The 288,358-nt window shown below is 42.3% G+C and overlaps 4 protein-coding genes and 1 long non-coding RNA gene across 7 annotated transcripts; 3 read left to right on the top strand and 2 right to left on the bottom strand.

The window, feature by feature from the left end:
* Positions 1 to 49,653: 49,653 nt before the first annotated feature.
* On the top strand, positions 49,654 to 143,531 carry MAP1B (microtubule associated protein 1B). 2 transcript variants are annotated; one of them, XM_060009336.1, is made up of 7 exons: positions 49,654 to 49,846; positions 58,492 to 58,593; positions 118,660 to 118,742; positions 121,204 to 121,344; positions 128,269 to 134,788; positions 137,705 to 137,943; positions 139,068 to 143,531. In XM_060009336.1, exons 1-7 carry the CDS (start codon positions 49,663 to 49,665, stop codon positions 139,221 to 139,223), a joined length of 7,425 nt encoding a protein of 2,474 aa, XP_059865319.1. In that variant the 5' UTR covers positions 49,654 to 49,662; the 3' UTR covers positions 139,224 to 143,531. The 2 variants fall into 2 exon arrangements, with proteins under 2 accessions (XP_059865319.1, XP_059865320.1); XM_060009337.1 differs by lacking the exons at positions 49,654 to 49,846; positions 58,492 to 58,593 and adding an exon at positions 115,535 to 115,671.
* On the bottom strand, positions 127,956 to 144,138 carry LOC132423510 (uncharacterized). The gene is made up of 5 exons (XR_009518999.1): positions 143,958 to 144,138; positions 140,302 to 140,436; positions 137,418 to 137,499; positions 134,543 to 134,656; positions 127,956 to 128,182 (listed from the first exon to the last, which is right to left on the bottom strand). It is a non-coding gene; the product is annotated as an uncharacterized lncRNA (long non-coding RNA).
* Positions 144,139 to 150,495: 6,357 nt separating this feature from the next.
* Positions 150,496 to 250,932, bottom strand: MRPS27 (mitochondrial ribosomal protein S27). Of its 2 annotated transcripts, none has more exons than XM_060009334.1 (12): positions 250,845 to 250,932; positions 250,622 to 250,729; positions 237,055 to 237,132; positions 224,989 to 225,059; positions 222,879 to 222,937; positions 171,269 to 171,383; positions 167,734 to 167,812; positions 164,590 to 164,705; positions 160,786 to 160,888; positions 158,311 to 158,453; positions 156,125 to 156,298; positions 150,496 to 150,991 (listed from the first exon to the last, which is right to left on the bottom strand). In XM_060009334.1, the coding sequence occupies exons 2-12, from the start codon at positions 250,692 to 250,694 to the stop codon at positions 150,899 to 150,901; spliced, it is 1,104 nt and encodes a 367-aa protein (XP_059865317.1). In that variant the 5' UTR covers positions 250,695 to 250,729; positions 250,845 to 250,932; the 3' UTR covers positions 150,496 to 150,898. The 2 variants fall into 2 exon arrangements, with proteins under 2 accessions (XP_059865317.1, XP_059865316.1); XM_060009333.1 differs by lacking the exon at positions 150,496 to 150,991 and adding an exon at positions 152,124 to 153,384 and having other exon boundaries at positions 250,845 to 250,926.
* On the top strand, positions 243,909 to 245,704 carry LOC138414012 (uncharacterized). The gene is made up of 3 exons (XM_069540499.1): positions 243,909 to 244,854; positions 245,163 to 245,358; positions 245,523 to 245,704. Exons 1-3 carry the CDS (start codon positions 244,042 to 244,044, stop codon positions 245,702 to 245,704), a joined length of 1,191 nt encoding a protein of 396 aa, XP_069396600.1. The 5' UTR covers positions 243,909 to 244,041.
* PTCD2 (pentatricopeptide repeat domain 2) lies at positions 250,803 to 279,458 on the top strand. Its single transcript, XM_060009335.1, has 10 exons — positions 250,803 to 250,922; positions 252,204 to 252,296; positions 255,949 to 256,078; positions 260,221 to 260,338; positions 263,027 to 263,105; positions 263,487 to 263,578; positions 266,044 to 266,157; positions 267,785 to 267,859; positions 274,467 to 274,580; positions 278,370 to 279,458. Exons 1-10 carry the CDS (start codon positions 250,808 to 250,810, stop codon positions 278,592 to 278,594), a joined length of 1,155 nt encoding a protein of 384 aa, XP_059865318.1. The 5' UTR covers positions 250,803 to 250,807; the 3' UTR covers positions 278,595 to 279,458.
* The last annotated feature ends 8,900 nt before the right edge of the window (positions 279,459 to 288,358 follow it).

Raw genomic sequence — 288,358 nt, 5'->3', positions numbered from 1 at the left:
CTTACAAGATGTTGGTGAAATCTTCATGGTCTGATTTGGGCTAGAACAAGGGTATGCCTGGTGTCCATGTCACTTGAATCTGCAAGCCAACAATGTCAACACTCCCTTATGTTAGCCCAGGATGCCTAAGATCCACACTGCCAAAGGACGAAGATATAAACAATAATGTCTGTACTTCTCTTACTCATTGATCCTATTTCCATCCTCTGGGGACAGCACAAGTCAAAGCCTTCTTCAACATGACAGCCCTTCACAGAGTTGAACACATCTATCAAACGCTTTTCTTCTAAGGCTTCTTTAGTCCAGACTGAGCATTCTCGGTACATCAGCCATTCCTCTAAAGATGTGAATTTTCAGTCTCGGCTGGAAGAATTGTCTCTCTTACAGTGTGCTGCCCACTTTAAGTTAAGATCTGACTAGAGATGAACATGGTGTGACTATCACCCTCCTCATTAGTGACAATGACAATTATTCATAAGAAATATAAGCTGTGATGAGAGAGAATTCTGTCTGGGCAGGGAGAGAGAGCTGTTATCTGTGGGTGTTTGCCATGGGCAGACTCTTTTATAAGCATTAGCCCTTTATGCCCATTAAGCGGGTAGAGGAGGAGGGGTGCTTCTGCTCCCCTACTGGGGCTCACTTTGGGGATGAGAATTTTGACTAAAATCACCAGTCGGGTCCATCCATTCCAGACATCACCCTGAAGGGTCTCTTTCTCTTGAAAGTTTACAAAGGTGAAAAGATGACTAATTGTAAATTACCATAAGAAAGGAAGTGAATGTCATTTTGCTCAAAAGGTTACTAAGCATGATTATGTCTAATAGTAAGGAACTAGTCGTTCAGCTCTGATGATAACATCTAATCCTTCTTCACTGGGGAGTTGCCAAAAGCCTTCCCCAGGGGTGAGCTAGGAGGCAGCCTGTGTCCTAGTCCTTTCATCATCCTAGGTCTGCATCACCCAATCATTCCCTCCTGGGCCATACAGTTCTGGGTGTGGAACGTTAGTCTAAGGTGTCATGACGGCTTTAAACCAACTGCTGAGAACTCTCAGGCATTATATCTGTGATTGCTTCAAGTTTACTCCCCAAGTGCAACCTTCAGGGATTGTGTTTCTGAGCATGTTTGGTCTCCTTTAATGAGCATCCCGCTACGGCTACACTCTGTGATCAGCATATTTACCCAAGGCTCTGAGCTGTAGCCATGGGGATGACTAAGTGGGAAGAGAGGGGCTTGCGGGGTCAGCCTTTTCCAATTCAGGAGCCTGCAGGTGTTCACAGGTGGATCCTTGGAGGAAAGATCAATGCCAGCAGCAAGTGTTCTTCTAAAATGTATTTCGTATTGAACACAGATGAAAAATACTAGGTGTATTTATATAGTTGTTCCTATTGTAATGTGGTAACAAGCCTTTTGGGAGTGACCTGTCATACCCAAGAATGTGGAGAAATCACCAATGCAAGAGCATGTGCCTTTTAATCTCAACAGCACTGACCAAGCCATCACTGCATTGACCTGTGTCACTGGGGTACTTTGTCTTATATATTTAACATGTATTTGTGATGTATAATAGTTTAAAAGGTTTTCCTTTTTTTTTTTTTTTTTTTTTTTGCAGTACGCGGGCCTCTCGCTGTTGGGGCCTCTCCCGTTGCGGAGCACAGGCTCCGGACGCGCAGGCTCAGCGGCCATGGCTCACGGGCCCAGCCGCTCCGCGGCATGTGGGATCCTCCCGGACCAGGACACGAACCCATGTCCCCTGCATCGGCAGGTGGACTCTCAACCACTGCGCCACCAGGGAAGCCCTACAAAGGTTTTTAATACCAAGAAATAGGAAACTTGGTGAACAGTGGCTTATACAATTAAAACTTTGGTATTCTTACCTTCTGAGTAGTTGGGAGGTAGGCAGTGGCAGGCTTGTTTCAGCTGCTCGGTAACCAGACAAAAGATCCAGGCCTTTCTAGTTTTCTGTTCAGGTATCTTCAGCATGTTACCTCATGGTCACAAAGGAGGTTGCCTTTCCAGGCAACATGTTCACATAGGAAGCAAGCTGAGTAAGCTTTTCCTCTTGTGTCTGTCCTTTTATCTGAAAATAAAATCTTTCCTAAAACATCCCCTAGTAGACTTCACTCGTATATCTCATTGGCAAAAATTGGATCCCAAGACTACGGCTGGCTGCAAGGAAGGTTGGGAAAGTGGGTGTCCGACAAAAGGGAACAGGATGATTAAAACTGGTTTAAAGAAATCGAGATCCATAGAGGCGAGCTAAGCATATTGTCTCTCCCAGGCAAAAAGATGCAGGAATGGAGACCCCTAGGTGAACAACGGTGATGGAGTGCAATGACCTGCTGTATATTGAATGTGTGGACCTCGAAAACTCACTTCCCATGGATCAGGTTCTAAGAAAAAAAAATCTTAAATGAAAAGTCAGCTTTTAAACTGTTTCTGATTCAAATCAACACAAAACTAGAATTCTAAAAAGGAAAAGGAAACAACTGTGGATTCAGATTTCTAAAAAAATTGAGACTGAAGTATACAATATAAAGAAATTAATGATTTTTAAGAGAAAATTATATTGAATATCTATCACTAAACACAGAGGTGCCACTTGTCATTACTTTTCTGTAATAAATCTTTGAAAAAAGAATTTCTCCTATTATGCTAAAAACAACAAACAAAAAGGATAGACTTGATGCTTTACCTGATGGGAATATATGACAATATTTTTCCTATAATATACAAATATCCAATTGAAACATATTTCTCATTTTGAAAAGGTCGATGTTGTTCATGTTATTATTTATAAGAAGAAAAATTTTACTTGCAAGAGGCAATATTGTTTAATGAGTAAGCTCTGGAGCAAGGCAGACCTGGATTCATATTCTGACTTAGCACTTTCTAGCTTTGGTCAACACAGCATCCTCCCTGCAAACTGGGGATAATAACAACATTGGCTTCAGAGACTGCTGAGAGTCTTAAAGGGGCCAGTGCATATTAAACACAGCATATTACCAGGCACATAGTAAACCCTCAATTTACCTAGCTCAATATTTTTGTTGGTTTTGTCCTGCATAAAATAAAATAATTTCGGATCTAATATTAATTGTTAATTATAACAATTTATTTGTGAGCTCCTTTTTGTTATTGTTTACTTTAATCCAGGCATGCATTATACCTTTGACCTCTTCCTGCTGGTGTTCTGCAAAGAAAGTACAATTTAAAAAATATTCTGTGGTGTGTTTTGATAACAACCCTCTAATTGGACCGGGACTTAAAAAGTCTACAGTAGGGCCTCCCTGGTGGCGCAGTGGTTGAGAGTCCGCCTGCCAATGCAGGGGACGTGGGTTCGTGGCCCGGTCCGGGAAGATCCCACATGCCGCGGAGCGGCTGGGCCCGTGAGCCATGGCTGCTGAGCCTGCCCCTCTGGAGCCTGTGCTCTGCAACGGGAGAGGCCACAACAGTGAGAGGCCCGCGTACCACAAAAAAAAAAAAAAAGTCTACAGTAGTGGATCAGACCACACCTAATGGAGTCGCTGGTATTTCCTAGGTGACACTAGCCATCCCCCTGGACCACAGCGTCCCTGATCTGCTGTTAACCCTCCATGTCCTGTGCTGTAGGCTCCAGATGCAGCAGCTTTGGGCATCATGGAGAAGTGCTGAGTCATGCTGGCTTTTCTTTCCCACACTCTCCAGGTCTCTTCCAAGAAGTTTTCTCTTGTCCCACATGTCCTCAACTTTGTTGTTGAGCAACTGAATTTTTGGACCCAAGTATAAAATGGGACCGTTCTATCAGCCGGCTCACATTATTCCATTTTGCCTTCAAGATTATCAAGAGACACTTTGTCAAATACTTTGTTAAATCCATGCATAGCATATTTGTCTAGACTAGTGGTCTGGCAAAGGCACTGAGGTAAGCTTGGAATGCTTGTTTGTGCTGTTTTCTCTCAGCCTTATTGGACAGTAAGAGCCGATATGATAGAAAGCATGTCTGTTTTTGTCACAATACTAGAGACAAAATAAATAATTTTCAGTTAACTCACAGACAGACTGATAAACTGAACCCACCTGACTCTGAATGATGACTAATTGTTTTCTTTACATGCTCCCATGTCTGTCCTTTAATAACTATTTTCTAGAAAATCACCCATGATCAATGTGAAAGGCACCATCACTGTGTGGAGCCCATCTCAGATTTCTCCAGCCTGACTCCTCCTTTCTAGTATCATGCTTAGAAGATCCAGACATATGTAACCTGTCTAACCACAACCAGGGCTAATGCAGAACAACATTCTTTCAATAAGGCAGTCTAAGCAAGGCTAATACCAGGTATGAATAAAGTTACCTTGGAACGAACTGGGGCTGAGCAGGCCATTTGTATAAGCCCCTCTTAGAACAATGGGTTGCTTTAGCTTTTTAAATTCCAGGCTCCAGCATCTCTGATGTGGTCCAGGTGGTATCAGATAAAGGCTGTATTCATTCTTCTGGAGAAAGTGTTTTTAAAATAAATTCTTTACCAAACATGAGGCAAGGGGAGGGTGGATAATGGGAACTTATGCCGCTAGACTGAATGTGGTTCTTTGGCTTAGGCAGTCACCAGATATCTTCTTCACCCACAGACTTTGTTGCAGAACTGACTTTAAATTAGTGACTGGAAGGGACCAGGGTAGCCATTCATTGCAGTTGGCATTTCCATCCCACTCAGAGTATCAGGAAATGTGGTTAGAAACAAAGAATAAAAATGTTCTTGATGCTTAATCTGAGTATGAAGAAGGGAGGGGAATTTGTGCTTCTTGGCATCAAATGTGACCCAGGGCTGCTGCTGAAACGTCCAGTGGAGACTGCTTCCCAGAAACAACTTATAGCCCAGAACAGAGCTTGAAGCAATGGAAATGGAAGGTTGGAGCAGGCAGGAGACTTCCTCAAGGTCAACAGAGTGACATACTGTAGTGGCCATGGAAATGTACCACTCAGATCTCCTGCTATGGGAGATTGATATTCCCAGCTGCTGCCCCTCTGGACCTACCACGACACTCATGTTAAGGCCATGCTTACCCCCAGCTGCTCCTAGCCACCACAGCAAGGGCATTAAGGTGGGCTCCTTCTGTGAGATGCAGAACTCCTTCAAGGATAACTTTGTCTTAAGGACTCTCCATAGGCTTGAATCTTTCTTGAAACTTTGCTTTAGTCTGAGACCCTTCTTACCCAATCTTCCTTCCTTCCCCCTCTCCCTCTACAGGTGTTAGACCTCTACTGTGGTCTGAAGGTGCTCCTTGCCTTTCAGGCTCTTTCCTCCAGGAAATCTCTTGCACATCTAATCCCATCTTGGCATCTGTTCCTTGGCAGATCCAAACTAATGTATGTAGCATTTCTTTGGCCATTCAACTGAGCATTGTTATTGCTCCAAAAACAAAACAAATCATACGTAGAGATTAGCTCTCTTGATCGGGTTGAGAAGAAAGACCAGATATATTTCTAATTCCTTAGACAAGCCAGGAGTGAGAGTGTCTTCTTCCCCCTGTCCCCCATCTTGCCCTCTTTGGCCAACCATAAAATACTTGTGTCTCCTATAACTTGTTTATAAGATAAGGACGTAATACCCTATTATAAGTTAATATACTTATTAGCCATTTGGCATGTTGAAAAGGAAAAAAAAAGACCATCACCAAATCTGATGCTGGAACCTTCCTACTCTGGAATGTAGCACATTCTCTCAACTCTCCAAAGATGCCATAGATACATAGGGGCTGGGAGCTGTCCATAGAGAGAGGCAAAGGAGTGCGTTTTACTAGACTTAAAGGTTTCCCCACTTGCTCTGTCTCAACTATGTTCACTTATTCATCTGTCCGATGTAAGCTCCATGAGCTTAGGGCCTATATTTATATTTCTCTTCTCTGCTTCCATATCCCAATTTCTTTTCAAGTTGCTGGCTCAATAAATATTTGCCAAATAAACAAACCCTTGCGTCCCACAGCCCTTTCTTTTGTCCTGGGTGATATTTGCTGCTAGCCTATGGAAGTTGGGTGGGTAAGGGTAGGGAGCAGAGGGCATGAAGTATTTTTACCTTTCAGTTTCCCATAACTGAGAAGTAAATAACCAATAGCTGCTTGTCGTTGAGTCTCTCTATGACAGTTTGTGTGGTTCTTCTTTTTTTTTTTTTAATAAATCCTGAATTGTCTTTGAGTAGCAGAAGATAACATTGAAGTCTCTACATGAAGGTTGTGAAGGAGTTGTCAAGATAAGTAAAAATAATCTCAAAAAAATTGCTGAATTTTGTAATATATTTACATCATAATGATCACAATGTGAAAAATAAATCCAAAATCAGTGTGTAAAAACAACTGCAACAGCTCATTTCTTTTTTTAAAAATGAAACTGAGCACCTTGTTTGGGGCTGTTTTTTATTTGCCTTAGATATTGCAGGTAAACATTCTGAATGATGGAAGAAAAGTTGCAATAATATTATAATTCATTTTCAGTTTTTGTGTATTAATTCATTAGTCATACCTTCAGTGAAACATAGTTTACAAGGTTGTATCCATTTGTTTGTGAGCACATTATGAATAACAGAGTTGCTTTAGTAATTTGATAATTACAAGCTGTTATTTGGCTGGAGAGAACCAATTAAGTAAGAAGAATTTAACTCTCTCTCTCTCTTTTTCTCAGAGAGAAAAACAGAAGCTGACCAAGCTTGGGGGAGCATAAAATAATTAAAATAACCATACTGTATTAGAACTGGTAGAAGACTTTGAGATGATCTGGTCCAGGACTCTTAACCTAGAAGCCATGAATACCTAGGGAATCAGTGAGTTGGCTTCATGGGAGGTAGGTGTATCTACCCTTTAAGTTACATGCAAAATGTTATGGGAAGGTACATAAGCATATTTTTCTGGAGTGAGAATCCATAACCTCAAAAGGCCAAGAAATCAATGTGCTGTAGAAGTGATGGATGAAAACAATTATGCCGGGGCCTTGACAACACTGTTAGATGGTCCTGGAGATGCAGAACAGTTCAGTTGCCCTACCTGAGGATGACACGGACTCAGTGGCTCCCAGAACCCTCAAAGGCAGGATTACAAGGTGTAATCAGACCAGAGAAAGGAGCAATGGATTGTTCCTGATAAACTCAGTTGTCTGTGAGTATTTCCATGTCCTCCTGGGCTTTATTATCCCAGAACATGATGGTCCTATCATCCTGAAGGGTCAGCGCTACTGGGAGCACATGTTAGGCAAAGAAGAACAAGAGGTTGAAGACAAGGAGAATTGTGGTTACCTGGACAGAAGCAGAAAAATGATCAAATGTTGGTTTGGAAGGGTAGTCAAGGGTTTGACTTTCAACATATGACATTCGAGGAGTGGACAGAGCATCATCCAGGTTCAGGTGTCCCAAAAGCAGCTGGAAAGAGAGAAATAAAGCTGAAACCTCCCTGTTACTATAGCAAAATCCCTTCCGCAGGAGTTTTTCCTTCCTTTGGGGTTCTCCTGAAGCAACCCCAAGGCCACCATTGCACTCAGCCCCAAGACTATGCTGCATCCTCCTTCCTTCCTTTACCTGCAATAGTGTGCTGAGCTGGCTTGTACCAGATGATGAGAGTTGACTGTTAGCCTTTCCCAACTTGGCCTTCAGTAACTTCACATTGATAGCTTGAAGCTGACCATGGTGGAGTATTACATCATAGTATTACATGAGCAAATGTTACAAATCAGGGACACCCCCCTACACACCATGGGTTGTTAAACATTTACCAGCATTTACTAATTACTGCCTAAGAGTGAAATAGTGATAGAGAGTGTGTGAGGCTTTAAATAGGAGGTCAGGGAAGACTTCCATGTTAAGGTGGCATTTGGGAAAAGACTAGAAAGGCGTGTAAAAATATATCATGTAGATATCTGAGGCATGGGCATTCTTGTCACAGGAAACAGCAAATACAAAGCACCTGATGCAGGAGTGTGCTTGGAGTTCAAGGGGCAGCAAAAAAGGGTAGTGTGGCTGGAGCAGAGTGAGTGAAGCAGAGAGTCATAGGGGATGAGATCAGAGATGGATGAGGGCGTGAGAGGCAAATCATGAAAGACCTTTTAAATGATTATAAAGAACTTCACTTTTGCTTTGAGAAAAATGGTGAGCCATTGGAGGATATAAAGCAGTAAAGTGACATAAGTATAACTTAGATTTTTACAGGTTTACTCCTTTTAAAAGGGATGCTTTGTAGAGATAGACTGCCAAGGGCCAATATGGGTCAAGGCATCTATGGAAAGACCAATTAAGAGGCTATTGCAACAATCCAGATGAAACATGACGGTGACTAGGACTAGAGGGCTGGTGGTGGAGGGGTAAGAAGTGGTTGATATTCTGGAAATGAATGTGATAGAATTGTTATTAGCAGTCAGCTTTCAGCTTAATACAGATGGACCTTCCTAATAGAGATTGTATAATCTCCTGTGAAGTACCAAGCTTTCTGGGCCTGGAGATAATCAGGAAGAAACATGATAGCTACCCATCAGAGGTACTGTAGAAGAGTTTCCTATGCTGGGAGGAGCTTATACCCACTGACCTCTAATATTCTACAATGGCATAGGGGCTTAGTTACACAATAAAATGTTTCTGTTCTAATGTGACAACTGACTTAAGGCTAAGGGAACAAATAGAGTTGGATATATCTATTAAATGGCTTCATTTCTGTTGATAGTTTTTCTTAGATTAATGTAACATAATATGACATATGATACATATAAAATATACATTAGGGCTTCCCTGGTGGTGCAGTGGTTGAGAGTCCGCCTGCCGATGCGGGGGACACGGGTTCGTGCCCCAGTCCGGGAGGATCCCACATGCCACGGAGCGGCTGGGCCCGTGAGCCATGGCCGCTGAGCCTGCGCGTCTGGAGCCTGTGCTCCGCAACGAGAGAGGCTACAGCAGTGAGAGGGCCGCGTACCGCAAAAAAAAAAAAAAAATATATATATATATATATATATATATATATATAAAATTATATTATATATTTATATTGGATATAATATATGTAATATATAATATTATATATAACATAGTATATTAGTACTTCTGAAGGGGGCTTAATATAATTGTGTGTATGTATATATATAAACATATACATACATACATACATACATACATATACATATGTGTATACACACACATACATGCACACACACACACATATACACACATACATACTTGACATAGGCATTTCACCTCAAAGGGTTTGAAGGTAATGGGTGGGGTTAGTTTACAGCATGTTGCTCTCCGTGGTGCTGAAACACCGAGGTTGAGGGATAGTGTTCTCTCAACTGGATGTCTCATCCTCCATGGAGGTGAGGCTACTGGGCTTGTGCAATCACATGAGGTACAGATGGGGTGGTTTGGGGAGGTTTGAGAACACATAAAAAGAAGGTGTCTTAGAATTCAGGATATAACAGCAAGAAAGAATTTTAGGAAGTATCTAGTCCAACACCTTAATTTGGCAACTGAGGAAACACAAATAAAGAGCAAGCCCATTGGTCCTAAGCAGCAGAGATCCAGGACCCACTGCGATCTGGGATGGGATACAACAAGAGAGGGCTAGTCCTGTGGATTGTTCTTAACAATTCTGATGGCGATTTCTACCAGCTGAATTCTCTCCTATCATGTGACCCCATTCACCATCCCAGTGAAAAAGCATCCTCAGAAATGTGAATTTGTGAATGAATTTTCCTGTGCAATGAGTTTATATCTGGCACCCCCAATCTGGACTTTATATCTGTAAGTGTAAAGGAGCTGCTGGTTGGTGTCACCCCAACTTCCTGGGCTTTTGCAAATGACCACTACTTTTTATTAATTTTCCAAGCTTCTGATTGGTCTGAATTGATTTCTGAAAGATTCAAAGAGGTTGGTATGCATTTGCATGTTATTTTTGTCCTGTGTGGCTGATTTTATGCTCATTGAGGTTATAGATCTGCCATTTGAGTAAATTAATGAGGTTGAAGGATAGGGGAAAGAACAGAGAGGTAAAGCACCCAGTGACCAGTCATGCAGACTTGCAGTAAGAGCTCCTGCCATGATCTATTAATTTTTACAAAAGAAGCGAAAGGACTAGAGTCTGCTGAGATGGGTAATCACACTGATTAAGCTGGTGGGAGTTTCCTTGCCTGAATTATCTAGGTAAACACAGACATGCCTGAAAGATTTATATATCTGAGGAAGCTACATTTAATCTTCACTTTAAAACTTTGTTCAGTTCTAATTAAGTGTGTGTTTTTTAACTGGGCTGACATTAATAACTACTGAACTAGTGAATTGCAAAATGCCATTGACTCCTGATCTGTAAATAGAACAAAGCCATCTGTGGCAGTGGACAGCATAGAAGTTCCTGCTTCACCCTCCCAGAGGCTCATTGTAACCTTGGGTTGCAGATGGAGGTGGCTCAGCTGCCCTGAGCACCAACTTCATCTGGCCTCGGGGCCCCAGAGCCAAGAGCAGGTGTGGGCCACTTGCCTAGTCTCCCCAGGGGCTAGGAAGAGTGGCTCGGAGAACCACACTGCAAACAAAAGCCAGGAAGAGGGCTTTCCTAGCTGTTTCTGCCTGAGCCAGAAAGCAGGGCTCAGAGGGGAGGGGAAAATCAGCCTTATCCAAGCACCTCCTACCTGCCTGTGTCCAAGAGCACTTCAGATTCAGAAGGTGCTTTTACCAGAGTGTCTGTCTCCAAGCCTGAGTCCCGAGGTTCTCACCAATATGCTATTTAAAGTCTGCACAGCCGTCAGCTGAGACAAGAGAGGGTGTGTCTAAAGAACTGTCTGGATGGCTTGTCTTTCCCTACATCCCTCACTCCCAAAACCGACTCACTCACCTTGTGTGAAAAGGGTCTTCCTCTAAAGAAACACGTTTACCTTTGCTACTTGCCTTTCTTCCATAGTAGAAAATCTTTTATTTTTCTTTTCTCAATTTCCTTTTCTACTTGAGTGAATATATTATTTCCTTCTTGTTTGTAAGAAAATTAGCAAATGAAGAAAATGTCCTGTCAGGGACAGGGGGCTCCATCTTTCATTATGCAATCTGAAAAGGATCTTGTGAGCTGTGGTTTGCCCTTGAGAACTGTCTGGATGCAGAGGGTTAGAATGCAGCTAATGGTGGACCCCTGTCCAGATCTTCAGATTTCCATGGCTCAGGGTGTTTCTGACAGCAGGGAGGTTTGCATGGGGTTGGGGGAGGGGCCCGGGGACTTAATAAATTGTTGTAGATGGTCGAGGCTTGGGAAGGGCTGAGCCATATTCCTGTAAGAGCCTCAGGAGGCCGGGGTTCCAGACCTGATCCTGCATTGCAGGCTGAAGCTGGCTTATTGCTGGTAATTATGGCAGGATCTACAGTTTCTGGGCATGCCTGGTGGGGGAGGGGCTGGATGTCTGGCCTTGGATGAGCTGCAGGAAAGCGAGTGTCTGCTCCACTGCCCTTGCCGCTCCACCACTCCCAGCAGGGCCTGTTGCTGAGCAGTTTTCAGCTCATGGAGTCTTTGCAAACCTGCTCTTCAAGGATGGAGGACTGTCTTTTCAAAGAAAACCAAGGCAGAATAGAAATAGTCTTTATCGAGAGTTTACTATAGGTTAGATATTGTGCTAAGCCCATTTAATTCTCAAAACATCTCAATGAGGGAATTTTAAATTGATGATGATGGTAAAAGATCAAATAATTTATTCCAGGCCTACAGTTAGCACAGAATGCAAATTCAGTTCATTGGATCCTGAGTTTGTGCTTTCAGGGCCTATGCTATTTTGTAGAGGCTGCAAGCTGGTAGCCTATGAAGCTGGATCTGCTCTTCGACGGGTCTGGTCCTGACATTACTTTACAATATGGAAATGTCTAATAAAATTCAGGATTTCTGATTTTCTTGCAAAAAATAATAAGATCTGCCAACAATGGCCCAATTTTTTGCATGGCAATAATGAATTGGGGCTGAGTGAATGCTGCCCCTTTTAGAGAGGGAATCTCCAATTTCCCTGGAGATATTATTTTCGTTTACACCGCTCCCCCTTACCTAACTCCTAGCCCATTTCAATCATTTATGGAACTTGCCTGACCCTTGTTAGCATTTTGAGATTGTGACACTGTCTCCTATAATGCAGGCTAGAATAGAACATCAGATAAGAGGAAGAGCTGGAATAGAGGAAGGAGGTGGTGAGGCCCTATTACCTGAGCAAGCATCCTTGCACTCAGCCACACACGCAGAGAGCAAAAGCTCATCACTGAGGCCAGTTGGTCCCTAGTCTCATTTTCACGCTCACAGATAAGCAGAGAAAAGCCGGTTCAGGGTGGGGGAAAGATGCACAGAAATCTCAAGAAGCACTGTAGTCTGAGACAAGCAACTTTCCTTGTGTGCTTTTAGCAGATTGCTTTTCATAAAGCTTTGCCGTAGCTCTGCTTTATCATCCCTGTGTGAGCTTCCAGCTGGACAGAAGCCGAAAGCTAAAAGCCTGCAAACTTGCAGAGAAGGAGGGCATTTGGCTGCCATTACAGCTGGATGGCCACACCAGCCTGCCTGCTTCTGGGTAATCAGGTGGGAAATTTCATCTGAGTCTAGAATTTCCTGCTGTATCAGTCTTCCCCGGGCTCCTGCAGAGTTCAGACTCATGTATCCACACCAGCAATCCCACCCTTTAAGAGGCTGAGGTGTCTTTTGGAGAGGAGAGTATAATTAAAATTAAACGATTTATTGGTTTTCTTTAACCAGGAGAATCAGCCACACTGGTCAAGGCAAGAAGCATCATGAGGTGGTTCAATGTTGTGATCTAGCTTTTGAAGTCCTTGGAGTGAGCCGAGAATGACCTCACATCTAATACCTCTAGAAAAACACTGTGATCTCCAAGCTGAGGCCATTAAGACCCCAGAGGGCTTTGTCTTAGAATGTGTCTTCTCTGCCTGAGTGACAACTAAGCTTAGGTGACTAACAATGAGGGTGACTAGGCTTCTCCCTAAGGACTTGTAGGGCAGCTGGTATTTTCCCACTTTCACGGGCCAAGAGATTCTGGCCCTATACGCATGTGCTCTAGTCTCTTTCTCCCAGACTAGCTCTTCCAAGATCCTTTACTAAGACATGTCAGTGAAGCCCGTTCTTTCCCAGACCTAAACCTCAGAGGTTCCCCACGTTAGGGGTGAATTAGGATGACTTCAGTCCTGAGCAGAGGCAATGTAGCAGACCCATAAGAGCAGAGTGTAGACTTATACATCCCTGGGTTTGTGTCCCAGCTCTGCCGCTTGCTAGCTGGGTTAGCTTACTAGTCACCTAACCTTTCTGAGCTATGGTTTCCTCATTCAAGGAATACATAATGACCTTATCTCCCAGTTTTGGAATGAAAACTCTTTGAAAGAATGCAGCATATGAAAGAGCTTACTACTATAGGAAGTGTTTAATAAATGGTCTTGCCTGCTCTGTCCCCTGCCCACCTCTCTAATCATGTCTCCTCCCATCTCCCTCTCTTACTCTCAGTGATGCTTCTTCTGATAGGAACATTCTTTCCATCCTTCACGCCACACTTGCCGATCTCCCTTTTCCTCTGCCCTCAGATCACTGCCTTCCCTGGCCTTCCAGGCTGGATCAGGTCCCCTGGCTGAACTCTTTTCAATGACCTTGTACTTTCCCTTCAGAGCCCTTACTGCTACTATCTGTCTCTCCCACTACATTTAGAACTGAGTAAGAGCAAGGTTCAACTGTTTTGCCCACTTTTGTATCCTAAGTACCTGGTACATAGTAGGCCCTCAATTAATACTTGTTGAATGATTGATCAATGATAAAGCTCAGCTTGAACTTTCATTCAATTATACAATAAATGGACAGTTAACAGTCATGTTAAGAGAACATTATAACCATATACAAAAATTAACTCAAAATGTATCAGAGATCTAAACGTAAGAGTTAAAACTAGGAAACTCCTAGGAGAAAACATAAGTGTAAATCTTCATGACCTTGAATTTGGCAACGGAGTCTTACAATGTGACATCAAAAGTATACATGACAAAAGAAAAAATAGATTAATTGGGTGTCATCAGAATTTAAAATGTTTGTATTTCAAAGGACACTATCAAGAAAGTGAAAAGACAACCCACATAATGGGGAAAACACAAATCATATGTCTGACAAGGGATTTGTATATAGAATGTAAAAAGAACACTTACAACTCAATAATAAAAAGATATATAACCCAATTAAAAAATGGGCAAAGGATTTGAACAGACATTTCTCCAAAGAAAATACACAAATGGCCATCAAGCACATGAAAAGATACTCAACGTCATTAGCCATCAGGAAAACGTAAAAACCACAGTGAGGTACTTCTTACACTCACTAGGATGATAGAATCGAAAAGTCAGATAATAGCAATTGTTGACAAGGATATGGAGAAATCAGAACTCTTATACACAGCTAGTGGGAGTGTAAGATGGGGTAGCCACTTTGAAAATAGTCTAACAGTTCCTCAAAAGGTTAAACATAGAGCTACTATTTGACAAGCAATTCCACTCCTGGCTGTATACTCAAGAGAAGTGAAAATATGTGCCTACACAAAGACTTGCATGTAAATGTTCACAGCAGCATTATCCATAACAGCCAAAAAGTGAAAATAATCCAAATGTGACTCTGTCTCACAAGGAGTTATCAGACCAATAGGGAAGACAAGCATATATGAAACAATAAGCAATGCCAGGTGGGCCAGGATCAGATGCTACTTTGAGAGTTAAGAGCTGCAGTCCTGAGAAGGCACATAGCCTGGGAAGGTGGGAATTCTTGCAGAGGAGATACTTTAAACTCCAAGTACAGAAATCACATCCTGTGACACTTGTGATGGCACTACTTATTTTCTAGTGCCATTGTGTGATTTTTCAGATGGTTTAGTCAGGTCTGCCCAGCCAGATTGACTGTTTCATCTTTGTTTCCCTCCCAACTGCAAACACAGAGCCTGAACCCCAGCTGGGGGTGATTGGATTTGGGGATGAGGATGGAGCCAGACTCAGGATTTAGAGCTTCCCATCTGAACTGACCTGTCTCTTCTAATCATGCCTGTGTCACTAAGGGCTTCCTTTTTGCTTTTGTTAGCCTACCCTGTAGCCAGGGAGGGCAGAAGAGCATGCTAATGTTACTGTCTGGGGAAGTAACTGGAGAACAGGAAGAGCAGGGAAGCTGGTCTTACTTCAAGGTCACCCAGAGGGCAAGCACCTGGCTGATCAGGGATTAGCATAGATGCTGCTGTCCTGCTAAGCCCACAGAGCTAGTTTGTTTATCTATTTCTAAGATATGTTTATAGTCATTTAAGGGAGAAAAAATCAGTCTGAACCTATCTTTACTAAAATAAGTGTGTGTTGGGGGGTGAAGAGAGGAGGGTACAAATTACATCTTTAAGAAGAAAAAAAAAACACATGCAAATAATAAAGTTACCAGAAAAGTGTTGTTGATCCTGAATATTCCTGAGCCCCTCTAACGTCTGCATTCTGAGATGCGGAAGATTAGCTTAAGGCGGCCTCAGTGTTCCTTTGGCAAGTTTGTTCTATTTAATATATTGTTTAATGTATTTGTTCATTTAGGCCATGACTCATTGCTTCTCTAAATTCTATTTTTAGCTATTGCTTCTCAGTTGGATTTTTCCACATATCAGATGTTCAGCTATGTGTCTAAGGGGACAGTACCTGCCTTGGGGCTGAAAAACTGACCATAGAGTTTTATTATTTGTAAACTGTGGAAGGTTCTGGTAAAAATGTTTTTCATCTTCCCTAAAACTTGTTAAGATTGAAGCCTCACCCTATAGGGAGTATGTGATGAAATGCAAAGTGTTTTAAGTATGTTATAAGGTATAATTCTGAGACACCCAGAGGAGAATCGTGGCTACCTACCTGCACATTACTGTCTAGTACTTGAACGTCTGACTCCTGACCCCCTCCTTAGAAAGGAATCTGGTAGCAGCATGAACAGGGAAGGTCCATCAAATGTGCTGATATGGCAGAGGAGTGAGGTTGAGAGAAGCAGTGGCTTTGAAGGATGGAGAGTGGCCAGGAGAAGGGACCTGGAGGAGGGCAATCAGGCCCTGAGAAGGCAGTGTAGGAACTTGAACCAAGACAGAAGGAATCTCAGGATAAACAGATTATGATGGAGACTAACCAAGATGGTGGACCACGTGGCTGCTAAGAAACGACCCTTCGTTAACCTTCATTTTTTTTCTGGGTTTATTACTGATGTATGAATATATTTATAGGTAAAAGCATAGAAAAGTTTTGGAATGATACACACCCAACTGATAACAAATTCTGGAGAGGAAAAAATGAAATGGGGGTTGGGAGACGTGGAATGATTGCCTTTTACTCTAAATACCTCTAAGTTGTTAGATTTCTTTTTAGTAGCAAAAATGTATTCATATATTCCTTCTGTAACTAAAGAAAAAAATAAAAGACAACGGGGAGAGAGTGTAAGACTATATACGTCCACTGTTAAAAAATAAAATTAGACTCATGGAACAAAGAGAAAAGAAAAACCATTCGTAATTCTTCCACTCAGACATAACCTCCCTAGGGGAGCAATTCTCGCCCAAGCCCAGAACGGTGCATTTGCAGTCCAGGCAGAAAGTCTCCACTAGTAGAGAAAAGGGATGTTGCACCAGTAGGATTGGGGACAAGTGGCCAGAATCAAGCTAAGGTCTGAGCAGACAAAACCATTGTTGGCCAAGTCAGGAGGAAGGTCACAGATCAGGGATTAGAGGGAACTGCACCGGCAAGAGGGACTTGGAGGCCTTGCTACTAGAGTCAGACATTCATCCTCAGTCCTGTTTTCATTATGTGCCTGTAAATGATGTCATCAGCAAGAGGTCAGGCGTTACAGTTGGGTCTTGCCCAAACTGGAAGCTGGGATTACACACAGAGTTAACGCTACCACACAGATAGCTTATCCTAGGTCTCTGGTAGACGTTGGGTGTGGAGGGAGCTTCTAAAAAGAGGGGTCAGTGGTCTTACAGTTTTGTCACAGATAAGGGAAGAGAGGCTTACAGTTGACACCAGAGTGCCTTAGAGTCTAGAAGAGCCTAGAAGCAATAATGAGGATTCTATGGGCTTTGGAACACCCCTTCATTGTATGGACTGTCCGTGCATTACAGGGAGTTGGGGCACCCCGGCCTTCTTTCACTAAAGGTGCCGTGGTCAGGAGATGACTGAAAACACCACTGCACATGCAAATGGCTCTGTGGCCTCAGTACACACCCTTGTTTAGGAAGCACCGGATCCAATGACTGACTAAAGGCACAGCAAGAGGTTGTAACACCCCCATTCTCCTGCTGCAGGGAAGTTGAACTGTGGCTTCAAAATGACTGTGTCCAGGCCACAGAGAATGGGGTAGACTGGAGGGTTTCTAAGTAACAAGAGAAGTAGGAGAAAGGCATGAAAGCAAGAGGCACAGTTGGTAGAGGGGAAACACCCTCCACTCTGTCCTCTGAGGGAGAGAGCTAAATGCCTCCTACTCTGAGCAGAGGCGGGAGCCACAGGAAAGACCCTGCTTCGTGCCACCAGTTATGAAACAAGACATCCATGTGGGTCCTTTGGCCTTCAGGACTTTAGCTTTGGATTTCACGCATTTTTGGAGGAGGATGAAGACAGCCAGTTGTTGGATCTGCTGTGAACATTTAAAGAAATGTGCTCTTAATCTATCACAGCATTAAGCACCTCTTGAGATAGAGCCTGTCACATCAATAAGACACGAAACTCCTCTCTCTCAGCATATCTCCATATTTAACCATTTGGAGGAAAAGAAAACTTTCATGTTTATGTAGGATATAGATAGTAATCATCCAATAAGCCTCGGTTCTATTTTTAGACACTCGTCTCTAGCCTTCTGGATACTGGACAACAATGCAGTGTTTGCAATGTTAAATCAAGAAATCAGTTTCTCATTTTAAGTGGAAAAATGCACTGTGTTTCAGGGTTTGCTCATATCCACTTTCACAAGTTAATTGCTTGGGAATACATATGCATGCCTTTTTCCCCCTTAATGATGTCCTACACAAAACTGCTCAAAGAGCAAATCCTCAACTAAAAACACTGTTTAAAAAATTTTGTGAGGGCTTCCCTGGTGGCGCAGTGGTTGAGAGTCCACCTGCCGATGCAGGGGACACAGGTTCGTGTCCCGGTCCGGGAAGATCCCACATGCCGCGGAGCGGCTGGGCCCGTGAGCCATGGCCGCTGAGCCTGCGCGTCCGGAGCCTGTGCTCCGCAACGGGAGAGGCCACAACAGTGAGAGGCCTGCGTACCGCAAAAAAAAAAAAAAAAAAAAACAAAGAATTTTGTGAGACATAAAACAATAAAGCTGAACATGGCAGATTGCAAATGCAGGGCCTTGAAAAAACCAATAGATACTCCAGCCCTTGGAGGCTTCCAGTCTCATTGGAAGGAATCCCCACATTCTTCTGCTCCTGTGCAGAGAAACGGAGGCAAGTCAGCAAGACTGTTTGAGGAGATCGTATTTTCTCCATCCTTTGGGATCCCCATCAGCTCTGCATGTAGCCCTACAGCATCAGCTCAGAGAGCAAAGATGGTAGCAGCAGTAGCAGCACACATTTTATGAACGGTAGCCCTGTGCTGGGCAGTACGCTACGTGCTTTATAGGCATTAGCTACTCTAATCATCAGCACACTCGGTGAGGCGGGTACTATCCATTTTACAGGTGAGGAAATGGAGACACCAGTAGAGAAGTGGTAGAACAACATATAGAGGTCTCCAGAATGCCCACCTTCCATCACTTTCTGGCTGCAAGAGAACAAAGGCAAGAGAACTTTCTGTAGGATTCCAGGGCAAGAGGAGGGGCCAGAGATAAATGCAGGGCCTGGGTCATGTTCTGATGCTGTGGGCCCCCAATGTGACCTCCAAGGCAGGATCAGTACTCTACCGAAGGCAGGTTGCATTGCAATTTTTGTTGTTGCTGCGATTGAGGGTCACATAAGCTGTCCCAAGTGGGGGCAGGAAAGGACTGGTCCCCTCTGCCTGTCCCCTCTTTCCTTTGCTTATTCAGCATCTTCTCCCTCATGTTGGGAGCAGCTGGGGTTAGTGAGGTGGAACCCAAGCAGATCAATACCACGTGCGCTTAAGGATGTTCTTAGCAGAGTACTAATGCTTGTCACGGATACATCACGATGTAGAGGTTAAGTAGACTTTGTCTAATGTCAGAGGTTCATCCCACTGGAACATGGAACATTTTTCTGCCTCGCTCACCCATAGCTTTAAAGAAGGTAAACTATGTGCTGTTTAAATACTTGTAATAATGCTTGGTATGTGGTGTTTGCATAAATAATAAAAATCCCATCTGTCAATACATACATAAAACATACATGTATAACACACACACATTCACTCTTAAAAATTGCATGCAGTTTTCACTGTGCTGTACGGTACTCAGATGCCAGATTTTTTTGCAAAGTGAAAAATACAGTGGTAATGTACTTACATGTTTTGCAACACTTGTTTTCGTGTTTTTGGTTTTTTGGTCGTCTTTTTGTTTAAATGAAGGCATGGCACCATTGCAATGAATAATAACTTACACACACTTGAATTCCTTTCCTGATGTGGCTGCCACCTCCCCATGCAGGAGGACCCTTCCTGGTGGCGAGCAGAGGTGCGGGTCTGTTCCACAGATGCCAGCTTCCCTCCAAACGGTGCATCCGTTCTCTAAGTTGTGTTGGGAGCCATGGTTCTCTGCTCAAGCCTCACATGTTCTGCAGCCCTTTAAGAGCTGTGAAGAAAACAGGAGACAAGCTCAGTAAAATGGAGGAAGGAAGTGCTACATTCTTCCTTCTTGCTAGAATATTTCCAGGAATGATTCTCCTCAAAATTAGGGATGTTTCACCGAATTTGGCTAACTGAGGCCGTTCATACAAAAATGATAGCTATATATAATAGGCCATGGATTCTGTCTCTCCTAAAGGACGTTGCATTTGCAAGAAAATTCCTGCATAAATGCAAATGCATTTGCAGAGAGAGATTTTGTCAGCTGTCCGGCCACGCAGACAAAACTGCCCCATGTGTCATTTTTCTTACTAACACCCCTAATAGGGAAAGAGGAATCTTAAGTTCCTGTTGCCAGAGGCATCCCTGGGCCCTGAAACACAATGCCAGAAGAAAGAAAAGAAAAGAAAATCCTTTTAAGCCAACAAATAATGATGTATCCCCAACCATTTGGAAAGATGGAACTAACTACCTGGCTCCCCCGGTACTAGAGACCTTTTATCCAAAGTCCCCAGTAAGCTGGAAAGCTGCAGTCAGGGGGATTGCACAGATATTAGCCCTTAAAAGGAGCCCACAGATCTGAATTCCTTGCTGAGCTATTCAACAAAAAGTGCTGTATAAAGCCACAGTGCTGAAGCAGCCCTGTGCGAGGCAGGAACAAGCGGGTAGAACTCACTCCAGTGTGAAATATTTATTTATGCAGCTGTTATCTTTCTGGAGCATAGCTGACCAGAGGTGGCCTAGGGCCTGTTTATTTTGCTATATTGGCCTTCTGCTGTATTAATTTAGAGCAGCTTGTAAAATAAACTACAGGACTCTTTAGGCCCCTTTAAACCGGCTCTGCATATAAATGTTTAGGGGCAATAACAACGCAGACAGTGCAGTAATAGGCTTCTAACTACATGTGAAAGTGCTTGGTACACAATGAAAGACTAATAATAACATGTAAGATATAATATATATACTAATATAAGATATAATAAAATAAATAATGTACAATGTATATAACTTAAAAGATGTAATAAGAAAGAATAATAATAAGGTATTATTCTCCACATTGCCGCTGTTTACAAATGAAAGGGACTGTGACATAACGGGAGATTATTAGGCTCAATCTTGTGAGAGAGATTGGGGTTGGAAGGAATTCTGAAGTAGATACACTTGTCCTAGGCAAGAGAAAGGTAAAGAAAGCCCTCCACCTGCATGACTCTGACTTAATCCGGAGTGTTTGAGGTAATTCAGACAGTCTAGGGAACTCACAAAGCACGTTAACCCTGTTGGAGCTGAACAGCTTGTCTTTATAGTCCAGGCAGCTCAGATCCCTGTAATATTTACCCCACGCTGTGTTTCTGTGTTCTGCACTGTCTGCAGGACATCACCCGCATCAGCTCTAGGAGAGGCGGAGCGCTCAAAACATGAAGTAGTTGTGGAAGAGCTGCTGAACTTAAAATTACTACCAAGTTGTCTTAAGGACCTTTAAAAGTCCAGACAGATCCTTCTCCTTTCTGGTCTAGTGCCTGTGGGCACAAGGACAAGAAGCCCATCCTCTGCCGTGTCATTGTATTCCATCTTCACTTTTCTCAGGGGAAGAAACTTGCAGCCTAGACAACTGAGAGCAGCAATCTCCTGCCTTGAAGTGCGCTTTAAGAAACTATTTAACTGAAATCCACCCGTGTTCTCATTATACATGTTATGGGTCCCTAAATATTTTCCAGGAACAGCTCTCTCCGCTGTTGTTATGGAAGGGCAACAAAAGAGGATCCCTGCCTCAGACAAGTGAAGGCCACTGTGCCTCGAGGAAGGGAAGCAAGTCATCAGATCACACGGAAAGGTGATGTGTTGTTTGAGTTTATGTGTTTTCTTATAACCGTTTTTTTCTAAACCAAGATGATTTATTCATATTGTTTTCATTGAATGTAATAGATTTTTTAGCCCATCTTCACCTCCACGTGACCTTGGGTTTTACAGTGTGATAACTGTGTTGATTACCATTGCGCTGGATACAAATCAAGTCTAGAATAACCTGGATGACAGCATGGCAGGGAGCTGCTGATAAACAGGGAAGCTCCGGTTATTAGATGGGGGATGACGGGGACTCGCACAGGAGTTATGGCCTGCATGTGGGGACAATCTTCCCAAGAACCGGTGGGACGGGATGAGAGAAGCACAGCCATACTCTTGCCGACTTTTCCATGTGGTTTCCAGGCCTGCACTAGGGAAAACAAAATGTGATCCCGTCCCTGATCTAACTGGGCTGCTCCCAAGGCAAGGCTACTTGAAACTTTGCACTTGCTTCTTCCCCAACCTCCCCATGTTAATAATAGCTCCCAATTTTTGAACATTTTCTCCGTGCCATGCAGTATCTATGTGTTTTATAGGCATTGATTATCTCATACTCACAACTACCCTGTGATGTGGGTTATTTTTATCTCCCTTTTACAGATGAGGAGTCTGAGGTGTCGAGATTAGATAATTTGCTCAAGAAGTGGCTGGGATACAAATGGAGGTTTGATGCTCACGTGAAGCAGAATATTGGAGCTTTTCTTTCTTTTTCTTCTTTAGCATTCTTTTCCTCCCCCAGGGCCCTTGCTTTGCTCTTCAACCCTCTCAGCTTCAACTTTTTAGCGCTGGTGCTTAAACTCTTACTGAAAGAAATGACGAACAACGAATTGCCTTGAACTTCAGTTTCTAGGTTTGTGTCAACATCTGGGGGTCAGATGTCTTCTTAGCAGCTGATGCTGGGGTATTGGGAAGAGGGAGCAGGACTTTTTGTTTATTGCCCAACAAAGGCATCGTGTTTGAACTCCTGAGCCATGCTGAGATGCACAGAAAGAAAGGGGCATTTAGAAGAGCCCGAGGTCTGAGGGGGCCTCTTGAAAGAACAACTACCTCTGAGGAGTTTTCAGACATCAGCCAGAGAACCCATTTTCTCCCATAAGCATAGAACTTTGAGTACACATTTTAGCTGTGGCTTCTAAGTGCCTATTTTTATCACTGTCCAGTTTTTGGTGAACAGAAATGTCTTTTATTTTCCATCGACACTGTCATCTTTTGCTATGTATTTTAGGTAGATAAGATTCTGTGAGAACAAAACGTCACCGCCACATCCACTCAACAGAATAGGAGCAATTAGAAAGCTCTTCAATTTATTCTCAAGGAGACCATTTTCTTAACTAATACAGATGGTTGCAGTCCTGTTTTGATTTTTTTGGTGGGACTTTTCAATATTAAAGGTCTCAGATTTTTCAAAAAGAGTTTGTGGTTTGCATCTGCAGTGTAGAGGTTTACATCCTGGAACTATTCTGCTTAGCATCAGGGCTATGTGAGCTGCTGCAATTGTGTGTCCTCCTGTCCTGTCTCCTCCAGAGGACAAAGATTTCTGCCCAGAAGGGTAGACCAGCCACATTCACAGGTTCAGGTCCTATTAACTCCTCAGCCCCTACTGGAGGAAGTCATAGAGCAACTTCCTGAGGGCTGCTCTTCTCCCTGCCGTCCCTGGGGCAGTGGGGGCACTGCCAATCATGACAGCAGTTCACAAAGATGATTTGAGATCTGGCTGGACTTCTGTTGCCAGTACCTTATAGTAGCTGCCCGAGAAGCCTGCAGTCACCCTCTTCCCCTCTCCAGGGAAAACTGAATGAATGATCCAGAAAACAAAGGTCCTCTTTTCAGGGATCAAGACACCCCACGCCCTAATTTCTCTTCCTGATAATTTTGCTATCAGAGAGAAACCTCTCAAAGATCGTATTTGTAAGGGGAAATCAAGATGGAACACTGCCCCATGGTCTGTTTGTCTAAGTGAAGGCACAGAATACGTGGAGAAGCATCTGACTTTGAAGCCCAGAGACCAGATATGAATTATAGCATAAGAAATGTAGGTGTTCTGTAGGTGATGATTAATTAATTTAACTTTCAAATAGGTAATATAGTCACATGGGTCAAAACTCAAAAATGTATACAGCAAAAATTCCCCACTCCTCTGTGGCTTAGCCATTGGGTTTTCTCCTCTCTTGTGTATCTTTCCAGAGGTATTCTCTGCATAGACAGACATCCCTCGGTATCCATGGGGGACTGGTTCCAGGACCCCCAAGAATACCAAAATCCATGGATACTCAAGGACCTTATACGAAATGGCATAGTATTTGCATATAACCTACGCACATCCTCCTGTATACTTTAAATCACCTTTAGATTGCTTATAACATCTAATACAATGTAAACGCTTTGTAAATAGTTGCCCGTGCATGGCAAATTCAAATTTTGCTTTTCGAAAATTTCTGGAATTTTTTTTCAAGTGTTTTCCGTCTGATGTTAGTTGAATCTACGTACGTGGAACCCACGGATACAGAGGGCCAACTGTACGAGCAAGACATGTATATATCTAGCTACTTTTCCCCCCAAATAATAATAACCTGTTATATTCAGCACCTTGGTTTATTTTTTTTTCATTTTACAATGTATTTTAAAGATCTTTCAATATCAGTACATAAAGAGCCTTCTCTTTTTCATGGCCACACAGTATTCCACGAAGTTAATGTACTATTTTTTTTTTGTACTGTCCCCTAATGTTGGCCAATAATTTCCTGTGTTTTGGCCATTAAAATCTGGACTAGTCACTGAGAGCATTGAAAATCTGCCTACTTAGAGGTATTTAAAAATAAGTTCGAGACTTCCCTGGTGGTCCAGTGGTTAAGAATCCTCCTTCCAATGCAGGGGATGCAGGTTCAAGCCCTGGTCAGGGAACGAAGATCCCACATGCCACGGGGCAACTAAGCCTGCGTGCCACGACTACTGAGCCCGTGCACTCTGGAGCCCATACACCACAACTAGAGACCCTGCACACTGCAACTACTGAGCCTGCGCGCTCTGGAGACCATGCACCACAACTAGAGAGATGCCTGCGCACTGCAACGAAGAGCCCGTGCGCTGCAGTGAAAGATCCCTCATGCTGAAGCAAAGATCCCGCGTGCAGCAACTAAGACCCAACCGAGCCAAATAAATAATAAATAAATAAATTTTTAAAAAATGAGGTAAGTTCTTATCACACAGCAATTTGAATAATGCCCATGAGACAGTTCCTTTTGAATAGTGTCAGCTGAGGATTCCTGAGAACTTGGACTCCCGAATCTTCCACAGCACGCCATAAGGCACTGGGTGGTTGCTAAGAAGGATTCACCCACTTTTACAGCATTTTAAAAAATGAAAGTGAAACATTAATAAATAATTTTGATAAAAACTTACATAAACGTCCATGTGTACTTAAATGAGGGTTATTCTAACATTTTCTTTTAAACCACTATAATTAAAATATTAAAATAGAAAATATTTGACATCTGCTCTGTTCTGCCATTGCACTTAACTGGGGTAACACTCCCTTTGCCTTATGGTGTGCATTGCAAATACAGCAGAAAAGGATTAACTGCCTTCTAATTTGGAGCTTTAAAGATTCAAACTGAAGCTATAGTGATTAACTTTAAACAACATTTGAACTATATTTAATTATAGCCTTCAAATCCATTTTCCCCACTTTTAGAGCTACATTATTTATGTCACTGACATAATAACATCTATTTTTTTTAAATTTATTTATGTTATTTATTTGTTTTTGGCTGCGTTGGGTCTTCGTTGCTGCGCGCGGGCTTTCTCTAGTTGCGGCGAGCGGGGGCTACTCTTCATTGAGATGCGTGGGCTTCTCATTGCTGTGGCTTCTCTTGTTGTGGAGCACAGGCTCTAGGTGCACAGGCTTCAGTAGTTGTGGCACGCGGGCTTAGTTGCTCCACGGCATGTAGGATCTTCCCAAACCAGGGCTCGAACCCGTGTCCTCTGCGTTGGCAGGCAGATTCTTAACCACTGCGCCACCAGAGAAGCCCCATAACATCTATTTTTGATAGATCTCAGGACCAAGCTTCATCAGCCATACTGGGAGAACAAAGGCCCTAGGAACAGGTGCTGGAGGGGAAAAAAGACAATGTGACTGCAGGAACTGACAGCAGATGGGAGAACCTATCTTCCTGAAATCCAGTTTGGAGATCTTGACTTGAAATAAATTACCAGGATGAACTGTTGAGTTATAACTGAGAACAGGGTGAGTGGTGCTCCTTCCAGGACTCACTCTTAGGAGCCTGTGAATTAACTGAATTGTGCACGGGCCATTCGGAGACTCAGCCATGATTCCTTTATGGATGAGAGCTGAGGCCAGGCACCCAACTTCCTCTCATTGTAGTTCCCGTGCCAGGCACACACTTGGTGCTCAATGTGTGCTTACTGAACTGAGCTGTTCCCAGTGGCCTCACTCTGGGCATGAGACAGTGAAGGAGTTTATATGTTTACCACATATTGTCAAGTGGGGAACAAAACCAAACAACCAACCAACCAACCAAATAGGGCATGAAGAGGGGGATTTACTGAAAAGCTAACGGAGCTTAAACTTCAGGACCTCTGACGTGCACAGCCCCTTCCAAGGCCCTGTACATATATTTGTATTCATCATTTTGATATGTTTTCTTAGAGAAGACCCCAAATTTCATAAGCTTCAGATCCACGAAGTCTATATCCTCTCTGGCACAAAATAGCGTATAAACACGATTCCATTTTCAAAATGAAAAATTCTAATTTTCATTCTTAATGGAAAATTCTGTTCAAAAACAGAATAACAAATCTATATGCAACATACGCACAAACATACCCACAGGAAGGGTATATATCAAAAATGTTCAAACCGGTTTTCTCTAAAAGTGACTATTTATTTATTAATTTGCTATTTTCTATTTTACTGGAATGATCAAGTGAATTAGTGCCATGTTAAAACTTACATTTTTTTCCCATGTAAAGAAGTATTCCATTGAACTCATTAACCTTTTCCCAAACTTTTACTTCCAGTCAATCAATACCATATTTCTCTTCATCCAGCACTAGGAATGAAGTTGTATTTTTAGGTTCCTCATAATCATAACTCTAACTTGGGGAAGTGAAATGAAAATATATGAGCTAAACTGTCTCCCTCTGGGTTAAAATCTTCATATTCACGGAAGGATGCACGTCGCTATTTGGCAGGTTTTTGCAGGAAGTTGATAAAAGAGTCAAGAGCTTCTATTTCCCACCCGCCTTGGTTCTGTCTCTAAGCCCCTCACCCACACGGGCATACTTTGCTTCAACACCAAGAGTCTTCAGCCCTGCTAACTCACGTCCCTCACCATCACCTGGTAACGAACTTGAAATCGGAAACTCTGGGGTTATAGAAGGGACAGCTGGCCTTCAGGTCTATGTCCACAAAACCCAGGACAGCAAAGGCTGCGTCCCCTGAGTTCAAGTCTCTGTTAAGATGTCTGAGAATTACCTTCATCAACAAGAACTGGTGACAAGTCGTGTCAAGCACTGTTCTTTGTCTGTCTCCCATACCCTCACTCTCAGAGCCCAACCTGTCAAGTTTTTCACCCGTCCCTACATCCTGGGCCAGCAAACAGGAGTGGGCAGGAGGCAGTAACATTAACGTTGTCCTGAGGTTACTACTCCTGTCCTGCTGTATTCTCTGTGACCCTTAAAGAAGACCACAGGGGAAAAGACCACACTGTGAGTACGTGGCTGTGGTCTTGGTGGGTTTGACTAGGAGAGAAAGAGGCAGAGCTGAGGGTTAGGAGTTGACTTGGGGACCATAGCATATGTCTGTAGAATTTCACTAATTTATTAATTTGCTCACTCATCCAGTTTTTCAAGCATTCAACAAACATATATTATGTTCTTACTATGTGCCAGGAACTGTTTTATATGCTGTGGATACAGACAAATGGGGATGAAACAGATAATAACATTGCATTTAGGGATTCACAATAAGGTGAGGTCATTTCCTGGTCATTTTTAGTGTAGTTGTAACTTTTATAAAAATAGGCAGACACAGAAACATACACCCAAAAATACAGACTAGCAATCTTCTACCTTGCTAATGAAATTCAATTATAATGAAGTCTATGCCTCAAAAACATTAGCATGGCTGGAAACCCCAGTCTCAATTTAGTATTCCATAGTGGTACCAGCCCCCAATGAAAGATGAGAGAAGACATAGCACTAGTCCAAGAAATGAGGGTTCTTCTGGAAAAGAAAACACTTAGAACAGTGATAGGCACATAGTAAGCACCATGTAAGCGTCAGCTATCATCATCATCATCATCATCGTCATCATTTTAGACAAAAGAGACAGCAAATGCACAGGTTTGCAGGGAAGAGAGACAGCATGGCATGTCAAGGAGTTTAAAGGAACTTGTGATCAGCATAGGTGTGGTGAGATATTGGGCTGGAGAGACAGGTAGGGGACAAGCCATGGCCCTAGGGAGCCACTGATGGGTTTTTAGTGTCCTTCACCTCCCCCTCCCCTACGTCAGGCTCTTCTTACCATTCCCCTAGACTTCTGCTCAAGTGAAATATGACTTGGCATCTCTGCGTCCCGTTTATCTATTTTACCGTATCCTGGTCATAGCTGTCATAGTTTCCCATCATTCCTAAAACAAGGCTCCCCTTGGCTCACTCTCCTTAAAAACTTACTTAAAAACCTTCAGTGGCTGCCCATTGTCCGTGGAGTTCAGCCAACTGTCTCAATGTGGCATGCAAGCGTTCCTGGGCTAGGGCTGCAGCTAACCGGTCCAGGGTTCTCTTTTCCCATCCCCTGTGTGACCTCTGTATTCAGCCACATGCGGCCTCTTGCTTCCAAATGCCCCCTTGCCATCAATATCCTCCCTTCTCAATCTTTTTTTTTTTAATTAATTTATTTATTTGTTCTTATTTTTGGCTGCTTTGGGTCTTCGTTGTTGCACACGGGCTTTCTCTAGTTGCAGCGAGCGGGGGCTACTCTTTGTTGTGGTGCGCGGGCTTCTCATTGTCGTGACTTCTCTTATTGCGGAGCACGGGCTCTAGGCATGCGGGCTTCAGTAGTTGTGGCACGTGGACTCAGTAGTTATGGCTGTGGGCTCTAGAGCGCAGGCTCAGTAGTTGTGGTCCACGGGCTTACTTGCTCTGCGGCATGTGGGATCTTCCCAGACTAGGGCTCCAACCCGTGTCCCCTGCGTTGGCAGGTGGATTCTTAACAACTGCGCCACCAGGGAAGCCCCCCTTCTCAATCTTTTGAAATCTCTGCCCCTTTCAAAGCTCTTCTGAAGTCTGCCTCGTTTGTGAAGTCTTTTCTCAGCCTCCCAGTGGGTTGTGTCTCCTTCCATCTCTGAAGCCCCACTTTGTGTCTCCTCTGAGGTCCTTTTATGATGCTCTGCACCAGTCTGTTTCCCAGCACAAGGTCGTAAGCTCTCTGAAGTCCTTCCTTGTCTGGAGAATCTTTTGGGATGAGCGTTCTGTAGAATACACTTTAGCAAACACAACGGGAAGGTCTGGAACCTGATCCCAGGGCAGGCTGTTCTGCATCCCCACTGCTCAGCTCTGCTTTGCTTTCTGATGGAGGGAGACTAGGGGTCCCCTAGAGAGTGAGGCAGAAAATTCGTGGCCAGAGCAGGATGGAGGCTATAGCCACGCTGCAGCCCATCAGGCTGATGACTGAGCCCAAGGAAATGGCCAGTCCGGGATGTCTTTCAATGAAAGAAAAGGTAATCCAGTCATTAAGGCCGTAGGTTGGAGATAAGATAGGTGAAAAGAGATTTACTGAAAGCACATCAAATTTTTCCCCCTCATTTCCTCCCTCCCTCCCTCCCTCCCTCCTTTCCTTCCTTCCTTCCTTCTTTCTGCTAACAAGTATCTCTGCCATGTGGTTAAAAGCCCTTGTCCCAAGGCCTCTCAGCTCACCTAGATGCTCCGGTTTGTCTTGTTTCCCCACTTAATTACTGTTGTCAACTCTCTAGATTTTTGTAAACTCAACACACTGAATAATGAGGTTAATAAAACTGGTGAACTCCTTTGCCATGTACACAGACTATTTCTAAAAAATGTCAAATGTATTATTAGCTCAGATTTAATCATCTTTTCTTGTATTTTATAAATTTATCCTAATGACCTATCGGCTTTCCAGTGGGGCCTTTACTTATTCGGTGTTAGATTTTTAATTTCTCTGGACTTGATTAGCGTCTGTATATTTATAGCTTCTAACACTTCTGCACCGAATAATTTCCCCAGTGAACACGCATCTGGAATTCAACAAATCCGACAGGCATGAAGCCCTCAGCAGAAACATTGACTATCTCTGGCCATCCTGGACCTTCGGACAGCCACTTCTTCTAGAAAAGCTTCCTATTGACTCTCGGTTCACAGGGTTGTCGGAAGATTGAATAATGCAAAATATTCAAGTGTATGGGCTTCCCTGGTGGCGCAGTGGTTGAGAGTCCGCCTGCTGATGCAGGGTACACGGGTTCGTGCCCCGGTCTGGGAGGATCCCACATGCCTCGGAGCGGCTGGGCCCGTGAGCCATGGCCGCTGAGCCTGCGCGTTGGAGCCTGTGCTCCGCAACGGGAGAGGCCACAACAGTGAGAGGTCCGCGTACCGCAAAAAAAAAAAAAAAAATTCAAGTATAGGATTCTTTTTAATAGAAGAAGCAGTCTTTAAAGTTGCCTCACATTCATTCAACAAACACTTGAGAGCTTCCTATGGGTCATACTATACACCAAGCCCAATGGATACAAATTGAATCAGCCAGGTACTGTTCCCAGATGCCCCAGCCTCCTGAAGCTTATACACTCGCCGGGCAGACAGGCTTTTAAATGGCTTTTTTTTTTTTTTTTAATAAATTAAGGCATGTGTCTATTACAACTTTGCATATGATGAATTCAGGAAGGTTTGTGTTGGGCATAGGAGCAGTGGATTCAGGTTTTTTTTTTTTGGTCCTGATGTTTTTTTGTTTGTTTGTTTAATTAATTTAATTTATTTATTTTTGGCTGCGTTGGGTCTTTGTTGCGGTGCGCGGGCTTCTCATTGTGGTGGCTTCTCTTGTTGCAGAGCACAGGCTCTAGGTGCCTGGGCTTCAGGAGTTGTGCCTCGCAGGCTCTGGAGCACAGGCTCAGTAGTTGTGGCACACAGGCATAGCTGCTCTGAGGCATGTGGGATCTTCCCGGACCAGGGCTCGAACCCGTGTCCCCTGCATTGGCAGGCGGATTCTTAACCACTGAGCCACCAGGGAAGCCTTTAAATGGCTTTTTAGGTTATTTTCAGGAGCATAGAAAAATTAGCAATAGGTAAGGGAATAAATAGGCTCAAGCCAAAAACATGTTCTAAAAAAATCGAGTTCTATTTAAAATGCAAATAAACCCTTGAGACAAAAGATACTTTTTGCTTTCCTTTGGGGTGCAAACTGTCCCTGAAAAATAGCAAATCCTTCGGACTGAATTCATGTACTATTTAGTAGCATGCGAAGAAAGTAAAAACAAACACTAAAGGTCAAAAATGGGGATATAGAAAAATGGAGCACAGTTAAGTAAGGGTTATTTCAGGGAGAAAGTCAGCAATGACCATGTGTGCTGGGTTTAACGAAGGATCCAAACATAGAACCCATGAACAACCTAAGGTGGCTTGAAATTTATCAAACAGGTCAGGCTCTGTGACCAACACAGAAGCCTGGAAATGTATACTTTGCTTACTCCTTCTTCAGCTGGCTGGGATACACAGTCTAGAAATAAATTCCAACTTTGGGCTAAGTGATGGAGAAACTCTAAAGCTACACTCATACTTCCATGATGACTCCATCATCAAGCCGTAGTGGGGACTCAGTCACATCAGGCACTGTACCCAGTCCAGTGAAAAAGAGGTGAGAGAAATAAGCTCTACTGCCTAAGGCTTGCAGGCGGTGCTGAGGTGATAAGAGAAGAGATGCTCTCAGCAGTTCCTGTAACTATAGCTGACACCTATTGAGTACCTAATATGTGCTTGATACTGTGCTAAGCACTTGGTTGTTTTTTAATGTCATTCAGTGCTCATTTGAAATAAGTACTGTCATCACCCCATTTTAGAGATAAGAAAATTAAGGCACAGAGAGGTTAAGCAACTTGCCCATGGCCATTTCTGCTGTTGGGTACAAGAACCAGAATGAACTCAGAGCCTCTGTTTGTAACCTCTGACCTGCTCCCTTTCAAAGACAACATTTTCCACCAGCATAAAAGAGACACTTCTTGCAACATTTACCCTGCTGTTCAATCTACCAGTGTGAACTTTTCTGTGATTAGGTCGTCAGTGTATTTGAAAGACAATGTAAAATAAAGTGAATCATTTCTCTCAGTCAAAATGGAGCTAGAGCTGGGTAAGCGTAGGGTCAGGGTAAGTTTTATCAGAAGCCAAAAGAAATAAGGATAAAAACATGGGCAGAGGCAGAATCCCTCAGAAAAGGGGTGATCAGGAATTGACAATGCAGCCATGTTTGATTGGCATGGCCAGTTGGCTTAATTCCCAGTGCATTGGGGCCCAAGGGAGATTCAGAGGGGAGGGTGACACGGGCTCACTTCAGAATCACAGATTCACAGGGAACTGTTGAGAAAAGAGGTCATTTCAGAAAGGGCTCAAAGTTGGGAAGAAAGAGGTACAAAAGAACGTCAGGGACTCCTCCTGGATACAAAGGTGAAAGGAGTGGCATGACCAGTGCCCGAGAGAAATACGTCAGCCGGGACGGAGGCAGGCAGCCAGCCTTCCTGGGGCAGCTGCACCTGACAGCCTTTCTACGGACTGGCACTTTTGCCGATCCCACCGCCTGATTCAGGGAGAGTGGGGACCCTGCAGATAACTCGTGTCACCAGGAGGAGCTGGGATTTGAGTAAAAGGGCAGAAAATTCTCTCTTCTAGTCAAGACTCCAAATAGCTGGCAGTAGCCAGATCGCCCCCGAAGCACAAGCTTGGAGTCACGGAGTGTTTCACGGTGGGTAGAGGGAGGCGAGGCAGAAGGAGATGAAACCCCCATTCTGAGAAAAAAGATTTTAGTTTACTCAGTGTCTATAGCAAAACCTTTTCCTTGGAAAGCTCTGAGAGTGCAGGGAGGGGCCCAGAGGGAGACAGGGACACAAAAGGTGGTTCCTCCAGCTTCCTTTGACTCATTCTCCTTAGCATATAGTATCAATACATCCCCAGGGCAACCCCACTTGCAGAGGCCAGATAGGGTAGGGGGGCTGCCGGGCGTCCTGCTCGTACCTGCTGTTAATACCATGTGCACGAATCATTGAATGAAGATTGGAGGGCTCCTGGCCTAGGACTGGAGACAACCAGATTCACAGTGGTCTTTCCTCCCACTTGGGGTTCCAGGTGCTGAGAAGGCCAGACTACCAATGAAGGACCCTGTTCAAGGTGAGAGACTGGACACCCAGGCCAGCCCTCAGTCCTCCCCTGGGTAAGCCTGTATGGAAACCACAAACCTGGGTGTATTTCTGTTCTAACGTCCCCACGGGGCAACTGGACTGGCACGTAATGTTTGCTTACACACCTATTCTGTAGCCCGTAACTGTTTACTAGCTGTGTGCTGCCAGGATGGGGTGAGCACGTGTGGACAGTTATAAACATGAGCCTCAGAGCCAGTGGAATCCCAACACTGTCGACCTTGACGGTACCTCTCTGAGCCTTGTTTTCTTCATCTGGAAGATGGGCTAATGAGAGCATGCACTCCGTGCTGCCTCTTGCCCTGCGTTCATCACTCACACACTATGCTGCCTTCTTCTGTTTCTCACACACCCTGAACTCAATCCCATCTCAGACCTTCCGGAAGGCTCTCCCCACCGTTCTTCCCACGGCTGGTTCCTTTTCACCCTGCAGGCTTCACTCAACTATCACCCTTCGCCATACAATCATACCTTCCTTGGCCAGACAATCTCAAGTAGCTTCTCCCCCAAACTCAAGTTCGTTTTTTTATTCTGATCTACGGTCTTCACAAAATTTGCTACTCTTTGAAATTATCTTGTTTACTTGTTTACACACTGATTTCGCACTCACTCAGTAAGAGCTCACCTTACTCCTTATGTAAAATTATACCCTGTGTCTCCCCGATTTCCCTTCCCTGCTTTATTTTTCTTCTTGGCACTTACAGCATACCATTTAATTTACTTCCTCCTTTAGTTTACTGTCTGTCTTTTCTCCACTAGAATATAGCTCTGTGAAGGCAGACGTTTTTGTTTGTTTGGGTCACTGCTGTATCCTGAGTGCTTAGCAGAACACTTGGCACACAGTAGGTCATCAGTAATGTTTACTGGTTGGAAGGATCCATTTGTTCATAGTCCGTCCCTCTCCACTGGAAAGTAAGCACTACTCGAGCAGGCACTTTATCACCCTGTTCACTGTTGCACATAACAACTCCGTAAGGGCACCCAAGAAATATATGTTCAGTTCACGAGTGGCACCCATTTTCTAGGGATATCTGAAGGTTCAAAGGAGATAATCCCCATAAACTTGGCATAAGTGCCATGCACATTGTAAGAGTTCAGTAAAAGTTAGGATGCAATTACTATTAAAAATTGAGCTTTTGGTATTGAACCTGTAGAAACTCTTGTGCTTTCTTTTTTTTTTTTTTTTTTTTTTTTTTTTGTGGTACGCGGCCACTCACTGCTGTGGCCTCTCCCGCTGCGGAGCACAGGCTCCGGACGCGCAGGCTCAGCGGCCATGGCTCACGGGCCCAGCCGCTCCGCGGCATGTGGGATCTTCCCGGACCGGGGCACGAAGCCGTGTCCCCTGCATCGGCAGGCGGACTCTCAACCACTGCGCCACCAGGAAAGCCCTCTTGTGCTTTCTTGATTTGGGTTTCAGAACCCAGGACACCTCATATTTGTACGCTGAGACTTTGCATCTGCCTCTGGTTCACAGGGGGCCAGGCAGGATGGGGCCCCTAGAGCTCGATCCTGGTCTAGGAAATACTCTCTTTATTACCCTTTCACGGTAAAACAAATCTTTTTGTTGAGTCGACTTGGAATATTGAAGCTCAACTGTTAACAAGTGCTGTGTTAAATTACATTGAAGTCAAGGTCTGAGCATTTCACACCAGCTAATAGTCCCCCACCCCTTGGAAACCTGATTGGCTTTTAGGTCAAGGTGAGTCTAGAAGGAATCTATCCATGGTAGACACAGCCTGGCTCTTCCAAAGTTTGCCATGTGTTTTCACTCCCGTGCTGTTTGATTTTTGGTGAACGGCTGTGTTTTCCTGTGCCCAGTGGAACTGCATTGAAGCAGAGGGGTTGTCTGCCAGAGAGGCCAGCAGTTTAGAGTAGTGTATCATTTTCTCAAAACAGAGAAGCCCAGACCCAGGCCTGCCATACACTGGGTTTCCACCATGAAGAGTATTTTTTTTTAGGAATGGAAGGCCATGTTTGAGCTTTCAGTCCCACATTTACGGGACTCTTCTGATACAATAGACACATCCTCCCCCAAAAGGCATTTAACAGTTTGATGACCTGGTAAATCCCACTATTTGAGGCTTGAAAGTGGGCACGGAAGCCTTTGAGAACCCAGCTTTCAGCTGATTTTAAGTATTTGCTCTGACTTTAAGAGCACTGGGAACTCGGTGCGTATCGTACCTGAGGTTCACTGATTGTCTTTAGACAAATCGTAATCTCACAGGTGTAGCCTTGGAAGGAGAGAACTTGGGTGAGTTCCTGATCAGGCTAATGGTTTGCAATTGGCTGCCTAAAAACAAGACCTGCTACATCTCCAGACCTTTGGAAGTATGGTGGCAACCAAGATTTTTGTTTTTAATGCCATGTTCCTACGATAGCAGATGTCTGGAGAAGAACGGAATCTACCAGTATGTATCTAGAAGCCATACCCCGTGTACCCCCAAATTGACTGATGCTGCACCATCCCACTCTACCAGCTCCTCCACCCCTAGGTTGACCCAGGTTCACTGCAGATCTCAAGGCAAAGAGCTGGACCTTCACAACTCTCTTCACCCTCCCAGACACCTCAAAGCTCAAGAAAAACGGAAATCTGCGAGCCCTCACCAGTGATGGGGGATCCCTCCCCTGGGAAAAGCAAAGGCTAGAGCCCAGCTGCCTTTTATTCTTTGTTAGACGAGCTAATTACAGCCTTAACTCACAACTTTTCTCCTCATTCAAACCTGAAATCTGGACAATTCCCTTTTCTTGCATAATATCCTGGAGTTACCACTGCAAAGGAAGGTGTGTGACAGGTAAGTTGCCTTCTCTGTTTCTAGACTAACTAAGATAGATGTGAGAAGTGATGTAATCACTGACCATGAAAATGTTGTTAAATTATTTTGTCTAAAAAAATGTCTGTTGCAGTTTGCTATCTGTATGTTTAGAAATCACAGTCAGTATTCTGTGAGCACGTTTTAGACCTGATACATTTCATATAACAACCTCCTCTTTGAAAACAGTTTTTAAAATGGAATTAGCACAAAGCATTGATGTCACTTTTAAAAGCGGTATTTTAAAATGAGTTTAAAGTGCCATTAAGTTGTAACCACCTTACAAAACAATATGACTAAATATAAAGCAATACAGTACAAGCTGAGTTCACAAGTTTGAAATGAAATTTTTAAAGATGAAGCAAGCAGTGAAGTTCACATTCTGTTTAAGCAGATCTTCTGGTACTCCCATTGTAGCTCCTTTTCCCCTATTCCAATAATTTGAATTTTTTTAAATTATGGCATTTGAAGAGTTCTCAAAATAACACCTACCTTCATCTCAGTAACAACAGACATATGGTTTTATTTACCTTGAATTATAAGTTGGTGTATTTTGGATATTTTTTTCAATCACACATACAGCAAAACTTTATCTATACAAAACTCAGCTATCCTGAAATCTCAAAGAGACAGGAGTTGGCTCAGGACCACAAAAAAATTAAAATAAATAAGTAAAAGAGGCCTCTGGTTAACCAAATACATTTTGGAAAATCTATGCACTAAAGCTCATGCACTTGATTCAAGTGGCAGCTCAGAATCTGTTTTGGCCTAGTTGATTTACCATTGTAAACTTACAGATTAAACACTACATAGGGGCTTCCCTGGTGGCGCAGTGGTTGAGAGTCTGCCTGCCGATGCAGGGGACGCGGGTTAGTGCCCCAGACAGGGAGGATCCTACGTGCCGCGGAGCGGCTGGGCCCGTGAGCCATGGCCGCTGAGCCTGCGCGTCCGGAGCCTGTGCTCCGCGGTGGGAGGGGCCACAGCAGTGAGAGGCCCGCGTACGGCAAAAAAACCCAAAAACCAAAAACCAAAAAACACTGCATAAAAAAGAGGGAGTTAGAGATATTTCTTCAAGGTTATAACATTATCATCATCAGTGATAGCTGAAATCTCATCAGCAATGAAGGAGGTAAACAAACCAAGAACCAAGAACCAGCCAGTGAAATTACCTCTGTGAAGTAGATATTTGACAATTTATTACAGGGACAAAATCCCGAGAGCTGTCACTGTGTTTCAGCTAATGTTCACAGTGATAAACCTGAGTCATCAACGAAAGATAAGTTAGGTTCAGAACGTTCTGTGTACAAATGGAGATAGATGTTTAGCCAAACAGAAAATTAAGCTGAGTTATTCATTCATTCAGCAAATCTTTATTGAGTATATTTATTTATGTGCCAAGTACTGTGCTAGGCAGGTCTTGGGGACACACAGATACTGAGACAGCAGTTCCTGCTCTCAAGAAATTCACATTCTGGGACTTCCTTGATGGTTAAGAATCTGCCTGCCAATGCAGGGGACACGGGTTCGAGCCCTTGTCTGGGAAGATCCCACATGCCGCAGAGCAACTAAGTCCGTGTGCCACAACTACTGAGCCTGCACTCTAGAGCCCACGAGCCACAACTACTGAGCCCACGAGCCACAACTACTGAAGCCTGCGCACCTAGATCCTGTGCTCTGCAACAAGAGAAGCCACTGCAATGAGAAGCCTGCGCGCCGCAACGAAGAGTAACCCCCTCTTGCTGCAACTAGAGAAAGCCTGCACGCAGCAACGAAGACTGAACGCAGCCAAAAATGAATAAATAAAAATAAATAAATTTATAAAAAAAGAAAACAACTCACATTCTAAGTCAGAGCTTTCAAAATATGGTCAGGGAACCCATAGGGGTCCACAAGATCCTTCCAGGCTATGTTCAAGATGAAAGCTATTTTTATTAATAATACATACGAAGATGACATTTGCTTTTTTCCCACTGTTTTGGCATTTTCACTTATAGTGCAAAAGTAATGGTGAGTAAAACTGCTGGTTCCTTAGCATGAATCAAGACAGTGGCACCACACATACTAGTAATCATTGTACCACTCACCCCCCCATGCACAGAAAAAAACAAAAACAAACAAACAAAACACTCCTGCCACTTTCACTGCAGAATGTCCTTGACATGGCAGGAAAACTGATTAATTTTATTAAATTTCAACCTGAAATATATATCTTTTTAATATTCTATGTAATGAAATGGGAGTTATGCATGAATCAGTTTTGCTGCATGTTGAAGTATGATAGTTGTCTAGAGGAAAAACGCTTGTGTGATTGCTTGAATTACAAGCTGAACTAGCCACTTTTTTAATGGAACACAGTTTTCACTTGAAAGGATGATTGACATATAAACTGTGTTCAAACTCGGGTATTTGGCAGAAGTTTTGTCAAAAGTGAGCCAATCACTTCAAGAAAACAACCTGTATTATTGGTTGCCAATAATATAACTTGAGCTTTCAGATGACACTTTTGAGTTTTGGAAAACTAGAGCTTGCAGCTTCCCAATAATGAAAGATATGTTTGATGAGAATGATACTAAGAATTTTTTAATATTATATAATGAAATCATCAAATTAGAATGATGTGTATAATGCAGGGAACCAATCTTTTCCAGATTGCCAAAATGTATGTTACAAAATCACGCATGGATAAAAAATTTCACTCGAAGTGAAGAATAGACAAAATGGATTTTAATGTAACAAAATACAAAAAGTGCATTGATTCGCTTTCACATTACACATCGAACGTAAACTTTAAGAATCTACCACTTGTTGAGTTTTAGCGTAGTATCAAAGAAGCATATCCACAGTTACCTGAAAAGGTTATAAAAGTATCTTTCCCTTTTCCAGCTATCTGTGTGAGACTGGATTCTCCTCATATACTTCAATCCAAAAGAATTTATTGCAACATATTGAATGCAAAGACAGACAGCAGAGTCCATGTACAAATGTATGACAATGCCAGTTAAAAATGTATAACAATGCCATTTTCTCTCTGAAATTTTTGTTTTGAAAAATATAATTTTCATAAAAACATGTCCTTAGATGTTAACATGTAATAAGTTTATTACCATTATTTTTAAATGAATTGATAAAAATATTTTAAGAATTTCCCAATTTTAATTTCTAATACAATAAATATCGATAGTGATACCCACATTTACAAAAGCTCTTCAGGGTCCTTAATAATTTTTAAGAGTACCAAATATCCTGAGTCCAAAAACTTTAAGAACCACTGGTCTAGAAAGAAGACACAGACCTATAAGTCACTAATTCTAACCTATTTCTATATGGACTTTGATAAGAAGCAGCACAAGATAACATGGGAGACTAGGGGATCCAGCCCAGTCTTGGAGAGTCAGAGAAGGCTCCCTGGAGGAAGTTATCTCTATGCTAGGACTTGATGGATGAGAAGCTAGCATAGTAAGAGGGGTAAGATGTTTAGGATAGAAGGAGGAGCTGATGCAAAGGTCCAGAGGAAAAAGAGAGTGCGGCTCATTTATGAAAATAAAAGTTACTTGGCAGAGCTAGAGACTAGTTCGTGATAACCTAGATTGTTCTGCTTATATGATCATTTCAATAAAACGAGCATATATGTGCAGTGAAGGGTTAAAAATGGACTCTCTCTCAAGTATACATAATACTAATAAAGGGGGGAAGGTGGAAATAGTCTCTGGCATGCTCTAAATATTTATGGAAAGTTTAAAAGAACCACCTTAATAAGTTGGCACAAATATTTAATTAGAAGTTGTAGTCTACATTCCATAATATCTCTAAACTTAAGCCAAAATTCAGACTATCTTTAAAAGATTTTTTCATGTTTAAAAGAATTCTAATGAGATATTTAAAGTCTGATTTGAATTTGAAATATTACATGTTAAAGTTTAAAGCCTTATATTCTTTATAGATACTGTTTTCACCCTGATCAGTGATAGTTATCTCATGAATTCAGGTTATATCCAACAGTGATTTCCTCTAAGAGTGTCATAGATTGTAATGTCAACTTCTCCACATCTTGGTGGCTTCTTTGTCATGTTTGCCATATGGTCATGGTTTCCTGTTTTCTCATTTCCATTCTCTTTAGTAGAGTCTTCACATCACACTAAAGAAAACCTTTCAATCAAATGCCCTGGAAAACTCCACCAGGAGTGAGATGTTGGCAGAGGCCAAGGTAGGCATGTGTCCTGAAGAACAGGTAACCAGCAACTCTGAGAGGCATGTTCATACTCAACGCCCCTGGTCTATCCCATGGGTATTCATGAGCTGGAACAGAGCTTCTGAGAGTGATTTTTTCTCTTTTTGGTAGGAGTTCAGAAGCAGCAGAAACAAATATTTCTGGCTCAGAGGTTGGGCTCTGTTTAATTGGTATCTTGGAACCGAAAGCCACCCGCAATCACGTGACTGCAATCTTTGGATGGCAGGCTGCTGTTACATATTATAGAATTAGGATTCACTGTGAGGAAAATGCAGTGGCCAAGGCTGTATTGCTACACTTCACAAACCATCTGAAGGGCTCTATTTATTCATAAACACTTATAGGGCACCCCAGAGATTATTTAGTCAGCTTCTGTTTGTAAGTCTGCCTGCATGTTGCTTTATCAGCATATCTTCTGCATTATATGTTGCATGTTGTTTTGCTTGTCTATATCTTTTGTGGTTCCTGAGACTCTGAAAGGACACAAGAATACAACCATGGGTGGATTATAGTGTGACATTTTTTATAGTCTATTGTACTTTAAGGTATTATCAAAAACAAACCAAAAAAGCAGCAAAAATATGTCAAACCAGTAAAACTAAGTAGTTTAAAAATAAGGTCAACTCTGGAACTGTGGACACCACCTGTATCTCCTAAAAGATTTAAAAGGACATTAGACAGTTAACATACTGTATCCCCAGCAACTAGCACTGTGTCTGACACCCAGTGTGTGTGTAGTAAACGCTGAATGAGTGAATGAATGGATGACTGAATTCTATGATACAGAAATGATAGTTACGCACAGTTTTCAAATGAGGAGATTGAGACACAATGAGGTGAGGTAGCTTGTCTAATACACACGGCTAATAAAAGGTGGGACTGGGCTTGGAAGTCAGGCAACCTGACTATAAACTCAGTTGATAAACCTCTATGCCACGCTTGAACGTAATGTTAGTGAAGTTTTCAGAGATCATTTATATTTAGGTAATGTGACATTTTTCCATCAAATATGATGATTGAATATTTAGTCATTATTAATATTTAATAATTATTTTTTAGGATGAAAGGTCTAACTTCCTCGCTGTCAGTAATCACTTATTGGGGTCATCTCATTGGTGACAGTGAGGGGGGTGGTGGATGAAAATCTCAGGGGACGGCACGTGTGGCTCAAAGACTAGCACAGTGGCCTTCGTATTCACATGACCTAAGTAGCCCCCTCTTGCATGCTTCCCTGCTGTGTGCCCCTCCTTCATGCTGCTGTCATGATTAAGGTAAAATGCTTTTCCAGATCAAATGAGAACCTTCTTTTACAATTACCATTTGGTTTGTTTTATTTGTAATCCTGATGATTAATACATTTTGGAGTTTCAAATACTTAAAAGGCAGTCAATTTTTATATTTGCCACAGGGGGGCATATGGTTTAAAAGGCTGAGAAACGACAATATAGCCTTGTTGCCTCCAGGTTATAATAATACCTGTTAGTGATGGTCCTAATGACCTCCCTGTGCCGGTGTTGTGTCCTGGAAAATGGAAGCATGGGAATTGAGAGAGACAATGTTTCTGAAGCCTGCTACAAGCTGTGAAGGCAGTACAAATGCCCAGTTACATGGGGGCTGTTCTGAGTCTGGTCATCATCCCACGCCCCTTTAGTTCTGGCAGATTCTCCACATTTCTCACTGTCAGTTGGCTCTTTCTTCTGTCATGTCCACTAGTGGCCAGCTTCTCACTCCCTGGTGTGGATGGAGAAACGGTGGTTCAAGGGCATTCAAGATGCCATCTCATTCCACACTGAATCTGTGCCACTTCACAGTTCTTTCAGAGACATTTTGTCCAGTGAACCTTCCTTTATTATCATCTAAAGAATGTTTAAGATGCCGTTTCTCCCCTTTCCCTGGTTTTCTGTATCTGTACTTCTTCCCTTCTGGAAAGTGAGCTCTATGAGGGTAGGGACCAAGCTTGTTTTTCTCATCATTGCATCTTGAGGAACTACAATAGTATCTGGTACATGGTAGGTGGTTATTAAAGACATGCTGACTGAACAAATGTATGAGTGACTTAATAAAGGACTATCCCTTTGCGCACTGATATCACATCTTGGAAAACTTTCTTTTATTCTGCTTGTCTGTATATGATTTCCTTTTTTTTTTCCTATCACTTTTAAAAACTTCTCACACGTACACACAGAAGGAATCCATCTCTGAAGTAACTAATCCATAAGCAACTATGGAATTCTAAACAGAACCAAACTCTTTACAGAAATGGCAAAACTTGAATACCATCTAATGGGAAATCGGATACTTGCTGACTATGGGATTCGAGATAGATGGCCCACAGTTTTCTAAAGGGCAACTTTGATTGTATCGCTATTTTAAATCCCAGTGGTTTTCAGATGTTTTTGCTCAGCTCCAACCTATTTAGAGGGTGAATACCTTGTACTCTGAATGTGCTCTATGAGAAGCACAAAGATGAGAGACGCTGCATCAGGCAGCTTCACAAACAGTCCCAATCCTTCATTCTCAGACCCATTCTCCCCATGACCCAGCCCACAATGGGTGGGACTGGGACATAGCCGTCCAGGATGCCAGGCTACATGAGAGCTTCCCAGAAGGCATGACACAAAGATTAGGTTCCCAAAGTGTTACCTGTGTTAACAAATTACCACAAGTTTAGTGGCTTAAAACAACACAGATGGATTCGTTTACAGTTTTAGGGGTTGGAAGCCCTAAAATCAAGGTGTCAAGCAGAGGTTCGTTCCTTCTGGAACTTCAAGGGGGGAATCCATTTGCGTGTCTTTTCCAGCTTCTAGAGGCCACCCACGTTCCTTGGCTCATGGCCTTCTTCCCCCATCTTCAAAACCAGCGGAGTACCTTCAAATCTCAATCCCTCTGTCTCTGTCTTTCTCAGCTCATCACATCTCTCTTCCATCATCACATCTTCTCTAACTCAGAAACTCCTGTCTCCCTCTTATAAAGACCTTTGTGATTATACTGGGCCCACCCAAATAATTCAGGGTAATCTCCCCATCTCAAAATCCTGAGCTTAATTACATCTGCAAAGTCTTTTTTGCCAGGTAAAGTAACATATTCACCCATTCCAGGGATTAAGACATGAATGTTTTGTGGGGGGCATTATTCTGCCTATAACCCCACCCCCCTGCTTTCTTCCTAATAGCCTCACAAAGTGGCCTCAGGTCCTCCCCTCTCCGGAGGCTGAGCACACTCACAGGCTGCTGGAGGCCTCCTGCCATTTCCTCCTTCTGCGTTTTCCTGGTCCTCCCATCCGGATGCCACCTACTTCTTTCTCCACGTTCCTTGGAGCAAGCCGGACCCTCTCGGGGCATTCCTTTCTGCTGCCTCCCACCACATGTGTGTGTGCATGTGTTACTTTCCTGACTCACCTGATCCCAGAGCCAGCTCTCTGTGCTCTCCTGGGGCCTAGAGCACTGTGGCAGATTACAGGTGCTCAGCTGTAGCTGCCAGTGCTCAGCAGAGGACACGTGAGCCACTTCTCCCTGGGCCTGGGGCCATCCGGAGGTTTCCCCAAGAGTCCCCAGACAGCACCCCTCACCCCAACCCCGGAGCACCTCTGCCCGCGAGGGATGGCTTCCCTGACTGTAAGCTGGTTGGATCTTGCTGTTTAGACTACAGTTGTGCCTGGGGCAGGGGCCGTTTGCCTGTGGCCCGGGAAGGGAGTTTGCACTTACGTCTGCAGCTTCCCACCAAGCCGGCTTGTTATTGCTCTGCTGTTTGCTGTGGCCCCGGCAGTTTGTCTGCAGTGCCAGCCGAGGAGCTCCGTCTCCAAGCAGCCTTGGCTATTTCCACTATAATTCTCTTTCCCTCAGGATGCCATCCTCTACATGTGTTTGTATGACTCACTGGGCACTTGTACTTGGTAAGCGCCTGAGCTTAATGAGAAGGCTGGCCGAGAACTTCCCAGACCCATTTCAGCCACTTCCTGGGCAGGTCTTACCTCAGCACAGGCAGAATCTTACCTCTAGCCATCAAGAAATGCAGAAGTAAGAACTGCTTAATTGCCAGACACTAGGTGAAGCTTGGGGCTGGAGTTGAAGTGGATGAAAGGGCAGGGCAGGTGAGGGAATAAAAACATGAAATCAAAGTTTCTGCTCTTACACATTCAAAATCGGCTGGGGAGAAAGATAGGTTACCAAGTCATTGCAAAATCTTCTCTCAGCAAAGTGCTGTGGAGCTGAGGCAAAATGAGTGGATTCATGTCTCCCAGTCTTCATCTGGATAAATCCAAATCATTAAGAATAAAGTCTTAAAAGTACTAGAAAACCCCTGGGTGAATTTTTCTTACATAATCTCAGAATGGCAAAGGCCTTTCTAAATATAACATAGGACTCATAAACCATAAATGAAAAAATAGTTAATTTAACTACATAAAAAATATTCCCCATGGCAAAATCTACAATACATAGAGTCAAAAAAAAAAAAAAAAGCCAAAATGAGAAAAAATATTTGTAAATCTTACTACAGAAAAAAAGCAAAGTTCCCTAATGTATAAAAAATAGACACGGATCAATAAGAAAAACACTAACCATCCAATAAAAAAGTGGGCAAAGGATATAAGCAGACAGCTCACAGAAGATGAAATGCAGATCACCCTTAAAAGTATGAAAAGATGGTCCAGCTCACTTACAATAAGAGAAAAAATTTTAAATCCATTCATAAAAACTGAGAACAAAATGTAACAAAGGAACCTATTTATGTATTGAGTTAGTGGCATAATATATAGAAAGGAGTTAAGTGACTTTAAAACTGCATCCCTGTGGGATATATCTAATAACAAAGAAAATTGCAAAAAACAAAAAATCCTAAATTGCTTTCAGTAATCCTATTGATATCAGTAGCATTTTTATTGCTATTCTGTTATTCTAAGAGGGTTGTATACGAATTGTAAAATAAAACAAATAGAAAAATGACCATTTTGGTGTTTTTGGCAACTGGTTATTTTGGTTCTCTAGTGTGACACATTCTAAGAAAAAAAGTAATTGCAAAAATTTTAAACTGCTTTTAGTAATTGTTGGCAAAAATATTTTGACCTGAGACTCCTGTGAGTATAATTTTTTTTTTTTTTTTTTTTTTTTTTTTTTGTGGTACGCGGGCCTCTCACTGCTGTGGCCTCTCCCGTTGCGGAGCACCGGACGCGCAGGTTCAGCGGCCATGGCTCACGGGCCCACCCGGTCCGCGGCATGTGAGATCTTCCCAGACTGGGGCACGAACCCCTGTCCCCTGCATCAGCAGGCGGACTCTCAACCACTGCGCCACCAGGGAAGCCCCTGTGAGTATAATTTGTATATATTTTCAGGTAAAGAAAATGAGAAATTATCTGCTCTTCTAATTCTTTCACCCTTGGTGACTTTGAGAACTGGAGTTCTTGGCATAAGACAAAGGAAATATGTTGTAAAATTGAGGGGTAAGCAAAATCTCTGCAGTCCTGATCCTGAATTGGCAATTTCAGAATGAACTCTTATTATCTTGAAAAAAAATTCACTTTCTATTTCTGTCCACTGAAAATATCTATAAACAATGACTAAGATAGTAGCAACAAGTCACTCCTAGTACTCAGACTATGGTCTCTAAATACAATTTCCCTCTTAAGGAACTAGGGTTCCTTAGAGAAATGGCTAATTCCATGTTCTGAGGCCAGGTATATTCAAGGTGAGCTGGGAATATCTTAGCATATCACTGCCCAAAGATTGAAAAATTAAAATATCAATATGAATAATGACTTAAGTTATATTCTTAATGATACAAAAAATTATTAATCACCTTTGGAGGGATGTTATGGAATTCATTATTTTCAAAATTAGTAAATAAAGAGAATCATGTGTTTATCTTTCCCTTCCTGCATAAGTGTACCTCAGGCTAACCAAGTGACAGGGTGATATTTCTCCAAACAGAAGTCTCCCAGCTGTCAAATGAAGAAAGAATAATAAAATTAGAATATTATTATATTCCGACCTTTAATGAAATAAAGGATCTAGGTAATGATCATCAGTGGCTGCCAGGGCCTCAGGACAAGGTCAGCCAGTCTTTATGTGCTTCCTGATGGAAGAACACAGTATCACCCAAGAAGTATAATTGCAAAAACTATCAAACCTGAATGTGATCAAGCCTTTAGATTTAACTATCAATATACAGATAATTCAGGAGTTGGACGAACATGTTAAATAACACAACAGAGATGCAATCAGCAAAACTCAGACTGTGAAATTCTGCAGAACAAATGTTCCTACTATTCAACAAGAAGTTTCAAAGGAAAAAAAAAAGGGTAGGAACACATAAAGAGACTTAAAACATATCAATCAATCGAAATATATGGATCTCATTTGGATCTTGATTTAAATAAGCAAACTGTAAAAATCATTTGATTGGGGATAATGGGTACATGGCGGTTTCTTATACTATTCTCTCTCCTTTTATATACGTTTGAAATTTTCCATAGTAAAATGTTTAACAATAGCAGGAACAACTAACCCTTACTGAGTGCTTATTATATATACGGCACTATTTTAAGCACTTTACGTATTTAAACTGTCCCCTTGTCTGTGAGGTGGGCACTCATCTCTACCATGCAAATGAGGAAACCAAGGCACAGAGTGGTTAAGCATCTTGCCCAAGGTCGCACAGCTAATAAACCATGGTGCTGGGACTTGAAAGCAGGCGGTCTGACTCCAGAACCCAATTTCTAACCTGTACACTACTGCCTCTCATGATGATGGTAGCTTGGACCAGGATGGGGACAGTGGAAAGAAGTAGAAGGATTGAAAAGATACTTAGGAGGTAAAATTGACCAGACTCCATGCTAAATCGTACATGGGGCTGAGAGGAAGGAGTCCAAGATGTCTGTGACGTTTTTGCTTGATCACAGGATAGGTGGTCATACCGTTCACTGAAATAGGAAAAGTGAGAGAGGATCAGGTTTGGAGGCCAAAGACAATTTGGGTTTGGAGCATGTTGAGCCGGAGGGGCCTTTGGGACACCCAGGTAATGTCAAGTGGCAGCAGGTAACACAGGTACTCTTATATGTTCGTTTTCCCCTTCTTCCTTAGGACTGTATCTTTTTTTCCTGAGATGGGGATGGGAGCAACTACTTTTCTAGTTTGTAGTGTCACTTAACATTCAATTCTTGTTTCAGAGGTGTTGGTAGTTGTGCCCAACTTGATGTCACCTACACATTTTGTAAGGGTGCTTTTACTTCATTATCTGAGAAACCTGGTCAAAACAGGTCTATTCATCAGTCATGTCTTGAGTGCTTACTATGTTCCAATCACTGTATTAGGCATTTACATTTATATCATTTACTCTTCTCTTATGTAGTTACTCACGCAGTTGTAAATATACTCTGCCCAGTCTATAGATGAAGAGACTGAAGATAAGAATAAGTCACTTTCCCAAAGTTACAGAGTTTTACAGTGGCAGTCAGCGTCTCTGGTCTGTGTTCTTCCATTTTGTCTCTTTCTCCAAGTGTGGGTAATGACTTAGGTGGTTCATGGTCATGGCATTTAATTGCACGAACTCATACAGTAAAAAGGCTCTTCTGTTGTTTCTTTACATCCAACCTTCTGTTATGACAACGGAGAGTGACTCTGGTGCTAGTATGTCTTCAATACCTCTCTAACACTTGCTATCTCTGTGTTTAACTTAGGGTACACCTCAGGGTCAGAGTCTTCAGCAAGTAACAACAGTGTATAGCAGGAATTTTATAATTTACTTATTTTCATTATGTTTATTCTTAAGGATACCTCCTAATTATAGTAATATTAGTGTTTCCATCTCTACAGCAATAAAGAATTTCATTTAAAATAAATTTAAGTAAAAGAAATAGAGCTAATGAAAACTATTACATAAATAGAAGTAATGGTGGTTCAGAGAAATGGAAGACAATCACTAGCTGACGCTAATTCCAAAGCCTGAAATTGGAAAACAGTGCCCTCGCCATTTCTCCTCCCCCCATCATGGGCTTTGGTGCTGGCCTCATCTCTCTAACAGCAATTGAATGCCTTCTCTTGACCAAAATGTGATCTGTTACCATCTCACTTGGAAACTCTTTGTCACTGCTCACTGGTGAGGGCAGCTCACCAGTAAGATTGTCACAGACCCCAAGTGCTGTGGGCCAGATGGTATCTTTAGTCCCCATTGACCAGACTGGCATTTAGGATGGGGCTAGGACCATGTCAGGGTTTTAGGAAGGAGCTAAGAGCAAAGAGTACATTACCAATAAGTCAGGGTGGTTAACAGCTAAGACCATGGGCTATTTTGGAAGTCTTAGTATATCCAGGTGATTTTTTTTTAATATGCATTCTAGTATTAAAACTATATTGACTACTCTAGTTTCCATCCATTCCTCTTTCCTAAGCCTCTTATCCACCAGTCTTTTATGATAGTACTGTGTTTGCACATTTTGTTCCTTCTTCACCACCACCACCCCCTTCCTGGGACAGAAGCTATATTCAGTGTTTGTGAGAAATGGTTGTAGATGGGCTGCCTTTAAACAACATTTTTATGAGTTATTCTAAACATAGACAAAGACAATAAAAATTCCCAATGCTACATGTATTTTAAAAGACATCATTGTCACATGAAATAATTTTTCTTGTGTGTTCCCCAAGGAACTGAAAAGTATATTATAGTTACTGTAATCCTGCTGGGTAGAGACAGTATCTTCTCTTTATTCTTTGTTATGCCTGATATCTGTTCAGGCATATTATTAAGAAAAATCTGTATCTGGAATAATGCATCTGCATTCTTTTCATTTCCCACGAGCACCACAAAGCCAGTACTTTTTCATCAGTGGCTCCTGCAGAGTAAGGTCCAAAGCCTGAACAATGGTAAGCTTAGGTTTTGCATTTTTGATGTATTCTTTACAGTGAAGGTGGTGAATACTGGTAAATATGTCTTCCTGAATTCACATCAAAGAAGAGACAGGTTCCATCTTCCCGGGCGGGGTACCCTCAGCCCCAGGTCCGCTGTGCTAACACAGCTCCTGAGAACCTGGCTTCAACGCAGACAGGACATAAGGCAGAGACCTGACTTGTGCACCTCGGACAAGGTAAAATATCCCAACTCTGAAAACGGAAACACATCCCATTCTCCTGCACCAGCGGGGTGAGGGTTTGCAGCGGGCGGTGGGTGTGGTGTGGGGTGTAGGTTGGGAGTGTTTTCCCCCCTTAGAGTCCTCCTGCCACTTGACTCGCGGCCCTGCCCTGACCATTGTCCGCACATCTCGTCCCTCCAGCTTCCGGGCCGCGGGCGAGATGATTTGCTGCAGATGACATCAGCTCTGGGCCAACGGCTGGAAGAGCGGAGGCAGCCACCCCGTGAGGATGTGCCGGGTGGTCCTTGCCTCCTCCTCTTCCTCCTCCTCCCCGGTTCCCTGCCTAGTCTCCATATAAGAGGCGCCGCCTCCCCGCCCTCTCTCACTCCCCACTCCTCTCCGCCGCGCGCTCTAGGAGAGGGCGGAGGGGGAGGTGGCGCGCAGCGCCAGGAGGAGGGGAGACGCAGGGGGCGGAGCGGAGACTGCACCTTCGGAGATAATCCTTTCTCCTGCCGCAGAGGAGAGGAGCGGCCGGAGCGCGGCACTTCGCCGAGGCATAGCAAGCCGGCAGGATGGCGACCGTGGTGGTGGAAGCCACCGAGCCTGAGCCGTCCGGCAGCATCGTCAGCCCGGCGGCGACCACCTCGCCCAGCCTGTCGCATCGCTTCCTCGACAGCAAGTTCTACCTGCTGGTGGTCGTCGGCGAGATTGTGACCGAGGAGCACCTGCGACGCGCCATCGGCAACATCGAACTCGGTAAGAGGCCCTGCGCCCCGAGGGGACGCGTTTGGGGAGACGCGCAAACGCGACCCCACCCAGGGCGCGACGGCCACCTTTCTCCTCCGGCACACCCCGCGCCCATGTCTTTCCCCGCTACTTCCCGCACTCGGTCCAGACTCTTTTTTTCTGGGCTCATTTCGGAGAATAATTCGAATTATCAGATTTGAGACGCAGTGGGAGAGCCTCCTAATCTTGACGGATCCGTTACCAGGCTGGGTCGGCAGATCCCAGCTGGCTACCGCCTCTCCCGCTAAATGAGATGCAGGTGTCAAAGGGGCAGAGGCCACAATAAAGCCGCAACCGCAGGAAACCAAAGGTGGGGGGGGGGCGCTGATGCGGCCACTCCTTTCAGCCCCCCTCTCACCCCCGCAAAATGCTGGGATTGCCCCTCGCCGGCAGACCCCAGGCTTAAGTACCATGTGCCAGGGCTCTCGTGGGAATCATTCCCACCACAAACACCTCAGCCCCCAAGAAGTGCCTTTGCTGGCTTAAAACCTCCCCATCTTTTCTTTCCTTGGAATGACTAGGCTAGTCCTAGGGCCACGCCCGCTTCCCCCCCACCCCCCGAGATGCGGAGATGGAGAACCGCCTGCGCCTCCTTCCCAGGAGGCGCCTGCCTCGCTACCGCCCCTGGGGCCTTGGTTGCAGCTTTTAGCAAGGACAATGGGACCCCCAAGTTGTGGGGTGGGGCTTCTTTTAAAAGTCTCGGCTTCGGGAGTGATGGCTTAGGGAGGGGGACGGCGGGAGGCCCGCGGGTAGGGCCGGCGCCTCGCCCGGTGCGCGCACTACTGGCGCGCCCTGCAGAGGCCGAATAGCGGTTTGCCTGGAACCCTGGGCGGGGCCGTGAGGGTCCGGCGGGCGCAGCCTCGGGCGAGCGGACCGACCCGCCCCGCAGCCCCACCCGGGCTGCCGCAGTGCCCCCGCCCGCCGCACCTGCCCCCCGCACTGCGGCGCCCCCGAGTGGGCGCGGCTGGCCGGGAGTGCGCTCCGCCAGGGCTTGGGGGTGCTACCTGCCCCCACCTCTCCCCACCCCGGCTTTGTTGCGCTCGAAGTCCCTGGGTAGGCAGTCTGTCCTCTGCCTTTCCCTTTACCCCCGGCGTCCCAGACCTCCCCTCGCCCTGACAGAGGTCGCTACTCCCTCCCCAGGCCCAGCCAGCGCTCTATTCTCTCGGGGTGGTGCTGAAGCGGTTCTGCCCGGAGACACCGGCTGGTGGGCGTGGTGCAGTCCGCACTGCGGTCTCTACGGCAGCCCGAGGCGGACAAAGGGCGTTCACGCAGCCCTCGCTCCCCGCGCCCGCCCCCACCCCATAAATTTAAGAAGAGAGAAAAACCTTGTTTTAGATGAAAAAAAAAAATAAACGCTAGTAGTCTGCCTCTGCATTTGGAAACGGTCGCCTGTCCCCAGAACAAAAGGCTGCAGGGTGGGGGCTGGAGTTGCAGACCTGGTTCTTTTGTTTAACTTTAAAAGCACTGATGTTCCCTTTCAGATTAAAAAAAAAAAAGAAAGAAAAAAGAAAAAGTGAGCAACAAGCAGTCTTGTTATTTTCTTCGGAAAACAATATTTAAGATATAGGATATGTCAATAGTGAAATGCCTCATTTGAGCATCTCAATAACGCTTTATTTTCAAACTACAGCCCTTTAATCTGATCTGTACTAATTTAGTTTATTTGCACATTTTCTCCTTGGAAGATTTCACACGTACTGATTTTGGGTGTGGCTACTGTATGAATCAATGACTTTGTATTTTTTAAAAAATATTATTTGTCAGCACCTTTGCTGGGAAGCAATAATACATCAGGAAGTGTTTTTCTATCTATAAAAGGTTCATAACCACCCGATGCAGTGCGAGGAGAGGGACCACCATCCCCATTTTGGAGATGGGGGGCCCAGAGAGGCAGGAAGGATAAAGGGACCAGCTCAAGGTGACACCACTCATAAGTGACAGAGGTGCCAGCACTGCAGCATCACTGGTTTTCTGGCCCTGTCATGATGTTAGTGCAGGACAAGCTAACATCAGGGAGATCAAACAGCAATTTTCAGAGCTTGCCTTTATACAAAGGCAATAGTCATCCACTTGTGGGCAGCGCCCCATGCAGGGAGGTGGTTCAGCAGTCACCTTCCATGTAATTATATTCCTGCTTTGTTACTCTGCTGATATCCTTTTAGTGCCCCGTTTCTCAGGGGGTTTATTCAAGCTGCTTCTGTTTGAGGGTAAACTAGAGGCATTCAAGTATCGCTGTGAAGTGCTCTCTACTGTGTTTTACACTGCTAGCACGTAGTGATAATATTCAGATTTGTCTTCCTGTCTTTTAAAAAAAAATTTTTTATTGATGTATTATATAGAGAGGAAAAGGCACAAATCATAAATGAGGAGCTTGGTGAATTTTCACAAAACGACATACCTGTATGATCCTGATCAAGAAGCAGACATTACTGGAATCCCAGAAGCCCCCTCAGGTTTCCTTTTCAGTCAGCATGCCTTCCTGATTTTTTTTTTTTTCCTTTTTTGCGGTACACGGACCTCTCACTGTTGTGGCCTCTCCCGTTGCGGAGCACAAGCTCCAGCCGCGCAGGCTCAGCACCCATGGCTCACGGGCCCAGCCACTGCATGGCATGTGGGATCTTCCTGGACCGAGGCACGAACCCGTGTCTCCTGCATCAGCAGGTGGACTCTCAACCACTGCGCCACCAGGGAAGCCCGTCTTCCTGATTTTGAATTCCCTGATTCAGTCAGGTTTTTGCAGGTACCTCTGAAATGGCAGTATTGATCCCATTAAGAATCAACCAAGTGAGTGAGCAGAGCCATTTCCTAACGCACAGTAACAGATGCTGCTTTTCCTCTGGAGATCACTCTCTTGGGTCCTGGGGTCTCGGATGCAGATCAAGCTGCAGGGCCTTCCAGTGCTAAGTGAAAATACTGCTCCCGTAGCTTTTCCGACAGTCTGAGATGACTTAGCAACAGGGCAGGCTGGCTGTTTCCCTGTGCCGGATTCGCTGCCGCCTCAGCTTTCAGGTCCCAGCTGGACCTCCTCCAGAGGTCACTCTGATACCACGGCTGTAGTTGCTGGTGCCCATGGACCCCGTTGTGTGAAGCAAGATGGAGATGCTCCCGGGGGTTCGGCTCTGCTTGTGTGCTGCAGGCTGGGAAAGCCGTTCATCATCTGTTCCTCTTGCTTCCCATTTCCCCTCTTGCCTTAACAAAGGCTCTGTGGGTTTGGAGACCCTGGTGACTTGGATTTTTGCCATTTGATGACTTGGGCCTCTTTGGGAAGTTCAGCAAATAGGTCTGTAGGAAGATGGTGGTAATGCAGTAAATCAACAGGCCTGAAACACCCCAGCATGGATGCTTAGTAAATTCTTCATGAAACCAGGTGTTACTGAACCAAACTCAGGTCTGCTCACCCTCGCACAGTAAAGCCAATCTACTGACACCAGGTTGTGGTGAAGGAAAGTGCAGCTTTATTGTAAGGTGCCAATACAAGGAGAATGGGTAGTTTGTGCTCAAAACCCTGAACTCCCCGAAGGGTTTCAGCGAAGCATTTTTAAAGGCAAGGTGAGGGAGGGCGTCCCAGCGTTTGTGATGAGCTCGTGCACAATTCTCTGGTTGACTGATGATGAGGTAACAAGGCGGTAATGGGCACTGTGTGCTCATGGTCATCAAGTAGTTAATTCCTTCCATTTGGTGGTGGTTTTAGCATCTGAAAAACAAGTCAGGAAGTAATGCATCAGAAACTAATATCTAGGTACTTCAGAGAGGAGCTAAAGCAGAGGATATAGGGGAGGGGTCTGTCCCAGGAAGGCCCCATAGGGTCCTGCTTGGTTACACAAGGAAGAGAGACCATCATTCATTTCTTCAGCTGTATTCAGAATGCATAATGGAGGGTCTGGTCATTTCTTCTCAAATTTGAAACAATAGACTTTCCTCAGACTGGTCTAGCTTTAGTTAGTTAGTTATGCAAGACTCAATGCCAAACCATTGTTGCTCCACCAACTGCTCTTTGGCACCTCTGTTGCCCCCTTCCTAATTAGTCCCCAAGAAGGACTTAACAGTCATCCCTATTTTTAGCAGAGCCTCCACTCCTCCTGTTTATTTTAGGACATGGACTACATATATCCATGCCTTGCAAAACTAATTCTATAGCCTTGTGAAAAGTTTTCTTTGCTTTATTTTTTTAAAAGAAACTAAAACATATAAAGAATACTAAGTGTCCGTTTAATGTTTTCAATTACTGTTAAAGAGTTTAACTTTCCTCTAGTTAACATTGGGAATCAGCGGGATTTGTTCATAATAAGATAGATGTGTGTAACATCTAATGTCCTGGATTTTTAGATGTAAGTTTCGCTAACTACAGTGTTTCTGATGTCATTTATTGAATGTTTTTAGTCTAAGATGGTTAAGAGAATTAACCCAGGAAAGATTTGGGGTTTCATTTCCATTTTGTTTCAACAGGAAAACAACAACAACATGGTGGGAATTAAAAGAAATGTTGGGGACTGTTAAATTGATTATATTCATCTTCATACGTTTCAAAGTCAAAAGGCAGATGCCTTCTGCTTGCGCTGCTTAATTGGTATTACCTACTAAGGGTTCTTTGATCCATGCTGAAATATAAGCCAGACACTAAACTAAGGTCATTAAATTGATGAGTCATTATTAACCTTCTCTAAAGGCTTACTTTTTAAATAAGTTCTCACTTTTAGGCCAATAAATAAATTATTATAAATCACTTCTTTTGCTTGCTTCTAATGTGAAGTGCTAGCCAAGACCTCAATTATTTATCATCAATGCTTTGAAACGAAGAACTCTGTAAGATACTGTCTGCATTACACATAACATATAAATTATGAACGTCAAATTGTTGGCTTAAAACAAAAGGAAAAAAGCAAATTGAAGGTTAGGTCAAGGGAAAAAATAGGAAAACTTTTCTCTAGGAAAGAAAACCTTATGGAATTTAGCATTTCCTTTGTTTTAATTGTTTCTTTATGATTCAAATCTGACTTCAGATCACGTTTTAGCATAGTTTTGAAAATAGAATCTTATGGTTATAGTTTAGTAATAATTTAGGAACTTGGGCAAAAAATATTCAAAATCTGTTTCTGAGAGGGAGCAACTAAAGCTCATGGAAGAAAACCAAGTTGCTCAAATAGCAGTCAGATAGAATCCGTGTACCATTTCAGCACACAATGCATGGTCATTTCTTTCTGCTTTCTTCAATCTATTGTTTATTTCAGGATATAGATTTTCGCCTTTAAATGAGAGGCGTTTTTAAAAAATTGTTGGTTTTATTAAATAATCCTGCAAAATGCTTGCATGATCAGTAAACCTGGCAAGATCTAACCTATGTAAAATAAGGCGACCTGGTTCTTCCTTATTGTTCACCCTGACTTGTCCTGTGATACCCACCCCCCAACAATACACACACACACACACACACACACCCTTTTCTTTTCTCCTTTTTTCATCTGTCAACTTTATGTGCACTTTAGCCTCCCCTTGTGCACTGCCACCCCTGGAATCAGAGAACTGAGATGGAAATCCATGATCCTTTGTTCCCGCCTGGTCATCAGGCTACACATAGACAGTGATGGTACTTGCTTCCAGGGCTGGAAGATAGTGCCAGGTTAGGCAGGGGTGTTCTCAGGATGCCTAGCCATAGGCCAGCTGCCCACGGGTGACAGATGTTCTCTGGGCCCAGTTTAAAAAGTGGAGGTTGATCTCCTCCAACTGGTGGGGTTGTTTTGTCCCCACCTGGGTAAGCCTGTAAGGGCACAGTCATGATAGAGTTTGCTGGAGAAGCAGAGGCCCAGGGAAGAGCTTGACCCGGCGTGGACTGGGGGATAGTCAGAAAAAGGGCCAGGAAATTCCATGGCTTTTCTACTGCCCACTGGAAACCAGGATGACCTGCTTCTGAAAGCCTCTTCAGACCTTCTTTACCAGCACCCCACTATCCCCTCCAGCCATGAACTCAGGGAGGGGACTATGTGAGAAGAGCCAAAGAAGACATTTTTTTGTCCTGTGAGCTTTAGAGAGGCCACTGCTGGCTTCCTCTTAGGCACAAAGGAGCGATATATAAACTAAGTGCAATATGAATCTTCATTGAGAAGCAGTATTTCCCTTGACTAACATTATCCAGTAGAAGGTACAAGGTAATTACACAGTCTTTTCTTTCTAAAATTGGTATAGAAAGTGGCTTGGTTCCAAAATTTTCCTTTCCAACTAAAATTACTAGTAAATCCATTGTAACCTTTATTTTATCAGTGGTAGTAGTGATGATGCATCGTTAAGATGTAATTTGGCTGGAAATTGCTCCCTTGAAAAGAGAATCCTGAATTTTTAATTTCACTGGGAGTATAAGTTACATTATCAGCTGTTTGCTAATGTAACTTAAAAATTACTAAATGGTTTTTCTACTGTTTCATACTTTTTCCATTGCTGAATTACAAATCATACAACCAGGAGTTTATGAAATAAAAAGCAAATGTTTAACTGCATGTGTCATGACATTGAAGTTAATTGAAGCCAAGGGAAAAATGGCAAACAACAATCTAAGAACAAGTCTATGTATAACTCTAGATGAAGCCATTCAAATAATGTAGCAATTTAGACATTTCTTAGAACAAAGGCAGAAAAATTATGCAAATTTAATTTTAATACATGTGTTCATTATTAACTTTATTGACCCTACTTGACAAGCCTGAAGGCAAAGTGGAGCTCAGACCTGGAGCACAGATAATCCAGTCACCAATTTCCAATTAAGCAGCTCAGACAGGAGCTCGATGATTTTCCATGCTAGCCGAATACATAGTATATATACGTGGAAGTAAAATACTCTGATGAATTCAGGCCTCTCGACCTGTCACGCTTTCTGTGAAACAAACAAAAACCCATGTATCATTTCTGCACGGAAAAGATCTGCAAAATCACAACATGCCTTTCTTGTTAAAATTTAAATACTCCATTAGCACAAATGCAAACTGAGGCTGTTAATGTTTCCAGGGAGACCCATAAAATTCTCCCTTGTAATTTAGCCTCTCTTTAGGAATGTTAACTCTTGCACACCTGAATTCTTCCCAAAGATTGTATGAGAAATTTCTCCCTCTATGTAGCAGATGTACATCTATTTGAAAATATTTCTCATATTCGTAAAGATGTTTGGTGTGTCATCTGAAGATATTTTAGATGTGTAGTCAACTCAGTTTCCAGAATCTTTGTTGTGTGTGTGTGTGTGTGTGTGTGTGTGTGTGTATCTACCTTCATTCTTTGCAAGACAGGAAAACTGAACAAGATTTAAATGGGGGTAAATGCACGTATGCCTTAAGGATTTGAGAGGTGTGTTTAAATAACACACTGCCATTTATACTTCCAAGTCTGTATGCATGACTAATGACCAGAAAAAATGATTAAATGACCAAGTGTTTATTTAGAGATAGTTCACCTGTGTGGTACCCCTAGACGTTCAAGTCCCTGCCTTTAGTAGATAGGCAATAATGATAGTTGTTCCAGAGGTTTGTTTCCGGCAATGGAGGATGCTCCATGCAGGGGTACAATCTAGGATACTACCTACATAATGGCTCTACCATGAGCCGTCTATTTGGGAAGATATAAAAATACATGAAAAACAAACACACGCTCCCAGTTCTGTTGTTCCCCAATTTTGCCTGGCCTGCTTCCCAGGACTCCCACCTCTGCTGTACCCTTTAGCCATCTCTCTTGGAAGGTCAGGAGAGAGGAAGGAGGAAGAGATGAGGGAGGTAGGGTGTCAGCACTCCTTACCCTCGTATTCCCCTCACCCCAGCTTCCAGTCTTGTGAACAGAAGCCTGAACTTTTGTGGGAATAGACAGTTCATGGCCCTCAACTCTGTAGAAGTTTTATACAGTATAAAAAGTTGCCACATTTCTTTGCCTCTGGATAAGAAAATTCAGGACAACTAACAATTGTGAATGAAAGAGCTGTCTGCCAAGCCAGTCAGGTAAATGCCTGGGAGGACAGAGAGGCCACGTCTTTTAAGATTGAGATCCAGCTTTCTTAGCAAAGATCACACAAATTTTGATTGATATCTAGGGGTTGAGAAATCAAGGTCAAAAATGGGAGGGGTAAAGAAAAGTTACCAGATACACAAAATGCATATGCACACTGCAAAAACCTTTAAAAACAGAGCCCTGGACTTGAATGCCAGCCTCCATATCTCTGCTTCCCCACCCTCATTCTACATTTTCTAGCCACGTACAAGCGGACCATGGGAAAGCTAGCAATTGTCTGGTAGCCCCCTAACTGCTACAGGCTCACCATCTTCCTGTCCTTTCTACTCCCACCCTGGAGTAAAGCCTGTCATTTTCCTAATAACTGTTTTCCTTTACTCTTCCAGAAGAGCTGCATTTACATTTTATGAGGGGCAGGAGTTCAGTCCACACTGCTAGTTATCCTTCCCCTGTGGCCTGGTGGAGAGACTTCCCCGGCCCTCCCGTTTTGTGGGCATCCACTGCTGGTCACCACGCTCTTCAGGAAAGGAGTTTCCACATCCTTCCTTAAAGCTTGAGAAATGCTACCGTGATGTTTTCCAAACCACTTCGAAATGAGTAACTGGAGATCTGTCATCTGTCTTCCTTTCCTTCCTTAGGAATCCGATCATGGGACACAAACCTGATCGAATGCAACCTGGATCAAGAACTGAAACTTTTTGTATCCCGACACTCTGCAAGATTCTCTCCTGAAGTTCCAGGTGAGGCTTAGTTAAGTATTAGTCAAGGTAGAATTTGAAAGGAGGAGAAACAGGCCATTGGCTGGAAAGCTTTGCCTGGGGCATGGAAAAGATTTCCTCTTATTGCTAAAGGATTCTTTGTGTTTGTTATTATCAACTAGGTTAGCAAGAAGCCATATTTTAGGAAGGTGAGCTAACTCTTAAGTTGTCACTGTGTGGGTTTCCATTTTGTGGAGTCTTAAAAGTTTTTAAGTTCTAGGGTAAATTTAAAAAATTTTTTTCGTATTTATCTCACTGTACTCTGAGCTTAAGGGTTTGTAAACTATTTAAATGTTAATTTTACTCACATGAAGTTATGAATACAAATTGGATGCTCCCAGAATTTCATAACTGCCCTTCCCTCTCAAGAAAATGAAATATTTGCTTTACTGCATTTTCTATCTGAATGAAATACACATTATCATTTTCGTCATTGCATTATCACCTACTTTTCTTAGTGTGGGTAAAAGAGTCTGAAATTCCAAACTACTGTTAAAATAGCCTTTCTTTCAGAGATGAAAAGAATACTACAGAATAATTAAAGGTAAGGACACAAACATTTGTCATTTATGAAGATGCTGCCGCTAACTAGCCGCTTCACTGGGGATGTAGTCTACCTGTGCCTCTAGGCCTGGGGATGTAGGCAGACTCACCCACCTTGTCTTCTTCATGTGGGCTGTGACCCATACTTCTCCCACTTAGTCACATTTGAGGATTATGAACAGAGTTACTTGCCCATAAAGACTCTAAACCTGGGGTGTGTTTTTCAATAGCTCTGCCATTGATCTATCACGTACTGTTTTGCATTTTATTTCTTAAATACCACCTAAATTTTATGTAAAAGAGAGAACACCCTTTTCTGTTTACATGATTTTGTTGTATGATTGCAAATTTTGTTGGCGTTGATAAAAAACCAGCAAGGAGGTTCAGCCTTTTTTTTTTTAATCTTTTTTTTTTTTTGCGGTATGCGGGCCTCTCACTGTTGTGGCCTCTCCCGTCGTGGAGCACAGGCTCCGGAGGCGCAAGCTCAGCGGCCATGGCTCACAGGCCCGGCCGCTCCGCGGCATGTGGGATCTTCCCGGACCGGGGCACGAACCCGTGTCCCCTACATCGCAGGCGGACTCTCAACCACTGCGCCACCAGGGAAGCCCGGTTCAGCCTTTTTGACTGATTACATCGTTGTACATACTTGTACGTAGCCTTGTACATACTGAGATTGGAAATCACTTACAGACCGTCAGTGCCTTCATGCATCACACTTGGCTACAGCAGTATGCCCGTGAGACTGGGATAGTTCTTCTCTTTGAGTTCGCTATTAGAATAAAATCCCTTACTTTTCAGTTATCAAATGAATTGTAGCTTTCAAGCATGGAGTTGAGTAAATGTGTTCAGAAAAACTTAGCAAGAACTGGTTCATTAAAAGTTAAACTTGCTGTAAAGCCATGTGAAAATCAGCTCTGTAGCTTTGCGTCGAGCAAAAAGAATGATCCAGAGACTATCAGACAGCGCATGATTTGCTGAAGTAAAGGTACAGTATATGGTTGTTTCTCTCGTTGTTATGTTGCATTTTTATGTCTTGCACATTTCTGTGACTTTTGAATTCATCTCACGAAAAGAAAAATAAGGGAAGTACCCTTTTCGAACAAGTATGTTTCAAAATGTAAAATTCAAGCTTTTATCCTTTCTCTGTAGGTTGTTCTGGCTTTCTTGCTATGACTTTTTTTTTTTTTTTTGGTAAATGAATCCTGTGATTTGCATTGTGTTCCTTCATCCTTGTATTTGACTTTATAGAATGACAGTATATTGTGAAATGAAAGGCTGCAAGAATTGCTAAAGAATTAACCATTTTTGAACCAGGGACCTAGTATGACTCTTGTGGACTAAGGAAGGTCAGGTCCCCCCACAAACCACTACCATGGGCTCATGTAGCCCATTCTCCCTTCTTTTCCTGCTGTCACCCACAGTAAAGGTTGGTTACCGACCTAGTTGTAGCAGTGCTGTGCTAGGCTCTGTGTCTAGACATTGGCGCCTGGACACGCAGCACCCTCCCATTCTTGCCAGGTCCAGGAAGAGGTTATGAGCTTCCTTCCCCAGCCTAAGAGTGCAGCTGTGCGGGGCTGGGCCTGCGCTCTGAGAACCGAGCATCCAGAATGCCGCCATGGGGGTGAGGCCCTGTGTGGGAAGCATTCAGAGCGGGGTGAAGGTTTCTAACCAAGACTACAGCAGAGGTTAAAAGCACACGTCAGATTCAGTTCAGGTAAGTAAGGGTGTTTTAGAGAGAAGAGATGTTACGTTAGAGGATGAGGGTGCCAGATTGGGTAAGCGGAGATCGTAGGGTGATCGCTGGATTGGACCCAAAGAAGTCTTTAGCTTTTCCTGGACGAACTGAAGGGTTTTATGGGAACATTTGAGATCTGTTTTTTAAGTGGCTCCAAATCTAGTGTGTCTTCCCCACTCCCTGATAGTCTGTAGAAGCGAATGCCTGCACCTCAGGCCCCTAAAATGGAGTCAGCGGAACCTCTGCATTTAGAGTTTCAAGAGTCTGAGTTAACTTAGAGGCAAGGAACGAGATGAAGGTTGAATCCTCTAAAAAAATAAAGCTGTCCCTTCAGCCAATTAAAAAATACCTAAATAGCACCTACAGTGTGCCAGGCCGTGTGGGGTGGGGAAGGTGAACACAGTGATGAACAAGAAAAACACAGCCACTGCTCTGCTTACTCTTGTCTTCTTGTGAGAAGAGTAGGCATTTAACAGTCATATACAGACTAGCATCAACTCTAGCACCCTGCATCAAATCCAGACAGTTTTTTTGTTTTGCTTAGGCTGGCAGAGTTTTAATAAAATATTCATTGCCCTCCCTGATGACACAAGTATAGGGGCACTCAGAATCTGTAGAGATTTGGTCCAGGACTCCTGTGGGTACCAAATCCGATGAATTCTCAAGTCCCTTATATGAAATGGCATGATGTTTACGTATAACCTACGCACATCCTCTCATATACTTTAAATCAGCTCTAGGTTACTTATAATACAATGTACAATACCTAAAAGCCATGTAGATAGTTGCCAGCCTGTGGCAAATTCAAGTTTTGCTTCTTGGAACTTTCTGGAATTAAAAGTATTTTCAACCCTTGGTTGGTTGAACCTGCAGATGTGGGACCCGCAGCTATGGAGGGCCAACTGTAGGTGAGGAGCTAGGGTTGCCCATATATCTGTTTTGCATTCATGCCACTATACCCCTGTTGCTATTTTTAAGAATTGGAGAGTCCTTATAAAAGACTGGTGACAGCCTCAAACGCAGCTGATAGCTCATGCGAACAGCACAACCAGATTTGTCAGATTAGTTCCCTTGTACTAGTTTACGTCTTGTACTAGTTTTTAAACATGGTTTTGAGATTCAGTTGGCCTATTTCTTCAGGATTGCAGGTCTGATTGAATGGCTTAGTCATCTTGAACAAATATCCTTTGAGCAGGAAGCTGGAATATGTTGCTTTCTCTGCAGAGGTGGAGGTCATCTACTATGAATAATGAGGTGATGGGTCCCCCAGTTCCCCAGAATGTGAGCTCTGGGATCACCAAGTGCCGTCCAAGTCTGGCATGCTCGAATTCTTGGAATAGTCAGTCATCTAGGGTCATCTTACTCGCTCAAACCTGTTGCAGCATTGACTTCCTCAGTATCCTTCAGCAGATGTCTCTGTTCCCAGGGCAGGTCTCTGCTGATTAGTCCTGGTGTAACACCACTCCTGGCCACATCTAAGCAGGGTTCAAGTGAGACCAGTTATCTTGAGAGAAAAGGTTATGTATTCTTTCATGAACACCCCCCAGTCTTTTCACTCAAGTCAAAGTTCAACAGTTGAGTCTTTTGAAAATAGAGGAATAGTCATATATTTCCTTATATGTACAAATTCAAATACTATTGTAAATTTTTGTTTATATATTACAGTATGTTTTTTGTACCTTAATTGTGTTGGATGAGAATCATTTTGATAAATCTTACCATGAGAGTAGAGCTAGGTTTACCATGCTGAATGGAATTTATTTCACTCTCCATTCCTGTTTGCTTCTTTCCCTAACTTAACTTTAGATCTGTCTGCCCCTAACAATAGAGAGAACTATATCCTAGGGTTCTAGAAAGTGTCCCATGATTGCCTGTGTTAGACAAACATCATTTCAAAACAACAAACAAATACAGAGCATTCCTAGGACAAGGGACACCAGAATGAAAATTAATTTCAGTCCTTTTTCCATCATTTTGCTACTTCTGCCTAGAAAAATAATTCAACATTTTTGTTAACCCAAATCCTCACCAGCAACAGAGCATGATGCAGATTCTGGGTCCTAGCTCTAAAAGTTATTTGCTGTGGGATCTCTTGACAGGTTACCTAAGCATTCTAAGCCTCAGTTTTGTTGTTTGTAACACAGAGATGATCACTTCTACCTCGTAGAGTTTTCATGAGGATCAAGTGAATTAATTTGTATAAAGATCTTGAAACAGTGCTCATCACATGGGAAAACAATAAACATAAGCTAGTATTAAAATTGTGGCCCTTGTTGAAAATCTATCAGATTTGTATATTTGGTGATTATTATTATCTAGGGGAAAGAGTGGCTTTAGATATTGGCTGACTTCCTTTTTGTCATTAAAAAATTTGTATGAAAGGTGTTTCTCGGAGAAGCAGTTGCCATCGACATTATCAGAAGGCACATAGTTGCTGGGTATGTGCAGGAGACAGCAACATGCTTTGGCTGGGTTTAGGAAGGTCCTTTGGGTGTGAGAGCGAAATGGAGGTGATGCATTAAGGTGCTGCCCCAGCAGGACCGTAGGGCAGGGTTGAAGACAATGTGCAAAGTGGTCCTGTTGCTGCCCCTCTGAGGATGCTGAGGTGGGTGAGATTGCTAGCCTGCTCTCTCGCTGTGATGATCTGTCCACGGGCGACGTCTTCTGATCCCTCCTACCCCTCGGTTCTCTCTTCTTTTCTCTCCAACCAACAAGTGACTATAGACTTTTCCAGTTTTAAGAAACTGAGATTTCTTATGGCTTATTTTCTTAGTCAACTGAATAAATAGTAGTAAGACTTTGGTACATTTACATGTTGTCACTCGTTTTATAACTCCTAGATCGCATTCACAAAAAAGCTTCATGTGGTGTGATTGACTTTGTAATGTGTATATGGGTGCTTCTGTTTAAGAATCCATGCCTTTTCTCTGGAAGGTAAATAAACCACAGATTTGTGCTGAGTGACTGCTCAAAATATCTTGCCTCAAGATTGGTTTTTGACGGAGAATTAAAATCAAGCCCTTTGAATTTAAGTCATGAGAATCCCTTTCACGTTGAAGAGTCAAGGATTTACAACATTTGCTGGTAGAATGATAAGAAAATACTAAAATGCTCTTAGAAAAGGTCTAAGAATGTTGGTACTCATCTTCTTTCTCTGTCTAGACTTGTATGTTTAGTCTGTCGTTGCACAGAATTATAGCCTAATTGTATGTGCCTAGACTACATCAACCCCTCTATAACAGCCAGTAATGAATGTGTTTTCAGCCCTGCTCCCAACCTTTAAAAGATAAAGCACACAAATACACGTTCACTTGCATTCGAGAGGCTGACGCGACCCTCAGGGATCCTGTGATTTCCGAGGGAAAGCAGATGCATTATCCCCTGTTCTCTCTCTCACGTGCACACGCACAGGTACAGGCACTTGCTCACATGCCCAGCGGGCTCATCTTTTCTCACTGCATCATCATATGAGGTTATGGCAGGAATCCTGGTCTTAGAAGAAAATGGCAAATAAAGAGCCTTAGTTTTGTTGAAGTAACCAGACCTCTGCTTAACATCCATTGAGGTCAATGCCGCCCGCCTGGGAAGGGGCCTCCCATTTTAATGCAAATCACTCGCCTTTCTCCACTCGCCCCCTGCCCTCAGCCTTCCTGGCCCCTCCAGCTTCATGCTCCACCCAAGTGCTCCCATTCACACGCTGCCCCAAACTGCCTGCTTGCCCCTCGACCCCCCGCCCCATCCGCATTCCTTTGAAACAGTGAGCGGGCCAGACTTTCCAAGGAGAAGATCCAGAATTTGGTAGTGTATGCAATACAGGCGTTAATTCCTGTGAGGTTTGCAGTTTGCTCAGCTTTGAAATTTGGCGATCCTTTATATCCATAGATCCTTACAGCGCATGTGATTTTTTTTTTTCTTTTTCTGGTGCAAGTGTGGCCAGAGGAATAAAACGGTGTTTCATTGCCCTTTGCAGATGCCTTCGTTCCCCAGGGTTGTTAATGATGGCTCATTCGGACCACGCTAGAAATACCTATTCATCTCACTTTTTTTTCAGAGTCGGAAGGATGCTTTACTCTGCCGGCTGTAACGGCTCTCAAGCAGTTCCTAATGGGCACTGCGGGACCACTCAACATAGGCAAGCATAGGCAGGAAGGTAGCAGAAAATTGGCTGCCTGGGCCCAGTAGCCATTTTGGGGACTGTCAGTAACCCCGCCATTAAATCTCACTCGGTGCATCCCAGAACAGCTGCTACCATCGCCCACCAAGGACGGCATCTTACGCTGAATGTCAGTGCTTTTGTCTTCATTTCCAGAGACCAAAGAGAGCCCATGGTTTTTGCTAGATTTGTTGCTGGGGTGGGTGTGTATTTGTTTGTTTTTAAAGCACACCACACAGCAACCAGCAAGTACAGTCCCTTTACTTTTTACTGCCTGCTTTTTTTTTTTTTTTTGTAGGATGTTTTTTTCAGCATCTATGAAAACATGCTGGAAATGATGGTGGAAGATGAGGAATAAAGCATAAGCTAGTAGATTTCTTTTAAAAAAGTCAAGTAGTATTTCTGAGTGTTTAGGAATAAGCAAGGAATTTGTAAAGGGATCTATGGAAGAATTAGGTATCCCCACTGCTTATAAGTTAGTTGGGAAAATACGTCATTCACAGCTTTAAAAGACACTAACAAAGAGTGTTTCCTTAATTTAAAAACCATGTGTGTGAGAGAGACAGACACAGGAGGAGGGGTGTGGGGGTGGATTTAGTCAAATTCCTAAAGAAGACAAGGGGTGAGAAATGGACATCATAACAAGCATTGCATTTTGATTGTTCAACCACAGATTGAGTCACAGTGACAGAGGTTACCCAGGTACCAGCACCCCACCCCAGCCGCAACCCAAGCCTAATTAAACGCTACCCAGGCAACCATCAAGTATCTCCAAACATCATACTCCAGGGCTTACGCCTTTTGTTTTCTCCGCCACGGTCTAAGGGTAATTTCTATTGCATGTGAAGTCAGATTTCTTTGGTCCTAGAGAAATGTGAGAAAGTAAGAAGTGCCCCTGGGGACGTGCACTTAAAATTGGGCCACAGGGACTGGAGAAATTAACATAAACACAAGGCGAAAATAATTTTTAATAAACTTTTCTAACCCATGTCGAAGCCTTGCCTACAGTCAGGACTAGAGAGGTGACTGCTTGCAGAAAATGCAATATGAGAGTCTACATATGATTTAAAAATAAAATTATCTAATTAAAAATGAGAATTAAAAGCCTGGGGAAGGTGGCGTTCTATGAAATGTGGCTGCTTTCCGCAGTTACAGCATCGCTCATTTTAAAGACGCAAACTGAATTGCCTCTAAAAATTGCCTTATGGAGTTAATTACCTGAGGGTTTGAGATAAAATATGAACATCCCTAGGATTGCCTTGATTTGGAAAGCCCTCTAAACCTGCCCTTTGCTGGCCCTTTCTTTCCTGATCAAACTGATTTTCATTGGAGGCTGTGAGTAAGTGAGGCACAGTGGAGCATTTTGGACGAAATTCAGAGATTTCCTGTTTGCATCTCCCATGGAGAGTCTGGGGCAGGGACAGCTGCTCCCCTGAGGGAGCACCGCATTTTGGTGCACCTTGTCCCTAGGATACTGCTCCATATAGACGTTGGTTTTTGGTTCCGGAGATGTCAGTCGGTGGAAATGTCACATTTGGGCAAGCTAACTTGATAGCCATAAAACTAAAGACGGCATAAATTCTGCATCTCAGGCTGACGACACTCTCTTGGTACAGAGCTCCTCAGCCATTTGGGGCAGTTGTTTTCTGCATTCTAAATTCCCATCTGGAAGTGTAGACCTGTGTAAAGAAAAAGACCAGTGAAATAGGCATGAAGACTGATTGATGGAACTCTTCCCCTTTAATGTTTGTGTGCATCCAAGACAGAGAGAGAGCGAGAGAGAGAGCGAGAGAGAGAGCGACAGAGAGAGAGAGAGAGAGAGAGAGAGAGAGAGAGAGATGGAGGGAGGGATACCTTATCATATTTGGAAAGGAGATAATCTTTTCATATTATGTCTTTTGAGAAGGTGTCGTAGTATCAGCCAGTCATTAAATATTTTCGTGGCAGTTCCTGGGAGCTGTTTACAATTGAGCCTGAAAATAAGATAACTAACAGAACAAGTCAGGGTATAATAACGTGTCAAATGAGAATTTTGCAGGAGAGAATCCTTCTGTAAATTTTTTTGTTCAAGCTATTTAAAAAAATATACAGGCATAAAAATATGCACTAAAATCTTATTATCTGTACAAATTGAGGCATAAATACAACAGATCTAATGTACTGGATTCCCTCTGTGATCGAGAAATTTGGATTCACACTGAATTAATTATTCCCTAGTTTGGAGCTACATTGTAAGCCCTTAAATTTAATTATGAAAAGATTGAAAGTTTTAGGATTCCTTCCCCCCTCTCTCCTCCCCTTCCCAAAAAAAAGAGCATGTGAGAACAGAACTGCCGAACTGAATGTAGAGACTTGATTTCAAAATTGTCTTCATCTTTGAGTGCTGGAAAATTATCCATTGGCAGACTCTGAAGACACTTGGGAGAGATTGTGGCAGTGAAAGGTTTTATGGAAATAAATCTGAAGTAATCGGTTCACTGCCCCGAGGCTAGAAGGGACACTTTGGAGAGAGCAGGGAGGGGACGTCTGTTGTGAGCTGCTTCCCAGGACCGCCCCCTTCCAGAGAGTCCTCGAAGCCTGACCTAGTCAGCAGCTCTGGGCCACACCTGAAATTACTGTTGCCCACGTAGCCCCCTGAAAAGTTGCTATGAGGCCTTTCCCCTTCTTGCAAAACAAAGGGGCTGGACTAGATTGGGGTATCCGAAGCTTTGTTCTGCCAACTGTTAGTTCTCTAAAATATTAATAGATGGTCAGTGAGGAGGAATGCCATGGTGAAATAAATCTGGGAACTATGGCATACTAGATCTTGTGTTTTGAGGAGCCATAAGGTATGTAACTGCGTGTAAATAAACTTGTTTAGTTTTGTATAACCGTAAATGTCCTTAACCTGTTTGACCTGTCACTTCCACCGCTGCTGTCTCCCAGGGATCTAAATTTCTCTAGAACACAATTTGGGAAAGGATGGGCTAAATGACCTCTGAGTCCCTTCCAGTTTTTGTATTCCATGATTCATGGATTTTTACTAAATTGTCTCATCTGTGAAATGTAGAAGGGAATTTGTCCTGTTCTGTGTTTAGCTTACAGTGGCTTTTAATCCAAGTTTTAAAATGTCAGTGAACAAATTTAGTTTAGAAAATCTGCCTGTCGCATCTGCTAGGATTATTAATTTTAGGGGAAGATGCACGGCTTTTTGACACTCAGGCTGATCTCCCAGTTTGGTAATTCTTGGCCCTTGGCTTTTCCCATCTGTCTTTACCTCGCAGACAGACCAAACAAGACAAAACTTAATCGTGTTTGCACGATGCCAAACACCTGCATGGAAAGTATTTCAGATGTCAAATTCTTGAGTGTTTGGTCTACATAATGCCAAATAGGAAATAGCTCCATTTTTTCCCATTAAAATTAGAATTTCCACGTTGATGTTTGGTGCTGCATTGAGCTTCAGATTAGTTACTTATTCACAGATCTTTGGAAGGAGGCTGAAGACTCAGCCTCCTGAGTTCTGGGGATCATCTGTAGGTTGAGTGTATTAAAAGTGCCAGGGACCTCGTTTGTTCTGGATAATTGAGAATGGCCTGCGTTTTAATAAGCATGATCAGCTATGCATCTCTTGTCCTGTGAACCATCAATTAGCACAACACAATTTAACAAGTCAGTACATGCAGATATGAACACCTTTGGGAAGCAATGCTCAAATCAAATTATTACTGACAGTGTACAGCTTGCATGCAGGTAATCATTATCAGAAAGCCATGATTGTCCAGAAGGGAAAGTGATTTTTATGGTAATGTGTCATGTGATTGACTCTTGGTATCTGATAACCTTTGAGGTAACGATTTCAATCTGTCCTCTCCCTAATTTGATCATGTTTGCAAAAAATGTTTAGTTCACTCCCTAAGACCTATGTGTAATATTTTTACAGCAAACCTTACAGAGTGTTCTAAAACCCAAATGAAATAATCTTTGTACCAAAGACATTACTGATAATATCTCTATGGATGAGAAGACTGGTGGGCTGGTTAATCAAATATTCTACGTAATAGAGAGTTGCCAGTAATTCCTTGTGGGATTATTATTCTTTGAAAGTTTTAGAATCTAGTTATACAGCCCTTTCTTTTATATATACCCTCAAATTTATCTAGAATTAGAATTCCTAAACCAAATTTATTTCTTTAGCTCAGGATATATTTAAACAACGTATAGAAAACATGCCCTTAGAAATCTGTTGTTCCTTTTTCCTTCCTATTATGGTGATATTTTCAGAGGGAGTTTTTAATAAATAACTATTGTACCTTTGGGGCAAATATTGGCATTTTATTGAAGCATGGGCCAAGAGAGATGCACTCACACGAGAGAACACCCTTTGTTTGCCACCTACTTGGAACCCAAGCTCAGAACAATCTAAGTGAGTCTTCCTTAGATAATTCAGGAGGAAATTCCCCTGTGCTTTGGGTCCTCATTAAAAACGCTAGTGGTAACTACACTGTCTACACAGGGGTGTGCTGATTAGAAGCAAGTTCTTGTTATTGAAATATTAGTGAGCAAACCATTTATGTTGAGCTAGCCAAATGGCCACCTCAATACTAATATGATTGTGTTTCTATATAAGACATCGGATATCCCCGGTAGTTATACTGCTTTTGAAGAAGAGTTATTGGATCTAAGTATTGCAGTGGAACTCAGAACTGCGGTAGGGAAAGAAGGGGAGAGTGGAGAAAGAGACGACGGCAGTCTTCTAGGTAGCTTTACAAAATGCGACTTTGCAAAATATTTGTTAGCCCACTGCATTTACATTGTCCTGTTATATATACAACTACTACACCCCACGCCTAAGTCCTAGCCATTTTTCCTTTCTGCTTCCTATGTCTCTTGCACATGAAAACACGATTTTTTAAATAGAGAACTGTCTTCTCCATCACACCATCTCCCTCCTCATGAGCTAATAAACAGAAAAACCCAACCAAGTGGTAAAGGAAATGAGAAGTGAGATTATTTTTAAAGGCTTATGGCCTGTGCTTTTAGATGGTCTAGAATAGCTTTGGATCTGGGAATAGACAGGTTGTGTGGCTAAAATTGTGTAAACATTTCCATGCACATATGTAATTATACGTGTGTGCGTGAATGACTTTGCTTTTACATTATTTCAAAAACATCTTTCCTCTTTAAAGAAGCATTCCAAGAGCCAAGTAGATATCCGTTGATGAAAAAGTGACATTTCACGTGGGTTTACCTCCTTTACTTCCATTGTTTTGTCATCTGTATCAATCACTCAAGCCTTTTTTTTCTAATCTAATGTCATCTATTTCCCCCGTTTCTCTTTTCTTTTTCTTACCCTTTTTCCTAATATGCCCCTCTCCACTCTCCAATCACAGTTTTCTTTTCTACAGATAATGCCGGTTTGGGTTATTTTAAAACATCTGACAAGATCGTTGTCTGCTTTCTAAAGAAGCATTATATTATGTATTCGTTATACATATTATTATACTGTGTCTTATTTTCGTTTTATTGTTTTATACGTAGAACAGAGACTATGCGGAGCCTTTGGAATAACATTCCAGCATATAAATATAAATGAAATCATTTGGCAAATTGACTCACCCTGGGGTCATCTAGAAATATGATTCCATCATCAGATAGAAATTTCTGTTGTTGGGATCCTTTAGCCAGCAAATGGATTTTCTATGCTTGGTTAGCAGACTCATCAAAAATACGAAACTAGTTGTTAAAAAACAAAACAAAACAAAAAAACCCAGGCTCTAACTTACAACTTAAAAAGAAGGAAAAGAAAAAAAACCAACTAACCAAACAAAAACCTATTTCGAATGAAAAAAATGGAGACCAAAGACCTTGAGTCAAGTAATTGTAGGGCTAGATTTTTAATCTTTCAGGATTCTAACTTTTCAGAAATGGCTTTTTCCCGGTCGCAACTGAATGATAAGAGAAAAGGAATGCAATTAGGTCATAACCACAGAACTAAGGAGGCCTTAGGCTAATGTCCCTTAATAAAGAACCGTAGATCAGTGCCTGGCACGTAATACTGGCTTAGTATGTGTATGACAATGAAGAAGAGGTGTCATGGGTTTGAGAAACTATAATTAGCTCTCAGGCTTGACAAATAAGCTGCGTAAGAAATCTGAAAATTTGTAGTGATTACTTATATAGCAAACAATTTCTTTATTGCAGATTTCCTTTAAACATTGAGGTGCGGCAAAATGTTTATTTACAAACTATTGATTACTTTCAGAGACTTGGTAACCTAGAAGCTCTGGTTAAGAGCCAGTGTCTTGAGAAGCAATGGATAGAACCTTTGGAGGGTGGAGGTGAGGGATAGAAAATGTGTTCCAATCCCAGTTTTACTGCTAAGTAGATTGTGCTATTGTGGACATATTACTTAGCATTTATTAACTTCAGTTTCATTACCTCTGAGATTCCTTTTATGTTCAGTACTCTGATATAATGCCAACCCATAGTGAAAAAAGCCATTTACGTGTTAGAAAAAAATGGTTTGCCTGGAAAGTTGATAGGCATAGCCAACGTGTAGAAGCAAGATGTGTTGTTAGTATAAAGTGCTTTGGGATTCTTAGGATACAACAACTTGCTTGGTTGAACAGTGCATAAAAACATATACACTCAGTCTATTCCTTTCACATATATATTGCTTGTCTGATGGGGCTGGTCCTGTGTCAAATATTGAGGTTAACGATAATAAGCAAAATAAATAAATCCGCTCCCACATGGTCTCCCATGGAGCTCTCAGTCAAGGTAAGGAGGCAGATATTAATCAAATAGCCATGTAAATATGGATCACAATCTGTGCTAAGTACTAGGGAAGAGAAGATGGTGCTATATAAGGATATAAGAGAGGAAACTGACCTATAAGGGGAAAGTGAGAGAACTGTAGAGCTGAGATGCGTGATGAATGCTTTTTATTTTATAAAACATTGGACAGCGTATTTATCTTTCCCTTTGAATGCAACATTAGCAATTTAACCTAGTTTTACAGGTTCTAGAGTATACAGATATTTCTTGACTTTCACAGGGATCAATGTGAGGTTACAATAGCACATTTCTCAGGATATAGGAACAATTAAATAGACATGATTTTAAAATATTTCTGTGAAGATACTAACATTCTTGTAAGGATTCCACTACTTTGCTCTGAGTTAAGAATGGAAGTAAAAGAGAGCTATCTGAATATTCATTGGCCTCTTAAAAGCGTGGGCTTAATTACAAATTTGCTGGGCTGCAAAAATCCCAACGAGAGGGAAGTGAAGCAACCAAAATTTCTGAATCAGAATTTGAAGGTTTGTGTTGCAAAATAATTATGGTCCCTGAGTCCCTCTGGAACATCCCTCATATACATGGTTCTTAGAGGTTCGTTCAGTACCTTCTTCCCAGCATCTTCCCTGTGCCTCCTTCAGGGATACTCACCTGGTCATTGTAGGGCTCTGTTAGGCCAGACATCCCTTACTGATGTTTTCTTTTTTTTTTTCAGGCCAATTATAAGCAGCTTCCTCGCATCACCTCTCTGATCATTTGTCATTTACCTTCTGGTTTAAATGTCCATTTCTCCTCTTGCATGGGAATTAATATCTCTTGGCCCTACTTGATGAAGTATAAAAATATTTTTGCTTTAACCTGGAGGATATGACCATAGCAACAATCTGTGTATTATTGGAAACCAGTGTCCCTCATTGGGAAAAAGAAAACCCGACTTTCCCATCAAGTCTAGTATAGAACAGGCTTTCTTGTTCTACATAGGATTTTATGTGGAGGTGTTAAAAATTCAGTTGCGTTCAGATTAACTTTCCCAGTCATTTGTTCACTCCCAGATCTTGGCTGCTCTTCTGACGCTATCTGAAATTAAAATATGTTGTAAAGAAATATTGAGATAGAAGTATATTTCATTATTTTTTTCTGAAACACTCTTGAACCCTTTCAGACTGCAGACTTTGGTCTTTTTTCAGGTGCAAAGTTCCTTTCCATATATCCTTGTCATTGTCTCTGTTCCCGTTCTGATTTTAGCCTTAAGAATATGTATATAATTCTTATAATAGTATAAGTTGTTTTTATACTCATCCTCTGTCTCATCATTTTTCTTTGATCTTTTGCCACATGTTCTAGAACACCTCACATTTGCCTTGTACGTCACGGTCAGTATTCTACAGGGTTTGTCCTGCCCTTTATTGCCAATTTAATTTCTGCTACTGCATTTCGTCTTTCCCAGAATTATTTTGTTAATTCCAACTGTCTTCTTTTTCAATCTCTACCTATAATTCAGCCCATTCTATTTTTATTGTTCTCTGTCATTTCACAGAGATGATGTCTGCCATCTTTTGTATCGAGTGTCATTTTCTAAAATTTTATTTTTTTCCATGTGGAAAGTCATTTTTAGAGATAGGGTTTTCCACCAAGCCTCAAAACAGTGCTCATTTTTTCTTGTGCTGCAGACTCTTTTCAAAGGTCCCATTTTTTTCTATTTATTTTCTGCTTCTTATAACACAGAGAAAGGTCTGTCCAGGCACAGCACTGGCTAACAGTGGGTTGTGGAGACTACTTACTGATCCCCACTGCCCACTTGGGTGCTGACAGTTTCACCCTTTCATAAGTAGAGCCTGGAAGTCAGGTTCAGGTGCATATCCCCACCCCGTGTCCATGGTCCAGCATGTGGCTTGGGATGCAGGCCTGAGAAACGATGGTGTGTCTTTGCTGTCAGAGCTTCTGCCTCTGATAGAGAACTAGATGGAAGCTGCAGTTCTGCTTTGTACAAATAAGATGTTAGGAAGATCGTGTACAGTATGGGCTGCTCTCTGAGTTCTTCCTCTCTCTGCTTCCACTTGCAAGTGCTTTTCCTGAGAAACCATTCAGCTCAGGTTGTAATGCAGGATGGCAATATTTTTCTACCCCCAGTGTCTGCTGGGTTCTGAAGGTGAGTAGCTGGAGGGGAGGGGGGCAGGGAGCAGTGGGAACAGAGTTATCAGTTACCCTGCAGTAAGGGACCAAGACTTCTTTTTCTGGTCTCTGCATCCTAGACTTAGGGGCAGATATTGAAAGGGTGAGTCAAAACCTTTTTAACCTTCTTGAATCCAGCAAAATGGTGAAGGGCAGGGACTCAAGGGCTGGAGTGCCCATGTTCAAATACAAGCTTCACCTCATGCTTAAGTTCTTTGTGTCATGGTTTTCTCATCTGTAAACCCCACCTTTAGGGGATTTATGTTCTTCATCTATAAATCTACCTTACAGAGGATTTATGAAAATTTGGTGGCATTAGGACATGTAAAGCATTGAAGTGGTGGATGGAACATACTAAGTGCTCCACAAACGTTAGCTATTGTTAATATAGGTACTGTTTTTCTGGGGTGGAGAGTGTGTTCAAGTATGTCCAAAAATGTGTATTTATTTCAGTTCCCTTTGGTGCAATTCTTCCGGCCCCTGCTGAACCCCTCTACCCACCACCTTTCAGCATATGGCCATTTATTTACTATTTTTTTTTTTTTTGGCTGCGTTGGGTCTTCGTTGCTGCACACGAGCTTTCTTTAGTTGCATCGAGCGGGGGCTACTCCCTGTTGCAGTGTGCGGGCTTCTCATTGCGGTGGTTTCTCTTGTGAAGCACGGGCTCTAGGTGTGTGGGCTTCAGTAGTTGTGGCACTCGGGCTCAGTAGTTGTGGCTCACGGGCTCTAGAGCGCAGGCTCAGTAGTTGTGGCGCACAGGCTTAGTTGCTCCGCGGCATGTGGGATCTTCCTGGACCGGGGCACGAACCCGTGCCCCCTGCATCGGCAGGCAGACTCTCAACCACTGCGCCACCAGGGAAGCCCCAAAATCATATTTTTAAGAGAGAATTACACATGTCATTTGTACAAAACAAATCCTCTGGTAAACTTGATTCGTTTCATGGTAAACAGCATACCATTCTTATTCTAAATAATGTGTAGAATTCTGTACTATAAACCAATAGCTTTCTTTACCAAATATGTTATATTTTCTAAAGGGATTTTTAGATAAAAGTGCTTTAAAAGAAAACTTTGTGAATGATTAATGCTTTTAACCTGCTGTTCAAGGAAATGAATTAGAAATGTTAGCAGGAAAAGCTGATTCATCTTGATGTAATGTTCAAATGACCTGTAACATTTGCTACTCATAAAATCTACAGTATTATTCAAGCATAATTTGTTTGGGCTTATGGTTTCTTTATAACATTATCAGTTCTCTTTACTTGAAGTTCCCTAGAGCTAAATATCTTTATTTCTCTGTATCTAATCAAGGCTTTACACATTTCAAAAGTTTATGTAAATCCCTCTCTTCTTTACAGTTTAGAAAATTCCTTCCTGCAACTTCTAGTTTCTGCCAAATGAAGTGCTACATTCATTCTTATGTCACTATATGAAAACCTTGTGAATTACAGCTTTCTTTCTTACCTTCAGTTTGTGCATGTTTGTGAGTGTTTTATGTGTGTACGTGTTGTCTTTTGTGACACTACAGTTCTCCTTGGTTGAATGAGAAAAATGCAGTTTTATTTAAGTGGTATCTTGGGGACATAAAGTTTGCATCAGAAAAATCAAGCCTGAACCCATGGCCCAGGTAGTGCTTTGATTTCTGCTTCTTTTGGTATTGTCCCAGCAAGACTCCACCACTGCATTCGTGGGTCCCATTGTATTCACAGAGAGGGCCCAGTGGGAAGGGCTTGCCTGCCCCTCCCAGCGCCTCCATCACTCTGCATTATTAAGCCTGTAATTACAGCGGACATTACATTTGTCCCCAGCTTCTGTGGGATGATGTCATCACCCGTCAAACAGGGGATTAGCATGAAGAGAGAAATCCTACTGACATATTCGTTTTCATTAAGAAGAATTTGGTTTTACTTCATTTTGTTAACAGGAACTGTTGTCTTACTTCATAGGATAAATTTTTAAAAAGGAAAAAAAAAAAACAAGAAAAACTTGAGAACGTAGAAACAGACATGCGCTGACTGCATGAATGGGAACGTGCTCGGTAGCGCTACTCTATCAATTAGTGAAAGAGTCTGGGACACAAAGCATGCCTGGGAAATCTGCTCCCTTTCTTACAAAAGCAGAATATCATTCTTCTCAAAGCCCACAATGGCCTGGGCCTGGCTGCAGAAAATGTTCCTGAAAAGAAGGAAAGCAAAGACTGTGGCTACAGCTGAAAGGGTTTGCAGGCGGCTGGTCCCACCCACCTCTGAAACGTTTCCCTTTCTCATGATGGCGTTGATCGAGGATGTCTTAAAGTCTCATTCCTTACATCTTAGGGGAAAGCTTAGTTCCCTTCCCATGTGGAAAAAATAAATCAGGGAGAGAGGCCTGATGGCCAAAGGATGCTTTGGTCCCAGAGCTGAGTCCATAGGAGAACATAATTTATATCAATCATTTTCAGTGCCTCCAACAAAAATAAGCATAGGAAGAAAGTCATGGTCAGGCTTGGGAAAGGGAGTCCTGTCCTCCTTTGGAGCAAACTACCAATAATTCTGCATCAGGAAAGCTGGACTCAAACGCCAGCTCTGGCTTCTACTTAGCTCTGTGACCTCGGCCAGCTGAATCGCTCTGAGCCTTAGTTTGTTCATCTGTACAGTCGAGTTAACTCGCAGGACTGCCTGCACCTCACAGGGCTGTGCCTGGTATTTTTCATCTCCCCAGATGATGTCCTTTCAGAATATAGTTCTGAAGTGGCCTTATTACTCGAGCGAGTAAAGGAGGCAACCTCCTCTTGTCCTTTGTCTCACCATTTCCCTCAGCGACTTGCAGGCACAGACCTAGATTCTCGTCAGTCTAGATTCTCTCCCTGGAGCGTGGGCTGGGAGCCGTGAGATTGAGGAGATCGAGGGTCCCTGGATTAGACAGGCTGTGGAATTTCAGTCTTTTTGAATTTTGTCACAGCACTGGAAGAATTTTTAGAAGTTCTCACAGATTTTTCTTGGGAGATTTTCAAACCCTTCTAATGTTTCTCAGTTCTCTATATTTGGACACCAGAATTTTCTTAGCATCCAGTTTCTTTGGAACAGAGTCGTCCTGTGAAGAAGGCTGAATCCAGTCCAAATCAGGCCCTCCTGCCGAGTGATAATTTTCCATCCACACTGCCCTGGGACCTTTCCATTTTCATTTTTGTCTTGCTTTGAAAGGTAGCTGGTAAGCTGTTTCTTTTTTCTCATCTGACTTCTCAGGTTCAATTACCTAGCTGATTGTTGCTTGTTAGAATGACATTTTAGAAGTAAGATCCTGAACCACACGTGGTTTTGAGGTGTAGCACAGCTGGGTTTGACCAAAGGTCAATGTGTTTGATTGTTGTGCTGGAAGGGAACCTAGATGTGCCAAGCTCTGCGTGAATGTTCTAGAAAGAACTAGACCCTCCGAATCACCTCTCCCATTGTCCTCGTGTGGAATGAGGAGAAGGGAGAAGGCACTGACTCGTGCTGAGCACTTAACTGCGACGTGAAGTACCAGTTACTGCCCTGGACATACCTGGGTACATGTGCTCTCTCTGAGTTTCCCCTGAGTTTCTCTACTGAATTTATGGAACTTTGCCATTGTTTCCTTCACCCCCACCTCCAGTACTCCTTAGATTATCTGAAATACAGGGCAGGTCTCTTACCACAAGTTACCCGCGTGTAGATGGAATTCCCAGGAGACATATTACAAATAGGAAATTGTCAGTTGCTTTTGGAAGTTGAAATTGCTCTCTGTAGGTGGCAAGATGCTCTTTCCTGGGTGGCTGGTGGGGCAGTTAGGTCATCTTCCCAGTGCCTTATTGTGTCCTCTCCAAGCTCTCAGCATGGTGCTAGGATAATTAAATATCTGTTTTCCACCCCCTTGCCCCCCATCTCCCCAGACCTGATAGCTGAGATGGTAGGAAAGGGAAACATTCTCAGATGCCCCAGATCATACCTGGTCTAATGCTTTGTTCTCTCTTCTTAATTGTTGGCCAGCCACTCCCTTCCCTTCCAATTAGAGGGTATTCTTGAGTTGTTTTGCATTCTCCCCTGATTATAAACTGCAGACTTACAAATTTTGTCTACTGAGTCCAAGTCAGCCTATAAGAAAAATCTTGTCTAGAGTTTGCCAAGATGAGTGAATAATATGTGAATCTTTTTTTTTGCAAACACAATATAAAAATTTTTTATTAAAAATGTATTGAATTCAGTTTTGAGTATTTTACATTCGGTCATTACAGGTTGTAGAGAGATTCAGATTTCTGCGTCTTCTTCCACCCAGAGAACCGAGTGCTTTCACTGTTACTGAAGGCTGTGCTTGTGGCACAGAAATCAGTGGGGTTCTTAGAGTGATTGGCATTTTTGTTTACAGCAGCAGTCTCAAGGGTTGAATGATAGATAATTCACAGTTCCACAAAGTCAGTTCAGTTCGTTCATTAGGATGCTTTTTTACAAAGCAGCTTTTCCATTTATCTTCCTAGGGATGACAGACCATTTGCTGATAGAGCCTGTAGCTTGGCTGTTGACCTCCATGGATAGGAGTAAAATCAGTGACTGGTTGGCCCTGTTGCTTTAGTGGTTGATCATCTTGACAGCCTGTTTCTGTAGAACCTTGGAGTGGATTGTATTTCCCAGATCAGTTTCCTCGAGACGTACAGGCAACAGAGGTGTTCCATAACTGTGGTTTCGTGAAAACCACACATTAAACCGTATTTTTCATTTGAATTACATGAAAACCTTCTGATCTTTAACTGGTAAGACCCGTCTTCATCCAAAATGAAGTGGCAGCATCTTCCCTTAATTGGCCTGGCCAAATCAAGCCTGTATTAATTTTAAATGATCTGTAACTAGTGCATATCATGGTGTAGGAGAAGCTCTGGTTTGAAGATACCTCTTTCTAAAAATGCCTTTTGAAAAAAAATAATAAGGCTACCTCTCTCCATTCATCTGATATTTAAACTTGGGTTTTCAATTATCACGATTCCTTAAATCAAGGCATGCATACCTGTGTCTAAAATTGGTTCCAGAGATGGCTTCAGAACTAAACTTTGCTTTCTCTTAATGATATCTAACAAGAATCAAAGCTTGTCTGTTTAAGTGAAGTAACCTTAAAAATATTTAGTGAACAGATATTTTTAGTCATAAGATCCATGTGCGTGAAATGTCATAAATCGCTCCAGTCCACCATTTGTCTTTTGTTTCCAACACTTTAATATAATCAGCGTGGAAAAAGTATTAACTCTGCATCCTGTCTTAACTCTGCATCCTGTCTTGGAAACATGGAGAATTGTCCTCTGTTTTGTTTTGTTTTTTTACCAGCAGGTGGCATGAGTTATTGCTATGCTGGTAACAATGTAAAAACCAATGCATCTTGTTACTTTAAATTGTTTTAGAGTTAAAAGTGATTCCCAAAGTATTTGCTCAAAATATAACAGTCAAAATTTAATATCCATATTATATAAAGAGATTTTATAAATTAAAAGTAAATCCTTAACATTTCAGTAGAGAAATGGGTAGATAGGAACATTCAGTTTACACATATGTACACAGACACACACAGCAGGGAGTTGGTGGGGGGGTCAGGAAAAAGTGAGGGATAAAAAATGGCCAATAACATAAAAACACTCAACCTCTCTATCAATTAAGAAATACAAATGAACACAATGAGGTACAATTTTTTACCTATAAATTGTAAGGCTTTAAAAAACTATACTAATGATTGGCAAAGAGGACAAGATAGGCAGCTTCATATTTTGTTCTTTGAATATAAATAACCTTTCTGGAATGGAATTTTATAATATATATCTGGAGTCTTAACAGTACTCACACCCTTTACTCAGTAATTCCCTACAGAGAATTTGTTCTATGGAAAATAAGCAGAGATATGTACACACACACACACACACACACACACACACACACACACAAACCTATGTAAAAAGATGCTTACTGCCACATTATTTATATATGTGAAAAACCGGGAAAAAAAAACCCCCGAAGTTGTCGGTAATAGTGAATGGTGTAATGGATAATGATTCATCAGCAGGATGCCACATTTGGCCTGTTTTATGAAGCATATATTTAAAGAATCTTTACTGATTCATGTATTTAATGAATCTTTACAATCATTACTGATGTGTAATGTTGAGTGAAAAGGGCAGGATATATGAAAGTATTTTTCAGTTTGATCACAATTTTGTACCGAAAGAATTTTTGTATATTCATAGACAAAATACACCCACATTTTTAATATGGGTTATCACTGACTAATATGTTAGCAAGTTATTTTAATTGTCTTCCTTATCTTTTTCTGTAGTTTTTACATTTTACACAGCGGGCACGTGCTATGTTACAGTGAGGGAAAAGTATAAGACTTTTCAAAAATGGGAAGCCTAGCATTGGAGACATGAGTCACGAGTGCTTTTGTGATTCTCATGGAAATGAGATTCAGTAGTAAGTTATATGTCTGGGGAAAATAGAGCTCATTTGAGTCGGAGGTTGGGAAGCTCTTACGAACACTAACCTCAGAAACCTCAAACCAGTATAAAGTGGAATAATGACATGGCACTAAAAGCCACAGATGTCAGTTTGAGTTAAGGAGGTTAGGGTAAATACATAATACAGCCAACAGAGGAGAAAACTCACTAGTGTCTTTTCTCCAGCTCTGGTAACCTCTAGGGTCAGTCTGTGCCGCCATATTTAATCTGTATCAAGGTGCATTGCACTGGGGCTGGGTACTGGAGGCCTGTGTTCTCCTTCTGGCTGCTGTGCTGATACATTTTGTACTTAACCTTGGGCAAGTCACCAAGCTTTCTGAACTCTGAGTTTTCTTCCAGGGCTGGATGTTTATTCTTTTTTGCAGTTTGGCGTTCTGATACAGTTTTGAGCCCTATAAGGTGAGTCTCTTGTGGTGTCTGGCCAATGCTGAGGCAGATTGAGGCCCCTTTGGGGTCACACCCTTGAATCAGATGCGTCTGATGTAATCCTGGTCCTGTCATTTTTGAATAATAAGTTACTCTGACATAAATCCTTGAGAAGGACTGCAGTCGAGGGTAAAAAAGGCAGTTAGTTTCATTCTCTCTTGGAGCTCACAAAATGAAAGCAGAGATATGTCACAGAACGTGAACAGACCTGGTATACTTTAACAATATATTTTTTTCTTATATAAAAATTCAAGTTTGCAGACTCACGGACATAAAGAACAGGCTTGTGATTGCCGAGGGGGAGGGAGGGAGCAGGGGGAGGGATAGATTGGGAGTTTGGGACTAACAGATGCGAACTATTACATATAGAATGGATAAACAACAAGATCCTATCGTAGTGTATAGCACAGGGAACTATATTCAGTATCCTGTAATAAACCATAAGGGAAAAGAAAAAATTTCAAGTTTGCAATTATCAAGTTAATTTTCATCCCATCAATGGTAGAGGTGGTTTTAGAATTGAGACTTTAGGGGCCGTGGATCTGCATCCAGCAAGTACACTGGCACATAAGGAGGGCCCAGTGCAGGAGATTTTATCGTTTAACCCAGACGAACTTATATTCAGAGATGTATGGGAATGTTTTATAGACTTGTTTTACCATAACTGCAGTATAAAAAATATGTGGTGACTCATGAATACGTATAAAATAGAAATAAAATTCTCACAAGACAATACCTGTCCTTCCTATTTTCAGTGCGTTAGGATTGTTTTCTCTTCTATTTTATTCTATTCTATTAAATACTGGTTGCGACTCACTAATGTGATTTCCTGCCACACCACCATATTGCAAACTTCATTTTGAAGAACCCTGGTATAGAGCTTTTTAAAGAGGTGCACAGAATGGAGAGAAAAACTATTAACTAACCTTGAGAGCTATTAAATATCACTTACACATTTCTTTGCAGAGAAATAGGAAAGGAAAATAGATCCTTTCTGTATTAAGTTCTTTGTGAGGAAACAAGAACGCAAATAACATAGGGAGCACATGTCAAAGAGGAGGTTTGCACGTATCCAATAATTTTCAGGTGAGAAGAATGCATCTGAAAAGAGGTAAAATTGTGCTTGTGGAAGCAATCACTTTAAACCTCTGCAGGTGGAGGAAATGGCCACGGACTTTAGACACCTCAGGCAAAGAAAAGGGCCAAGATCTAAGTGGGCCTGTTTCTAGTGTCCACCTAGTTCTTTTTGCTTTTTGTCTCAATACCAACCTCAGTGTAGGGGTCCTTGTGACTGAAAGGATTACCACACGATAAATCAGCTCTAGGCAGCAACTCCTGAGGGTGGGGGGGTGGTGCACTGTCCAATTTCCACCTGCCTCTGGACCACTCGATTACTGGGGATGCCCACGACATCATGTGCTTTTTCTGGTGTCTGGGTCTCCTGCAGCATCACCTTGGCCAGCGTAGGGAGGAGTACCCTGCACCCCAGGACTCCACTCCCACCGTGTAACTCCCTGCACTCCGTTTCTGCACATTGCCCTCCTCCTGCCCGTGAGCTTTTCTCCTCCTTTCCTCCCATCCTCTCCTCTCTTCCCCTCTTTTCTACCTTTGCTTTACTAATGGCACCGGTGACCATATGGCTGGTAAGGCTGAACACTTGTCACCCAGTGTGCCAGGATTTAAGTGGTTGGAGGTCCTTGAATAAGACTTGGTAGCCACAAGTCTTTAATTTCTTCAGCAGGTTTTTAATGGCCTCGGATGCCCAGTTAGAAATAGATGAAAAGACCTTTGTGCCGGGCACTTTATCAGCAGGCCAGCCCTGTCTGTGGGCCGAATGGATCTCTTGAAATCATTAATGCGTCGAGCGGGGACCAGTAGCCAGACTGACCTTTCCCACTCGTGGCCAGCCTGGAGCTTGGAAAGGTTGAGCTCTTTCCTGTGTGAGCTACCCACTCCGTCCCCGGTACTGCATGACTCAGAAAGCTTGAAAGTGCCCTAGGATGACTTTCTCTGTTGAGCCCAAGAAACATTGTGTAAAATCAGTCTGTCTGAAACTCCTTATATGGAGAGGTTCTGAGACTCTATTTTATGTTTGGTTTGTAAGAGGATCACAGCTTTAAACAAGAAAGAAAAGAAAGGAAAGCCTAAGGCAAGGGAATGATATCATATTACTAAGAGGCTTGGTTAGAGAAAGAAAAATACCCTTTCCAATCCGTTCCACCCTAATTCTGGATTACTGTCGGGGCGACAGCAAATCCATCATTTGCACTGGTTCTGGCAGACCTTCCTCTGCATCTTGAACCCTTTGGACCAAGGAAGCCTTCCCTGATGAGACGCTGTCTGCCCGTGTCTCCCAGCGCGGGCTGCAGAGAGGCTGCGAGGCCGGGAAGTCCTGCCACGTGTTTCTGTAAATGGGAGGTTTTTATTATTTCTGGAACGCAGCCCCCAGCCCTAAATCTTAAAATGCTGACAGGGCAAAAGCGAAGGAGATGTGTGGGGCCTTAACCAGCTACAATTTGCTGACCCTCTCCAACCTGGCTCTGTGCCCGGAGGAGTGAGTGACAGCAGGGGGGGACTGGCTTAGGGGCTGGGACACCCTCCCTGTGCCCACCGTGGACCCCCAGCCCTCCTAGCTACCCTGAGTTGACTGGGGGCGCAGGCTAATCAGTAAAGAGGAGTAACTGATTAAGGTACCTCTGTGGGATGGGGGTCTGGGCGCTGCTTATGATGCAGATCAGAGTGTGTTGCCAGAAACTTGCCTGTCTGTGGGCGGGGCCTGCCTTCCTGTGGGTGGGGCCTGCCTTTTCACATCCACCTCCTTTCATCCGGGAGGAGCAGGGGCAGGCTTTCTGTGAAACCTCTCAATGTCCTTTAACATAGTGTTGACCTGGAACCTCTGATGGGTGAGCAAGAGCCGAGAACTGTACCTAGGCGTTTCTAAGCCAGGATATTGGAGCTAATTGAGAAATAATGACGTGGAAACAAATTCAGTATCCAATCTTAAATGGATTATTTAAAATGTAGTTAAATAAAGCTGTGCACTTCTAATTTTCAAAGATGATTTGAGAAGACAAGACTTTTCAAGTCAAAGAGACTTGAAATAAAGAAAAAGAGATTTCTCAGGGAAAAAAATTGCTCTCCAAGTGGAACAAGTGAAATTTTCCAGCATAAGTTTCAATGAAAACAAGCAAGCAAACAACACCCCGGCAAACTGACTTCAGCACATGGTGTTTGAGCAAAGAATCAAAGACTAAATCAGAACTGTTGTGCGTCATTTTTATATGGCCTGTAATCTATAAACATTTTAAACTTCCAGTTTTGATTTTCTATTTCTTAATAGGTTGGGGGTGGGTGGGTGGATTGAGGCATAGAGTTTTTAAGTGATTTGAAGGAAAGATATAACCATTCTAGGTCCAACTGCATAGTTGACCCTTCAGAAATAAGATTTTCTGGTTCTTGTGTGAAATCCATAGTGAAAAGTTTGGTTGTCTAGGGGCCAACATGTTGGTGTTCTCATAAAGGATTCTTCTGTTGTGTTCTTAAGGGGGGGGGGGTGTGTGTGTGTGGTTTCTACAGGAACACACAACTATTGACTCAGTGTGGAAAATCTTTATATTTACTTTAGATAAGCTGTATAGTTTGACCAGGATTCCCAGACAAGAAAATGTGAAATACTGGTCCTGGGAATTTAGTAACAGAAGAATACACTGCCTTGTTGTGATGCTATATAAAAGAGAATGTTCAGTGCAGTCCAAGGGGCAAATATGTTTCCTTTCAAAGACCCTGGGGGGAGGCAGTGCAGTGAGGCCTTGCTTGAACATCCTGAACAAAATCCAGCCTTTTAAAAACCAATTCAAGGTGATCATTATGAATGTCCACAATTGGGTTATGTCATTGTGCGTTCAGTGTCCTAGCAGAGTGGACCTGTTGGTTTTTCCATCGCACTAAATGGTCTCATCTATGTTTTTTTATTTTTAAAAAATTTTTATTGGAGTATAGTTGATTTACAGTGTTGTGTTAGTTTCAGGTATACAGTAAAGTGAATCAGTTATACATATACATATATCCACTCTTTTTTAGATTCTTTTCCCATATAGCTTCAGCTATGGATTTTTTAATTCATAGTCTTTTAGAAAACTTATCCATCTTCATCTCCTCCATGGGTATCATGCTGTAGGTTGTTTCTTTCTAAATTACCTTCAGCTGTTTCTAAGTACGCTTCCATGTTAGTTTTCTATGGCTGTCCTAAGGAAGAATCACAAACTGGGTGGCTTATAACAACAGAAACTTATCCTTTCACACTTCTGGAGGCCGGAAGTCTGAAATCAAGATGTCAGCTAGGCTGGTTTTTTCTGGAGGCTCTGAGGAAGAATATGTTTCATGCCTCCCTCCTGGCTTCTTATGGTTGCTGGCAATCCTTGACATTCCTGGGCTCGTAGATGGCTCTGCCTCTGTCATCACACGGTGTTTTCTCCCTGTATCTCTGTCTCTGTTTTCTCTTCTTATAAGAACATCAGTCATTGGATTAGGGCCCACCCACTGTAATGTGATATCACCTCCTCATAACTAACTAGATCTGCAAAGAGCCTATTTCCAAATAAGGTCACATCCTGAGGTTCCATGTGGACATGAATTTGGGGGGAACATTTTTCTTCCTTCTATTTTGTTCTTTTGAATCTGCAGTAGATTAAAAATCCAGCCACAAAGCCTATTAGACCTCGTATCTAAAGGAGAACAAAAGAGGAGAGACTTGACCCCGTGTGTCAAACCTTGAGGGATTTCCCTGGGATAAAGTCCTTGAGCTTTAGCGCTTTGACTGAGTTGTATCTGTCTTGGAGCTCTTTTCTTTTCTTCCTGGACTCTAACCTGAATGTCCTGTAGTGGAGATCGCTGAGTAAAGAACCTCTGAATACATGATGTGTTATGGTTGGACCCTTCAGACAGCGCTTTGTAGGGTACTGGGGGAAAATGAGCCAAGTAATGCTTCTCGGAGGTAGTCTAGGCCATTACCAGAAATGGGCAAGAAGAGGCTGTGTGGGAGAGGTCCTAGAATGCATTCCTTCTTACAGCTGAAACACAGATCCCTCTTTTTTCTTGCCCATCTGAGTTGCTGGAAACTGTTGGTGCTTGTGTGTGATTTTAGAAGAGGGCCCATCCCTGCCTATCTCTAGTGCTGCTTGTGAATTACTCTCTGTGTCGGTGCAGATCATGTTCTGTACAGCTGTGGGGGACAGTGTCTGGGATAAACTCCCTCCTCAGTTCCACTTATTAATATTTTTTAAGAACTACCCTTGTGCAGATTTGCCTACTAGACTGTGGACGGGGAGGGCACTGGCCTCTAGAGAAAATGAGAACAACCCTAGTGGAAAATGGTCATCCACACAGTATGAAGTTATGGAAAGATCTTCCTGGGAATTTGGGAGCTCTTGCCACCAACCTTTTTATTTCTCTGCCGAAAGAAAATACTAAACCTCAGAGGAACACAAAGAAAGAGAACGATATGAAATGCAGAATGATTTTAATCTTCGGCAGCAGCCCACACACTTAAAAAAAAGTCCTGTTTCCATTGTCGTGCACCTGTCATGACACTGAATGAGTTATTTTTCTCTGTTGAAGGATGGTGGTCTTAAAAGCTTGGTGTTTTTCATTAACAAAGTGAAATGGGGTGCCAGTGCGAATGCTCTGTCATTCTGATGGAGTATAATGCCTGAATCGGTGTAATTATTCAGTGTTTGCATAATCAGCAAGATTTTGAAGGGGAATGTTGCACAACTCACAAGTGGCCTCATTTCACCTACAATATTCCATTCAGACTCCAAGCACCCCCTTCAAGAAGAAGTGAAGTGTTGGTGGATTTCTGTAAGGCACAAGGCAATGATGATGGGAAATTGAGTTGTCCTAAATCACTGGCTAATTATGATAATGCCCAGTGGGCACCTAGAGGGTCTTGCTCTAGATCTCAGATATATTCATCGCTGTTGTTTGAGAAATGTCCTTTATTTATTATGCATGAAGTATGATACATTGTCCCACATGGGTCCAGTAAGGAACGACCAGCCAAATCCATTAAATTCCATTCAAGAGTCAAGTGAGACCCAGAAATATGGGCAGTTTGTCGGGAATCCTGACAGAAAGGCAGAAGCTGAATAAAGAGGTAGGTCAAATCAGAGACTCATTGGGAGTGATTTGGAAAAAGCTACGTAAGTTAAGTGTATACTTTCCTTTCTGAAGGAGAGGGTCTCATTTATCTATACAAGGAAGGAGCTTGCTCAGTTGAGCTGTTTCAGAAACCCTTGCAATACCAGTTGCAAAGAGGGAGACTGAATTTTTCATTAACTCATTTAAATCAATTTATTTCAGCCCTGCATGACACCAGAACCAAAAATCTGAACAGTGCCCCAGGGCTGGATCTCACAGTCATCCAGCTTCATCAGACTTGGACTAGATTGCTTTTTTCATTAAATCTAAAAATAATTTCAGGCAGGCCACCTTTCTAGGGATTTCTGTGGTGAATCATATTCTAGGGAAGAATGCTCGCCTTTCTCAGACAGAGCTAGTGGCTTTTGAGTCTGCGTTTGTTCCCCTTTTCTCCATGAAGCCAGCATGTCTTGATCCTCATTTTTTTTTTTTTTTAGTTGAAGTATAGTTGATTTACAATATGGTGTTAGTTTCAGGTGTATAGCAAAGTGATTCATTTATATAGATGTATGTATATATGTGTATATATAGACATACATAGACATACATATATAATCAAAAAGAATATATATATTCCTTTTTTCTGTTCTTTTCCTTTATAGGTTATTACAAGGTATTGAATATAGCTCCCTGTGCTATACAGTAAATCCTTGTTGTTTATCTATTTTATATATGGTAGTGTGTATCTGTTAATCCCATACTCCTAATATATCCCTCCCTGCTTCTCATTCTTGATGAGAGTTAATAATAATAATAATAGCTAACATTTGCTGAATGATCACCTTGTGCCAGGCACTGTTCTAAGCACTTTACATGTATTAACTAATGTAATCCTCACAACATCCCAAGAGGGAGGTACTATTATCATCCCCATTTAACTAGGAAGAAACTGAGGCACAGATTAGTTACGTAGCCTGCCCAAGGTCACATAGCCAGTGAGTAGTGTAGAGAGATGGGGCTCAGACTTCAGCAGTCTGGCACCAGGGCTCACTTCTCAATTCTCCAAACCTCTGAATACAAGTGGAGAGCGTTCTCTAGGTAAAGAACTCCTGCATTCCAAGGCAGACCCTCTGAGCACCTTATAGGTCTGGGGCAAATGGATTCCAAGCACAGGTAGTACATGCATTTGAGATGCAGCATCGACCCCTTTCTGGGACACGTAAAAGCTTTTTTGAAAGCGGAGTCTGGGGCTTCCCTGGTGGTGCAGTGGTTGAGAGTCCGCCTGCCGATGCAGGGGACACAGGTTCGTGCCCTGGTCCGGGAAGATCCCACATGCCGCGGAGCGGCTGGGCCCGTGAGCCATGGCCGCTGAGCCTGCGCATCCGGAGCCTGTGCTCCGCAACGGGAGAGGCCAGAGCGGTAAGAGGCTCGTGTACCGAAAAAAATAAATAAATAAGCGGACCCTGATTGGCAATGAGATATGCTAAAGGATACTCTCATACACAGCTGATGGAAGAATATATTTTATCAAAATCCTCTTTTTTAAAAAAAAAATGAGCAAAGCCTAGAATCAACACTGCTGGCCACTTTCTCAGTAAGGCTGTACCAGAAAGGCCTGTCTTTTGTCACTGGGCCAACATCCTGAAGGACACCTGTGCCGTATCACTTGCTCTGTAGTTATTTATAGCCCACGTTAGAGGAATTACTGGAAGGATCCCTTTTAGTGATTAAAAAAGAGACGGGGGAGATGTCTGGGAGGGAAAGGCAGGCTCAGTCCCTGGAAACCCAGAGCCTGGGGTGAGGCCCACAGAGGACACCCCGCTGAGTGATGAACTGGTCAGTGTTCACGTGTCCTCCTAGGACTCTGCCCATCCTCTCCTCCCACTGCTGTCGGATGGCCCGCTGGGAGGGGAGGACTTGGGAGAGATGTCAAGGGAGAAAACTGGTGACTATTGGATGGACCAGGGTTGGTGGCTATTGTCTGGGAGACCCTGCTGACTACAGAGTGGACCAGAGGAGGAGCCAGTTTGCTGTCTTCACTGACAGATTTATAGACTGAAAAACAAGGCTTTCTTACCAGACCCCAGTGAGAAGTTAACGTGAGAATGAAAAGGAGTCTCTGCAAAGTGGTGTTCAGGACAGTGGTTTCCAAAACATCTCTTGGGTACAGAGGAGAGAAAATCACCCCAATTAGGGAAATGGTAAGTTTCCCTAAATAGAAGAACAATTTCTTACAAAGATGGTACCTAGTTTATATAGCAAATGATCCATATTAATTATAAATAAAGTTTTTGGTAGGTAGGAGGGGTATGAAGACTTTAAAAATAGGCATTATTTTGTAAAATACTTATTTCCTGAAACACTTCTTTTGCAATGCTCCTTGGAACCAAAGAACGTATCCAGCTTAGTGAAGCGACTTCTGAAGCTCTCTTCTGTGGAATTTTTCATTTCACCCTGAGGCAGCACAGGGCTTCTTAAAGTCCTCTTTCCTCCTAGTCCCCTGGGGATTCAGAGGACACTCCCTCAGCCCCTCTGTTCTTGGAGACCAGTGGAGGCGTGCAAAAGAAGAGCACTCATGCAGGGAGGTCTTTGCTAGCACCGTCTAAGGAACTGGCCACCCGTCCTCGATGTTACCCTGCTAGGGTTTTCAATATTCTCCTCTTCAGATTCATTGCAGAAAGTCCAGCTTAGCTAAAGCTTTCATCAGACTCCCTTGGCGGGGCATGCATGTGACAAATCTACAGATTCCTGAGTCTCATCCCAGAGCTGCTGAACTGGAGCCTCCGAGAGTGGGATCCAGGACTCTGCATTTTGAACAAGCTCACCACCAGTGCTCATCAGAGCAGTTTTCTGCTCTTTCTAGAGTTTAGAAAGCGACATGCTCTTAAGCATTTTAAGATCTGTTGAGGTCTTAAGCATCACTGTTCCTTCAAACTAACAAGGAAGAGATTTCCGATTTCTAACCAAATGATTTATCCCCTCTTGGGGCAGTGTACTAGTCAAGCATGTTAGGGGAGGTGGTGAGCAAAATCTAATTTCCCTTTTTTTCAAAATAGACATTTATTTCACTGTATACTCTCGACATACATCTGATGCACATTATATTTGTCAAGAAGTGTTTGGTAATTTGTTGCCTTTGTTGAAAAGATTGTTAGCTCATTAGTAAGACTCTGGTCCAGCTTCCTAAGATTGGAGAACTTGATTTTCTAAACAGATTGTTGTAAGTCTCCCAGGACGCCCTCTGGATAGAGTTTGTTTGCTCAGTGGGGATGCCTCTGTCTTCTGTCACTCCTCTGAACTTTTATTTAGAACCACGGAGGCAAGTGGGTTGGAACAGAAGATGGGGGAGGTAGGGGCAGGAGGTGCGGACCAAAAGGAAGGTTTTCTCTTACATATACCCTATAGCCAGAAGGAGAAAGTGGGATAAATGAAATTCAAAAATAAGAATTGAAATTTATTCCTCAAAGCCAACTTCTCTGTGTGTGTTCGGGTTTTTGTTTTTTGTTTTTTCCTGAATATTGATGTAGCCACTTGAGTGTACCATGGGGAGAGAAATCTTGGCAGGATTAAGTTTGTTTTGGGATTTGGCTGTGTGTGTGTGTGTGTGTGTGTGTGTGTGTGTGTGTGTGTGTGTGTGTGTCTGAGTGGGTATATCACATGGGATCCCATTTTCTCCACTAGGAGCTAAGCGTAGGCCATTTCTGCATCTTTACATACGTAGGTTTTCACTCATTTCTTAATATCGGGTTGATATTTATTCCCATTTAGGTTTTTACAAAAATGAGTGTGTTGACGTAGTGTGCAACACAAGCAGACTGGCTCATTTAAAACACCACCATGGCTTTCTAGGTCTTGATGTCTGCTATTTTTATTTTACTATGCACTAATTTCTGATTCAGAATCCATTTAAGATTTTATACCTGTGTAACTCAGGGCACTTGCATTCTCTTTTCTTATGGGCTGAAATTTTCTCTGGTGGTCCCTGGCGTTTTATTCTAAGCATCATTAACTGACCACAAAGCCAAAATGGACCCAAACATTCTGGAACAATCTGTTGTGCCTAATTTGCCAGTGAGGAGTAACTTAACCCCAGAGAGAACTGGATACAGGACCGTTCTTTTCCTTAAGCCATCCCTGTGGTGTATTAACCGAGTGGACACAAGTTGGATGCACCCTGATGCAGTGGGTGTCCGGTTAGGGTGAACTGCAGAGCTGTTGCCCAGTGGAGTTTGTGGGCAGCCATTAAACCTGTGTTTGCAAAGCTTTGGGTTCACGTCGGGAAGTCAATTACGAAAGAACATTAAGTGAAGAAAGCAGGACCGCAGAACGGTGTTTCCAACATGCCTTCAACTATGTAAAAAATGTGTGTGTAGAAATGAAAGGAAATACAATGAAAGATGAACAAGAATGATTGTTTCTGGGGAAGGTGAGTATAGGTGAATGTTAGCTGCTGCTTCATTTATGTCATCCAAACTGTCCACATTACATTTACTTTCAAGATTTGTTACAGGTGTTAGAAAATCCATCTCTGTGAGACTGAAAAGGGCGTGGTCTTGCTGTTGGTGCAGGTGGCCTCCCAAGGCGGCAGCGCCGAGCTGGCCTGACCCCAGGGTCCTGGTTCTATCCCTCCGTGGTTGTCACAGCTCCCTCCCTTGTTTTTTGGGTAGGTAATAACCCCTGTGTGTGGACTGAGCACATTTTAAATCCCTTTTGACATTTCTTTTATTTTTGAATAATTTTAGGTTTACAGAAAAATTTTAGATATACAGACATTTGAGTAATTCTGGATTTATGCAAAAGTAGTACAGAGAGTTCCTCTAGATCCTTTACCCAGCTTCTCCTAATATTAACGAGTTCTATAACCATGGTACCTTATCAAAACTAAGGAATTAACATTGGTAGAGTGCTAGTAAAGAAACTACAGATTGTATTAGAATTTCCCCAGTTTTTCCCATTAATGTCCTTTTATTGTTCAAGGATCCAAGGAAGAATTCCACAGTGCATTTAGAGGTGGTTCTTCTTAAAGGTACAAATGAGAACAGCATTCTAGCAGGTGTGTATGTAGATTATTCTGTCTGTTGTAGATTATCGTATCTGTTTTATGTACATAAAAACCAGATTTGTTTTCCTCTAGGGGTGGAGTGACACAGTTAAGCAATCAGCCTCTAACTTCTCAAAATGAGAATTTATTTTTTCTCCAAAACCCAGGGGTCGACTAGACCCTTCCCACCCTGAGCATTATGTTGAACAACCGCAGGGGAAAAATAGCAGAACAAAAGAGAGCATTTGGAAAATCCCATATGATTTTTGATGGCATTTCTTATAAATAAATCAGGTTCTGTAAAAAAAAAAAAAAAATACAACTTTTGTTGAGAAATGCCATTTCAAGGGAGGACAGTGTACAGCTAGGCCTCTGAAAGCAGTGTGGCTGCAGCGTGGCCCCCCGGCTGTAACGGGAAGCAGCAGCGTGGTTCCCCCAGCAGAGCCGCAGGGAAACCCAGGCCGTCTGAAGTCTGAGAAGAAAGCCTGTCCAGGGTCCCAGGAGTGAGCATAAGAAAACAAAAGTCAGTCGGGAAATCGCACTGTGGCTGTGTCTGGCGTCCGGCTCTATAGAGTCTGACCAGACGATAGACAGGTGTTCGCTCAGTTACCTTGTATTTGCGGAACCTTTTCGCATAGGTTTGTCTTTCTTTGCGTGCCACCAGCACACGCGAGGCCACAGGTCACCCTTGTTGCATGGCAACCGGCTGCGCTCTCAGTGCCCGAGTTCTCATGGGAGGGTGCTGAGCAGGTGCTGAGCCCGCACATCATTCTCCCTGGAAGCTGTCTCACAAATAGGCAGGGGCCGCAGTTGACTTGAAGAGAAGCACTCACTTGATCTTGTGAAGGTATGAGGTCTTTTAATTGGCTCAAGTCAGGAAATATTTGGTAGAGGCAATAGTATTTTGCCATTTTTTTCTGCGGGTACCAATCTTCCATTATAGTCGCACTCAAAAATGAAGTGAAGACAGGCAGAACTGAGGCCTTAAAGCTGGTGTGGTGGTGATTTATAAGGGTGGGTTGGAACTGAATCCGGGTGGGACCACACATAGCGGGTGGTGTGTGGCTTTGGGCGGTGGGGGATGAATAAGATAGGCAGTTAGGAATATAAACCCCTGAAGATGTCGGAATTGGTTTACTTTCCCCTTTCCATTCCCTGGGTTCCCTCCTGTGGGTCATGAAACAAGGAGAGAGAGGGCATCCCTTACCCTGGGTTTAGAGACCACAGGTTGACTCTGAATAGCAAATGAGAATGGAAATGCCCAGAACATCTCCAGCTCTCAGCTGTGGGACCCTGTGGGCAGCGTGCTGCATGGACTCGCTCCCAAAGCCTGTGCTGGTGCTTCTACGTTGTGTATTTTTTTTTTTTTTAAATCTCTTTTCCTTAGATGACGTTCAAAACACAAATTCTGACTAAACCCTGCAGGTTGGAGCTATAGTTAGGGACCAATTCCTGATTAAAACACCCTGGAAATTTCTCATATATTGAACAAAAGCAAAACCAAAACACATATAGTGGTATAGAATTACTATTTTGCTTATATTTCCACTGGGGGATTGATTGTCTTTATTACTTGTCTCTTCTTCCTCGCTCACCCTGTGGTGTCTGTCGCGGTGGGCATGAGGCCGTCAGGTTCTCTAGGAACGTTATGTACATGGAGTGTTTTCATGAGCAGAGGGGACAGGATTTTGGGCCAAGGAACAGGGATGGCCCTGTTTAGGGCCCACGTGTAATGCCACACAGACTGAGTGACTTTCTTCCAAGTGTATGTTAGGCTGACATATTTTTGGATCAGTTGAATGTTTTTGGTCCCGTTCCAGTTGCTGTTAACAACTTTATCTATTTGTAAACAGACATAGAGGTGGTGTCTCTACAACGTGAAGGGAGGTTTGACAACTTACAGTTAATTTGGCCGATCCAGATGGCCACGGGCAGGCGAGAGTCAGAGGGACCTGGGGGAGCAGTGAGCCTTGTGGTTTCAGCTGTGCCCAGCATCCTGTCCAGTGGAGCTCGTGAGCTCTGCCAGCCAGGTTTCCTGAATAAATAAGCACAGGGCCCCTAGCAGACAGAAGGGTGAATGTAGCAAGGCCTCCAGGTGAGCGATTGTACCACTCTCTGAGCCCAGGCTTGGGGGACTGAGGAGCTGCTGCTTGTTCATGGGGGCCTCTGTCCTCCAGGTGCACTGGATCCCAGCAGGACTGGGCTTCCTCATTGCTTCCCTTCGTGCATGCCTCCTTGCACTGTAAACAGGCATCCTACAGCTGCTGTCTATCTCTGCTCATCTTGAGAGTGTCTTCTAAACAGGCAGAATCTTTTATCTGGGGAAATTTTGCCCTGACAAATCCAGGCGCACTGCAAAGTTTTGAATGTCATCAGCGAGCTCCGAAGCCTAGGTTATACTACACTCCAGGTTGGACAACAGATTAGGTGTTTTTCCAGAAATAGAGGGCTGAGCAGTGTGGTGAATTGGAGATGAATCCATGTCCTTACCCACTGTGTCCCTTCCCTGGCCGGGCACTTGAATATATACTAGCATATATTTTCTAAATATTTTCTATACAAAAATCTGGCCTCACTGACTAGAATGTTAAACTCCTCAAGAGTGATAATTCCATGTTTTGTACAGCTTGTTCCCCCCAGAGTACAGCAAAAAGCCAGCTTGGGAAAGGGCTTAAATTCTAGGCTGAGGAACTTGGATCTAATCCTGAGGGCACTGGGAGCCATTGGTGGTTCTTGAGCTGTGGACTAACTCAACAAAAGCAGTGATTGAGCATGTGATTTAGTGAGAGTGTGATGGCTCGAAAACAGAGGTTGTGGTTTTGTGTATTCCTGTCCTTGAAAGTTTCTGGTAGTTATGCTAACAATAACAAAAATACGTTATGGATTCCATGAAAATAGTGTTTAAGTCTGTGAAGGGTAATGTCCCTCATCAAGGAATGGCACAAGCATCCCATTATTTCCAGGCTCACACAGCCACATTCAGGGTCTCCATTCTGTGTTCCCAACATCAGCAGACTTGGAAGACCAGTAATGTTCTCTGGTCTATGGTGGCCTTTTCTTTAAAAGCACATATATATATATATATATATATATATACACACACACACACACACACATATGTATATATATTTACTTATTGAAGTATGGTTGATTTACAGTGTTTCAGGTGTACAGCAAAGTGATTCAGTTATGCACATATATATATATACACACATATATATATTCTTTTTCTTTTCCATTGTAGGTTATTACAAGATATTGAGTATAGTTCCCTGTGCTATACAGTAGGTCCTTGTTGTTTATCTATTTTACATGTAGTAGTGTGTATCTATTAATCCCAAATTCCTAGTTTATCCCTCCCCACCCCTTTCCCCTTTGGTAACTATAAGTTTGTTTTTCCATGATGGCCGCTTTTGAAACATTTCCTAAATCACTCTGTTTCTTGACAGTCTCCCCCTCACGTTCGAGTAGGCTTTTGGTAGAACATCCAATAAGAATGGTGCAGAGGTAGTTGAAGGATTTTCATGTTGAACACACATCTAGCCCCTCAGGCTCACCCCTCTACCCCTGCCCCCCGATTTTCACTTCCTCTGCTTCTGAAACACCCAATTTTCTTTATGGCATTCACGTGCCATCATGCTTGCTACTCCAGGCTGCGTGAAAACAGCAGGGGAGGTGGGGACCTTGCCCACGAAACCCACCCCTTTCTGCTCCTCAGCCTAACTTTCTTCTGTCTGGGGTTTCTTAAGCCCCCTCTGGGGATAAGCACTCAATTTAGGACACAAAACAGAAAGCTGTCTGGCTAAGCAAACATTTACTTTATGGACCAAGGAGACAGTAGATGAGGGCAGGAAATTTTTAAAAATCTCATCTTACAAACAGAAGGGCACCTGATCGTGGAGTATAGCATGGCCACATAGTAAGAGCCACTGTGTGCTAATGGAATGGTATAAGCGTAAAATATGACAGAGATGCTTAAGCACAGTAGAAAGATAAGCTATCGATTCCTGATCCTGAAGATTGTTGCATTTCAGGGATGTGAGTGATAACTCGTATTTGTACAGTGCCTTCCAACGCAGTTCTCATGTTACCTCTTTTAAATTTTGGAACAACCCCGTAGATAAGAATTGTCATTGTTCCCATATTGTATACCAGGAAACTAGGACCTAGTAAGATTTAGGGACTTTACGGTTCTTCTGGTTTCGGCTCCTGTTGCCGTACTTTTCCACGCACCATGTGGGGAACTGTTTTTTCTGACATACACAGGAACACAGAGCAAGACCAAAGTACCTGAGTTCCTCTGGAGTGTCAGAGCAGAAAGAGACTCTCTAGGGAAGCCAGTACAAACTCCCTCCCCACCTGTTCCCACTTTACAGATGAGGACACTGAGGCCAGGGAGACCTTGTGAGTCAGAGCGGAGAAGCAGCGGCCTCTCACGGAGCAGACCTTCCGCCTTCCTGGCTCCTAATCACTTTGCTGTAGACTTATTTGTACCGGGCAACGGATCGTAAGCTCCCACATCCACCCTAACTGGCTGGGGGCCCGTGACCAGCGCTTGGTCAGTGCTTAGTAAATGTGCGTTGAACAGATGTATGAATGATTGACTGCCTTCAGTTGTAACTGTATGCAAATGGTAAATTTCTTTTGTAGCTGATTTTTCACTCTGGATTGAGAGGGTGATGTTTATAAAAATCCTGAGACGATCAGCTGAGAGGCCCCGTATGTGTATCAAGGACCATCAGTGGTAATAATGAGTCTCTTTTCTGTGGTACTGTGGGTTAATCAAAGACCTTTGTTATCGTTGTTTTAAACACAAATCTCCAATTTGTTATTTAATTTCTTGCTTTTTCTTAACGTATTTGAAATGCAGATAGTAGCAAAACACAGGTCAACAGCTGCAGCTGTGGGCTGAAGACAGTGGGAGGCAAGGGACTAGCTGGATGTGGGATCCCATGCCCTCCCCGGGGACTGACTAGGGAGGACAGCTTCGATTACGGGGAAGCGGGGTGGGTCTAGGAGCAAGGGGGCAGCAAAACCTAAAAGGAATCATTGATCTCATTCCCTCAAAGTGGAAAAAATGACTAGAGAGCCCATACCTGCCTGATAAGATTCATGGCCATCCCCTAATGGATCATGGCTGGAGAAGCAAAGTCCAAGCCTTCCAGTAATTGCTCTGGACTATGGGAAATGACAGTGGTAAAGAAAATAATGCATGCAGAGCACTTTCAACAATGCCTTGCCCAGGGCATCCCTGGTGGCGCAGTGGTTAAGAATCCGCCTGCCAACGCAGGGGACACAGGTTCTAGCCCGGGTCCGGGAAGATCCCACATGCCGCGGAGCAACTAAGTCCGTGCGCCACGAGTACTGACCCTGCGCTCTAGAGCCCGCGAGCCACAGCTACAGAGCCCGTGAGCCACAACTACTGAAGCCCGTGACCCACAACTACTGAAGCCCACGCGCCTAGAGCCTGGGCTCTGCAACAAGAGAAGCCACCGCAGTGAGAAGCCCACGCACCGCAACGAAGAGTAGCCCCCGCTCGCTGCAACTAGAGAAAGCCGGCCCGCAGCAACGAAGACCTAACGCAGCCAGAAATAAATAATTAATTAATTAATTTAAAAAATGTCTTGCACATAGAAAGCACCTACTAAATGCTAGCTATTATTACTTTTTCATCTGATTTGTATAACATTATAGTCCTCATAATCAGATGTATTAGTAAGAGAGTGGGAAACTCTAAAATGATGCAAAATGAAATGAACTTTAAATCTTGTCCTAATTTCGCACAACTATTGAGGTGACTAAAGCAATTGGAGAGAAGAAAGAGAGGTGTTTGGGAAGCGTGACCGGGTTCCCTTCCCGCTAGCAGCGATGGATACACAAGGGAAATGTCACGTGGCTGAATGGGGGAACTTTTCAGTGTTGTTTTATAGGTGTGTGATTTTTAGGATGACTAATTCAGAGAGGATCACCGATGTATCGATTGGTAAAGCAATGACAGCTTGGAATTTTGGTGAGATCTAAAACTCATGCTCAGTGGCAATGATAAAGGAAGTGGCAGGTAAGATTGAGGTGCACAAAGCACTGTGCTGTCCCTGTTCTAGGACTCTGACGGCAGAGCAGTTCAGGAGTGAGAGCTGATGAGTGGAGGACGCCGAATGGAGACAGTCGGGGCATCCTGGAGAGGAGCACAGGGATGGTCCGGGGGGGTTATATATAAATGTCTCTATTTTTGTATTGAAAGGGTTCATTTATGCAGGAAGTTAGATATTTGGGCAATATATCCGACTCTAATTATGATAGTAATTATAGCTACGCCCATTTAGTGAGTACCCGCATGCCAGGCTCCTAAGGAACAAGACCTCATTGAACCCTCACTGCAGCCCTATGAGGTGTGGGTCCTGTTATTCCCATGTAATGATGGGAACGAGGAACCTGAGGATCAGAGGGTTTCAGTAATCTGCCCAATGTCGTAGCTAGCCAGTTGCAGCGCTGGGATTTGAACTCAGGTCTGCTTTCTCCACAGCTTCTCTCACTGCCTCTATTGAGAGAAGGAGCTTTATACAATCAAGACGGGGGATAAAAATCTGTCTTTGATAAAAGGCTGTAGAGAGGTGATCCATCGTTGAAGACGGATGTTTAGGAATTAGTCAAAATGATAGATTACTACTCCATTATGCCTACATTTGCACTTATTTCTTAAGAATCCTTAAAAGTAGCAACAACTCTCTGAGTCTTTTGAAGGGGCAAAAATATCCAATGTCTGGAAGCTCCTGAACAGGCAGATAGGCTGTTAACACAGTGAAGAATATTGCTAGGTGCTTACTTCCTAAGGGCTGGTAAGTAATTAACAATAGGCCATCTTCTAGCTTGGCTGTGTACATGAAATTATGTGGTTTAAGTTGACCTATTGTGTTGTTGATAAACATCATTATACCAGTGATTTAGTTTAGGCCCTGGAGGAGGAAGTGCCTAGACTCTCTTAATGTTCATTAAAAGTTGGCATCGGTGGATTTTTGAGGGTGCCCTCTAGCCATTGAACGACGGAAATGAAGAAAGGAACACTTATAAAGGTTCAACAGGGATTTCGGGGGCCCTACAGGAACTAGAGTTTCGTACCAAATTCACATCTGAGTCTGAGTCCAATTTTCAGGGGAACAGTGTTTCACGAATAGCGTGAGATCCAGGCCTTCCTCATGGTTGTTTAACTTGAGAAATGGCGCACACACCACCTCTGTCCACAGGAAATCATGCTTTTCACCTGGTAGAGGACGGGGCTCCATCGGAGTCACGCCCAACTTGCTTCTTTTCTGCTTCCTTATCTTTCTGTGGTTTCTTCTCGAGCCAAAATGTGAGGTCTATTTCAGTTTTTGTGGAGAAGGGCAAAAATACGTTTTTGAAGATTTCAACCCATTCTTTTCTCTTCCTCGTATTTCCGTTTTCACTTTGAGCACAGAGGAGGTTGGGGGGGGGGCAGGGGAAAGGAAGATGATGTTATTGTGCATCAGGGACAGAGGAAGAGGGGGCTGAGTTGGAACTAAAGCCACCCTAAGCGAAAAGACCTCCTGCAGCCACTTGAAAAGACTCTGAAAGGAAAATAACATCTTGAATCAGGATCAGTAGTGTTAGGTCTTTTACTACAAGTTATACTTTTCTTCGAGCCTGTATTTATTTTGCCTGGCTGGAAATAGCTGACGTTATTTCAGCAGCCATGACTGTTGTCTAGGAATTGGATGTGGGCTGGGAATAGACTGGCTGATTACCACACTGTTTAGAAATAAACTCCTTTTTTGGCAATCTCTTCTGGTGAGAAGCGTTCATAAATGTCCCTGTGGCTGGTTGTTCCATGGTGCTTTTTTTTTTTTTTTTTTAAATCAATTCAGTAGCCTTATAATGCGATCATCTTCTTCTGGAATATATTATTTTAAGCAGAGTGCACAGGGCTAGTCTTGTTCCTGGAGACAGGTACTATAGGCAATATCAGGAAGCCTTATAAGAAATCTCTTAATTAGTGCTAGCACTGGTGCTACAGTGAAGGGATGAATGAACTGAAATGCGTCCCTCTCTGAGATTGTTTTCAACTGAAAGGGCCTCTTGCCCCATAACAGCCCGTAGTCCGGCAGATGGACGGACTGGGAAAGTTGCAGTGGCCGCAGTTGGTGATGTTCCTGGCTTCCTCTGCCCTTCTTACCTACTTCTGGGGTTTTCTGCACCCTCAAGTCACACTTGGCTCTGTTGATGGTGTGGTGAAAAGGTAGGTGTTACAAGAACCAGAACTGACAGCAGTTCAGAGACCTTATGGGCCTTCAGGTCTGAGACAGCACTGTAGGCAGCATGACTCCATCCAAGGTGAAAGGCAATGGACTTTCTGTGGTGCTTAAGACCTAACGTTCTGTGACCAGGGATGTGGCCTGTTGTGATAAAACTGGTATGATGGACAAGATGAGTGTCTGAGCTGGAAAGAAAGGGAAGAACCGAGAATAGAGGCAGAAGTTTTTTTTCTCCTATGAAAGTCATTGTCGATATGACCATTTGAAAGACCTTTTCATTTCCTCTGAGATCTTTTCAAAGTGATTACCTTGAAAAATCTTTGATGTGAGGGTCAGGACATGATGGGGAAAGCATCTTCTTTTTCTCCACTTTTATCTTACTCCTTGGAGGAGAGATGAAAATAAAATGGCTCTAAGGAAAAGGAAAACATTCTTTTAAAAAGAAAGTTCATAAAAAACAAAAGGTGATAGCTCTTTCCTTACCCACTGTGGTTACCTATGTTACCTATGTTACCCATGGTCGTGATAATGAAATATTTCTAAAGAAATATAAGGATGATCGCATGATTTTCCCTCCTTAGATGTTGTCGCTTCGGTGGAGCCCAAAGATTTTGTTTATGTGCATCGTGAGGGACCCAACACAGTGGGGACTTCGTAAATATAAAATCATTATCATTAAAAAACACTTCGTACTTCATTCTGAGATCTTTCCGCTTTATGAATGCACATGGGGAGAAATACTAATTACAGCACAGTGAGTGTTGCTCGGAGGTGATTACGCCACCCAGCTTGAAGCCTTCCTGTGCCAGGGTATGAGGATTTTTATTTCGTCCATCCTCCAGAGTTTGCCACGAGGGGTCTCCGAAGACAGGAAAAAAGGAGCCTGAGGAGAGGAGACTTACTGGACATTCTGTGATAGAGTTCCCTGCCTCCACACTATATCGTTTTGTAAATAAGATAGTTATGTTTTCCAGTTTGTTATTTTTCTAAAAGAAGAGAGGATGTGTGACCAACAGTTTTAGCCTAAGTGGATGAGGTTCGATGTCTTTGCCATCACTGATCCAAATAGGTAACCTAAGAACAGAGCTTCAGTTGCTTCTCTCTCAGTCCACTTTGGCTTCCACTAAGGAATCTGAGCAATATCTAGACTGAGAATCAGATACCTTTTATGTCACTTAACAGGGTGCTTCCGTTTGCTATGGGATAGAGTGCAGGTGCAGGAGGGAGGCATCTGGATCCCAGAGCCGTGGGGTCACGAAGCTCTGTGGGAGCATCCTCAGCCTCTGCAGTGGTCCTTCCAGGAGAGGGAAAAGCTTGGGTGTCGGGATACCCACGCTTGACTCCTGGCTCTCACATTCTCTTGCTGTGTGGCCCTGGACAAGTCACTTAGCCTTTCTGAACCTTAATGTCTATATCTGTAAGGCAGGGGTTTGGAGTAGATCCATCCAAATTCACATTTCTCCAAACCTGGATTACTGGCTGTAGGCCTTCTAGTTGGACTGGATCTCCTCACCCCTGATGGCTCATTTCTAGGGCTTGGGGCTCCCTGCCGTACACCTTCTTGCTTCATTTCCCCACCATCTTCTAACTCCCATCTAGATGCCATCTTAGTACGGAAGCCTTCCTAAGCACTCCAGTTACTCCCATGAGCACTTCTCTCTCCTGGGTCAGAGTGGGGCCATCCTGCTCTTTTTGCTGACCACTACCCCACAGTTCTAGGGTCATGCCAGGGTCAGCACTCTGTCAGGATTTGGTGAATCGAATTATACCCGATCATGAAGTAAAACACGGCCTCTGCCCAGTCATTCGTTCTTGTTCTCACATTGGCTTCTAGCTCCTTCCAGACTTCTTTGACTCTTCGCTCTCCTGGCTTCGTCCTGGCCGGAGGTCTTTTTCTTTCATTCGAGCGTGCCACCTCTTTCTTTTCCTGTTTTCTTAACTTGTGAAAGCCCCTTAGATTATCTCCTGTTTCAAATCCTAGAGATGACTATCTTGATACATTGATGAGAGGAGAGCTTGCCAAGAGGAGTTGCTTTTTACAGTGTCACATGTGGTTATAAATCACTGGAACTTAGGATTTAAAGGGGCCCTTAGAGGAGCTTCTGGAGAGGTCAGCCCTCCCCCCAACACTAGAATAGTCTGTAGAACGGAGCTTCCCAAATCTGCTTGGTGATCAGAATCATTGCTTTTAAATCACAGCTTTCAACCCTGGCTCTAAGGTTCTGACTTAGTAGGTCTAGACGTGCGGGGGCAGCCATGTGTAATTTTCACAAGCACCTCCGGTGCTCCCTGTGGCCAGCCAGGACCAGGAGCCCCCAGGCTAGAACTGCTGACAGCTGGACCCTCAGCTCCTGGTTTCACACCGCCTCTACAGTGCGGGCAGCCAGCCTCTGGGAACGTGCTTTCAGCCCCCTTTCAGCCAGCCTCTGGGAACGTGCCTTGACTCTACAGTGCTTGAAACTATTAGCTGGATCTAAAACCCATATTTGTAGGTAAAGTCATTTATTTAATGACTAGATTAAATCAGGTACCTGTTTAATAACTTCTTCTCGGGTATTTATGAACAGGTAGAATCAGCTTATGGGGGATACCTTTATGCAGCTATTTAAACATATCTGAGGATAGCTCATAGTCTGAATCAGTATCTTTCCCTGTCTGCCTCATTTGCAAAGTCTCTTTTTAATGATTCTGCATCCATTATTCAATTAATAGTACTCTTTTCAAAACCTTGAACTACGATTTCCATTAAGGAGACCTTTTCTTCACACTGTCACCCCACGGACGAATAATAAATAAATGCCGAGCACCCCCCTGTAAGAAAGCACCGGATTCCATCTTGAAACCTGATTTCTGACCACGTGGGAAAGCTGAGAGTGATGTTTACCATCGTGGGAGTGAGCCCCAGCTGCTCTGGGGCTGGGCCCTTCAGGGAAGACTCCCCAGAGGTGGTGGTGTGTCTCCAAGACCTGAAGGAACATAGGAAGCAGCCAGGAGGGGACCAGTCTTCTAGACAAAGGGAGCAACATATGTAAAAACCCAGAAGGACCGGGTAGAACAGGTTGAAACATCCTAGCTACGGTTTGTGTGACTATGGTGTAAAAACGGCATAATTTATGAGGTGTGTCCCAGCACTTTGAGCCTCAGAACGTCTTTCCAACATTTCCTCCCAGAGCCCTGTGGCTTCTGTGGCTCATACAGAGCCTCGCCTCTGAGCAGTGCTGCTGTCTCGTGATCCACATGAGAGTCCAGGGGGCAAGGGCAGCTCGGGGACCCATTTCCCGCGTCTGAGAGGAGAGAACTGACCACTGGAATTGTGGTGGAGGGTATTCCAGGGTCCTGCTATATGATGGACACCTGTGTGTAAAAAGCATGTGGTTTTGGCCCAAAGAGCGTTCAGCGTGGTCTGGTTCTTTGCTCTCATCTGCTGGAATAGGGCCCAGTGATAACAGAGCAGTATTCACTCCCTAGAAATCGCTTCCAGGCACCCAGAGGTGTCTCCCTCATCTTCCCCTCGGCTCTCTGGGGTGGGTGACTACCTTTAGCTCCTTTATTGTCTGCAGCCAGCAAGCCCTTGTGATAACGTGAGACCTTGGAAGTCCAACAGTGCCACAATTTGTCTCTGGGACTCTCCTCTGATAACGTGGAAAGAGAAATACAAGCCCCAGGCACCAGCAGCTGGCCGGCTTCCAGAGCCAAAACTGAATTAGAAACTCATTAAATACTTCGAGCCAGTTAGGCTGGCTGGGCCGTGCAGCGGCTGGGAAAGCTGGGAGCGGAGGAGGGGACGGGGCGGGTGTCTCTGGTTGGCAAATGGCAGGCTGCGCGCCGGGCAGGAAACAAGACAAAACAGGGCCGCCTTGCCTGTCACCCAGACGTGTTTGTGAGTGTGCTCGTTTAGCACAGTCACATAATGTATGCTAATTGCTATATTTCCTTTATTTTTTCCACTGGAAACGCTCCGTTGGAAAGCTTTGAAACCAAAGAGGCGGCGCAGAAATGCCCAAATGTAGACGCTACAAAAAAGGGAGGAGGAACAAAGGGAAACGGGGGATGTGGGTTTACAGAATGGCTTAGCATTCTGGCTCTGTGAGCACCTCCCTCTCCCACGCAACCTTATGGAGAATAAGTAAGCAGAAGGGTCTGGTTTCCTAGTCCGAACTTTGTTAGTTGGATTTTTTTAAACAATGGAGTGAACATAGAGGTAGCAAGACGAAACTCCAGAGTAGTTCTCACAGCTTCCAGTAAATGTTAATAAGAAAGCACGGGCTGGTTCTCTCTCTGCGACCCTTCTGGCCAAGCCAGAAATGCAGAACTGAGGAGGGCACGCAACTGAGCCCACTTAAATAATTATCCATTAATAGGAAAGACTCTCTCAGTACCTTGTTTTTAACATGTCAAACCATGTGACTCTAGTGTCCCATTAGATATCCTTGAATGACTGTCATTCTTTAAATCAAGTAAAAACAGACCAACATATTAAAATAATGGCTTTTCTAATGAAGCTTATCAGAGTGCACAGACATTTTATATTGAAAAAAATGGGCTAGGGAAGAGAATAATGTATTTTCTTCATCAGTGACATCAAAATCCCAAGGGTTGTAGTATCGATAAGTGAACGTCTTGTCTTTACCCCAATAACCCTTAATTTTTTTATCATTAAAAAATGTAATTTATTTTTTTAAAGCAGTTTTGGAGACATGAGACATTTAGGAAATTTCATAATGAATTTGATTGGTCTGATAGCAAGACAATGTAGATATTTTCTGGAACAGTATAGAAAACACATCAAAGCATCAGATTATATCCTTTCAGAGTTGTAAGGAAAAAGTGGCATAAATTTAAGCATCTTTTTCAGATGTTTTAAACTTCCTGTAAGGCTTTTTGTCCCAGGATTAAACATTTAGCCACACTGCACAAAAGATACTGGATACATGGTCAAGTGCCTGTGTGGGGAGGCCTCTATTTTATACACAGAAATCCTCTTCTGGCCCTTTTCCCCCCAAGTCCTGGTTGTCTGAGGGCAGATTCCTTTTGTGAAGCCTAAAGTTGTGAGAGAAAGAGCATCCTCTTTGTCTGGGGCTGGTATTCTGGCCCAACTTCAGTTAGGAAGTTGCCTCCAGAACCACATCCAGACCCTGATCCAGAAGCGTTTCTCTGAAAGAGGGAAGACATCCAGCAGGTCCTGGAACCTCTTCATGGAAAAAAGTTAAGGCTTTAAAGGGAGGATGGTATTGGATTTGCCTGGAGGCAGGATGAACAGTGGTCCCTTTTCTTCAGTGTGATTTGCAGAATAACTGTCCAGGCTGCAGTAAAGCCCCTGGTACTTGGTTCTCTGTATAGGAGAACCTCGTACTGAAGATTCCAAAACCCGGATTGGGAAGAGCCAGGAACCTTCTAGTGCACTTGTGCAGCCCCTGGTCGTGACCAGCACACTCCAGGCTCTCACCTGTGCTCCAACCTCACAAAATCGAGTCAGTGGTACCTGATACAACCTTCGTGTACCCAGCTGACCTTTCTAGCTTCTCCAGTGACAGCCTCTACTCCAAAATAAATGGGCAGGTGTTCAGAGTGTTGTTTTCTGGAGCAGAATTTTATGTTCTTTCTTTCAGTTATACCCCAGGGCTCCAGCAGAGGACGCTCTGGGGAACCTGATTCTGTCTGTTCTCCAGAGCCAGCTTACCTGTCGACATTTTCTACTTGGGACAAAACATACTCTCAACTCACACTCTTTTGTCTGTGAAAGGACAAAGAGTAATGCATTCTAAGAACTTTGCTTAGCATACACGTGGAAAGTGCATATATTCCATGTGTATAAATACATAAAAATTAACCAATAAAGAATAATACAAGAGGGCTTCGCTGGTGGCGCAGTGGTTGAGAGTCCGCGAATAATACAAGATAGGAATGTAGAAAGTGATTTTATGCATGCTAATTTTCTTATGAGAACCTGTTACTTCTCACCGAAATTAAAACCTGGAGATTCTCTTAAAAGCAAGTTTTCCCAAAGTCCCCAATTTACCTTCGTCTTTGAACTTATTCTAAACTGGAATTTCAGTCTTTCTTAAAAGATGATTGAAGAGGGTAGAATTTGCTTGACTGACTGACTATCTGTTAGAATCACTTTGCATCACAGGGTTTGGACTTTTTTTCAGGAGAGCTACCTCTGTTGGTTCAGAGTACACTTAACACTGCCTTGAAAATGCCCCTTAGCCAGATTTGATTGAATCATGTCAAAAACCAATCTCTGCTAAGTAAATATTAATTAATTATATGGCCCTGAATTTAGTCCTTGTTTCCTACATTAAATTTTCCTAAGTCTGCAGATGTAGTCAGTCATTCAGCTACAGTCTCCCGCAGAAGGTCAAGTGTGGTTTGGCGACATAGAGTGGTACCCCACTGATGGTGACCTTGTGAAGACCTTGTAGACGAATAGAAAATCAAGATGGAATCTTCCTAATGATGCCCTATGTTAATTCTTTAAGGAATCATAAGAGGGTGGCTGAACGACCAGAGGCAAAATTCAGTGCACTGGTGAAAAATATGAACACAACTCCTGACATCCTTCTCCTGCTGCTGCCTGTTGGAACAACACACACAGAGTAGAGAGGATAACATGGGAGCAGCTGGGGTGGTGGTGGAGGACACTTACCTCTCCTTCACTTAGAATAAGAAAAGGAGGGGACTTCCCTGGTGACGCAGTGGTTAAGACTACACACTCGCAATGCAGGGGGCCTGGGTTTGATCCCTGGTCGGGGAACTAGATCCCACATGCATGCTGCAACTAAGAGTTCACAAGCCACAACTAAGGAGCCCGCCTGCTGCAACTAAGACCCAGTGCAACCAAATAAATAAATATAAAAAAAAGAATAATAAAAGGAGCAAACTAAGGAGGAAAACATGTGAGCAAAGATGTCAGTCTGCTGGGGCCATTTGTCAGAGCACGGCAAGGGATCGAGGTGAGCAGAAATCATGAAAGACTGGCTAGGAGCCACGGGTTTTCTAAAGAAAAGTCCTTTACAAATGGAAAGAGTGCGCTCCGGAATCAATGAGATGTGAGCAGAGCGTCTGAGTCAGAGAAGCTGAGGACCAGGCTGTTAAGTGAAACTTCACATCCTGGGTCAGCAGACAGGGCACATAACTGAGGGCAAAGAACAGGAAAGCAAAGAGGAAACACGGCTCTGCCCCCGGTGTGCTGAGCATCACCCTTCAGCCCTAGGAGAGGGAAGACCCAGGTCAATCAGAATTGGCTGTACTTTTCCGGGCAGCCCAGGCACCAACCCAGGACGGGACAACACAGGCACATGTAAAGGAGAAATATACAGATGCTGGGCGGGGCAGCCATTTCCGCACCCCCCTTTCTGAATGAGGCAGTGTATACATAAACAGAACTAACACAAACAACAAAATGACAGCTCCCTTGGGTTGGGCTAAGGCTTTATGCCAGGTACTTTAAGAGATATGACCAGGTTTACTCATAGCAGCTGGAACACAAGACTGTGTATCCACCTTCTCATTACTTACTACAGATGGTGGCAGTGGAGGCATCACTTCAGCTAAGGCCAGATCTCAGGTCCCTTGAGCCTCATACTTCCAGGTCAGGATCTTGACCTCAAGAAGTCCCTTCCTGGCAGATCACCAAGCTATTTGCTGTGCCCCAGCCGGACGCTACTACTGCGGGTTGCATTGCCCCCTCGGGACGTTACCAGGAAAAATTCAACTCCTGCTGTTTCTCCCTGGTGTATGGCTAAGAGCTACCAGGGGATTAGTAATTATTAGTTAGTACGTGTGATATATGTTATGTCAGCTATTTTTTTCTTTTTCTGTTTCCTTTTCAATAGCCAATACCAAAAGGACTGATTTAATTTTTGTTTTTAAGGCAGCTGGCTTTGAGGTTGAATCGTGTGATGATTTGGTTCTGAACAGTAACAGATGAGGGTGAAAGGTCAACCATTTCCCTGGATTTGATCAATGGCAGAAGTTTGATGGCAAATTAAATGCCAGATAAAACTGTCAGATGATTCTGAGAATCGATACTGACTGGGGAAAGTCGTTTGAGCCTTTAATGATCACACTGGCTCCCAAGGGAAATAATTCTAGAGTCTGTTCAGACCTTAGGGTAGTAATGCGTGAAATCAATGTGAGGATGATTTAAAATAAGATCACTTATTATGCTGTTATTGAGCAGTAGCACATTCAGCATCTACACTGTCTAATTTCTCAAAGAAGGGACCACAGAACCAGAATTGAGACTGCAGAAATGCAGAGTCCCAGGCCCCACCCAAGCCTCCTGAATCAGACTGCCTGAGGGTGGGCCATGCAAGTCTGCATTTTATTAAGTCTCTCAGGTGACTGCGGGGAATATTACACCCTGAGAACTGCCAACCTAGAGTCTTTTCCCTCCACCAGGCAGATGTCTCCCAGACAAAAACTAAAGCCATGCCCCCAGGCTAAGCATAGTATCACGGCAGTGGATATGTAGGTCAAAGTGCGTATGCTTTGGGTTGAATTTGTAAAGCAGGTATCAGTTATTACTGGATGATTTAATGTATTTGCAATATTCTGCCTCGACTCTCCTCTGTGTGGAGGTGGTTTGAGTTTGCAAATCAGGACAGCACTGCACTTATAGGTCACGTCAGGGGCTGGGGCTGAAGGTGAGCAGAGAAGTCGGTGGTACCATCACTTCTCTCGAGTTTTTCTCCATCACCTTCACCAGCTCTTTCCGCTTTTGCCCACCCTTTAAATAGTGGCATTCCCCAACACTGTTCTCAGCAAAAGGCTCTTTCTCCAAGAGCATCACTTAAAATATGCTGATGCCTCCCTGATCTGTGCTTATGGCCCAACCTATGGCCTCAGCATCAGATCCACGTTTCTGCCTGCCTATTGGACAGAGCCACCTGGCTCTCCCATGGGAGAGACCTCAAATTCAGCGTGCCCCAAATCGAACTCACTGTCTTCTGTCTTCCCTCCTCCCGTTTAAAATGACTTTTGTGGCTAAGAGCCTGGGCTCTGGACACTAACCACCCAGGTTTCCATCCTTCATTAATATTCCCTTGGGCTACTGCTTAACTACCCTGTGCCTCATTTTTATCATCTGTAAAATGGGATTAATGACTTCCTCATAGGGTTAATGTGCAGATTAAATGCGATAACCGCGCATAAATAACTTAGGTCAGTGCCTGACCTGGGGCAGGTTTCAGTATATCTTAGCCATTTTTATTATTCATTCCTTTATCAAATATTGATTGAGCTCTCTGCTGTGTGTCAGACACTACTTCTGACTTACGTTTCCCAAATTAGACACTTTCAAAATTCCAAGTCTCCCCGTGAAACTCTCTTCCCTTCAGGGTAGGTATAGCATCCCATTCGTGCTTTAATCTCAATGCTAGTTTATGAAGGTAGCACTAATTTGCCCAAATTAAACTTTAGAAAGGTGTGTTCTCTAAGTAATTCACATTGTCTTAATAAACAGGGGATATAACATCTCTTACAAAGGCAAGCAAAGACCAGTAGGATTAAAAAACATTCTCCGAAACCTACTCTGATCTCAAGAAAGTGAGGTCTAATTGTTGAACCATAGGAAAGTGTCATTTTTGAGTTAAAAAGTAGCTAATATTGGCAATCTTATGGTTTAACCTCATAATTGGTAGGGTACCTGGAACATGGCAGGTATCCCTCAATACAAAAAGAATTTCCAAACCTGGGTCCCCAATTCTGGGAGTATTCTATAATATACTAAGAGAAATGTATCTCAGATAAACCTTATTTTTAAAAAATAAGGTTTCAGACCTTGTAGACTCCTAAAACAATCTGAGAAGCATTGGGAGGCAGTGACAAGAATGGGGATCAGGATTCAGACGGGCTAGATTTAAAACCTAGTTCAACAGCTTATTTTATCCCTGTGTTGCTGGATAAGACGGCTAACTCTTATTAGACAACCTGCTTCATCAGCTTCAATTTCGCCATCCGTAAAAAAGGAATCATAACAGTTGAACTTTGTGATGCTCTGAGATAACATGCAAAGTAGAAAAGATTTTATAAGCCACCAAGTGCATAACAATGAAAGGTAGTGTTGGTATTTTAGCACCTACCCCCAGACAGAACTGTCTACAGTATGCATAGGAATTGCCTTTGGCAGCTGTACAAATACAACAGTCACCTATCATGGGCCTCTGTGCCTCTGAGGCTCGGCTTTCTCTCCTGTAGAGGGAGAAGAGTGGGATGCAATGTCGCCAGGGCTCCTTCAGGTCCCCCCATTCTATGGGATGAGGAAATTCTAGTTTCTTCTTCCACAGGGCTGGCAAGTCCTTCTCAAGGCTCATGGGTAGGAGGTTCTCTCCTTGGCCTGCTCGACTCCTTGCATCTCAGAGGCAGAAGGGACTCCTGTCTTATGCCTGAGGAGCATATGCGTATTTTTCTTTGTCTGCAGCAGGTTTTGCTGAGAACAGGGCACTCAAACCTCCCACCTCGCTGTAGCCCAGGGGACTGGGTTCATAGACTTGGAACACCTTCATCAAGGTTTAAATGGGTGAGCACAGAGGAAGGCGCTTTGCAAATGGTAAAGTGCTAGATAGATGTTGATCTCTGGAGTTGGCGGCCCTGACAGGTTAATACATCGCCCTTCACTTTTTTTTTTTTTTTAAATCTGTAGCATCTGTACATTTTGAAGAAACAACCTTCAGGTTATCTTATCACCCTCAGCTGGTGCCAGCGTTGGGTGCTACTGTTTCCCCGTAGATGCTCTCCAGGGAGCCAGACTTTCATCAACACCGTCTCTGAGATTCATTTCTACTTCTTTCAGCCAGAGCATAAAATAGGGGGAAAGAAAAAGGAAACAAACAGCTTTCTTTCACTCTCTTCCACTTCTAACCCTTGATAGCCTGGATTCTCATCCCTCTGCCTTCAGACCCTTAGAAAAGGGAGTGGGGAAAGGGAAGAAGTTTACCTAGGAGAGCAGGATTGGGTAGGAGAAAACCCCGAAGAGAGGATTTAGAAAAACGGTGCACTGTGAGAACCCTGCAAAAGGAATAGACCTTTTGTCCCTGGCATCCCATTTCCTCACGAGCTGTGCTCCTAGTGTGAGCAGCTGGAACAGGATGGGAAGGAAATGCAAAAGGAGGCTCAGCCCGCCCCCAGGAACAAGGGTGCCTGCACCTTTGTGCGGTGAACGTGCTTGGGACGAGGGAGCCTCGGAAGCCTGGGTAATTTGGGTTGTTTGCTTATCTGGGCATCTAAAGGTCAGGGAAACATAAAGCAGAAGATGGCAGAGAACCCAAGAGAATGATGGGGTGGAAGGACCAGCAGGTACATGAAAAACCAAACCAAACCAAATGACAATAAAAAAGAAAGATAGTTCGGTCCAGAAAATGTAAAGAAAAATAGGTATTAGACTCAAATTCCATTATAACTAAATTCTCTGTAATGCAAAAGATATCTGTAAGTTTTTGAAAAAAAAACCTCCCAAGCAATGATCAACTTATTTAAATTTAAAAAATTATTTGTGAGGGGCTTCCCTGGTGGCGCAGTGGTTGAGAGTCCGCCTGCTGATGTGGGGGACACGGGTTCGTGCCCCGGTCCGGGAAGATACCACATGCCGCGGAGCGGCTGGGCCCGTGAGCCATGGCCGCTGAGCCTGCGGCCTCTCCTGTGCTTCGCAATGGGAAAGGCCGCAACGGTGAGAGGCCCGCGTACCGCAAAAAAAAAAAAAAAAAAAAAAAAATTATTTGTGAAGTCTCCTGAACTTGTTTATAATGGAATTTGAGTTCTTATTCTCTTAAAAAAAACAAACACTGAAAATTTGGGGAGTGACATGACACTCAGGAACATACATCGGTGTTGAAACAAATGCAGAAACAGAAAAAATGTATTTCCAGTAGAAAAGAAACACCATTTCCAGGAATTTCAGGGGTAAGGTGGGAGAGAACTGGGCTCCGATTGTGCAGCAGAAACAAAGAGGGAATTGGCCTCGGGGTGTGTGGGAGGCCAGTGTGCCCGCTGGAAGGGTGAGTGAGTGAGTGGGCAGGCATTGGCTGACCAGTGGCTGACCCAGGCTGCGTGTTTACTGCTTACAAAGGAGAATCTTGGCATCACAACTTGAAAACCTTTATTTTGGACGAGGTGGATCAGGAAAAGAGGGAGAAAAGGATAGCGTCACAGCCTTGGCCACGAGTGGCTGCATGGCGTGTGACATGGGCCCTAGTCCTGCTCTCCTGTAGTGTCTGTGAGGCCTTGGGCAAATCATTAGACCTCAGATATTTGGTCCATGAAGAGGGGAAAAGAATATTTGCTCCCACCACTTCACAGGAATGTTATGAGGATTAAACAGGGCACCACTACCCACAGGACAAAGTGCTTTGGAAACTCTGAAGCCGTCTACAGGCAGAAGGGTTTACTGCTGTGTTCTTGTGATGGGCTCTCTGGCAAAGAGTTGGATGCTCTTACTTCCACTCATTTGCCTCCTATTTTAGGTGTTTTTTTTTTTTTTTTTTGCAGTATGCGGGCCTCTCACTGTTGTGGCCTCTTCCATTGCGGAGCACAGGCTCCGGACGCCGCAGGCTCAGCGGCCATGGCTCACGGGCCCAGCCGCTCCGCGGCATGTGGGATCTTTCCGGACCGGGGCACGAACCCATGTCCCCTGCATTGGCAGGCGGACTCTCAACCACTGCACCACCAGGGAAGCCCCTTTATGTGTTTTTTGATCCAGGTGGGATAGCGGGAAGCACACAGAAGGTGCTCCCACACCTGTGTGACCTGAAAACCAGCTCGCAGGGTTGGGTCATGCTTCTGCTGTCTTTCCCCCCTTGTTCCCCCTTGCCTCTGGGACACCCTGCCTGGAAAGGGTCCTCTTCCCAGCCCCAGGCTGCAAGCTGCAAGAACAGACAGATGAGAAAGATAAGGAGTTGATTTTGATGTGTGAGAGCCCCTGGGGAATCAAACTCCCTCCAGCATTAGGAGTTTTACTGCCCTGGGGAGGGGATCTGTGTCGTCTCCCTGACAGCTGGTGTCCTGTGGTCTGCACTGACACGTTGGAGGTGAGAGGTTTCCTCTTTGAGAATACACTTTGGTGAAGAGGTAGAGTTGGAGAGCTCTCATTGCTGTCATTTTCTCTTTCTTTCCTCCCTCCCTCCCTTCCCTCTGAGGAAAACAGACTTTAACCTCAAGCCCTTCTGTGCTTGTGGGCTTTTCTTGATCTACCAAACCTTACCTTTAGTTAAATAATCACAGCCCTTCTCTACCCCACGCATTTCCCTTTCTAACTCTAGAATCTTCTTTAACCCTCTAAGATTTCTGCTTCTGCACATTGGACCTTTTGGTAGTGCTAAATCATTATATCAAATTCCTTTTCCAAAAAGAGTCCACTCTGATTTTCACCAGGGCCAGGGGCTGGAGGACTTGTGGGTGAAGACAGGGCAGCGGCGGGAGCTGGCGGAGGAAAGGGCAGGGCTGGCGGGCAGAGGGCTCTTCTTCTCCCGTCCCAGTTACCGGTCCGTCCCTATCAGTGGTTCAGGACCCTTCTCCTCACTGCCCCCCGATACTGAATGGATACAGAAGCTATCTTTATTCTTCATATCCGTTTCTTCATTATACTCGCAAGAGTTCATTTTTTAGGAAAAGCAAGTTGTAGGGATAAGGTTCTGGATTGCGATCATTAATGGAAATGGAAATTACATAGTCATCCCCAAGATATGCAGCTATCATTCCTCTTAAAGACAATCTGAAAGGTTTTAGCATTACTGGTTATTATTGTCATCAAGGATTTTCTCCCATCTCTTAGCGCCCCTGCAGCTTGGGTCCAGCACTCTCTCCTTTGCGCTCAGCTCTTTCATTAAGCGGCTGCCTGCCTGGGCGGAGACCGTGGCTGGTGTTGGCCTGGCAGCGGAGACGCCACAGCCTCCTAGGCCACTGTGTTCTGGGGCCGACGTGTGAGATGTGTGTGGGAGACAAGGGGAGCTGTGTGCCGGCGAGAAGGCTCTGAGTTTTATGGGGCTTGGTTACGGCTGTTCCTCAACAGTGCGTGTCTTTTAATTTAGCCACGGTCGGACCCTTCTGAAACCAGGAGAGAGCCTGTGTCTGTGCGTGTCTGTGTGTCTTTAGATGAATATTAACTCTGTGGAGATAAGACCCTATAAGCGTCCTAAAAATCAAATACCTAGAAAATGACGTTTTGCTTTCAGAGATTTCAAAGTCACCTGGATACAGTAAAACGTAAACCACTAAAACAGCCCAACCTTACAAGACACATAGATTGAGTTAATCTGTCAGAATTTCAGTAATTAAAAAAGGGTCCAACAATAGCTGAAAAATACAGGCTTATTTGAGTTTTAAGCATAGCCTTTGGGAGCCCACAGACAAAAGTCTCATTGTGTGTGAGGCCCTGCTGCTTCAGGGGGTCCCCAGGCCTTCCTCTTTTGATTCCGAGGTGCAGCACACCCCTTTTTGTCACATAACAGTCCCCCCCGCCCTCCCTGCCGCCCAGGATTGAGCCTTCACAGTGACCCTGAGTTTTGTGGGGAAGCCCTCAAGGACCTTTTTTTCTTATCACGGCAGTAAGTGACACAGTCAGTCCATCCCAAGCCCCCGCTTCTGGTGCCCCCAGACCAGTGCTGAGGAGACCTGACTATTCATCCGGGCTGCCTAATGGTTTCCCTGTGAGCTGTTTCTGGAGAATGCAGGCGATAATGGCAAAGAGAGAGGCTGCAACCGCGTTGTCTTTCTCTTCTGGGAACTTCTTTTCTGAAGCAACTGAATGAGACCTCTGCAGGCGAGGGTGGTGGCCTCTCCTTCAGAATGCCTGGCCTGTTTCCCAGTGTGAAACATTCCCCAAATATGCAACTTCGTGAGCGTCGCAGCAGCCCGAGCCCAGAGCCGCCTGCGGCCAGGAGAGCTGGCACCCCACTGGGATGTGGGAGTGCGGGCATGGCTTGCCCGGGCCCCTCGTGCAGGCCCTGGGTCTGCCAGATGCCAGGAAGGCCCGGCCCCTGCTTACGTTGTCGGTCGTCTGGGGCGAGAATCTGGCCAACAGTCGGCTGTGATGAGAGCTTGAAGCTTCTCTCTCTCTCTCTTTAAATCCCCTTCTTCATTCAAATCCCATCCTGTAAAAAGGCTTTTGTTGAAGGAGCAGCCATGGCATCTTGGTGCATGTCTGTGTCACTGCTGTCCGTATTTCCAAAGATGGGCAGAGAAAACGTCCTTGGTTGAATTCCTGAGCCAACAGGTCCAAAAACTGACTTGGAAGGAGTAGAGGTAAACGGCAGCTGTCACGTGGCGTTTGTGTTGTTTGCAAGTGATGAAGCCAAAGAGGAAAGGAACTTCTTGAGGATGGTAAGAACCCCCTTCCAGGGGGCTTGGCAGGAGGGTCCTCACTGCGTGTCTCGGGGAGGGGGTGCTGGGCTTTTGTGCTTGGACTTGCATTTGGGAGGGTGCAGCTAGCAGGGTCTGGGCACTGTGTAGATCACTTAGGAAAGAGGAGCTCTGGGGAAGGAGCTGCTTCCATGTACCTCGCTGGATCTACTTTTGTGGGTTCCTACAGAGCATAGCCATGACCACAGCCCCACCTTGGCATTATGCTGCCTGAGGCTTTGGGTGCCAGAAGGAGGCACATCCAAAGTACGATCGAGGAAACGAACACTCACTTTTCCTTAGTCTTAAGCTTTCGCGTAATTTCACCTCAACTTAAGCACCTCTGAAGCTCCTGAAGTCTTTGTTTCGAGGAGGCCACTGATGGAAGGACCTAGAAAAGGGACGGTTTTCTTGTTTTGCTGATTGTCGTTTTATCGTTTGCTTAATTCAGTTTGATGTTCTTTCGCTTTAGCTTGAAATGCACATGCTCGTCAAAAGCAAAAACAACTAAGCCAAAAAGCCGTGTCTAATAAGTTACAGGCTTGAGCGTCCACAGTAAACAAATGTTCTTTCCCATGGCTTAGTTGGATTATTTTTCCTGAGGCTTTAGTCCTTCACCTGCTCAAACTGTGTGACACTGTTCTGTTTTGGAGTTTCTTCACTTCCAGGCATTTGTAGTAAAACGTCATGTCCCTTCCCTTAACTTTACCCTCTTTTATGTGGGTGTTCTGTCACCTTCGCTTTTTTTTTTCTTCTTTTTGCCAATATTCTTCTCCTCATGCTTTCTGAGTTCTTGCTTCTTTAAGCACATCTCTGATTTTATTCCTTTGGATTTTTCCCAAGCTCTCCCTTTGGCATTCGATGTCTGCACCATGTCTGTTTTTCCAAACCCTCATCCACAGAGCAGTGAGGCGGAGGGCTCAGGAGCCTGGGTGCAGGTCCCAGCGTGACCACTTCTTAGTTCTGTGACTTGGGGCTCGTTAGTTCTCCTCTATAGGCTTCACTGTCCTCAGCAGTAAAAGGGGATAATCATGGTACCTCTGTCACAGAGCTCTTCTGCGGACTAAATGAGTTCGTACTTTGAGGTGCTTGGAACAGTGCCTGAAACGATTATTTACTTTGGGCTTTTTCCATTTCTAATGTGGGGGTTTACTGGTAAATATTAGCTGTTAGCAAAGATAAGACAATGGAGGAAAATGGGCTTGTCAATGTGGTGGTGGTAAGTATTTCAAAATATTCTGTTTCTGTAGTACTTCTGCTCCTTGATGATATAAAGGAAAAAAGCCCTAGCTAAAGCCACCTTCTTTTTTTTTAACCTCTTTATTGAGATTCAATTCACACACCATACAATTCGCCCCTTTAACATGCGCTTTTCAACGGTTTTGATACACTGCATTAATAATTTTTTTTCATTTCTGGTAAAATATATATAAAAAACGAAATTTGCCATTTTAACCATTACTAGATGTACAATTCAGTGGCATTAATTACATTGACAGTGTTAGGCAACATCACTGCTATTCCCAAAACTTTTTCATCACCCCAAAGAGAAACTCGTACCCATTTAGCAGTAACTTCCCCAATCCCTCCCCCTGCAGCCTCTGGTAAATCTCATCTGCTCTCTGACTCTGTGAATTAGCCTACTCTAGATAGTTCATGTAAATGGAATCATACAATTATTTGTCCTTTAGTGTCTGGCCTATTTCACTTGGCATCTTTTCAAGGTCCGTATTGATGTATGTATCAGAACTTCATTCCTTCTTATGGCTGAATTATGTTCCGCTGCACGGATAGACCATAATTTGTTTTCCAGTCATCCATCGGTGGACACTCGGGTTGGCTCCACCTTTTGGCTATTGTGAAAAGTGCTGCAGTGAACATGGACCTACAAGTCTCTTTTCAAGTTCCTACTTTCAGTTCACCTAAAGTGGAATTGCTAGGCCATAGAGAAATTCTGTTTTGGCTTTTTGAAGAACTGTTTGCCTGGAAAGCAGTTGCTTTCTGGCCATCCTCTCTTGTATATTCTCCGTTGGTGTCTGTCTCCCTCAGATTCTATTCCATTTCCTCCTGTCACCAGTGCTTCATTGTCCTTCCTTTTCTACCGTCCCAAGCACATGTCTCCCAGCCGTGTGTCTGAGGGACACCCCTCTGCAGCTCTGTCCGTCACCCACTGCCGGAGCATGTATCACCCACTCTGGCCATACATCCGCTTGATCACTTTCATCTCATTGTCTGAGGAGGGAGACGCTTGTAGAAGGTCATCCGTAGACCGTGCTGGCCACATGAAGTTCCTAAATCCTTTCGGGTGCGGGGAGCCAAAAGCCCCGAAGAATTTCAGCCCTCCTCAGACAGGCTCCTTCATCCTCACGTCCCCTTGCTTTCATGGTCTCCATCCACTTTGCTTGTCTTTTTTTTTTTGGCCACCCTCTCCAGAGGGAGAGTTGTTCTCCCATCTTTATTTGCTCACAGTTTCTGCACTTTTCTATGAGCAAGTGAATTAATGAATGAATCCCCCAACAGACCGTAAGCCTGCCTCAGACAGACATTCTGGTTGTTGGGCTAATTGTTAGCTGGGGTTTCTGGTATGTCATTCATAGTAAGGCTCCTAGTTAATCTCAGCGCTGTTCTCACCAGAAGAAAGGCTGATACGGAGAAACATCCTCAATTACCATGAGAAAGGAAATGTCAAGAGCCCCGTTGAGTTTTACTGGCATCCACCCCTTGTCTCAGATGAAAACCGCCCTTAACGCGCAGAGGCAGCCTGGCGATCAACCCTGACAGCTAGAGGGTTGTGAGAGCCCGTGGAGCCCCGGACCATCTTGTTTGGTGACACCAATTGTGTTTCCCAGGACAGTGGGGAATCCTGGAGCCCTGGGCGGCAGCGCCTCTGCTGTCCCAGAAGCAGGCGGGGCGGTTTTAATTCGGAAAAGCTATAGGTCTCCTCTTTTGTCTGTGTTTTTGTGCCTGCAGGACAAAAGATCCTTCATCACAGAAGTGACGTTTTAGAAACAGTGGTCCTGATCAACCCCTCAGATGAAGCAGTCAGCACTGAGGTAAGTATCTGGCTCCGCAGGGCCTCACACAGTGGACGGAGACCCAGCTGATGAGAGGGGCTGGGCAGGTGGCCAGAGAGGGACAAGGGAGAGACAGGTTCTGGGTCCAGGGATGCTTCCATACCCCTAGTCAGTGGCTGGTTCTCTGCATCAGTACCACCCGAGACTGCCCCTTTCAGTAAGGACGGAGTGGAAGATGCTGGCCAGAACTGGAGTATTTTGTAGAGGTGAAGCGGGTGTGGAATGTGGGGGTATACCTGGAGGGTGTGCTGCTGGGATGGAGTCTGGCTGGGAGATAGCAGGGGAAGTAGACTGCAAGCCTTCGGGCTGAGACCTTCATGACCCAAATTTGGAGAATAATGGCTTCTCAGATGCAAGCCTCCTTCAGAGCATCCTGCCCACCCCCTTAGCACTGTTGAAAGGCAGGGCAGCACAGCTGCCAGGGGCACGGCCTCTGCTGCTGGACTGCCTGGGTTCTGCCACTTATTAGCTGGCGGCCTTGGGCAAGTCATTGACCATCTCTTTGTCTCATTCCACCTCTATAAAATGGAGATCATAATAGCACAGACATTTAGTTTTGTGTCCAGAAGTGTCAAGTGCTTAGAACAGAGCATGGCATATGACAACCGAAACATATATGTTGGCTTTTCTCAGTAGTAATATTTTTATTACCACCATATGAAATTGTTGCCAGAGAGAGTGGGTATTTCAGAGCCTACTGTAAGGTAGGAACTAGGCTGACGCCAAGAATCCCTGCTCACCCAGGGTAGAAGAATTGTTTCACCTCCGTTTGCCACTGTCTTTACTGCAGTTTGGTACCTTTGAGATTGAGTTGCTTCTTGGATGTTAGTTAGAATAGCCACAGGCCCAGGGGCCTGCACCATCCACAGCATCTCTTCTCCCACGCTGAGCATCTCTGTGACTGTAGCTTGTTTTTCAAAATTGAGATATAATTCACACGCCATAAAATCCATCCTTTTAAAGTATGTAGTTCATTGGGGTTTAGTCTATTCACAGTATGGTGCAACTATCATCAGTATCTAATTCCTGAATGTGTCCATCAGCCCCCTAAACCCCAAGCCCATTAGCAGTCACCCCCATTCCCCCAACCACCGGCAACCACTAATCTACTTTTTGCCTCTGTGGATTTTCCTGTTCTGAGCACGTTATTTCAGACAGTGGAATCGTATGATATGCGGCCTTTTGTGTCTGGCTTATTTCACTTTACGTAGTGTTTTCCAGAGGCATCTACATCGTAGCCCATATCAGTGCCTCATTCGTTTTTATGACAGAATAGTATTCCAATGTATGGGTATACCACTTTTATTTATTCATTCATCAGTTGATGGACATTTGGTTTGCTTCCACTTTGTGGCTCTCATTATATAGCCTGTTTTGATCCCATTTCATCTGCTCCAGATGAGCAGGACCTCTCTGACAATCCCTGAAGGTACAAGGTGAGGCAAGTGATGGGCTAGCAATCTGTCTTTGGCCATCAGGATCAGGAAGTAGATACAACTTGAAAAAAGCTGGAGGTTGAATATATGTGCAGGCAGATTGCCTGGAACAGCTGTGAGAAATGAAGAAGGAAAAAATGAGGAATTTCTTTAAGGAACCCAGGCTTGCCTGTGGAGCAGATGGGGCTGGAACAATTACTTCGGTACATGTGCATTTCCCTGGATCCTGGGGTTCGTGGGGACCGTGGGTCACGTCCTGTTTACTTTGCATCCCTCCCTTAGTGCCTAGCATGATGCCTGGCAGTCACTTTGTGCTGAACTGAGTTGGGCTCAGAATGAATAACCTTGGTGCTTGGAGTGGTATTTCTGCTGAAGGACAGGCTGGCTCCCTGCCACTTAAAGAACAGAGAGTTCTTTCGTGCAAACCGTTTACAATTCTATTTAAAAGATTCCCAATCAGGGCAGCCTTTTGTTTATGTTCAAGTTCAACGTTAGGCACCTTGCTGATCCCATTGGAGACTGCTTTGGGAGCTGTGTGTTCGGTGTATGGCTTGGCAGGAAAGGGGTCCTGGGTGGGAGGGGCTGACTTGGGACCCTAGCTGGAAACCTATGTTTCCTGAGGCAGCAGTTGGGAGACCTGGACTGTACTTGGTGAGTCAGCCTGTGAGATACTCATGTCTCACGGACTGCACGCTGCTAGTAGGCACAGCTGTGCAACAAATGATTGCCAGCTGTGGAGACTGCTTTGAAAAAGACAAGGAAACTGAGGGGAGAAAGTTAACTCCTACTACTGTCTTGGTGGTGGCCAGATTTGGAAAATGGCATTCATGGGCAGCTGGTGACCACAGTCATTGGCTCTGTCCAGCACCCCAGGGGCAGAGTGAATACCGGGGAACGCGTAATTCTTGTTGGTAAGAAACTTCAAGAGCTCCAAGGGCCAGCCTGATCCTGAAGGTGGGATTCCAGCGCCCCCCATGGCTCATGCTCCCCGTGCTTTGTTTCAGGTGCGCTTAATGATCACGGACGCCGCCCGACACAAGCTGCTCGTGTTGACGGGGCAGTGCTTTGAAAATACCGGAGAGCTCATTCTCCAGTCCGGCTCTTTCTCCTTCCAGAACTTCATAGAGATTTTCACCGATCAAGAGGTAGGCTCCTGTCTGGGAGTATCCAAGCTTTACAGTTGCTCGGTTATTGTTGTAGCCTTAGGCTGATCTTTGAAAGGGTGGTGGGAGATAGGAGGCTGCAGGGAGGGGGTGTTGCACGCCTTTGAAATAAGCAAAACCGCGTGGTGCAGTGCCCTGCAGTCCTGTGGCTCATCTCCCAAGGAATTTAGAGCACTCATCTATAATTAATTGGAACCATTCTGAATGTGCCCGAGATACAGATGGAGGGGGGTTGGTACAGTCAGCATTTTACAGATGGCAGAGGTGATGGAGAAACTTGGAATGACAGAGTCCAAAAGAAAACCCAGGTTTCCTGTTTTCTGAAAGAATACTCCAAAGATCTCTTGGATTTTGGGTAGGATTTAACTGCCCTGATCTCTTTCAGTGCATGTACTTACTTATCCTGGTCAAATAATTTCTGATTTCTCTTACTTTTAATGCCTGGCCCCAGTGTTTGAACTTGGGCTGCTTGAATAGCCCAAGAAAGGGAGGCATGTAGGAAAACGGGGTGTGTCTATGGGACATGTCCATGCCCCAGGAGAAGGATGGTTAAAATAGCTGGACTGAAGTGTGATCATTAATATTGCTAACGAATATATCTTATTCAAGGATGATACATGTGAAGTTTTGAAAATTATAGGATACTAGTGGTATTTGGTAAAATCAGATCAAACATTTGAATTTGGTTATTTCTGCTTGCGAATTTATCTGGTTGGGAAACTTCTCTTTGCAAAATAATGCGCCTCTGGTCTCCTAGTTAGAGCGACAATTCAGGGCTGTCACCATAGCAGCTTGGGGCTGCCCGTAGCTGATAGCAGGTTTCTACATGGAGAGGTTGAGGGACGTGCTGACAGGAGGAGTTGCCACATCTATTTAAAACCATCTTCCTGAGAACTTCCTGAGATGGCGGCGTCTTAGTCCCGTGGATGTTGGGAAGGGCCATCTGTCTTTCTGCATTTAATCTTCCTTGGCCCCGAGAGTCACTGAGAGGCCTCTGTGTACTTTCCATCATTGGCAAGAGCTGTAAATAAACTGCCCAGCTTCATTAGGTTCACCTGGAGGCTTTGTGTAGAAAGACTGGTCGGATGACATCACTGTTTCTCCACTCACTGGGGAGGAATAAAAAGGAACATTTTTCTCCAGCTTTCAGAAGTTATGATGTCATCTGGGTCCCGAGGCAGATAGCCCAGGCTCCCCGCCATGGTGAGAAAGGGCCCAGGGCTCCCTCACAACCTTGTTTGATTGCATTGAGATTCCCAAGCCAGAGCTCTAATTCTCACTCTCCCTGCTGCCCTGAGATGGGTGTGTGATCACTGTATTGTCAGAATCTTACACAAGATTGTGTCCCCAGGTTCGTGTTCTGCCCAGGGCCAGCTGGGCATCTGTCTGGTAGCTCAGAGGTCACACCCACTATCAGCACCTTGGCCTGGGCAAGGGGAGAGGGCTGCAGAGGCCTGGAAACAGCCCCATGGCCCAGTACCGGGTGGGCGGTTAACTGGCTTGCTCTAGGTTCAGTTCAGCCCTGAACCCTCAGCTCATTTACGTGAACACAGGTGCCTCTCCTACATTCCGGTGCAGTTCCACAGTTAGTTTCTAGTGGTTGGTTTCTACCCGCATGTCATTGGTTTGTCTTTTTTTTTTTTACAGTAAAATAGAACAGAGGACATATGTAAACAAAAGGGTTTGTCATTGCCAGAATTTTAAATCTGGAGGTATCACAATCCACCCATCTGGACCCCAAATAATACCTCTCTCTCTGTCTTTAACTAAGGCAGTGTCAGTAAGGTAGTGTTGTGAATATTGCTGCTTAAATCATTTTTACTAGCCCACAGAAGTAGAATTTTAGCACAAGGGACTGTGCATATATCAGAATTTACCACTAATTACAGAAGAAAAAGAAACAGCTTTAACTGGAACATGGGAGTTCCGTGCAAGGGCTGAATTCTAATCACTGAGGCGTGCTCGGAAGGGCACACATTTTCATTATACCAGGCAGGCATTTTAAAGGCCAGAGGCTCTGTCATATTCTCCTCTGCCGGCCCCGTAACCCCCACCCCGATACTTTGGGGAAGTAGTGCTCAACATACGTTAAAAGATCTCTAGAACTTTCCCTTACAGACTAGATCAGTGGTGTCAGGGGTGCTGGGGGGAGACACAGGGTAGAATTCACTCACTTCCCCTTGTCCCAGCCAGAGTACCTGGGCCTTTACCTCTTTTACATTCTGGACTTTGGAGAAAAGATGCCGTAGCCAAAGTGGGTTGGAAACCACCGGAGCAGGCCAGTGGTTAGCAGGCTTTTAGAGCCGTGACTGCCTACTGTTGCCTTGGGAGAAGGTTTTGCGTACAGAATGACTCAATAACTAAGGGATCTTAAAGGCCGTTTGATGGCTACTCTTGCTCCTTTTATTTAGTCCTTGAAACATACTAGTCACTCCAGAGAAACCAGAAACACAATTTGGCAAAACCAAAAATGACACTTTTTTTTTAACAAGAATAGCTAAAAATAAATGGACTGAAAAATACAATTATCAGTGCATTTTGAGCTTCAGCTTTTGTGAGTCATTGGAGGTCAACGACAAAACCAGAGCCTACAGATAGAACAGTCATCTGGCTAACCCATCCCTCCCTGAAATCTGAGGATGGTGAAATCACCATCTCCTGGGGACATTTTTCATTCTCTCTGTTAGAAAGTTTTTCCTCATTTGTCTCATCGTATCTTCATGGAAGGAATGTGATCCCTTTTCCACCTGACAGTGTCTTAACACCCTTCACCAGTGCTGCCAATTTTTTTCCCCTCCAGATTAATCATTTTCATCTACTCAGTGTTCTCCATGAAACAAGATATTAAAAGTTCCTTACATTCTCTGGTCACTGTCCATTGGCAGGAAGCGGGGGTAGGGTGGGGATGGGGGAAACTCAGGAGCTCATTCTTGGCCATGTTTCAGTGCCTTGGCGTTATCGGACAATTAGATCTAGGAGTCCAGAGCTCGGGGAACTAAGAGTGGGCTAGAGACATTAATGTGGAAGCCATCAGTACATTAGAAAATAGATGAAGTACTCTAGAGGGAGGAATGTGTTAGAAGAGAAGGGGGCCCAGGTCTAGCGTTTAGAGGTTAAGGCCAAGGAGGAGGAGCGAGCAATTTCAGTTTGTTTGTTTTTGGTCCAGTTTCTCTAAAATGCTATGACTCACACTGGACACCATACTCCAGGGGTCACTGACCAGGTTAGGAGTGTGAGGGTCAGTGACTTCTACAGTTTTCAATACAATTTTCTATTCAATAAGTCTAAAACTAACTTTTGACCATCACCATCCACAATTAAATGTCAGTGAAGAAGGGATGCAGGCTCTGAGAAGCTCTGTAATTAACACAGTTTGGGGGGGGTTCCCTTTAAGAAAAAGAAAACAAAATTATTAATACACAATTAAGTACAGGACTTTGGGAGGGGACCAGGCCGCTGAGGAGCCTGGAAATTTAAACTTCTTTAGCTTTATGATAAATGCACTTGACTGTCAACTAAAATCCCTGAGTCTTTTCCACGGATATTGTTGAGAAGCCCCATCTCCCAATCCTGCTTTCCCAGCTGGTTTATTGGACTTTACATTTATCCCTTTAGCATACCTCTGTTAGAGGTGACTTAGTCATCGTCATCCCAATGTCAATGGCTTTCCTAGATGTCTTAATTCTGCCGCCCCACAATGCCTAGGTCTCCTGTTTTCATGCTGTCCGCAGATTTGATAAGCATGCCTTCACCATTTTCATTCACGTCAATACCAACAGGACATAAATGAGCCCGTCGCAGACCTCCCTCCAGGTTGACATGGAGCAGCAGAATTTATATGGCTGGCTAGGACCACCCAGTTCTACTGTCACACCGTGCAGAGATCCTGTTAAACATCTTGCTAAAACCCAGATACGCTGTCTGCTGTATTTCCTCATTAGCCAAGCAAGTAATCTAACCACAAAAGGAAATGTAGTTAGTAGGCTATGGTTTAGAAATTGCAATCTTATTTCATTAATATTATCTGCTGTAAAGTCATTTATTTCCTATATCTTCCTTCCTCTTCCAGTATGCCTGCATCTAATTAGAAAAGGTAATTAACAAAGAGGACTATCTTTGCCCCAAACAGTATTCCTTCTGGTCATGTCACCCACCGGTCTTTGTAAGAACAAGGGGAGGGTAGCAGAGTCAGTGTGCTTGAGACGTATTAGTGGGCTCTGGTCACTTCCCAAGTGTCCACTTCAGGAGGACAGCACGTATTTAACTGGCCAAGTTCAGTGAGGTTCAACAAACATCGACTGAGCCTGATGATGTGCTGGGGAAACAAAGGTAACAGAGATAGAGAAGACGTGTTTCTGCCTATTCAGGAGCTTTTAGTATAACGGGCTCTACTAGCTAGCATTTATCATGGTGATGATTTGCAAACCCTTTTAGAGGAAGCCTCAGGTCCCGAGTCTAGGACCTACTCACAGGTCCCCTTGTCACTGCTCACATTGTTGGCTCCTCCTCGTTGCTCTCGCCTGTCCCTTGGTTGAGTGGGCACTTGTGAGACCCGGTCTTTGCCCTTGAGGCCCTGTCTCTCCAGTGTACGTGCTGGCACAGGTCTGGAAGCCGGTTCTGGGGGGATATCGGGGCTTTGTTTCTGCTGTGCTGCTCCAAGGCCGCAGCGCTTGTTCTTCCTCCTCCTCCCGGACCCTTTCCATCTGTCTCTTTCATGACGGGTTCTCTCCAGCCTGAGACTGTGTTCTTGTCTCATGCACAGTGCGTTGTTGCTTAAAGGAACCGGATTTTCCCTCTGTGGAAAAAAAAACCTGTCTGGCAGCGCTGACTTTTGTTTTCTGCTTTCTCTTGTACGTCATAGCTTTCCATTCACCAGCCTCTTTGCTGTTTTTCAAGGCCCTTGACTTCCTCAGAATTCTGCACAGCTTTGTTTCCTTTGGGGGGGTCATTTCCTTCGTTTCATAGAAACTCTCTGGGTAGAGGTGAAAAGATGGAAAGTAAGGAGGTATTCCACAAGTCCTTTTACCTTCTCCTTGATGTTGGTGATTACCTACGTCACATAAAAAGAGCTAGTGACTGAACACCCCCTGCACACAGCTGGACCATACCTTTACCTGCCACACCCCTCAGGGTAGAATTTCAAAAATTAAAATGAACTAAACTTAATTTTTGCATTTCACTATTAAAGACTCAGCAGTTTGAGTTATCCTGGATTTCTCCTCAAAAATGTGTTATAAAACATGAATAGTTTGCATGTGCTCTGTGTGAAAATTAGGACTGACACAATTGTAACTGTTCTATAGTGATGGTGATGTGGGTCTATGCTAATTATTGGACAGGAAACCATAGTTGGTGCTGAGGTTTGCTTTGGTCAGCAAATATTTGAGCAAAGACTCCCCCATGGATGGCTACCATTTGCTGTTTATCAGTTTTCTTAGCTTCCAAAAGAGTTGATTCTTATCCCTTTTATAGAAGATCATCAAGTCAGAGGAAAACAGCAAAGTCAAAGAAAGTCTTATTGTTTTGTGACCCTTCACATAAAATGTAGGACAAATAGGCTAACAGAACAAAAATGGCTATTCTACTGCAGTCTAACGTTGGAAAATTCAGATTTTATAACCCTTCTAAACATTCATACTAGTAGCCTCAGAACGCTGGTATCCAGGAGGTTGTATGAGACAGAGAAAACCACTCCAATACTAGAAGGGAAGAGTTTAGACCCACTGGCTCAGGGATGCCTGGACCAAATGAAATCTTTGCTTTGCCCTCATCATTTACCATTAAGGACACAGAGCTCTTTTCACTGGAAACGCTGAGCCGATTTACGAGCTTTGCTGTTAACTGAAGGAAGAAGACTGGAGTTTATGGCATGATTCTCCCTCACTACCTACTAGGCATAGGGCCATAATATGGAGTGAGAAAGAAAACAGCATTTTCATTAAGTCACAGTCTCTGTTTTGGTCCCAATTAGCTCTTCTGCATTTCGCATCCTGCAGTACTAAACAGTGTGTTGAAAACTTTTCAGCCAGATTTGATGTTAGCCACTCATGCCCAGCTTGCCCTGAAAAGAACAGGAGTTGTAATAGAGTAGAAGATCTCACCCTGGATTCAAACAAGAGCAAATGGGGGACAAATTTTGGCTCCTTGCTCACATAATTATCCAACTGCTCTGACCATCTTGGTTTCCGAGTGTCTGTATTTGCAGAGAATCTGCTGGATGAACTACTCATGCTTTACGTAGTGTGAACTGATGCCAGAACCAGTAATTTTTTGTAGTAATGTGCAGTCTAGAACTTTCTGTCTCCAAGATGCAAAAAAAACCCACCAAACTTTTTTCTTCTCTACCTACCAAATTCTAAAAATTGACCCCATGTGCACTATATCAAAATTCATTTAATGTGTCATCAGTCCTTTTTGCCCAGCCCAGTGGAATAAAAGAAAACATTTCATATCAGTGGTGAAATGACTCAGCGAGCCACCCCCTGTGATAGTTTGTTACTTTTTAAAGGGCATTGTTGCATGGCAAGTACCCAGGGGTTGTATCCAGAGTATTTCATAACCACACAGGCACTGATCATCCAGATGGTCACTAGTCTTAGAAGTGGAGCAGAGTTCTGAAGATCCCCTGCTGGGCAAGAACAGATGGTGGCGAGGTCTGAGGGGGAGGTGCTTGGGGCAGGGGGGAGTGGAGCAGGGAGTTGAGGGAGAAGGGAATGGTAGGAGTGGTCAGGACAGAGGCTGTTCACTTACCAGTATGGAAATATTTACCATCCAACATCTCTGACGTTTGCCCTGTGTACATCCAGTGATCCTGTAATACCTAGTAATAGATGGAGAGGATGGATCAGTGATGACAGTCACTTGAACTTCTTCTTTCTTTGTTTCTTATGATTTTTTAAATCCCAGATTGGGGAGTTACTGAGTACCACCCATCCTGCCAACAAAGCCAGCTTAACCCTTTTCTGTCCCGAAGAAGGGGACTGGAAAAACTCCAATCTTGACAGACATAATCTCCAAGACTTCATCAATATTAAACTCAACTCCGCTTCTATATTGCCAGAGATGGAAGGACTTTCCGAGTTTACCGAGTATCTCTCAGAATCCGTGGAAGTCCCATCTCCCTTTGATATCCTAGAACCTCCCACGTCAGGTGGATTTCTGAAGCTATCCAAGCCCTGCTGTTACATTTTTCCAGGAGGGAGGGGCGATTCTGCATTGTTTGCAGTGAATGGATTCAATATGCTCATCAACGGAGGATCAGAAAGAAAATCCTGCTTCTGGAAGCTCATCCGACACTTGGACCGAGTGGACTCCATCCTGCTCACCCACATTGGGGATGACAATTTGCCTGGAATAAACAGCGTGCTCCAGCGGAAAATCGCAGAGCTCGAGGAAGAACAGTCCCAGGGCTCCACCACAAATAGTGACTGGATGAAAAACCTCATCTCCCCCGACTTAGGAGTTGTGTTTCTCAATGTACCTGAAAATTTGAAAAACCCAGAGCCAAACATCAAGATGAAGAGAAGCATAGAAGAAGCTTGCTTCACTCTCCAGTACCTAAACAAATTGTCCATGAAGCCAGAACCTCTGTTCAGAAGTGTAGGCAATACCATTGAGCCTGTCATTCTTTTCCAAAAAATGGGAGTTGGTAAACTAGAGATGTATGTGCTTAACCCAGTCAAGAGCAGCAAGGAAATGCAGTATTTTATGCAGCAGTGGACTGGCACCAACAAAGACAAGGCTGAACTAATCCTGCCTAACGGTCAAGAAATAGACATCCCAATTTCCTACTTAACTTCAGTCTCGTCTTTGATCGTGTGGCATCCAGCAAACCCTGCAGAGAAAATCATCCGAGTCTTATTTCCTGGCAACAGCACCCAATACAATATCCTGGAAGGACTGGAAAAGCTCAAACATTTGGACTTCCTGAAACAGCCACTGGCCACCCAGAAGGATCTAACTGGCCAGGTGGCCACCCCTGCTCTGAAACAAGTAAAACTGAAGCAGAGGGCCGACAGCCGTGAGAGCCTGAAGCCAGCTGCCAAGCCACTCCCCAGCAAATCTGGGCGAAAGGAGTCAAAAGAAGAAACCCCTGAAGTCACAAAAGCTAATCACGTGGAAAAGGCAGCCAAAGTTGAAAGCAAAGACAAGGTAACGGTGAAAAAAGACAAACCAGTAAAAACAGAAACCAAACCTCCAGTGACAGAAAAGGAGGCGCCCAGCAAAGAAGAGCTGCCTCCGGCCAAAGCCGAGGGGCCTGAAAAGCAAGGCACAGACGCCAAACCCAAAGTCACCAAGGAGAAGACTGTGAAGAAGGAAACAAAGGCAAAACCCGAAGAAAAGAAAGAGGAGAAGGAAAAGGAGAAGCCAAAGAAAGAAGTGGCTAAAAAGGAGGACAAAACACCTGTCAAGAAGGAGGAAAAACCAAAAAAGGAAGAGGTGAAAAAGGAAGTCAAAAAAGAAATCAAGAAAGAAGAGAAAAAAGAAGTCAAAAAAGAGGTTAAGAAAGAAACCCCACTGAAGGAAGCCAAGAAGGAAGTTAAGAAGGAGGAAAAGAAGGAAATTAAAAAGGAGGAAAAGGAACCCAAAAAAGAAATTAAGAAACTTCCTAAAGACACAAAGAAATCACCTACTCCCGTATCTGAAGCAAAAAAACCGGCTGCATTAAAACCAAAAGTACCCAAGAAGGAAGAGACTGTCAAGAAAGATTCTGTTGCTGCTGGGCAGCTGAAGGAGAAGGGGAAAATTAAGGTCGTTAAGAAGGAAGGCAAGGCCGCAGAGGCTGTGGCCGCAGCTGCCGGCACCATGGCCACTGCGGCGGCTGTGGCGGCAGCGGCTGGAATAGTGACCGCTGGCCCCGCCAAAGAACTCGAAGCCGAGAGGTCCCTTATGTCATCCCCCGAGGATCTGACCAAGGACTTTGAAGAGCTGAAGGCTGAAGAGGTCGACGTAGCAAAAGACATCCAGCCTCAGCTGGAGCTGATCGAAGATGAAGAGAAACTGAAGGAAAGCGAGCCCGTCGAAGCCTATGTCATCCAGAAAGAGACAGAAGTTACCAGAGGTCCTGCCGAGTCCCCCGATGAGGGAATCACCACCACTGAAGGGGAGGGTGAGTGCGAGCAAACCCCCGAGGAGCTGGAGCCTGTCGAGAAGCAGGGGGTGGAGGACACTGAAAAGTTTGAAGACGAAGGAGCGGGTTTTGAGGAGTCCTCCGAGACCGGAGACTATGAAGAGAAGGCGGAAACCGAGGAGGCCGAGGAGCCAGAAGAGGACGCAGAGGAGAGCGTGTGTGTGAGCGCCTCCAAGCACAGCCTGGCGGCGGAGGAGGAGAGCGCCAAGGCTGAGGCCGACGGGCACGTCAAGGAGAAGAGGGAGTCGGTGGCCAGTGGTGATGACCGAGCAGAAGAAGACAGGGACGAGGTGCTGGAGAAGGGAGAAGCTGAACAATCCGAGGAGGAGGGCGACGAGGAGGACAGAGCCGAGGACGCCAGAGAGGAAGACTACGAGCCTGAAAAGGCCGAAGCTGAAGATTACGTGATGGCCGTGGTCGACAAGGCTGCGGAGGCTAGCGGTGCCGAGGACCAGTATGGATTCCTTACCACGCCCACCAAGCTAGCGGGAGCCCAGTCTCCTGTCCAAGAACCTGCATCTTCAATTCACGATGAGACTTTACCCGGAGGCTCGGAGAGTGAGGCCACTGCCTCCGACGAGGAGAATCGGGAAGACCAGCCTGAAGAATTCACTGCCACCTCCGGCTACACCCAGTCTACCATTGAGATATCCAGCGAGCCCACCCCCATGGACGAGATGTCTACTCCTCGAGATGTGATGAGCGACGAGACCAACAATGAAGAGACCGAGTCCCCATCTCAAGAATTTGTAAACGTCACCAAATACGAGCCTTCACCGTATCCTCAGGAATACTCCAAACCTGCTGTGACATCACTCAACGGACTGTCTGAAGGGTCAAAAACAGATGCCACTGATGGGAAGGACTACAGTGCTTCAGCCTCCACCATCTCACCACCCTCGTCCATGGAGGAAGACAAATTCAGCAGGTCTGCTCTACGTGATGCCTACTGCTCTGAAGAGAAAGACGTGAGAGCTAGTGCCACGCTGGAGATCAAAGACATCGTCTCAGCAGTTTCAGATGAAAAACTTAGCCCACCCAAGAGCCCGTCCCTGAGTCCATCTCCACCATCACCCATAGAAAAGACCCCGGTGGGTGAACGTAGCGTGAACTTTTCTCTGACGCCCAGTGAGATTAAAGTCTCAGCAGAGGCAGAAGTAGTCCCAGCATCTCTGGAGGTGACCCAAGAAGTAGTGGAAGAACACTGTGCCAGTCCTGAGGATAAGACCCTGGAAGTGGTGTCTCCATCTCAGTCTGTGACTGGCAGTGCTGGCCACACACCGTACTACCAATCTCCCACTGATGAGAAATCTAGTCACCTTCCCACAGAGGTCATTGAAAAACCAGCGGCAGTCCCAGTGAGCTTTGAATTCAGTGATGCCAAAGATGAGAGTGAAAGGGCTTCCATAAGCCCCATGGATGAACCTGTGCCTGACTCGGAGTCTCCTATTGAGAAAGTTTTGTCTCCTTTACGGAGCCCTCCCCTAATTGGTTCTGAGTCTGCATATGAAAGTTTTCCAAGTGCGGATGACAAGGCTCCTGAGAGATGTACCGAAAGCCCCTTTGAAGGAAAGAATGGAAAAGAAGGCTTTCCAGACCAAATAAGTCCAGTTTCTGACATGACTTCCACTGGTCTTTCCCCAGACAAACAGGAAGGGAAAAGCACAGACTTTATACCGATAAAGGAAGACTTTGGTCAAGAAAAGAAAACCGATGATGTTGAAGCCATGAGTTCTCAAGCAGGACTGGCTTTAGATGAAAGGAAGTTAGGAGGAGATGTTTCGCCTACACAAATAGATGTCGGTCAGTTTGGATCTTTTAAAGAAGACACTAAGATGTCCATTTCTGAAGGCACTATCTCAGACAAGTCAGCTACCCCTGTTGATGAGGGTGTGGCAGAAGACACATACTCTCACATGGAGGGTGTGGCCTCAGTCTCCACAGCTTCTGTGGCTACAAGCTCATTTCCAGAGCCGACAACAGATGACGTGTCTCCCTCGCTGCATGCTGAGGTTGGTTCCCCACATTCCACTGAAGTAGACGACTCCCTTTCAGTGTCTGTCGTGCAAACGCCTACCACTTTCCAGGAAACAGAAATGTCTCCGTCTAAAGAAGAATGCCCAAGACCAATGTCAATTTCTCCACCAGACTTCTCCCCTAAAACAGCCAAGTCCAGGACACCAGTTCAAGATCACAGATCTGAACAATCCTCGATGTCTATTGAATTTGGCCAGGAATCCCCTGAGCATTCCCTTGCTATGGACTTCAGTCGTCAGTCTCCAGATCACCCTACAGTGGGTGCAAGTATGCTTCACATCACTGAAAATGGGCCAACTGAGGTGGACTACAGTCCTTCTGACATGCAGGACTCTAGTTTATCACACAAGATCCCACCGACGGAGGAGCCGTCCTACACCCAAGATAATGATCTTTCTGAGCTCATCTCAGTCTCTCAGGTGGAGGCCTCCCCATCCACCTCCTCCGCACATACCCCTTCTCAGATCGCTTCTCCTCTCCAAGAAGATACTCTATCCGATGTTGTTCCTCCCAGAGATATATCCGTATATGCCTCGCTCACCACTGAAAAAGTGCAAAGTCTGGAAGGCGAGAAGCTCTCACCAAAATCTGATATCTCTCCACTCACCCCGAGAGAGTCCTCTCCTTTGTATTCCCCTAGTTTTTCAGACTCTACCTCTGCAGTCAAAGAGAGCACAGCAGCTTGCCACACTGCCTCTCCCCCACCAATGGGTGCAGCATCTGCAGAGCCATATGGCTTCCGTGCCTCCATGTTATTTGATACGATGCCACACCATCTAGCCTTGAAGAGAGATTTGACCACATCCAGCCTGGAGAAGGACAGTGGAGGGAAGACACCTGGAGACTTCAGCTATGCCTATCAGAAACCTGAGAAGACAAGCAGGTCCCCAGATGAAGAAGGTTACGACTATGAGGCTTACGAGAAAACTACCCGGACCCCAGATGTGAGTGGCTATTACTATGAGAAAACAGAGGGCACCACCAAATCCCCATGTGACAGAGGCTACTCCTATGAGACCATTGAGAAAACCACTAAGACTCCCGAAGATGGTGGCTATGTCTATGAAATTACTGAAAAGCCCACACGGAGCCCTGAAGAGTCTGGGTACGCATACGAGATAAGTGAGAAGACAATAAGGACCCCTGAAGTGAGTGCTTACAGCTATGAAAAGACTGAGCGGTCTCAAAGGCTCCTGGATGACATCAGCAATGGCTATGACGACTCTGAAGAGGGTGGCCACACACTTGGGGATTCCAGCTACTCTTATGAGACCACTGAGAAAACTGCCAGTTTCCCCGGGTCTGAAAGTTACTCCTATGAGACATCGACAACAACTACACGAACCCCTGTTACCTCCGCATACTGTTATGAGACCCCCGATAAAAGCGCTAGAACCCCCCAGACGTCTACATATGCCTTTGAGACTTCAGAGCAGCGCTACACTGCTGAAAAGAAGTCCCCCTCCGAGGCTCGCCAGGATGTTGACTTATGCCTTGTGTCCTCCTGTGAATACAAGCATCCCAAGACGGAGCTTTCACCCTCCTTCATTAATCCCAATCCTCTCGAGTGGTTTGCCAGTGAAGAGCCAACGGAAGAATCGGAGAAGCCCCTCACCCAATCAGGGGGCGCCCCACCACCTCCTGGAGGAAAGCCCCAGGGCCGACAATGTGATGAAACCCCTCCCACCTCAGTCAGCGAGTCAGCCCCGTCCCAGACTGACTCTGATGTCCCCCCGGAGACAGAAGAGTGCCCCTCCATCACAGCTGATGCGAATATCGACTCGGAAGATGAATCAGAAACCATCCCCACAGACAAAACCGTCACATACAAACACATGGATCCACCTCCGGCCCCCATGCAGGACCGCAGCCCTTCTCCACGCCACCCTGATGTGTCCATGATGGACCCGGAGGCCTTGGCCATCGAGCAGAACCTGGGCAAAGCTCTGAAGAAGGACCTGAAGGAGAAGACCAAAACCAAAAAGCCAGGTACAAAGACCAAGTCATCCTCACCTGTCAAGAAGGGTGATGGGAAGTCCAAGCCCTCTGCAGCTTCACCCAAGCCAGGGGCCTTGAAGGAATCCTCAGATAAGGTGTCCAGAGTGGCTTCTCCTAAGAAGAAGGAATCTGTGGAAAAAGCAACAAAAACCACCACCACCACTCCTGAGGTCAAAGCCGCACGTGGAGAAGAGAAAGACAAGGAGACCAAGAATGCCGCGAATGCCTCCACATCCAAATCGGTAAAGACGGCGACTGCAGGTAGGTGGAAGGTGCTGGCATCCTGGTACAGGACACGACAATTCTACTTTTAACCGCAGCCTCTGCATTTCCATTTGACTTTGTACTGGGGAGGTGAGAGAACACAACTTGGTGCTCTCCCTTCCCTTCACTGTTTTCTTCTGCCAAAAGGTATAGATCTCAGCCCAGTGTAGCCTGTAGGCCTGGGGGTAGCTCAGCCTATGGCCCAGGGCAGCTCTGATTTCCCAGATGCGACCCCTGGGTTTGCTCCCTTTTGCAACACAGCAACCGCAACCTTGTTCTGAATCTTCAGAACCAAGGATGTGTGTTTCACGCTCCTCGGGAAGATTCTGTTGGCATTGGCTTCGGCCACGCCGGCCCCAGAATCAAGCTGAGGTGACACAGGCCAGGAGCTCTCAAAGGCCTAGGGAGAACCAGAGTTCCAAGCCAAGCCTGGAATAAGCAGCATAGGTCCAAGATTTAGGTCCCATTTTTAGAAAATAAAAACATTTAAAATAAAGTTATAACATTTTAAAAATTAAAAGTTATACAGTTTTTAAATAGAAAAAAATTACCAGGCTGGAGATGCATCCCCATTAAAGGCAATGCTTTGTTTGATCAACCAGCGAATTCAGCTGGCCACTGGGTACCCAGTACAAACACAGAAAAGCATCCAAGGCTCTACTTATCCCATTCTGACCACAGGGCCTCACTAACAGAGACTCAGCGTTCTATTTCAGATTGAAATTCCACTTGGCAAGAGCAGATACCCCTGACTTCAGATTCTTAGACTCATCAAGGTCTCAGCAATGACCTGGGTTTTTGATGGAACAGGTCTCTGATGGCCCAGCTTCATTTTGTTGCTTCAAACCAATTACAGGGATTTGAATTCATATATTTTATTTGCTTTACACAGTTATTCAGGGATTTTAGATCACAGTTCACAAAGTAACATAAATTGACACAAACGTGTAAATCGAACAGTAATTTAAGCAACACTTCCTTGATTTATTATGGAAAATCTGAGAGATGAACCTTTGGGACTCTCAAATTCAGTACATTTTAGGGAGTATTAGTTACAGCTACAAACTTTTACTTTTAAGCAGCATGGAGCATCAATTTCAAGACTCAGGTCTTAGCAGGTTTCCCCTTTTTACTTGCATGTAGAAAACAAACTGAATTTGTTCATGCTCAGACTTAATGGAAAACCACCAGATAATTAACTCCTTGATCTAAAGAACTTGACAACTTGACCTGCACTTAGGAGAAAACATGAAATCCATCCAAACAGATAAAATCCAACTGAAATCTGCTACCAAACTTGCTGAACATACACTCTAGCCCTCACAATTGATTTATTTTTTAAACTTTTTTTTTTTTTTTTGGTCACTTAAAGAGAATTTTGAGGCAAAGTGAGTTAATTTGAACTTACTTTGAAGATGCTTCCCCAGTAGTTTTTTAAAAAGATAAAATTGCACTATTAATTAATTTTAAAACAAACCTGGGTCGACGTCTGGCTTGGGCTGCTGTGAGCAATGTTCAAGGGTGTTGATGGGAGTGATTTAGTGTGCAAGGGGAAACCGCAGACATTTTTAAATATTAGAAGAAATGTAACTCACAAACTTCTGTTACAAGTCAGAATTCTCGGGGAGACTTACACATGGATATGTTGAGGGCTTTTAGCTGAGGTTCATTATAGAGGCTGGCTAATCTATTCATAAAATGAGTTGGTTTATCCAAATACCAGTTTGGCTGATTCTCACCACGTCCCTACCGCCCCCTGAAAATAAAACTAGACCAATTCACTGCTGGTTTCGACTCTGGGATGACAGCCTCTATACATCCCATGGAGAAAGGCAAGAGGATTAAATATATAGGATCCAGCTAGTATTTTAAATGGCTTTACAGCCCTGGTCTCAAACCAGATACACACTAGCATCAGCTGGGGTGCTTTTAAAAAATGGTGGTGCCCAGCCCAGTTAAGCCAGACTCTGGGGCCTGGGGCCTGGTATTAAGCATGCTAAGTGATTCTAATCATGTGGCCAGGGAAAGAATCACTGCCTTAGAATGCTAGTTGTATTAATGTTTCAAAAAGTTTAAACCTTCTAATTAGAACAAATCAGAAAGCCAGCTCACCAGACAAGGTGCCCAAAAACTTTGGGGTTAGTCTGAATCTTTACTTTGCCCGGGCTTTCTGATTTAGACTGGGAATTTTGGCTGCTACGTGCCCCTGACCTCAGTCTGGTATGTCCTGATTGGCTAGAGAAAGCCTAGTCTTTCTGACCCTTCCTCTTGCCAAAGTTTGGTATCCGATCTTGTCTAAGGAGAGACGTCTCACATTTTAGAGTACTGTCCTAAGGAGAGAATACGGTGTTTCATCAGTTTATGAATGAGGTTGAGGTGCTGAGGGTCTTGGAAATCATATGATGTTAATTAAGATCTGACCACTGGCTAGGTCGAATGTGAGGGTATAATATTCAGCTGTGGGCAAAACTGCTTTCAAATGAGATCTTAACTGGATTACAAAGATTGCTTAACTGTGTTTTACCAAATGCAGATATTTTCTTTTGTCCTTTAGAAATCTGTTTCTTAGACCACTTTTCAAATTAAAATGCACATTAGTAGCTCTTTCAGAAGGAGTGTTACTTACCTAGTTCCATCTTTGAGGAAGGCCTGAACTCTTCTTCCTAATGGGTTGTCCACAAAGGGAAACATTCCATTCTTCAGTTCTCCTGTTGAGATGGTAAACAACCAGGTCATATTTTCTCAAACTGCCAGTGTTAAATGCCCTCTATGAGAGAGGGGAATGCCCAGTACCCCCTCCCCACGTCCTAGAGGACCTTCTTGGGAAGGAGTAGGGAAGGTGTACTGGACAGATGGGTCTCTTCGCATTCCTGTGACCCCGGCTTTCTCTTTATTTTTGTTCATTTACTGAAGGGCCAGGAAACACCAAGACATCCAAGCCCTCAGCTGTGCCTCCAGGCCCTCCTGTGTACTTGGACCTGTGCTATATTCCCAACCACAGCAATAGTAAGAACGTCGATGTTGAATTTTTCAAGAGAGTGAGGTCGTCCTACTACGTGGTGAGTGGGAATGACCCCGCTGCTGAGGAGCCCAGCCGGGCTGTCCTGGACGCCTTGTTGGAAGGGAAGGCCCAGTGGGGCAGCAACATGCAGGTAAGAGCTCCAGGACAGTGTCCGCACTGCACATGGAGCTGTGTCCAGAGGCAGAGGGAAGGGATCATGTTTAATGAGGCACCATTATGACTGTGGATCCACCTGAGGTACCCCGGGGGGTCTGCCACATATAAACTGTCCTGAGGACAAAGTGGACTTAACACACAGAAGGCGGTCTGAAAGTATTCTTGTTACCACCAGCCACCAGGGACTTGGAGGAAAGCCACTTTACCACCCTAAAGCATAACACATTTATCTGCAAAATGGGACCAAGATTACTTGCCCTTCACCCTAATATACCAAGAATATTAACCAGTGTAACCAAGTGGTCATATTTCCATGTGATGCGGATGAGGACTTGTCTTTACTCCTTTGTGCTTCACAAGTAGACCAAAGCTTGGAATATGGCCGTTTAGAAAATCGGCTGTCCAGTGAGATGCTGCAGGAGGGGCACTGCTGAAAATGGTCCCCGGCAGGATACTCCCGGCTCCCAAGCATCATAACTAGGCACGAACCACTCTTTATACTATGTCAGCTATGGTTTTTGCTTATCTAAGTTTTCCTTATGGTTTTGTACAGTCATTCAGTAAACTGTGCTTGCATAACATTGAATAGAAATGCTGGTTATTTCATCATATGAAATCTAATGAGAAACACCCAGTGGCCTCTTACTGAATACGAGGTGGAATTTTTACTGTTCAAGCCAGTGCCCGCCTACCCACCCAACTCCTCTGCCCCTAAGCACACACACAAATTAAAGATACAAACGTTTGTTCTTAGGATCAGTTATGTTAAAGGAAATACAAGAAATTCCACCTTAACCGAAGCACTTCTCTTAATACTAAAGAACTGAAAAACCAACGACTCATTGATAAACTGATTAGCTAGTCATGACGTGCTTTTGGTTCCAGTGTTCAGCTCCCACAGAAAAACTGATTTTTTGGCAGCTTTATTCTGGTTCCTAGAAAACGTTAAGTTGAAAACTTCTTTGAATTTCCTAAGGACAATAGAAGATTTTTGTCTTTGCCCTTCTTTTTCTAATGGTCTAATACCTCGCTGTTCTGTTTGTTTTTCATCCGATTTCCGGTTCTGCTCTTCAGCAGCTGTTTTTTCTCTCCCTGCAGGTGACCCTGATCCCAACGCATGACTCGGAAGTGATGAGGGAATGGTACCAGGAGACCCATGAGAAACAGCAGGAGCTCAACATCATGGTTTTAGCAAGCAGCAGTACCGTGGTTATGCAAGACGAGTCCTTCCCTGCATGTAAGATTGAACTGTAACAACCAGACCAGCCGCACCACAGGGTTTGAACTTTGTTTCCAGAAATTCTTCAGTTTGAAACCACCTTTTCTAACAAAAGTCAATTCACCTAAATAAGTCGCTGAACTGTTACCTGCCAAACGCTATACTGTGTCATGGTGATACAAGTCACTAATATTTCTCAGTTTTTGCTGATTGCTAAGGGAAGTAGCAGTCTTCCCACACTAGGGTTCAAGTTACTGCAAAATTACCTACCCCAGTTCATCTCTGCTGAACATTTGGAAACCATGCACTAGCAAACCCAACTGATTTCTGCTAGGTAGAGGCATCTGTCTTAGAGAGAGAAAGAGAGAGAGAGCGCGCACGCACAAAAGAGAGGGAACGCAGAACAGAGAGAGAGAGAGAGAAAATGAGAAAGAGAAAAAGAATGCAAGAGGAGGAGATGTAATGGTAGAGAATGCTGGTGAGATACCAGAGAGAAAGAGAGAGCAGGGTGGGGCAGAGAAGAGAAAATAACCATCAGTTAGATCTGCATTGTCTATTCTGTAGTTTGCACAGGCAAAGTTTGCAACTTGTGTCAGTCTGAGTCATCAAAAACGGTCTTAATTTCCTAAAACAAGTTGGCTGGAAGAAAACGGAAAAGAACAAAACTTGTAATGAGGGCATGTGAGATTTTTCACGCCTTAATTAAATAAGCTCCTTCAGCTTGAAGGCTGCACACTGACAAAACGTAGTGAGTGTAGACTGGACATGCAAGTGGTTTGAACCCCATTCAGAACTCTCAGACTCTTCAAACACACGAGTAGATTGATCTAAGGCATGCTCCCAGCATCTGTGCACCCAGTTAGTCCACTCTGAGTCAATTAACCTGCATGTGGAGACACCCAAGTCCACCCCGATAAACAAGCAAATACCAAAGCAGTTGGGAGTACATACGGTAGACAATTTGCCTTAGGAAGTGACTTGAATGTACAAAGATACTTGATGCACTTATTTTTTAATGTGAGACAGCGAGTTTATAAAACATCCGTGTAGGATTATAGATACTCCAGTTAAAGGAGCATGTGTGTGCGCGTGGGAGGGGTACTAGGAGCTTACCTGATTGGTGCAACAGTCTGATGCTGAGCATTGCGTGTTGAATACCACCTCAGGCCCCTCAGCCAAGCAAGTTGAGCCTTTCACAGCTTCTTTACTACTGCAAGTTCAAGACTGAAACGGCTTCTATGATCAGAACTGGGAAAACAGTGAATCTTAATGGTGGAAGAGGTTCTCAGCAAGTGTACAGTATTTAGCTTCCCTCGTCTTACATTGGCTTTTTTTTTTTTTTAATTTTCCATTAAGTTCAGCATAATTATGGGAACAAGTGTACAGAAGAATTTTTTTTTTTTAGATATGTGAGAACTTTTCATAGATGAACTTTTTAACAAATGTTTTCATTTACAGGAAAATGCAAAGAAAATTTTCAAGTGACAGTCTTTTTTTTTAGTGTTTCGTAAGACAAAAAAAATGAATAATGTTTTTTGAAGTTCTGGAGAGATTGAAGTCTGATATTGCAGTAATAATATTTATTAAAAGCCCATCGCTACCAGGAATAGTGATACCTCCCACCCCTTGAGTCCCATAACAAAAATCTGAGTATGTGCTATCTTAGAGTGGGGGAGAATGGCTACTTTTCCAGGCCTTTACGAGTACATCACCCAGTGGTATCCTACGTACTTCTTTCAAGATCTTCAACCATGAGGTAAAAGAGCCAAGACAAGTTCAAAGAACCCTAGCAAAAATTTGCTTGGGGATTTTCTTTTTTGGAAAAAAAAAACAAAGAAAAATACGTTGAAAACAAATGAATTCCCAACTCCTACGGTTCATCATGTAGAGTTCAGAGATCATTTCCATCATTGTCATCATTGAACTATGAACCTGGGAAGCCAGATCATGATTAAAACTGACGTTAAGTTTCAAGTTGCAGATCAACGCACCCAGTGTTCAGATGTGTCAAACTTTTCAGTGACAGCTGTGCTGGGCTCTGTCGAGTTGCGTCTCCTGCAGACTCTAAGATCTATGGAGTAGTCAACAATCACCTCGTTTTATTTTCTATGTTAGTTATTTATTTCAGAATTAACATTTTAGTTTATTTTTGTCTGATAAGTGTGTGTTTTGCACTGCTAACTACTATGAGGGTTTAAACAATGCTTCTTCCGGGTCCCTTCACCGAGGACCTAATGCAGTCTACTTAATGCTGTGAATTACATTTTTCAAATGTTTAATTTTTTAAAAAAATTAATATTCTATTTTTTTTTAGGCTTCTCTAGAAATGCAGCTTTTATTTATTACCCTATTTCTTTGAAGTCCTTAAGAACAACGCATTGATTTAGGGTACAAAAAAACGAGCACACGATGGAAAACACATTGTGACAAAAAAGGATTTCAGTGAGTATAAACTCACCTACTTAAAAGGTATTTTAAGAGACAACCTAAGACTCTCAAGGTGATTATTTAATAATTAGTTAAGTTGGTTCACATGATGCATTGGAAGAGAAACAGATTTCCAGCCTTCTTGCCAAATCCAGACCTCTGGTTGATTTTTCTTTGATAGAAGATGGAATTATTTTCCAATTTCCCAAATTAAATTTATTTAACATGTACATTATTTTGCTTTAAGGAAAAAACCAAACATTTTAGGAAAATTATAGCCACTCTTCAATTATAACCATTCTATCCCACTCCTTTTTTTTTTCTTTTCTTTTTTGCTATGGAATTTAATGGAAAAAATACACAAAAGCTGTCACTGGTCAGCTGGCTCTTTTTCCTATGAAATAGATCAGTACCTTTCTCCATCCATTGTTCTCAGTGATGACCACAGAGCCTGAATATAACAGGAACACCAATATTTACATTACAGGTTGCTCCTGTCCTTCCAGACACCTTTCCTACCTGTGTGACTAACCTAATTTTGCTAGTTTCATAAATACACGATTAGTTTAGTAACAGCCATCACAATGTACCATGTACATTCATGGTGAGAGCTAAAGATTGACACAGACTTCTAGGAGCTTTATTCATACTGATTACTTAATCCAATTGTATAGATTGAATATTTGAGTGAAAGGAATTTACACTCTGTTTAAATGATGGGATTCCATCGAGATAGCACTCATGATCATGAACTTTTTGGTAGTATTCTTAAAATTCTACAGAGACTAAACGTTAGAGATGATCCTCCATTTTCAATTTTAACTAATTCTAGCCCCTTTCTCAAAACCCAATCCCTGTGCATGCTTTCCCAGTCTTGTGGTGGGGCTGGATACAGTGACTGACCCTCCCCTCCCTTCCCAACCCTTAAATGCCATTTTCCATGGTGTTCCAAAAAAAAATGTTTTTTTTTTCTTAACCTTACATATCATAGTGAATGGTTTCCCCAGTGTATATGAATGTTTTAAGTGTCTCCAATAGCTTACACAGTTTAGGAGCTTTCCAGTACTTATTTAATAAGATTTAATCATTTGCTAATGGAAATTTTATCACTTCCCATTTTCCCTGTTACCAAATTTCAGCTCTCAGGAGCTGCTCTACAATTCTAAAATTGCTTTTCTTGCCTCTTTAGTCACCTGTCACAGGAGGTTCTTGCTCAGTAATGACATTGTGAGTTAGATTAATAACTTTTTTTTTGCGCTTCAGATTTAGAAGAAAAGACCCTGTTTCCATCTGAAAGGAACTGTAAGCTTTTATCTTTTAACCAACTGAACAACACACCAAAAGCAGCCTAGGGGGTGAGCATTTCTTTGAAAGCAATTAGGTTATTCACCTGGTATTAAAACTACTTACTATGAAAAAAAAATCTGTGACTTTATTAATTTAAAAGGCAGCATCAACAACTGAAAAGGAAGGGAAGAAATAAATAGCTTCTCTGCACTCATTTGGAGCTCCCCAAAAAAGGAGCCATCGAGATGGGGCATCAAGACCGGGGCTGCCCTTTTCAGAACGCCCCTGCGGCACTGAGTCAGGCTTATGGCGCTGCATGCAGCCCTTCTCCTTCCACCCTGGAAGGACATGGTCTTGAGCCTGGCTGAGAAGCACCTCCCACTCCTCTCTCTTGTTCTGAATGGTGTTTGTGTCAGTCTGCAGCTGTGTATGGTATTATGTCTTATAATCCTGCATCACTTCTATCCTATCCAGTCATATCTAATGTAGAAAATTAGTTTCCAGTGAAAGTAATATGTAGTGCTTTTATGATATTTGTGTGCAATATCCCCTCTTCCATTGAGGATATTTGATGTAAAAGAAAAAAAAACACCTCAGTTCCACAATAAAATACAAAAGTGGCAAAAGTTGGTGTGTGTGCTGTGCTGTCTTTTGTCGTGTGTTACTGAGTTGGGTGTGTTGGGGGGCTGGGGCGTGTATGGTGGGTTCATTCACAAGGGGTGATGGATTTTGTTCTTTTCAGAGTGGGCTCCCTGGCTTTTGGTAAACTGCTGAGAGGGCCCTGCTACTATTTCTACAACTGTTGTCTCATTATCCTTTATAGCCAAGCCCTAGAGGACCTTGGGGTCTAAGGACAGAAACCGGAAGATCAGAGAAAGAGTTAAAATTACTGCTTAAAAAGAAAAAGTCAACAGAGCAGTGTATCTGAAGGAGGATATTGGGAGGGTTTCCTACTAAATCACAATATAAACCAAAAACCAGGTTTTAATCTTAGCTCTGCCACACCTGGCTGTGTGACCTCAGTCACTTAATCCATCCGGAACTCCCTTTCTTACCTGTAAAATGAGAGGATTTGACAAGATGGTCAAACTGGATGATCCCTCCTAGGGCTGACTTTCTGGGGCTCTACAAAGTCATCGCACTCGGTCATTATATCCAGTACGTTATCTCCTTTTTGGTTTCTTGCTCAGTTACAGAGTAAGCTCTATATAACATAATATGCTGTGGATTGGATTCACACCTAGGAAATAAAAGTTTTTTAGGAAAAGTGATGATAAATAATAAGAAAAAAAGGAGGAATTCTCCTCAGTCATTCAATGATTATTGTACCTCTACTCTATACCCAGCAGTGGGTAAGACCATGGGGGTTTAAAGGTGAGCAAAACATAAGTCCTGCCCTAACTGAACGCGGTGGCTGGGACTCCCTAAATCCAAGGATGAGTGAAGGTGACCACAGGAAAAGCACCAGAAATGGTGTCTAAACTGAGACCGTGTGTGTGTGGTGTGTGTGCGCCTCAATTCCCGCCACAGAAGACGTGCCCACAGAGTGATCAACAGACCTCCAGTACCTGGTCTTGTCTGTCCTCAGAGATGGTCCTTTGGCCTCAAAAGGCCACTGCAGGCTGTCTGAAGTCATAATGATGTTCCTCTGTTACAAACACTCCTTTTAATCCTACACTGTGCTTCCAAGCCATGGGGCTGGTCGACCGGTCCCATCAGAAGTCACTGTGTACCAGAAGGCATTCTGAAATCCCTCCAGAAATTAAAGGGTTAAGCATGTGAGCACTCAGGGTGGGAAATAATCACGAAGAGATTTTGATTACATCTGTCAGATTAAATTTAAATAAGTTGTTTTCTATTCCACTGCCAAACTACTCAGTTCCAGGAAGTCTTTCTGGCCTGGACACAGGGTGACCACGCATCCTGCTTTGCCCAGGACTGCCCTGGTTTCAGCATGGGAAGTCCTGTGTCCCAGGAGACCCCCTCAGCCCCAGGGAAGCCCCAGAGTTGACCATACCTGAACCCCTCTGTGTGTTTCTATCCCACTCCCTCGGGACCGAGCACGGCGGAGATGGTGACGAGTTCATCTCCTTCCAGCTGGTCCTTTTCTACTTTGAAGGTAGCTTTTCTTCAGTTTCTGTTTTCCTATTTTGCAGGCAAATCAACAAAGTTCTGTTAAGGTACTATGACTACATTTTCTTTCTCTTTATAAATGTATTGCTCATTCTAGATGCTTCTCTGTGTCCCTTCAATGACCTTTCAACACACACTTGACTCATGAATTCTTGGGTCTCTTGCATAATCCTGGATCCCACCATTTCCTCTCTGATCTTATATTGTACGTCTTAGAAATTCACTGGAGCCATACAGGCAGATTGAGTTTTGGTCACAGCCAGTTCCTTTAATATGAGCAGTTCTGGCTAATTCTCTGGGGGTTACTGGCAATGTTTTCACAGATGATGGAACATCATTATGAGGCCACGTTCATGGGGTAATCACCTCTAAAAAGTAGGCACAGTTCTAGTTCATGGATTCGACTATCCCTGACTCAAACCAATAATGCATGTTACTTTAATGCAGTCTCATGGATTTAAATGCTATGTGTCAACTGATGACTTTTACAATTTGTATCTCCAGTCTGTACCTCTTCTCTGATCTCCAGACTCATATATTCAGCTGTCCATTAAAAGCTCCTTTCGGGTGTGCAGTAAGGGACCTTTAAAAATATCCCAAATCAAATTTAACATGCCCTCAAATAAATCCCTGGTCTCCCCTGACTGCTTCTCCTTTTAGGCTTTTCCACCTCAGTAAATGGTACACACATCATCCCAGTTGCTCAGGTCAAAAATCTTGGCCCATCAGCAAATCTGCTGGCTCCACCTTCAAGACACACCCAGTCTAACCCCTTCTCCTCACGTGCACTGTTAATACTGTTGTGCAGGCCAGTCATTTCTCCCCTGGATAACTGCAGTAGCCCCCTAACTGGTCTCCTGTTTCCTGTCCTCGCCCTCCAAATATCTGCACATAGCAGCTAGACTAGAATAATCCTCTAAAAATGTTAGGTTACACCATGCCATCCGGTGCTCAAAACCTTCAAATGGGTTCTCATCTCAGAGTAAAAGCCAGCGTCCTTACTAATGGGCTGGCAGTCTTCACCACCTGTCCTTTCCTTTACCCCTCGTCTCCCTGGCCTCAAATCCTGCTGCTCTGCGCCTTGTGCAGTCCGCTCCAGCCACATGGGCCTTCCTCATACATGCTAGGCACAGTTCCCTCCAGGGCCTCAGCACTGGTGTCTTTGTCTGCCACGCTTTTCCCCAGGCGACCGACCCCATGATCCTCAGCCTCGTCCGCGTGGGTCTTTTCTCAAATGTCATCTTCTCAGGAAAGCCTTCCCTCACCGCCCTGTGTTAGGCTGCAACCTCCACCACTTAACCAGAACTCTCTTTCCCTCTTCCTTGCTTTGTCTCTGTATCACATATCACCACGTGACATGTTATATACTTATTACGTGTCTCCTTCCGTAGACTAGAAACACCACGAGGGAAGGGATCTTAGTCTATTTTGTTCCCTTCTGTATCCTCAGTGACTATTTTAACCATTCCTGACACACACTAGATGTTCAATAAATATTTCTTGAATGACTGAACGAATGAATGAACGTACGTAGTCCCAGGTTAGCACAGTGATTATAGGGGCTTGTTGTTTGAAAGGGGCTTTGGAATCAGACAAGCATGGGTTCAAGCACTGTCCTTGCCACTTATTGTGTGGCCCTAGGCAATTCACATAAGTCTCAGTTTTCTCCTCTGCAAAATGAGGGTAATAATCCCTGCCCTGAAGGGTTGCGGTAAGGATTAGAGAGGATTTATTTAATTAGGATTAAATTACGTAGGAATGGGCATTCACAAAGAGCAGTTGTTAAATATAATTTGTGTAATCAAGATAGGTACATGATTGCTTGTGAACCAGATCCGGGAAAACGCTGACACCCAACAGTGGCCCAGCAGACTGTCACTGGAGGAAACTTAGCGGGCATTCTTGCAGAGTCTATTCCAGATACTATCTTAGGCATATTAACCTCGGCATTTTAAGAATTAAAATGTTGAACTCTGTAGAGATGAAGCATCATGGAAACCAAAAGGGCAAGCAAATTCTCTTACCACTGGGTATATCAAAGGATATAATGTCCCTTTTATAAATCCTTTATAAACCTTCCCCAAAGTCCTTGATCTAGCATTTAAAGCCCATAATGGAACTTATTTTCAGACACTTCTTTTTTAAAGAACAAACCATTTTCTGAACATGTCCAGCTCAGATCTGGAATCATCACATTCATGTATAATAAACACAAAACCTAAGTGTCACTCACTGTTTTGTTTTAAACAAAGATCCTGGTGGTAACTGCCACACTCTCAGAGGCGTTGCCACCATCCTTTGTTTGGACTTCCTTGTTACCATACAGGTAATAACATCCTCATGGCAGCATGCAATGTCAGTGAAAAGGCCAAATCAATGAGGAAAGAAAAGGTTATTTTCAAGTGAAGAAGTTATTTAGAATAAAAGGCAACTTTCTGACATAACTATGTTTGTTAAAAAGTACTCCTTTCCCTGATTCACTAAAGCCAAAACTTCATCCCTTCCTCAGCCACACGACTGGGTGCAATGGTGTCGGGTTCCGCTGACTCAGGGGAGGAAGCAGCTTCATTGTGGAACTCAAGACTCCTGGTTCCAGCTACATACCCCCAGGTAGCAAACCATATATATCACAGACAGCCTACGGACTGGGAGAAACTATTTGCAAATGATGCGACCGACAAGGGATTAATTTCCAAAATATACAAACAGCTCACACGATTCAATAACAAAAAAACAAACAACCCAATCAAAAAATGGGCAGAAGATCTAAATAGACATTTCCCCAAACAAGACATACAGATGGCCAAGAAGCACATGAAAAGATGCTCAACATCGCTAATTATTATAGAAATGCAAATCAAAACTACAATGAGGTATCACCTCACACCAGTCAGAATGGCCATCATCAAAAAGTCTGCAAACAATAAATGCTGGAGAGGGTGTGAAGAAAAGGAAACACTCTTGCACTGTTGGTGGGAATGTAAATTGGTGCAGCCACCATGGAGAACAGTATGGAGGTTCCTTAAAAAACAAAAGTAGAGTTACCATATGATCCAGCAATCCCACTCCTAGGCATATATCTGGAAAAACTCAAATTCGAAAAGATACATGTACCCCAGTGTTCACAGCAGCACTATTTACAACAGACAAGACATGGAAGCAACCTAAGTGTCCACTGACAGATGAATGGATAAAGATGTGGTGTACACACACACACACACACACACACACACACACACACACACACACACAATGGAATACTACTCAGCCATAAAAAAGAATGAAATAATGCCATTTGCAGCAACATGGATGGACCTAGAGATTATCATACTAAGTAGAATAAGTCAGACAGAGAAAGACAAATATGATATCACTTATATGTGGAATCTAAAATATGATACAAATGGACTTGTTTACAAAACAGAAACAGACTCACAGACATAGGAAACAAACTAATGGTTACCAAAGGGGAAAAGGGACGGGGGGGTAAAGTAGGAGTTCGGGATTAGCAGATACAAACTACTACATATAAAACAGATAAACAAAGTCCCATTGTATAGTACAGGGAACAGTATTCAATATCTTGTAATAAACTATAATGGAAAAATATATAGATATCTGAATCACTTTGCTGTACACCAGAAACTAACACAACATTGTAAATTAACTATACTTCAATTAAAAAAAAGAAAAAAATCATATAAATCACCATTTATCCTTTTCCATATGGACTTTTCTGAGGAAGGATAATGGCCCACCCTCTATCACTGCATATTTTATACTCATATACAGTTAGACAAGAAACAACTAATGTACATCACTGCAAAAATTCCTGTGGCTGCCTGGCTCGTATACCCTAGACGAGGGTTTGTAAGCTTGGCACCACTGACATTTTGGACCAGATAGTTCTTTGTTATGAGGGCTGCCCTATGCACTGTAAGAGGTTTAGCAGCATCCCTGGACTCACTAATATGTTATTTCATTGAGTGAAAAAACGACTTTGATAAACCAGTTTTCAAGGCCTCTATTTGTAAAATGGACAAATTTCCCACACACATATCTGATGTCCACAGCCAGCTAGAAGGTATGAAAACAAAAGGCAAAGTTTGGTGCCAACGCAACACAGCCCCAAGAAGAGGAGAGCAAGGTATGTGTACCTCGTAATTGTTTTTCCTTCTTCCACTACTCTGCCTTTTTCTTCTATTTCTTTTTCCTTTTTTGGTGGGGGAGCGGGGGACGCGCAGGGTGAGTGTGGGTTCATTCCAGTGCCACTTAATTTCTCTTGAACACCTACTTTACACGACTCCATGGGGAAGAAGAGGACCATCTCTACCCCAAGACAGCCTGAGGCAGACCTACGTGACTAACTAAAGCACAAAGCAGGTGATGATGCTTTCCCTTCATTAGAGCTTTCCCATCTCTGGGCTTGAAGTGCTCTTGCTGTGAACACCCATATCACTTTGTGTCTCTAATGATACTTTTTGGTTTATCAAGGGCAGGGCTTTTTCAACCACTCCATTATTATATCAAGAGGAAGGTTCAAGATACATCAAAAGGCGCCTTTTGCTCAGTAAATTAACCATCATGCATGAAGCATGATAGGTGCATATGTGCCTGCCCCCTCTCTCTCCCTAGAATATAAGTTATTTGAGGGTAGGGTCTATCGTGCACTCATCTGTGTAAACTCAACAGTTCTTAGTACAGTGCCCAGCATACAGTATGTGCCACACAGAGGCCTGTGAGCGCAGGAGAGCAGTGCCAGAACAGAGAGTCTGTGTGCTGTAGTCACCAAGCTTCTAAGGGAGTGATCAGTGCTGCTGAACAGAGCAGAGGGGAAAGAATCATTGCAGTTGGTATGCAGCAGAGTGAAAGCCAAATTCTCAGGGTCTAATGAACCAGCAACGAACCAGTAAGTGGAGATACCCTTTTAAGAAGTTTGGAGACAAAAGGAAGGAGGGACAGGGTAGGAGCTTGACTGATGGCAGGATAAAGGCTTTTTTGTTTCTAAAAGGGAAGGAAGTCTTGAATAAGATTGCAGGCTTGGAAGAAGAAATCTGTAGAGACGATGCAAGATGGAAAGAGAAGATGGCTCTGGAACAGGCAGGCAGGTAAGGAATCAGGTCACAAGTGAAGAGCCTAACCTTGGAAAGGAGGGCGGGGACACCTATCACTTTGAAGTAGAAGGGATGATGGAGAGAACAGGAAAGGAGAGAGCTGTTAAGGCAGAAACAAGGGAGACTGAGGTTGTATCATGTGGCCTAAATTTTCTTGATAAAGCAGGAGGCAGGAACATCTGCTCACAGTTCTGGTGGGGCAAGGGTCTAGGGCTTAAGCAGACCCAATAGAGAAGCTATTGAGGTAAAAATGAGAGTCAGTAAGAGAAATGAAAGAACTAAGTTGAAGAGGACAGCTGTAAATCTGTAGAGGAATCAGCCTGACATTACAACTTTGTATGTCAAACTTAGTGGGTCAGAAGCAAGGAGACAGAGAACAAGTGGCGGTGTGTTTGTCTCCTAGGGCTGCTGTAACAAAGTACCAAAAACTGAGTGGCTTAAAAAAGCAGAACTGGAGGCTAGAAGTTCAAAATCAAGCTGTCAGCAGGGTCACACTCTCTTTGGTGGCTCCAGGAGACAATCCTTCCTTGTCTCTTCTGGCTTCTGCTGTTGGCTTGCAATCCTTGGCTTGTGGATGCACCACTCCATTCAGGTAGCCATCTTCTGCCCATGTGTCTTCACCTTGTCTTCCTTCCGTATCTATCTTTTGTCCAAATTTCTCCTTTTTATAATTTGATTTTAATTTGATTATCTTTGTAAAGACCTTATTTCCAGCTAAGGTCAGATTCTAAGGCATTGGGGTCAGGGCTTCAACATATTTTTTCCTTGGTGGTGGTGGGTGGACACCATTCAACCCATAACAGGTGGCTCCAAGGATACAGGTCTGTGGACGGCAAGTGGGCCTGGATAAAGGGAATGAGAAGAAATTAGAGATGCATCAGTGGGATGGCCAACCATGGGGCCCAGACTGGAAGGCAGGCAAGCAGGGTCTGAATTCTGGAGATTGAGGATTTGAGTGACAGGGTTAAGGCTAAGGGTTTGCAGGCAGAAAGTACAGGGAAGAGCTGGTTCAGCGGGAGTCACATGATGAGAGAAAGGGAAGACTGGGAGAATGCGACTTCAGGCTGTAAGAGCTTGGATTAGTGATACGAGACTGGAGGTCTGGCTGTGACTATGGCAGGTCAGCTAGAGGGAAGGTCATCTGTTACAGTTCAGGTCATCCCCAGAGGCCAGGGTACTGACAGCAGTTTCTCCATCCACGTGGAAGAAATACAGACGGTGATATTGGTGAAAAGACCAAGGACAACTCTGGTCAGCTCTCACCATCTAGGAGGGCGGTAGGGTATCCTATAGCTCAGGGGAGGAGAGCCTGGGGAAAGGGGAGTAGATGGTGGGGAAAGACTCTCGAGAGTTCCTGAGAGAGATGCGGGCACATGTGTGGAAGAAGTCCGGGCGTGGAGAGCTTGGAAACTCCTGCTGGGCAGCAGCACAGTGAAGTGGTCTCTTGAAGCCTGGAAGTAAAGTGCCACAGGCACAGACAAGGAGGAAAATGCAGGCGAAACTATGAGCTGAAATATCAACCAGATGCTTCATGTGTGATGGTTGTTAATTTACTGAGCAAAAGGCATCTTTTGATGTATCTTGAACCTGCCTCTTGGTATAATAAGGGCTGAAAAAGTCCTGCCCTTGATAAACCAAAATGTCAGAACCAACTTTTGGTCATAACCCTCTTCCTAAGTAAGACTCAGGCCCTGTGTTGGATACGGACTGCAGGTATGTATGAAGGGAACATGCAGGGTGAGAAGCAGTGGGAGCCTGACCCCACGTAAGTTACTTAGTTTCAGTTTCCTTATTCAAAAATAGGGTAATAGCAGCTCACTCATAGGGCTGCTGGAGCTCAGCGAGTCCTGAACACAAGTTAGTGGTTGTGGTGATTATTACTATTATTACACATGCCACAGTCTACTGGAGAAGGAGGGTTGAAAATATGTTGCTCAAAATCATAGTGACTATAATGACGATGAAACTCCCTACTCCTCCCTCCCCTCCCCCAAAGATGAAGAATACACCAAACGATCCTAGAACATTTATTTCCACAGGTTCTTGATACAATCCTGCATAAAAGTACACCACTACACATGAGGGCAAAATTACACAGCAAGCAAGAGCGGCCACTGACCCCTTCCACAGAGAAACCCCAGAGAGAAAATTTCCACCTCCTGGCAGTTTTACAATCAGTCATGTCTTCTACGCACTGCAAGCCCCAACCCATCTCTCATTTTCTCCAATTGCTAACTGAAACTTGTGTTCACAAATTGTATGTGTGTTCATGTGTGTACACAGAAGGCTCACTTTACCTACTTGATGAGGGGCTGAGACAATGCTTTGTAAGAAAGTTACCGCAACATGATGGGGAGTCAAGCCACGGAAGCTTCAGAGCTAGGGCTAGCTCTCTCCTCAAAAGCCCTCACATGCTAAAAATGCCACCGGGGGTCCCTGAAATTTGAGAGCCAGTAGGTCTTTTGTTTGCTCCTGTACTGAACTTCTCCCAGTTCAGGTCTGGGAGGGGAAAGTGGGGATGTGCGGGCATCCCATACCCAGCTCAGGCTGAGAGCTTGCACGCGAGAGGAGACTAGGGGACAAGGTCTCAGGACCTGCAGGTGGCCTCGGCTGGGGACACAGAGACCATTCAAAAGCTTGTGCTTGAGACCAGATTCTTCAGTCACGGCTTCTCCCACCACCATCGCTAGGTATCAGGGATTTTCAGTCTTCAAAATTGATCCCTGTCCCCCAAGAATTCCACTATAAGCGTCGAGAGCCCTTATTTAAGGTATTTAGCTAGTGGCTTCAGTCTGACCATTTGCCACTTTCATGGTTCCAGTCTTCTTGGCATCCGGGTGGGTGGTCACGTGGCTTGACATGTGAACAGCGTGGCTTCTGTACCTTAGGGGGTCTGCTTTAAGAACAGGAGAAGGTGGATGCAGGACACTGAGGCTGCCCTCATGGTCACTGTGGATCCTGAGATGGGCTCTTGTGAAGTTCCTGTGGCCCCTAATTAGGCAGATGCCTCTGCTGCCCTTCGAGCCTCCTGCGCCTGCTTGGCCCTCTCCCTCTGCTCCTTTTCCCTCTGAATCAAATGTACCCAATCCAGATGCCACTGCTGTAGCTTCTGCTCGTAGGCAGCGATGTCTTCTGCTTCACAGGTAGGGAGCTGTTCCTTGACAAGCTGGGTGGTCAGGGTCAGAAGGCTTTCTGACTCAACTTTGCCCAGAGCCTGTAGCTTAGAATGTAAGGCCTATTGGAAACAAAGGAAAAAAAAAAAAAAGAAAAAAAAAAAAGATGTGGGAGGGGCAGGTAGGTAAAGAATACAAAGAGGAAAAGAGAAGAGGTTAAGTCACTTACAAAATCTCCACACATTCTGCTCACAGGAGAAGGTACTTTATTGGGAGCCTGTCATGCTGCCTTTCATCCAGGCACTGTTAGCTTTTGCTGTTTTTTTTTTAATTTCAGCCCAGCAATTCTGCTAAGATGCACCACATGTCATTTCTTCCCCTTCACTCACAAACGGTAAATGGAACTCCATATGCTGTGACTCCCTGTGTAATTTCTTGTTTTAGACCACAAACACTGCACAAGAAAAGAAACCTTCATTTCCACTCTGACCTGCACCAAACCAAGCAGCAAACTCCAAGAACAAAGAACCCTAAGATGGAAACAAAATGGCAGAAGCAGCTGATAAAATGGAGCAAGTTCATCCATAGCTTTTCCTGTAGAATTACTGGGATAAATGTTTGCCTAAGCAGTATTCCTTTCAACAGATGGAATTCATGTCAACGCTTTCTTACTAACGGCATGCTAAACAGCTCCCATGAGTGCCTGCGCTATTATAAGCCTCCACGTGCTGTGCTTCACTGCAGGTCAGCCTTGACAGCCTGACTACTTATGGCTCCATCTGAAACGGCAGCTCGATTTGGTCAGTATTGTATTTCTGGAGAAGTAAAGTACTAAAAACACTAATCTACTTAAGTGCTTCAAGATGCAGATCATCAGAGACCCACTTATGGCCCCAGACTTAGCATATATGACACACCCCATGTTCCACAAAACAAGTGCAGTTTACTGGCATAGGTGATGAGGCCTGCTCTAACAGCAGGGGCTGGAAGGTGGGAAGGATCCACGGGCTTCAAGGAGTGGCCAGACGTCTGGTGTGACAGGTCAGCCACAAAAATGAGCCCCCAAAGAGATTACCTGGGACTAACAAAAATCAGGCACCAGGAAGAAAAGGAAGCGTAAAATGAGAATTCTTTCTTTCTGATATCACTTCCCACCTGGTTTGAGGCCAAGGAGACAGCTTGGGACACCAGAATAAGGACTCAACTCTGAGTCAGCAAATCCAAAGTGTTCAAATTTGTGTTCAAATCCAAAGTCAGTCACTTATGGACTAGGTTCCCTCAACCTTAGTGTCATGTAACACAGGAAGAGCAGTATCTACCACCCAGGTAAGGGTAAAGGAAACGCAGTAGTGCCTAACACACAACTAGCAGTCAAGAAATATTGGTCTTTTTTTGTGTGAATTAAAAAAAAAAATGCACTGTGGAAGAGTGAGAGCTGAGAATTCAAGGCTGGCACAGATTTCTATTCTCCGAGATTAAATATATAAGCAATAAGAAAAAGGTGGTAACTTTAAGAGTTGTGGGGCAGCCTTGGTCAATAAGAACATGGTAAATGATAATCTATGGGGCTAAGCAGATTTTTTGCTTTTTAGCTTTTCTAAATCTGCAAAGTTAAGAGGAAAGAACAGGTATGTAAATTCTTAACCTAGCTGCTAATTCTCCATGTACCCTGAAAACATCGATTAACCTTCCTTTTTCAGTTTCTAAATTATAAAAAGGGGAAGTTGAGCAATTACCTTATAGAAGTACCGGGAAAAACAGCTACTAAAGGTATTAGGATCCTCCTTAGAACAAGGGGAAATAGATTTCCCACAGCTGGTTCAATATAATTACTGCAAAGATTTCAATGTAATACTCTGGCAAAGTATACATCCCTCTGCACCAAAAGGACACAATGGGTCAGCTGGGAGGGATGGGAACGTTTTCTGCTTCACACAATGAATTCTCCTTCAGGCAGCAATTTTTTTTTCCCCCCCGCTTTGTGCTAAATAGATGAGAAACACAGCAAGGAAGAGGCCAAGGGCTTACAATCTGAACGTGGCTCTTCCTCCCTGACTCTGATCACAGAGCATTTTGGGACGTAGAGTTGAAAGCTACCAAAGGCAGTTTGAGTGCTCAGGTCTGTCCTGAAACCTGTAGAAACCTGTTTACACCATCCATGTAGTCCAGAGAGCATTTCCAATGGCCCTAGTGCACACCACAAAGCTGAGCAAGAGAAGATGCCTGCATTTCATCTTCATCATATTCAAATGAGGCTCTGTGATTTCTACCTGGGTTTCTGGTGATCAAGAAGCTTCAATGTAATATGGAGAAATGACCAGATCCTCTTCACCCAGGGCTGAAGTCAGGTGCTTGCTATGAGAAGGCAAACTGTTACCCACCCATCAGGCAGACGTCAGGGATGAGTAGCGGATAATGACATGCTGCCTCAGGAAAACTGTGACCGATTCGCTCAAGTATGAAAAGGAGCATAAAAATTCCATTTGTTTCTTTTAAGACCACTTCCTGTGTGAAGCAATAACAATGTGATTTTTTTTTTTTTTTTTTTTCTGTATGCGGGCCTCTCATTGTTGTGGCCTCTCCCGTTGCGGAGCACAGGCTTCGGACGCACAGGCTCAGCGGCCATGGTTCACGGGCCCAGCCACTCCACGGCATGTGGGATCTTCCCGGACTGGGGAACGAACCGGTGTCCCCTGCATCGGCAGGCGGACTCTCAACCACTGCGCCACCAGGGAAGCCCAACAATGTGATTTTTGATGTCAGTTTTTAATGCCCTTGTGTGTGACATTGATGCATGAAAGGACTGCTGGTCTATCACCATGGCAGAGAAGCTGAGAGGGACTCAATTCTGCTACAACTCACCTCAAATCGTTCCAGGTAACGGGGAAGCTTGGACTGTTCAGTTTCTTCCACATCCAGCTGCTCCACCAGTTCTTCTGACCTCTGGGTCTTCTCACCTTCTTGGGGCTGGTCCTCTGAAGACCCCTGGGCCGGAGCGGTCACAGCCGCCTTCAGCGCTCTGTCCAGCACATCGAGCTGCAGAGCAGAAAGGGGGGCAGAGATTAAACATCCTATGGCCCTGAAAGCACTGGGAAAGGAGGCTGGAGAAGGGAAAGGAAGGGAAACCTGGGATCTAAAATATTGCGAGAAGAGTTCTCTTATCAAATTATAGGGAACAGAAATGGTTATATAATTTTACACTAGAAACACCCTGTCCCATGGCATGAACACTTAGTACAAAACAAATGGAACAATAAGCAAGCTCAGACTTATCTGTATAAGTGAATCAACACAGCAGCTTTTGATTTCACTTTTAATCACCCAGGTAAGAATTCAAGAATCATGCTGGATGGGTACTGAAGTACCACCCCTTCCATGTTTTTCTTCCTCAATTGCTTTGGAATTGGGAGAAAGGGAAAGAAAAACCACTACAGACCAGAACCAAAATGGGCCACTTTGAATGCACAGTAAAACCTCTGAATCTAGGCAGGGACCTTCTTCAGAGAAAAATTTTAGCTCATAGGGTATCCAGAGATTAGGGATCAGTCAATCTATATAAGCTGCTGACAAAGACCAGATAGGCATACATGAAATTTATTGTAACAGGTGATTTCTATGGCTTAGAAAGTAAATAAACTATAAAACGGAAGGTTTCTTTTTGTTTTGACCCCTCTCCCCTACCACTTTCATTTTGGGGCAACCTCCCTCGACCCTCAAAGGGCCTAATCATCAGAGATGGGACAGAAACAACCTCAAGGCCAGCATTAGCACCTGCATGGATAACGATTAATTCTGTCCATGTCACTTCAGAACAAAAATCCAGAAAATACTCCAAGGCTTTTGAATGCCACTAATACATTATACCCAAATGTGTATGTGGGATATACATACAAATACATATACACATACATATATGTGACACATATCCCACTCTTGCTGACATCTGAATCACATTCCTATGAAGTCAGAACACAAACAACGCAAATCTGTCTCCAACTGGAAGGAGTATTTCCCTGGCAAAGCATTTATGTATAATTTTGTGTTTTCAATCACCAGCACTGACTACAGCAGGGTTAAAACATGAAAATGTATTTAGAAATGTGTATACTTGGTAAATGTCGGCAGAGAACATAAGGCCTCACTAGACACCAGTATAAGGAGCCAGTATAGGGACCAGACTTGTGCATCCTGTGACTGCGCAGAAGCCATGAGGTGAGTCCTAGTGATCAGCATCAAGGCAAAACAAATAAGCAGCTGCTCAAAGTTAACTTTTACACCCTGTTAATGAAACAACTGATGTCCTTCTATGCCTCACTCTGGCTACAACAGCTGCTTGGGCAGGAGCGAACACTGCTGGCTCCCTATCGGGTGTAAGCTCGTCGCGTGCTTTCCTGTAGCCTGAGCTCACTCTAGTAACTTCGTAGTGTCAAGAGCCCAAGGTGACCAAGAGGGATGAGCTTTGAGGCTGGTGGGAGGACAGTGTCCTAGTCCAGGCAAAGTGAACGCCTTAGAACTATGAAAGGAACATTTGGTCCAGATCTCCTCAGCATCATGCATTCACCACAGAATAGTTTAATGGAAGGAAAGAAAGACAGTGCCATCTCTAGTCCCTAGACTCATTTCTTGAGAGCTTGTATGATGGAAAAAACTGACAGGTAGTTAGGCTCCGGGGACTAAATGAGGAGACAGAAATGCCAAAAATTAAAGATGAAATCTTAACCTCTCAAGCTCCTACTGAGATTTTACTTTAGGGGTCAGGCGGAATTAAACAGTATTTTACAGAATTCAGTTTGAATTTTAGGGAAGGGGAATGGTCTTCCTCCCAGATAGTGAACTATAAAATCAACATCAATCCTATTTTCTAGTACTTTTTGTCAGTAACATTGAGAATGTTTGTGGTTTTTCACTCCTTTTCACCTGAATAAGTACATGGTTCTATAGAGATAAAGAAAGTGGGGCATGGGGGAGACAAGGAAAACAAATCCAAAGCTTGACTTATGAGTAACAGGAGATGATAAATCCCACCGAATTAGAGACAGGGAACTTACCGCTTCTCTACACAGCTTTCCGTCTTCTGGGGAAGAGGCCACCTTCTCCATTACTTGAAGGGCTCTGTTGAGGTACCCTGGCTGCCACAGCAGGGGCATGTTATGGTACACAGCCCGCAGCCCTTGCTGCAATTCCACCTTCCCTGTGGCCAAAAAGAACAATGAAGAAGGCTCAGCTGTGGCTTCCCACTATGTCTGAGATGGAGGACTTGAAGGCACAAGTGAATACTTACCTGGCAGCTCTAGAAATAGAGAAGGATCGTTTCAAACCTATACCAAGAGCCTCATCCCACCCAGTGAATGGGGACACTTTGGATGTATGATGAAAAATGTAAAATTCTATGTATACACCTTTCAGTATAAAGTCATATGAACTTATTTTTCCTCTTTTTCATTTGGACTACTGGAGATTATCTCATGAGGATATATGAATCAAAGGGTTGAGGGAAATTTACAGACGTTGCTATTTATTTTTTATTTATTTATTTTAATTTGGCTATGTCGGGTCTTAGTTGTGGCACGTGGGATCTTTAGTTGCGGCATGCGGACTTCTTAGTTGAGGCATGCATGTGGGATCTAGTTCCCTGACCAGCGATCGAACCCAGGCCCCTTGCATTGGGAGTGTGGAGTCTTACCCACTGGACCACCAGGGAAGTCCCTACAGAGGTTGTTACATCTGCCTCTAAGTGGAACTACCCTGACAAAACAAGTCAAACAACTGAAATACTAGTTTTGTTTCAAGAACAAAATATTCCTCTGAAAAAGAAATTCCACAACTTTTTTACAGTGGAAATCTTGTCAATGTCTGACAACTTCCCCTGCCAGGAAATGTTTGACATTTTTCAAAATGCTCCAAAACACCCCATGAAACACTATGAAAAAAAAAAAAAATCTCACTTTGCTCTCCTTTCCTTTATTTGAGGTTCATCAGTACTTAAATCGTATAGTCCTCATTCATCCTTTTGGGTCTCAGGACATGAATGTTTCTCTTGGTACCTCAAACAATCACAACTGGAGCTTAAAACATGGCTGGCAGCAAGGCCCCCGAGTGAGGACAGGGGCTGTCTCTGGACTCCTGGGGAACAGAAACTTCTGCACTAATGACCAAAGTCACCTTGAGCTGCCAGGTCTTAAATCTACCTTCACTTATCTTTCCCGGGAAGGAGGATTTGGGAAAGCTGTAGTGGAACATAAATAGACAAAGCTCATCAGGTGACAGCTAATTTTAGATCTGTAAGATGCTTGGGGCTGGCTGCAGTCACGTTCTGGGAAGCTGCTTCTGTCAGAGGTGAATGAGGCTGCGCAGCACAGGACACAGTGAGAGCAAAGGGCTTTGGATCTGATGCTCCCAGACCCAAAACACCCGGGCCTCTGCTTAGCAACAGGAACAACAAAGTACATTTTCTTAGCCTTGACAACTTCCCGGCCAATTCATGCAGTGTAACAATCCTGAGTGCTCATCTGAAGGCAAAGGCCAAAAACGTGTAAATCAATATCAAAAGTAGATGGTAAGTAAAGAGAAAATGATTTTTTAAAAGAGTGGTCAACTCTTTTGTTAGTCTGATCACCAGCCTGATGAACTCCTCTCTCTGAGTCAGTTTCTATCAGAATCAGCATCTGAGAATGCCACACTACATTTTATTGGTGAAGATCAACTCCAAAAGCAGTCAAACTGCTATAACTTAGGTGATTTGCAGAAAACAAAGGTAAGCAGACACAATGTATGATCAGAAGGGACTTTCTCAAATGCCTACCTACTTAGGAGAGAGACTGCAAGGATAATGAAATAACATGCATTTAATAAACCTGTGTAAGTCGGGACACATTTTATGCACATTTAGGGTGGATGTTATTTGCCCAGATTCCACACAACCCAAGTGCCGAGGCTGCTCCTCAGAAGGCTTTGCCCTCCTGACTGTCTGATTCTCATGCAAGCCAGGGTCTAAAGCAGAGCTAGCTGTCCTGTGTGTGGCACAGCCACATTGCACCAGTGAGCCCCTCTCTGCTTTCCCAAGTGCTGCTGGATGTGCTCTCTGAGTTTCTCTTCCCTCACACCTGAAAACAATACCAAGGATATGTGTTCAACTCCAACTCTTAATTTCTTTCCTCCTGGACTTTAAGTTTAAGAGACAGAAATATCTTTGTTAATAATGGGAAAGATCCTACTGGCCAGTTCTCCCAAAAGAGGGTCAGAACTTTCCTTTCTTTATCCCTTCCTCACACTGATCACCACTAAAATAATCGAGAGCCATCAGAACTAATTCTCACCTTGCCAGGGGTGGGAGGTTTTAGAACCCGCTTTATTGTCTTAGGTCATAACTGTAAGGCCATCAAAGTCTAGTTTTACGTCTAAAAATGAAAGCTGTATTGGAATTTCACTCGCAAATTTAAATCAAATTATAACTTTATTATGAAGTAAAAGAATGCATCAGTTCTATCCATGAAGAACAATGTTTGTAAGGACCTCCAGCTTACCAAGAAGCGCATAGCCGTACAACTGGGAACTCAACCCCACCGAATTCTTCTGCTTTAGGCCTGGGAGTAACAGGGATGCACCAAAGTTCCTCTCCTCTTCCCACTGCAATAGAATATACCAGATCACGGTGCAGCCAAGCAATGCATAAATGCATTTTGTACGCAAAAATGTGATTTTTAATGACACAGAGGAAAAAAGAACATGTTATAACATTAAGTAAAAGGAGCAAAATAACAAAACTAAAGGTACATTATAATTCTAATTTTGGAAAGAAAAGATATTTATGTTTAATGAAAAATACAGAATAGAAATGCCCAATATGTTAACAGATTTCTGGGCAGTGAAATTACAAGCAATTTTGGTTTTCTTCTTTGTACTTTTCATTACTTTCCAAATTTGGGGCAGTGAGTAAGAGTTCCTTTTACGATCAGAAAAGCAAAACAAAATAAAAATAAAGCGTACACTCTGGACCAGCATTGCCTCGAGACAATCAACAAAGATTACCCATGCTGTTAGCCCTGTACTCACACTGCTATGAAATGACAGAGCAAGCTTTTTGAATTTTAAACAATTCAGCAATAAGACTCCTTCTACTTCACAGTGTTCAAATAAATATAACTATTAGGCTGCCTTTAGATAGATTTACGCCTGTCAAAAATCAATTAGGCAATCAGAAACACTTGGCAATCATTTCTTTCAACCCAGGGTGCAAAATTACACTTCAATAAAATTGAAGCCTTATGAGACACGGGAAAAGAAGGGGCAAAGTACAAGCATTGCTAAGGCTGCTGCAGACTAGCAACAGCAGGGACGGGGGACTCACTGTAAAGGCAGGCCTGAGGAGAGCCTTGGCAACTCCCCAGACGAGGGCTGTGATCTTCTCGGTGCTGGTGCAGTAGGAGCACACAGCGGCCTGAGCCTTTGTTCCAGCTTGGAAATACAGAACGCAAAGCTCAGGTGGCCCTGCGCTGGTCAGAGAATGAACAAAGTGTGCAAGCTACAACTGCAGCCAGGTATATAAGTGGGGTACCCCAGGTGTTAAGGGGCACCCAAACCTCTTTATTGGGAATGAACTTCGTGCAATGCAAGTGCAATTTCTTAAGGTTTTTCTAAACCTTTGAAACAAGCAAAGACCTTGGGAGGAAAGCAAAGCCTCCTCAGGGGCTTCTGCAGCACACATAAGCAAGACAGTTGGTAATGAAGGACCAGGTCATTTCACTTGCGAAAGCAAATCCCTTGGAGGTTTGATGTTCCCCCACAAAAACTGCATGAAAAGGGGCCCAGGGAAAAATTAATAAGGAGGCTTAGAAGCATTTTTTCTTTTCTTTAGGGAAAAACATGACCTATAGCATCAGGATGCAACAGGGGCTAAAAGCCAAATGAGCAGCATCCTTGCCGTGCTAGAACTGAGCAGGGGTGGTGATGGTGCTGCAATGGTGATTCTTCCAAAAGCACTTTTACAAAGATGAATGAAAGCACATGGATGTGTTAGAGATTTTTTGGATGACTGGGAAAAATACAACCACTGCTGCTTAGATGAAAGGCTAGTTATGTGTTAACATAAAATATCAGGTCTCTTCCAAGCCTTTACCTTCTACTCTATGTACTATTATGGACTAAATCAGGAGCTATTTTACCAGTGTCCTCAAGGTTTTCTCATTTTATGCTTCAGCTTCTCCCATTAATACAAAGCAAACCCTCCTTCTCTCCTTCCTCCCTCCACTCCCCTTCACAGCCAGACATCTCAAAACACCGCTGATGCTCACTGTCTCCTTTCTGCACCTCGGACTCACTCCACAATCCACTCCAATTTGGTTTCCTGCTCCATTACTCTATGGCCCTCACACCACTAAGTTCAACGCATTTCATAAAAGTCCTCGTCTCACCTACCCTCTGAGGAGCGTTCTACATGCAGACCACCTCCTCCCACGGTGTTTGTTCCAACACATTCCTGACTCTCCTTTTGGCCTGTGGCTCGCCTGCAGACACTTACACGTGGATTTGTAAATTACATCTCCAGTCCAGATTTTTCCATTAAGATGGCAATTTCCCTTGTGAAATCTCTTGACTGTCTCAAAGGTATCTCAAAATGCAACATATTCAGAGCCAAATTAATGATCTTCCTCATCAAAAGAAGTCTTTGCGAACACATGGTGACCCTTTTGTCCAGATACCCCAGGCAGAAACTGAGGAGGTCAGACTTCACCCCCACCTCCCTGCCTCCACATCTACTTCCTTCCTTATCATGCTCTTTGCCTCCTAGATACGGTCATCGGCTACTTTGTAACTCCACCACATTCTGGTCCCCACACTACCATTACTCTTACTCAGACGACCATGATAGTCTCCTACGTGCTCTGACCATAACCACCCTGGCCCTGATCCAACCTCCTACCCATGTCACAGCCCAGATACACAAATCTGACCATGCAGAAAAGTTAATTCTGCTTAACTTTTCAGTGGCTTCTATTTTTAGAATGTAGATGAAACAGCTTAGCATGACCTACCTTCTGCAATCTCATCTCACCCTACAATTCTCTCTGTGGCAGCTACACTATCTTCCTAGCTTCTTCCAGCCCCTTTCTGCTCAGCATGTTCTTTCTGCCACAGGACTTTTGCACATGTCATTTTCTCTTTTTGGATTGTTCTTCCTCTCTTCAGTCTGTTAATTCCTATTCATGCTTCAAATATTAACTCAGGAAATATTTCCTTAAGGAAGAAGGCTTTCCTAACAAGTTTAAAATACAAACAAAAACTCACTACCATACAGGCTTTTCATAGAAGACGTCTTTGTAGTGATCATTATAGTCATCATTTTATATTCGTGTGTTTGTTTTAAATGCCTATATTCATCTTAGATTGTAAGAAGGAAATTTTTGCTCACCACTGTATAAGGAGCACTTGAAATGTATGGAATGTAGTAGTTGCTCAATATATATTTAATGAACTAGTGAATGTGAGGTGTGCCATAGGCTATGACATTCATCTTACAAAAACAAAACACACAATAAATTTTTTTAGAATGGGGGCTAGACTAAATGAGCTTTTCAGTTCCTACCCAAAGTAGTAGTTTTTGGTGTTACATGTGAGGTTAAGGGCAGACTGTAGGGCCAGGCTGCTTGGCTTCATCACCTACTAGCTGGGTGGCTATTATGTAACATCTCTGTGCCCCAGTCTTCTCATCTGCATGGAGTTGTGAGGATTAAATGAATTAATAAATCTAAAACACCAAGAACACAGCCTGGTGTAAAGTAAGTGCCATTTAAGTATTAGCTACTGTTGTTGTTACTGTTGTTATTCTTAGGATAGCAATAAACAATGACTAAATGTCCTAACCTAAGAGATGAAACCAAACTTAGTCTTCTGGACTGACCCAGAGCAACCTTAGGAAAGTACTGACATAAATTAAACAATGAGTATTTAATACCCGAGGTCGTGGTCGAAGCTGGCTGCCTCACTGCTTCGTTGGTATGCCATGTCCAGCTCTCACTGATCATCGATTACCTACTTCTGCACGTGTGAGGTGCACTTAGCCTAGCTCAAGTCTCAGAATGCACATAAGGACTTTCCCTTGAGATTCTTCCGAGTGGAAGAATGTCCAATTCCACTTTGTTAGAGCCCAGTACCTAAAATGTACAGGATGAACACTCATTCCTGGTTATACGGGGCCACAGTGCTACACATCAGGCATCTTTTTCCAGATGCTGAGGGCAGAGGTCTCCTCTGGTGCCCACATCACTACTGAGCAGCCACTGCTTGCTTCTTCTAAGGCTCTCACTGCTGCTTTAAGGTAGATCACTTACACTGAAGTCTGTCTTCTTTGCCAGGCAGTAGTATAAAACGTAGAGGGAGAGGAGTTGGGTGGAGGGAACCTCAAAAGCTTCTTGCAACATGATCTCAAAAACCACAGACAGAGCATCTGGAAAGAAGATCAAAGTAAAAATGAGAGGTAATTAGTTTTAGGTAACATCATCAAACCTGTATTTAACTATAAACACTCTTAAAAAGTGGGACATGACAGAAAAATAAACAGAATTAAGAAGTTAAGAAATGTGGGCTCTGGTCCTAGTTCTTCCATAAACTAGGTCTTTCCCAAGTTTTCAGCTTCTATTGTACACACTACTGTGTACTGAATCAGGTGCTATTGTATCACTGTCCTCAAGGATGTCAAATAAACCACTCAATTTCTCAATATCATCTTCATGATGTTAAAATACCATTTGTCCCACATACATCACAAGACTGTTGACAGTCCAACAAAATAATACATGTGAAAATGCCTCATAAACTGTGAAGCAAATTTAAGGCATCATGTCCATCAGCTGGAAGAGCTAAGGCATACAGAAAGGAGGCAAATATATTTTCCAGGTCACCCTGACAAGTAGAGAGGGGGCTTGGCTGACTGCCCCACTGTATGTTCTGGAATTTTCTCCCTGTTTGGGCAAAAGAGAACAAATGCTAGAGACAATTCTAAATCTCAGGTATTATTTCAAAGACAGAAAACTGATGACTACAAAAAGGACAATCAGGCTCAATTTAAAAGAATTGAAAGAATGGAAAGGAAATGCTTATTCATAAGTTATAATTCCGTGAGTGTAACATAGAAGATATCTGTTTTCACATGAATGCTGATCATAGGAGACCAGACCGTAAGCAAGGTCTGATTTATTGTCCCTCAATATTTCACAACATAGGCAGAAGGCAAGAAAATCAAATTCAAACAATTTCTTTCCCTTAGTATTTGTTGTTAAATCAGAGAATGTTAATATTGGTTTAAAATACGGTGCCTGCACATAACACAGGCACAACGAATGTTTTTGAATAACTGACTGGGCTGTTCTGTTAACCGATCTCTGCATATAGGGCTGCATAAGAGTCAGCACTGATTTGCAGCTGTTGCTAGCCAGCTGGTTTTGTGTGTGTTGTCATGGTTCTACATGAGGCCACAGCCAAGAATTTCTATATATTTTTTGCAAACAGGGAAACTGAGATAGACAGGCAGACCAGGGAGGAGTCACCCAGTCAGTCAGTAGCAAAATAAGAACCTGGAAGAGATTAAACAAACAACACTCCCATCTCACCAACAAACCGACATTTTAAAAGAACACAAAGTTACAAATCAGTTTAAAAAAAATCTGTTTTGCCAACTGTTCAATACTGAATCCAAAATTACACATGAAAAATAAATCAAATTTATTTTATCTCTAATTTATATTCATTTCAGTCGGCTTGGGAAGTGAAATTAGGTTGATCCGTATAAGTAATTTCCTTTTCCTCCGTAATTATTTATATACTTGGGTATTTCCTATTTTAGCAATAAAAAGTATAACATTTTCTAAATTTTTGCCATAAATAATAATAATCTGCATCAAAACTTTATTTTAAAAAATCCTCAATATTATTTACTCTGAATTTAGAAGGAAAAAAAAGAAAAAAACCAAACCCAAAACTCCTTTTACCCTTCCAACATTACCTTTAAAGAGAGAGGGGAGAAAACTGCTACTACATAATTTTCCAATGATAGAGTAATAAAGATTCTTAAATCTGATGTTCACAGAGAACAGACGATGAAACATGCAAAAGCTAATTATCTTTTAGTTGAATTCAGGAAGCCCATGTTTAAAATGGGTAAGGGATAATGAGCATTTCAAAAAATAATGCACAGGGCTTCCCTGGTGACGCAGTGGTTGAGAGTCCGCCTGCTGATGCAGGGGACACGGGTTCGTGCCCCGGTCCGGGAGGATCCCGCGTGCCACGGAGTGGCTGGGCCCGTGAGCCATGGCCGCTGAGCCTGCGCGTCCGGAGTCTGTGCTCCGCAACGGGAGAGGCCACAACAGTGAGAGGCCCGCATACCGCAAAAAAAAAAAATAATAATAATAATAATGCACAGCAAATATTTTTAGGCAGTCAACAACTGCAAGCCTTATGAGAGAGAAGATAAAGCAGAGGCCCGGAGAAGAGAAAGGAGAGAGGTCCCCGGTCCCCAGGTCCCCAGCCTCATCACTGAGTCCAGGCAGTGACGCAATGGAAAAGGCTGAGGGTGCTGGTGTGCAGGAACAAGAGGATGTAACCCAATGACAGGAATCACAGGTGTCATAAAAGCATAAGTGACCACCAGTCCACATCCACATTCCTGAGGTAGTGACTACCCTAACACAGGCATGACTCCTCAGAACCAAGCCTGAGGATGAAATGGTGGAAGGGGAAGCCAGTGTGTGTCTTTACACAACGGCATGGCCTCCTCTTTCCTTCTTCACTGTCTGCGTAGCTGCAAGCACGAGCGTGCTGTACTACCCTTCCCTGTCCACTGGAGACTGGCAGGGCTCCACCTGACTGCTCTGTGGGGTCTGCCACATCCGCACCTTTCCTTGGCCTCCCTTACTGTAGCTGAAGGTAAGAGCCACTTTAAATTAATTCCATGGGGTCAGAGGATTTTGGGGGTAAAGAGATCTCAGAGTTCACCAATGCACTTACTTTAGAGAAGGGGGAACAAAAGCCTAGGGAGGTGAAATGACTTTCCTTCATAGCGAGGGTACTACTCTCTCCAGTATATAAGATTTTATACTTACACACTTCACATGCTGTAACAACTGTGATTTAAATAAAGGAAGTTAGCAAATGGTGCTTAAAAAAGTCAAGCTAATAGCTGAATTAATATAATCTTAACTAGCCATGGAAGCTCAGGCAAGGTTTATTGCTTCACTAAATTCATTGTCCTTTGCCCAAAGAGACATGAACAAATAAACTTCAGAAACTCAGAGGAAAAAAGACCTGAATATGGTTCTCCTATCTGGCCAACTGGTGTGGTAAATCAACTACGCACCTATTTCTGACTGAAAGAGTGATGTAGAGAGTCATTAAGAAATAAAAAAAGTGAAAGTGCCTACATTTACTTCCCTTTGGGAACTGAAGATCCATTATACATGGAACTGGGTTTGGTTTCTTACCTTTGTAATTTTCTTCCTTTATGAAATGATCCATCAGTAAATTAAATGTATAGTTATCTGGAAAAATACCATATTGGACCTGTAATGAAAATAAAAGTGAGATAAGGGAAAAAATATTCATTGAATTCAGTTTATAATTTATGCCTATGTATTATTCAGGAAAAACCTTGGCACCGTTAGCTGTAAAATATCTGACTATCATTTCACAGCATCTGGGACGGTGAAACAGAAGCTGTGACTCATGCCGTTTGGTAACTGGAACTGTTGGTCAGGGTGAGAAAGTTGTGAGTGGGTGTCTGATATAAGACAACTGACGTCTGAAAAATAAAGCTCAATTCTAACACTTCATCATAACTTAAAAAAACCCCAAACCAAACCAAGACAATAAAAAACCACCATACTGCACTCGTTCAGTGATTCTTTTCAGAAGGTATGAATATCAATGCAAAAATGGACTCCCATGAGAAAGCACACATTAACACATTATGCAGCATTTTCCGGTCCTTAGAGCGCTTTTTCTCCAACTTTATTAAGATATAATTGTCATATAACATTGTGTAACTTTAAGGTGTACAACATGATAATTTAACACACATATATATTGCAAAATGATTATTACGATAAGGCTAGTTAACAAATTCATTGCCTCACATAATTACCATTTTTTTGGTGGTGGCAGTGGTGAGAACATTTAAGATCTATTTTCTTGGCAACTTTCAAGTATACAATACAGTACTGTTAACTACAGTCACCGCGTTGTACATTAGATCCTCAGAACTTACTCATCTTACAGCTGGAAGTCTGTATCCTTTGACCAACCTCTCCCCATGTCTCCGTCCTCCCAGTCCCTGGCATCCATCATTCTACACTGTTTCTATGAGTTCCGCTTTTTTAGATTTCACATATAAGTGAGATCATGACGTATTTGTCTTTCTTTGAGTGACTTATTTTACTTAGCATAATGCCCTCAAGGTTTGTCCATGTAGTCTCAAATGGCAGGATCTTCTTTTTTATGGCTAACTATTCCATTGTATGTATATGTTCATATACACACACCCCACATCTTCTTTATCCATTCATCTGTAAATGGACATTTAGGTTGTTTCCACGGCTTGGCTATTGTGAATAGTGCTGCAATGAACATGGGGGTGCAGGTATCTCTTTGAGATAGTCATTTCATCTCCTTTGGATTTATACCCAGAAGTGGGATTGCTGGATCAAATTGTAGTTCTATTTTTAATTTCTTGAGGGACCTTCATACTGTTTCCCATACTGGCTGTACCAATTTACATTCCTGTCGACAATGCACAATGCCACATTCTTGTCAGCATCTGTTATCTCTTGTCTATTAGACTAGTTTTTAAAGACCCAAGAAGCCTGAAGTTGCCATGGCTCCCATGTGACTTGCACGCACAATCAAGTCTGACTACTAATGGTCTAGGCTGTGGTCATGTGTCTGTTTTAAATCCTTACTTCAGTAGGCTCATCCCCCCCACCCCCCGTCAACCACCAGAAACACCTGAGGAATTCTTTTTTTTCCAATTATACCCATCCCCTTAGAAATTCTGATAACCCTAAACCCCAGTTGCAAATCACTGCTGAACTGAGTCACTATTACCAGCACGCTGTGCAGAATGCCTCAGATGTGCCGAAATGGAAAAAAAGTTTAGAATCCATTGCTTTAAAGGTTGTAGCTCATGAGCAGTGCTTAAATTCATCAAAGCAGTCAACCAAATCTGCACTAATCCCTAAGGCAGGGTAAAAACAAAATATCTTAGAACAATAAATCATTAAAGCCAGAAGGAACCTTAGAAATCAACTGGTCGGTGATTCTCAACACTGACTGCAAACGAGAATCAGCTTGGGAGCTTTAAAAAGACACCAATGAGGTATGAAAAGGCAGAGCACAGAGTATTTTAAGGGCAGTGAAACTAGTCTGTATGATACTACAATGGTAGATACATGTCATTATACATTGTTTAAACCCATAGAATGTACAACATCAAGAGTGAACCCTAATGTAAACTATGGACTTTGGGTGATTATGTGTCAATGTAGGTTCATCAGTTGTAACAAATGGCTCACTCGGGAGGCTGTGCACGTGTGGGGACAGGGAACATGTGGGAAATCTCTTTACCTTCTGCTCAATTTTATTGTGAACCCAAAACTGCTCCAAAAAAATAAAATCTATTTTTTAAAAAAACAATTAAAAAAATACCAATGGCTGGGCTCCAGAAAGATCAAATTAAATTAGAATCTTGGGGGTGGAGAAAAGCATCTATAATTTTTAAAAGCTTCTTGTGTGATTCTAACGGGCAGCCAGGGCTGGAAATCACTGATTTAGTACAACTCACTTGACTTAAGAGTTGAAAAAACTAAGACCTAGAAGAATAAAATTACTATTTGCCTGAAGTTATGAGCAATTGGTAGAATTTATGAGGTTAAGCTTGGGTCTTCTGACTCCTTGTCTGGTGTTCTTTCCACTAAAAGACTAGTAAGAGTAGAAAATGAGACAGACATTTTTTGTCTTTCCAGAACTTCTTGTTTTGTTTTCATAGGGATCTTCTTCTTTGAGTACGATCTGTGTCATTAAAGTCTGAAGTGAAGAGCATGATTTAATCCATTCCTTCCCCTGGGGCCTAATATTAGATTTATCAGTGAACCTGCTTATCTACTTTATTAAATTATAAGCTTTCCGAGGGAAAGGATAGGACATTGCTCCTTTTTTGGGACAATGCCATACCCAATACAACATCTCACACACAAACGATCTGAAATGTATAAGTTAAATTAGGCCCAAGTCATGGGAATCAGAACTCCCAAAACCAAAATTAGTATTTCTTTTTGAGGTCTGCCACAGAAGGTCCAGTGACACTACAGAAATAATACATTTCCACAGAAATACTGTTAAAGTGTTGTTAAGGGTCAAGCTAGGATTGTAGCTTGAGACTCACAATAATAACATTCTAAACTTTTGCTTATTTTGTACTTATTTCATACTATGAAGGGAATGAAGACTCAACCCTTGGGTAGAGTATAACATGCAGAAAGACCCTAATCATAGGGGCTCTGGGGCTTGAGGGGAGGACTCAGGGACTTAGGAAGCCATGTTTTGAATAACCTAGGAAGTCTGTCTTCTTAAAAATGTGTAAGATGATCTGAATGCTCTGGAGATCACACTCCAGCAAAATGGTCACATCTTTTTCTCTAAACTTCACCAAAGGGAACTAGGCAAAAAATCCAAGACTTAGGGATCAAGAATGAAATGACCACCGACAAAGTTCTTGTGATTAGATTACCTTTTGCTTTTACCACTCCATTTTTAAGTCACTGTGCTTGGAACAGCCACAGCTACCGGAATGTTTATTGTTAATGGGCTGGTTAATTTATACCAGCTCCATTCTAAAAAGATTTTCTGAGGGCAAATAAATTTAAAAGTTACTTCTTGTACTATTCTCTGCTGTTCTGTAATGGTACAAACACCAAATCACCTAAACTCAGGAGAATAAGCTGCAAATGCCAGGAAACCACTCACCTTATTTACAAGGGTATATAAGGCCTTGTCTTGTGCACCATATTTTAGACACTGCCTAATCCAGGTGTGGATAGTCCAATCTCTCAGGTACCAGCAGTTGGGGCTGTGTCGAAATCTAAATAAAGTATAAGAAGAGAGAAAACTGGGGTTAACTCTTAAATGTCAATGCCAAAATCCCTCTTCCATCAGCAGGTCCTGATGTGCAGTCAATGTGATCATAAAAGTCATAAAGACCAACAGTTGCTAAAAGCTTGAGGGTAAAACTCATTCACTATAAAGTCTGAAATGGGAAAAAGAAGGCAAAATAATAATAAACAAAAAGTATAAAAATTTTGTTCCTTATTTATATCCCCAATTCAATACGTTGTTTTAACATAAGATTTACAAAAATGATTTCAGGAATATGCTCTACTAACCATGGTGTTACATAAGTACACATTTCATTAGAAGACATGTGGAAGCTTATACTTTAGAAGTTTAAAATAAAACAGATGAAGCAAAAATGAAAACTAGGATAGCATAACAATTCTAGAGGAGAATCAGCTTTGAGTTATATTGCTATTTCTTGTGGCACTTAGGAGACATTAGGACACTCTTCAGTGAACTGAAAGAAAACAAAAAGAAAAAAAAAATTTTTGAGCAAAATTTAGCATTCAGGCCCTCCAGGATCCGTGATCACGCTTTCTCACAGCCCTATTCCAGTGCTTCGGTCTATCTCCTCTTGCTTCCTACTGTTCTCCACATGGTTTTAAAAGGCCTAAGCAGTCCAAGCTGAGGTGTATAATAGTACCAGTATTCCGACAAAAGAATGGAACTTGGAAAGGAATTCAAATGCTGCTCTTGCCTTGAGTTGGCACACACTGGTTGGAGCAGCTTCTCCTTGCTCTTGGGGGTCTGTGCCACAAGGCTGAGTGAGAGGGGAGACCTCTCACTCAGGTGAGAGGTGTGAGTGTGTGAGGCCGCCTCTGTTCATCTGCTTTGATCAGGACGGTTCCTCAAACATCATCTCGTGTCAGCTGAAGTCCCCACTTTGACCACTGAGGAAGCAAGTCAATCCCTGGACCCCACAAAATTCAAACAGTTTTCTTAAAAACAAAAGGCAAGACAAAAACTTAAAGTGAAAGAATTTTGTGCCATATTTGAGAATTGGGGCTAGAGGCTAATACTGGTGTTTTTCAAAGGCTGGTTATTCAATCTGCCACCTGCTATTTCCTGCCATCTGGCATTGGGATAGTTTCCTGCTGAACAGGTTCTCTGCCAAAGTAAAAGCTGAGAAAAAGAGAGCAAGTGAGAAGTAGTATTTAATTTAGGCTATTTATTAGTGATCTGGTGAGAGATTTGATAAAAATAAGATCTGAAGATGTTTTACGGATTTAAAGTCATCTAGCTCTGTCCAGTTTTTTGACTGCCTTAGATTTGGCTGGAAAATGTCTCTCTCACTCTTTCTTTACAGAATTAACCCCTTTTGATAAAAGGAGAAGGATAGAAATATGTCAAATTATGTTTAAGATGAGAGTGACCTAGCCAGAGAAAGCCATTGTATAAGTGCCCTAGATAGTAGGTCTAATGAGATCCTCTGCATAGAAATGAAACAAACTATATCTTTTAGTATTTCATGCTTTCCCTCACATTTTAAAGTCAACAGTTGAGCAACCTGAGCGTCACTCCTTGTTACTCTGAAAAATCTGAGATTTGAAGTGTAATGGCCAATTAACAGCTAATTCTATTTAAAAAAAAAAAAAGTCAAGTGAAATACCAGGTGTACTGCCTAAAGATGGTGATGCTTTCTCGCTAGCCTGTAGGCTCCCTGGGCAGAAAGTAGGGGCAGTGACTGCCTTGCTCCACACTGGTTCCTCAGTGCCTGACACAATTTGTGGCCCACAATAGGTTGCTGACAAATAAAAAAAGAGCTTTAAAAATCAGCACGTATTAAATGCAATAATGTATTGATCATTATGTTAACTTCTATGGTATATTATAGAATTGTAAATTCCCTGTTTGGGGTATTTATAATCTCATTACAAAAGTAAGGTATATAAACCAGTTTAACAATAACACGGGGGCGGGGGGCGTGATAAACACTAAAAATGCAGAGGGCACTACTAGATGCTAGAGGTATTTTTGGTAGTAGTGGCTTTTAGGTTTAGTCTATTTTTCCTTTGAAAACAAACAAACAAAACAAAACAAAAAAATGTCAATTATCTCCTTTACCCACGATTATTTAAATCTTATCTTCTGCTTTAGGATGTCTCCAATGACCATTAAAGTTATTACTTTTCTTTTTGATGGACTTTAAAATAAGAGCACCATGACCACATCCAACCAAACACCCTTTTCTCTTACTCACAATCAGCAGACCATTTTTAGGCTTTGAAAAAGAGGAACAAAGATGGATAGGATCTATAGACCTTCAAAGCACAAATGAAAATTTGTTTAAAGCCATTTGTTAACACACGGATGAACAGAAAAGTCTTTTCTTCTCAAATCTTTCCTTATCACCTTTTATTTCTTAGAAGCTTAAAGGGAAAAGTAACTCAAGACTTCACACAACTAATATAATCATCTGCACGGCTGTCCTTTGAATGATGTGTCAACAGACTCACATGGGTCTTTACTAAGTTCACTCTCTCTCCCATCCTGGAACAGGGCTACTTGGTGTGATCTCTGCTCTGTAAGACCTAATAATCCAGATACACAACCATGACTAGGACATTTTCAACTAAGTGACAATATTAAATCAATTTAGGAATAAGAGGCAAACACACATATATTATGAAATATGTTGCTCAAAGTGCAATTCTTGTATTTCCTAGCCAGGCAACAAATAAACTCCTTTTGAAGCCCTCATTAGCATTAAAAAAAAATTAGCACACAACTTATGTGAGTAACTATCTAGAATATAAACCACTCAAAACATTGGAATGGTAGGGTCCAACTTTGGATGTTGAGATTAAGAATTCTCTGTCAGTGGCTTTTTAAGCAGTTCAGACAGAAAAACTCGGGCCCTTTTCAGAACAGCCAGTGGAAATATGACAGGCAGGTAAGTCTCTGGAATGGGTACTTGCCTGGAAAGATTCTGCAAACTGCTGGACCAGCATTCTCCCTTTTAGCCAAGAGAAAAGCAAAGAGACAAGAACACAACTAACACATTGATTTTCCAAATTGCCTGCAAACAGACTGGCTTTTGTTCTTGCCTACTCTGACCACCAGCCCAGCAGATTACAGGCAGCTACTGTAGGAGTCCCCTCTGTGCCCCATGCCATCAGCTGTTTGCTCACCTCGACAGAAGCTTTATTATTGTCCAGGCCAGCAGGCTGCCAAGCTACGCAAACCGTGTGAGTGTGGAAAAGATAAACAAATGCAACCCAAATAACCCCAACAATGCTTGTGCTCATGAAGGCAAGAGACATTCTGAGCTTCCCGCTTATAAAACAGAAGCAAACTTGACAACAATCCTAAGGACATGAGTGTTTTCTTGGAAGGAAGGAGGGGCACAAGAAGGAGAAGGAGAGAATGAAGTGTGTTCTTAAGCTCCGGCTTTACTAGTTCCCAAAGCTGGTATCCTATGGCTGAAGATAACACTGTCCATAGTGCAAGACAGAACTTGCCCAGGCAAGTCAAATGGCGGGAACTGAGAAGCTTCCTCTCCTCAAAAATCAGGTTACATTCCAGGCTTTTCAGGGCATTCACCAGCACTACTGTTCATTCAAGACTGATGTCACCAGGAAGGAAGGAGAGCAGAATCACAGGATGCATGACATGGGGAAAAAGTCTTTGATACCTTCAAGATATCTTAGAAGGGAAGAGCAGTTATATAAAGGAAGTCAAGAGTGAAAAGTAAAACACCAGAGACTTACTATGATTGCATAGGAGGTACCTCATTGTGTGTAGAAGTCACATGAGATTTCCTATTTGTGACCAATTTCATCATTGCATTAAAAAAAAAAAAAGCGATACAGCCTTTTTTCCATGGGTTCAACCAAAGGTTATTGTTGAAGGCAAAAGTGGTGATGCTCCTCAGCTATTTCTGTATCACAAATAAAAGCGCTCCTGACTGAGCAGGACTAACGCACAGATGCCAGAGCCTGGAGCTCAGCGGCTCCACCATTTAGCTGCAGCGCTGGCTCTTCCATATGAATGAGCAAGCTTTCCACAACATTTATCTGATTATGAGAGCCACCATCCTTAAACACACACACACGCAGCTTTCCCCTCCTCCCGAGTGAATTCTGTATCCTGTAGCAACAGGCTTTACAGATGGAAACCTCAGGCCCTGAGCTGGGGAGACATGGAGATGGGTGAGGGGCTGGGGTAAAAGGAGGACTGGAAGAGTGCCAAGAAGAAAACACAGCTGGCTTCAGAGTCTGTAGCGCGGATGGGGGGCCTTATCAATGAAGCAAAGTGGGCACCTATTGAAAGGTTTGAGCGCTTCCCTGAACTAAACCCAAAGAGCAAGAGGGTATCATGTGATTATTCAAACCAGAATCTGATTCAGTCATGGCTACGCACTTTCTTATTCTACAAGGATAATTACTTTCTTTCACATCCTGCTGGAAATTCTGCTTTCATCAATTATTAGTTGCCCCCAACTACCACAAATAAAACCAAGTTCTGATGCAATAATTTTCTAATGACTATTATATCTTTGTCAAGTGTTTGAAAAAGGGGGCTAATATAGGAGTCTAATATAGGAACTGATAATAAAGATATCAGTATTCTAGATTAAAACCACTTTCTTGCTTGAGATCCCAGATTCTTACTTTTATAGGGGAAATTCAGGTCATTTTAACCTTTTAAAAATTTTTATTTATTTTATTGATTGATTGGCTGCGTTGGGTCTTCGTTGCTGTGCACGGGCTTTCTCTAGTTGTGGTGAGCTGGGGCTACTCTTCATTGGGGTGCGTGGGCTTCTCATTGCGGTGGCTTCTCTTGTTGCCGGAGCACGGGCTCTAGAGCACAGGCTCAGTAGTTGCGGCGCACGGGCTTAGTTGCTCCGCGGCATGTGGGATCTTCCCGGACCAGGGCTAGAACCCATGTCCCCTGCGTTGGCAGGCAGATTCTTAACCACTGCGCCACCAGGGAAGCCCAAGGTAATTTTAACTTTTCAACAAATATGTCCTGCGTGTGCACTAAGTGACGCACCAAGAGCAAGAATCCCCTCCTTTTAAAACATTGCCCTCGCAAATGCCCAAGTTTGGGCTTGTACATTTCCAATGAATTCATTATCTACCTCTTAGGCAGATAAAAATGTCTTTTTTTTTTTATTTTCAAGTTCTAATGCTTTTTTCTTTTTTAAAAAACAGGTTTACAAAGATACACAAACAGTAAAATTCACACTCTTCAGTGAATCTGTCTGTGAATTTTGACAAATGCATCCAGTTGTGTAACCACCACAGTCAAGCTAAAAGAACAGTTCTATCAACCCTAAAAATTCCTAATGCCTCCTTTAGAACCAACCTCTCCAGGGTTTGCTGCTTAATTTGAGCAAATTTTATACAGATAACCTCCTCGAGATTCTTTCTAAACCTAGAGTTATTAATTTTATAAGAGGAAAAGCAAATAAGGTAATAAAACTATAATTTCAGTTCAATTGTAATTTACATTCTGCCAATTTCCAAATTAGAACTTGAAAAAATTAAAATCCAGTTTACAAGTAGTTTTCTCTGAGTTCTATACACAGCCATGAGACATTTGGTATCCCTGTTTGCCTTCTAATAAGGGTAACAAGTAAGTGGATTTTTTGGTAGAGAATAACACAGGCATAGAATTTTACAAATGTGAAGTGCTAAATAAATGCAGCATAATAACACATTTTAAAGTGAAGATGGAAAACAGAGGGACTTGCTAGATATCAAAGTCAAAGTCTAAATTTGTCATACCCTGGGCTTAAAAATGAGGTCACCAGCATTTCACCTGGTATAATGAAATAATATTTCACATCCAAGAAACTACTCTAGGAGAAATACTCTATTTTCCATATCCATTCATGGACTAGAAAACAAGCAAGGACAAGTAGGACATATATCCCCAAACTATTCTGTCTTCTCTCTGATCTGGCTATTGTTTAGCCAGATAACATCTCTCAATATAGGGGACACATTTTTCATTCACTAAGAAAATACTTACTAAGTAGCTACCCTGTGCCAGATGGTCTGCAGTCTAACCCTGCTGGTCTACCCAGTTTCCTCTAGTTTCAAACAATCTTAAAGATGACATCTCTCCCTTCAGATACAGAAAGAAAAAAACCTATAGACTGACTCTATGCTCTGCTGCTCCTCCCCAGTCAGATGAAGCCAATTGTTCTTTGTCTGAAGCCTACTATTTTTGTCAGCCTCCAAAAGGTGATGCATGTGGATAACAGGGAAGGATTATTTGTGGGGAGAACTGGAGAAGAAAAAAGTATTTACAGTGATTGCTGAGGTGCCCTCCTGGCGATGGTCCTAAAAGCATAAAACGTCTGTCTTTGTAGTCAACAACTGATCTGTCAGTGAAACTGCACCCAGAAGTGCCTGGTGAGGCTTCTCCAGCCACTTGCAAGGTGGATACACAGGTTAGCTTCATGCCTGAGAGATGGTGGAGGGCAAGGTGAGGCTAAAGGAAGAGGGCCTTCAGCTCAGGACAGCTGGAAGCTGAGAAAAACTGGATTTTGGAACCAGTCCTATTTATAAAAACACGTAGAGTTGTGGGAACTGGCTTGGGTCGGGCAAAGATAAGGGAAATATTTTTGGTTTTCAGTAGGAAATCTATGAGCCATAAATGAGCCAGTTTTAAAAAGACGCCAACATTTCCTGATGTCTTCTAAAGTTTTGGCTAGGAACTTCAGACATAATTTCTGCAAAATCATAAATAATACGATGACTAAGGCAGGAAAATCACATATATTAATTAACCAGGGGTAGGCTATATATCTGAAGAGTTCTGAGGAAGGGGGAGGCGTGAAAGAAAAAGGAGGAAGACAAAGGAATAGCATTTCGGATTTCTGGAGTATTCTAGCCTTAGTGAAGTTGTCGGGATTAAGTCTGCCACAAAAGAAATGAGCAGGCAGAGGACTGGCCCAGGGGACGAAGCACACCAGCATAAAAGCACGGAAGAGTTAAGCTGGTATTGAGCGGATTTATATGTGTTTTTGTGTGTGAGATTATGGATCTCTTTTGGGGTATTTTTGATGGAAGAGAAGCTCAGCACTAATCTGGATTTCTTAAGAATCAGATCTTTTTTTTTAAATAAAGAAGAAAAGCATCACAGTGTTTTAAACATTTTGATTCTCTAACACATGGAAAAGTTGAACCTCAAAGGATTCTGTTTACAGCAAAAGGTAAGATTGGATTTACTTCCAGTTATACAACCCAAGTTCATAGCTAGTTTCTATTTCTGTAACTCTACTGACTTCATTATTAAGGCTTTAAGCTCTTAAAAGGCAGGGGACAAGTTTTCTATCTTTTCGTGACCTACAACAGTAGGTGTCTGATGATTTGGCAATAGTGCCTAGGCCTGCTAAGACTGTATAAATACCAATAATGTATGTTGAAACTCATGAATATCATTTATATTTGAAACGATAATTCACTTCTGGTTTTGAAGTATTATCCTGCCTATAAACAGACGAAGCCAGGAGGAAATGCTACCTTTTTTGTGCAAGGCAGGAGGAGATCAGAGACGGCAGAGAATGTGAAATAATATGTGGTCATTCTGGAAAGCCACCTACTCCTCACTTCTGCCCCCTGCTGCCTCCTTCCCATCATACATAAAAGGATACATGGATTCTGCAGTGCAGTGAGTTCAGGGAACAGACAAACTGATGGGAGAGTGAAACCAAAAACAGGAGGATAGACAATAGAGCACATGGGTTCAAAGACCTCCCCTAACAAGTTCTAAATCAAAAATCTTAGACTCCTCTCAAGATTGGAAGAGACTCTGAAAGCCATCTAGGCCAAGTAAATTGGGGATGGGGAAGGAAGAAAAGTTCATATAGAATTAGAGAATCTATAGTTTAGTGCTGGTAGGGGCCTTCAATAACCACTGTTCATTAAACTATTTATTGAGAAGTCACTACTTACCAAGCCCTGTACTGGGTGATGTGAAATGGTCTAGTCTAATTCCTTTACTTTATGGATGAGGAATCTTGGTGTCCAATGAGATGAAATGATTTATCCAAGATAAGCAAGATAACTCCAGGACCTAAACTATAAACTAGACTGTTTACTCTTACTATTCCACCACTGCCTTTCAATTCTTTTATTTGTAAGACATCTTTAAGAAACATCTCTGCAGTTTGACAAAGATCTCTAACCTACTAAAAACAAAGAAACAAACAAAGAAAAAAAAACTCAGGCGGTGAAACAGTTTTGGAATTGCCCTGAATTAGCCATTTGACATTGTAGTCACTCGATCCTTGGGGTTTCAGTTCCTACAACTGTAGAATGAAAAGGTAGGATTATCTAGATCATACACTCAAATGTCTGCAGGGGCCAGTCAGTTAATATAAATGCATGAAGAGGGGGCTTCCCTGGTGGCGCAGTGGTTGAGAGTCTGCCTGCTGATGCAGGGGACACGGGTTCATGCCCCGGTCTGGGAGGATCCCACATGCCACAGAGCGGCTGGGCCTGTGAGCCATGGCCGCTGGGCCTGCGCGTCCGGAACCTGTGCTCCGCAACGGGAGAGGCCACAACAGTGAGAGGCCCGCGTACCGCAAAAAAAAAAAAAAAAAAAAAAAAAAAAAAAAAAAAGCATGAAGAATCATGTAAGACAATAGGTACAAAGCTACTTGTATTATTATCGAGCAAAGTAGCTGCCTAGTTATACTGTTTTTGAAACCATATTGTATGGGTCAAACAAAATACACTGGAACTCAACTAGACCAGACCCCTGAAACGCCTTCCAGCTCCCATGTTTAATGACTGAAGAATAATAAGCCTAATCCATTCATTAAAACATCATACATTTACACACCTCTGTTAAACTAGAAAAATGGCAGTGATACAAATAAGAGAACAGAGACTCAAAGACAAAAGCTACCATTCAGTCCACATCTGATTCTACTCTATTCCACTAGCCTCATTCCCCAGTCAGGTGAATATCATTTCACCCAGCTTGGGCAGTCTACATAGACTATTATGGGGACAGCAGACCTCACAAACTGGCATCTAAAATTTCAAGATGAAATGATACAATCACTAAATTAAATTCAAGGTCCTTAAAAGTAGATTTTAATTGGAGATCAAGTTTTGCAAGATAATAAAAATTTCAGCAACTGATCCCTCCCTAAGTAAAGGATTTTCTACTCAAATGAATACTTCATTGTATTCAATTTATATCTAAGAGTCAGCCATCCAAAGTAACTTTCCTATAAAACACAAATTGTTTCTGTATGTTGCTACTTTCTTTCACTCCTTAAATTATTGCTAAGCAGGCATAAACATCCAAATAGTTCACCACCATAACTTACTTATTTTTGGTATCAAACCCCTGTTAAGTGGCAATTCTTAAAGCAGAGATGGTTGAACCCTTCAAAACTGGGGGAGTGATATGGGAGTGGCCACAGGGATATTAAGAAATTACTTGCCAGTTTCTGGAACCATAAAAGGACATAATCATTTTTTGTAGCTAAAAGGGAAAGAAATTTGAAAACTGACGATTAGATTTGTTAGTCTAACTGGTTTTCTGCAAGCTTTAATTTACCAATTACTAAAACATCCTTATTTATATATGAAGGTAAGAGAATTAAGATGTCTTTTCTTTCCTGTGCTGCCAAATGGTAAAAACCAGACTGCCTACATTTAATAAGCAGCTCCTCTATTTAGCTCAAACTAGCACCCCCACACTAAAACCAAACTTTTTTTTTTTTTTGCGGTACGCGGGCCTCTCACTGTTGTGGCCTCTCCCGTTGCGGAGCACAGTCTCCGGACGCGCAGGCGCAGCGGCCATGGCTCACGGGCCCAGCCGCTCCGCGGCACGTGGGATCCTCCCAAACCGGGGCACGAACCCGTGTCCCCTGCATCAGCAGGCGGACTCTCAACCACTGCGCCACCAGGGAAGCCCTAAAACCAAACTTTTTAATAGCTGAATATTTGAAATTGTACATCACAATATACTAAGAAAATTCTTAAGAATGACCAAATGCAACATGATAACAATCATTTAAGAAAGAATGATTACCAGTTTTAAACAGGGAAGAGCTGATTCCTTAGTAATACTCCAAAAACAAAGGCCTGGGTTCGTCTGTTCTAGCTGGCAAGACTTCCATACAACCACCATGCTACAGCTAAACAAAAGCTGTTAGGCTGGCCCAGAAGGAGGGAATGAACAATTTGAAAAACATCTTTTATTGCTTAAGAAAATTTTTAAAATGTCTGAAAGTGCCAGGAGAGCTGTCTCAGTGTGACTGCAGGCAGCTTTCCAAAGTCCCTCTGCTTTTCTAAGGATGAGTCACAAGGAGAGGAGAGAGCATCTTGGCAAAGATACAGTCTTTCCTCTGGTTCCACGTTCACTCCCCCTTTTATTAAAAAAAAAGAAAAGAAAAGCTTTGATGGATAACATTTAAATAGATTCCAGACAGGCTTAACTGAAGAAGTTTGAACACCAGGGAGGCAAAATATCATCGCAGAAGTCTCTATTGTTTGCCATTGTGAGCCACAGACACAGGGAAGCATCTCCTGCATCCTAAAAAGGGCTGCGTCCTTTGATCGTGTGTCAGATCGTGGCCATGTTTTGTGGGAGAGGAGAGAGAAACAAGCTATGAAAATACCTTTGCTTCCCTAGCTTCCTAAATGCCATTAGCTCATCTGCTGAACAATTACAGTGAGCTGGAAGGAGTGGGAGCCCATCCTTTATGAATACACATCAAGTGCAATTTCACCTGCAGTAGCTGTAGGCTATCCACGTGTACCCGGCTCCTACAATGCATGCAGCCTTCAGTGAACAGGCACAATTTTTCCTTCACTAACTTTAGGCAAAAAAGCAAGGGAGCTAGTTAAAAAAAAAATTTTTTTTTTTTTAAACAGAGAACAATTAAGGAAAAGTTGAATGTTAAACTAGAGAGAATAGTTCTGCTACTGTACCTATATGGAATCACTTATTCCAACAGAATGGAGCATGTGGTGAGGACAAAGCTGCTCTCTTCTGCATGTGATCATTCATCAGCCTACTATGAATCAGGATATTCTGCTGGACACTAAGTGACAAAGATAAGCAAATATACTTCTTGCCTTCAATGAGGTTCGATTGGGATTATCAAAAACCAAGTATTTTGTGAGCACCTAAAACAAGCATAGAAGGGTAATTCAGAAGGATTATAATACAATTCCTCATTTATACAACACTGATTATTTCATAACACTCTGGTACTCAATTTTCTAAAAATCAGCTCTCAGTAGAAAAGTAAATTCAATGTTTCTCTCCTCTTCCCAATAATCTTTTTTGTTTTCTTTGAATATATTTTAAAGACAAAATATTACAGATATAAAGTTGTACCTTCCTCCTCTCACTTCCAGAGGAGGAAAGTTGGTGGCCATCACTCTCAGGCATGTTTTTATACCTTTATTACCTAGGGATGTGTCCTGTGTTGAGTACTTTAGGGTACATATGCCTTTTAACTCTGTATTCAAGGGCCTGTCTGATAGAGAACTGAGCCAAACCATAGTAATGTGTGCTTCTCCAGGGGTAGAAGGGTAGGGACAGAAACAACAAAATTTCTGCTACCTGAGAGATGAGGGAGGCTAGGATGCTACTTTTCCTGTGGAAACTAATCAGCATTGTCACCCTGACAATGAACATCCCTGACAAGGTGATTGCTGCTCTGCATCTGACTGGAGCCCAGCCCTGACTCACTTACTGACTGGTTAAACCCACCTGAGAATCAGTTTTGTCACCTGTAAAATAAAGGTGATAATGCCTTTATCACTGGGTTACTATGAAAATCAAAGGAGAACTGGGTTAAGTATTTTGACAACTTTTAATCCTTCTTGGAACCAAGCAGAGTAGAAATATGCACACAAACAAGAAACATTATTGTTACGGCCTACGTGATATAGCACTTGATGGCATTCTGTCTGGTACTGCTTACTCGCTGCCTCAAGTGTGTCCTTCCTGAGGCTAAGGCCTGGGGCAGAACTGCTTTTGGTAGTAGAGAAGTAGAGACAAGATCTGGCAGCAGATGGACCTCACTTCTGTGTTATATCCCCAGGAAACCGACTCTAAAACCTCAGGATCCTAATTTGTAGAATGTGGGTAAAAGTTGTTCCCACTTGTGTTGTACACCCCTGGATTGAAATTCAGGCTGGAGAGAGAAGACATGTGATGTGCTCAGTGCAATGGCTGCAACGGCGCTTGCAGGCAACCTGGACAGGGTGGCTGACGGCAACCACATGCTGAGGGCCGCTGAGTTAAATGTGAGCTCTTAGGACTACTTTTCTCCACAAAGGATGTGACTTGCACGGTGCTGGGCACCTGTGCAGCAAACACCTGACTGCCACTAGCCAACAGGGATGGAAGAGAAGGGGAAGGACGGTCTCAGTAAGAAAGCGAAGAGTCCCCTACCCCTCACTCCTCTAGAGGCGGTTTCAAAGGAGGCGCTGGAAGGTGAACGAGAGGAGAGAACAGAGAGGCTTTTCACAATCCCAAAGGCTCAAAGCCAGCCAGTACAGGGTGTGCCAGTCAGTCTGATGACTGGTAGCAGGGTTTCTGATTTTATTTATCAGAGGAAAAGGTTCAGGCTCCCTTCTCCCAAGGAAGGGAGTTGGGAGGTGACCTAACGAGGAGTTAATTTACCCATTAGTGCTCTTGGGCCCTTGGACCGGTTTTCACAAGCTTGGCGACGCAGGGTTACAGCACAGTAGAGTTTATGCTTTGAGTCCTCTGTCCACTCAGTGCCCAGCAGCCTGTGGCTGGAGCCAACAACTAAGGAGTACAGACACCTACTGAAGATACACCAAACCACTCCGAAGAGAGCTGCCAAGTACGCTTATGGCTCAGATCTGTGTGTGGGGTAGAATCTCAGAGGAAGGAAAGAGTATCTACATAGGACATGCCACCCATCTAAGCCTAGCAAGTAAGGAAAAGAGCAACAAGGCAACCCATTTGCCACTAAACAAACCACTGCCCAACCTGCAACCTTTGCCTGCTCCCACCCCACAAGCGGCCAAGAACCCTCTTTTCCATCATTTTTCTACCATTGGGCACCCAAGAAAGAGTGTAAGGCTGAAAGCTCCCATTCCTGCCCCCAACCCAATGGTGCCATCAGCCCCTTCAGACAACTTGGACAAGGCAGCTGACGACAGCCACATGACAGTAAAGGGCCACCGAGTCAATGGGATATCTACGAAAAACACAATAGTTTTTCTCATGTTGAAAAGAAAAAGTGTGGATACGTATAACTAACCACTATTAACTTGTGTCTGTGTTAAGATAGGCTCCAAAAAGGAGAGAAAGACAGGATAAGCTGTTGCTATAGTGACCACAGAATTTGATCATTTCTAGGATTTTTCCATAATCCCATGCAACCTTAGGAAAGTCTAATTTATTAGCAATACCTGAAGTATTTGGTTGGCCAAAAAGTGCCTTCAGTTTTTAAGTAATAATTAAAAACACATTTTTCATTTTCACCAAGAACTTTATTTAACAACCATATTCACCCTTTTGTTCCACTACCTTCTGCCATTTTTTCAGGCAACTTCATAATTCCATCTTCCCAAAACTTTTTAAGAACAGATGCCTTTCACAGTCTTCCAGGGAATTGAAATTTTTTCCATTAAGAGAATTTTGTAAAGACCAAAATAAATGGAAATTCGAAGGTGCAATGTCTGGTGAATACCGCGGATCAATCAGAACTTCCCAGCCAAGCTGTAACAGTTTCTGCCTGGTCATCAAAGAAACATGTGGTCTTGTATCCAGATGGAAGATTATGCATTTTCTGTTCACTATGCGTTTTCTGTTTTCTGTTTCTGTAGATGCTTTTTGTTGAGTGCCGCTTTCAGCTGGTCTAATTGGGAGCAGTACTTGTTGGAATTAATCGTTTGGTTTTCCAGAAGGAGCTCATAATAGAGGACTCCCTTCCAATCCCACCATATACACAACATCACCTTCTTTGGATGAAGACCACCAGCCTTTGGTGTGATTGGTGGTGGTTCATGTCACTTGCCCCACCATCTCTTCCGTTCCACATTATTGTACAGCATCCACTTTTCATCGCCCGTCACAATTTGTTTTAAAACTGACATGTTTTCATTATGTTTAAGTACAGAATTGCATGCAGAAATATGGTCAAGAAGGTTTTTTTTCCACTTAACTTATGTGGAACCCGAACATCAAAGCGATTCACATAACCAAGCTGGTGCAAATGATTTTCAGCGCTTGATTTGTTTATTTTGAGCATGTCGGTTATCTTCCGAGCGGTATAACGTTGACTGTTCTCAATTAATGTCTCGATTTGTTTTTGTTTTTGTTTTGCGATACGCGGGCCTCTCCCTGTTGTGGCCTCTCCCGTTGCGGAGTACAGGCTCCAGACGCACAGGCTCAGCAGCCATGGCTCAAGGACCCAGCCGCTCCGAGGCATGTGGGATCTTCCCGGGCCGGGGCACGAACCCGTGTACCCTGCATCGGCAGGCGGACTCTCAACCACTGCGCCACCAGGGAAGCCCTAATGTCTCGATTTGATCGCTATCAACTCCAACTGGCCCACCCGCCCAAGGAGCATCATCCAGCGAGAGATCTCCAGCACGAAACTTCGCAAACCACTTTTGACATGTCTGATCAGTCACAGCACCTTCTCCACACACTGCACAAATCTTTGTGTTTCAGTTGCATTTTTACCTTTCTTGAAATAATAAAGGATAATGGGCTGACAATGTTGCTTTTTTCCTTCCATCTTCAATGTAAAATGGCTACACAAAAATTCACCAATTTTGATGTCTTTTTTTAAATGCACGCTGATATGACAGCTGTCACATACAATCTAACAAAATTGTTTCCAATGAAGTTAAAGACAGCTAAGTGCTACTAGAGCCATCTTACAGAAAAAAAAAAGAATGAACCCTTTGGCCAACCCAATATATTTCTAGAAATGAATGCTTATAAAAGAGTACAACATACTAAAGAACTTGCTTGTTTTGAGTATTTAGATCTTTTTTTAAAAAAAAAAAATCAAACTGAGGGAAAGCTTCCTCTTCCTGGATCAGTTTGTGCAAAATCTTTATTACTGAGATTAATGATGAGAAGATGATAATGAATAACAGTATTATTAATTAAAAAGTACTGAACACTTATCATGTACTAGGCGTTATCCTAAGTACTTTATATACACTTTTTCCTTTTTACAGAGTAGGAAATTGGAACTGCAGAGGATAAATATCTCGTCTAAGAGCTTGTAATGAATCCAACACAGGTGGTTTTCCCCATAGTGTTTGAAACAGATTGCTGGTTGTTGTTAAGCATCAGACGTAGTTAGCTTGCATTTAGACAGCCTTCTTTATAAAAAATGTGTCACTCTGAGCACTAAACTTGAATTCAGCGTGGCAGGAATGTAGAAATGAAAACAACAGGTTCTTATCTTCCATCTCATGCTTTTGCGAGGGTAGCCTGGCAGCGTTATTTTGTTGGGGGGCTCCCAAGGAATGCATAGGTCTTTTCTCTTGCATTGGTCAGTTTGCTCAGAGAGGACTCCCCCAGTCTCCTCCCTGAGAGGCATAATAAGGCTTGTATCCTCAGGTCCAGAGCCTTTCTGCCTCAACTCTCCAGAAAGAAAACTACCAGTCTTCTGCTAGGGTTGGAGAGAAACAATCTGGGCATTTCATTACGTCTTATGAAAACCTCTAATTAATCTGCCTCAGTTCCACCCACATCTCTTCTTTGGGAATTACCTGCTGCTTTTTATTTATGAGCCTTTCTAGGGTCCTCTGGTATGAACCACCTTGCTTCCAGATTTCCTCTCCCGCCAGTTTAAGTTGCAGCTTTCTCTTTCTGCTAAGAAGTTTGTTACCTCCTGTCCATCTGTTTTCTAGCTTCCAAAGTTTTGTTGCCTCCTCTCTTGTTCTCTTTATTCTGTAGGTGTTTATCTTTTTTACCCTCTATTGACATATTTGTGGAGATTTTGGTAGGAAATGGGGTTAAGCACATATGTTCAATCTGTCACATTTAATCAGAAGACGTCTACAGGCTCTTTGATCTCTCTATGGTTGGTCAATGGATATATAACGTTAGAAGTAATGATGATAAAGAAAATGTACTATTTCAGCAGTAATATCCTCTGTTTAAAAAAGAAGGAAACATCTTGAGTAAGACACTTAACCTCTCTGGATTTCAATTTTAATAAATTATGAAACAAGAGGCTAAAAAAGTCTCTCAATAACCCTTTCAACTCTAATACCCTTCAACGAAGGTCAAAAAGAAATCACAGTACTACATTATGAATTATTTGTTCAATCTAAACCATTTTACTGAAAACATTTGTGTACACATATTAAGACCCTAGTACATGAATGGTATGCTAAGTGTTAAGAGTACTGTTAAGACAGGGCTTCTCTGGTGGCTCAGTGGTTAAGAATCCGCCTGTCAATGCAGGGGACACAGGTTCGAGCCCTGGTCCGGGAAGATCCCACATGCCGCAGAGCAACTAAGCCCGTGCACCACAACTACTGAGCCTGTGCTCTAGAGCCCGCGAGCCACAACTACTGAAGCCCATGTACCTAGAGCCCGTGCTCCGCAACAAGAGAAGCCACCGCAATGAGAAGCTCGTGCACAGTGATGAAGAGTAGCCCTCGCTCGCCACAACTAAAGAAAGCCTGTGCACAGCAACGAAAACCCAATGCAGCCAAAAATTAAAAAAATAAAATAAAAATTTAAAAAGAGCATTGTTAAGACACAATCCCTAAATATTACCTTTTTTTTTTCCCTAGGGATAATCATGTTAACATTATTCAGGATTACTTTGAGCAATGAAAGACAGGTAAATCAAGCTTGGCTAGTTCCTTCTTAAGAAAGTAAGACATTATGTAATATTGCAATAATTTCTTAAATGGTAAAACTTCAGCCATATTCATAGTACCTTGTCTGCTCTGATTTTTAAAAAATGAAACACTTTATTTACATCTTAAGGGTCAAGAAGCTAGAGGAACGGATCCCACAAGATTATGAAACCAATATAACAGGAATATCTAACCTAGGTTGAAGCCCAGCAGAGCATCAAGGTACTTATGTGGCGACGTCCTGTAGCTGGTTTGCACAAAGCCTGGGAAACTGAGAACATACATCACACCACAGCCTAGCTTCCTGGGAAATACAATATCCACCCTCACTTATTCTTAGGGTTGACACAATGCTAACACCATTTCCCCCTTCCTGAAACTCTATACACGGACCCTATTGCTTTACATGGAGAGACAGCTACAGTCTAACAGAGATAGAAAAATGTCAGAATTTAGTGAATTCAGTACCACATAAGAACAGGGAACAAGAATCTCTTCCTTTGCGCACTGTGGAGAACCATTTGTATTACAGCACAATATCGCATATAATGCCACCTCTTCCTCTAGTAAATATGACAAAACTTTTCATTCCTTGTAAATGCCACATGGGATGTGACATTACACACAAGCCATGTCTTTAGGTACATTTTATTTTCTACCAATTTAAGGGATAACAAAGACTCAAAGGGTTCAGTTAAAAATTCGACTTTAGTGAATTCAGGTCATTCAAAAGTCAGGACTGTTGTTTGATATGCTTAATGATCTTCTGCTTTCTGGCTACCCTATTCTTTTCTTCAGCAAAGAACCTGCTGCCAAGAAATGTGAATGTCACTTTTATTCACTGAATCAAAGAAATCTGCAGGATTTAGTAGCTGTACAGAGAAGAGCTTGTCTTTCGCATCTAAATGTAATACTTTTGTCGATATACATCAATATACACATATACATCTGAAATAAGAATAGCAGACGTGGGGAATTCCCTGGCGGTCCAGTGGTTAGGACTCTGAGCTCTCACTGCCGAGGGCCTGGGTTCAATCCCTGGTTGGGGAACTAAAATCCTACAAGCCTCGTGGTGCGGCCAATAAAAAATAAAATAAAATCAGTACCCAACATTTTCTGAACTCTTATGTTGTTCCAGTCACTGTGCTTGCTAATTGCCTTCGAAAGATTATTTCACTTACGTATTAGAATGACTCTATATAAGGTAAGTATGTTATTATCCCCTTTTTACAGATGAAGAACCTGAACACCAAAGGGTTAAATAACTTCTCCAAGGTCGCACAGTTAATATGAAACAAGACGAGGATTTAAACCCAGAGAGTCTGACTCCAGAGCTCTTGACAACTAAGTATACTGCCTGGTACCATAATTAGGTGATTTTAGGGGTAAAGTCTCTATTAACTTTCTACCAGTAATTGGGGCTTCTTAATGCTCCAGTCAGAGTATCAGCAACAGAATAGGAGGTCTATTCTAATTAAGATTTCCCTCTAGAAGGAGGAGGATTTGGCTAGAAAACTCTGACTTACCATTTCAGAAGTTAGAGATAAAATCATTTGGTTTGAATTGTACTGAATGAAAGCCATTCTCATTTTTCTCCTGATCCTGGAACACAACATTATATATAGATGTTCAGCAACCTCTCAACCCTAGCATTTCCACTGTTATTCACTAATGACAATCAAGTGTCACTATCTGCTATTATATCCTGCCAATGACTATATGCATCTAATGATATCACAGACATGTGTATCTGTGTATATCTGATATATTCCATGTATAGTGGAATTATATGTTTTATTTCCATACAGGTTCATACATATATTCACACATAAGAAAATGCTATCAAATGGAATAATACGCATTTTATAGCTAAGAAGCAGAGCTACCGCCAAAAATTTAAATACCTAAAAGTATAAATGAAAGAATGAAACTTAAGTTGGGAGGGTGGTAGGTAGGAGAAAGGACCCGTGCTGACTCAGTGGCAAGGCATCCTATTATAAGAATAATGGAGAGCTGGAAAGGAACTCTTCAAAGTAGCCAGTCAATCCTTTCACTTTCTTCATTACAAAGTGAGGTTGGAACGATCATGTAAACTTGGCCAAGAGCTCTTTGACAATTTTATTTTGTAAATTATATTAACTAGCCTTAATGTACTGCCCTCTTTCTTTTCTCTCAGCAATCCCAATGCTAAGTCATTTGGCACTGTAGTGAGTAGAACTGCAGAAATATAAGGGTGAGGCAGAGTGGAAGCAGTTCAGAAAGAAGCCTCTCAGAGGAGAGGAAATTATTCCATGTGCTATGATTTTAGGCATTTGCCTAAGTGATCTTCAAAACAATGAGTCTATTATAATGCTCACTTTCCCATAAAACGTCTACCAGTTCTGTACTCAGTGCCTCCATGCTGATTCATGCTGTATTATCAAATCTCAAGAATAAAATGAAAACATGAGACTCCTTAAAGCCTAGTGCATTAGAGGACATTATTATTCTTATAAGATGCTATGGTGTGTTCCTGTACAGAACAACCAGACATGCCATCCTTGATAAGCTTAGGATTTAAGGCAGTCCCTAAGATAATTTCCAAAAGAAATATAAATGTAAGAATAAATACAGTATATGTGCAATTATGTGTTATTTATATACCATTGACAGGAAGGAGACTCACCCACAGGTAACCCACAAGGTATCCAAAGCCGTTCCTAAAGCTTCAGCTTTGATTCTCTAGCTCCCACACCAGTCTACTTATAACTGTAATGATTTTTGGTAGAATTTGCATATAACTATACTCTATTACAAATAGCTATATACCTTTGGAAAAGTCTTTTATTCCTTTTGACATAGTTTCTAGCTCTGTAAATTAGATTATCTTGAACATTCCAAATAGACTACGAATCTATAATATAACACTGTCTTTGAAGGTCCACAAACGCTTAGACTATTCTCCCTACACTAAAATGAATATAGACTTTTCCCCCCATGGCTGGTAAGTCTTTCTCTTCTGTCACTATGGGCTGCTAGGGAGGAGCTGACCACTATGCCTGCTACTTTCACCCACAATCCTGAATCAATTGAATCCACTGAGTCAACTGAATTATAGCTCCATTGCTCCCATGTAGATTCATGTGCATTCGTTTTATGGGTAGCCTGTTTCAGAAGACCAAAATTTCATATCCCAGGCTATGGTGGGAAGAATAAGAATTGGATTTTTGTGACACTCCAAACAGCAGTAGTAGGGTTTCACCATTGTTATTATTTATTCAGTGTGGATTGGAGTGGTGGTGGTAAAGAGAAGACATTTTAGAATTGGCTGTCTCAGTTAAGATGGGATTTTGTGATTATTTAGAGTAGCAGCATGTACTGCTTATCCACCCAAGGAGTTGGTCTACAAGAAGGTCAAAGACTTGGAGAGTCCCTGTTACCATAGCACTTCGAAGATCAAAAGTCCTCGACAAAGGGAGATGACATCAAAGAACTCTGACCTACTATATATAAAATAGGTAACTAATAAGGACATACTGTATAGCACAGGGAACTTTACTCAATACTCTGTAATGACCTATATGGGAAAAGAATCTAAAAAAGAGTGGATGTATGTATAACTGATTCACTTTGCTGTACAGCAGAAAGTACACAACACTGTAAATCAACTATACTCAAATAAAATTTTAAAACAACAGAAAACCAAAAAAACCCCAAACCTCTCCCAAAAAACCAAAGAACTCTGACCAGAGAAGCTACAAGGAAAGCCCATGTATCTAAGTGAATGGAGCTACTGTTCCGAAATGCACTTATGTCTACTGTGTGATATAAAGAAGCCTACCATGTTTTCTCATTTTTAGAGGCTTAAAAAGCAAAAGGAAACAAGAGATTTCATGCTTTCTTTGATCTCAGCTGAATATGAACCATTTCGTCATCATGATTTCAACAACTAAATACCTCAGGTGAGTATGTAGGTAATAAAAAAGCTTAGCTGAAAACATAAGCAGAACACTCTTTGACATAAATCACAGCAATATATTTTTGGAACTGTCTCCTAGAGTAATGGAAATAAAAGCAAAAATAAACAGATGGGACATAATTAAACTTAAAAGCTTTTGCACAGCAAAGGAAACCATAAACAAAACCAAAAGACAACCCACAGAATGGGAGAAATAGACTTAATTGATATTTATAGAGCATTCCATCCAAAAGCAGCAGAATACACATTCTTCTCAAGTGTACATGGAACATTCTCTGGGATTGATCACATGCTGGGCCACAAAGCAAGCGTCAGTAAATTTAAGAAAACTGAAATCATATCAAGCATCTTTTCCGACCACAATGCTATGAGATTAGAAATCAACTACAAGAAAAACACTGTAAAAAAACACAAACACGTGAAGGCTAAACAATATTCTACTAAACAACCAATGGATCACTGAAGAAATCCAAGAGGAAATCAAAAAATACCTGTAGAGAATTGAAAATGAAAGCATGACAATCCAAAACCTATGAGACACAGCAAAATTTCCTAAGAGGGAAATTCATACCGATATAAGCTTACCTAAGGAAACAAAAAAAATCTCTGATAAACAACCTAACCTTATACCTACAGCAACTAAAGAACAAACCAAACCCAAAGTTAGTAGAAGGAAAGAAATCATAAAGATCAGAGCAGAGATAAATGAAATAGAAACTTAAAAAAAGTAGAAAAGATCAATGAAACTAAAAGCTGGTTCTTTGAGAAGATAAACAAAGTTGATAAACCACTGGCCAGACTCATTAAGAGGGAGATGGCTCAAATCAATAAAATTAGAAATGAAAAGGGAGAAGTTACAACTGACACCACAGAAATACGATGGATCATAAAATACTACTACAAACAACTATATGCCAATAAAATGTACAACCTAGAAGAAATGGACAAATTCTTAGAAACGTACAACCTCCCAAGACTGAATCAGGAAGAAATAGAAAATATGAACAGACCAATCACAAGCACAGAAATTGAAACAGTGATTAAAAAACTCCAAACAAAAGTCCAGGACCAGATGGCTTCACAGGCGAATTCTTTCAAACATTTAGAGAAGAGTTAACACCTATCCTTCTGAAACTATTCCAAACAATTGCAGAGGAAAGAACACTCCCAAGCTCATTCTATGAGGCCACCATCACCCTGATACCCAAACCAGACAAAGATACCACAAAAAAAGAAAATTACAGGCCAATATCAATGATGAACATAGATGCAAAAATCCTCAACAAAATACCAGCAAACTGACTCCAACAATACATTAAAAGGATCATACACCATGATCAAGTTGGGTTTATCCCAGGAATGCAAGGATTCTTCAATATCCACAAATCAATCATGTGATACACCACATTAACAAACTGAACAATAAAAACCATAGGATCATCTCAATAGATGCAGAAAAAGCTTTTGACAAAATTCAACACCCATTTATGATAAAAGCTCTCCAGAAAGTGGGAAGACAGGGAACCTACCTCAACACGAGAAAGGCCATCTATGACAAACGCACAGCAAACATCATTCTCAAAGGTGAAAAGCTGAAAGCATTCCCTCTAAGATCAGGAACAAGACAAGGATGTCCACTCTTGCCACTTTTATTCAACATAGTTTTGAAAGTCCTAGTCATGGCAATCAAAGAAGAAAAAGAAAAGAAATTCAAATTGGAAAAAGTAAAACTGTCATTGTTTGCAGATGACATGATACTTTACATAGAAAATCCTGTAGATGCTACCAGAAAACTACTAGACCTCATCAGTTCGGTAAAGTTGCAGGATACAAAATTAATACACAGATATCACTTGCATTCCTACACACTAACTGTGAAAGATCAGAAAGAGAAATTAAGGAAACGATCCCATTTACCATCGCATCAAAAAGAATAAAATACCTAGGAATAAACCTACCTAAGGAGACAAAAGACCTTTACTCTAAAAATTAAAAGACACTGATGAAAGAAATCAAAGACAACACAAACAGATGGAAGGATATACCATGTTCTTGGACTGGAAGAATCAATATTGTCAAAATGACTATACTACCCAAGGCAATCTACAGATTCAACGTAATCCTTATCAAATTACCAATGGCATTTTTCACAGAACTAGAGCAAAAAATTTTTAAATTTATATGGAAACACAAAAGACCCTAAATAGCCAAAGCAATCTGGAGAATGAAAAGCAGAGCTGGAGGAATCAGACTCCCTGACTTCAGACTATACTACAAAGCTACAGTAATCAAAACAGTATGGTACTGGCACAAAAACAGAAATACAGATCACTGGAACAGGATACAAAGCCCAGAAATAAACCCACACACCTATGGTCAATGAATCTACAACAAAGGAAGCAAAAATATACAATGGAGAAAAGATAGTCTCTACAATAAGTGGTACTGGGGAAACTGGACAGCTACATGTAAAAGAATGAATTTGGAACATTCTCTAACACCATGCACCAAAATAAACTCGAAATGGATCAAAGGCCTAAGGGAAACTGGACAGCTACACGTAAAAGAATGAATTTAGAACATTCTCTAACACCATACACCAAAATAAACTCGAAATGGATCAAAGGCCTAAATGTAAGGCTGGACACTATAAAACTCTTGGAGGAAAACATCTTTGATTTAAATCGCAGTAATATCTTTTTTGATCCACCTCCTAGAATAATGAAAATAAAAAATGAACAAATGGGACCTAATTAAACTTAAAAGCTTCTGCACAGCAAAGGAAACCATCAACAAAACGAAAAGACAACCCACAGAGTGGGAGAAAATCTTTGCAAACGAAGTGACCAACAAGGGATTAATCTCCAAAATATACAAACACCTCATGCAGCTCTATAACAAAAAAAAAAACAACCCAAACAAAAAATGGGCAGAAGGTCCAAATAGTCCTTTCTCCAAAGATGACAGATGGCCAAAAAGCACATGAAAAGATGCTCAACATCACCAATTTTCAGAGAAATGCAAATCAAAACTACAATGAGGTATCACCTCACACCTCACACATGGTCAGAATGGCCATCATCAAAAAGTCCACAAAAAATAAATGCTGGAGAGGGTGTGAAGAAAAGGGAACCCTCCTTCACTGTTGTGGGAATGTAAATTGGTACAGCCACTATGGAGAACAGTATGGAGGTTCCCTAAAAAACTAAAAGTAGAACTACCATATGATCCAGCAATCCCACTCCTGGGCATATATCTGGAGAAACCCATAATTCGAAAAGATACATGCACCCCAATGTGCACTGAAGCACTATTTACAACAGCCAAGACATGGTAGCAACCTAAATGCCCAATGACAGGAATGGATAAAGAAGAAGATGTGGTACATATATACAATGGAATATTACTCAGCCATTAAAAAAATGAAATAATGCCATTTGCAGCAACATGGATGGACCTAGAGATTCTCATATTAAGTGAAGTAAGTCAGATAGAGAAAGACAAGTATCATATAATATCACTCATATGTGGAATCTGATTTTTAAAAATGCTAAAAATAAACTCATTTATGAAACAGACTTATAGATGTCAAAAACCAACTTATGGTTACCAAAGGGGAAACATGGAGGGGAGGGATAAGTCAGGAGCCTGGGACTAACATACACACACTACCATATATAAGATAGGTAACCAACAAGGACCTATCGTATAGCACAGGGAATTCTACTCAATATTCTGTGATATAACCTACATGAGAAAAGAAACTGAAAAAAGAATGAATATATGTATATGTATAATTGAATCACTTTGCTGTACACCTGAAGCTAACACAACACTGTAAATCAACTATACTCCAATAAAGTTACATATATATAAAAAGAAAACCTCTATACTACAGTCATGAACAGTATTGAACCAATTCTCCATAATGAATGGGGTGACAAAAGCAAGTAGATGGAAGAAAAGGAGAAGAGAGTTCCATCTTCTTGATGGAAGGGAGAATGATGGAATTCCATTTCATAGGAATTCTCCAAGAAACAAAGTGACAGTTCTTTATGCCTGTGTGATGGTGAATTTTATATGTCAACTTGATGAGGCCACAGGATACCCAGATATTTGGTTAAATATTATTCTGGTGTGTGAAAGAGTGTTTCTGGATGCGATTAACACTTGAATCAGTAGACTGAGAAAAACAAATTGCTTCTCCAATGTACATGGGTCTCATTCAATCTGTTGAAATCCTTTTTTTTTCACTTCACTGTATGAAGTACATATAGTGGAGTATTTTCAGCCATAAAAAGGAATGAAGTATTGATACATGATACAAATGGATGAACTTTGAAAACATTATTCTAAGCAAAAGAAACCAGACACAAAAGGTCACATATTGTATGATTCTATTTACATGAATAGTCCAGAACAGATAAATCCATAGAAACAGAAAGTAGAGTATGGTTGCCATGGGCTAGAGGGAGGGTGTAATGAGGAATAATAGCTTAACCCTTTTGGGGTGACAAAAATGTTCTGGAACCAGATAAAGGTGGTTACTATACAACACTGTGAACAAACTCAATGCCACTGAACTGTTCACTTTACAGTGAAAATGGTATATTTTCTTTTATGTGAATTTCATTAAAAAAAAAAAAAAGAGAGAGAGAGAAAGAGAGAATGAGTGTGATGGGTTGAATTGTGTCCCCTCCCCGCAAAAGATATGTTGAAGTCCTAACCTCCAGTACCTGTGAATGTGACCTTATTTGGAAAAAGGTCTTTGCAGATGTAATCAAGTTAAGATGAGGTCATTAGGGGAGGCCCTTCTAAGGACAACTGGTGTCCTTAGAAGAAGAGGACAAGACACACACACACACACACACACACACACAAAGGAGAATGCCATGTGATGACAAAGGCAGAGACTAGAGCAATATATCTACAAGCCAAGAAACACCAAAGATTGCTCACAACACCAGAAGCCAAGAGGAGGGTATGGAACAGATTCTCTCTTAGAACCTTTAGAGAGAGTATGATACCTACTGACACCTTGATTTCACGTTTCCAACAAGAATTGTGAGAGAATCGATTTCCATTGTTTTAAGCCACCTAGTTTGTTGTAATTTGTTACAGCAGCCCTAAGAAACTAGTTACAAAGGAAAAAACAAGGTAGGTGGTAGGCTTCAAGAAGGAAATAATTATAAGATGGAATAGCAACTAGACTGTGAGGAGAGCTCAGACATGAGGTTCAGGGTACTTCTATGGGGAGAACTGGAAAAAAATGATTCTGATCTTGCAGCTTAAGATGGTGGTACAATTTCAAGAAAGAAGAGTTGCAGATACTCATTTATTTAACAGGCAATTACTGAACACTTATTGCATGCAGAATAATTTTTAAGGCCCTTTGCTAATTATCAAGTTTTATTAGATAAGGTTTACTCAAAATGCAGACAATCTCACAAAGCTGGGTCACATGTGATCAGTGTAACCTGAGTAATGCAAGCTAAGTTCTACCAGTGGGCAAGTCAGGGGTTACTGCTGGCTGGAGTGATCTGAAATGGCAACATGGAGTCTGGCCACTTAAGATCTGGCAGACTTTTAAAAGGAAAGGAATTAATCCCCAGGGCAAGAGCAGGGACCAATTTACAGATCAAATACAATTAATACTCATTAAGCAAAACTGAATGACAGGAAAGATAATTCCATAAATGTAGGGTTTATGTTAGGGATTAGTGATATCTGGCTGGAAAATTAGGCTGGCACCAAATTCTATAAACAGTCTGGGCTATATTTGAAATATGTGGCATCAGGAGCAGGAATGACCCTTAGGGGATGGAAAGGCTTGGGTAATCATTTTATTCTTCTAACTTTGAATCTAGTATATGATAGTGGACCTACTGATGACAGTGAGAACATATGAGTCACAAAGTTTTATCACCTTACAATAGTTTACTTGGACAGATGCCTCATAGAGTCATAAAATAAGTGAATGATGATGTTCACATCTCTATTTTACAAATGGGAATTGTAAATCCAAGGAGCCACGAATATAACTTGTAAAACACAGCAATATCTAGTGTCTTAATTGAAAAAGAAGGCTGATTCTGTTATAAAAACCAGGAATATGACTTCAAGTAGACTATGACATTAACTAAAGTCAAATATCTTATTTGAAACTAATGATCAGACTACTAAAATGAAAGCAGGATTCTGATTTGAAATTTGTTAATATTTTCTCTTCTTTGAAGGTTTGCTATGAACAAAATTTGAATATAAACACTTGAAATAAAAATAGAAAACAGGTTAGAGCTTGACCTAGGATGATATTCCATAGAACAGAGAAGGGAAGACACAAGAACGTGAAGGGAGAAGTCAGAGGCCTCAGTGAAGATGATAAAAAGTGAACCACAGATGCTAGGATATTATTATCATGGAGTTGAAAAGACATTGAGGCTAGGAAATTAGATATCCACTTTGCCTCCTCCTCCTACTTCTAAGACCCACTTCTTCCTTTTCTGACCAACTCCTAATGTGATAAGATGTGTGTATTCTATATCAGCTTCCCTCGAGAATCGCTAGATGTAGTATACACATGACTGCCCCAACTCCTAACCCAGGTAAAGAAGTTGAACAGCAACTTCCCGTGGCCTGAATTTGAACAAAAGTCAAGTTCCCAAAGTGGCACCATGTGCTTTTTCATGTTCTATGTATCTGCTGCCGACTCAGTTCCTAGCTATAGGAAGAGAAATGACAAAATGTTATTGAACTGAAGGAGAAGGAACTCCTACAGCAATACAGAAGGAGCCAGAAATGTGCTATGTGTTACCTTTAGGTTCATGAACCTTTCCTCACATTAGAAAACATGCTGAAGTTTAAGGCAAAGGGTCCCCAAACCTTCCCAACGTGGGTCACAGAGCTCTAGGGAAAGCCATCTAGACACTGGAGCCCCTATAGAATACGTTAACGTTTCCAAAGCATTCCTACATGACTTTCTATCTTTATTTTAAAGATGAGAAGACTGAGGTCAGCAAGGCTAAGTGACCTGACAAGGATCAGACTATAAAAACCATTTTGGTAGAACTACATGGAACTCGCAGTCCAGGGCTTACTGTCAGCCCACACTACGTCCCTAGACTGATATTCTGTTTCACGGTGAAACTTATTTGAAATTGCCTAAATATTTGTCCTTACTTGCTCAAACAATGGGTTCAAACAGAGGAAGAGAAAGTGTACGTGGTCAGGGTTTTAAATGACATTAATTTGCTTTTGGACTTCATTCAACAAATATTTATTGAGGCTCAACTATGTTCCAGGCACATGTAACTGCTGGGAATACAAAATCAAATAAGATAGAATCATTATCCTTAAAAAGTTCACCTTAGATTGGTTGTTCTCCAGAAGCACATTTTGTCCAAAGTCAAAAATGTCAGCAGTCAAAATCAAATTTACTGCTGCCAAAGATGCAGATATCAAAACAAAAAGAATCCGTACTACCTTGCTGTAATAAGATATCAGGATCTTAAAAAAAAAAAAAAGTGTGCTCAGATACTGCTTTCCAAATACATATCCAGATGAAATGAACTATGTGAATCACTACCAAGCACTTGGCCAAAAAATTCTAACAGCAGAGCCCAAATGATTACACTCTACAAAGAAAATACTTAGAAATGAAAAAGGAGAGAAGGAAAAAAATTACATAAAGGCATTTATAACTACTTTCACACTGACTCCAACCTCAACAAACATGGACACCAAAACTAGCCTCAGGAGTCTCCCGACTTGGTTTCAAACCTGTATTCTATTCAGAGTTAAAAGTTCCTTCTACGGTGGGGAAAGATCTTCCTAAAAAAGATCTTAAAGTCAGCTCCTTAAAATGTAATAAAATTTTGGAATCATAAACATGACAATTTATCATTGGACTGTATCAGAATATAACCTTACTCTTAAAATCATTCTTTCTTTCAATCTTCTAAAAGCCCAGCGGCTTACAGACACATCTACTAGCGAATCAAAACAAATACCAGGCAACTTTTGCCTTTGTCCTTAAAAAGATTTTATTATTCTCTTTACCCCATGAGTGTTTCTGAGTAGGAAGAAGAGTGTTTTGGCACCACTAGGGAAGGTGATATGAACACCTAGCCAGAAATATGAGAGTGTACTTTCAGGAGGATGAAACATACCACCACGATTTCACGATAATTTAAATTTAACCTGTCTGGATGTTTGCGGAGCTGACAAATAATGTTTTTGTGAGATTAGGTGATATGGGAAATAAGTGTTCTTTCAGGCTTAGAGGAAGAACCAGAACTTCAAAAGATCTAGGATCAAGGTCCTCTGCTGTCACTCACTAGCCGTTTGACTTCGGAGAAGTTTCTCCCCTGGTTTACATCCTTTATCTACAAAAGAAGGGCAAAAACAATATCTGCCCTTTCTGTTTTGCAGGCTCTTATATTAGGATGATAAACAAAAATGAGATGACAATGTACTTTTGTAGAGATAAAAGTAATTATTATTTGGCCTTTATTTTGATGATCCACAATGTCACTCCAATTGACAGGTGGCTAAATGGACTTTTGAGAGGTTTGTTCACTCTCATCCCAATCTGACTGAGCATTCCCAAAGGCAGGGAGTCAGTGTCATCAGTCACTTGTATTCCCACTTAAGGAAGCACATTACTGAATGATGTAACTAGCCAGCTCTGGAGCCAGCAGCTCAGATGGGAAGGAGAAGGCAAGGGAAGGAATATGCATCTGGCTTTCTTGCTAATTCTTTCATTGACTACATTATTTGTATGGTGCAGTGCAACTCAAGACTGTTATGTACAGGTTTGCTTTGTAAAGTGGCCCAAAGTTAGGAACAGGGGCTAAAATCAGTCCTAGCAACTATGTAATCAAGTACAAGGTTGCATCTTTCAGAAAAAGGTGATTTTTCTCTAATCTATCTGTCTAGAAGAAGTAATCTTTTTCTTATTTGCACAAAGATGCCCTAAATGCTCTTTGAGGTTCTGGTCACATACCTGAGACTTACAACCATCACTTGAGTCTCCCCACTAGGGAGAGGAAAGATGGAATGTATATTCAAATAAGGTACTTGGAAAATATTTCCATTAATAAGGTTGTTAAACACAGGAGAAAGGGGAATAATGGAGGCTGAGCAAAGAGGTGGACAAAACTGTGGACTTTTTCCTCAGATATTAAAACAGAGTAAGAAGCCACAATAATTAAAGCAAACGTGACTCTAATGGATGAAAAGGCAGATCAGTGGAACAACAAAGAAGGTTTAGAAACAGGCCCTAACTTAAATAAGAAATTAGTACATGATAAGGCAGCATTTTATATCAGTAGGCAAAACATGGGTTATTCAATAAATGGCATTAGGATAACTGGTTAGCCATTTGCTTTAGGCATGGGTGGGGGTATGTGTATGTATGACTCTGTACCTCACATAAATAAACCAAAATAAACTCCAGACGAATTGTATATTTACACATTAAAAACAAAAGCACACATTCACTGATGGAAAATATGGAAAAATTTCTTGGAATAGAGTGTCACTCTTAGTCTGATGCAAAAGCCATAGAAGAAATAAATTCAATTACATAAAAAATTTAAACATTTACATAGCAAAAACTATCATAAAATTAAAAAACAAAACCAAAAAGGAATAAGAAAAATATTCATCAATCCAAGGTTATTCCCTAACAGTGAGAGGTCGTACAAATCAATGAAAGACTAACAACTCAGCAGAAAGGATAAAAGATAAGAAAGTTCACAGAAATATGAAAGACACTTCAGCATGTAAGAACATGTCAACTTCACCAATAATAAAAAAAAGATGCAAAATAAAACTACATTGAGAAGCCATATATCTGTTCAAAATATTAATTTGAAATTTAAAATCTTAAGAAGAAAACTCCAGGCCCACATGACTTCACTGGTGAATGCTATCAAATGTGGAAGAAATAATATAAATCTTATACAAAAATTTCAGATAATAAAAGGAAAGAACACTTTCCAATACACTTTATGACATCATATAATCCTGACGCCAAAACCACACAAGGATGTTACAAGCAAAGAAATTTAGAGACCAGTATTACTAACAACACAGACACAAATATGTCTAATAAATATTAACAAACTAAGAATATATCCAGACAGTACATTCTTGGGAGTTTACCCCAAGAATGTGAGGCTGGATTAACATTTGAAAACCAATCAAAGTAATTCAGTATTATAACAGAATGGAGGAGAAAACCCATATGATAGCCTCTATATTTGTAGAAAAAGTGTTTAACACAATTTAGCATCCATTCATGATAAAAAAAAGTCAAGAAACTAGGAATAAAAGTGAATTCCCCCTAGAATGGCCATCATCAAAAAATCTAGAAACAATAAATGCTGGAGAGGGTGTGGAGAAAAGGGAACACTCTTGCACTGCTGGTGGGAATGTGAATTGGTTCAGCCACTATGGAGAACAGTATGGAGGTTCCTGAGAAAACTACAAATAGAACTACCATATGACCCAGCAATCCCACTACTGGGCATATACCCTGAGAAAACCAAAATTCAAAAAGAGTCATGTACCAAAATGTTCATTGCAGCTCTATTTACAATAGCCTGGAGATGGAAACAACCTAAGTGCCCATCATCAGATGAATGGATAAAGAAGATGTGGCACATATATACAATGGAATATTACTCAGCCATAAAAAGAAACGAAATTGACCTATTTGTAATGAGGTAGATAGACCTAGAGTCTGTCATACAGAGTGAAGTAAGTCAGAAAGAAAAAGACAAATACCGTATGCTAACACATATATATGGAATTTGAGAAAAAAAAATGTCATGAAGAACCTAGGGGTAAGGCAGGAATAAAGATGCAGACCTACTGGAGAACGGACTTGAGGTTATGGGGAGGGGGAAGGGTGAGCTGTGACAGGGTGAGAGAGAGTCATGGACATATACACACTAACAAACGTAGTAAGGTAGATAGCTAGTGGGAAGCAGCCGCATGGCACAGGGATATCGGCTCGGTGCTTTGTGACAGCCTGGAGGGGTGGGATAGGGAGGGTGGGAGGGAGGGAGACGCAAGAGGGAAGACATATGGGAACATATGTTTATGTATGACTGATTCACTTTGTTATAAAGCAGAAACTAACACACCATTGTAAAGCAATTATACCCCAATAAAGATGTTAAAAAAAATAAAAAATAAAAAAATAAAAAAGGTGAATTCCCCTGGATAAAAGGGCACTTATGAAAAATCTACAGTTAACATCAGTCTTAATGGTGAAATATTAAACACTTTCTGCCAAGATTTGGAACAAAAGCAAGGATATCTGCTTCCACTACTTTTATTCAACATTGTACTGGAGGTCTTAGTGCAGTAAGGCAAGAAAAAAATTAAAAGGCCTATAATTTGGAAAGAAAGACATAAATGTATTTCTATTCACAGACAACATGATTGTAGATTCCTTAGTGTTTTCTACATATCCAAACAACTACTAGAGCTAATAAGTGAATTTATCAAGTTCTTGAGATACAAGGGTCAAGATACAAAAATCAATTGCATTTCTATATAGTAGCAAACAACTGGAAAATAAAATTTAGAAAAATAACATCAAAACCCATAAAGCACTTTGAAATAAATTTAACACAAGACTTACAAGATACCTACAATGAAATTTATAAAACACTGCTAAAAGCAAAAAACGACCTAAAAAGGGCAGGGGGGGTGGGCAGTGGGAGAAACCATATTCATAGGATGGAACTCAATATTTTATGACATCATATTAAGACCTAATTAAGAGGTCAATTCTTCTTAAAATGATCTATAGATTTAACAAAATCCCAAACAGAATCCCAGCGGGGCCTGTGTAACAGAAACTGACAATCTAGTTCTAGTATATGGAAAGGTAAAGAACCTAAATAACCATAATAATATTGAAAAAGAACAAAGCTGAAAGACTCCAGTATCTGGCTTTAGAACACAGTTAATTAAGAGTGTGGCATTAGCATCTGGATAGACAGATCAATGGAAAAGAAGACAGAAAACAGAAACATTCATACTGAAGAAATGAATGTTAACACTTATCTTACACCATACAAAGAATTAGAGATCTAAAATTAAATTGAAACTACAATTTAAAATTATTTGAAACTACAATTTAAAATGTTTTAAAGAAGAAAACAGAAGAATATCTATGACCAAGGGATAGGCAATAACTACTTAGGACACAGAAAACAATAACCATAAAAGATTGCTAAATTAGATTTCATCAAAATTAAAAACTTCTGCTCATCAAAACACGCCTTTAAGAAACTAAAGAGAAAAGCTTACATTAGGAGAAAATATCTGCAAAACATCTATGACAAAGAATAACGAGAATAGGATTTCTTACTGTCAGAAGGGAATTACAAAATAAGGTAAAGGGTAAGATTAAAATGAAACCTGAAGTGTTAGACTGGAATTGCAGGCACCACCAAGAAGATGGTTTAAATATACATATACAGATGACAGACAGATGAATGGATAGATTGATTTTCTAGCTCTGACCACTGAGAAAACCTGGGAACAATGACACTCCAGTAGCAATGAGCACACCTGACATCCAGATTTTGACTTCTGAATACCTTTCTCCTCTAAAAAGAACCAGGGCTCTTTGGCAAATTGGCTAATTCCAGGACTGGGGCAGGGAAAGTATAAAATAAAACTAAAATCTCTTCTTGTACTAGAAAATAAGAAAATGCTCAAAGAATGATGGAGATAGAACAATGCAAGAGAGACGGTCTCCTACTGAAAGAATCTGGGATACGCTGAGCATCAAAACAAGTAGTGGATCAGAACTAACTGAATAAAATAAAATCAAGAGTCCTTATGACAGAAATAGATGAATAAATAAATGAAGGGAAAGGACAAGTTCTTTCTTACAATAGAATGCTAATTAAAATTTAGACAGAATGATGCAACTAGAAAATCATTATTAGTGGGTGAAAGTTTAATGAGGAACAGGATATTTCATAATCTCAAGTATCTCCCCACATATTACTTACTAATTACAAAGGGAAAAACAATGAATTTATAGTGGCCATATCTGGCAGATACCGCCTTAATAAAGTGATCAAAATTAACATCACTGAGAAGAACACAACATCACTTCTGTGGTACTCCCATTCACAAACTCCTCCCTTCCATGGAAATACCAGAAATTTTTGGTAGAATTGAAGGACATTCTACAGAATAACACGCCTATGCTCTTAAAAAATGTCAAGGTCAAGAAACACATGTACACGCACACACACATACACACACCCCTCCAAAGGCTGAGGAACTGTTTCAAATTAAAGGAGACTAAAGAGATATGGCAACTAAATATACTGTATGATCCTGGTTTGGATCCTGGATAAGGAAAAAAAAATATATCCATACACAACATTAAGGAGGCAACTGACAAAATCTGAATATGGACTGTATATCAGATCATACCATTGTATTACTGTTAAATGTTCTGATTTCAATCATTGTATAGTGGTTATGGAAGAGAAATGCTTAAATAAAAGGTCAAGTAATCAATATCAATATTCATGTGAGTTGGTATCTATCAGTTAACAAGGTCATCTTTCTTCTTCTGGAACCTGTGTGAAAAAGGAGCACATGCCAGCCACCTGCTGTTATCCAGCATTTGTCACAGGACTGATGATAATTATATCTGTGCTCACCCTGGATACAAAACAGCCACCCAACTGATTGCTTCTCCTCGCGCTCCACTGCAAAATCAGACAGCTTAGGAGTTAGTTTCAGCTTTAGTCTCTACTTTTTCCCCTCAAAACAAAACAAAAAAAAACAGTAAGTATGGATGAAATGATACAACAGGATGTTTCCCTCTGAAAATCTTAAGGACAGGGAAGTAGGTGAGAGTGTAGATCAAGGGTTGGCAAACTAGGGCCTATGGGCCACATCCAACCCTCAGCCTGTTGCTGTACACGCATGAACTAAAATTAGTTTTTATATTTTAAAATGGTTGTATATAGAAAAGAGCCGTATCAGGCCTGAGATTGTTATTCTTAGAAAGAGGGTAGTTATCTGGCCCAAGCTGGCCCAAACATATTATTACCCCGTCCTGCCAAAGTGAACTCTGACCCAAGGGGGGCCAGCCCTACCTCAAGATTTTTCTGAGAAGGAATTAGCCTCAAATCTGTTCAAATATGTATTCTAACAAATGTGAAAAGATTTTTTTTTCTGTGTGGTGGGAGAAGATATTAAAACATTATGAAGTATTTTAAACATTCAGAAAAGTATAGAGCATATAACATTCATGTACCTGACTACCTACCTTCATCAAATTCTAAAATCTTGTCACACTTACTTCAGACTTTTTTCTTTTTTACAAAACTGAATATTATAAATACAGTGGAAGCTCCCCTATATACATCTCCTGATCTTATTTCTACCCCACTGTCCTTCTTCACAGGTAAATAACATCCTGAATTTTTTGTTTATCATTCTTGGGCACTTTTTTACACTCTTACACTTCATATAGGTATCCATATACACACATAAGCTATGGCATTGCTTTACATGTTTTCAAACGACATAACTGGTATCATATTGTATGTATGATTATTCACCATGCTATTTTTAACTCATTATGTTTTTAAGAGAACCATGCTTTAAAAAAAAAAAGAACCATGCTTTAGCTCCTTCTTTCTAACTGCTATATGCTATTCCACTTTGTCTATTTTCCTGTTGATGAACATTGAAGTTGCTTCCAGATTTTTACTATTAGGGACAATGCTACAATGAATAATCTTAGAAGTTAATCCTTGTGCATGCCAGAGTTTCTTTGAAGTATATACCTAGGAGTAAAATGCTGAGTAGAAGACCATGCCCATCCTCACTTTTACCTCATATTGCCAAACTGCTCTTTAAGATGCTATACAACTTTCAACTCTCACTAGTATCAGTTCCTGTTCCTCCTCTACTTTGCCACAATTATTAGTTATAACTCTTTGTTTTCACATCTGATGATTGTGAAAGTATGTAGCATTTTAATCTGCAACTTAAATGTTACTAATGAGTGAGCATCTTTTCATATATTTATAACCACTCTGATTTTTTATTCTGTGAATTGCTGGTTCATATCCTCTACCCCGTTCTCTATTGAATCATCTTCTTATCTTATTGATCTATAGATGTAGTCTAATGTTTGCCAGTTACATGGATTGCAAATCTTTCCCTTGTCTTTGACTTGTCTTTTAATTTGCTAATGATATCTCTTGTGATATAGAACTCTAAAATTTTAATTCATCAAAATTTATCAATCTTTTATCAGTTTTGTCTTATTCAAAAATCTTTCAGAAAGTCACACAAATATTAATATGCTCCTATATTTCTTTATAAAATTTTATACTTTGCTTTTTCCATTTAAGTTTTAATCTAACTTAAAAAAATGTGTGCACTTGCATTTTGAGGTAGGAATTTTTTTCCCAAATAATCAATTGTCCAAACACCATTTATCAACTAGTCCATTCTTACTCCTGTGATATATAAAACATCTCAAGTTTCCATGAGTACAAATAAATTTCTGGGCTCTCTCTATTCTGTTGCACTAGTATGTTTGCCTAAGTCTAATGCAATATCTTATTTTTATTTATTGTAGCTTCTTACTAATTCTTGTTATCTATCTTGTAGATCAATCATTTTATCTTAGTCTTCTTAAAAGTGTCTTAGTATTTTTGGCCCTTTACTCTTTCATTCAATTTTAGGGTCATGATCTCAGGTTCCACAAAAAATTTTGCTGAGACTTTGAATGGAATTACACTGAATTTATAGATGAAATCTGAGAGTTAAATAGTTTAAAACAAATAAAATGCAAAGGTGTAGTAAAAAGCCTAGCAGGAAACAATAATAAGCGAGTGATTTCTCCTGTACAAATTGGAAAAGAAGTATGTCACTATGTTTTTTCATAAGCAAAACATAAGTTTAAAAATATGGAAAAATTTATATGTTCTAACCTATCCTGCAGGGCCACAGCAGTCAGCCTGGTTTTCCATATAACAATAGGCTACACAAATAGAAACTCTTACTAAGTTTCTATAGCAGGGGGAAAATACCCAATAAAATAAAATAAAGAATGGGGAATGCTGACAACATTAAGCATCCTTATCTGTTCTGAGCTGCTCTTGTGCACTACAGGTATCAGAGCTAAAAATCACTGGAAGCAGTCACTCAGTTTCTATTTCAACTGTTTAAATGTTTTCCTGTCATGCTCCCAGCCCTCAGAACAGACTTCTCTTTTTGTGTCTAATCTGCATTTTGATTGGTTATTCAATAACATCTTATCGGAGATCAGTTTTGGTGCAGGTTGTTCCTAATGGGAAATCACCTTCTTTAGGCTTCTCCCTGTCTCTACAGATGGGAAGCAGGTGACTTTCTGCTGCCCCCTTCTGGTTTCTGACTGCGGTAAAGCTTAAGCAATATGGGTATATACAACCCTCAGAATGGGAGAAAATATTTGCAAATGAATCAACTGACAAAGGATTAATGCCCAAAATTTACAAGCAGCTCATGCAGCTCAATATCAAAAAAACAAACAACCCAATCCAAAAATGGGCAGAAGACCTAAACAGACATTTCTCCAAAGAAGATATACAGATTGCCAACAAACACATGAAAGGATGCTCAACATCACTAATCATTAGAGAAATGCAGATCAAAACTACAATGAGGTATCACCTCACACCAGCCAGAATGGCCATCATCAAAAAATCTACAAACAGGGCTTCCCTGGTGGCACAGTGGTTGAGAGTCCGCCTGCTGATGCAGGGGACGCAGGTTCGTGCCCTGGTCCGGGAAGATCCCACATGCCGCGGAGCGGCTGGGCCTGTGAGCCATGGCCGCTAAGCCTGCGCGTCCGGAGCCTGTGCTCCGCAACGGGAGAAAAAAAAAAAAAAGTAAAAAATCTACAAACAATAAATGCTGGAGAGGGTGTGGAGAAAAGGGAACCCTGTTGCACTGTTGCTGGGAATGTAAATTGATACAGCCACTATGGAGAACAGTACGGAGGTTCCTTAAAAAACTAAAACTAGAACTACCATACTAGCAATCCCACTACTGGGCATATACCCTGAGAAAACCATAATTCAAAAAGTCATGTACCACAATGTTCACTGCAGCTCTATTTACAATAGCCAGAACATGGAGGCAACCTAAGTGTCCATCGACAGATGAATGGATAAAGAAGATGTGGCACATATATACAATGGAATATTACTCAGCCATAAAAAGAAACGAAACTGAGTTATTTGTAGTGAGGTGGATGGACACAGAGTCTGTCATACAGAATGAAGTAAGTCAGAAAGAGAAAAACAAATACCGTATGCTAACACATACATATGGAATCTAAAAAAAAAAAAAAACAGGTTATGAAGAAACTAGAGGCAGGATGGGAATAAAGACGCAGACCTACCAGAAAATGGACTTGAGGACATGGGGAGGGGGAAGGGTGAGCTGGGAAAAAGTGAGAGAGTGGCATGGACATATATACACTACCAAATGTAAAATCGATAGCTAGTGGGAAGCAACCGCATAGCACAGGGAGATCAGCTCAGAGAGATCAGCTCGGTGCTTTGTGACCACCTAGAGGGGTGGGATAGGGAGGGTGGAAGGGAGGGAGACGCAAGAGGGAAGAGATATGGGGATACATGTATATGTATAGCTGATTCACTTTGTTATAAAGCAGAAACTAACACACCATTGTAAAGCAATTATACTCCAATAAAGATGTTAAAAAAAAAAGGGTATATACATTGAGCCCTTCCTTTTTAATGTCAGACAGCTTTCCAAAAAATGTGATGTCCTTTCCATCTGGGTGTTTAACTACTAGTGTTCATAAGCATCTATTTCTCCCTATCTCTGAGCCATGATAATCTTTGCACCTTGATGCCCTTGGGGTGGGAGTGGTGAAGATGTATGGGAACTATTAGTCTTAGAAAGGTAAACTGGAGTCAAAATACATTTTTCCTAAGGAGAGAAGTATGGGGAAGAAACAGTCCCTGTCCTTCAAGATGTTACAATCTAGCAAAACCAACACTAAGGCCAAATTTACTGAACACTAACCTTCTCTGTCCTAAGATTGTTCTAAGGACCTTATTATAATATATTCACTTCTTTAAGTCTCATATACCTATTCTAAATCACAGGCACCATCTTAATCCCCATTTTGTGGACGAGGAAACTGAGGGACAGAGAATATAAGTAACTAAATCATACAGTTAATAGATAGCTGTATTCAAATCTAGACAGATTGGCTCCAGAAGCCATGCTCTTATCTAATACATTATACTGTTTCTCAAGTAAAGAAAAATAAGAAGCACATATTTTTGATTAGTCAAAAGACAAAACAAACTAAATAAGCACCCCTGACTAGATAAAAGAAAAATCTATACAAGGGGTCAGAGAAATCACAATCAAATCATGAAAATCAGAGCAAGTTTATGGATGTAACAGAATTTGGGACAGGCCTTAAAAGACGGGTTGTACTCTTATTATAGAAGGAGATGGGGAATGGAGGGAAGAACAGAGGCAAAGACAGTAAAGTACAGGGCACATTCAGAGAGCAACAGTCCATTTTGGCTGGAGCCTAAAAGCACTGTGTAAATGTCCCATACACGTTAACTGTTTCCACCTGCTATTAAGTCAGCAAATGGAGGATTATAATAATCTATACATGCAAGATCCACAAAGTTCTCGTTTTAATGAATAATTTCAGTGTCCTTCCTATCAAAACTCTGCCTGGGCTTTTATCAATAGGGACTAATGACCGATTTGAGTTCCCCTCCTGGTAGCATCCATCACTGAGCCATGAAACAGTCCGTGTGTAATAAATACAGTGTTCATGTACTGTAATGGCCTAGAGTTGGAACACCTGGTTTTAAGTCCCAGCCTTGCCCATCATTAGCTATGAAACTGGTGATAACATTTGTCTTAGTATCAGCACTGATATTAAAAAGAAGAACAGAACAGATTTCAAAATACAAACTCTTGCCTGGTTTAAAAAAACAACAACAAACAAACATAACAGGAAATCTGGCATGGAAATGACAGCAGCCAAGACCACTAAAGAGAATTCACATCAAATACTTCTAGCTCCTCAAATGTCCTCTTGCCTAGACCCATGACATCTGGAAATACTCAGGAATTTATTTGCCACTGGCCTCAAAAGTGATGATGCAATCAACTGAAACCTCTGTTCCCACAAATCTCTTCCTGAAGCTTTTGTTTATCTACTCATCTCTCCCTTAAATATTGTACCAGCTCCTGAAAAGATCTCTTAATTACCTTCAAATCAAACCTCCTCAATACAAAACCCTACCAAAGTCTCTTTAATAAATATAATATATTCAGTTATACTTTCTCTCTGCCCTATAGCTATAATTCCTTGTACCATGGTTATGACTTCACAGTTATGAAAATAACCAGTAAAAAGAGTTTTGGATCAAAGGACTCTGTACTGTGGAAAAAACAACTTGGGATATATCTTTTTATAGGAACTATTGGAGTTTTTAGGTTTAATCCGCAAAGGGTTCTGCAGCTATTAGAATAGATCAACTTTAGCCCTCTCCTTCTAAATCCCATGTACATGCAAGGCATCAAAAATATATGTTTTGTGGGCCTTTCAGATAAAGATCATAGGTAAACGTCAAATATATATGGTACAGAAATTAGTTCTCTGGAAAACAAGAGTGAATACCCTACTCTCATACCAAGAAATTTGCTAAAGGTACTTATAAGTAAGACAGTAAATGAAGAAGCCTGCCCCTCAAATCCAGAAGAGAATGAGTGATCCCCTATTCTTTCTGTTGTTTAATTTTACATCTGCTAGTTGTTCTTTTGATATTCATGGTTAAGGTGGCTGAACTTCAATTCTACTATTTAAATAAATAAGGCTCTGAGTGAGAAACTAAACAAAGACCAGAACCTCATGCTTTCAAAGTCTGAAGCTCCTGGTGATAAAGTCTAGCTTCTATATCAGTGAGACTGAGAAACAGATTTCAGATATGTAAGGTGCCTTGAGAGGCATCCAAGGTCAGCTGCTTGTCTAGGAAGCTGATGTCCAGATAGTTCATTAACTGGTTCCAATTTACAGATCAAAGTGGGAACTAAACCGGTCCTGAAAACACAGGTCACCTGACTCTTTCCTCCCATCCTGATTCCTTCAGAGTCTTTTCGGCTCTTTTTTTCCCCCCATGACTATGTATTTTTAACTGGTGAACCTCTGTATATGCTAGGTTTTTCCAGGTTTAATTAATTTCATGTCACTTTGTTAGGAGGTATTTAAATATTCACTGAGTATGCTGGTGTACTACCTAGACTGCCTCAGGAAAAAGAACTGGCACAAAGAGACACACTGGTCTAGCTGATGACCCTCTGAACTTCAAGTCAGGCCTTCATCCACAACTAGAGCTTGGACTTGCCACATGGAAATCGCTTAGTCTTCCTAGGTCTTAATTTCAGATTCTGAAAGTTAGCAGGACTTCAGGGCTTCAGAGATCACCTAGTCTAAAAGTTCCCAACTTGTACCAGGACACCGGGTAGACCCTAATGTAAGTATGTTTTGGCAGTTGTTCTTTCTCCAAAGCTCTGTGGCCAGTTCCTCTCAAACAATCCAAATGTGGTCTGTAGGCATAAGACGTAATGCAGCAAACTTAGAAATATGTATACGTACAATGAAAAGGCAAGAAAAACACACTGCCTTGCTGTCTTCTAAATCTGCTTCCAATTCAATACTTCTATTAAAGTAGACCAGCCTCATTAACTGAGGTTCAATTTTCAGTTCATTTTTGACCTTCCTTGTTTTCTAGCTTTATATTCAACCTGTCACTAATCCTGTTGATTGATTTTTCCTTCCTATGTGCAAAATATTTCTTTCTTCATTTCCACCACAGGACGGGCCTTTTATCACCTTAAGTACAGATAATAAATTTCCCTCCCACACTTACCTCTTTCAATCCAAAACTTACTCTATTAACCTTCCTGTAATAGGTTTATGATATACCTTTCTCAAGAATCTACTGATGACTAACAATCTTAAGGATCTTTAAAAAAATTTTTTTTTAATAACTAATATCTGCAGGCCTTGACGGACATAATCTTTTTGTGATGGATATTATTTCACATGTATGCTGTGCGTCAGAAGTTCCTAGAGGTGAAATTATTGGGTCAAAGGGTATATGCATTCATAATTTTGATAGATGTTGCCAAAGTTCTCTCTACAGAAGTTGTACCACTATATATATATATCTACTAGCAACGCATGAAGCTGCCAGCTTTCTAGTCCCTCTATAATCTGCCCACCTTATTTCCCACGACTCCCTGGTAGGCCCGTCAATCCCCATAAGGTCAGATCTCACCTCACTCTATTAACCCCCCCTATACTGCTTGCTGCATCTTGAACACTCACTCCCATTTCTTCTACTCATCCAATCTTCAAGGCTGTCTCAAGTTCTGCCTCTTTTATGAATGTTTGCTGATCATGACATCAACCCCTCTTCCAGCCTGCCCAAAGCATGTTTTCTCAGACACACACATTTTGTTACATATCATCAATTTACCTATTTATCATATCGAAGATTTCTGTTGATGTTGAATTGTTTCACATATCTAGTTATCCCCAGCCAATTTATAATCTTTTTTTTTTTTTTTTTTTTTGCGGTACGCGGGCCTCTCACTGTTGCGGCCTCTCCCGTTGCGGAGCACAGGCTCCGGACGCGCAGCCGCAGCGGCCATGGCTCACGGGCCCAGCCGCTCCGCGGCATGTGGGATCTTCCCGGACCGGGGCATGAATCCGTGTCCCCTGCATCGGCAGGCGGACTCTCAACCACTGCGCCACCAGAGAAGCCCTATAATCTTTTTGATTGTAGTGATTCATATCCTTCCTTTGCACACATCACAGTTCTGGTAAATTAAAAAATACTTCTCTTAAACCTTCTATTGGCTTTGGAAATTCCCTTTTACACAGAACTGAGAATCATTTGTCTTACAGACTTGAAATCTGCAATTCTGTCAGGACAGTTTAAATTTGTCTTCAATGTAAAAAGAATGATTACTGACTTTCAAATAATCAATATCCCTTCATATCCTATAAGATCCTTCTTACCATCTTATTTCTAAATATATACTAGATACTCAATACATATTTCTGGAATTGATCTTGCTCCTACTTTCTCTATTATTAATAATATATGTATGCATGTATGTGTGTACATACACACAAAGTGATTCTAAAATTGATATGGAACACAAAGGACCCAGACTAGGTAAAACGACTTTGGAAAAGAACAACAAAGTTGGAAGACTCACACTACCTAATTTTAAGATTTATTATAAAACTACAGCCATAAAGATAGTGTAGTACTGGCATCAAGAGAGGCAATGGAACAGAGATCAATGGAACAAAACAGTTCAGAAAGAGACTCACTTGTCTATAAACAACTGGTTTTCAACAAAGATTCAAAGGTAATTCAGTGCAGAAAGAAAAGTCTTTTCAACAAATGGTGCTGACACGATTAGGTATTCTTAACACCAGAAATTTAACTTGGACCCTTACCTCATACCATATTAAAAAAAATAACTTAAAATGGATCATAGACCTAACTGTGAAACCTAAAACTATAAAACTTCTGAAACAAAACATAGGAGAAAAATCTTTGTGGTGTCGGGTTAAGCAAAGATTTCTCAGTTGACACCAAAGGCATGATTCATAAAAGAAAAAATTAACAAACTGGACTTCCATCAAAAATAAAAACTGCTCTTTGAAAAACACTGTTAAGTGAATAAAAATAAAGAAGATTATGAGAGAAAAAGTTCTCAAAACTCAATAATAAGAAAACAAGCAACTCAATAAAAGAAAAACGGGCAGAAGATTTAAACAGATACTTTACCAAGGAGTTATATGGCTGGAAAATAAGCACATGAAAAGATGCTCAACATCATTAATTATTAGGCAAATACAAATTAAAACCACAGTGAGTATAACCACTCTGGAATGTATACCTACTATATGTTCCAGCCATTCCACTGCTAGATATTTACCCCGAAGAAATGAAAGCTTACGCCTCTACAAAGACTTATAAATAGATGTCTGTAGCAGCATGAACTGCTTTGGCCTCCGAGGATAAGGGCCTTCAGGGACCCATTCATTATGCCAGAGGAATACGAGAGTATCTAAGGTGTGAGATCACTCTGGGCAAGTTGGGTGGAATGTTAGAACCATAGCCAAGAAAACACCCTTGAATGTTACCCCTACACTCCTCCTATGACCAGGCTCCAGGTTGAAATAACAAGACCAGCGGGAGAGAAGTGCAAAGTCAGAAGGAGTGGAGGCTCCATGGGTCTTTGGCAAGGCGTGGACGATGTTCGTGACAATCTGCTATCCTCTCATGCAGAGCCATTAACAGTACCCCTCTCCCAGGCCTGTGGTAAGGATTAGCAAATAAGAACTAAATAAAGCACTTGGCAATATTAAAGTATGAAAGTGTTTTTCTAAAAAATGCTTTAAGACTCATTTACCGCCCCTCTTGGGCTCTTTGCTCTTTCCTTAATAAAGTTCAAACATAATGAGACTTGGCAGTATGCTAACAGAAAAATTTTTAATTTCATTTTAGTGCTGTAAAACACAATCTCTATGCCCTCAAAGAAAAATGATCACTGCTTAAACTCATGAACAGTGTTCCCTCCTAGTAAACTCCCACTTGCCCCTCTTCCTACAGGCAGAAATGGATTCTTATAACATAGGCCTGGGGTAATGCACTCACCTTCTAAGGAACCATGTGGTTATTTTTGCTTATTGAAAAATGAAGCTATTTTGGTCCTTCCTTTTTAAGGCTGGCTGCCAACCCGGGACCTGGAGACATGCAGGCTGCCATCTGCCTCGCCCCAGCTGTTCCTGACCCGCCATCCGTCTCCAACCAGGGACACTTGGGATCTGCCAGGTCGGTTAAACCACGGATGAAAGATGCCTGAGGCCAAGGTACAGTGTGGATGACTCTGTTGGCAACACACAGCCTGCCACACATCCTTAACTTCCTCTCATTAGTGGGTGGCACGCCACTCTCCATGGCAACACAGAGAGCTGTATTCCAAGAAAAACAGACCTTCTCATGGAGCTCTGCAACAATTTTTTCTTATTGTGTGACAAGTAATTCAGCATTCCCCACATTTTTGTTAACAACCAAAAGGCTACCTTTTAAAGAATGTACATTCTTAAAATAGAGAGAATATGTTATATAGACATTAGAAATGTCTATCACTTATCCTTAGGAATGACCATTTAGGTTGCAGATTAAATTATCAGTTCAAATTATTGACGCTCTAACAGTAAAAGGAAAGTTTAATTTCATGCATCTCTTAACTGCCACGGTCCCAAAGTTATTTGAAAGTCTAAATAAGCCTTTAAAAATGCAATTTGCAAACGTCCTCAGTGAAGAAGGAATTTTTATGGCTTGGGTTTGCATTCTATTAATGCAGTAATCAAATACTAATACAGCCACTGTTAAAGCTTGTTATAAACCATGAAAATAACAGCTTTTACTGATGCCACAATTTCACTGATGACGTGCAGTTTTATCTCAAAGGGAGACACAGAGCCTGCCTCAGGGCTCACGTGTCTGCATGTGGGCAGCACACATCAATCTGCAGAGTCCTGAGCTCAGAACTACTAACTAGGTGGTCCAGAAAAGACACACTCTCCAAAAAATAATAAATGAAAATTCTAGATAAACTCACTATACAATAACATTGACCTCAAGCGGACAGATCACAAAAAGAGATCTATTATGGAGAAAAAGCTAAGATCATGGTTCTTAGGATACAAACAACAACAACCCACAGACTATGAGAAATATAAGGGATTTCCTCTTATCCCTTAATTTAATTTATTATTTTTTTCATTTTTTTTTTTTTTTTTTTGTGGTACGTGGGCCTCTTACTGTCGCAGCCTCTCCCGTTGCGGAGCACCAGCTCCGGACGCGCAGGCCCAGCGGCCATGGCTCACGGGCCCAGCCACTCCGCGGCATGTGGGATCCTCCCGGACCGGGGCACGAACCCACATCCCCTGCATCGGCAGGCGGACTCTCATTGCGCCACCAGGGAAGCCCCATTATCCCTTAATTTTAATTTCCTCCTGCTTTACCACGCTCTAGACTGTACTTTCCATGGAATTCCTTCTGCCTCAATTTTCTTAAAAATAAATTGTAGCCCCATCTGAAATCCTTATCGGCATTACCTTGCACTGGGAAAGCACTCTCTTGGTCTTTCTAGTACTGTTCCACTGTTCACATTCACCCTCATGACTTCCTTTCTCAGCGCAGGACAGGCAGTGGCTTACACACACACACTCCATGTTGGGTCTGCTCAGTTAATCTCCACGCCTTAGTCTCTGTGTCAGTAAGATCAAGATGCAAACTGGATTCTTAGCAACACTATAAATTGATAGTAAGGCAAAGGTAAGAAATCTTTTTTCTTCAAAAGCCAATGAGAGGGCATGTGGGTAAGAAGCAGAAATCAATCCTTTGGCAAGGAAAAAAAAAATTGGTTGCTCAATTCCTTTTAAAACTAAAGTGGGACGTATAAAACTCTTTTTAACAAATGTTAAGCATGAATCAGCAGTCAACTTCTCATGCTCACCAGTCACTGAGCAGCCTCTTCCTCTTAGCTGCCATTAGCTGTGCTGTGCTCTTACCTTTATCTTCTGTGCCACCAAACCTCTGCTGCTACTGCAGGGGGAACACCGTGGCTTCTCCCCTTGCCAACCCGGGGCTGGAGTGCGGAGGGGGGTGATGATACCAAAATCGAGCAGCGGTGTTCCCACCCAACACCCTCCCAGCGCTAGTCTCCTGATGCACAGCATCTCAGGGCCTGTCCAAATCTCACTTTTCACCAAACCTCTTCCTGCTCCAGTAGGGAGACAAGAGACTGGCTGTATCTAAGTTCTCATTTGGATAACAGAACACATATCAACCATATGCCTGTCTTACTCTATAAGGTCTAACCTAAAATAAAAGAAAGCCTTCTTTGTAAGAAGAAAAACAAAGAACTAGAAAACTTCAAAAAAGCCTGGGGTAAGAAGCAGGAATAAGCCTAAGCAAAAGGCCTTCACAGTGAGGTTTATCACATTTTTTTGTGGCATGAACTCGTGGGCAGTCTAATGGCACCTTCTCGAATAATGTTTTAAATGCAAACATCAAAAAATCCTTGCGATATGGTCACATGTGCTTCTCCATTAACGTACGAAACAAAACTAGCCAGCAGTAGTTTAATTATAAATGCAATTTCTAAGCAGTGATGAGCATAATTTGTCAAGATAGCTGCAACAAATGTAATGATATATAAAAAAAAAATCAATGATTTTTATTGGTGAGAAAGACACAGATGCTGCTAACAGTACTGTGATCTGTTGCCTATATTCACAATTGAAGGCAATGCTAAATACTGAGAGGTGAGTGAAAATAAAAATGTAATTTTATTCTCATCTAAGTTCCCAGAACCCCCTGAATTCTCTCCACCACCCCGATATATAAAGAAGCTGGAGGCACAGCTTTTCTGGCTGAAGCAGAAGCAGGGGGCTGGTGGCAGGACTGTCTGGCCTCTCCCTCACATCGTATTCCTCCCCAAGCCACGCAGCGGAGGCCCCTGTGAGGAACCAGCTCGAGGGCTTCTTGGAAGACAGTTTGCAAACCACTCATAAAGTGATTTATTAGTCAGCCTGCTGAGAGTATCACTGCAAGAGCATGCCTGTGCCTATTTTCCTAACCTCCCAGCCATATCTATACACAGTTTATGAAGTCCCTGGCTCACGTCCTTCTTACCTTGCTTTATTTATTTTTATTTGTTTCTTTTATTCTCTTATTTTAATGTTTTATTTTGTTACAGCCCAACAGTTCTTAGCAGGCTTTGCTCTCTTATTTCCTAGCTTTCACATTTTGTTTATTTTACTTCAATTTAGCCTTTTTACTGTTGTAATCCCTTTTACTCTCGGTTTGTTGTAGAGTATTATCAGGTTTTTTAAAAACATTTCTTTATTGTCGACCTATATCGTTCCTGGTATTAACTGACTTAATCATCTTTAGTTCACATTATTCTTTTGTTTAAAGCATCACTTCCCTTTCCTTGGTGTTTCCATTTTTTATTTGTAAGTGGCAGGGCAGAAGTTGATCAAAAGGTTGTGGGCCCCCAGAGAGGAGCCCAGAGCCCAAAGAGGCATGGTTCAGCATTTTTTCTCCCTCCTGCTATCTAAACAGCAGCCTCTCTTTAACTCTCCTTAAAACATCCCTGGGACTCTTTAATGTTGATGCCCCCAAACTTTTAAACCTGTGTACTTCAGGATTCAAAGGCTGAGAGTCTTTCCTGGAATGAGAGGAGGATAAGACACTGGCACATGCCAGAAGCACCCTGAACTGCTTACTTGCTCACCTGACTCAACGGTAGGTGCCCAACTAGCTCTCCACTGATCACCCCAGGTTTCCAAACTTCTTTGGCTCTAACAGCCTTTACATAATCACTGGGGAGATCTGATCACTAGAAGATGAGAGGATGTGGTGATTACATTCTGCTTGCAGAGCCTGGTCTCTACAGACTGAGGCAGGGAAAGATTTGTGCCACTGACAGAGGTGGCAGCCAAAGTCCTGTTGTGGGCCTTCCCCTCAAAGACAGTACTGCCTGGGGAATGAGAAATTCTCCAGGCAGGCCAGGAAGAAGCTATTAGTTGCAGGATTAATGAATTGCTCCTATATTTCCGTATCTTACACCTGTGATTGTAAGTTTACCCTGAGATATCTAAAGTCATCCCAGGTGGAAATGTTAGGCATGGCAACCATGAACGCTGAAGACCTAACTGGTGGAAATCCCAGAGGCCCTCGGTGTCCTCAGGATTAACATTCTTGATTTCAATTAAAGCAGGGAAACCCCAAGAGTTCATAACTTAACCTGCAATTCTGCTGAGGCATTACTATGTTTTGTATATCCTCTAAGGCTGGAAAGCAGGAGTTGATGCTTAGCTGATGCACGAATACTGGCCAGCCTCCATCATCTACACCTGATGCAGCTTTACTGTGCTGTATTTGGTCTCACACACATACAACAGTAATCTCATGAAGTCATAAAAACATTTTTTTCTTAAAAAAAAAAAAAAATCTCAGAAAAAGAGAGCTAATTTTCTTGGCAATGGGAGGAGAAAGAACGGAAATAAAACAGTGATAAGTCATGGTTAGAACACTAGTTTTGATTAAGCAAAGGATGGGGAATGTCAAATTAAACAACGCCTCAGATTTAAGATGGACAAGAGTCTTCTATATGACCAATATAAAAACAGGGAGATTTTATGAAGCTTTCAATAAGACTCCAGGCATCACAAAACTGGACATGATATGAAGAATTAATCACAGAATGTCTTTCTGTAGGACTTAAAATTTCTCAGTTAAACTTCAATGCGTGAAGACAGGGAGAGTGTCTAACTTATTCATCACTATATGCCCAGCACCTTGGACAAATTCTGGGCACACAATGGGTGCTCAGTAAATACATGCTGAATATTGAATTGCTGAAATCAATTATATGCTACAGAGGTACAAGTAAATTTGGGACATATTTCTTCTAAGACTATAGCACTGTGTCCTACAGGATGGAATTCTAAAAAATAGTTCCTATTTATAAATTGGAACTATTTTCTGCATTTTCCCATGAACAAAGCAAACAAAGGTGCCAGCCCAAATACACCTTTCACCACTGGCAAAAATAACTACCAAAGGAGCCTTACAGTGCCAAAGAACCACTAAAGGAAGGCAGGGCTTGCTCCCATCAAGGAATCCGTTTATGTTTATCTTAATGAAGGGTAGGAGGGCACTTGCAATTATGATTTCAGCACCTAGAATTTAAACTTCAGACACTGTTAAAGACAATCTTAGATTTAAAATAATTTTTTTTTAAGGTTTGGAATCTTATCTACTTGAGATTTGTATTTAAACAGAAAACACCAAAACGGTGGTAGAATCTACCCAATTCAGGAAGAAAAAAAAGAAGCCTTATTACTAGTTTGCAATATCACATGCAAGAAAATTGGATATGTTTTCCCTAATATAAAGAAAGCTTTAAAAAAAATATACCCAGATGTAAATAACTGAAAACTCTCTTGATCAAATCAAAGTTAAGGGACTTCCCTAGTGGCGCAGTGGATAAGACTCCACGCTCCCAGGGCAGGGGGCCCGGGTTCGATCCCTGGTCAGGGAACTAGATCCCACATGCATGCCGCAACTAAGAGTTCGCATGCCGCAACTAAGGAGCTCACGTGAACAACTAAGGAGCTGGTGAGTCACAACTAAAGAGCCTGCCTGCAGCAGCTAAGGAGCTGGCAAGCCGCAATTAAGGAGTCCACCAGCCGCAACTAAGGAGCTCACCTGCCGCAACTAAATAAATAAATAAATATTTTTTAAAAAACCAAAGATCAAATGGGAAATTCTAATACAATGTTTACTGGAAACATTTTAAATTTTAGCCTGAGTCTTTTTTTACAGCCTAGGAATTGGAACAAATCATAAATCTGATTTTTAAAATCACAATAATGAATCACAATAAAAAGTTAGTTGTAAAAAAAAAAAAGCTAGTTGTAAGGTATCATTTTGACAGGTCAACTATAAGAATAAATCATAATTTATTTGATCAATCCTTTATTTAATGAACTTTAGGTTATTCCAGTTTTTACTGCTATAGACGGTGCTGTACTGAACATACTTCTTTGTACACAGGGGAGAGTGTAGCTGTAGGTCAGTGGGATTGTTCCCAGTTGTGAGAAAGAATGAAGTAAAGGTAGTAATGTAGAAAAAGTGTTAATTGAAAATAGAAGCTGAATAGTACTTAAAGAGTGCATTTCCACCTAAATAAAAAAGGGAGGAAAAAGATAAACAGACATATATTTTTTTCTCCTATCAGACTAACAAAAATCCAGAAGTGTGAAAATACCTCTGTTGGCCAAGCTGTAGAAACAGGCCTCTTTCATACACTGCTGGTGGGAATGTAAATTGGTAAGACCCCAATGGAAAGCGATTTGGCAACAGCTATTGAAATTAAATATGTATATATATATATACATGTGTATCATTACATTTACATATGTATTAAATATACATACTTATGAGAACTATGTGCAAAATTACCTATGTAAAAGGTTATTAATTATTGCATTGTGCATCATACAAAAAGAGAGCACAAACAACCTAAAGGCCCTACAATAGGGAACTGGTTTAAATAATATATTCATAGTATGGAATGTGACAGTTATAAAAAATGTCTAATCTCTCTATACACTGATATGGAAAGATCTCCAAAGCACAAAGTTAAAAAGCAAGGAGTTGGGGGCTTCCCTGGTGGTGCAGTGGTTGAGAGTCCGCCTGCCGATGCAGGGGCACGGGTTCGTGCCCCGGTCCGGGAAGATCCCACATGCCGCGGAGCGGCTGGGCCCGTGAGCCATGGCCGCTGAGCCTGCGCGTCCGGAGCCTGTGCTCCGCAACGGGAGAGGCCACAACAGTGAGAGGCCCGCGTACCGCAAAAAAAAAAAAAAAAAGCAAGGAGCTGAACATTATATACAGTACTTACCACCTTTTGTGTTAAAAAAGGATGTGAAACGAGAATATATAGTCAAATGAAATGGAGAACTTACTTGTACAGGTAATACTCTGCATGGTCTATCTCTTCTCGAGATGAAATGTTGTCCACAAACTAAAAGACAAAAAAAGAAACCTTTGGTTGAATATAAATTATGCCATATATTGAGCCTAAGTCACACACTGACCTTAAAAATAAAACACACATTTTATTAGAACAGTGTTCATGTAGTGTGGCTCCATCCTCAAAACCACTCTATGTTAATGCCAACAAATAGTCTACAACGGCCTCTCTTTTTCTATACGTAGAACAACCTTGGTTAGAAAAACTGTTTAAAAACTAAACGTTAACCTTGCTCAGAACAAGAGAGAGCTCCTCTTAGTGTATTTATAATTAGTCACTGGTATTTCCCATTAACTTTAAACCCTGATATTTTCTCTATGTTCCAAACTCCAAATACATGGGAACACATAGTTGAAAGGATGAAGACTCTAATGGCTGAAAAAACATGGCCCAAGAGAGGAAAAGTCTAAATTCAGAGAACTCAGTCTTATAACCATTTTTCCTATCTGATTTGGTTCTGCTACAGACCAGTCAACCTGGGATTCTTCTACCAGCAAAGTCTCTCCTCGAACCACAAACTCCTTCAGTGTGCTCAACTCTAAACCAGAGAAACAAACAGAAAAGACTCTTCTAAGGAGGAATTCTACTCTAAAGTAAAGACTCAGAGGAAAAAGGGTGAAGTAGGAGATAATGGATGTAGTGAATATAATTAAAACCTCGGGAGGAAGGAGAGAAAAGTAAAGAGGGGGAGACTTAATGGATCTCCCCCTTTTTAGGACTTACAGACTTGATTTAGAAATCTCATTAAGGGGCAGATAAAATATGGTTCCAACACAGGACCTGAAGTTGAGAACTAGCTCTCCTGACTGCATGCTGTGTGGCATAAACAGACGGCACAGCCCCTCTGGAACTTAGTTGCTCCATCTGCATAAACAGAATAAAGGCACCTGCACTGAAGAGGACGAGGCTCCAACGAGAAAGTGTACATGAAAGCTCTTTAAACTCTGAAGCACCGCCTAAACAAACACCAGGCATTATGGCATACAGAGATTTTATACATCATGTAAGGGATGAACCAGTGGTCTTTCAGTTCCCCTCCAATATGAAAATGATAAGTCTATAAAATTTAGGTTATAACCTAGCTAAACGGTTCCCCTACTAAAAGGAAAATATCAAGGAGCAGAAAGAAAGGACTCAAGACTAAAAAGGATGATGGTTTCTCTACTTTTCTTCTCCTAGATTTAAGTCTCTTGAATTTTATGGTGCCATTAATTTGTACAAAGAGTTTTCACATCTAAGATCTCAATTTAGCGTCACATCAGCCCTATGAGGAAAATACTACTGTCCCCATACTGAATATGAGGAAATTGAGAGGGGCCCACTTGCCCAATGTCATAAAGCAAATTCATTAAGACAAGATAAGATCTATTTAAGGGAGGCAACAGAAAAGAACTTCAATGTCACAGAGATCTGGGTTTGAAGCCCAATTTTTCCACCTATGACCTGTGTGAACTTGGGAAAGTCATCAAGCTTTCTGAGTCTTACATGCAAAATGGAGATAACAATGCTTACCTCATACAGCCGCTATGAGAAGAGCAAGATAATGTAAGTTAAGAAACTAGTACAACAGCTGGCATAGAAGGTGATCAGTAATGGTTACTCTCAAGTCCAATTCCTGACTCCTAGCCTAATATTATTCTCCCATCCATTGCTCTGTAGCAGTTTAACATTAACATTAATATCCATTCTTTTATAGACTTTCTCAACTACCAAAATTACTTCCAACATTAACAAGTAAATACTATCACTTTGAAGGATATATCAACTTAAAAAAAAAATCATGATACCAAATCCTGGAAAAATTAAAATAAACCAGATACACAACAGTAATCACTGACACTGGAGTCTGATAAATTTATTACCTTTTATTTTAGTCAAAGAAATTTGCTACTTCATCATAAAATATCTATTAGCAACTACAAAAACATACCATACTCTGGGAAAATATATCCTATGAAAGATAGACTTTATTTACAGAGCCTCATGTATATAAAGTGGCTTTCTTGCCTTCTTTCTCTTTCTTTATATTTAAGTTTTCTTACCCGTGATATTGTTAAAGAACTAACAGGCAGCTTTCTCTCATATGTTTTATCCATTAAAGATGCCAGATCAGCTGTGAAGACAAAGAAGAAAAAAGAACCTTGTTAAATATACATATTTCTTAAGAAAAATCTAACAGATACAACTCCTGCCAGATGGTTGTCAACATTATGAAGTCAGTATTAAAACAGATGCTCTTTCTTGCTCTTTTTTGAAATTATTTTTATATAAATTAAAGAGGATAGAGAAATATTAGTATAATTTTTTAAGTATTTACTTGATTGAAGAAAGGATTATTTTTAAAGTCCTAGCATAGATTTAGCTTTAAAAAAATGGATCAGTAAAATATCTCTGGAAGGAGATACAAGAAAGTGTTATTATTGACAGACTCCAGGCAAAGGAGGGCCAAGATGGTAGGGGGGCAAGAAAAGGAAACTCTTCATTGCTTACACATTTACTCCTTTTGCATTTTGAACCAGGTAAATATATTAGCTGTTCAAAAATGTTTTAAGCTGGAACTTATTAAATTACTTTTATACATTCCCTGAACGAATCACAGGGGCCAGGCATTCTGCTTATAATTAATGATTTTCAGCCTGAAATATTCCTATTCTGATTCCTTTTACCAGAACATCCATACAAATACTTGGTATTCCTGAGATTACACTGCCATCTCAGAGTCTAAAAAGACCTGGAATAACAGGCAACATACTCTTCAAAATAATTATTTCATACCTTCTCATTGCTTCTAGAACTTAAAATGTGTGTCTTTCCCCTTCTCCGCTCACTCTCACTCTCAGCTCATGATTTTGTGTCTTATCTCCCTAAGCATAAAACAGAAGCAATCATGGGAACTTTATCCTCCTACCATCAGGTCTACCAGGCTACCAGCATCTGTATCCATATACCCTGCCTCCTATTTTTTTTTAAACAAAGGATGAACTTTATTAAACAAACAAAAAACAAAAATGACAAAAATTTCCTTTGACCTCCTATCGCTCTCCAGCTACTTCTCCTTTGCTCTGCTCCCGTCAGCAGCGAGACGCCACAACAGAGTCATCCCCAATACAACTGTCACCACTTCTTTAGTTCCATCCTCCCTTGAACTGACTCAAATCACATTTTGGTTTCCATCACTCTACTGACACCAAAGACCACCTCTACTTTGTTAAATCCAGTAGTTAATTCTTCATCCTCATCTTACCTCACCTCTCACTAACAATTAATATAGTTGAGCATTCCGTTCTTCATGAAATGCTCTTTTCTCTCTTTCTTGGGTTCCTTTGTAGGATCTCCTCTTCTTGACTTCTTGATGTTGATGTGCCCTAAGTCTGAGGAGCAGACTCTTCACCATCTGCTCGGTCTCTGGGTATCTCATTCTCTCCCTCCCATAGCTTTAATCATCATCTACAGACTACTGACTCCACACATATATGCCTACCCTGACTTCCTGTGACTCCAAACTTGTATTTCCAACTACATGGGTGACATCTCTATGTGGGTGTCTAATAGGTCTCTTAACATTACATGTCCTCTTAATTCTCCAACCTTCCACTCCAAACCTGCTTTCTCCAAACCTTTCCCAGCTCAGTAAATGGCCCCTACGTTAACTGGCTTACTCAGGCCAAAAACTAAGGTGCCATCCCTGATCCCATTCTTTCTCACTCTCTGTAACCATATGTCAGCAAATCATATACGCTCTAGATCTGAAATATAAATATATATATATATATATATATATATATATATATAAATCAGATCCTGTCATTTTCTTTTCTCAACCAGCCAATAGCTACCTATCACACTTGGAATTAAATCCAAAATATTTTCTATGATCTATAAATGCCTATATACGCTGGTCTGTGTTTGGCTTTTTGTTCTCTTTTACACTTAGAAGTAAAAACCATGAAGGCAAGGACTTAATTCACTGATATATTCTCAGTTCCTAGAAAAGTTCTATAAAAGGCACTCAATAAATATCTAAAGAAATAAATAAAAGGAATAAAGCAAGGGAGGGAGAGAGAGAGGGGAGAAAGAGAGGGAGGAAGGAAAAAGAAATGCAGTTATCTCTTGGCGTCCACATGGGATTGGTTCCAGGACCCACTGTGGATACCAAAATCCACAGATGCTCAAGTTCCATAGCTGGCTCTCCGCATCTGCGGATTCAACCAACTGCATCATGTAGTGCTGTGTGGAAAAAAATCCACATATAAGTGGACCCACAAAGATCAAATCCATATTGTTCATGGGTCAACTCTAACTGCAGTTCCAAGTTTTTTTTTTACTCCCTGGTGGAAGAAATTAGTATTAAGCAAAACGGCAACAGGTAATCAATTGACAAGTATTTGTTAAAGACCTATTGCTGTGCATTTAACCGATATTTTTCTCTTTTCTTTCCCTGGGATAATGCTCTCAATGACTCAGTAGCTACCAGGGGAAAGGAACTTTGCAAAACCACTAAAACCTGATATGATGTAAAAGTAATTACTTTTCTTATGACTATCTTATGACTATCTTTTCTTATGACAACCCCTTAAAGGGGTTGGTACCACGTGAGTTAAAAATTTTAAAACACAAATACACATATACAAAGAAGTCCCTAAAACCTCTTTATACTAAGGCAAATTAATATTGTTAAATCTAACTGCTCACAGAATGATATTAAACAGCATTCCCATGATACCAAATCTTTATGATCTCTTCATAATAGAGGCTCTTGTGTTGAGATGACAGGCAATATAAAGAATCAACTAACCCTTTACTCAAAATTTAAATTTTAACTAAAAAATGCAGGATCAGGATCTACTGGCCTAATTAAAATGACCTCCATTTCCTCATGGGTTTCATATAGTACACAGCATATAACAAAACAATGGATTGAGCGGGCTTCTGTAGTGTGATAAGTCAAGATTCCATTTTAATTTTCTACACCAAGATATCCTCAGTCAAGTAAAATCGGCTGGGGCCTCAAAAAAGGCAACAGCTGCACAGCCAGCAACTGATGAATAATATTTGCATATTATAAGTCAGAGAAAGGTTTGCTGCTAAATATAATATGCAACCAATCACCTCACATGACAGCACTAGTGTGATGAATGAGGCAGAAAACTGCGCGGAGCAGGGATGGCCATGAAAGCTGGGGCAGCTGCAGCCTGCAGAGGGCCAGTGCCACAGGCTTCTGGACCATGGTTTCAACAGTCAAAATCACTCTTCGTGTTTCAGTGAGGGGCCAGCAGATGCCCAGGTTTTATTCAAAGGGATGTGCCAAAGAAGATGCTTTCTTGCCTGTCACTCAGCTCCTCGGGAATATACGTTGCAGCGGATGGTTGTGGTCAACAAAGACTGTAAAGGAAAATGGGTCTGAAATTTGAATTCTTCATTGAATTCTTCATTAACAAAACTTAAAGCTGTATAGACAATGCGGAAGTATGTCCAGAAAATGAAATGTATACTAGTATAAAAATGTTTTTGTTTGAAGAAAACAATACCATTGATAATCTAAGGACATAAAGGATTTTCCTGAGGACCCTGCACTATTCGAAGTATAGGAGTGTAATCCTGGTTAAGGATCTGAACCCCTAAGAGGCTTTAAGACTTTAAAACGTCAGATTCCTAGGCTTCACACCCAGAGGGCGATTCTAATTCCATAGGTTTGAAGTGAGACCACAGAAACACAAATTTTTTAAAAAAAGCCCCAGGAGATTGTGATGTAGCCTGGCAAGCACTCGAGTGAGTTAGTTTGAGAACTACCAGAGGGAACACAAAAAGGATGTTGCTCCTAAGTTCGAAGATGATATTAAACTGAATTCCACCTCAGCAATAAGGTGGACTAAATAGCCTTTAAAAAATTCCCCCTACTATAAAAACAAAACACCTAAATAAAACGTTAAAAAAAAATTTCAAATATATGACTGAGCTTTCAAGAAGATAGATGTAATTGTCAGCGGCTAAAGGCAGGATGGGAGCACAAACCTTGAGTGTTTAAGGGACTACTAAGGGAAGCAGTCACCTGAGAGCATCCGCAGGTCCGCAGGGAAACAGAGCTGTGGTTTTAATGACTTACAGGGAACGGAGGATAGAACCAAGGCCTCTGTAAGATAGGAAGCTGTTTCAGAGATCCTAGGTAAAGCCAGAGCTGCCTAAGGCTACACCTGCAGTGAAGGTGAACTAGAAAGTAATGCACCCTGCAAAGGGAAAACAGCAAGGACATCGTACCCTGAGGATTCTAAACCACAAAGTCAGCCTTCACACCTCTGAGGCCCTAATTATACTTCCTATGTCATACAAGATACACCAACTTGAGAACTGTTTTAAGTGGTTTAAAGAGTTGATTTTACGATATAAAATTGTAGAAAATACATACTAATCTATGATGACAGAAAATATCAGAGGTTTCCTGGGAATGTGGAAGGTGGGCAGGAAGAAGAGGAAAGGACTACAAAGAAGTAGGAGAACATGTGGGGGGTGGGTGACAGATATGCTTATTATCTTGATTGTAGTAATGATTTCATGGACATATACACACGTACATATGTCAAGACTTGTCAAATTGTACACTTTAAATATGTGCAGTGTATTCTATGTAAATAATACGTCAAGAAAGCTGTAAAAAAGAAATTCGATGAGTAAGTTAAAGAGCAGGTAAGACACAGGTGAGGTGAGAATTAGCAACCTGAAAGATCCAAAGGAAATTACAAGAAACTAGAAGACTCTGCAGCAAAGACAGATAAAAATGAAAGTATAAAAAAGGAGTTAAGAGATATAGAAAATAGAATAGTAAGGTCTAAAATACATTTAATTGAATCTCCCAAAGAAGTTAATAAAGAGAATGGGGAGAGGTAATAGATGATGAGCTAATTGCTAAGCATTTTTTAGAACTGATAAAAAATATCCATTTTCAGATTCAGGAAACACAAAAAATCTCGTCCATTAAGTAAAATTAAGCCCACACCATGATACATTACACTTAAACTGAAGAATAAGAGGACTTTAAAAGTAGCCAGAAAGTACAGACAGATTACTTACAAAGGAAAAACAACTATACCAACAGGTGTTTTCTCACTAGAAACAACAGAAGACAGTAGAATAACATGCTGGGAGTAAATACAATCAAAATAGAATTACGTATCTAGCAAAATTATCTTTTAAGATTAACGGAAAAATAAAGACACTTAAAAACTGAAAGAATTTATTAGCAACAAATACTCACTAAAGGAACTTTTTACAAGTTGTGTTTTTTAGAAGACGTGTTTTTGGAAGAAGGAAGATGATCCTTTAAAGAAGACTTGAAATGCTAGAAAGAATGGCAAGTAAATAAAATTAATTTAATTTGGGGGGAAGTTGTATAAAATAATAATGTCTTATGTGTGTACGTGTGTTTTAAAGGATAAAACTTTAATGTTAGACAATAACACATGGTTGGGGGTTATGTGACTGGACTAAAGGACAGCAGCGTGTGAATACCACTAGAATTTAAGGTAAATATGCATGCTAGAAGTTATGCAGCAACCATCTAAACGATGTAGATTTAGAATGGTAAAACCCACCATTCTGAAAGAGTAGAAATAGAGGATACAATTTCTAGAGGGGGAGGAAATGTAAAAAACAAAAACACCACAACCATCCAAAAGAAGATACAAAAGAAAGAATAAAGAAAGATGGGACAAATCACTAACTATGGTAGAAACAAATCCAAATAAATCAACAATCATAAAATGACACTAAATAAACTTTCCAGTTACAAAGACAAAGATTGCCAGATTGGTTTTAAAAATACATAATCCAGCTATATAAATCATATGAACACATGAAGAGTTGAAAATAACTATGAAAAATGTACTAAGCAAAAAGTAGCCTAAAGAAAGCTGGTATAGCTATATTAATATCAGACACAATAGATTTAAAGCAAAAAGAATTCATTTTTCAGATTAGGTGGGTCATTACATAATGACCAAAAATTCATTTTTCCAGGAAGATAATTGGTGTGCACCAAAGTAACACAGCTTCAAAGTATATAAAATTCTGAGAAAGAAAATGATAATCTCCTCAATGATCACAAAATCTATAGTAGAGATGTGCTAGGAAAGAAACCTCTTATAAAGGAGGGTGGTCTCTGGGTCAAAGTTATGATGAGGAAGTTCTCTGAAGGAACGATGGATCCTCTGTTGAACCCTGGGAGCTTTAGGTGAGAAATTATTAGATGGTTTCAGTTTTTCATGATTTCTATGTAACTGTACATCACTGTTACCCATTCAGTAAACACTAAGTTCTTTCTGGGCATGTGTGTACCTCACCTAATTTATGTAATTCTTTAAGGACTAGATACAAGTTATTACTGTACTTCCTAGAAGAAGTGATCTGGAAAACACAGGCTAAAACTCTGTTTTTGTTTCAGGGATAGATGACCTATAACATGTATGGAAATAATAGAAGGAATTAGGAAAAATTAACCTAAGAACCCTTTGAATATAGATATTTAGCTTTCCTTCTATTTGTCTTTCTGTCACCAGAAGCTTTAAAATAATAAAGAAAAAAATGTGAAGGCAAGCTTCATATACATATATACTAAGACTAAAGGAGGAGGATGTGCACAGGCCAGACCCATCTCTAGAACTGCCAGCAGACAGTAAATATGAAGCCCAGTGAATGAATACATGTCACAGACATGCAAATAGGAAAGCAGGCCTCAGAAAATCTCCATCAAGCTTCAAGAGCAGGATTTGAAAAACTACTGCAACAAGCCAAAGGCCTCCACAGCTGAAATGACACAGTAAAACTAAACCTCAGCTAATAAGTGTCCAGCTAATGAAAGATGACCACAGTGCTCAGTTTCAACCTCAATGCAAAAAAAAAAAAAAAAAAGAAACAAAAAAGCAGTAACTAAAACTGAAAGGTATCTCTTACTTTATGATTATTTATAAAATGAAAAATCAGAAATAGAATATTTAATTCAGTAGGGCTCAGGAACTAATTTAGTTCAAGTCACCTAGTCCCTTGCCCCTGGCAGGGTAACCCAAGCAAACTTCTCATGGAACACAGGGAACTTCCCCCATGAGGCCTGCCTTCCTACTAGCACCCTACCCAGTTCCCCAGAATGGTTTTCTCCTGAATCCTATTCACTGTGGGCCCTAATCTGTAACAGCTGCTAACTGGCTAATGCTGCGAACTTTCACCCTGTATCTCTCCAGCAGATCTGCATGGCTAATACAGGAATTTCAGAGACAATGCTTTAATTCAGTGTTTATTTTAACCAAAGGGAAGCCCAGTACAGAAACAGTCTAAAATTGAAATCTTCTGATTTGAGTTGGAAAGCTCAAGAATTCCCAGGGCTCTACAAAGCCTAGCTGGAGAACTACGGCTCTTTCAATAAAATATCAACTGCAATGAATTAAAATGTCTGGAATAGTTAAGTCCATGAGTTCATAATATTAGAAAAAAAAATTAAAACCCTCACTGATAACCTTTGGAGGATGGTAGGAGGTCAATTTATTATTTTCGAAGCTGCCTCTTCCATACAAACTATAACTCAGGATAACTGAACCGCTGATGAAAGGAAATTCTTTCACAAAAATTTTCTGGGTAATTAATGAAAGAAATGATATAATTAAGATAGCAACATTCTGCAGCTCCTAATGAAAAAATGGATCTAAGCAATGATCACGAATGGCCTTTAACATCACAGTGACAACCAAATGCTCTGTGCCTCTTGACAACAGTAAACAACACTTCCTATGAAGTACTCATGCCAAAAGAAAAAACAAAAAACCCCGCTGAATCTGATCAAGGCTTCCTCTCTAATTGCCAGTTTTATAGGACATATGGAAGGTAGAGGAACGTGTTAAACACCACCATAAGGATGAAAACAGCAAATCTAGAATGTGGGAAACTACAAAAGAGACCTGTTTTCTTCAACAAATAGACTGCCAAGACAGAAAGAGAAACCTATAGATTAAAGTCATCTCAACATATTACAATGTATGGACTTTATCTGGATCCCATTTCAACAAACTGTAAATTAAAAAGAAATTTATAAGACATCTGAGGAAATGTGAACATTGAGGAAATATTTAATGATGTTAAGGAATTACTAATTTTTAGATATGAGAATGGTATTATAGTTATGTTTTTAAAAAAATCCTTATCTATAGAGATACGTATCAAAATATATATAAAATGATCAGATAACAAGAATTTGTTAAAATGTAACCTGGTGATGGGGTAGGGTTTGATGAAACAACACTGGCAGGGAACTGATAACCATTGAAGCTGGGTGACAGACCATGGGGGTTCATTATACTATTCTCTCTACCTTTGTATGTTTCCATAAAAAAAGATTTAAAAAGAGGCAAGATAAGAAGGAAACATAACCAACTGCACTGTATGGACCTTATGTGCATAACCATTAAAAAAAATTTACCAGAGTATCAGGGAAATTTGAACACTGACTTGATATTTCATATTTAAATGATTATTAATATTTTAGATGTGAAATGGTATTAAAAATATCCTTATCTTTTAGAGGTATATACTGAAATATTTATGGGTAAAATGATATACTGTCTGTGATCTGCCTCAAAATCATCCAAAGGATCAGGATGGGGAAATAAGAAGAAGTAGAAATGAAAATTGGCCAGGAGCTGATAACTGTTGAAGCCAGGTGATGGGTAAAGAAGATTCCTCATACCATTCACTCTACTTTTGTACGTTGTACATTTTCCATTATAAAACATTTAAAAAAAACACTACAGTGCTAGAAGTCAGAATAATGGCTACCTTTCAAGAGGGTAATGGGAGCCACAATAAGGGCTTCTGGAGTGGTAGGAACCTTCTATTACACAGGCTTGTTTACTTTGTGATAATTCATCAATCTGCACATTATGATTTGTGCACTTTTCAGTATATTATACTTCAATCAAAAAATATTTTTTAAAAGCAAGAGATCCACTACTTCAATGCAAGAGAAGACACTAAGGTAGAATTACAGGTACTACAGCAATCACTAAGAAAGTTTAGTGAGCAGAAAGGCAAGAGGATACTGTATGGCCCTAAGCAAATGCTGGATCTGGTCTCACTTTTCCCATCTCTTAAGGGAAATAGGAGCTGCCTCGGCCGCTGTTATGGAGCATTAAACGTAACAGTGTGTGTGAAAGTGCTTAGCACAGACCCGGGGCACACATCTAGCAGTGAACAAAATCTGCCTTTTGACTTTTATGTCAGAGGACCCAGCCTGCATTCATGGCCTGCTTGCCCTCTAGACTGCAGCATACGTATACGGCACTCGTGGTGTTAATCTAGACCTCCGTAGTAATAAATTACTCTCAGACGGGGAGCTGGGTAGATACCCATCAGCCCTCCGCCAAGGCTCTAACAGAAAACCACTAATGAGACTGAACAGAGGAGGCACCATAGCAGCACGTCCACCCGAGAGAACCCAGCAGGTCTCCTCCGCTGTATTCGGCATGGAGGCAAAACCGCTTCAGACCAGGGAAGCCCACGCCCACGCCCACACCCACATCCAGGCAGAGTCCCTCCCGAGCCGCGATCCACTCCACCCCACTCCACGCCCTCCAATGGGGACGCGCGGAATAAAAGCCTCATATCGCCCCCTCCTCCCTCCCCCAATCAGCAAGCCCGCACCAGATCACAGCGCCCAATCACATTGCTCCACATGCCGAGGGCAGCCCTCCGCGCAAGCGCGCATGGAGAGGCTTCCCAAGGCCAGCGCCCAAACGCCGGGCTCCACCGGCTGCGCGCGTCTCCGCAGAGGCCACACTGCCATCTACTGCCCGATCACCCGCATGTAGCCCCAGGCGTACTACCTGATTCTCTGGGCCCATACCCCAGCCCAAAGGCTCAAATAAGAATTAGGGAAAACATGCAGTAATATCACGTATGAACGCAAGTTTTAATTACATTCTCTTACACAGAAGAAAAAAAATATTGTCTCTAACAGCCTCTTTTTCTTCCAAGCAGTTTGAATTTCAAAACCTCATCTCACCTCACAATCTAATGTTTTATATATGAGTAAAATGAAGGGGCCTAGGGACTTGTTCCTTTCACATATTTCTGAAGCACCTACTATATGTCAGGGTATTACCTGGGGCGGGCATTATCATCCCTAATTTATAGATATAGGAACCGAGTTAAGGGACAGTTTCTGAAAGCTGGCAGAGCTGGGGTTCACAGCCAGCTGTCTTCCCCTCCAAGTGCAGACTCTTCACCACATCACACTGCATAATGAAGGTACAAAGTGCTGTAAGAATATAGGATGAGGAAAAAATCAACTGACTCGACAGGGACTCAGGATGTACAGAGAGGATTATTAGCAGGGTTGTATTCAGTAAATGGTAGCTGGTACATACTGCTTTTCTAAGTACATTAATCTTAACAGAGAGGAGACAGTTACCTCCATGTGATACTTATTCATTGCAGATTATGCTCATTCTTTGGCAAAAAGCATCTGCTCACTCAGGAATCCATGACAGTTTTCCCTAGGTTTGTCTCCGAATAACAGAGATGACCCATACCAAGGCACCAAATATAATGGTCTTGTTTCCTAATTTTCCCTTCATACCTAGGAAAGTGTTAACAATAGCTTATATGAAATTCTTCGTTCTCGTTTCTGCACTTCCATAGCACTTTTCTTATAATTCACATATGGCACATCAGAACGAGCTCTGCAATATAATTAACTGAGCCCATTGTGCTTTCATCACTAGAACAGTGGTTCCCAGAAGAAGTACCAAAAGGCCCTCAAGGGCATTTTAGAATATGGAGGGGTATCTTTTTGACTGTCTAAATGACTGCAGGCCATTACTGGCACTTACTGGGTAGAAGACAGGAAAATTACGTAACTTGCAATCCCTAGACTGATGGACACATCAAAACACTGTCCCTGGAGCCAGTGTTTTCAGTATGGAGGGGAGATACAAACATGGACTAGAGGAAGGCAAGGAAGAACTCTGTAGAGATGAACTGGAATTGCAGGTTTCAGAATGATTTTTTCATAATTTGTAAACTATGTACATATAAGCTTATATGCATGTATGTGCACATATGTATGTTTATGTGTACATGTATACATGTTTTTCCTAGCTCTGTCCACTGAATGGGCAAAGAAGCAAAAATTCCATAGTAGCAAGGGGGACACCTAGTGCACAGATCTTGGTTTCTAATACCACTCCCTAGTAAAAGGAACCAGTGCTCCTTGGAGAAATACAGCTGACCCTTGAACAAAACAGGCTTGAACTGTGCAGGTCTATTTACACATGAATTTCTTTCACTAAATGCGTACTACAGGATTACATGCATGATCCGCAGTTGGTTGAATCCGTGGGCAGAAACTTGGCTAGGAAGAAACCACATATACGGAGGACCAACTTTACATTATATGTGGATTTTTGACTGCATTGAGGGTGGGCTCCTTTAACCCCCATTGTTTAAGGGCTAACCGTAATTGACTTCAGGGCTAGAGCAAGAAAGGTACAAGATGGAACACTGGGAGACAGCTTGAAATGCTTCTACTAGCCAAATTTCAGAGAACTGGACTACCAAAATAACTAAGGATGGTAATGAATCATTAAAGGGAAAAAAAAAAGAGGAATCCATAAGATCATACTGATAATAAACAGAGAAAGAAACGGGAGAAAAAGGGTTCTTGCTTATAGTAAATACTGAGTAATAATTAGTAAATGTGGAGGTATTAATGAATTTAGAAAACCATCATTTTGCAACCATCATAGTAAAGATTGACTTTGCAGATAAAACAGTCAGGCTGCATGGTAACTAACTATATGATAAAAATGAACAAAAAACAAGAAAGAAAATAATTGTTTACATAATTCAGGGAGACTAACTGTGAAGGCAAAATGAAATAGAAATTTGCAGGAAAGAAAAAATGATTTTGCCACATGTGAAACAACAGTCTAATTCTTTTTAAGGCTTAAAAATGTGCTTATCTGAATTGGATTATCATAAAAGCATCATTTCACATATATCTCATACGACTATATGATGACAAACATGGAGTGACTAGAAATGACCCACATAATAGCCCGATAAGTACCTACCAAGGTGACAATCTTCTTTTTCTCTTGCTTCCCATTTGTGGCTGTCCACATATGCTGCAGAAAGTAGGCATCTTTTACCTGAGGAAAAAGACAATTTTTTCAACAGGCATGGTTTCACAACAGGTTCAGTTTATATACCTGTTTTATTAAACATATCTTTGCCATATTTTCCATTTACTAGATTACTTAAAGATCTATTATGAAACTGTAACCAACAGTTTACAATTCAGTTCATGACAACATGCATTCAACCTCTAACAAGCAGAAGATGCAGAAAGCCTGTTAAAATTTCTACCATAACGTTATGAGCAAAAATGTTGCTAATTCTGTTCCTATTACTTTAGGACTAGGAGCCATTTGTTTCCACTAATGCAGAGCCTAGATGAGCCTTAAAACTCCTTCTTAGAACTAAAATATTTGCTGAACAGCTGTTTAACTCATTAAAAGACTGCTTTATCATTATTAGTTAGTCCTAAAAAATTTCCATCTGACTTGGATCAGCATATTTACCCTTATTTCACATAAAGCAAAGAGTAATATCTTACCCGGTAACACAGCACCCTAGTGGTAAATAACAGAAACCTAATAAGCCAAATCTGGTGTAACCCACAAGATGACACCTGTCACAATGACTGGCATACAGCAATGCTCAATAAACATGAGCTCAAGGAATTAATGAGAGAGAATGAATGGCAACCTAGAATTAAAACCTTTTGAGCTTCAAAGACACCATCAAGAAAGTGAAAGAATAACTCAGAATGGGAGGAAATATTTCCAAACCATTTATCTGATCAGGGACTTGTACCCAGAATATATAAATAACTCTTACAACTCAAAATTTAAAAAGACAACCCAGCAGAAAAATGGGCAAAGGATTTAACAGACATTTCTAAAAAAAAGAAAACACACAGATACATACATACACATAAATACACACACACACACACACACACACACACACATATGGCCAACAAGTGCATGGAAAGATGTTTAATATCATTTCCCATTAAGGAGATGCAAAATATATTTAAATACAACTTCACACCCACTTAGGATGGGTATAATCAAAAAGGCAGATAATAACAGCTGTTGATAAGGATGTAGAGAAACTAGAAACCTCATGTATTGCTGGTGGGAATGTAAAATGGTGCAGCCACATTGGAAAAGTTCAGCAGTTCTGCAAAATGTTAACATGGAGTTACCAGGTAACCCAGCAATTCCACTCCTAGGTATGTACCCAAGAGAAATGAAATCATGTTCACCTAAAAAACTGTACATAAATGTTTGTAGCAATATTATTCATAATAGCCAAAAAGGAAAAATGCAAATATCCATCAATTTATGAATGGCTAAACAAAATAGTATATTCTTATAAAGGAATATTATTCAGCAATAAAAAGAAATTAAGTACTGATACATGCTACAACATGGATGAAACTTGAAAATATTACGCTAAGGAAAAAGAAGCCAGTCACAAAAGACTACGTATTATGTCATTCCATTTATATGAAATGTCCACAATCGGCAAATCTAGAGACAGAAAGCAGCTTATTGGTTGCCTAGATCTGGAGGGTAGACAGGCAGAAAAACCTGGGTGGAAATGGGGAGTGACTGCTAATGAGTATGGATTTTTTTTGAAGTGATGAAAATGTCCTAAATTGATTGTGGTGATGGCTGCCGTACAACCCTGTGTATATACAAAAAAAACATTCAACGTTAAATTGACTACTTTAAATGGGTGAATTGTATGTGAACTAAATCTAAATAAAGCTGTTTAAAAAAACTGAAAAGGAATGAATGGCAGACTATTACCTGAAGGTCATAGCAGACCATAAACCAAACACAACTAGAAGGCATGGGAGCTGATTAAGCACAGTATTTGCATGCTATTGTTATTCTCTATCCATCTCCCAACTAAAACAAATATAAATATGTCTGTGTGTTTATACACAAGACCAGTCCCTCCCTTGCCTTCAGCAGAGGTTGGGTCAGACCTTTACTAGAATAGTATGTCTAAATTTGAAGTCTAAAGTTTAAGCAATGAAGCAATAATATTAAAAGCTGTCAAAGACTGCCTCAAAGGGGAACTAAGATATTTCTTAAAAATAGTAACTATTAAAAAGTGCCTACATTTCAAATGGATTTTTTTTAAATGATTAGATGTTTGGAACTTAGAATACATTTTTCATACAAACGATGTTATAAATTGTCAGTTACATTCCTAGATCTGTCAAGAAGGATGAACAAAATGTAACGGCATTGATGGCATGACATTAGGTGTGTAGCTGCACACTAGGTCAGGAGTGAGCAGACCTGAGATTTAGTTTGAGTTTTACCAGCTGGTAGAAAACTTCAGACCGTGCAGTTGTAAGTGAAGGAACTGGCTGGGTGATATTTAAGGTCTCTGCATGCTCCAACAGTCTGACATAGAACCAAAACAATCAGTTCAGATAACGCATTCATAATTTACTGTAGCATTTCTATGCAAACCGAATTCCAATTTCTAAAACCAGGTAGTGTGGGACTCGAGGGACATTGTTCCAGCTAATGATTAAGAACTCTCCAGACAATAGGGGCTTCTTAGACAATGGGTGAATTTCCAGGATGTCCGGCCCCCTTCCGAGGAGGGAGATAACAAAATGTAAAAAAGGTGTCTGTCAAAGACCAATCAGACAGCTGGGGATAAGTTCCCTCTCTGGTCCGAGCCTAAGCCGGGACCAATCAGCAGGAGAACACAACCAAATCTATAATTTACATACGGGGAAGTGGGAACCTATAAAACTGACATATTCGCGCCCGACAGGGTTCCTTCTTCGACCTCCTGCGTGAGGACCAAGGAACCCCGGTGCACCGGCCTTCAATAAACCTCTTGCGTTTTGCATCGACTTCCGACTCTTGTTGTTTCCTGGGCGAGTCGAAACTCCTAGGAGACCGCGCAGGTCTAACATTTGGGGGCTCGTCCGGGATTCCACTCGCCCCGGACCACAAGAACATCGGGAGTTGGAGGTACCAGGTAAGCTCGAGCTTGATTGTCTGTTTGTCCCTTGTTCTTTGTGGGCCATTATCGGAGGAAAGCCGTAAGAATCGGCTTATTATGGAATCTGTATGGGACCTCTGGCTAGGCAGACGTGCTAATAGCCGGCGTCCATGAGCCCTAGGGGACGCCCTGGTGGCTCATCTGGAAGGAGAGGCAAACTCTGTCTCCCCTTCACTCGGTTTCGGCAGTTCCCTTGGTGGTAACTGCCATCTGAAGAAGTTTCGGTTTTGAAGCGAGCTCGCGGTGGCCCATACGTATATGTGTTTCGTGGAGTTTTAACTGTTTCTGTATTGTGGTCTATTCTTCTTCTCTGACGGACGACAATGGGACAAACTATGACGACTCCTCTTTCCCTTACCCTAAGCTATTGGACCGAAGTTCGGGCCAGAGCCCATAATTTTTCGGTAGAGGTAAAGAAAGGAAAGTGGCAGACTTTGTGTGCCTCTGAATGGCCAACATTTCAGATAGGATGGCCCCCCGAAGGATCCTTTTTATTAGACAAGATTAAGCTGCTGAAGTCTAAGATATTTAATATAGATCCCCACGGACATCCAGACCAAGTACTATATGTCTTGGTCTGGGAAGATTTAATTCTCTCCCCACCTCCGTGGGTCCGGCCCTTTGTTTCCTCAACAGGTACGTCCGCGCATACATCAGCAGCGTCGGAGATATTAGCCTTAAAGAAAAACCCCAACACGGAGAAGCTACCCGACGCCCCGGATCTACCGAAGGCGATTTATCCTGACCCGCAGTCCGATTTGCTTCTTTTGGATTCCCCACCCCCTTATCCTCCGGCCCCGAATCCCCTACCACCTAGAGGACCCCCAGCTCCACTGCCCTCGGCACCAAGGGAACCATCCATGATGGAAGAAGAAAGGGGTCCCTCAGTGGGCACTAGGAGCCGGAGGGCTATCTCCCCGGACTCCACTGCCCTACCTCTTAGAAAATATGGCCCCCCCGATGGCCAAGGGAATAGACCTCTCCAATATTGGCCCTTTTCCTCTGCAGATCTTTATAACTGGAAAATGCATAACCCAACTTTTTCCGAAAATCCACAGGCCCTTACCGCTTTAATAGAATCTCTTGTTTTCTCCCACCAGCCCACATGGGATGATTGTCAGCAGCTGCTCCAGACTCTCCTAACGACTGAGGAGAGGCAACGGGTTCTTTTGGAAGCCAGAAAAAATGTATTAGGCGCCAATGGGCAACCTACCCAGCTGCCTAACGAGATTGATGCTGGTTTCCCACTCGTCAGGCCAAACTGGGATTTCAATGCCCCGGAAGGTAGGGAGCGCCTGAAAATGTATCGCCAGGCTCTGGTGGCGGGTCTCCATGGAGCGGCCAGACGGCCCACTAATTTGGCTAAGGTAAGGGAAGTAACTCAGGGGCCCCAGGAATCGCCAACTGTGTTCCTGGAACGTTTAATGGAAGCCTTTAGACGCTTTACCCCTTATGATCCAACTTTGGAGGGACATAGGGCTACTATAGCAATGGCTTTCATAGATCAAGCGGCCCCTGATATTAAGAAGAAATTACAGAGGCTAGATGGCTTGCAGGGATTTTCGCTTCAGGAGTTAGTAAAAGAGGCAGATAAAGTATATAACAAAAGAGAAACAGAGGAAGAGAAGGAAGAAAGAAAGCAGAAAGAGCAGGAAGCCCGTGAAATAAGACGGGATAAGAGACAGGAGAGGAATTTAAGTAAGATACTGGCCACTGTGGTTGGAGGAAGAAATATAGGGGATAGAAATAGGCAGGAAGGGCGAACGGCAGACAGAAGGCGGCCATTAGACAAGGACCAATGTGCCTACTGTAAAGAAAAAGGACATTGGGCGAGAGAATGCCCTAAGAAAAAGAATGGAGGAAGGCCAACCAAAAACAAAATCTTAACATTGAAAGAAGACGACTAGGAAAGTCAGGGCTCGAACCCTCTCCCCGAGCCCCGGGTAACTCTTAAAGTGGAGGGGGAACCTGTTCAATTTTTGGTAGATACCGGAGCCCAGCACTCCGTCCTTCTCCACTCAAAAGGTCCTATCTCAGCTAAAAGGTCATGGGTACAAGGAGCCACTGGGAATAAATATTCATGGACCACACGAAGGACAGTAGATCTTGGGATTGGACGAGTAACCCATTCATTTTTGATTATTCCGGAATGCCCCTATCCTTTGCTGGGAAGAGATTTACTCTCCAAAGTAGGGGCTCAAATCCACTTTCAGCCAGAAGGTCCCACCATAACTGATAATAAGGGAAGGTTACTTCAAATATTGACTATGAAATTAGAAGATGAATATAAATTATACGAGCAGCCTTCATCCTCACGAGTTAATGTTACTGATTGGGTAACTCGGTTCCCTCAAGCCTGGGCAGAAACTGCCGGAATGGGGATGGCCAAAAATCGGCCCCCGGTGCTAGTGGAACTCAAGGCAACTGCCACCCCAATAACAGTCCGTCAATACCCCATGAGTAGAGAAGCCAAAGATGGTATCCGTCCCCATATACAGAGGCTACTAGACTTGGGCATCTTAATAAGATGTCAATCAGCATGGAACACCCCTCTCCTGCCGGTAAAGAAACCAGGAACAAATGATTATCGGCCGGTGCAGGATCTACGAGAGGTAAACAAACGGGTGGCAGACCTCCACCCCACAGTTCCAAACCCTTACAACCTCCTGAGCACTCTTCCACCTCAACATGCGTGGTATACTGTTTTGGACCTTAAAGATGTTTTTTTCTGTTTAAGACTCTCTCCCCTGAGCCAACCCTACTTTGCCTTCGAATGGAAAGATCCAACATCGGGAATGTCTGGTCAGCTGACATGGACACGGCTACCTCAGGGATTTAAGAACTCCCCGACCATCTTTGATGAAGCCCTCCATCAGGATTTGGCATTATATAGAGAATCAAATCCCCAGGTAACATTACTCCAATACGTTGATGATATTTTATTAGCTGCTGAGACCCAAGAAGATTGTATCAAGGGTACTGAAAAACTGTTAATGGAACTTGGAACCCTGGGATATAGAGCCTCAGCCAAGAAAGCACAAATATGCCAACAACAGGTCAGTTACCTGGGGTATCTATTAAAAGGGGAGCAAAGATGGCTCACGGAGAGCAGAAAGGATACGGTGGCCCAAATTCCGGCTCCCAAAAACGCCAGGCAGGTTAGAGAATTTTGGGGGACGGCCGGATTCTGTAGACTATGGATTCCAGGGTTTGCTGAGCTGGCAGCCCCATTGTACCCCCTAACCAAAAACAGCACTCCTTTCGTTTGGGGCGATAAGGAACAACGGGCTTTTGACCAAATCAAACGAGCTTTACTTTCAGCTCCAGCCCTAGGACTGCCAGATGTAACCAAACCTTTTCATTTATATGTGGCCGAAAATAAGGGCATTGCAAAAGGAGTATTGACTCAGAAATTGGGTCCCTGGAATCGCCCAGTTGCTTATTTGTCAAAAAAATTGGACCCTGTGGCATCAGGATGGCCCACCTGTTTAAAGATAATCGCTGCAGTGGCCGTTCTAGTCAAAGATGCTGACAAACTAACTTTAGGACAAAATCTAACGATAACAGCTCCTCATGCCCTGGAAAATGTAGTCCGTCAACCACCGGATAGGTGGCTAACTAATGCCAGGATGACCCATTACCAAACCCTGTTGCTAAACTCAGATCGCATCAAGTTTGCTCCAGCCACCTTGCTACCTGATCCTGACTTGGAAGGCTCCACCATCATACATGATTGTCAGGAAGTACTAGCCGCAGCACACGGCAGTAGGCCAGATCTGATGGACGTGCCCCTCCCTGATGCTGATTTCACCTGGTTCACGGATGGGAGCAGTTTCCTGGAGGAAGGTAAGCGTCGAACTGGGGCAGCCGTGGTAGACGGAAATCAAGTCATATGGGCAGCGGCGCTACCACAAGGGACCTCAGCCCAACGAGCTGAATTAATTGCCCTGATGAGGGCATTAGAGATGGCAGAGAATAAAAAAGTAAACATCTACACAGACAGTAGATATGCGTTTGCTACCGCTCATATCCACGGTGCCATTTACCAACAGAGAGGGCTACTAACTTCAGGTGGCAAAGAAATTAAAAACAAAGACGAAATCGTGGCTTTGTTGACTGCACTCATGCTTCCTACTAAAGTCAGTATCATCCACTGCCCTGGACATCAAAAAGGAAATACCCCAATAATTAGGGGAAATAATATGGCTGACCAAGTGGCCCGAGAAATAGCATCGGGAGAAGTCATTTTAGGACTGTCAGATAAAGTTCCTGAAAAACCAGGCCGCGATGAAGAAATCATCCCGGCCACAACAAAAGGAACTTTGTCCCCTCAGCAAGCAGAATCCATGTTACAACAGATGCACAGATGGACACATTTGGGGACTAAAAAGATGGTAGCCTTGTTACAAAAAGCCGGGTACGAAACCCCTGGAATGACAAAATTAGCTGAACAAATTGTGCAGGAATGCGTCCCATGTCAACAGGTAAATGCTCACAAAGGGAAACTTGAAACTGGAAAGAGACTCAGGGGGGACCGCCCAGGAACTTACTGGGAAGTGGACTTTACCGAAGTGCGTCCTGGAAGGTACGGTAATAAATACCTTTTAGTTTTTGTAGACACTTTTTCAGGATGGATAGAGGCTTTCCCAACAAAGAAAGAAACAGCTGCTGTAGTAGCCAAGAAGATTTTAGAAGAAATTTTTCCTCGATTTGGAGCATCAAAGGTAATAGGGTCTGATAATGGTCCAGCCTTCGTCGCCCAGGTAAGTCAGGATGTGGCCAGATATTTGGGGACTGATTGGAAATTACATTGTGCCTATAGACCCCAAAGTTTAGGTCAGGTAGAAAGAATGAATAGGACTCTAAAAGAGACCCTAACTAAATTGTCCTTGGAGACTGGCGGTACCGATTGGATGGTGCTCCTTCCTTTGGCCCTATTCCGGGTTAGAAATACACCTTCCCGATACCATCTTACTCCTTTTGAAATATTATATGGTGCCCCGCCTCCCCTCCTCACTTTAGGAAAAGAAATAAAACCTGATTGTCAAAATAACACTGACTTATATGCTAGGCTACTGGGACTCCAATTGGTCCAGAAAGAAATATGGTCCCAACTCGCCAAGGCCTACCAACCGGGAACACCGGGAGAAACTCATCCTTTCCAAGTCGGAGACTCCGTATACGTCCATCGGCATCGAACCCAGATGTTGAAACCTCGATGGAAAGGACCATACACCGTCCTCCTCACCACCCCAACGGCCATAAAAGTGGACGGCATCGCAGCCTGGATCCATGCTTCACATGTGAAGGCTGCACCAGCGACGGCATCATCAGGATGGCGGGCCCAAAGAACCGACAACCCGCTCAAACTCAAGCTTCTACGAACCTAAGACTTATAATTTTGGTTTTACTGCCTTTACTGACTGACTAGGAATATCTGCTGGGATAGGAACAGGAACCACAGCCCTCATACAACAACCCCAGTATTATGCAAGTTTAAGACAGGCTGTAGACATCGACCTTCGAGCATTAGAAAGTTCCATAACTCAACTAAAGGAATCACTCACCTCACTTTCAGAAATGGTGTTGCAGCCTAGATTTGCTGTTTCTTAAGGAAGGGGGATTATGCGCCGCTCTAAAAGAAGAATGTTGCTTTTATATTGATCATTCAGGAACCATTACCAAAACCATGGATAAACTAAGGGAACGCTTAGGTAAAAGGCAAAGGGAGAGAGAGAATGAAAAAGGATGGTTTCAATCATGGTTTGATAAGTCCCCCTGGTTTACCACCTTAATCTCTACTCTGTTGGGACCTCTTATTGTTTTATTGTTGATTTTAACTTTTGGACCATGTGTTCTAAATCGCTTGATAGCATTTATTAGAGAACGTATCAGTACTGTACAAGTTCTAATGTTAAGACAACAGTACCAAAGTTTACGAACAGAAGGTTGAGATTCCATGATTGGAATCAATATCACAAGAAAAAGGGGGGAATGTGGGACTCGAGGGACATTGTTCCAGCTAATGATTAAGAACTCTCCAGACAATAGGGGCTTCTTAGACAATGGGTGAATTTCCAGGATGTCCGGCCCCCTTCCGAGGAGGGAGATAACAAAATGTAAAAAAGGTGTCTGTCAAAGACCAATCAGGCAGCTGGGGAGAAGGAGGGAGATAAACAAAATAGGTGTCTGTCAAAGACCAATCAGGCAGCTGGGGAGAAGGAGGGAGATAAACAAAATAGGTGTCTGTCAAAGACCAATCAGACAGCTGGGGATAAGTTCCCTCTCTGGTCCGAGCCTAAGCCGGGACCAATCAGCAGGAGAACACAACCAAATCTATAATTTACATACGGGGAAGTGGGAACCTATAAAACTGACATATTCACAGGGTTCCTTCTTCGACCTCCTGCGTGAGGACCAAGGAACCCCGGTGCACCGGCCTTCAATAAACCTCTTGCGTTTTGCATCGACTTCCGACTCTTGTTGTTTCCTGGGCGAGTCGAAACTCCTAGGAGACCGCGCAGGTCTAACAGTAGATCTCTCCTTTCTGTGGGAAACAAGGGCAGCCCTTTTCTACGTGAGCATGAGCTCAGGAGAGGGCTGTTAACCTATATACTCCAGGATACCAGTGACTTAAATATTCTCTATTTGTTGTTATTACATTCTCTTACTTATTCTCTATTTCTTCTCCTAGCATATGTTTTATTCTAGCATAAGAAATCAGCCCTCCTTGTTCTAAGGTCAGAAAAGACAATTATCTAGAATTATGTTCATGAGTTTTGAACTGGGAGACAAAAAGCAGAGGAGGTGATGGTGGGGAAAGACAGGAGTGCCAGAATGCTGTGTGCAGTTGTTCAAGGAGATCACATGACCGAAAACAAAATTAGAACTAGTAAATTTACAAAAAATAAGCCCAGTAACTTTCATATATATATGAACTTTTAAATCTTTGCTTTATAAGAAAGTAACCAGGGCTTCCCTGGTGGCGCAGTGGTTGAGAGTCCGCCTGCCGATGCAGGGGACACGGGTTCGTGTCCTGGTCCGGGAAGATCCCACATGCCGCGGAGCGGCTGGGCCCGTGAGCCATGGCCGCTGAGCCTGCGTGTCCGGAGCCTGTGCTCCGCAACGGGAGAGGCCACAACAGTGAGAGGCCCGCGTACCGCAAAAAAAAAAAAAGTAACCAGTAATCATTTTCCACCTCCATTGAGGATACAGCGAAAGGAAATAGGTATAAGGATAAAGAATTTAAATTTGGCAAGTGGAAAATCTTCCTAATAGAAACCAATGACAAACATAGGAATGAGTTACCAAGTGGGGTAGGCAGAATAATGTCCCCCCCAAAAGATGTCCATGTCCTAGTCCCCAGAACCTGTGAATATTAGGGTACATGAGAAAGGGGGATTAAGGTGACAGATGGAACTAAGATTAGCACATCAGCTGACCTTAAAATGAGAAGACTGTCCTGGGTTGTCCAGGTGGGCTCAGGGTTTGTTTGTTTGGCCACACTGCACAGCATGTGGGATCAAACCAGGGATCAAACCCAAGCCCTCTGCACTGGAAGCGCAGAGTCTTAATGACTGGACTGCCAGGGAAGTCCAGGTGGGCTCAATATAATCACAGGTCCTTAAAAAGTGGAAGAGGGAGACAGGTTGTTAGTGTGATGCATGAAAGACAGAGGTATATAAGAAGGACCTGACTTGCCACTGCTCGCTTTGAAGATGTCTGAGAAAGGGACGATGAGTCAAAGAATGCAGGTGGTCTCCAGAAGATGGAAAAGACTAGGGAGACAGATTCACCCCTAGAGATTCCTAAAGGGAATACACCCCTTTCAACACCTTGATTTTAGCACAAAAAGATTCTGTATCAGACTTCTGACCTATAGAATAGTAAGGTAATAAATCTACGTTGCTTTAAGCCACCAAATTTGTGGTAGTTTGTTACAGCAGCAACAGGAAATTACTACACCTTCAGATAGACAGACATTTCACTATCTGTAAACCTTTTAAAGTAGGGTATTCATCTTGCTGAGATACTTTTAAATGACATCATTTAAAGTTTTTCCCATCTCTGTATGGTAGTTGAGGGGTTTGTATATTAACGTTAAAACCAAAGAATTTCTATGAAGCCAGACAGGACATTAAGTGGACAATGGCAAAATGGAAAATCTAGATCACCTTCTCAAACCTAATGTCCATATGAATCTTGATAAAATGCAGATTCTGATCAGTAGGTCTGGGGTGGGAACAGAGATTCTGCATTTCTAAAAGTTCCCAGGTAATGATGACGATGTTGACCCTCAGATAACATTGAAATAACGAGGGAATAGGAGGTTATCAGCCTCACAAGTTTAGATCTCTGAGTCCGTTTAATCCCACTCCGTATATGCCACCCAAGAGCATATATATACCCTTCCTGAACCTGCTAACCCTTCAGCCAGTCAACTTTAAGAGCAACAATATTCTAAGATAACTCTCCACTAAAAAGCAAATATCTCCCCTGCTTAATTCTGAAAAGATACCTCCATGGACCAGAATTTCAAAGTTTAGTAAATACTTATTTATTAAAAACTTACTTATTTTATAGTTAATTTGGCCTTTGGTAAAATGTCTCCAAACATGTTCTCCATCCAAAGGGAAGCAGTGTGATTGTGAACACAGATAGGCTTTAGAGTCACAAAGTCTAAGTGTGAATCCTAGCTTTGCTATAAAAAATTTTATAAAAATGTGGGCAAGTTACACCAGGTCTCTGAGCCTCTTTCTTCATATGTAAAACAGGGAAATACTGTATCATAATTTAAATAAGGGCATATATTAAGTACCTAGCCTAATGTCCACTATGTAGTAAGTGCCCAAAAAGTTTCCCTCTCTAGCCTCTTCATATACTGAAGTCACTTTTTCAGTTCATCTCAATAAACCTTTCTCTCATCCTCTTGATCACTTTAGTTGCCCTTATCCATTATGTTGTAGGGAGAATCAGTGGAAGCACTGAAGTATTCCAAATACTGATTGGTCCTCAGTTTGTACAAATTTTTTCTTCTTTTATTTGGTAATGGTTCAAGATGTTTTGATGACTTAAAGCTCCTTATCAAACCCCCAGTGGTCCATAATGTACTATCCTACATACTTATATCACTTGCCTTATACACTTCAGTTCCTGATTTCAAGACTCCTTTCATCTGTGGTCTAACCCCCTGCTTGTGCAATATAACTTTCTGTAATGAAGGAGATGTTCAATTCTGAACTATTCAATACAGCAGCCACTAGCCACAGGTGTCTACTGAGCACTTAAAATGTAGCTAATGTGACTAAAGAACAGAATTTTTTAATTTAAACTAATTTAAATAGCCATGTGTAGCTCCCGGCTACGTCCATGGAACAGCACAGGTGTAACCTATCATGAGCACACCATTTCAAACTACGATCAAAATGCTCACTGGAAATTCTCTCAATTCACCTTTATCTAATTTCCATTCCCGTTAGTATGACTGCTCCCGAATATCCTAAGCAACTATGATACTTTCCCTGATAGACAATCCAAGGTCTTGTTTAAATTGAAAAGCATTTACTAACAACATAAGTAAACAAGCTAGTAAATAGCTACAACAGTTAATTCTTACTGAGGTGCCAAGTACTGTGCAGACTACTTTACCTAATGTGTGGCATGAAACATTTTCATTAGCTAGGTCAATCAGTTAATTCTCAGAAAACTTCTGGTGGCCAGCTATAAGGTTTCACGTCGATATTTAAAGGCGTGTGGGCAAAACTGTGTGTTGCTTTTTAACAGGGGCTAGAGGAGGTATGTTGGAAAGAGGAGATAATAGGCATTGGAAAAATCAATTGTGATTATTGTATTTTAATCATATAATCAGATACATCTGTCAGGACTTAGGTTCTGTGAATTAAAAAAGTTTTTCCCAATGTCTTCATCAGCAGGTCCTGTAAACAGGCTTTGAGTGAGCCGTCATTCATTCGGATATCAAAGTACTTTAAAAGTAACTATTAGCATTTATTGTCTGAAAGGAAAACTTGGGCAAAGAAAAGTCAATCAAAAGTTGCGCCCAAGGTCATCAGGTAAACAGAGATTAGTAAGAAACTCCTTCACCAAGTGAAAACCAAGGGTCTGGCCACACGTCAGGTGTTGAGGAGAACGTTTATGACGCCCCTCTAAGGAAACTCAACAGGGAGAGAAATTTCATAGCCCCAGGGGGGACACATTTGGGCTTTTCACGGGCAGCAAAGAGATGACCACCCTCACACACAAACCCGGCAAATCATACGCAAAAGCTCTCGTGCCCGGACTTCCTCTGCTCTTCACACCTTTGGATAGGCAGACACTATTATTTTAGGGAAGGAGATGGGTCATAGACCTTACCTCCCCTCTCTGTGCTACCAAACACCTCCATGGGTTTCTCCAGCAACTAGATCCCAGAAGCATTTCCTCTCCCCTTAAAAGCCCACTGCTCCCTTTACTCAAGGAACAGAGTTCTCAGGGGCCTAATGAAGCAGCCCCACGAAGGTAGCAGCCACCAACCTGTCACGGAGAGCTGAGGCAGCGACACTTTCCGCGCCCAGAGGATCCCGCGCCGCACCACGTGGACCGCCATCTTGGAGCATACCAAAGGAATGACCGGTAGGGGGACTGCGGGCGGAGGAAAGGCTAGGCAACAGTCCACGCTCCCCCCCCCCGGCTCCCGCAGTTGGTACAGCCCGGAACAGTATGGCGGCCGCCTTTCTGCCCCCGAAGCAAGTCTTACCGCTGCAGGCGCTGCGGAGTTTGGTGCATCCAGGGTTGGGAGGCTTGGGCTCCACCTGCAGCCGCTGCCCTCTCGGAGGTATCCTAGGCCTTGGGCCGTGAAGGAGGGGAGGGATGGGACAGAAGCGAGCTTTACACCTCAGCGGGCATCTCTTTGGAGAAATAACGGCGCCTCACTCAGGGGCCTAGAGCAATCGAGCATGCACTTGCCCTCTGCACGTGGGTACAGTGGTGGCCTCTGGATGTCGTGGACGCCCGTGTGCCTGGGAATCAAAGGACAGATGGGCTGGGCTCTTGACCTGGGGACTGTAGTATTCCCTCGGATGGAGCTGTGCTGCGCCCCGGGAACACCCCCTCCCCCTTGGGTGTACTGTCCTGCAGAGTTTGGGAGGGGAGGTCAAAGACTATGAGTTTGGAGTCCAGCTCTGTAGCGAACAGTCTGAAAGACTCTGAGCAGGTTTCTTTATTTGTAAAATTATCCCTTAATATCTTTTTGAAAATGATTAAATTTGAAGATGCTGGTGAGTGATAATATTTAACACTTCGTGTCAGGCTTTCCTGTAATACCTTTTACATACATTCATTCCTTTTCTCCTCACATCACCCAGTGAGAGAGGTACTATTCTTCATTTACAGAGGAGGAAACCGCAAAGCTAAGTAATTTGCCCAAGATCAGAGGGAACTGGTAGAGGAAGGGTTTGAACACAGGCAGTCCTACTGTAACCCCTTCTCTGGACTGCCTCTCTAGAAATCAGCAATTTTTGTTGTTACATTGTTACTGTAGTACACAGAGCTCTTGTAGTGGACGGTTCTTTGGCCAAGCTCCAGTTCATGCACAGCCGAGCATCCTAAAGAAATGATGTTTCCTCAACTGATCATTTCTGCTAAGTTGTGGTCAGTGATTCCTGATGTATCTAGAGGATACCAAGAGTCCAAATCTGAGAGGCCATAACGCCTCATTTCACAAACTGTCGACAGTCCTGGAAATTCCAATGGTCACACTATAGCTTTTTCCCCTACCCTATATGCTTCTACCTGTTTAAACCAAATCTAGATATACCTGTTTTGCTGTCTGTCTTTCAGATCCCAAATTCCTGTCTACCCATCCCCATACCCAGTTAATCACTAGCTCCTTTCACACACACACACAGACAAAACTTGTCTTGTGGAGGATTTGCATTCTTTGGTACTTTGGACATTTTTTTCCCCACCAGGGTGACTATTCTATTTGTACCTGTCTAGGTGGGTTATTTATACTAACTGAAGGTCAGTTATTAGAAAGAGACAGTCAAGCTCTACACGTTATTTGCTAAGTATAAAACAGTCAAGATGATTTTACTTTCTTTTCTCTGATTTTTAGCTAAAAGATATCTACTTACAGACAATATTGTGAAATTAAAGGACTTTCAGCATAAGAAGGTGGCTGTTGCATGTAATCTTCCTGGCACCAAAGGTAATCAAATCTATTTCATTACTTCTTTCATTGACCTATCGTTAAACTTCCCTCTGTCTTTATCCCTGTTCAGTCTCTTCTTCAATGACCTTATCTCACAGAAGAAACTGAGATGATTTATTCTTAGTTTCTTAGTCTGACCTTGCATGCCCCTTTCACCTCACTCTGTTATTACAGAGTCTACCGCTCTTCTCTTGTCCCTTCTCCCAGGACCCCAGAGAAATACTAAAACTAGTGCTGCAACCAGTCCTCTAGATCAGTGCCACTCAAAGTGAGGTTCAAGGATTAGCAGCAAGTGAGAGGTGGATAGAAATGCCAAATCTCGGGCCCCAGACAATTTGTCTGCAAAATAAAGTCTGAGGGCTTCCCTGGTGGTGCAGTGGTTGAGAGTCCACCTGCCGATGCAGGGGACACGGGTTCGTGCCCCGGTCCGGGAAGATCCCACATGCCGCGGAGCGGCTGGGCCCATGAGCCATGGCCGCTGAGCCTGCGCGTCCGGAGCCTGTGCTCCACAATGGGAGAGGCCACAACAGTTAGAGGCCCGCGTACCGCAAAAAAAAAATAATAATAAAAAATAAAGTCTGAGAAGAACTGCTCCACATGACTGGCTTTCAGACTTCTTGATGCCACCCTCAGTAAAAAATACAATTTGCTTTGCATCTCCAGTATACATATATATATATCTATAGATAAATGAGATAAAATGAAACAAAAAATGTATGATGATGCATTTTCATATTTTCTACTGTGTGCTGGAAGAATCAGTAGACTAAAACAAAGGTTTCTTTAAAAAACCAGCAAAACATTGATAACTGTTGAGGCTGGGTGATGGGCACATGGGAGGTGCCCATCTCTAATTTTAGGTATGTTTGAAAATTTTTATTGTAAAAAGCTAAAAACACGTCACCACCACCCTACGTCCTATTCCCTTTCAGCATCTGAGAAATCTTGTTGCATTCATTCCCACTTCTCCTGCACGTTGAGTTTTTCCCAGTACTTCAGATTCCTTTATAAACACAGCAAGCCTCTCCTCTTTTTTTGTTTTTTTTCTTGGTTTTTTTTTTGGTTTTTTTTTTGTTTTTTTTTGCGGTACGCGGGCCTCTCACTGTTGTGGCCTCTCCCGTTGTGGAGCACAGGCTCCGGACGCGCAGGCTCAGTGGCCATGGCTCATGGGCCCAGCCGCTCCGCGGCATGTGGGATATTCCCGGACCGGGGCACAAACCCGTGTCCCCTGCATCGGCAGGCGGACTCTCAACCACTGCGCCACCAGGGAAGCCCTCTCCTCTTTTTTAATAACAACTCTTTTGTTTGTCCTACTTACTTTTCCAGCTTTCCTCCTTCTCACTGTCAGATGTTTGTGAGCACCTAATGAACACTCCTTGCTTCTCATCTCTCCAGAAAGCAGTCTTCCTTCACTGGTCTGCTATCAGGCTGTTGTACAAAACCACCTACAGAACAAGAAGATAAGAGTGACGGAAAATAGATTAATCTTCACTTTAGTAGACTCAATCTAGATTTTACTTCAGTCTTTTCTTCTTACCCCAGGTCGTCTGGAGCTCTGTAAAGTTCGCAGTTAGGGCTTCGTGTCACTATCTAGTTGTTATTCCAGTTGTCATAGTCTTTCTAAGGCTGTGACAGTCGTGCATGTGTTCTAAAAGGCAATTAATATAATGAGTGCCAATCTACTCCACTGTCAGGTATTTATAAAATCCTGTCCACATTTCATCATTATAAGAACCCACAATGGTACTCTGTTATATACCACATCATGTACAAACTTGCCCCTTCCCTCCAGCTTCCTAGCTCTTCCACAGTGGATCTCACCCTTTCTAGAACCAGTGTGATTTCCTGTTAATCTAGTCACGGTCTCCCCTCACCACCTTTTCCCCCAGTTCTGTGCTTTTTCTCATGCTGATTCCCATACCGATAGTTCCCCAGCCCCTCAGCTTTGCCAACCCTACTCAGCCCCTTCCTTCCTCTCTGGTACCTCTCCACTTGCACCAGACCTGGTCTGTTTCTGCTGCCCTGATTTCTCTCTTCTCTCCTGTTATGTTTATACTGTCACATGTCACCTACTCTGTCATTATTTTCAGGTAGCTTTATATAGATATATCTTGTCTTCTCAAATAGACTCTAAGCTCTTTCAGGGTAGGAACCATACCTTATCCTTCCTTGTGTCTCTCACACAAAGAAGGATACCTCTGACTGTAATATACGATAAGCACTTAATTTTGATGGATTTGTTTTAAAATACACATTACATCTGTTGAAATTTTGGACTTATTAAGTATTAAGAAGTACAAGATGTAAAGACGTCCCATTAAAGTCTTTTAGCTTGGAAAATGTTTAGAAATATTTAATAGAATAAATCCTCATGACAGAGGAATGAAAATAAGAACAATATGTCTGTGATCTCCTAGCAGTTACTACATGCTGGGCCCTGTGCTAAGTGCTTTACGTACATTATCTCAGGATGACCCCACGAGGTAGGTATCATGGCCCTCACTTCACACATGAATCTTGTCTCAGAGACAGGCCTCCCCAGATCTCCCCATAGCATGCAAGTGGCAGAGCCCAGATTTCAGCTCATGTCTTCCCAACTCTAAAACCTTTAACCATTACACGATTCTGCAAATAGAGATTGGAAGGTCCGTTGCATTAATTCAAACCTAATGGACCTTCTTTTCTTGTAAATCAAGAGCAGTGTCTGCCTCAGCTTCCCGATCTTGTGTTTTTAATGTATATTGTGCCATCCCTTTAAGCAGCATTCCTTCGGAGCTCTGGGCCTTGGAACAAATCCTGTAGACTTTCGCAGCTTCTGATACTGAGAACAGCCCTGTCTTCTGGAAAGCAGATGTTTGCGTGGTGGCTGCCTTGCATCTCACCCTATGTTCTGCCAAAAATACAGTCCCTTCCTAATGCCAAGAAGCAGTGTTTCCTGTTGGTGTTTGATTGTCTCCACAGTTGATCAGATACAAGACGAGGGACATAGAGCGTGATCACCTTGAAATGATTCTATTACTAAAAGAGGGTTTGCTGCTGTTGGGAGGACTCTTTTACCCCCTGTGCCTTATGCAGTACTGTGGCATGCTTTCTAACAACTGAGTAGAGAGGGACCAGGAGGAATGAAAAAGCGGTAAAACTGAATCAAGTGAAAAAGACTTGAAGTATTCCTGGATCATGTGAGTCATCCGTTGTGGGTTGACGACATTTTCCTTTCAGTTTTCCTGCTAGGTGCCCTGCCAACTGATGGTTTGGATATCTTGGTTAGTTTTTTTTTTCTCATGCGTCACCTGTAGATACAGTTCTTTGGGCTAAGCCTCTGGGACGTTAGTTCTCCAACTTTACGGTGCATAAGCATCACCCAGGTAATCAAAAATGCACATTCTTGTGCTCCTCCTCCCAGAGATTCTGTGTTGGGAAGTCTGGAGTGAGGTTTGGACCTGCGCCCTGTGACAGATTCGCTGCTTCATACACCACGTCTGACACTCTGCTCTCGAGACCAGCCAGTGACGGGAGCTGCATGGCCGTGAGCCCCCCTCAGTGGCTCTTTGCATTGTGCCAGGTTCTAGCCTCCCCTTCTCCCTGAGGTCAGCCTCCTGACGGTCTGAGACAGCCTAAGTGATGGCCACCACACTGTGCTTTCTTCCAGAAACCTATTTGAGAAACTTGGAAGAGAAACTGACCCAGAATAAGCTCATCTTGAAAGAGGAGTTGAGAACCTTACTTCATTTGTGTGAGTGCTGGGACGATGTGGAGCTGGCTAAAAATGTCATTTACAGGTGAGGCATTTCCTTAAAATCCTGCCAGCCTTTGTCTTTTCCTACGCTCTCCTTTTTCCTGAGCAATCTCATCTACCTCCAAGATTTCAGCTCTCACCTCTAAACTGGTGACTTCCCAATCTCTTGTCCAGATGCCTGCCCTGAGCTCCACCATTTATATTCATTCATGCATTCAGCGAACACTTACTGGGTTCCTACTACATGCCAGGTGCCGAAGATAGCAAAACAGATAATTCATGCTCCAGGAGATCACCAACCTCTTCACCAAGTCCACTTACATGTTCCCAAGGTCTTCACATTCAACCTACACAGATTTCTTCCTCTTGCTGTGTTTGCTGTCACACTGACCAGTCATTCTTTCCCCCGATCTCATTTGCCCTCCTCCTGCGTCTGCTCCGCGGTGTCTCTCATCCCTAGCCTTCCTCTCTCTGTCCCCATTACCAGTGTCTTAGCTCAGGCCTCACGCCTCTCACTTGGATCACTTCAGTGGACTCCGAACTAGCCTCCCCCCTACAGGCTTATGCCTGTTCCGTTCACTGTCTCTGATCCCTTATCAGACTTCCCCATGCCAGCAGGAACTCATATGTAATCACAGTCTGCTGTTAGGCAACCGAGCAAAGGTGTCACTTGGGAGCAGGATGGCACCAAATCAACAGCTTCCTTTCACCATTCTTTAAAGATACATTTCTATACATGAAGCTGCATTTATACTGTACATTTACAGAGAAAAATACGAGGTATTCATATATGGAATACTGGAAGAATACATACCGTAAGTTAACCATGGTTCTTTGAAACATTATATTTTTTGTTCGTCTAAATGTGTACTTTTCTGATTTCTCAAACTTGTCTATAAGGGACATTATTAATTTTATAATGTGAAAAAATTAATGTTATTTTTAAAAAGGAAAAGAAAAACAGAATTATGCAAATTTCATTGAAACTTTGAAAAACACGAAAAAGTAGAAAGAAGAAATACTGCATACATCACACAGTTTGCTGTTTCGATTGTCTCTTGCTGCATAACAAACCACACCAGAACTTAATGACTTAAAATGACGACTGATTATTATTTCTCATAACTCTGTTGGTCAGGAACTGAGGCTGGTCTCAGCTGGGCAGTTCTTATTGTTATCAGCTGAAGTCACCTGCACACCTGCAGTCAGCTTGGTAGGCTGAGCCGGGAGGTCCGAGAAGGCTTCGCTTGCGTTCCTGAAGCCTCAGTGCCCCTGCATGCAGCCCCTCCCCTCGCTGGTAGAATCTCACTGCTCACGAGTCCAGCCTGAGCTGCACTAGCGCACAGCACGCGTGGAAGCTGCAGGCCTTGTGGAGCTGCCGAGGATTGGCACGTCTTCACTCCCGTCCCATTCTCTTGGTCAGGGCAAGTTAGCGGCCAGCCCCGATCCACGGGGAGGGGAAAGGATTCCACCTCTGGAAGGACGGAGCTGCATACACATACAGGGAGGAATGATGGCGGCCAACTTTGGGGCCTGTCTACCACATCCAAGAAACCACTGTTAATATTTTGATACATTTTCTCACTGATTTTTTTTCATGCAAAGATTTTGAGGTTTAGCTAGGGTTTATTTTACATAGTTGTATTTATTACTGTGTATATAAAATGATATTTTCTTGTTTTCTAATTAGCATTGTAGCATAAATGTTTTTGCCTGTTAATACTCTAGGAATCATATTTTAATGGCTATACACTGTTTGATTATAGGTTAGGTATTTTAATTAACTGTGCCCCTATTGTTGAACATCTAAATTATTTCTAATTTTTCACCAGGATAAATAATGCCATGATGAGCAAACTCTATGCATAAAATTTATTCTTTATTTCCTTTTGGGGATCGGAGGGCATGCACCTTTTAAAGCTTGTCAATACAGACTGCCAGATTATTTTCCAAAAGGGATTATGCTAATTCACAGTCACACTATATCTGCAAACCTAAACCTGCTATTTCAGTTTCATACAGTTGAATCATTTGAGACCCTCTGGCTCGTTTTACTCTCAGTTTTCTTTTTACTGCCCAAAGCTATCAGATGTTTACAAGAGTAACAAAACAGGATAACATTCTAAATGCTCCTTCCACTCTTATTTTTGTCATAAACATTCAAAGTATGACTCATAATCCGTTTATTGATGCTAATACTTTCTGCCTGGTTGCTGTCCTTTCCCTCTACTTGTGGACAGCTGGACAAGCTGCGGGGGGCGGTCCATCCTCGCCCTAACCAACCTATTCTCTCTCTTCCTGAGACAGGCGACCCCCTGTTGGGGAAAAAGAGCAACGAACCAGAACATAAGCTCTTTATTGAGCCAAAAATGGGGAACAACTGAATCTCCTCATAGTCTGGACCACATGCTGTTGTTTGGTTTATAGAAGGGTTTTAGATCCTCTAACTTGAATGTTTCTTGTCAAGAAGAGGTGATATTAACTATCTCTGTGACTTTCTAGCACTTTTATTAGTGTGTCATTTAAGTTAGGAAAATTTTCATTTTTGTTTTTAATCTGGCACACATTTCTCTTGAGATTATTTACTGAAATACTTTGATTTTTTTTTTTTTTTTGCGGTATGCGGGCCTCTCACTGTTGTGGCCTCTCCTATTGCGGAGCACAGGCTCCGGACGCACAGGCTCAGCGGCCATGGCTCACGGGCCCAGCCACTCCGTGGCATGTGGGATCTTCCCGGACCGGGGCACGAACCCGTGTCCCCTGCATCAGCAGGCGGACTCTCAACCACTGCGCCACCAGGGAAGCCCTGAAATACTTTGATTTTTAAAGATGTTCCCCTCAACTTGCCTTACATTGTATAAGAGGGAGCATATGTCTAAGGCTTACTGTGTGCCAGGCATATCATCTCATTTGATCCTCACAAAAACTCTCTGAGTTGAGTTCTTTTCTTATCTCCATTTTACAGATGAGGAAACTGAGGTACAGAGTCATTAATTAATTTGCTCATGGTTACACAGTTAGTAAGTAAAACAGCTGGGATTTGAACTGTCATTTTGGAATCAGAGTCTAAAAATCCTTAATCACGACACTATATTTGCCTTTTAATAACTTAATTATTTCTTCTTTCCTCCAGCTTTATTGAGGTATAATTAACAAATAAAAATTGTATATCTTTAAGGTATACAACTTGATATTTTGATATAATAAGTTAATTCATAACTGTTGTAAATGAAGCAATGAATATTTTTTGTAACATTTATAACTGGATTATGAAATGTATCTTTAAAAGTACACTCATTCTTTTTGGCAGTACATATGTTTAAAATAGACTATCCATATGCTATTATGACTTTCCTCACTGATTTTAGCAGAAGGTAAAAGAATATTCTGTTCTTTAAAATCAGAGCTTCCTAAAATCTGATTTACATGCAATCATGAGGTACTTGTTTTGTCACCAGATTGTCTTCTTGGTGTCTAAAGCAGGAGGAGTTGGTTATTGAAAGGAAATTTATGGGCGCAATTTTCAGTTCTGCAGTTCTAACTGGCAGACTGGCTGCTTGTAGAAATCCCAAGCCAAATACATATAAAACATCGCTGTCTTTGAAACTAGCCTTTTTCTAAAACTAAAATTTCAAAGCTGCATTTAATTTGTTCGGCTAGGTGATTGTAGTTCACATATACTTTTCCCTTAGCCAAGAAAAACAGAGAAATTGGTTTAATTGTAAAATGCACCTATTGGTCGTTTGCCATCCCATATGGGGATAAAGCCAGACTTGAGGGGGACACAGCATCACCCCACTCCTTTCCTTGCTCTTCTCCAGGAGCATGGAAGGAGACAGTCAATTCTGCCGGGCTTACAGATACAAGACCCCTGCTATTCCCTGACATATGCTCATATTCAGTCCTAGCAGGTTGTTGGTAAATTGAGATGATTACAATCTGTGTTTTTACTTTCTTTTATTTCAGAGTATGTGGGCCTCTAACGACCTTGTTTGTTTATTTAAATGCCTAGTATACTTCTGCTTGCCAGGGTTCTTCTGGTCATCTTTAATTCTGCACTTTCCCCTCCAGACTATGAGAGGACCTCATTCTTTGCTGTGTCCCCAGCACCTAGTAGAGTGCATGCCACGGTCTGTCTTTCCTCAGGTCCCACTGTTTGGCTCATTGAATTATTTTGTTTACCAGGTACCATGCAGAGAACAGGAATATCACTTTGGGGGAGTACAAGTTTGGACCACTTTTCATGAGGTTGTGCTACGAGTTGGATCTCGAGGAATCTGCAGTGGAGCTCATCAAAGACCAGGTTACTGTCTCCCAATTGCCTTCCCTGCCATGGTGACTTCCTTGCGCTGAGGATGGGGTGTTTTCGGTGATGTTAGGAAGGGCAGCTTTCTAAACACATTATTCCTGGGTTCGATTTTCAGAGAAAGGCTGCTGGGTTGAGGGAATGAGCTCTTCCCTGGATTTTTAAGGTTTCCTTGGAGTCACTGCCTACGAAGAGGCGTAGGCCTCTTTATACAGAGGTGTGGAAGAGGTGTAAGTACAGATTACAAGGTATCTACCTACCTTGGATGTGTGTCCACCTGGGACTGACATCTTCTCTTTTGAGGAGCTTTTAGTGGGGGCTAGTTTGAGGCAGGCTGTCATTTTAAGACTGCCTTTCCTATTCTTCACCTGTGCCTCTCTCCAGTTTTCGTATTTTTACTTCTGGTTGAAGGCTATGTTGTAAAGTGCTTTTCTGTTTTCAGAATCTCTGCTTTTCACATATTCTGATTTTATTTTCCTAAAAGCAAAAGTAACAATAATTAGTTTTGTAATTATTCATTGAATATTTACCAAGTTCGCAGCATCATGCTTAAGCATTATACATGTTTCATTTCATTTGTTTCCCACAATAGCCCTGGCGAGGTAGGTACTATTATTATTTCCATTTTACAGATGAGGAAACGGGGACTCAGAGACATTATAAATTCATCCAGGTCAGAAACATTTATTAAATTTGGGGGCCAGGGCTGGCCCCCTGGGACATTTTAATATTTTTAAGAATCTCCATAACTAAGTTGTCCTTTTGCCTCTTACTCTTTTTCATATAAAGTGTTGTATCCGTGGAGGAACTGTTAACTCTCACCTTGCCCCTCTTTTAAGGACCCTGGGTATTAGAAAGATGACCATAATATATTAGTAAGCAGAGAAAAGGTGGTTTCAGAACAGTATGGATTAGTTTGAGCCTATTTTTTCCTAAAAGAAGAAATACACATACATATTTACATTATAGCATATATGTTTTAAAAATCTAGAAGGATATACACTAAACTACTGCTTATCTTCAGGGGGTAGAATTAGAGGAAATCCTCACTTTTTACTGTATATACTTTTGTATTGTTTGAGTATTGTTTGACTATTTTGTAATAAGCATATGTTAATGTTGTAATTAAAAGAAAACAAACGTTTCATTGTAATAAATCATAGCCATGAGTATAATGATAAACAAAAAGAAAGAAAATGAGGGTAAAGGTTTTCGTTTTTTGGTTTTTCTTAACCTACCTGAGCATGAAGCATTCATGTATGTATATGTTTCCTGGAGTTGTAGAATAAACTGAATTAGAGTCAAATACCATAAAGCCTAATCCTGCTTCCACCTTACCTTGTCGTGTCCCCTGCCCAGAACCCTGAATTCAGTGCTGCCAGTATGGTAGCCACTACCCCCACGTACCCTTGGAGGCCTTGGACTGCGGCTAGTTCAGATTTACATGGGCTGTAGTGTAAAATACATGATGGATTTTAAATACCTGGCATAAAAAGGAGAATGTAAAGTATCTTATTAATAATGTTTTATATTGATTACATGTTGAAATTTTGGATTTCGTGGGTTAAGTAACATATTATTAAAACTGATTTCACATCTTTCTTTTTACTTTTTTAAATGAAACTACTTGAAAATTTAGAGTCACATACGTGGCTCACACTTGAGGCTTGCAATCTCTCCCTATGGACGGGGCTGCTCTGGTGGCTTCCCATCCCACTTCGCATAGAACTCAGACCCCTGACCATGCCCTCAAGGTCCCGTTGTGGTACTTCATGTCCTGCCACTCTCCCTCTCGCTTACTCCACTCTGGACCTTCTGGCTTTCTCTCAGACAGCCAGGCCCGTGGCCTCAGTGCTCTACATCTGCATCACTTCATTGAGGTCTCCTCTTCTCAGAGAGCCTTCCCTGACCGCCTTCCATCATCTTCTCTGTTCCCTTTATCCTGTTTCACTGTTCTTCATAGCCCTGATTGATACTTGAAATTATATTTTTATTTTTTCTGCTTGTTTTATTCACTTGTTCATTGTCTCCTCTGATAGAATTTAAGCTCCCCTAGATTATAAGTCCTACTAGAGTTTAGGGCAGGGCCATTGTCTTGTTCATCATTTCTTTATTCTTAACACCTAGAATAGGGTCTGCCTAATAGGGTCTCAAAAAAAATAACAGACTTGCACAAGACATTTAATGGTGTATTTGAATAGCATGTGTCACATTATCATCCCATTAAAAATGATGAGAACCACTGTTGTAGTGAGTTATTTCAAAAAGTGAATAATCAACTATTATTCGTTTGCCAAAAGAGGATCATAGTTGTGTGAGCCTCTCCCACCTTAGCCCTCAAGCATACTTATAGCTGCCACTTCGTGTTAATATTCTGCACCCAGGTTCCAAGACAACCCCCAGGAGGGCTAACCGGCTTGCTTCTTTCTTCTAAGCTTAGCAGAGCCCATTGCATAAAGACATCCTTCACTGGATTTCTGAAACCTAGAGATCTCTTGCCGTATCTTTTGCCTCTTGTTCACTGTGCCCGTTGCTAAAGGCATGACCCCAAAAGAGTGGGCACCATTTAAATTTTTTTGCTAAATGAATAAAATATGTAGACAGTCCTAGACAGAGAAGATGCAGTATAAGTACTCCCTTAATAGTTTTACCTTTTAACCAAACTATATTGTTTTTCTTCATTAGCATTTACGAGGTTTCTTCTCAGACTCCACATCATTCAATATTTTGATGGATATGTTGTTTATCAAAGGTAAATATAAAAGTAAGTATCACAATTTATGTTTGCTGAAAAACAATGGACTATGTAAAAATGATCTTTATATTCCTGATGAGTGGCTGAATTATGGAGACCCCATTCTTTAAGTGTGAAAACATTATTGTATCACATCATGACTTAAACACCCCAGATTTTACTTATGCTGCAGTTATAATAGGTTTTAAAATACTAGTTCTTCCTGTATGACCTGATAATTTATTTTGAAATTTAGTTAATTGATAAATGACTTCAAAAGTTTTTATTGTGCTGAAGTGTACTTTTCAGTAGATGGAGCTAAACAGATTGAACTCTGGGAATCAATAGTAGAGGACTCTGAACTCACTTGAATGCATTTAACACTGCCGGCCCACTTCTGGCTTTTGACAGGTGCATTGGAAGTACTGATTGAGATGAAAAACCAAGATGTGAAGTTCAACAAAGATACTTACATCCTTGCTTTTGCAGTTTGCTACAAACTGGTAAGACTGTCTTCCCTAAACTTTTAGAGCATTTTGGGTAATGTTTGAGAGAGGATTTATTATTTTTTTTCTCTACAAATAAAGTTCAGTTCCCCTGAAGTCTGTTTTCCATCTGGTGCAGATATTTCCATTTTAAATATGTTCATTTTTAGAAAACCCAAGTTAGCCATGTCAGACAGTTTTATCATGGGAAAAGCAATTTTATCATCTTTCCATCTTTCCTGGCATTTGTGTAGATAATGAGAACAAGAAACAGCATGCTGGGTTCACACTCTGCTTCAGAGGCCTCTTTCTCTTGCTGGACCTCACCAGACCAGTCTTCTCTGTGGCCCTCTCCCATGGAAGTCTTAGCATCCTTCACTGGTGAACTCAAGGGCTACTTTGTCCTCATCTGTGAAGTATTCTGTGATCGCCTAAGTTGGAAGTGTTCTCTGTGTCCTCCAGTATCCCTTGATTGTGATCTATTTGTATTCACAGACATGGCACTTCTAACACTGCCTGATCTAAGTGGATGCACATTCCATCCTCCCCACTAGAGGGTAAACTCCTTGAGGCACCTTTATTTGCCAGCACCTACCAGTGCCTGGTTCACAAGCGATCTTTAATAAATGTATGTGACATTAAAATGAGTTCTTTGAGAATAGAGAGCATGACTTATAAATCCCTGTCTTATTACTCTATCAGGATTGTTTCTTGCACATAGACTGTTCCTTTATTACTTATTGAATGCATAAATGGTAACTGAAATAGTACAGTGACCAAGATTCCATGCATTACTGTACACATTCATGCCGTTTTAACACTGGAAACTTAACAAAACCTTTTTATACTGAAAATGAAGGAACACTAAGTAAGGTAGAACGTGGCTATTGAAAAATTTCCCTGAAAAGCATAGCGATACCAATTTTCCAAAACAAGAGGGGCAGTTGGGTTACAGGGGGAAGAAACCAACTTGGAAATTGAGAAATGTGGAGTCTAGTCTCAACTTTAACATGAACTGGCTTTGAAGTGGTCACTTACCTCATTTGTGAAATGAAGCATTTGGATTCAGGAGCCAGCAAGCTTTCTCTATAAAAGGCCAGATAGTTAATATTTTAGGCTTTGGGGGCCACTTACGGTCCTAGGCACATCTTCTTTGTTTTTACAAATCTTTAAAAATCTAAGAACCATTTTTAGCCATAGGCTGGCTTTGGCCCCAGGGTCGTAGTTTGCTGACTGCTGGATTACTAGATGATCCTTTCCAATCCTGCCACTTTATGATTCTGTGAACAGAAGCCAACATGACACACACTTGAGCATTGGTTCTTCAGCACTGTGATACACAGTTTCCTGGCCTTCTTAGAGATGTCTCCCTGAGCGTATACTGAAGTGGAGAGAATTTAACTCTACTACTTACAAAAGGCCAGAGGACTTTTCTCCCCTATATCAGGGGTCCCCAACCCCCAGGCTGTGGACTGGTGGCAGTCCGCAGCCTGTTAGGAACCGGGCCGCACAGCAGGAGGTGAGCGGTGGGCAAACAAGCAAAGCTTCACCTGCCGCTCCCCATTGCTCGCATTACCGCCTGACCCATCCCCACCTCCAACCCCAGCTCCGTGGAACAGCTGTATTCCACGAAACCTGTCCCTGGTGCCAAAAAGGGTGGGGACTGCTGCCCTATATTGTGTTCAAGAATAATTTGTTTCACTCAGTGGAGACTGGAGTTGAAAAACTGAACTGGTCAGCTGTTACAAATTGCAAGCCAATTCTGGGAACCATCCCCTCTCATTAAATTCAGATTTTCCTTTAGGATTTGAGTAACGAATCACGCCATGACAGACAGATACAGAACTAATGCTGCTCTCGTAAACCTAACCCACCTACAACATAGATAAAGGAAGAGAATTCTGTCTTACCGCTGCTGTCTGCTACTTTGTATATCACTCATCTTCCTGGTGTGTGTGGGTTTTTTTGTTGGTTTTTGTTTTAAGGTATCTGGTTTTATGGGATTCTTTAATGATTTCCATTCAGGTATGTTTTCATGTTTTCAAACATTTGACTTAACACGGATATTTTCAGATTGGAAACCCCCTAAGGAAGAGTTCTGTGGTGTTGCTAAGCTTTACTCTTATCATTTAATATGATAGTAGCACACTGACTCTTCACACGTGTATGTTATGGTACCTATGTCTTGAAACCAGCCTGCCTGGATGAAAAGAGACCTGTATGTTTGTGGGTAAAGCTGCCCCAGGTCAGAAAACCGAAAAAGAGCTAAAAATAAAGTTCATTTAAGAGTTGAGCTGCTAATATATAGATAACTGAGTCTATTTGCAAATAGTCTCTATATGGAACTTAATCTTTTAAGCGGCTTGAGATAGGCTCCAGGAAATTCTTCCAAAAGGAAATCTGAAACACTGGGCACCATTAATCATCTTATTAACCTAAAGGTTTGTGACATTTATTTATTGAGCAATCCTGTCTTCCCCCAGAATAGCCCTGAATCTTTTACAATCTGTACCACGTTAAGGGAAGAAGCCCTCATCAAGGGAGAAATCCTCTGCAGGAGAGCATCCTGTTTTGCAGTGGCATTAGCTCTGAACCAGGTAAGGCTTTGGGGTGCACATAAGTGAATTAGGAGTAGGCAAGACTTTACTACTTTCATTTGTTCTTGCTTTTATTTTATCTTTTTTCCTCTGACTCTGTCATAAAGAAAAAGTCCCCATAAAGAGACCAATGCCTTTGGTGCCATGGCAACCTACATCTACACCTCTGCCTCCAAAGAATGTTTTCATTTACAGTGGAGGGCCTAACATGCACTGCTGTTTACATGGGGCTGGCCAGGATCCTATGGACAATCAATGAGGGAGGCTGTACTCAGAGAAATTTCTCAAATAATTAAAGTGGAAATTTCAAATGATTCGTTTACCAAGTAACGTGCTCAGGGAATGGTTTTAATTTAAGACTCTCCAAAGTGTGTTCTAGTAAATTCCTCAGGGGAACAGTACTCCTTGAGTTCTTGGTATTTTAAAATTATTTGCCTTTTTTTTTTTTCTAAACTACAGTTTGGCCAGATATAAAATTGTGAGGTGATATTTGCTTTACTTGAGGTTTTCTTTGGCATTGTTTTTCTGTCTTCTAGTATGGAATGTTGCTATGGAGAAATCTGAGGCCTGCCTGAATTTTTTTTTTTTTTTCCCACTTCTGAGTGACTTGATCTTGTTAGTTTTTCTCTTTTCTGTCCCTTATATCCATGGAAACATTTTTCCTTTGGGAGTTCTTCATCAGCCAGTTCTTTTCTTTTCTTTTTTTTTTTCCTTGCTGTAATCCTTTTTTTCTTTTTTCCTCATAATGTCTTTATATAGTTTACATGCTGGTTCTTTTTTGGTTATTCATCATTGAAAGATGCTTAGACCAGCCACTTGCAGAAGATTCATGTCAGAAGAGAATAGCGCCGTGTTGCCACGTTCTAGGCCAGCAGGAATTTTCTTTATATCTTAGTTTTGTCTACAAATATGCATTGGCTCTATTTCTTCCTGGCCAATGGGAGTAGGCACGTAGGTGATTTTCAATGAAAAGTCTCTTCTCTGACGCTGCTATAAGTGACACATTGTTTCCTGCAAGTATGGCTGATCTGTGCAAATTCTTGATTAGCCTCGCCTCTGCCACCAAAAGGATCCAAAGACCTCATTACTAGTTCTAAACTCTATTATCATCGTTGTAAACAGGAATTTAGTACTTCAGGCTGTGCCCTCACCTTTGAGAACTACTTTGTGCACTCCTTCTGAGATATGCAGCAATGTCCTCCTCTTACTGCTTTGTCTGGAACTCGCGTATGCTCCATCTCCAGTGTTTTTGGCAATGCAGATTTCTTCTGTGGTTTGAGGTTTCTGCTATGTTCTAATTATGTCAAAGATGGGTGTGCATTTCTATTTCTCAACCTTGTTTTTTTTTTGAAAGCTCATTCCAGTGAGAGAAGGGGAAATGCCAACTTTATGCCCCCATCTTAGAACGTGGAACTCAGGCAGGTTGTTAAAACATTCAGTAATATGCCACTGTAGGAAACACTTTATAGAATGTCCATTTTTGATTACCAAAAAACTTTTTTTCTTTGTGTACTTCAAAACCCTGGGGCACCATGAATAGGACTATCCTGACATCTTAAATGATCTTTATGATAGCAGAGTAATGTTTATATGCCTTGGGGGTATGACTTGTTTTTCTTCCTTCTAGAACCAGCTGGCAAAAGCTATATCCATTTTTTCTCAAATCATGAAGCCAGAAAGCATAATCTGCACTAATTTAAATGTAAGTGACTTCTTTATGGTTTAAAGTAAGGCTTGAAGTGTAATAAAACGAAGTCTAGATTTTTTTGTCTGTGTACAACAAATGACTTTTGATCTCCCAAGGTCATCCATTATGTTCATTTATTGATCACTGTGTGAAAGTTATAATGGAGCCCTATGAGAGGAGTCAATACGTTCTTCCAGGAGTGTATAAATAGGTGGGAAACGCAGATATGCTCAGATATAAGAGGTGGCTAAATGCTGCAGGTGTAACACATGACTACAGAAAGGCTGTCAATTTAGAGAGAAGGGAGATGGACTCTGCAGTCTCTCCACTGAGACTTAGGAAGAGCCTGCGTGCTGATTACATCCTATCCATGGTACCTGACTCACGGAGTCAGTACACCTACGGCATAAGGGGGCATCTAACCTGGTAAGCGCTCAATAAATGCGAGCCATTTTCATTCTTTCTTTGTTGCCACCTTTACAGTGAGCAGTGAGTCGTCTGCGCCTCCTTGGGGCAATGAAAAGACTAAGAGACTCTCCTGTCATTAACGACATCACAGCCCCCACTCAGCTAGGCCCTGCTGAGGCCCTGCTTGTATGCTGAGTACGTGTGTTGTGGGGAGTTGAAAAGAAAGCCCCTAGCGTCCAGGAACTTACAGTCTCCTGAAACATCAAGGGGTCAAGCTGAACCGAAATGGGTAAACACCAGCATGACATGAACTGGGATAGCGGGTCATAGCCAGTGCGGTATTCCAGGCTGGGGAGCAAAGGGCTGGCCAGCAGGAGCTAACGGAGGAGAACTGGGGAGAAGAATATTGTTGAGCAGTGTTCTAAAGGAGGACAGGGCTGTGGGACTGGAGGCATGGAGCTGAAAGGGTGAATCTCCTCTGTTGGGAGATTCGTTTTGCTGAGGGTTCTAGTTTGCCAGTTAGTTTGCTGGTTCTATTCCTAGTTTTGAGTCCTTAGGCAAAGTTACTTAACCTCTACCACCCATTTTCCTTCTATCTGAAGTAGCAGTAGTAATAGTACCATTCTTTCATCAGGAGAATTGAAAGAATAATGCATATAAAGTAGTTAGTTAACACAACACAGGTGGTGCCTGGCATGTAATCAGTGTTCAGTGATGCTTGCTAATACCAGTAGTATTTGTTTAAAATGAAATATGTTAAATAAAAGGATTATTTATTTCTAACAAATCCTAGAACCCATGAACAGGAATTGGGCATAACTGCAAGCTCCCGTGGTTTTCAGTTCTGCCCATAATTATCCTCAAATGTCACCCCCAGACCAGTGCCCAGATGACTTTCAAGAGAAGGACTAGATAAGCCTTTATGGTAAATTCTGGGCAACAAGTTCCACCAAGAAGTCTGAGATAAGAATACTTTATATTTGACCTCATATTTACTTTTCAAAATGCCTACACAGGAGGGAAAGATGAGCCTAGGGAACCAGAAAGATGGAGACAGTGATAGTAGAGAACCTGGAAGGAAAAAAGGGAAAGAGGTGGGTTTGGAAGGGAAGAGACTAAATATAAGAAAAATACGCAAAAAGAGATGTTGTAGTTGGCAAAGGGCAGGAGCCTGGAGTGGGGATGAGTGTCAAAGCTGTCAGTTAAGAACTTATCTGTAAAACCTGGTAATGGATCTGCTATAAACTGATGAATGCCACAAAAAAGGGAGGTAAGAGGTCCCAGAAATGAGTTTTTACAGCATTAATGGTGAGGCAGAGGAAGCAACAGAAAAAGACAGGGGAGGAATCACACCAGTGGATCGAAACCCAAGAGAGCTGATAGCCCTACGTGCCATGGCCTCCTGCAGGCAGCCCCTGGCCCAAGACTGGGCACCTGAACAGAAACTGCAGGTCAGCCTGAAAAGCTCTCAGCTGATAGAGGCCAAGGTGGCAAAGGTCCAGAGTCCAGAAGTCCAGGTCATGTGAATCAGTAAGCCAAACAGGCTAGGAATCCTGGTCTTCCAGCAGATGCATGTTATTTTTTCTTCTTCTCAGCTTCCTACTGGATGTGGACGGCTCAGCATCTCCAAGTATTAATATATTTATCTGCTTCTGAGAGAGTGGCCTGCAGATGCACTCATTTCATGATTGGATAGCAGTAGAATTGCTAGGGTTCCAGGTGGTTCATAGCATCAGCGGGGAAAGAAACACAGGAGACTGTGTGAGAGAAGTTTTATGTGGGTCATTAGTCGCTTTTCCGAGAGTTGAAATGGGCATGGGGGGATCAATAAGGGTTGATAAGAAACGGAAGAGAGTGAGATCGGCAGGGTTTCGGTTTATTTTAGCTAAGGTGCCACGCTAGATACTTACATTTGTCGGTTTATTTTATACAACACTGTCAGAACAGTATTTCTCCATATTATACATGTGGAAAATGAAGATTCAAAGGGTAAGTAAACTACCCAGGTTCTCACAGCTAATTAAATAGCAGAGTCGAAGTTTTAACACAATCAACTCTGTTTGACTACATACAAAGCCTAGGGTTTCCCCACCACTCCAGACCTACAGAGATTAGCGTTGTGCGTCTTTTATCTAGGACTGGAGCTAACTGCTTCTCCGGAATGGTGAAAGGAACACAGGATGTCAAAAAACGAACCTGCTGTTAGCGCACATACTCCATGTCCTTGAATTTAGATTCCTCGGCTATTCAGTCGTGGCAGCAGGCACAGCTCCTCCTGGGAGAGCTGGGTTGGGGGGCGGGGAGACGGCCGATCAATGTGGTCGAATGAATGGGCATGTTTCTGGCAAGCGCTCTGTAAGGATCCTTGAGTTGATCTTGAATATGAACCATTCCCTCCATGAACTGGGTCGCAGAATTATCCATTGTCCAGAAACTTAAAGATTGTTTAAAAATTTTCACTCAGGCAATTCTTGTAAATTTCCAATCTAAATTTCTCCTATTTCAATACAAGCCTGTTTCTTCTTCCTTCCTTGGGAATGGTGGAAAAGAGCTGGTTGCCATTCTCAGGTTTAATAATCTTTCAGATTCTGGGTCTCTGTTATTAGAGCAGGTTTTTAAAAAATAATTTAATTCCGGGCCCTAGCTTCTCCAAGGCTGAGTCATCTGCTTAGAATCCTTAAGGGCAATTTGTTAATTATTCAGAAATGGAAACCTAACAAATAGGCTGAATAGAGTCTCTTCAGTCAGTATCAGCAGAAATAAATGAAGTTTTTTTCAGATCTGCTTTAAAAATTAATGCCTTACACTAAAATCTTTTCTTGCTGCCAGTTGGAATATGAACTTACCTAATTTTTCCCCTCAACTTAATTTTCTTTTCACTGAAATTGCTCCTGCTGCTGATACGACCCAGAGGGCCTGGCTCCCCATTTCCCAGCTCATGCTCGCTCCACACCGAACTGGTTGAGCACATGATCTCATTGAATTCTAATCATTTCTCTAGAAATCTAGACCCATTCTGGAATTGAATTACCTTACAGGGGAATTGACAAGTGGTGAGTTTCACTGCTTTTTTATCATTTATTTGTTAACACAGGTAAATGTTTTAATGTTTGTTTCTCCTACTCACTAAGGCCACCCTAAAGTTCTAGCTCATGCTGGGCAGTCCTAGGCCACACCGGTAGGAAAGGAGACAGGACTTATTATTTCTCATAAATCCCTTTGTGGCAGCATCTCACCTATATGTTTAAGAAGTGCATTTGGCTGGAAGCAATGCAGACTCTAAAAATACAAGAGTCTATACAAATTAGAGGATTTCTTTTTCTTCCAAGTAGAAAACCAGAGGTGGTCGGTCTAGGTCTGGTATGACATTCCGTGATGTCATCAGGGACCTGGCCTCTTGTATTTCCATACCACTATCCTAAGCACGTGATTTCTATCCATTACATCTATTCCAGCAAGAAGTAGGAGAGTGCAGGAGGACAAAGAAGTTGGTCCCTTTTAAGAATGCTTTCCCAAACGTCTCCCCCAACAACTTGTTACTTACACGTTAATGGCGAGAGCTTAATCCCATGACCACATCTAGCTGCAGACAGACCTGAGAAATAGTTTCTGAGTTCCGTACATGACAGCATCAGTTAAAGTTAGAAGCTCTGTTATCAAAACAAGGGAAGGGAAATGTGGATATTGGTTAGAAAATTAGCAGTCTCTACCACACTGTGCTATTCTACTTCAAATATAGCAAACTTGGAAAGAAAAGAAATGCAGAGATGTCTGCATGTTCAGGGCTTCTGTTCCCTTTTTTGGTAAAAGGTGTCCAGTGACACATTTCTTGAGGTCTCAGAAAATCAGAAGGGTGGGAAGTATGTGTTCTTTGACTAGTTTTTTTTTAAACAAAAAGTCCCCCTGCTCCTTGCTAATTCAATTTTCCTAGCCTTTTGTTTGAAATCTGTAAGATTGAAGCAATGCACTGTACCCTGATTTACCTTTCTTAATTGTACCCTGAGACTTCAGTTTGAGACGAGCTCCTAGCTTTAAATTTTTTCTTTGCCTTTCATCAGTAACTGCCTCATCTATGTTGCCCTTCAGCAGTATGGTTCCAGGTATTGAACCTTACTCTTGAAATCCCCACTGAATCAGGGTTAGTTGCTGGAGGCAGGAGAGAAACTGGGAAAAATTAGGAAGAAAAGTTGAAATCTTTCAGAAGCACATCATTAATAGTTTCTAGCATGAGGTCCAGGTTTATCCCTGTAAATTGCTAGGCGACCTACACTCCCTTTCTCATTTCTCATTGTTGAGGGTCTACGCGGTGCCAGGCGCTGCAGATGTGGCATCAACAAGGTAGACTTCTCCTTGCCCTTGACAGGACAGACCACTGCCGACCAAACTGGGATTGGTTTTTACTAACAAAACTGTTAAGAACTATTAAGACTTGGAGATTTTACCCCACTTCCGAGCTAACGAGTTAACCTGCCACAGTTTTGTGGATGCTGGTGGAGAACACAAGACACCGAGAGAAGAAGGACAGTTTATTACTCACAGCAATAGCAGTAGCCAGCGGATTAGCATTTTTGCAGCAGTTTCTTGAGCCCAGTTCCCACAGAGCGACATGAAGAGGACTATATGCTTCCTGCACACACAGGGGATTATATTTTAAGAGAGGAGCTGTGAACTTGGGGAACCCAAATCTCTTAAATTGGACAGTAAGCATACCTGCCCTCTGCTTTGGATGAGACACGGTCTGTCTTCCCAGGCTGCTGACGGCACAAACATCCTTGAAAATACAGTTGGGACTAAAGACAGTCAGTGCTTCTGCCTGACTGTGAGAGACCCACGGAATGTTCTCCCCCTACAAAGGGTTTTGCCTGTGCTCTAGAACTCAACTTAGATCAGGGCTTTTGGAGTTAGGCTACTTGGGGCCATTTCATTCTGTTCTTCAGGAGCAAAGATAACCCCTCATCCCGATCACCTGCTCAACGGACATACAATGTTATAAAATGGACTATTAAGAGAACTTAGTTGCTTTGGTGTAAGAAAGGAATATCTCTCCCAGAAAAACTATCCTTTCTAAAGATCAAGAGGCTTAAAAATGTTTACACCCTTCGATTTTGTAATTTCACTTCTGGGAATCAAGTCTAAGAAAGTAACAATTTTTTAAAATGTATGACATTTATTGATATAATAAAGTATGGTATTGCTTTATTTGATTTATATGATGGATTGCTATGCATTCATCATTAAAAATGAGGTTTTATTTTTTCCTAAAACTTCTTGATGCTATGAGAAAATGTTCACTTTATAATAATTGACCAAAAAGCAGAATCAAATTGGGGGGTGGGGGGGATTCATATATTTGGAAGATAATACATGAGATTGGAAACAATGGTTAACATTAGTTGGTGAATTCTGAGTTATTCTCATTTTCTTTAAACTTTGCTGTATTTTTCAAATTAGACTAGTGAACATTGGTAATTGGGGTGCGGGGGAAATGTGTTCTTTTTTTCCCTTATGTTAATTGTATCTGATGGAAGGTAGTTAGTGGTATCATTTTGAAAGCCAAGTACAAGCACCCAGTTTTGATAGCTATAGTATACATAGGAGTGCCTCATTAAGACTTTAACCGGCTTCCACTTTATACTTGAACAATCTGTATGCCTGCAATTTCCTAACCAAAAAAATTAAAAGATAAAGGTATCTTTTGACCCAGAGCCAGTCTTATGAGCTTGTCTGATTGTCATATCCTCTGAATCTAGAGGAAATAGGGAAGAATCTAATAGTAATGTTTGTTGAGGACCTCCTGCGTGCTGATATTTCATTTAATGTTCACAGTAATTCAAAATGTGAGATGTAAAGGTATTTTCCTCATTTCACAAATAAAGATACTGAAAGAGATTAAATACCTGGCCAGAGTCACTTGGCTGTAATTGCCAGTGCCAAGACTCTGACCCAAGTATGTCAGACTCCAAAATCCATGTTCTCTCCATTTCTGCCTTTTAGCAAGCTTTGAAGTGGTGGTGTTTTGATTAGCTATTGGAAAACAAGTTTTGGTTGGTGGCCATTCATTCAAAGCACCTTTGAACTTGAGCAAGCAAATGAATTCGGAAATGGCATGAAAGCAGGGTCGATGCCTATAAATGTAGGCTTATCTCACGGGGTACACGTCTCAGTGTTGATCACTAGCTCAATCTTGTTTTTCTTGTTTCTTCTTTTTCTTCAGCTTATGATCCACATCCAGTCGAACATGTTGAAAAGCCTAATAGACACACTAAAGGATGCTACAGAGGGGAATCTGTCAAGATTTGTGAAAAAACCTGTGTTCTCAGAAGAAGTGGTGAGTAGGCGGCTTCCACAGAAATCCTGTAAAGGTGCAAGAACACCCTTGAAACTGTCCACTTGATAGCTTAACCCTGTAGGCCACCTCTTAAAAGAGACTGTCCAATCCGGCAACCTCTCTGTGGTTCCTGTGGCTAGATTTCTATGTGTGGGTGCAGACTTTGTTCCTCTAACACAAGAGAATTTCCTCTGAAATTCTAGGAAAACTTGTTCCTTTTACATGGTTCTTTTCCCCACACTGTCTTCATGGGTGTCGGCCCTCTTCTTTTCCTTTTTCCTTTCTCCTTAAGCATCCAATTCCTTCTCCCCACTCCTCTCAGTTGATGACCTTGCTTCCTGTTTCACAGAGGAAACAGAAGCAATTAGAGGAGGACCGCTGCCGCACCAACAGCCTCCTTGCCCCTCTCTCTCTGCTCAGCCTTCCCTCCTGAAGCCGTGGTGACTGTAGGCACCTCTCTAGAGCCTAAGAGCCCATCCCCACCCCCAGCCAGCCCAGGGCATCAGCCCAAAAGTTGCATCACCTTCTTTTGAACATCATCACTATTGCTCACCTTCCCTGTGGATCATCCCCATAGGCAAACAGCAGGCTATAGTATCTCTCATCTTAACAAAAAGAAAATCTCCCCTACCTAAACAAGTAAAAAGACAGACTGGCCTAGAGGGGTGGGATAGGGAGGGTGGGAGGGAGGCACAAGAGAGAGGAGATATGGGGATATATGTATATGTATAGCCGATTCACTTTGTTATGATGCAGAAACTAACACACCATTGTAAAGCGATTATACTGCAATAAAGATGTTAAAAAGAAAGACCTACTGGGTGTTTAGCTAGGAAGACTCAACCTCATAAAGTCAGTTCTGCCCAAGTTAATGTGATAATGTAACATTTCAATAAAAATACCATTAGGTTTTTTTCTGTAGTTTAGGTTTAGTAGAAAGAGCAAACTAGCAAGAATAGCTGGGAAGACTCTGTGAAAGAAGAGGTGCCAGACCTGCCAGATATGAAACCACATTAAAGCTTTTCTAATTAGAACTGTGGTTTTAGCTCCTGAATAGACCAACTAATGGAACCATAGAAATGCTTTGCAAAATTAAAAAATAAAGTTAAATAAAAATGAAGAGGAAGAAGCAATTTCTAAAACTTGAAAGTAAAATGAAACAAATGAACCTTGTGCCATACTGATGGCTTAAGCACACAAAGAGGAATTATTGTAAGTCATTCGAAATTTAGTGATTTGTACATCGCTAGTCATATATAACCTACAGGGAAAAAAGACTGTGAGGAAATCATAAATTATTGGCAGTGATCATATTGTTAGTAATGATACTGGTATAGTCATTTTGACTAACCAAGGGGCCTGGTTATCGGTCCTCCCCCAGCTTTTCTCCCTCTTCCCTGGCCTTTGGTAGCACGGTCCCAGCTGCGTTCCGGCTAGCACCTGAGATGGCAGGTTGGCAGCAGAGGGCAGGTGGCAGGCAGCTCCCCACCTCTGCCACACTGTGGCCTTCCCAGCCCAGTCCCATTCCTCACTCCTACCTGAAGGCTCTGTAAAGGGAGCTTGTCGGGAAACTAACTGGTTGATTAAATTTAAAGCTTCTTTCTATTTGAGGTCTTAGCTCTGTGTAGGTTGTGACCGACCTGAACCTTTTGGGAGTGTGTTCAGAAAAGTAGGGGAACTAGAAATGTAAACTGGTTTGAAAGCACACGATCATGTGCATGTGTGCGCAGCACTGACACAACCTCTGCTTTCTCACTAGCACTGACGTTAATCCTTCCTTAGACCTGGCCCGTCAATATGTTGCCTGAATTACGCGACTAAAGCATCCAAACTTCACACTGAAAAATACTCATTGTTTTTATCTGATTCTCCCCCCCCCCAAAGCCTATAAGGCTGATTTACTTAGAAAGCTCACCCTCTAGTTCAGTGTATCCCCTGGTTGCTGTGAGGCTACCCAGGGAACTGCTTGTTGAGAAGTGAACTGATCCCTAAAACCCCAGCAGCTCTTGAGCTAGTTCTGAATACCTTTGTGAGATTGCAATGTGGAGTCTTATGTTGTAAAACTCTGCATTTTACAGATGCTCTATTTAGTGTTTATGCCACCAGTTACTGGACATGTTTAATGTGTGGTGAGAAGGTGCTGTTGTGCCCCTAGAGGAATGGTGAAAAGAACTGCGGACTTTTCTGCAGCACCGTGACGGAAACCACTCCAACGTGAACTGTTTCCTTATTGACTTCTTTTTTAAAACTTAATTAACAAACAATGTCGTACCAACTGTTTTCGGCTTCAATTGTAGGATGGTCCTAGTGATACCATTTAATATTTATTTTTGTAGTGATTTAAGAGAACTGAGGTAGTTAAAAAAAGAAAGAAAGAAAAAAGAAAAAAAAGAACTGAGGTAGTATCTGCAGTGAGAGCAAGGCTACCTCCAGCTTGGCTCACCTGCTTTGCTTCTTTTGAAAGCCATATGCTGCTGCATCTCACCCTGAACATGAGGACTAAACAAGCTATTCTTTTTAAGAATGTTAGAAGTGTTTAAACTTTACCTGAAGGTTCAGTGGGGAGCCCTTGTTTGAAAAGAAGGTGTGCAGGTTTGTGTTATATTACACAAGCTGTGTATATGTGATAGACTCACATTCACATTCTAATTTTGAGCTCACTCATTTTTGTAGAATTAAATACCATTCATACACTTGTGATGCTAATATTTATACCTCTGGTCTAGACCTCGCCCCCATGCCTCATAATTGTGTAGCCAATAACCTCTGGACATGTCTGCCTAGATGTTTCACAGACATCTCAATCTTGTCCAAAACAGAACTCTTGATTTTCCCTCTCCAAATCTCATCCTGCCATCTTCCCCATCTCAGTTAATGACACCCCCCCATCTCCAGGTTACTAAAGCCCAAATTGCGAAGATGTCTTTGATGCCTCCCTTTTCCTCTCCCCTTCAACAATAAATCCTTTCAGTTTAATCTCCAAAATATACTTCATATATATCTACTTCTCCTTCTTTTCTATACCTTTCCCAGTCTAAACCATCACCTGCTCTCATCTGGCCTATGATGGGGGCCCCTAGATTAGTCTCCACATTCTTGTACCCTCCAGTTCTCCACACAGCTTTTTAAATCGAAATCAGATCATGTCCCAGTTTGAACCTTCTGATGGCTTTTAGAATAAATTCCAGAAAACTTACCATGAGCTAGAAAGCCCTACATCATTTGACCCTGCCTCCTGCTCTGATTGTTAAATTGGACACACTTGATTCCATGCTGTTTGACCTCCTTTCCCTGGTATGTTTCATCGTATAGTATGGGCCACTTGAACCCCCCTTTTATAAAATACCAGGGGTGATTTTTTTTTTGCGGTACGCGGGCCTCTCACTGTTGTGGCCTCTCCCGTTGCAGAGCACAGGCTCCGGACGCGCAGGCTCAGCGGCCATGGCTCACGGGCCCAGCCGCTCCGCGGCACGTGGGATTTTCCCAGATCAGGGCACGAACCTACGTCCCCTGCATCGGCAGGCGAACTCTCAACCACTGCGCCACCAGGGAAGCCCCCAGGGGTGATTTTTAAGTACTAATCCTGAATGTTGTTTATAGCTTATGGAATCCCTTATGGTTAGTTATACCTCTCTGTGCCCCAGCACCCTGGTTTTTACCACTTTAGGTGCACACTCTTTTTTTTTTTTTTTTTTTTTGCATTTATATCTCTGCTTCTTGGAGGATAAAAAGAACAAGGAAGAAATCTTGCAGAGATATAACAATCTACTCTTGTTGCTTTTTTTTCAGCTGGTCAAAGTGAGGGAAAAAGTGAAGGATGTGCCCGCTCTTCTGGCCACATTTGATGAGCTGTATGGGAAACTGCACATAAATGGCCAGGTCACCACTTACACTTTGGATGCTCTGCTCTGCCACACCCCCAGTGACAGGAAATCCCACACGGTGCTATTAAACAAGAGGACAGTCAGCCGTCGGACCTTCCAGCCGCTCAGCCAGTCCCTGTGGGCTGAGTAACCCTGAGTTCAAACCATCCGTGGGTCTGAGTTGGAGGAGGCCTGCTTCTAGTGAATTACTGGCTTCCTAAGAAATCGGGCATCGTACTCCAGTGTACAGTATACTAACACCTGGTCTCCTTAAATTTCCAAAATCATTGAGCACTGGCGTGCTGCCTTGAGACGTTCATATGTTGTGCCACCAGGAAGATCTAGACACTGGCAAGCAGAAAGCTCAGGCTCCCGCGGGAAGGAGGCTTCCCCTTGTGAAGGGCTGAGGATGCTTGAAGGAACACAGTCACGGTCTCCAGGGGAACCCAATAAGCACTAACAGGAGGGAATTTCACTATAAGTGGCCACCTCCAGCTAATTTTCAGGGGAATCGTGGTCTGAAACCCTACTCTACCATGCTGGGAAATAGCCCAGGATTTTCTCACTGCTTCTGTCATCATTTACCTGTGACCCTAGACAAGATACTTGAGCCCTCAGTTTTTCATCTGTAAAATAATAGTGCCTGTGTGAATCTCCATATTGATTTGAAATTTTCATTCAACGTTCAGTAGGGTCAAGGTTTCTCAAAAATCAGAGAAATTAAAAGGTTCGTGAGAAAACTTGTTGTTTTCTCAGCAGAACAAACAAAACCAGAATTTAACTCTCAGAACTGATAATAAGCCGAAATTTAAATGGTTACCACCTTGGTCACGGGCAATCCACGTGCTTTTCAAAGTAAATGCCAATAAAAACCACATAACGCTCTCTGTGTTCCTTAGTTTTCTATATAGGTCATAAATATTTGGTCCTATAGTTCGTCTCGTTTGTTAATGATTTTCTCTTTTCTCTCTTTGGATGTTTTATCTTTTATAAATAAATATGTCATGACAGCAGGTCAGAGCTTCCTCGTAAGGATCTGCCTCTTGATGGTTTGAAGGCCAGCACCTGGGGGGGTTCGTTTTGCCTTTTCTTTCTGAGGGCCCACATGATGGTGAAGCCTCCCAGCTGTCTGCCTGCAGTGCTGCAGACTCCTTATTCAGTGCTGTTTCAAAACCCGGAGATAACTCTAACTTTACTGTTATTCATAGAACCAGAAGTTCTAGAGTAGGAGGAATCTTCTAAGTCTTCTCCTCAGGTCAGGGGAAATGTCCTGTCCAAATTGGTGGAGCTGAGATTAAAATCCAGATTCCTAGTCTCATTCCCTTCCCACTGCACCACACGATGTCTCCTCAGAGAAGAAACAGGAGGTTCTCTTCAGAGACAGAGCACTAAGAGCTCCTTGACTTACTGTGTGGCCATGGGCTCCCCTCAATCTCCTCTGTTAAACAGGGATAATAGTAATACCACCTCGTGGACTTAACTGTGGACAGAATGAGGTAATAAATGCAAAGCAAGCTGAACACTACCTGGCACAAAGAAAATGCTATATAAACATTAACTCTTGTTATTACTGTCAGTAGCATTCAGAGTGTTCGCACCTAGTTGAAGAATTACATAAACAAATGAGTTCTTCCTCCTGTTCAGAAATATCAAAAGAATTTCTTTAGCCTATGTTCTGTGAAGCATAAGCTTCATTTAAAGAAAATTCTCTGCCTCATAGAATCTTAATTACATCTTATGTGTGTCTGGTGTTTTGCAAAAGAAAAAAAAGAAGGATTTAAATTTCTCTACCTTCAAAGTCTTAGGGAATAATAGGGGATGCTTCCTGTCCCTCAACTTATCTTTTATCTTCTCCAGCATTCACAGACAGCATTCAAACGGCTATTATGCCCTGGGTGAATGTGGCCTTGGTTGTTAGCTAACAACTATTCATTAGCAAAAAAAAAAAAGATCGTGAGCAATAAATAGCAGCCATGACCTTCCCAAGCCCTGCTGCTCCGAGCAGCTGCCGGCTGTGCTTCTCTGCGGACTGCAAAACCGGGCTCTTTGACCTGTTCCCAGAAGTCTTACTGAGGGGCAACTTAGTCATGAGGTAATGAATGTGCATAACGTCCACCTCAAAATAACAGACGATTCTAAAGGCAAAGACAAAACCATCAAAGTATGCTCAGTATATAGTGACCATTTCATTCTTTAAAACTTGGCAGTTTCTTTGAAAAATGGTGTTTCTCTGCGATCCATAATTTGCCTAAAGCATCTATGTACTCTACGGTAATTTGCCTAAAGCGTGTACTTACTCTGTTAATGAGAATATTTGACGGCCGGAACATCTTACTCCCCAACTCTATGTGCCTTTGTAGATTGTTTTCATTTAGTGTAAATGTTGCTACAGAAGCCAAAAATTATGGTGAGTACAGCACAGTATGAAAAACAGACAAAAAGATATCTCCTTAATTGGGTGATATAAGGGTAGTGGTCTGGTTATCTATTGCTGTGTCAAAAATACTCCAGAAATTAGTGGCTTAAAACAAGACCAATCATTTCATTAGACTGGGCTCAGCCAGGCAGTCACCTCAACGACTTCTTCCCTTAATGCTTCTGGCACTGGATTCTAGGACCTCAGCTGAGGCTGGGGCCTGCACATCCACACGTGGCTCCCTGACAGCACAGTACCTGGTACTAGGGAGTGAGTGTCCCCAGACAGGCAGAAGCTTTGTCACCTTTCATGACCTATTCTCAGAAGTTGCATAGCATCACTTCCACTCAAGTCACAGGCCCATCCAGATTCAAGGGAGGGAGCATACATTCCACCTCTCAGTGGTGGTGACGTCAAAGAATTTATGGACATGTTTTAAGCCACCACAGATCATTTTTTCCAGCAAGCTCTTTAAACTTGCCCTTTCCCGTTCATTGTTACTTCCCTAATTAAAGTCACCATCATCCATCAATCATCTGTCTTTCAGCTCTTCTCTCTACTGAAGCCAGAGTGAGGTTTCCAAAACAAATTTGTCCTCTGCCCTGTTTAAAACCTCCTCACATCCCTCTGGGTAGAGCTCAGACTCTAACATGGCTTCGAAGGCCTTTCCGAATCTGGCCCTTGGTTTGCCCATCCAGCCCCACCCTACTGCACACCTCTTCTTCCCTCCTACACATCTTTTGGGTCGTAACTTAGACATCTTTTCATCTGGGAAGACTTCTGGATCCACTGGATCCCAGCCAGGTTAGGGGAGCTACCAACCTTCCCCTGTAATTCACTCATCAACACACTTATCATACTCCCGTCGTTGCCTGTTTTCACTTTTTTACTAGATTCAGGTGCCACATCTATCTTGTTCTCCACTGTGTGCCCTGTACCTAGCGCGGTAGGGAACGTATCAGAGGATGAGTACTCATTTAACTACGACCTCACTTACATTATGTAATGACAATGGCTGCCATCATGATCCCCCTGGGAATAGCGTTTCTTCTCCAATGCCATCCACTCAGTCCCAGACACTTCTCATTTAGACCCCACTCCACGCTTTTGCTCAGCCCACTATGTATCCTTGTCTCCTCCCACCTAAAATGCCCTCACTCTTTCTCTACCCACCCTTTTCTACCCAACTCGTGTCACCTCTTCCATAGGCCATTCTCAAGCTGTAGAACCCATATGGATTCTCCATTCATTCATTTACCAACTCCATATTGAGCATCTACAAAGGACGAGGCGCTATGAAAGGCCCTTAAGTTGCCACAGGGTAAAGACTGACCATATTCCTTTCCCAAAGCAGAATATTTTTATCCTGCATGCATGAACTTAAGGACCTTTTGGCCTAGTCATTTGCTCTTAGCTTCTGTAGATAGTACTCATTACAGATTGATCAAAATCCTACCAAAAATAGACTCGGTAGTGAAATAGACCAACCCTGGGCCATTTTTGCTAACAGTTTTGTTGATGATGACCCAAGAAATTAATACAAATTTGAACTAATTCATAATGAATATCACTGGGAAATTATAATGGGGTGGTAAAGATTTATCTGCTACAATTCAGGTAGGCAAAACTGTAGATTCCTCTATTTCTTTGCAAGTGAACAAAAATTTCTTATTCATTTTCTGGTTATATTGAGAACCCAAGAGAGGAATTCATGGGAGACTTGATCTTGCTTGAAGGATATTTTTAAGCTTTGTTTTAGATAAATGTTTGATCTTTCTGGATATCTTCCTCTTACCCATTTTCATAGCCACGAGGACAGCTGGGGATAAAGCTGTGGTTGTCAAACTTTAGCAAGCACGAGAGTCAGCTGGAGAGCTTGTTCAAACCCAGAAGGCTGGGCCCCAGCTCCAGAGTTTCTGAATCCGTAGATATGGGGTAGGGCCCAAGAATGCATTTCTAGTACATTCTCAGCTGCTGCTGTTGCTAGTCTGGAGACTGTGCTTTTCACCACTGTGTGAGAGGAAGCCTGTGCTTCTTCATGTGCATGGAAGCTCAGGCTTCAGAGGCAATCTCTGGGTCCTCTCTGGTCTCTGCTGTGAGGAGGGAAGAGCAGGGAAGCGTGGCCTTGTCCCTGGACTCCTGAGCCAGTATCTGCTTGCACCCACTTCTGAGCTCTGTGCCGCTGCCATTTGCCTCTACTCATAAGGACCCTCCCTCTGATGTCAACCAACCCCAACCCCTCCACTGGACTCAATGAATCAGGAGTCCCAGGGCATTATGATTTAAGATCAGTGAAAAGTGTATCTATTTAGTGTTTTCAGATTCACATATCCATATAAACAGATGGCAAAATAGTACAGGGCTTGACAAAACTAACCCAAGATTCAGGTTACGTTATAACACTTCTATCTACAAATTTGACTTGGGGAAATTAAACTCAGTAGATAAAGTAGCCATTTAAAAAATCACAATGGAAGAAGCTATCATTAGTAAAATTTGATATGCATTATGCATAAAAAATGTGTGGTGAACCAAATCACTGTGAATGGATCTCAGTGGAAATAGTTCAGAAAAGTAAAATCAAAAGATTTTTACAAAGGAAATGGTTTGACTCTATTGCATAGAAAATGGATCACAGAATTAAGTTGGCTTAAATGGCATTACCTCAAAAATATCTTCTGAACAAAAACTGAATGATATTGGTGTAATTCTGATTGAAATATTTTTTATTCATTAACAGGGAGTTAAGAACAAGGGGATTAAAAATGCCCTCTGTTCTCATGGAGCTTGCATTCTACAGGAGGAACAGACATTAAACGGATGACAGTGCAAATGACCCCATGATCACAACTGGGATAAATGATTAGCCTGGGGGCATAGAGAGTAAGTGGTGTGTGTGCACACATGCACACACACACACACACACACACACACACACACACACACATAAGAGGAGGACCTTTTCTGGTCTTGCATAGCACCAGTTGTCTATGGCATTCATTTTGACACAGAAAGTATGGTGCCGTGTATTGTTACAGAACCTTATAGTATATCAAGTGTCTCCTGAAGGACGAAGTATTCTACATTTGTCTTATATGACCCCAAAGTGCCTATGTAGCATAATACTGTACATACAATGGGGCCTTAATGTTTTTTTAAAGAATGAACTAATTAATGGCAGGTTTTAGTTAATATGGACCATCTGCCACAATATGCTTTAAGTATTTCGCGACGTTCTCACAAACCGGTCACTCTTTCTGTCCCAGTTTTATAGATGACAGACCCCAGACCCAGAGAAGGGCGCGTGGGCCGACCAGTGCATTAACAGACTGGCCGAGCCCCTCTACCTTCCAGCTCTGACGCATGGATTCCCACCCCTCCCCCGCCTTGTTGCCCAGCCCTCAGCTAATCTGAGACAGAAGTGACCACGCATCCATCCAGCTGCCCGCCTCGCTCAGGTGACCCTTCTTCTGAGGGCTGGGGCCTCCAAGGGCCTCAGAGGCACTGTTAGCACCGTGATCAAAGGTGGGGTTGGGGAAAGAAGGCTCAGAGGGAAAAAAGCCCACGCTTGGCTGCTAATCACTGCCCTGCCGCTGAAACCTCCAAAGCTGGGTGAACTGGGACGGGAGAAGGCCTCATTTAATCAGGCTCTGAGAGGAAAATGCACCAGTAGCCCGAGTGGGCCTAGAAGGCATCAGGGTTTCCTGTGTGTCAGCTGCAGGCCTGCCTGGGCAATGCCTGCCCAGATTAATGATGCTTACACCCACCATCTTCGCTGATTCCTTTTTCCTACCCCAAATCAGGCAAGCTGCTCACCCACAACAGCCCAGCGTCACCACATCACTTAATCCCCCAAACCTCCCTCACTCCCAGGCAGCAAGATCATCCTGTCAAATTACAAGTGACATCACAAAGAAGGAAGGCACAACCCCCCACCAAGTGACTGCTCTACAACTGGATTTGGTTTGAGTTCACGAATGCAAGTCCCATGCCTGGCCACCAAGCAGCAGAACCTCATGGTGTGTCCTACTCACCCCAGGGGGACATATTATGTAGCCCTTAGGGTTCAAGGGGATTAAAGTGACCTTCACTTTCATGGCTGAAAATTACTGGATTAATATCAGGTAGTTTAAGGAGTATGTTCTGGTTGTAGCAGGTGGCAGGATGGCCACATGCACATCCAAAGATAATTCAACACGAGTGCCACTCGCTGAGAAGCCAGGAGAGAACCAGGCAACTCAACATGAGGCTTTTGGGCCATAGGGTTTGTCCCCCCCATATAAAACAATAGAGAGCAGAGAAAATGTCATTTCCAATTTAGATTAGCATAATCGCTTCTTTGACAGTTTGCTGCTCCGGTGACAGGAAATTCAACAACAACATATGCTTTGTATGCTAAACTTCATAAAATACAAGAAATAGAAGAAAAACTCTAACACATAAGACTTACCGTTTGTCAGATCCTGTTTAAAGCACTTTGTATACAGTATCTTATTTAATCGTCAGGAAAACTCCACGTGGGACTATTACCCCACTTCTCAGATGAGAAAACGGAAGCTCAGAGGGGTTAAGGTACCTGCCCATGGATATGAGTAGGGAGTGGTTGAGCTCACGTAGTCTGGCACCAGACCTCACGTTTTCAACTCCGTCTCTGTACTCCAGCTCTCACGGCGGCTGTACGTACACGTGCGCGCGCGTGTGTTCGCACATGCGCATATGTGCCCTTTTCAGGCGAAGCGGTTTGCAGTGTTGATTCAGCAGAACCTCAAAGGGGCCTCTGAGCAAAAAAGGTTAAAATATACATGCTTACACACATATACATAGATATACATGTTATATATGCGTATATTACACACACACACACACACACACACACACACACACACACGTACATAAATGTGTGTGTGTATGTCTGAGTCTTTTTCAGTTGATCCCCGGCCAGCTTCAAGCTTTGCTCTGTCGCCAGGACGCAGCTGAAGAACTTAGAGTAGCCAGCAGAGGGCGCCCAGAGTCACTATTTTTAAAGGTGCAAGTTTTTAGAAGCATCTTCCATTTCTGGAATTCAGAGAGAACAGAGGTCCACACTGCAGGCTAGACAGGAAAGGTAGCTGTAGATAGACTTCAGAGAAGATACAGCCTTCACTCAGATTGAGAATTATCCAGTGTAGAAAGGATGTTTTTAGAAGAAAGAAAACAGAGAGGATGATCCTCTGCAGATAATATACCAATGCAAGTGCGTGTTGCATCAACTAGATGTTTCATGAGAAAATATACAACTCAGCTCCTTATGAAGGAAAAAAGATGGTCCTTGCCTCACTTGGGAAAGTTTCCTCCTATATTAAGAAGAAAAACAATGAACTGTTTGCTTTATTTACTAAAATCACATGGTTATGAGAGAGAAGTGAAAAGGAATTAGGCTCTTAATTATTTCTATTGTCTTTCCACCCTAGTCAAATCAACCAAATGAATGCAACCTGACTACCTCTTCCGGCTGCCATCAGAAAGGTCCTATGTCTTGGAACTTTCTCCACTTAGGTGAGGGGGAATTTGGTATTCTGGTATTCATCACTGCCCATTTCTAGGAATACATCAAAAATCAAGTCCATTATCACGAAGCTTTAATGTATATTTAGACTTCACAGAGTACTAATTATTATAACAGGATTGAGGTTGGGATTCCGGTGAAAGACACCCCAGACAGAGACCAGAGCCCAGGAGGAGGAGAATGGCAGAGCCCTTGCTCAAGAGTATTCAATAGGTGACTCCTAGGAACCATGAAAAGTACCTGGAGGAGATTCTGTCGGACTGGATATCTGACAACAACTGACGGGGGGTGAAGAAAATCACAAAACACCTGGTTGATGGCCATTTGATCAAACTCCTGTAGGAGTGTGGAGTGGCCAGAGCTAAGTCTGTCTACATGCCGTGTCTGCAGACTCTTATCCCATTCAGAGGTTGGATATGGAGGTACGGCTATGTGACGGCAGTGCTCTACTGCACTGCACCTGGTGGAGGGGATCTCACCATCACCTGACCCTCACTGCAAGTAAACAATCAGTAGCATGAAACTCAGTCACGCAGGATGTGTCCTGACAACGTTGAGAGCTGAGCGCTTAGCCAGTGAACAGTTGGTATGAGCAGCAGTTCTGGACTCCTACACACCTGGCAGTCCACAGCTTCTGTTACCTTCTTAGAGTCAAAATGCTGAACTCAGTGGACCATGGGTCTGGCCCAAATGTATAAACCTTTTATTCATATGGACCATTCGGGTCTGTTTTTAAAATCTTTTGTTCCCTCGAACCATCTGAATTCTGCATTTCACTCTGCAACAGTAGACAAAACTTATAAGTTGTCTACCCTTTCACTCTGTTGAAATCCTTTTATGTGCGAAACACCTGGATAGATGCAGAGGGGGAAACAGAAGTAAACAGCACACAACTGCTACCTCTGAACAGCACATCTCCTGGCTCCATTTTGAAGATTCTGAGACAGACAGCTAATGAGTCCCCCTGTCTTGGAGTTAGTTTTGACAAGCAAGCTGGGCTGGAGGAGACTGGGTGCAATTTTGCCTTCTGTTAAGTTTTCAATAAACCAATGTCATGATTTTTTTTTTCCTCCTGAATTCTACTTCCTCTTTCTTCTTTCTCTGTTCTATTTTGTGTCTTCCCCATCAGTTTGTTAATGCTTCTCCCTTTGAAAAAAAAAATTTTAGGTCCCTTTTTCGGGCTCTTTGGTGACGGAGTTCGGCTTCCTGTGTTCTCACTCTTTCACTCACTGACTCAGAGTGGAGGCTGCTTTACTGGAACTTAGGAGAAATTTGAGGTTTGCTTTCAGTCCTGTTTTCTCCCTAGCAGAAACTATTATTTCAAGGGAGAAGATCTCAATAGGCCAAGTTGAGAAAAGCAAGCAACAAGCCTAAAAACCGGTTTTCCTCACCAGCTGCCCTTGGGCTATATTCTGTAGAAAGGGAACAAGGCCTTTTGGAGCTGCCCGTTTGCTCCCCAAATATGTCTTCCGTGCCCAGCGTCTTATGGAGCCTTTTTTTTTTTTTTTTTTTTTTTAAAGCCGCGTTGGGTCTTCATTGCTGCGCGCGGGCTTTCTCTAGCTGCGGCGAGCAGGGGCCACTCTTCGTTGAGGTGCGCGGGCTTCTCATCGCCGTGGCTTCTCTTGTGGCGGAGCACGGGCTCTAGGCACGCGGGCCTCAGTAGTTGTGGCACATGGGCTCAGCAGTTGTGGCTCGTGGGCTCCAGAGCACAGGCTCAGTAGTTGTGGCGCGCGGGCTTAGCTGCTCCGCGGCATGTGGGATCCTCCCCGCCCAGGGCTCGAACCCGTGTCCCTTGCATCGGCAGGTGGACTCCCAACCACTGCATCACCAGGGAAGTCCCTTATGGAGCCTTTGACACAAGTCAAGTCCCTCATAGTAGGGCATGGGCAGGATTAACGAACTACAACTGTCTTTTACCTCAACCCAAGGTACATTTCAACTTTCCCACTTTATT

This window comes from Delphinus delphis, chromosome 3 (genome assembly GCF_949987515.2).
Source record: "Delphinus delphis chromosome 3, mDelDel1.2, whole genome shotgun sequence".
Lineage (NCBI taxonomy): Eukaryota > Metazoa > Chordata > Mammalia > Artiodactyla > Delphinidae > Delphinus > Delphinus delphis.
This window is presented reverse-complemented; position numbering and strand designations above follow the sequence as displayed.

Coding starts and splice junctions, on each gene's coding strand:
- MAP1B (XM_060009336.1), top strand. CDS start 49,663: ATGGCGACCGTGGTGGTGGAAGCCACCGAGCCTGAGCCGTCCGGCAGC. Junction 49,847..58,491: donor CATCGGCAACATCGAACTCG/GTAAGAGGCCCT, acceptor TTCCTTCCTTAG/GAATCCGATCATGGGACACA. Junction 118,743..121,203: donor ATGAAGCAGTCAGCACTGAG/GTAAGTATCTGG, acceptor GCTTTGTTTCAG/GTGCGCTTAATGATCACGGA.
- LOC138414012 (XM_069540499.1), top strand. CDS start 244,042: ATGAGGGCATTAGAGATGGCAGAGAATAAAAAAGTAAACATCTACACA. Junction 244,855..245,162: donor GTCCAGCCTTCGTCGCCCAG/GTAAGTCAGGAT, acceptor CTTATATGCTAG/GCTACTGGGACTCCAATTGG. Junction 245,359..245,522: donor CCACCCCAACGGCCATAAAA/GTGGACGGCATC, acceptor CTGACTGACTAG/GAATATCTGCTGGGATAGGA.
- MRPS27 (XM_060009333.1), bottom strand. CDS start 250,694: ATGGCGGTCCACGTGGTGCGGCGCGGGATCCTCTGGGCGCGGAAAGTG. Junction 237,133..250,621: donor GCCTCAGCTCTCCGTGACAG/GTTGGTGGCTGC, acceptor CTTTTTCCTCAG/GTAAAAGATGCCTACTTTCT. Junction 225,060..237,054: donor AAAAGAAGATTGTCACCTTG/GTAGGTACTTAT, acceptor TTGTCTTCACAG/CTGATCTGGCATCTTTAATG.
- PTCD2 (XM_060009335.1), top strand. CDS start 250,808: ATGGCGGCCGCCTTTCTGCCCCCGAAGCAAGTCTTACCGCTGCAGGCG. Junction 256,079..260,220: donor GCTAAAAATGTCATTTACAG/GTGAGGCATTTC, acceptor TTTGTTTACCAG/GTACCATGCAGAGAACAGGA. Junction 266,158..267,784: donor TGGCATTAGCTCTGAACCAG/GTAAGGCTTTGG, acceptor TCTTCCTTCTAG/AACCAGCTGGCAAAAGCTAT.